Source organism: Pelobates fuscus, chromosome 9 (genome assembly GCF_036172605.1).
Source record: "Pelobates fuscus isolate aPelFus1 chromosome 9, aPelFus1.pri, whole genome shotgun sequence".
Lineage (NCBI taxonomy): Eukaryota > Metazoa > Chordata > Amphibia > Anura > Pelobatidae > Pelobates > Pelobates fuscus.
In genome coordinates, this window is record NC_086325.1 from 155,829,316 (window position 1) to 156,102,891 (window position 273,576).

At 41.9% G+C, this 273,576-nt stretch overlaps 3 protein-coding genes and 1 pseudogene across 4 annotated transcripts; 2 read left to right on the forward strand and 2 right to left on the reverse strand.

The window, feature by feature from the left end:
* The first annotated feature begins 12,099 nt into the window (after nucleotides 1–12,099).
* On the forward strand, nucleotides 12,100–40,403 carry RAB14 (RAB14, member RAS oncogene family). Its single transcript, XM_063432825.1, has 9 exons — nucleotides 12,100–12,280; nucleotides 30,103–30,154; nucleotides 32,114–32,172; nucleotides 34,478–34,531; nucleotides 35,841–36,018; nucleotides 36,491–36,557; nucleotides 37,082–37,169; nucleotides 37,800–37,830; nucleotides 38,541–40,403. Exons 3-9 carry the CDS (start codon nucleotides 32,121–32,123, stop codon nucleotides 38,716–38,718), a joined length of 648 nt encoding a protein of 215 aa, XP_063288895.1. The 5' UTR covers nucleotides 12,100–12,280; nucleotides 30,103–30,154; nucleotides 32,114–32,120; the 3' UTR covers nucleotides 38,719–40,403.
* Nucleotides 40,404–41,610: 1,207 nt separating this feature from the next.
* On the reverse strand, nucleotides 41,611–114,203 carry CNTRL (centriolin). Of its 2 annotated transcripts, XM_063432827.1 has the most exons (44): nucleotides 113,963–114,203; nucleotides 102,510–102,728; nucleotides 101,771–101,895; nucleotides 100,456–100,586; nucleotides 98,959–99,100; nucleotides 97,499–97,685; nucleotides 96,441–96,634; nucleotides 86,327–86,446; nucleotides 85,645–85,873; nucleotides 83,138–83,247; nucleotides 82,721–82,915; nucleotides 76,555–76,708; nucleotides 73,409–73,629; nucleotides 72,533–72,709; nucleotides 72,311–72,445; nucleotides 71,945–72,090; nucleotides 70,958–71,165; nucleotides 70,131–70,310; nucleotides 69,390–69,569; nucleotides 68,129–68,245; nucleotides 67,063–67,207; nucleotides 64,782–64,924; nucleotides 61,243–61,429; nucleotides 60,670–60,974; nucleotides 60,239–60,414; nucleotides 59,532–59,724; nucleotides 58,422–58,552; nucleotides 58,149–58,289; nucleotides 57,168–57,294; nucleotides 55,716–55,880; nucleotides 55,326–55,485; nucleotides 54,510–54,625; nucleotides 53,195–53,412; nucleotides 52,589–52,746; nucleotides 52,157–52,230; nucleotides 51,100–51,288; nucleotides 49,965–50,190; nucleotides 48,470–48,675; nucleotides 47,560–47,700; nucleotides 46,238–46,516; nucleotides 45,121–45,183; nucleotides 43,301–43,504; nucleotides 42,978–43,079; nucleotides 41,611–41,645 (listed from the first exon to the last, which is right to left on the reverse strand). In XM_063432827.1, the coding sequence occupies exons 2-43, from the start codon at nucleotides 102,694–102,696 to the stop codon at nucleotides 42,993–42,995; spliced, it is 6,972 nt and encodes a 2,323-aa protein (XP_063288897.1). In that variant the 5' UTR covers nucleotides 102,697–102,728; nucleotides 113,963–114,203; the 3' UTR covers nucleotides 41,611–41,645; nucleotides 42,978–42,992. The 2 variants fall into 2 exon arrangements, with proteins under 2 accessions (XP_063288897.1, XP_063288898.1); XM_063432828.1 differs by lacking the exons at nucleotides 82,721–82,915; nucleotides 83,138–83,247; nucleotides 85,645–85,873; ... (6 more) ...; nucleotides 102,510–102,728; nucleotides 113,963–114,203 and adding an exon at nucleotides 78,332–78,669.
* Nucleotides 114,204–126,227: 12,024 nt separating this feature from the next.
* LOC134573701 (uncharacterized) lies at nucleotides 126,228–127,414 on the reverse strand (annotated as a pseudogene).
* A 13,332-nt stretch (nucleotides 127,415–140,746) lies between these two features.
* Nucleotides 140,747–226,938, forward strand: C5 (complement C5). Its single transcript, XM_063432829.1, has 41 exons — nucleotides 140,747–141,240; nucleotides 142,750–142,942; nucleotides 143,572–143,734; nucleotides 144,550–144,620; nucleotides 145,182–145,273; nucleotides 148,484–148,566; nucleotides 148,660–148,750; nucleotides 150,702–150,807; nucleotides 151,058–151,184; nucleotides 155,810–155,925; nucleotides 156,346–156,540; nucleotides 157,154–157,357; nucleotides 157,655–157,864; nucleotides 158,636–158,785; nucleotides 165,136–165,265; nucleotides 166,256–166,324; nucleotides 167,786–167,998; nucleotides 171,901–171,988; nucleotides 173,428–173,510; nucleotides 176,891–177,030; nucleotides 180,291–180,518; nucleotides 181,264–181,324; nucleotides 182,411–182,500; nucleotides 187,974–188,186; nucleotides 189,450–189,525; nucleotides 192,519–192,678; nucleotides 198,235–198,330; nucleotides 199,634–199,811; nucleotides 202,798–203,003; nucleotides 205,681–205,833; nucleotides 207,654–207,716; nucleotides 208,774–208,855; nucleotides 209,384–209,447; nucleotides 220,392–220,491; nucleotides 221,295–221,369; nucleotides 221,449–221,554; nucleotides 222,144–222,230; nucleotides 223,644–223,733; nucleotides 224,436–224,519; nucleotides 224,820–224,958; nucleotides 226,782–226,938. Exons 1-41 carry the CDS (start codon nucleotides 141,176–141,178, stop codon nucleotides 226,909–226,911), a joined length of 5,070 nt encoding a protein of 1,689 aa, XP_063288899.1. The 5' UTR covers nucleotides 140,747–141,175; the 3' UTR covers nucleotides 226,912–226,938.
* The last annotated feature ends 46,638 nt before the right edge of the window (nucleotides 226,939–273,576 follow it).

A 273,576-nucleotide genomic window follows, 5' to 3' on the forward strand; every position in this document is an offset into this window, starting at 1 on the left:
ATACCTAACCTATTTACCCGGTGGGACCAGCAGAACCACCATTTGGACCAGTATGCCCATCTGGATCCAGTACCCGGCCAGCCTGCGATTGCGGCCGCCTCTGCCTCACTTCCTGTTCTAGCACCGGTTGTAGTCTCCAAACCTGTAGCGGCTAGAGAAATGACTGGGTCTGTCCCGCTCCCTCAGTATTTTGGGGGCAACCCAGCACAGTGCAGAGAATTTATAAATCAGGTTAAAGGATACCTTGAAACCCTGCCCCAGGCATTTCCTACAGACAGTGACAAAGTTCACTTCATGATTTCTTTGCTGTCTGAAAAGGCCCTAGCTTGGGCAAAACCTCTCTGGGAGGCAGAGAAGCCTATTATTTACAATTACCCTGAATTTGTTGCATCCTTCAAAAGAGTTTTTGATATTCCAGCTCGCTCCACCCCTACTGCCGAACTACTCATGTCTAATGCTCAGGGCACAAAAACTTGTCGAGTATGCCAGTGAATTCCGTACCATGGCAGCAGAGGGTGGCTGGAACAACGAGACTCTCGTGGCTGCCTTTGCACAGGGTCTCTCCGATGTGTTTAAAAATGAGATTGCAGCCAGAGAATTACCTAAAGATCTTGAGGAACTGATATCATTTGTCACCCTCACTGACATCAGACTCCGAGAGAGATCCTCATCCAAGGAGTGCCTGCGGAGGCCTCTTATAAATTTGGCACCGAGCTTTTCTTGCCCACCCGAACCTCCCTCACCTCCCATGCCTCCTGGTCCTGAGTCCTCTGTCTGTATGGAGCCCAGGCGGTTAGGCTTCTCACGCCTCTCGGTCGAGGAGGGAGAGTCTGTGCCTATACTGCGGACACCACGGTTACGTGTTAAAGTTTTGCCCGATTCGTCCGGCAAAGGGTCCGCACCCAAGATACTGTCAGGGGCAGATCTTGGGTGGTCTTTCTGCAGACCCAGAGATATGTGTGCGCAAACCCTTGGTGCCTGTTATCCTCTCCTGGCCTGATTCATCCATTGAAACCCGGGCATTTCTTGATTCTGGGTTCGAAGGCTTGTTTATAGATTGTGCATTTGCAGCAAAGCACTCTATACCCTTACAGTCTCGCAACTTCCCACTAGCCTTCGAAGCCATCGATGGCAGATCAATACAGCCAACCCACGTGACCCAAGAAACCGTGCCCATATCTCTGGCTGTAGGGGCTCTACATCATGAGACGATCCAATTCCAGGTCATTTCCTCTCCATATTACCAGGTTGTTTTGGGATACCCTTGGTTACAGAAGCATAACCCCACTATTGATTGGCGCAAAGCTGAGATATTATCATGGTCCCAGCAATGCACATTGTCCTGTCTCCAGAAACCGGTCAAAGTTTTGGGCGCATGTTCTGCCTCTTCCTTACCCGCTGAGTACCAGGAATTCCAAGATGTATTTGACAAAGGTCAAGCCAGCGTTCTGCCACCACACCGTCCGTATGACTGTGGTATCGAACTCCAACCAGGTACCAATCCTCCCCGGGGCCGGATTTACCCACTGTCTGTAGCAGAGAATCGAGCCATGGAGGAGTATGTTACCGATGCACTGTCTAAGGGTTTTATTCGGAAGTCATCTTCTCCTGCCGGGGCCGGCTTTTTCTTTGTAAAGAAAAAAGATGGCGAGTTGAGACCCTGTATCGACTATAGGGGTCTCAATCGCATTACTATTAAGAATGCCTACCCCATTCCATTAATCACGGAGTTATTTGACCGCCTCAAGGGAGCAACGGTCTTCACCAAACTTGATCTGAGAGGGGCATATAATCTCGTCCGGATAAAAGAGGACCACGAATGGAAAACCAAATTTAACACCAGGAGCGGCCATTACGAATACCTAGTGTAACGGACCGTTTCACTTACAAGAGGGTAAAACCCAGTTTAGGCGATAATCCCCTTTCCAGATGCACAGGCAGCTACTGCAAACACCATTCTCCCAACTGGAACCACACGAACACTGGAACAGCTGAACAAGAAAAGCAGACATCGGCTTACACTCCTGGCAGTCAGCATACAATCCCATTCCCCCAAAGAACGAGACGACACATCGCTTTGAGGGTTAAGCAAGAACTCTGGACTGGGACACCCAGTCTGGCTTTTATTACAAACAAGTACATACAGGACACTCCCAGGGGGAGGATGAATTTAACCAATCACATGGATGTACCTCCCACACATTTCCTCCCCTTAGATTAGCACTTAACATAATTATACCGTACACCCTTTTCCCCAATTCCTGGATGTACCCCAAATACATATGCTACACCTCCAAAACAGGTATCCCCTGATAGCCCTTATTCAGGGGGACAACATATCCAAGAATCAGGTCATTCGGATGAATGGTTCGGGAGATATGAGGTTCCAAAGATTTGACCGACCGCATGGGTAAAGTATCCGAAAACAGTTCCATGCATTTTGGCCCTGCGGTCGGTCACAAACAAGTGAATGAAACAGACAAATTACTGGTGTTATAGAGACTAAGGGGGATTCGCATGAATCCCCTAGTTCGTACGTTTCTTTCTACCGAACGGCGGGCCGTTCGGTAGTTTCCCCACGAAATCCTGGAAGTCTGGAGGTCTCAGCGGTGTTTGCCTAGTCGAGTGTCCGAATTCAGTTCCAGACACTAGACGGCAAAACACCGCTGTTCGGTAGTTTAAGATGGCCGCCGCCACGTGTTTGTTTCCCGAATGGCGGCCACCCAGAGGACAAAGCATACATTACATGGATTGCCAATTACCTGTTTGCAACATTGTTGCAACCGGTAATTGGAGGCACACTTATTCCTGGGTGGTCTGGTTGTTCGGTAGTTTCACTCAATATAATGAATGGGGTGATTCTACCGAACAATCAGATGAATGCTGCATACATATCACCCAGGTTAAACTTAACACATGAATACATATACAATATTACAGGCAGTACACTAGAATATGCTTCACAGTCTTAAAGGGACAGTAGTCCCAAAAGTCCCAATATGTCCATCGCTGATTTTAAAGGGCCAGTAGCAGCAATATAAATTATTACATGCCCAAATATAGTGTTTATAGAGCAATATGTCCAGGGGCCGTAGTCGCAGGGCAGGAGGCTAGCAGCCAGGCCTCTCCAGTTCACAGTGGCGAAGCTGGTTTTCGCCACACCTAGTAATGCCCTTTGGTCTTTGCAATGCTCCGGCGGTTTTCCAAGAATTTATAAATGACGTCCTGCGAGATATGCTGCAGCAATATGTGGTGGTTTATCTTGATGATATTCTGATCCATTCCACATATCTCGAGAACCATCACGCAGACGTTTCTCGTGTTCTACAGAGACTTAGAGAAAATAATCTGTTCTGCAAATTGGAGAAATGTGAGTTTCACTGCAAACAGGTCACATTCTTGGGATATGTTATCTCAGATGCTGGATTCTCTATGGATCCGGAGAAACTTTCGGCTGTACTAAAATGGCCTCGACCTACGGGTCTTCGCTCTATACAACGTTTTCTGGGCTTCGCCAATTATTATCGGAAGTTCATACGCAACTTTTCTTCCTTGGTTAAACCTCTCACGGACATGACCAGGAGAGATGCTGATCCACAGCATTGGTCACAGGAAGCCATTACTGCCTTTGAGTCTCTCAAAGTCGCCTTTGCTGCTGCTCCTATACTGGCACACCCTAACCCGTCCTTACCATTCATTCTTGAGGTCGATGCGTCTGAGACAGGAGTGGGCGCCCTCCTGTCTCAACGTCCTAACCTAGAGAGCTCCAGGCATCCGTGCGGGTATTTCTCGAGGAAATTGAACTTGGCGGAATGCAATTACCAGATTGGTGATAGAGAACTTCTAGCCATAATTTTAGCTCTCAAAGAATGGAGGCACCTTCTTGAGGGTACTTCAGTGCCAATCCTCATACTCACAGACCACAAGAATCTAACATATCTTTCTGAAGCTAAGCGACTTTCCCCCCGGCAAGCTAGATGGGCTCTCTTCCTATCAAGATTCAATTATGTGGTTTCTTACTTGCCCGGTACTAAAAACATTCGGGCTGATGCCTTGTCTCGACAGTTCTCCCCTCCATCTAGAGAGGAGATAACCCCTACTCCTGTGATTCCTCCGGACCATATACTGGCAACCATCCGTACTAACCTCACCTCACCCCTAGGCGAGGAGATTCTGGCTGCACAAAGTAATGCTCCTCCAGAGAAACCTAATGTCCGTTGTTTTGTACCTATTAACCTCTGTACGAAACTATTGAGTACATACCACGACCCCAAAGCAGCTGGACATCCAGGCAAAAAACAGTTAATCTGGTCCGTCTCCCGGCAATTTTGGTGGCCTAGTCTCCGTTCGGATGTCACCGCTTTTGTAGCTGCCTGTCCTGTGTGCGCTCAAAATAAAACCCCACGACGCTCTCCAGTGGGTCTCCTGCAAACCATACCTAATGGTGAACGACCCTGGACCCACTTGTCCATGGATTTTATCGTAGATCTTCCGGTCTCCCGTGGCAATACAGTCGTTCTCATGGTTGTTGACCGATTCTCGAAGATGTCGCATTGCATTCCCTTGAAAAAACTACCAACTTCCCAGGAACTTGCAACAATTTTTGCTCGGGAGATCTTTCGTTTGCATGGGTTACCCAAAGTGATAGTCTCAGATAGGGGTAGCCAGTTCGTGTCCAGATTTTGGAGAGCTTTTTGTACGCAAATGGGAATTCAGCTTTCCTTCTCCTCGGCCTACCACCCGCAATCCAATGGTGCAGCGGAACGAGCTAACCAAACACTGGAACAGTTTCTGCGTTGCTACATTTCTGACCACCAGAACAACTGGTCTGATCTGCTACCCTGGGCAGAGTTTGCCCACAATAGTGCGATTAATGCCTCCTCCCGGCTATCCCCATTCCTGGCAAACTATGGGTTTCAACCGTCCATGTTACCTGATACGTTCTTGCCACAGGGGATACCGGCATTGGAGGAACATCTCAGGGAACTCCGTTCCACTTGGGTGCAGGTTCAGAATTCTTTGCAACGCGCAATGCAGAACTACAAACTCCAGGCCGACCGCAAACGCCTTCCTGCACCTACCTATCAGGTCGGAGAGAGGGTCTGGCTGTCTTCCCGCAACCTACGCCTCCGTGTTCCCTCACAAAAACTGGCACCCCGATACGTTGGGCCATTTCGTATACTTCGAAGGGTCAACCCTGTAGCTTATGCACTTGACCTTCCTGCTAACATGCGCATCTCAAATGTTTTCCATGTTTCCCTCTTGAAACCGTTGGTTTGTAACCGCTACACCACCTCAGTGCCACGTCCACGTCCTGTTCTGATTGACAATCATGAGGAATATGAAATACGCAGCATCATTGACTCACGGGTCTTCAGAGGACAGATCCAATACTTGGTGCACTGGAAAGGATACGGTCCAGAGGAACGCTCCTGGGTTCCAGCCTCTGATGTCCATGCACCATCCCTCCTTCGTTCCTATCACGCCCGCTTCCCCATGAAGCCCGGACCCACCAACAGAGATGGGGGGAGTCGTTGAGGGGGAGGTACTGTCAGGGTTTCTTTGCTGTTTTAAACAGCAACCCTTTTCTGTTTCAGTGATTGAGTTTCAGCTGCAATCACTATGAGCTCCTTCTGCTTGTTGCCACGGTTACTCACCTGTGAGTAGTAATCAACCCTGCTGCTAATCAGTTCTGCCTATTTAAGCAGCTAAGCCCAGAACCTCCTTGCCCTTGCGTGGTTTCCTGTTTCCCAGAAGTCTCCTTGTTCCTGTGTTTCCTGTTTGCTCCTGGTTCCTGACTCCGGCCTTGTTCCTGACTCCGCTGCTCTCCGTGCTCCTGATCCTGGCTTGTCTGACTACCCGCTCTGGTGACTGACCCCTGCTTGATTCCTGGACTTTGCTTTTGTTATTTATTTGTTATTTATCAATAAAGGTGTGTTTGCATCTAGTTCCGTCTCTGTCTGGTTCCTGGTCCCTGACAGTTGGTCAGTGTTGCGATAGCCGCGGCTGGACAGTGGAGGACCTGGAGGTCCACGGAGGCACACAACGCCACGTCACATTCCGACATGACGTCAACATGCTTCACCTTCACAGGGTTTCAAGGAGTAGCGGGAGGATCCGCTTTGTCACAGGCTGCGGACGGCACCATTGGGGGTATACCAGAGGCTGGACTCCGGAGTTGCATACTTTAAACGAGGGCCGGGGTTTAGTAGAAACTCCGGAGTTGCATACTTTAAACGAGGGCCGGGGTTTAGTAGAAAAGGGGGAATGGGATTTAGTATGGGGGGGGGGGGGGTATAGTAGAGGGAGGGCTTGGGTTTAGTAGAGGGGGGTGCTGTTTTTTTATACTGTACTTTTCAAAACAAACCTACGTTTCTATGAAAATGTAAGTTGTTGTTTTTTTTGCGGCCCACATAAACTTAAACCTTGTTTATTTGGCCTGTGCTAACATTTGAGTCTGACATGCTTGCTGTACCCAGGGGTGCCTACAGTGTCCCTTTAATTAGGTTTATTCACTAAACCAGGAACTGATTTTTTTGTTGTTGTTTAAAATAACACAATTGCAGAAACTAACAATTGCAGAAATATTTGCATGTATGTTGTCATGTTGCATATTGTTGTCATTCCAGCTTTGGCAAGCCTGAGATTAGAAAATGAATTAGGTGGGGCAGGGCCAGAGACCCCAGTAATGCATCAGGGATGTCATGGCTGCAGAGGTTTTTTTTTTTTATCCTGGCATTCCTGCATGTGTATCAGGATAACAGACTGGCAGGTGAATTTAATTTGAGTGTTTCAATTTTATTGGATTTGTTCAGAGTGAATCAATTAGAAATGTTTGATAAAAATATGAATTTTATATATATATATTTATAATTCTTTATTTTTGTTTGCATGTTGATGACAAAAGTTGCACAATATACACGAAATAGCAAAAGAAATGGTAACCAGATACATTGCGTGTACATAAACATCAGCACTTTTTTTTTTATAAAAGGTGTTTAACAAGATGGGAATAGTGCAGATTAAAGTATGCGCTGTCTGAGGATTAATATAGGTCATTGGCACTAAGAGATTAGCTTGTTAATAGTTGTAGGGGTTAATAGAAAATAAGCTAGCTTCATTACTTTAGGCGTAAGATTCTCTGGCTAAGTATCTCTGTCCAGGTGCATTGCGCCTAGAAATATGTAGCGCGTTCATCTCACCCGGCAGTGTAGCTGTCGGGAGAGATGGAGCAGATATTGTTACTGTACATTAAGGTTAGGTAAACAGTGAAACAAAATAAATAAATGTTAACCAAATAAACATCAGCCCCAAGAGATCGTCTCATTGTGTGAGTGGTCAAGACATAGTAGTGGGATTATGTGCCAGTCATCCAAGCGGCTTGAGCCAGTCAGTCGTGGGCCCATGCTTTGAAGATATGGCATTTTCATCTAATGCCCAGCCTGTGCGAGGGTGGTATAGCAATATAGGATTCCTGAACTAGATCGCTGACCTAGGAGTGTTTGTAACATATTGCAGCTTATTAGGGATAGATGCTGGAGTAATGTAGTGCCCGGTTATGCCTTTGTGGGTTGCACAGTTCATATTGGTAGGGGGTAATCGGTAGTTAAGTTAAGGGGAAGGTAATACAAAATTATTCAGCCATCTCCTAATTGGATGTGTACTGCTAGGGTGAATTCAGCTTCTCGCACCTGGGTTAGCCCGGTGGTCTGGTTGGGTTATATTTGTGTGTGAAGCTTATCATGAGATGGGCTGTTTGGGTTAAGACGTTTTTTCGATCTAAGGTAATAGTAAAAGAAAAGAAAAGGGAACTCAATAGCGTTGCTTTTTAGGCTGCTGTCCTTGGTAATGGTCTATCTTGTGTGGGCGTTGGGGGTCTCTAAAGCTTACCCCTCGGGATTCACATGACCTGGTTTGAGTTTGACCGGAGGGCATGTGGTTTAATAAGCTCTAAGGGCTAACGGCTCGCTTTGGGTCTCCATGTAGGTCCTAACCCAACTGTCAGGGGAGCTATGTAGCTTGTCGCTTGATCCTGTGTTGCCCTGTTCCCTGCTTTAAGGATGATTGGAGTGGGGCAAGAAGAGCGGCACTCGTAGTGATGCAGAACCGGTATCATGGGGAAACAATGGCCCGTCTCTGCAGGCTGTCCGAGGTGAGTCAGGTGGTGACCGCTGCGTAGTTTCCATCAGGAGCCCCTGGGGGACAAATGGGGCTGCAGTAGCTGGATTTCAGACCTGAGAGGATGTTGTCGGTTCGGTGGTGGTGAAAGAGTCCAGTGGGAGCCCTAAAGTAGGTAAAAGTCTTTTCGCCCCCGTAGGTCTTGGATAGGGTATGAGGTGTCGCCATAGTGTACCTGCAGTGTGCGGGGTGCCCTCCAGCGGTACAGGATGTTGGTCGATCGCAGCAGGGATTTGAAGGGCCGGAGTGAGTGGCACCATGCCAGAGTACTTCCCGATAGGTCCGCATAGAAGGAAAGTGACATACTCTCGAACGGGTATGGTGAGTGGTCGCGTACAGCCTTTAGGACTGCTGTTTTGTCCTTGCCTCTCTGGAACCTTACCAGTAAGTCTCGCGGTGTAGTGGATTGGGGCCTTGACAGGTTTAGGTAAGCGTAATATCCCGTCTGTTTCCACCACTTTAGCTGACTTGGGTGATAGGAGTGCCAGCAGTAATCTTCACACCAGGTGCGCAACCTCTGCGTCCGGTATGTCTTCAGTTATTCCCCTAACCTTGAGGTTTAGGCTCCTCTTCTGGTCTTCGAGAGCTGAAGAGGAGAATAAGGGGTCCCCCCCCCCTTATTCTACTTTAGGGCCCCCACTCGCTGCTCAGCCACAGGCTGCTCACTGTTTACTAGACATGACCCTACTCGCAGTATAGCGAGTAGGGGCAGAATTTACTAATACTAAGTAATCTTTACTGTAGGAATTATGGAGTTATCTACTAAGCGGCTGCAAGAGAACATCCGAAGTGCCGAAGTTCCCAATTGCTGAATTTCCAAAGTGCCGAAGTTGCTGAACCGAACCTCCGAATTTCAGAATGCCAAAACGAACCGAATATTTTCCCCATGCACATCCCTACCATATAGGGAGCACCGTTTCAGTGCTCCATGCAGGGCCTTAGTGCCTTGAGCATAGTGCTATGATTGTTGAGGACAGCTCCCTTCTGTCCCCAAAAGCGGAACACCAAAGAACAAAGTCAGGATAGAGGGACAGGATCCAAAAAAAGGAACTGTCCTGCCAAAGTTTGGATGGTTGGGAGGTCTGACAAATATCTACAGACATTTAGGCATGCAAATTCTGCCATGATACGAACACTAATGCACTGATTCTTGCCTAACAAATTAATTTAATGCCCCCCTTCCCCCTGTATGGATTATATAGTGTTAAGAAATGCATATCCTTATTCCTAACACTATAGTGCACTCTGATCCTAACCTCCCACGCACCCCAGCATGTAAAGTGTAAAAAAAAACTTAATCACCTACCAGATTGTCTCTCGGCGCTGGGTCAGCGCTCCGCAAAACATGTACCCTCCAAAGGGTTAACCAACATAACATATCATTCAGTGAGAATGCTCCTCGCCCAATAAACCCCCGTGTGATCTTAATCCACTCCTCTCTCTTAATGCTCCCAATGAAAACCCGAAAAAAACATACTAGAAACTAAAAACATAGGATCAACGAAAACTAATAAACTGCAACTCTGTTGTTGACAACACAGGTTCTCCGATGAAAGGGAGATATCAAGTGTGGCTCATCTGCTATAACATGGAAGGAACTGGTCCATATGGTGCCATAACCAATTACGAAGCTGAAAGAAACATAAAAAACAAAGTGGTAAATTGTGTTAATGGATATTAAAAATAACATCCATAAGGCAATAAATAAGCATAATAGCACATTTAATTAGAATAATCGGAATTGCACCATAACATAGTAGCTCAAAATAATCGAATATAAAAACAGTGATTACTAAACCGTACAACAATGTGCAATTAAAACCAGGGAGGTGTGAGATAATACTCGCCTCAATGTCTGTAATAAAATCATGACTTTACGTAAAATATAGTAAAATCTGGTAATTTTACTAAAGCACACATATTATGCTAGTTCAAAGCTGTGAAATAACCGTAGTAGAAAAATAAAAAGTTGGACGATAATAGAATTCTCGAAAAGTAGATTCACAAGACCAATCAACAACTGGGAGAAGGTCCTCCAGCCTGCAACCCAAAAAGAAAGCCTTAGACGCCATGGCACCCTTGTAGAGTGCGCTCCATAAACCGAATTGTCAATGGTAGCCAATACCATAATCCACTTAACCCAACGAGTCAGTGTAACCGAACAAACGGGATGATGTGGTTGTCAAAGTTGGGGTATGTTGGATCTCGAACTGCCAAAGTCCGAGATTCATACTCCTTAAGACAGGCAACATTATTATTATATTATGAGGAAAAGAAGGATAGAAAACCGAGATAATGGATGTTTTTGTATCCCAAGAAATATCAAACGAGATGCCGTCAGGAGTAAATGAACGCGCAGCAAGATCCAGTGCTTGAACATCCGACATGTTTACAGGAGATCAGGCATTTCGCTGTGAGTTGTTTGAGTGAAAGGTTCTCATTCTTTGGCCAATTTTCAACAAGATGAAAAACAAGGTCCACATCCCGTAAAGAGATGTATATAGGACGAGGTGGGCGTGCAAATCTGATGCTGCAAAGGAGACGACACACCAACAGATGTTTACCTGCAGGAAAACTGTCCAAACCACGATGACCTGCAGAAATAGCCGATCGATATACATTAGTTGTGCGATATGCTAGGCTTTGGACAAAAAGTGAAGTAAGATACTCACAGAAGCATATATGGGATCACGTGTTGTTCCATTCACCAACTATCCCATGACTTCCAGGCGTGAAAGTAGGATTGTCTCGTTCCTGGAGCCCAAAGTTCCGCCAGAAGGTCAAGAGTTGATTGTGGAACATTCGGGACGAACGAGAGTCCCCGAAGAGGAGCCAAAACAGTAGTGTGAGATGTCCTTGGACCAGAAGGAAGTGCGAGTTCCTGCGCCATCAGGAATATGTCGTCTAGATATATAATCAGATGGACCTTTCTGCTGCATAGTATGGCGACCACCGGTTTCAGTAATTTAAATGAAACACCAGGGGGCCGATAAAGGGCCGAAGGGGAGGCTTTTGAAATGCCACATGGTCCCTTCCCACTGGAATTTAAGGAATTGTTGGCATTCTTGGGCCATCGGGATGGTGAGGTATGCATCTTGTAGGTCACGTTTGACCATCCAATTCTGCAACAGGAGTGGTTTCTCTAAAACGGCAATGGTTTACATTGCAGGACTAAGTGTGACAGGGACACTGCACCCAAACCACTTCAACAAGCTGAAGTGGCCAGGGTGCCTATAGTGTTCCTTTATCCAGTGGTAGCCTGGCATTTTCTTTTTGCTAAATAATCTGACCGCAGGCAATTAGGGACAGAATTGGGATGACCTTCCAGTCCGCTCTTGCTGCCAGATAGACATAATTCATTGTATAGCGCTACTGAACTTGTTGGCATTTTATAAATAATAATAAATCCCCATCACGGCCAATGGTCTCCCCTAAAAACCAAGGGGATTTATTTTTATTAACGTCCCTCTGAAACCGTCACTTTGTCCACATTCAGAGATTGGTCAATAACCCGGCAGGTGTGAAATGTCAACACATGTCAAGACTATTCCTATTTTAGATCAAAATACGTAAACTGGGATCATAGTTCTGAGAATTTTTCAAGTTCGGCTATTTTGGATTAAGAATTGAAATTCACTTCCAAATGTAATTCCCACCAATTCACTCTTTTATTGGGAAATCCTGTCAGTCATGGTTCCATTTTGAGCCATTCTTGGGGTAAGGGCCTGGGTGGTTCTGACGTCATCGCCGCCATGTTGGAGTGACGTGACGAGCGGATGCGCGCGTGCCCCGTCCTGCGGCGGCCGCCGGTAGCGCGCACGCGCCGCTCTGGTTGAGGGGTGGAGGGAGGGGGGAGTGGGAGTTGGTAAAGTGGGCGGGGCGTTAGTCGCGCACGGCCCGGCCCGGCGGCCCCTCCCTCAGCTCGGCCCGTTGGGAGCGCGCCGGGAAACCCCGTGCAAGCGCGGCCGCCATCTTGGGGAAAGAGTGAAAGCCAGAGCCGATAGGGAAACAGAGAGACAGCGGCTTCCGGAGGCTGAGGGAGAGACTGACTGAGATCGGCAGCCGGCTGCAGGGAAGGGAGGGGCTGGCACATACCGAACAGGTAACCCCACAATACCGCTCCCCGATACCCCGCTCCCTGTCACATCGAATGGGGCCCAGACCTACCTCAGTATACCGCTCCCTGTCACATCTACCTCAGTATACCGCTCCCTGTCACATCTACCTCAGTATACCGCTCCCTGTCACATCTACCTCAGTATACCGCTCCCTGTCACATCTACCTCAGTATACCGCTCCCTGTCACATCTACCTCAGTATACCGCTCCCTGTCATATCTAATGGGGCCCAGAACCCCAATACCGCTCCCTGTTCCTATCCCTGTCACATCCCAGCATCCCGATACCTGTCACATCTAATGGGGCCCAGACCTCCCTCAATAACCCGCTCCCTGTATGGGGCCTGTCACCATGTACAAGCTGTAACCAGGAGAGGGTATTACCCCGAAACTCATGATCTACCCTTAAATGTACATCCCATGATCACCTACCTGCCATACACCCTGCACCCCATGATCACCTACCCCCCATACACTCTGCACCCCATGGTCACCTACCTGCCATACATCCCATGATCACCTATCCCCATACACCCTGCACCCCATGATCACCTACCCCCCATACACCCTGCACCCCATGATCACCTACCCCCCATACACCCTGCACCCCATGATCACCTATCCCCATACACCCTGCACCCCATGATCACCTACCCCCCATACACCCTGCACCCCATGATCACCTACCCCCCATACACCCTGCACCCCATGATCACCTACCCCCATACACCCTGCACCCCATGATCACCTACCCCCCATACACCCTGCACCCCATGATCACCTACCCCCCATACACCCTGCACCCCATGATCAACTACCCCCCATACACCCTGCACCCCATGATCACCTACCCCCATACACCCTGCACCCCATGATCACCTACCCCCCATACACCCTGCACCCCATGATCACCTACCCCCCATACACCCTGCACCCCATGATCACCTACCCCCCATACACACTGCACCCCATGATCACCTACCCCCCATACACACTGCACCCCATGATCACCTACCCCCCATACACACTGCACCCCATGATCACCTACCCCCTATACACACTGCACCCCATGATCACCTACCCCCTATACACACTGCACCCCATGATCACCTACCCCCTATACACACTGCACCCCATGATCACCTACCCCCTATACACACTGCACCCCATGATCACCTACCCCCTATACACACTGCACCCCATGATCACCTACCCCCTATACACACTGCACCCCATGATCACCTACCCCCTATACACACTGCACCCCATGATCACCTACCCCCTATACACACTGCACCCCATGATCACCTACCCCCTATACACACTGCACCCCATGATCACCTACCCCCTATACACACTGCACCCCATGATCACCTACCCCCTATACACACTGCACCCCATGATCTACCCTTCAATGTACACACCATGCTCACCTACCTCCTATACACCCTTTACCCCATGATCACGATCACCTAACCCCTATATACCACACAATATACCCTGTGGACAGTATTAATCTGCATCACATGAGCTGCCCCCCCCCCCCCCCCCCAATCCATGGACAGTGTCATCCTCTCTGTGCTGTATCATGGAGGGGTTAATCTGTGTGCACCCCATTAATCTTCCCAGGCTTTGTCCTGTCACCTCTCTATACCCAGTCAGAGTTTATCCCAGGATCGTGCCCCCTCCCCCCCCTATATAATGTGTACCCCCAGTGAGGATTCCAGCACGGGGCGCCCCCCCATCACTGTGTTAGAAGCTGTCTGCATTGTAACCGGGGCTGACAGTTTCCGGAAGAGCCAGATCCCGTGATCATGTTTATGTTCATGCTCAGGCCCAGCAAGGGATCAGTGCTAGCTAGGCCCCAAGCCTGTCGCCACCTTTATTTACCTACAGCACTACATTGTCATTTGTGTTGTGTTTCCATCCTGGAATTGTCTTGTGCAGAGTGATTTGTCACTGATGTATTAAAGCACACGTTAAAATCTGAGCGATTGGCAAGCCACCCCAGCCCCTCCTAGTTTGGGAAGGGACAGCAATGCAAATTCATGCAGCTTTTTAGGGATGGTGCAAGTTTGATGTGAATTTCTATGAAATGGCATCTGGATCCCTATAGGGTGTGCCCTGCTTGGGTTAAGGTGTGAGAGTGGCTGGCGATTTTTGTGAATGAAGGCCAGATGAGTATCCCTGCTCTCTGTGTGTGGCATTTTATTAAAGTGTTGCAGAATTCAGAAATATCTGTAATCCATGCAACACCCACCCTGCTTACCAAAACCATAATACATTACTTTATAATCCACGTTTAGAAAATTCCTTTGTGTAATTGTAATAATGTTATTAACCCTCCTTTTTTCTTGGGTCATTTGGGGGAGAGGATATATTATTGCAAGCCCCCTCTTGATTTTTATTAATGACAGCATTTTACAACTTTGGGGTTTGTTGCCTAAACAATCTGAGTTGCAAAATGGGCCTGAAATAGCAAAGCTGAGACATGAGCCAATTTTGAGAATTGTTACAAATGTTGCCTATGTCTTTTGTTGGGCAACAGTTCTGTATTTTGTGAATAACTGCTTTTATCAAGATAATTTTGTTGCAATTAAAATGTTGCTCATCTGTCAGCACAAATTGATATATACTGTCACCCCATTTCTGTGGCCTGTACACGTTTATGTTCACACGTGTCTGCACCGTATAATATTTGAACAGTGATAGCTGAAATGTAAATTTCAAGGTGGATTTGCAACCAGTTGTAGTGTGTTTATAGCAATAATGTGTAACACTTCCATCCTATTCTGTCCCTAGTTATTTCAATAAATCTGCAGGAGCAAGGAAGAGGTCAGTGACCCATAGCCAATCCTAGCCCTCTTTTATATAGTGTAGAGTTGTACACATTCTATAACCTGGGCAGATTTTAACGGGGGTGTGTGTGCTTAGAGACATAATTTATTCCTATTCACAAGGGAAACAAAAAAATGACTAGTGTAATTGAATGCAAGATCGCAGAGGGCCTTGTGGCAGTGTATATTTTTGCCCTATATGAAAAATCCGATATATTTGTGCATGTGCATCTTTCATTACACCGCAAACATTTAAATACAGGATTCTTTAGACAACAAACTGATTCTTAGGTGCAATCAGATCATGCACCTGTCTTAATACATTGTTGCGTATTTATACATGTTTACATTACACTTTTTTGTCAGTTGCATACTTGTACCCAGGATAACTAGAGTGTACCATAAATGCTGATTTAAGAATTGTGTTTATACTACATTTTGAAGGGGCAGTATATGCACCAAAACTCTGAAGTGGTTATGGTGTCAATAGTCCCCTGAGACTTTTGCACTTGTAAGAGCCAAACTGTTTCAAATGGCCTGAAACTGACCTGGTTCCCCAGGCTGTTTCCGGTCTGGCCCTTCTTCAGTGATCACGCTAAAGCGAGGGTTTGCCTTCTGCTTTAGAAATGTATATTTTGCCAAATTGGGTTGGAATTCAGCAGCTCATGATTGTCAGCTGGCGTTCTCAACCAATGAGTTCCTTCCAAACACAAACGGTTTAATATTGGTAATGCAAAATTAGGATCTTTTTTGCTTTAGTGATTTCAGGGAAAACGACTTGGCAATGACAATGAGTGGTACCCAGGTGATTGTCAAACTGTTCAACAAGAATTGGACTGTTAAAAGTGGGATAGAGCTGGTGATGCCCCTTTAACTTCTTCACCTTGGCTTACCTTTTGCATTGATGGGCTTGTTAAGGCTGTTGGTATGTTTTTACAATACTATCTTTTCTTTCTTACTGGATAACTGGGGAGGGGGGCAGCATGATTGACACATGTTTTGACCCCTCTATGGGAGTAGATGCAGTAATTAGCTACCTGCCATGGATGTGCAGGGGAACAAGTCGTCACGAGCAACTAACACTCTTTGTTGCTATATATTGTGTGTCAGAGGTGTTGTTATGGTTTTAAGTTGCACATAATTTCTGAAAAATGTGAACCTGTCCCTACAATGGTAGTGATCCTGCAGCCAGGAAGTCTGAATTGCTGATAATATGGAACAAAAGTAGCATTTGCTTTGATATTTTCACTTAATATTTCAAACTTTTATGTGTGCACAGCAGTTACTGATTCTGCAATTACCAAGACATTTTCCATTACCCAATTCTTTTATTGACCTTGTAAATGACTGCTTCCAGCATTTTATACAATCTTTGTCCACTGTATTTGTGAAATATGGACTTTTTACCCCCAATAAATTTCTCATCGCTCCATATAATCTTGCTTAAGCTGTAGATTTTTATTTATTATATAGTAGTTTGAAGAAAAAAAAAATACTTACTAAACTAAGCACATTTACACCATGTACTGCCATGTTATATTTTCATGAAAGATATATAGTTTAAATTGGAAATCATAGGAGAAGAATATGGTAAGTTGTCAAAATTACTATAGTAGGGTACCAGTGCATTCCTGGCACCATAACTATGTCAGTGGGCTGTAGCAGTTATGGTGCTTGGAGGGTTCCTTTAACCCCTTAAGGACCAAACTTCTGGAATAAGAGTGAATCATGACATGTCACACATGTCATGTGTCCTTAAGGGGTTAAGAGTTTCCCCTATATTTTCAAATGTTAAATACCTTGATATTTTTTTTTCTCCCTTGTATAGAATTAGCAGTAGCTAAGAAGGCAAAAATAAAAGCAACAAAATAATTGGTTGTAAATGGCATGTGGATTTCGAAGCTATTTAAAAAAAAAAAAAAAAAAAAAAAAAAAAAAATTTCAATATGGGCTCTATAGACAGGATCTTAAAGTCCTTTAAATAGATTTGATTTTAAAACTGTGTTTGTTAGTGTGGGGGCAGGAAGACAAAGTACCCACTGATTGACTGAGCCACTCATTGATCAGGCTAGAACTGTGAGAATGTGTGGCATTACTTAACTGCATTGTTACATGTCTGTTTTACAACCTGCATCTTTATTTGAAAGTGACAGTCCAGGCTGTCTCCTCCTATGGTCTCAATGCTTTATTTAGATTCTAGATAAAGAATTAACATATACTGAATTAAAGGGACACTATAGTAACCAAAACAACTACAGCTTAATGTAGTTCTCCTGGTGAGTATAACCATTGCCTTCAGGCATTTTCAGAGAAAAAGCAGTATTTACATTTCCCCTAGGGACACCTCCAAGTGGCCACTCATTAGATGGCCACTGATTATGCTTCCTGACTCAGTGCTGCACTGCCATTCAACATCTCCAGGCTCTGCATTCAGTGCATCTCTATGAGGAGGTGATGATTGGCCAAAACTGCATTTGGCTCCGTCCCCTTGCCGATTTCAACACAAGGGAAAGCATTGGAATGGCTGAAAATCGGCAATTATGATGTCACCGAGGGGGCGGACCCACGCAGTCCTGGAATTAAGGTGAGTATTAATTCCTTTTAAGGGGGCTGAGGCGAGGCAAGCCACCTAAATGGTGGGTTTAACACTATAGGTTCAGGAATACATGTTTGTGTTACTGATCCTATAGTGTTCCTTTAAAGAAAAATAAACTCCTCTGAATTATCCTCCACTACTATCAATATGCAGCTTAACCATGGAATGAAGTTCAGCACTCTACAGCAGTTACGTCCTTGAGAATATGTCAGGGGAAGCTCTGCAAGTTATTTCTTTTTCGTTTCACCAATGGATGAGCTAGCTAAATACATGTTCTTGTTTGTTGCACTGAAAGAGCCTGCACACGGTAGTTGGGAATAGAGTTGTTTATAATTCTTCCTCCTGTGGTGGATGTAATCTAGCGGATGATGTGCTTATTGCTATTGTGATATTTTTTTTTTTTTTTTTTACTGTGCATGAAATAACAGTCGCATGTCAACCATGCCACAACAGCAAATGCAAACAGTTTAAAAACACAGTTGTTCACTGTTGTACAGCATTTAGATTAAGCGCACAATTTTTTAATTAGTAATACAGGCTAGGTACAAGCTAGGTAACTACTACTGTCATAATAAGTTGCTTTGTCAATTATTAACTGTAGCTTAAGAGTTATATTTAAATTGAGTGACATCGCTTTAGTATCTAAACATTTCCTGACTTTGCTATGGAAAACTAAAACGTGTGTACAATCGCTTATATAGAATCAGTTGCTTAGCTAGGGCGCTTATACAAGTAAGGCGGAACAACCGGATAATGGCACCGCTTCACAGGCATTAAAGGACCACTCTAGGCACCCAGACCACTTCAGCTTAATGAAGTTTTTTATAAACATAGCAGTTTCAGAGAAACTGCTATGTTTATTAATGGGTTAAGCCTTCCCCCAAATCCTCTAGTGGCTGTCTCATTGACAGCCACTAGAGGCGCTTGCGTGATTCTCACTGTGAAAATCACAGTGAGAGCACGCAAGCGTCCATAGGAAAGCATTGTAAAATAAAGCATTGAGCGACCAGCTCTTGCCGCGCGTGCGCATTCAGCCAACGGGGCGGAACGGAGGAGGGTCGGAGGCAGAGATCTCCCCGCCCAGCGCTGGAAAAAGGTAAGTTTTTACCCCTTTTCCCCTTTCCAAAGCCGGGCGGGAGGGGAACCCTGAGGGTGGGGGCACCCTCAGGGCACTATAGTGCCAGGAAAACGAGTATGTTTTCCTGGCACTAGAGTGGTCCTTTAAGTGCGGCCTTATCACAAGATGGCTTCTATGTATGCTATGACACTACTTGTTCCAGGTTACTGAGATGGCTAGCACACATTCCCCTCACACTCCCCCTGGAAATATACGCTATACAGTGTCTATTATTCATTTTAGTTGAGGGTGAGATGAGAAAGTGGGTTTGGTGCACTTACACGTCCATGCATAATTTCGGGCGTAGTCCACTGAGTTTGCAGGTCTAACGCTTGTCGTGGAGTCCAAGAACAGGCGTTGCGTAAACGATGGAGTTCATTTAAGCATGTCATAAAGCATGTTTGACAGGCATGTGTCGCAGAGTTATCCCAAAATAAGGCTGGTGCCACAGGTATTATGTGGTGCAGTCTCTGAGTTCCTTGTCTGGGGTGTCAGCCCACTCCGGTACTTGGTAAGTGCCTCTTGTGCCCCAGTGATGTAGTGGCATCTTCCTGTGCAGCTTTGTTGGCTTGTGACGGTGATTACGGTGGCTTAGGTCTGGGCTGGTAGGGAAGATTATTTCTGGCAGGGTAACTAGGCGTTTCAGTCCCTCTGGCCTTTCTCCTCGGGGCAGGCAATTCTAGGTTCTGTGGGGTTGCTTTACAGGGTTTGTTCCCGCCCTGTATTCATCCCATTTCTCCCTGCTTGATGCCCTTGGACTGTACATTTGCCTAGTGTAGTCCGCCTGCATGGCCTTGGTGGTCTGATGGTGCTGAGTGAGCGCACATGGCTGGTGTGCGGCGGCCATCTTAGGAACGTTGCCCGGTAAATATTTCACTCCCGGGCGGTTGTTGTAGGCCCGGCTTGGTGTGACTTGGTGCCCTTGCAGACAGGGATAACCCCCCCCCCCCTGGTCCAGAGGGGGGGGGGGGGAGAGTGTGACGCCGGCCAGACATCCCGGCTAGCTCTGGGTCCTTGTCGGTGTGCCGTCGGTGCCGGGTGAGGTCTTAAGCGGTATCATCGCGTTCACCAGTGGCTGGGGGTCATCGGAGCCCCCAATGTAGTTTGGTGTCCCCGGTGCCCCGTTGCTCGGGCCCTGGAGCGGGAGCTCAGACGAAACACATCTGATCCCGTTGGCGGTCAGACCCCGCACCCCTGCTATTGTGATTTTGTAAATCACATCCAATCAAGGTAATATAATGAATGGAGACACGGGCAGTATAAATCCTTGCATCATAACATATACAAGGACTTTAGGCATTTATGGGAATGGATGGGTTTTACAGCAGTGTTAGACCCACGGACGTCAGAGCACGGCTGTACCTTTGCAGCGATCAGAGGCCAAGTAAAACTATAATTGCTCCCAAGGCAAACTAATCCTTTTATCTTTATGAAAAACCAGATCTGACGATTATAGCAGGGCTCAAAAGTTTCACTCTTCACTGGCCATAGTTGAGGGAATATTTTGCCTCGATGAGTAGAAATCCACTCTTGATGGGTTTGCTATGGCTTGCAGCGATGCGTAGCTTTTAAGGCTTGGCCAGTAGCAAAGAATTTTAAGCCCTGTGTTTATAGCATTGCTTAAAGTGCCAGATTGACTTCCACATTTGCGCTCAGTTCTTTACTAGTGTAGTTTGCATTTCCATATTTATGCACTATAGGTCATTGTGTTATTTTTGTTTGCTCATGTACCATCTAGCTTGGCACTTTGTGTAAAAGAGCTGTAAATGCTAGATCTCCGCTAATGGGCAGGGCCCCTTTGCATTGGTTTGTTTATGCCGCACTGTCTATTTTCCCTGATTGTACAGCACTCTGGAATATATTGGTGCTTTATAAACTGTCTATATTGCACATGGTGTACAGAGCTTTGCATTTCAAGCATTTAGTGTTGACTTTCTCACATAAATGCTATCACTGTTTGATGGTTTAAGCCAGAAGCTGTCCCTTCAATGCCTGAAAACTGCCTCCTCCGGCCACCATACAGGAAAGTTTGTCTTCGTCCCTGACTAATGCTCTCATCCGATCACTGGTCGTCCATTGTGAGTAATAGTACATACTGTACATACACTCTCATCCTATCATTGGCTGTCAAAGCAAACCTTTCTGTTATCTATGGGAGGCAGAGATGATGGGTGCCAGGGGGTCAATATAAGGATTAAAGTATTCAAAAACAATTTACCCCTGAAGGTAAGACAGCACCCAGGCACTCCTTCCACTGTAACGACTTATGGGTTGGGAGTGTTGCTTTAATGTCCCTTTAAAAGAAGTTGCGCAATGGCAATGTCTTTTCTTGTGGTTTTTGGTTTGATTTGCTGCAGCCGTTAGCATTAAACGGCAGATGACGTCAAATAATCACATGACATTTGTGTGGCTCACTCTTGAAAGTTAGAAGCTTATATCAGAGCAATGAACCTACACTGCATTGTTTAGGTAATGAGTCAACGTATATAGTAATAAAAGGAGTAATTCTGGGAGTAGTGGTCAATTGACCAGGAAATTACAGATTTACGGTCAAAGTGGCATATTTGGAAAATTTCTCCAGGTCTTTGCTTTTTTTTTTTTCCGCCTTTCTTTTCCTAAAATTTGCAGTTGCCTTGTAAATTAACCACATTGACTGAAAAAGCACCCGCGGTGATTGGAAGGGAGGGGATCTGCGTATAGGATTGAGTTTTCCGGTCTGAACGTTTCATTAGTCTGATTTGGACAAGAGCATGCTGTTACTGCAAGAGCGTTAGTGCTGACTTTCCAGAAGAGGAAGGCCATCTGTCACTTATAACAGGGAATGTAGAGATAATTACTAGTTACTTGTATATGGTAGAGTATTAAATGAAGAAATGTCACTTTCAGAGAAGTGACCGTTCCTAGTTAATTCACCACACTAGATGCTTTTATTTTATACTGGGGCGCTTAAAACTTGGCTCCGGTTATGAGAATGACCAGCGAGGTAAGCGGACGCATGCCGCATGAGCTCCCGCTACTTTGTGCTATTACCTCGGCTTTTGGCTGCTCCACGCATCAGGTTGAGATATACCGGTCTGCCAAAAACTCCAGCACAACATGGGGAAACAATCCCGGGGGCCCAGTGACGGGCAGACCAGGGAAATGTGCCTGTTGCTCACTCAGCCGAGCAGGCCCAAGATGGCCGACCTCCATTCAGATTCGTTCCAGAGGTTGATTATGGTCTCAGATGAGGATATTGACCTCTCGGAAGCTCCATCCCCACCCCACAGATACCGGGGACATGTCCAGCGACAGTGAACCCCCAGTGGCCTCAAAGTTAGACCTCACAATCATTGTCTCAGACCTAAAGGCCTTTGCCTCTGAATTAGCAGTGCTTCGGTAGGACCTGAGCACACTGACAGGCCACGGAAGAGGATATTCAAGACCTCAGAATCCAACAAGACTCTTTGGCAACACAAATAAACAACCTCAGCTCTACCTGCGAGCACCTTAATGCCAGTATTGGGCAGCTAGAGGACAGCGCTCGATTACACAATTTGAAGGTATGTGGGATCCCAGAAACGATCAGGGCGGAGCTGCTGCAATTTATTTGGAGGCTGTTCTCCACCGACTTAATGCCTAGACAGGCAAAGGGTCTCCTACTTGAAGGGCTAGTTCGCTTGCCGGGTCGGCAAGACCCGGACACCAAGAGATGTTATCCTGTGCTTTAGGTCATGCAGCGACAAAGAGGTGTTCCTGAAAGCCACTAGAGATCTATCACCATACATATTTGAGGAGCACTCGCTAACCTTCTTCCAGGGTCTAAGTCGACCGACCTTGCAGTGGCGTGCAACCCTGAGAGAAGTGACATCCCAACTGCGAGCTGCATCAATCTCCTACAAATGGGGATACCCCAGGGCTCTCCTTGCCATAAAGGAAGGCCGGAGATTCAGGCTGACTCCCTATCTGAAGCAGATACTTTCAAGCGCTCCCTAGGACTAACGGCTAATACAGCCACTAACAACCCGGTCAGGCCCCCTCACCAATGGGATGTGGCGAATGTAGAGGTCTTCACCCCATCGGGCTCCTCAGCTCTGGGCTGATCTCCCTTGGAGGGGAGTAATACTCATCTTACCTTGGCCTAACCCATACTCTGTTTGACTTACCAGAGTCATATGCAAATGATGCTTTATTCTTTATTTTTCTTTTTACTGTTAGTTTATTGACTCAAACGCTACCAAACAGTCCACAGGGGCACTCACCGGTAACTAATTTACAAGACATAAAAAAAATTGGCTCAGCTGCATTTTCATGTTGTGGCATCTTCACCATCCTATGATGACCCGGCCGTGCGCATGCGTAATTGAGCATCTAATGGAGAATTTCCCATGAGCATAAGGATATCTTAAAGGATTCGGGCACCAGTACATTCCTGCTTTACTGGAACAACTTTTAAAAGAAGCACTCCAGGCACCATTACCACGTCCGCATACTACAGTGGTTATGGTGCCGGCAGTGTCATGACACTCCCATTATGAGTAGTAAATACATTTGAGTGTGGTTAAGCACCAACAAGCTTATCTATGAGAACTTTCGTTCTCCTGTAGCAGTAGTGGAGGCAGGGAGTAATGCCCAGCGGACAGCGGTCAAGCTGTTGTGGTCATGGTGCTTGGAGTGTTCCTTTAATGTACACGAAAATCTAAACTGTAAATTGCGGTAATGTTTTACTAGTTTCCATCAATACGGTTGCAACAAAATCGGACAAAGAGGGTCAGTTTTGCGTACACCAGCTATGTTTATTAGATTCCTGGATCCTAACCAAACACCCATATAAGTTTATTATGTTTGCCCTCTGACCTGATGATAGACACTGTGCAGTGCAACAATAATTGGAGTGCTAATTTTTTATTTTTTATTTTCCCCTCAGAACCTATTCTGTCATTTTATTCGGATGGTTGGTTAAACCTGTTTTTTGAGAAGGTTTTAACAGGATGTTTTTACAAGATTACTCATCTGTCAATCTGGAGAACTGGTTTACACACAACACGTTTTAACCCCTTTCCTACCTGTTTGCTTTGTAAAGTGTCTCTTCTCACAGAATAATTTAGTTTTTTTTACCCCCAGCGGAAGCGTTATAATAGTATGGAGGGTGATATAATGAGATTTGGGTGAATATTTTTTGTCTTAATGTAAACAGCACAAAATGCCTGTTTATAGCCTTAGTATATATGCTCTGGCAACCGTTATGGCACCTTAGTGTGTCCTCACAGATGTGGCGTGCCTGCGTTGTGTGTGGTGGAAGGTATTTTGTTCTGTTATCTGGCGCTACTTACATGAATCTCTTTCTCAAAGGATCTCATAGTCTTCTTTCTTCAGCTTCTTTAACTTTGTACGTAAAGAGCAGTGTCATTGCGATAATCTCGCTTGTACATGAGAGTACAACACTGAGATCTATGGAGGGTTGGGCAAGACCATTGCTTCTTCCGCAGATCAAAGATGGCACTCTCCATCAGCTCTTACCTGCCTCTTTGTCAAATTTGATCAACCTCGCCCTTGTCTCTATTTGTGTTCTATCTTTTGATTGCGTTAGGGTTTCAATGAAATTGTGTTTTTTATGAAAGGCTCAGTGTGTAGAGGTGAAAGAGCCACTTTAACCCCTTAAGGACCAAACTTCTGGAATAAAAGGGAATCATAACGTGTCATGTGTCCTTAAGGGGTAAACTAGGGTTCCTTTCAAGGATTAGTAAATACAGGTAGCTTTTACAAAATTCCTCCTTTGTAACCCTGCGCTCTGCCTCTGGAGATGTCTGTATGTCTACTGACGTCTTCCTTGATCTTGTCCAATTCACTGTTTCTCATGGGCAGCATTTGATTGGAGGACAGAGTTTCTCTGTTTTAGAGGAGACCGCACTTCTAGTGGCTGTTTGTTAGACATTTAACCCTGCAATGTAAACATTGGTTTTCGTACAATAAAGCAATGTTTTACATAGAACGATTAAGTTGACAGGACCACTGCCCCAAATGACAGGACATTTCAGTCTTTTTTTTTTTTTTTCTCCTTCCTTCTTGCTGAAAATCTAAAGGGTTCCAAAAGTGATTTTTAAATTTAAGACCAGAGTGGAAAGCACAGCTGGCTTGGAGAATGTTTCCAGTTTAGACCATTGCAGGGTTATTCAAGGTGAATTTCAAATTTTAAGGTCCAAATAACCAATCTCTCTAGTATTCCCCTTGTTCCCCTGGCCCTGGCAGAGAGGATGTAACAGCACAGCGCCTCCTCCTGGCCTTGACCAGGAACACCAGAGACCGTGCCGTAGCCCTCCCATCTCCTCACCGCTGACAGTGACAGGTAGACAGGCCCTGCTTTAGCTTCTTGTGACGGCAACATGACATTCTTAGCATTATGGCAAGTCATGTCCTCTTAAACCTGCTTTTACATTGCAAAATAATGTAAGTCTTTTTATTGTGCTGCTAGATGAATTTGTTATGCTGGTATAAGAATTTATAGAAAAACTTGGCAAATCTTGTTTCTTCCAGTAATTTCCTGCAAAACTCTGCCAGCGTAATGTGGATACATTTTAGCTTTAATGATGCTGTGTGTGTGTGTATGTATATGTATATGCATGTGTGTGTGTGTGTGTGTGTGTGTGTGTGTGTGTGTGTGTGTGTGTGTGTGTGTGTGTGTGTATATATATATAGCAGGTACTGTATTTAATCACTTTTTATTTCTTGTAAAACATGCAATATGAGCTTATTTCAGTAAGGCCCTTCTCACTTCCTGTAACCTCCTTTGTTTACCCATGGTGTACAGAAGGTGTTTTAAAAAACAAACAAAACAAAAAAAAGGTTGACATTTTTTTTGTTTTAAAAAACAAACAAAACAAAAAAAAGGTTGACATTTTTTTTTTTTTGGGACACTCAACTGCCCAAATACAAAATAAACACTATATATTTAGAGGATAAATCCCAAATGAAAACATGCATGCCCTTTTCCTTTGTCTTGTATGCTGCCTTTTCAAACCCTCCCCATCTAACCTGCCGAGACGTTCTGTGGGTGTCCAATCACAGACTTCCCAACGCAGCCCAGTAAGAAATCTTTGCATGGCAAGTGCTCTGGGCAAATAATACCTCTTGAATTTAGCTTCACTGAGTTAAAGTACCAGGAGGTAACATGCCTAGTTGACTGCTTGTAAGCCAGAGGTTGTAACAACGTAAATTTAGAAAAGTGCCAATCTCTATTAACATCTGCACATTTTGTAAAATGAGAAAAAGATGACACACCTGTCACACATAAAGCATTTCAGCAAGCTAAAGTGTCTATAGTGTCCTTTTAAGTAGGTGATCCTTAAAGGGACAATGTAGGCACCCAGACCACTTCAGCTCATTGAAGCGGTCTGGGTGCTGTGTTCCTTTTAAGAAACTGCAATGTTTACATTGCAGCTTTAAGTCTGCCCTCAGTGGCTGTCTAACAGACAGCCACTGGGGGCGCTTCCAGGACCATAATGGACTTTTGTTCTGTTATCTGGCGCTAGACGTCCTCACGCTCAGCACAGCATATGCCGCTGCTCGTGGCAGGACACAGGAGGGGGCGGAGCATCGACCAGGCGCGAGGGACATAGGTGCTGGGATAAGGTAAGTATATAAGAGTACCAAATTAGGGAGCTGTGTTTAGTAAATATCTCCTTTTTGGTATCCTTATGGCAATCTCATAAGGATTAGGAAGCTATCTACTAAGAAGTTGAAAGACCACAATTACAAAAATCCCTTCCTTTTCTTAATTTTAATCTTTTGCTGTGGTGTGAGTAGGGGCATTTATACTAAATGGTTAGCAGCCCAGTTCCTAATCCAATAAAAGGGGACCTGGCACAGGATCCCTTGCCCCCATAGAGTCCCGCCTGTGCCTCTTGAAGGGGGGTTGTATAAAAATGTAATGTGAGACCAAGTGTCCCCCTCCAGCCCCTAAGTGTTTCCCACCCATTATTGTTTTTAAGCACTCTCATGTTTTAGTAGCACCCACTCCCAGGGCACGGACTAGTTAACTAAAAATAATAATCACTAGAACAATTACAGCTTATTGTAGATTTTCCAATGAGTATAGTCAGTCCCTGCAGTCTTTTTATTATAAAACTTTTACATTACAGCTTAGGAACACCTCTAGTGGCCACTCCTCAGACTGCCATTGGAGGTCCTTCAGACTGCCATTGGAGGATATACCTAAACCTATAAAATAAAGAAAGAACACGCTCAGAGGAGATTAATGTTAATTCACAAGTAGCCCCTTATTTACATGTCACACACAAAATGAAGTGGTTTTCAGGCTCATCAATTTTGTAGATTCTCACGAATTCCTCATAGTTAGGATGATGGATATTGCATGCAAAAGATAAAAAACAGCATAGTACAGCACTGTCATAAAGTATAAAATCAGCTTTAATGGTTGCACTTACAATTTAAAAGATGTAAAAGGGCCCATCAATACAATTCTGTATGTCCCATCAATATGGAATAAGATGATCCTCCCAGAAATGTTTAGGCAGGAAAACAAATAAAAATACAAATATATATATATATATACAAATATATAACTCTATGCGTTTCGTCTGTGATCTCAGACTTCCTCAGGAGTAAAAATGAAGTGCCTCAAATCTTCTGCAGTTCTCAGAAGATTTGAGGCACTTCATTTTTACTCCTGAGGAAGTCTGAGATCACAGACGAAACACGTAGTTATATATTTGTATTTTTTATTTGTTTTCCTGCCTAAACATTTCTGGGAGGATCATCTTATTGCTTCTTGCTATATTTAGTATGCTATGATAATTTAATTGTATTGTGAATCATAAACGACATCTATTATTAATCCAGGAGCTGCTGCCTTGTAGGTAACATATCTTGCGTGCAGTGGTGGGGTCTGTGCCTTGTGCGTGCAGTGGTGGGGCACTGAGGTCTGTGCCTTGTGCGTGCAGTGGTGGGGCACTGAGGTCTGTGCCTTGTGCGTGCAGTGGTGGGGCACTGAGGTCTGTGCCTTGTGCGTGCAGTGGTGGGGCACTGAGGTCTGTGCCTTGTGCTTGCAGGGGCCTTTTACAGGAGAACTATGCTGCATTGTTTGACTTTGTCTTATTTCTGTTATGACTTCAGAGAGCTTCTGTTCACTATAAATATATAGGTAGGACTGTGTGTCGAAACACTTTATAGTGTTGCCATGCTCACCAGAGAAACTTTTTGACCTATTATGTTTTGGTGATAATTTTCCTTTGAGGGTTATGGGGAAAAACAAACCCAGTATTTAGGCATCTGATCCTTGTCTTTTCCTGCTGTCCTATCCTTTTAAAAAGCGATAATGTGCTTGTATTGACCTGGAAGGAACTGATTCTTGGTTGCCATACTTAGCCTGTAAACGTTCCTTCTTTTATCGGTACATCAGTAACGACAGGATATGATAGATGTGTTCTCTTTGGGTAATAGCCAAGTAGTGTTCAAATGTTCTTATCTTCAACCTCAATAATGCTTTATACTTTGTCTATTGATCAGTAGATATGTGTTTAAACATGCGGTCACTTTTCCTTTTTAATAATGAATAATCTAAACCTTATCCATGTCTTCCCACCAAGACGTTCTATATAGCATCATCATCATCATCCTCATCCTGCTCATTAAACCAAGACCCTGGTGTCCTAGAACTTGCTGAAATCTGTTAAATCTTATAATTTAAAAAAATGTTTACAATGTGGAGGTAGGGCTAAGAGGCAAAGTAACTCTAAAATACAGTTTCTTCCTTTAAGGAGCTAGAGCTTTGCCACGGCAGACTTGTAGCTGTTATGCTACAAAATCCATGGGTGCTCTCCCACTGATATGCTCCCTCCCCATACATTTTTTTTTTTTTGGAGTGGTTTGACAAAGAAAGCATGGCTTTCCTCTGCAGCAGTATTGATAATGCAGAATTTACTCTTCCTCATTACCAATATCTATTTCTCCCAATCTAGAGGACATCAATTGTCTGATTACACTGATTGGGGGCTGGTTAGTGAGTGGCTTGGTAACACACCAATAATGCATTGTGCTTTGCTCACTGGAGGGGCTTTATGAGTGGATGGAACGAACAATGGAAAGGTTAAAGCAAGATGCCTTTAATAGCCTTATCTTTAAAGGAGACCTTTGAGGTTGGAACAAACAAGTGATACATTAAGAAATCTCTCCCAACTCTTTTTATTTGTATCGTTTTCTCAATCATTTTGTAACTTTATAGTGCATTTGATTGAACCAGTTTAACCAGCTCGGACTGCATGCGAGTATTAACAATTTTGGAGAAGCAGGGAGGGATCAATGGAGGGAAAATTCAAGCTTCCTTGTAGGTGTGCTGCCTGCAGGGGTACATGGAGATTGTGTCTGCCGCCAGCGCACTTGGAGTAGTTATGATTCCTCCATGACTATTTCTAAAAGCAGAGCTGGTCATGGAGGTTTGACTAACCCTTTCAAACTTGGCAAAGTATTTCCTCTGTATGCTGCAAATCTTCTTGCTTTGCACTTTCTCTTACCGAGCAATGGCGGAGACATCCCATTGTTCTCGGTTCATGCACTTTGAATATCCCCATTTGGATTTCAGAGGTAAAGGGTTGCTCAGCATGGCCCTTTACCAGCTGGGCCATGCTGAGCTGGCCATGCTGCTTGTAGTCTACAATATGCAAAGCTGCGCATACATAGATATAGCCCTGTAACTCCACCTCATACAATGTCATTGGTCAATTCAGAGCAAGGTTTCCAGGCGAGTCAATGTCAATTCTGTACATATTGAATGTCTTTACATATTGGCAGCCAGGACTAATAGTGGCACAGCCCACGTCCTCCCCTCAGCTGAACTTCTGCGAGAGGGAATTGCGTCAGCTTTCAAAGCTAAGTTTTAGCTTTTTATATTAAAAAAAAATAAAAAAATAAAATTATAAGCAGGACAGTAAAGGGTTACTCTTACTGAAAAATAAGCCATGTTTAATTAACACTGATTTGTGGTTGGTATAGCCCTTTAAGCCCACTGATGTAGTTTTCACGCCTATATAAATAAAACGGTGTAACAAGATGAACATTAAAAACCCCTATGAAAGTACTGATACTGGTAGAGGCTATCTCCTTGCACTAAAGCCTTAGTTTACTGTTATAATGATATAAAGTAAGCACTGATTGTACATTTTCAAGCTATTTTTTCAGAACACTGCATTCTACAAAACCTGCTATATGTTGCTTAACACACTGCCAAATATTGAATAAACATCTTCATTTTTTTTTTCTGCAGACTTGTTCAGTTAAAGATTACAAATCCTGTTTGTGTCACAGTAATTTATAAGGTAACCTATTTTTTCCCCCTACTCTATTGTGTAAATGTAATGTTTAATACATCCATTAATAACAGACACTTGAGCAAACCTCATAGATTGCAAGCTCGCTTCAAAAGAGCCTTCATCACATCTTGCCTGTGTTGTCTCCTGTGTATCCTTCTGAGTGTATGGCATTCCAATAGAAACTTAGAGGGACACTACACTTAACAGAGCAACTACAGATTAATGTAGTGGTTCTGGTATGTATAGAATGTCCCTTCAAGCATTTTTCACAGAAAAGGCAGTGTTTACAGAACTGCCTAGGCACACCTTTAGTGGCCGTCACTCACAGTTACTAGGGGTGCTTCCTGGGTTAGTGCTGCAATGTGCTTCACTGATGTTCAGCATCTCCTCTGAACGCTCCTCATAGAGATGCATTAATTCAATGCATCTCTTTGCGGAGGTTTTGATTGTCGCGGTGCAGCTTTTGCCATATATGAGCAATAGTCTCCCAATGCTTTTCTGTGGGAAAGCATTGAATTGACTGAGATCATCAATTTTATGTCAGGCAGGGAGGCGGAGCCAACAGTGGCGGACCCTTGCGGCACAGGAGTAAAGGTGATTTTGAACCCTTTTTATTGGAGGGTGAAAGGATGCTGGCTACCTAAATGGTTTTAACACTGTATTGTCTGGAATACTTGTTTGTATACCTGACACTATAGTGTTCCTTTAAATATGACTGGCCTGTGCATACAACTTGACAAGCACAGTGTATCATGCTGATCTGGGATTTAGTATTCTCCTTCACGTTTAGCTTTTTTTGTGTGGTGAAGACCACTTCTGGGATTCCTGGTCTCCAGTGTTAAAGGGACACTATAGTCACCTGAACAACTTCAGCTTAATGAGGTTGTTCAGGTGAGAACTATAGCTCCCTGCAGCCTTTCTCATGTAAGCACTGTATTTTCTGAAAATACAGTATTTACATTGAAAGCTAGGGACACCTCCAGTTGCAGTCACTCAGATTGCCACCAGAGGGACCTCCGAGTTGATGGAGACATAATATGCCTCCATCCACTCAGATCTGCTGTCAGCAGAGCACATGGCAGCATTGTGTCTCCTCCCTCTGCATGCAGACACTGAACTTTCCTCAAAGAGATTCATTGATTCAATTCATCTCTATAAGGAGATGCTGATTGGCCAGGGCTGTGTTTGAATCATGCTGGCTCTGCCCCTGATCTGCCTTTTTGTCAGTCTCAGCCAATCATATGGGGATGCACTGTGATTGGATCAGGCTACCACATGTCAGCAGACTGCTTGTTTTTCTGAGTCTAACAGCGTGCAGATTTACAGCTTCAGGCTTAAATACAGTAAGATTTTTACTATATTTATGGAGGCATGAGGGGCCCAGGAGGGCTAGATGGTGGTGTTAACACTATAGGGTCAGGAATCCATGTAGTTGCACTGGTGACTATAGTGTCCCTTTAAATTTTGCCGACTTACAATTTTACTCGACTAAAACTAAAACCATTCAGATGACTAAATTATAGCTAAAATTAAAATGGCTTTTTAGTCAAAATACTATGAGTAAAACTAAACTGGTCTCGGTGTCCAGAAGAAGTGACATTGTAGAATTTATTTGCAGTGCTGTTACATTGCTGTTTTAGAGTGTAAGTGTGTTCCAGAAACTGTCTCTGCCATTACAGCACGGAGAGACTGCCTGCTCTCTGCTGCACAACTGGGACATAACTGCTGAATCTCCTGATCTCTAATTACTGATCACACATGTGCGTAGTGGGAATCGGGAGGAATGCATTAATTGGAATGTGCTCAACACATGGCTATGTAGTGTTGCACACACCTATGGCATTTAGAGATAAATGGAGATTCTAGGGAGTTTTGACAACCTTTGAGTCCTAGCAAAGCATTTTAAATAACTAGATTTGTTGTTATAAGCCATGTATTCTTAAACCTTATGTCGTTTCCTTCTAGGGCCACAATGGCAACTGCACCTTACAACTACTCGTACATCTTTAAATACATAATCATCGGTAAGTTACATCTCATTGGTGGTTTCTGTTGTTTTTGTTTTTTCTCCATATGACAACATGCACAACATTACTTTAGACTGCTGGTTACAGGAAAGGTCCCCTCATTGCAAAGAATTTGAAAGTCCAGTTCAGGGAACATAGTCTTTGATCTTTATAGGGAGCAGTCCATCCACAGATCAAATAACAAACTACATTCCGAGCCGGACGATCTCTAGCAGTATGGATTGAAACATATTTTCCTGAAACTTTCTTCCACCTACTCAGGGATGGAATCTCCTAGGTGCATGTACATAAAAAGGACACTATAGACACCAAAACAATTTTAGCTTAATGAAAGGGGTTTTGGTGTATAGAACATGCCCCTGCAGTCTCACTGCTCGATTCTCTGCCATTTAGGAGTTAAATCACTTTGTTTATGCAGCCCTAGTCACACCTCCCCTGGCTGTGACTCACACAGCCTCCCTACACACTTCTTGAAAACTTCCTGAAAACCATTAGATTTAGTGGCTCACTATGTGGAGCATTGGATTAATGGAGTGCAGCGATTTGGTACTCAAACTACATATTTTTTGCAATGCTTCTCTGAGAAGCATCATCTAATTGATGATCTCGCTGTGGGTGGCTTGAACTGCAGCAAGAACATGCCTGCCAAGACTTTATATGGCCTTTAAAATATATATATATATATATCTCTGTTCAAAATATAATGAAGTAACATTTTTAATGTTAGTGCTACTTTAAAAACCACGAGTCTTACACCTCTGTATGACTGCAGAATTAAAGCCTCTCTAGGGAGTATGTAGACTTTCTCCATTTGTTTCATGATAATGTCATTAACACACCTGTCTCAGCAGATTGTGTAATGTTTTACAGCTTCTGACTCAGGCTGATTTATTCCTTAAAAATAACTTCCTGCAGATTCAATGAATCACATGTAGGATGAATTAGGATGCAATCCATTTTCTGTGTCCTTTTTATTTATTTATTTTTTAACACCTGCCATGATGCACACGGTGTAAAGGATAGTGATTTGAAGGAAAAATGTTTTTGCAGATGGTAGCTCCTTCTTTTTGTATGAAACAGGTCTGTGGAGTCTGTACACTCCAACCACTGATTCCTACTAATATATATAATTATATTACAATTTACAGTATTTGGTGGCGAAAGTCAATATTTTAAAGGGACACTGCACTGCCCAAACACACAAATCTACCATCTAGTACAGGCATAGGCAACCTTTGGCACTCCAGATGTTGTGAACGACCCCCCCCCCCCCCCCAATAATGCTTACACCCATAATGCTGCCAAAGCATCATGGGAGGTGTATTCCAAAACAGCTGGAGTGCCGAAGGTTGCCTATGCCTGATCTAGGAGATATACACCTTTAGTGAAAACATACATGCTTGTAATTATGCATTTTTTTTCATTGGGTTACATCTATAAACAGCGTGTAAAAGCTGCAGATCTTGTGTCTGCAGCTTTTGCAAGTCCTCCTGTTTAAACCCTGCCCAGACTTTCTGTGGCTGTCCAATCACAGACTTCCCAATGCAGCTCAATGAGAAGTATTTGCAAGGCATGTGCTCTGGGCAATTGCTGCATCGTGTGTTTAGTTCCACTCAATTAACCAAACAAGAAAGTGTCAATTTCTCTTAATGTCTGTGTAGCGGACCACGGGTAACCTGACTGGTTACCTCTGCTAATTCCTTCATTCAGCCACTCTAGACTATTAAAGCAGACAGGCATTGTTCCCCCAGTAACCAGACAAAACACAGCTCTGGGAGTCAACTGAACTTTATTGGAACACCCATTGCTTTTATGCGCAGTCCCGTGCATGGGGTTTATAATACAAGACAACAGGGGTTTCAATCCCAGGATCATCTGTGCCTGGGAAAAGCACAATCTTCCAATCAAGCCTAAACATGAGTTGCGAACAAGGGGACCCCACAAACAATACATTGTTAAATAGCCATGACCTGAAAACAATAGCAGTCAAGCATGTGGGCATGGTACTCAGTGATGGCATTCCGTCACAATCTGGACTTCTTGTAAAATGATAACACACTCTTTACACATAAAGCACTTCAGCAAGCTAAACTGCTTTAGGTGTTTGGATTGTCAAGCCTGCTCTCTGCGTACATCAGCCTTCAGGCCTTACAACTATTTTGAATAATTTTTGTCTCGGTAAGAAAAATATTATTTCGCTCTGTAGTAGTGTAGACGGTTTTCAGTTTTTGTATTGTTGGCTGTAATTATAAATACATATATGTGCATATGCATTAATTAAATTTTCCTTCTCTTCATCCAGGTGATATGGGAGTGGGGAAGTCCTGTCTGCTGCACCAGTTCACGGAAAAGAAATGTAAATATGTAAAATTTATCGCAAGAACTTGCTTTTCACTAATTCTTGTCTACCTAAGATGCATTGCTGTGTTTAGATCTGCCAGGGCTCTGTCCCTGTTTGATGGACCTAGTATCTGTGGCTAACCGGGTTAGTACTTGGCTAGTTGTTATACTGCTGCTGGCAACTGTCTGTTTTTATACTGCCTGATGTGGGTCAATAAAATCAGACTTTGCTTTCAATGCATATTAACATTTAATGAGCAAATATGAATTGCAGCTAAATCGGACCCTGTTTTTATTGCGTCAGTGATAAGGTGATCTTCTAGCTCTGTAGAGCTTTATATAAAGAACTAAACTCTTGGTTGTTCATGTAGAAAATGGAAAGTAAATACATTAAATGCACTTTGCAAAATCAAGTTGTTCTAGCAATTCAATAATAGTAATAAAACAAACGTCCAGCGACGCTGTAAAAATCCTTTTTAAAGCTGCTTTTAGTGTTCCTTCCCAGCCTCTACCAGTCACAACAGCCGGTAGGAGAAAGCTCCACCATTGTACTAGCTAATTGGTGTCCCAGAGTGTGTACACCTTTAAGTACTTCTCTAAAGCAATCTGTAACTCTCAGTAACCTGGTATCTGGCACCTTAGTAATAATTCATGTGTTTCCAAGCACTGATGGCAATATAATGTGACCCGTTTCTACACAGTGTTTTACATTTTACGTACAGCTGCACATTCCGATTAACCGAATGCCCTACATCTGCAGATAAATCCACAGGTGGCTCTCAAGCTACCTGGGCAATGGACGTGGCTGACTCTGCATCATGGGAGTTGTACTATTATTCCAAACTCTCTTCTCTAAACAGCTCTGCATTTTAGTATTTTCATTAAACTAATATGTGAGTTAACATATGAAAGTAAAAGATAACTGGATACTCTAGGCATCATTTCCACTTCATCTTATTTAAGATTCACAGTTCAGTTTTAAACTGTCTTCAAATGGTTTAACACAGCATAACTCCGCCTCCTCAATTGGGAACCGGGGCTGCAGGCAGCTGAGGACCCTTGTCCAAATTTGAAAACAGTTTAGTGCTGAAACGAGGAATTGCACCATTGAGATGAATTAGTTCTGATGTCTGGAGTACCCGAATAAGATGGATTTCTCATGTCCATATTTGTTTGCCACTGGGATGGACCAAACATGGTTATACCTGTTTAAACAATTTTTCTCCTTTCTCAAATCTTTGTTGTGGTTTGTCTGCCAGTGGGTGAAAAAGTCGATGCATTCTGTGCTCCATCCAGTGATGCCTACTTTCTTTTTCTGTTCTCAGTTATGGCAGATTGTCCTCATACAATCGGGGTAGAATTTGGCACTCGAATTATTGAAGTTAGCGGCCAGAAAATTAAACTGCAAATTTGGGATACAGCCGGCCAGGAAAGGTTTCGTGCTGTGACTCGGAGCTATTACAGAGGAGCTGCAGGAGCACTTATGGTCTATGATATCACTAGGTAAGTATGCTCCATCTGTGGATAAATGAACTGACCTTGTGTGAAAGAGTTATTTCTGCCCTTCATGTATTCATTAATTTGTATTGCTTTCCAGAGATGCACTGCAATGTGCGCAATGTGATTCTGGAATAATGTAATGAATTAGAACCCCATGTACAGCGCTCTGGGACTATGGCTTTGTAACAATAACTAGGGATCTAAAGCTATCTTGATCTTCGTTTTCTGTTTAGACCTCTTTCCTGTGTTGGCATGCACCCACCTTGCTCCCCAATGAGAACAAAATTCAATATTCCTTTCCTTCTCCCCCTTTATGACCCCTTCCCACATATTTGTGCCATTATCACAAACATGACGTTTTATTTTTTTTTTCTATTTACAGAACTCTTTTTATTTCTGTATTTTGTATGCGCTTTCTTCCCACGGTTGCCAAGCAATTTCGATGTATTGAATGGTTTTGTTTTTATGTCAACAGGAGAAGCACATACAATCATTTAAGCAGCTGGTTGACGGATGCACGGAATCTCACCAACCCTAACACTGTAAGTCACGCTCAGGGCTATTGAGTCTCCATGATACCAGTGGCGATGTGTTAGTCTGATTTCCTACACACAGCGCACTTTCCCATAAATACTGTGAGTTAAGACCATTCACTCAATGAGCATGGCACACAGTATTACTACCTCTCCATTCTAGCAAAGCGATTTTTTTTTTTTATTGTACCTATCTGAACAGGCTGGTTAAATTGTAGTGACATTAAAACTTTTCTATTCGCTCTGATTTAGCTTGCATAGTAGGGAGATCAGATCACATCTTGTGGTCTATAATGTGTCTGATTTTAGTTCTTTTTTTTATTGCATGTAAGGTTTGAAACTTGGCCAGTAAATAAAATGGAAAATAATTTGTTCCTACCCCGCTTGCTGTCTCAAATTTTAGCCATGCATGAAGGTTCTGGCAGCAGCTTGTAGCAATAGCTTGAAATCAGAGGAACATTATGAAGGAGGGGATTTTAATTTTATCCTTTCCTTTTGAGATGTATAAATTTTTTTTTTTCTTTCCGATACAGGTTATCATTCTTATAGGAAATAAAGCGGACCTTGAAGCCCAGAGAGACGTTACTTACGAGGAAGCTAAACAGTTTGCAGAAGAGAATGGTACGTCACATCTCATTAATCAAACCAAGCTAGTAAGCGTGGAGCTGTAAAGGGATTGTAATGGATTTAAAGTGCTGATCATCTACCACTTTACCATATGACCAGTCTGCAAGGGTGGATGCTCCAAATTCAGACATTGTTAATCTTTTGCAGGATAAAAATCTAAGGTAGTTGATTGTCTTTGACAGACAGGCAATCAGTGAGCCATAAGCCATGTGCTGTTTAAATGGCTTTATGAACCATTTGTAAGTAAAGCGATTCCAGTAAGTGGATGCTGTGGGTGTGAGGGAGTCATTTCTGTTAGACTACGATTTCATATTTGCGGGTTAGCTCAAAGAAACACACTAAGCACCTAAACTATTTTATTGCTTAATGAGGTGGGTTTGGTGTGCAGATCATGGCCGTGTTGTCTTACTGCTCATTATGTGCTATTTAGGAGATACATCATTTTGTTTATGCAGCCCTAGCCCCATCTCTTTGGCTGTTAGTCTCCCAAGTTCAGAAGCCTTTGTTTAATATTAAGCAGTTTGCAATTTTCTTCTAAGGCTAGGCGTGTACTTTGTTTGTCTATAGTGTATGCTGTTTATGGCTGTAAAGATTACATGTATTTTATTTCTCCCCATTTTTCAGGTCTTTTGTTTCTTGAAGCAAGTGCAAAAACGTAAGTACAAACATTGCTGGATCGGGTGGATAAACCTTTACATGTGTAAACTGACCATACAGCTTTTCCTTCATTTGCATCACAGTATTTAACAAATAGAGCATTACCTGTCTGTTACATTTCTGATTAACGTGTTTCATAAGTTTGGGTAATCACAGTGCTTGTAAATGTCATAAAAATTAGAAATGGATGTCCATTCTGCATCTGTATGTGGCACAATGGGCTTGGATATTGGTTTAGACTGAGACGGTACAACTAAAGTTTGTATGTGAAATATGACATACAGTATTTAGATGCTATACTACCACAGTGCCTATTAACCTTGATCCTTGTTTTCCCATAGTAAAGCATTGGATTGGCTGAGATTGTCCATTCTGATGATCTTCGCTAAGGAGGCGGATCCAAATATCATCTTGGCCAATCAGCATCTCCTCATAGAAGTGCATTGAATTAATGCATCTCTGAGGAATGTTCAGCATCTCCATGCAGAGGGTGGAGATCCTGAATTTCAGTCACATTGTGTAGCACTGCACCAGGAAGCACCTCTAGCAGCCCTCTGAGAAGTGGCCAGTGGAGGTATCCCTAGGTTGTTATGTAAACACTGCCTTTTCTCTGAAAATTAAGCTGTAATTGTTGTGGTGACTATAGTGTCCCTTTAAACGAAAAACATTGCACCTTGGTTATTTCCCAATCCTCCTTCTGCTTTACAGAGGTGAAAATGTGGAAGATGCTTTCTTAGAGGCAGCCAAGAAGATCTACCAAAATATCCAAGATGGCAGCCTGGATCTAAACGCTGCAGAATCTGGAGTACAACACAAACCTTCTGCTCCCCAAGGAGGACGGCTAACCAGCGAACCTCAACCCCAGAGAGAAGGCTGTGGCTGCTAATGAAATCTCCGTGGTGGCTGTTTCCGACTTTTCCACTCCTGTCTGTCTGATGCAGTATTTTTTTTTTACTGCCCCATTATCTTCTGTACATCGTACTGGTTTAAATTAAGGGGGGGGAGGGACTCTGCTAAGACGACAGTTTAACACAATACTAAACTGCTCCATAACTAGATGTATTCAGGTTATCAAAGCAAGTCGAGTAATAAACACACAAACAACCTTTTTCCTGCATGGTATTAACGGTAACATTTATTTTCCTTAATTGTCTTTGTGATGTCTGCAATCAATTGTTTAAATATAAGCACTGATGCTGGACGTTGATTTGCTGCGGGCGCCGTCTTAAAGTTTAATTTTTCTCGTAACTAAGCCTTTCCTTCTGTGACTTGTTAACTCTGTCCACAGTAGCCAATAGGTTTATTTGCTGTGAATGTACTACATGGTTGACGAGGGGATCCTGTAACTGTTTTTTTTTTATTTCTCTTTTGGGGCTACAACTACTTCTGTCTTAATTTTTGATGGACTTTTTCTTTCTTCCTCCCATTTCTTTATAAATATTTTTCCTTGTCTCTCGTGTTCCATAGCTTTCCTTTTTTTATGTAAAGATTTTATCCTTTACCCCCAACAATTATGTAAAACAAAACAAAGAAAAATATAAATAAAAAAATCTAAACATAACTCAATGATATTTCCAGAGCTCCAAGCTAACATTCTGTGTATATGAATATGATTTTAATGAAGACAATAAATTGAATACTGGCATTAGTATATGAAGATGTCACTTTGTACAGTATGTTGCCCATTTCCAGATGTAGCACACTAGATGTAATTGCTTATTTATAAATGCTTGGGCTTTTTGGGGGAAGAAAAAAAAAAACCCACTTTTTTTTCCCCAACTTTTGCACTGTGGCTTCTATTGTGAGGTTTAGATTTCCTATGGTTGATTAAGCAGCCGCCTCCTGTTTTTTTGGTTTCTCCCCCCCCTTTCATTCTGCCTTACAATGTATAGATAAACTAAAGGCTGGGCTGATTTATTGCACATATTACCCATCATCCCCCCTTTTACTGCAATATGTTTAAATAGACTTACAAGTTCCGCTTCTTTTAAGATGATCAGTTTTTAACACTAAAGTAGGATGGTTTGTATAACAAAGTGTTTTGTTCTGAGCCCATAGCCTGTTCATTTGTCATATTTCCAAATGCAGAGTTTCTCTTGATAAACTGCTTTACTCCTAGTGTACACTATTGCTCCAATCAGCCTTTACAGCGAAGTACATGAGATTTGTTCTGACTACAGGAAGTGTGTAATATCAGGTTTTTAGTATATAAAGAAGCTGTTTTTTTTTTGTTTTGTTTTTTAAAGTAGGTAAACAAAAATGCAAAGTCCTCTCTAGCATGAACTTAGCAAAATAGGCTTGTACCATAGCAGCAACTGCCTGAAAGTGTCATTTCTAATAAATCCGATATTAGTGGTGGGGGGGTTCTGTTTTGCGCCTGGCACTGAGGGTAGTTAAACTTGCCACTGAGCGTATGAGACTGTTGTACCAAAAACTGGAACATGATTATAGCTTAATTATATTGTGCAGTCCCTACCTATATATATTCTTTATTATGGGAGTCTCCAGGTCCAATCATTGTGCATACTGTTAAGAGGGTTAATGCATTTCACCATCCAAAAAACAAACAAACAGATGAGCCCCAAGAGAGGCCTATCCCAGGGACCACGACCTACTGATTGACTCATTTTTGGATCAAAGTTGATGATCTGCGCTTTGTTCTGATTATATACCCCTAGCTTTTTACGTTACAGTAGGTCACTTGTTTATAGCTATCACTAAAGGATTTGTTTGGTCTGCTGTACTTTCCCTTGATGTAACAAAATGCTATTAATCTTAATATTTGTAAATAAAGTACCTGTATCTAGATAATTTATAATCTGTTTCATTATCTTTATTTGCATAGTGTACTGGTGCTATTAAGTTCTGCATACTTACTTTCCAATACATATAAAAGGACAAATCTATTCCTGGATTCCTCAGGTGAATATCTGTGACCAAAAAGTGGAGGTGTCTCAGCCAATTCTTTCTCTCCCAGTGTGGTTACTAATTCCCCGGCACATATGTGTATCTGTTTACACACATCCAATAACTAAATAGAATTGAATGAGTGCATTTGCCAACTTATTACCAAAACCACTTCAGCTTACTCAGATGGTAACCGTGCAAGGATCTGTTCCTGCTGTCTCACTTCTAAAATCCTTTTCATTTTGCTGAATAATTGTGTGTAGACCCAGACCCTCCCCAAAATGATGTCCAATTGGTCTGTTCTGCAAGCATGTGCAGATTTTCTAGTCGCTGGACGCATCGGATAGCATATTTGGTTTACAGAGCAGTTCTATTCATCCAATGTGAGGAGGGATAAACCACTTATCTCTCAAACTCCTGGCCTGCTTGAGTGTATGGCAGAATAATAGACCAAACAACCAGGAATTGCTTCATAGTATTTCTGCAGTTAAAGGCAGACAGACTGCTCATGTCAATTGTATAGATTTTGGGAAACTCCATTCAGGAATTAAATGTTAAGGCTTCAGCACTTTATATGTACACATGTAAATTATTTCAATGTTCATAAACAAACAGCATTTAATAACCAAAATTATTTTTTTTATCAAAGTGTAGCAAAATATACATTGAAAATATTTGGCACAAAAAATAGAAAAATTATTTTAAAAGGTTAAATATAAAAGTGGTTTCTTATGTACAAGATTCAGTGCATTGTAGGAAGGAGTGTGAGTGTAAGATTTACAAACTTGATAGTGATTTCACAGTATCTTGAATCAAAAATCCTTTTAACCAATGTAGGCAGACCTTGCGTAACAGCAGCCGTCAATCTGGGCGTCTTCACCAGATGTACCAAACGCCTGGTCCCACCTTAGAGAGATCAACAAAGGTGCTTATACCTATTACTGCTACATACTGTTCTACAATTCAACCAAGTATTCACAATGGTAAAAGCACAAACATGCCTTTTCAATAGGACGCCTGCTGGTATTACCATTGAGATGTTTAAAAAAAAAAAAAAATGGGAAAAGCTGATCTTTTCAGAACATGTTTGAAAACGAGAAAAATGCAATTTCTCTATCGCAAACATTGAATAGTAATTTTAATTTTGCTGGATGCAAAGCTGACCCATTCTATTTTTGTAAAGCATCATGCAGATAATTCCTTTAAACATTCAAAATTGCATGCAATAATTAACCAATCTAAAATAAAATCAGGATTAACAACTAAAGTAAAAATTTAAATTTAAGGTCAAAATAATAAAACTGGAAACGTTCTTTAATTCAGATATGCTTTCAGCTCAGCTACTTTGGCCTTAAAGGGACACTAATCACCAAAACAACTTTAGTTTAACCCCTTAAGGACACATGACATGTCATGATTCCCCTTTATTCCAGAAGTTTGGTCCTTAAGGGGTTAATGAAGCAGTTTTGGTGAATGCATCATGACCCTACTGTCTGTCAATTCTATGCCATTTGGGAGTGTAATAACTTGTTTCTGTTTATGCAGCCCTAGTGACTCGCACAGCATGCATGGGTGTAAAAGGTTTTAATTTACAATATTCTGCTCTCTAAACTGAACTTTAGTCAAACACAGGAGGCTCCTGCAAGGTCAAGCAAACTTAAAGCAGGACAGCACAGCTCGGTTTACCAGTAATTGGAAACTTTTACATTACTGCTTAAAGGGACACAGCACCATAACAACTTCATCACAATTTAGTTAGTGTGCGGAGGTCCCAGATATTGCCTTAAGGAGTTAAACAAATTAAAGACAGCACCTGTAGGCACTGGTCAGTTACTTCCTTTAGAGGTCTGCAGTTTCAGAAAGCCTATCACTAGCTTTGCATTCAGAAAACCAGATACATTACTGTTTAATGTAGAACCACTGAACGGCTTTAAAAAAAAAAGGCAAATTAAAGATTCAGTAGCTTGTAAAGAATTAAGCCTCCACTAGGTGGCACTAAAAACCCAAATTAAAAAAAGATGCAAAAACATACATTCTAAATAGATCTTGTTTTCATAAAATTGTTGTAACCAAAAATTTAGTTGCATTTCAGCTTATCCATCAGGATAAGGATTTAACTAGCATGTAATTTACAAGCTTTGGTTTAATGCCCAATTAAAGGTGGTTAAAAGTGCTTGTAGGCAAAAACCCTTAAAGTCTAATAGTGACCGTTTTCACGTTTCATCTCTCAGCTCTTACCTTCACGTTTCAGGGTCAAACTCCCGGTGGGAATGTGGTGTTGAATAGAAATGGAGTAGATATCTTGGTGGCATCAGTAATTTGTAATCCGAGTATAGATTGCTTAAGGAAATGGAACAAAAGAAATATATCTAATTTAAAATCAGAAATCTTCAGCGAACATTACGCTAGTAATTGACTGTTTTACACAAGCAATGAATTGAAGTGCTTCTCTGTAGTTAAAAGGTTAGAACTGAGTGAACAAGTTACCTCCTGGATTATTCTGATATTCAGGCAATCACCTTGTATCTGTTGGTGCCAACATTTGCTCACACTGGCTTTACCTGGCATGGAGGGTTCAGGGCATCATGCAAAGAAGCCATGGCAGCAGATCTGTGTGAATCGAACGTAGAATCGGCTGACACATGGCCAACCAATTCATCCAGAGCATCGACCTGTCTTCTTAGACTGTGCAGGCTCCCCTCTGTCTGCTGGCGTCCTTTACTCAGTGCATCTGCTTGTCTAGACATGAGATGATTGAGTTCAGCCTACGAGGACAAAAAAAACACCTTAGACTGGGGCAGTTCCTAGTTTAAAGGGATTCTATAGTGTGGTTGGGGGGGGTCGCTAATGCGCAACAGGCATTGCATGTGTGCGTATTAGGGCATTCCCATAGGAAAGGATTTAGTTAACATTGGCTGTCTGCATGCAGAATGTGAGGATGTCCAACGTCCGTGTCACTTAGCCCCCTAGGAAATGCCACTAGAGGCTGTCTTAGTCTTATTGAAGTTTCTCTAAAATTGCAATGATTTACATTGCAGGACTAGAGGGGACCAGGACACTTCACTGAGCTGAAGTGGTCTGGGTATCTATATAGTGTACCTTTTAGACACAACAGGATGTTCTTTGTGGTTTTAATTCTTAATTCAGAGAGACATATATAAAGCTCTTTTTGGGAACTGTGCCGAACAGAACTCAAGACAAAGGGTGTATATACCAACGCATTCTCACCCTGATTAGTATTGATATGGAGCAATAAGACACCTAGACCCAGGCCAGTATCATTTCGCATCCTCCGGTAAAGTAGATCATGGTCTTAGTGACAGAGAAAGACTTGCACGTGGGTCACTGCAACAAGAACGCTTTTCCCTTCCAAATAACGTGGATATTTTAAATCATTTAAAGGGAGACTTCCAAGAAAACAACATGCAACGTATCACTCAGATTTAGCATTTTAAATATGAAATGTCACTTCTTTGACAGACAGTTCCTTATCCAAATAAACGTTACAGAAGCACTTACTGGATTAGTGCAGTGGAAGAATGTACTACTTTGATTGCGGTATTTTCCAAGCAGATACTCGAGCATAGATAAAGGTGTCAGAGCATTATGGGTTTGAAGAAATTGACATTCTGTGCTCGGCTGAGCCAGGTAATCTTGACAATTGATGGTAGGAGGGGGCAGCATATTAGAGCTGCTGCAAACTTGTAATAACAAGATAAGCATTTAGTTTGTCATAATTAGTTTTTTATTAAAGGAAAACTATAGGGTCAGGAACACAAACATGTATTCCTGACCCTATAGTGTTAAAAACACCATCTAGCCCCCCAACTCCTCTTGCCTCCCTAAATATTGTAAAAAAAAAAAAAAAAAAGTCTGCAGCTGCTGCCTCTGCCCAGCCTGCTTACAACTGACATCATCAGAAGTGATTCTGTGAGTCAATCACAATGCCTTCCCATAGGATTGGCTGAGACTGTCAAGAGGGCAGAGCCAGCACATGTCAAACACAACTCTGTCCAATCAGCATCTCCTCATAGAGATTTATTGAATCAAAGTATGAGGAAAGTTCAGTGTGTGCATGCAGAGGGTGGAGACACTCAATGTCACACTGTGCAGCACTGCCCCAGGAAGCACATCTAGCAGCCATTGGAGGAGTGGCCAGTGGAGTTATTCTTAAGCTGCAATGTAAACTCTTCGTTTTCTCTGAAAAGACAGCGTTTACTGCAAAAAGCCTGAAGGGAATGATTATACTAACCAGAACAAGTTCAATAAGCTGTAGTTTCTTCTGATGACATTTAAATGTCTCCTCTCAGTAGGTATCTCTGCACCCTTCTAGGGGCTATATATAATAAATAAAAATTCAGCACAGGAGAGAGTAGATTACCTTGAGTCTGTCTTCGTGTTGCTGTAGTTTTCCTCTCAAAGCTTTTCCTCTCCAATGCTCATCCTAACAGAATCAGTAAAAACATTCTGTGTCAGTCATTCAGAAATTAAGATTTTAGGGCAAACCCATGAAATGTTAACTTACTGAGAAAGTAAACTCTTGGATTTTTACTAATTCACTATAACTGAAGAAGGAGTGTAACAAAAAGAATAATGAAACGTGATAAGACGAAATACCCTCCTAAATAATCTATCGTGGCTGAAACGTACGGCTGCCAGATTACAGCCAGAGATTGAGAATAAGTGCTCACAGTATAACATATACCAATAAGAGAGTGTTTATTCACAAAACTTCCGAATAGAGCCAAACCATTCGCTGCAGTACAGGGCAAAATTCAGACAGTTCACATAATGTGACAAAGTCAGGATTCTGCAGAGCACTATACGAATAAGCTTGATTTTGATCCGGGTATTAGCCAGACTGAAAGCTGCTGAACGGTTGAAATTCGGAACCGGCTTGTTAAAATCCAGGCCCAGATGTTCAAAGTCCGGAATTGAAATGTATGGGAGTGAATATGCCTTTGTCTCATATGCAGTACTGCAAGTGGGGGCAGGTCTACTAAAATGTAAGCAGCTCCTGGGACTGGGCAGGTTTTGTCCCATAGGGATGCAGCCTGTATACATTACTTAATGGCACAGACTCAAAATACAATAAAATTAAATTAAATTAAACAATATGTTTAATGTTCAGAGCACGCTCTGCGATCTGGGTCTTTTTCTCATTTATTTAAAAAAAAAAAAAAAAAAAAAACTGGTGCTTTGTACATATTCTAAATACAATACTTTGTATAGGGATCACATGCGAAAAGCACGGATTTTGAAACCAGATACAAAATGCATCAGGCCGATTGTACAGATTTGCTTGGGTTGCCCAAATTCCAACCAGAATTAGCTGGAATTGTCGTTCTGGATGGATTTCGTGCACCCGGACAAATATCTGGTATTTAATGAATAAACCAGGATATCTTCAGCCGGCTAATCTCCCATTGGATGCACAATGTTCTAACTTGGAACCGAACATGCTGGTACAGACTCTGCAATTTATAGAATATACTCACCATTACACGTGAGTTGGAGATTCCCAGAGTCTCTTTATATGGCTGCCGTGAGTCCTGATTGGCAGTAAAGGGAAAATTCTCCTTTAGGTTCTCTAACTGAGACTTCATGCTTTCCTTCTCTTCCAGAACCGCATCCACATCTTCTAACAGCTCCTGGTCCTCCGTGCAACGGAAATCTTTAAGGCTATTTTGGATTTCCATTTTTACTTGGGCTTTTAATACTCTGACAGCTTCATTGACGTCCTGCTGTCGCTGGTCCAGATCCTCTTGGCTTCGGAGCTAAAATATAATGGGATCAGACAATACTAAATGTTTTGTAAATTAAAGACACGCTCATCACGTACCAGCTTGAGTGCAAGAGAGACAGGACACATTCAAAAGAAGAGCCAAAGAACCGCAATGAACAGATTCTTTTGATGCTCCTCAGTTGGCCAACAAACTATTTACTCTATACTTAAAGGACCACTATAGTTCACCACTCAGCGTGCCCCTCCCGTGGTGCTGAAGGGGGAGGAAAGGGGTTAAACACTCACCTTTCTCCAGCGCCGGGCTCCCTCGGCGCTGGGGACTCTCCTCCCTCTTCTGACGTAATCGGCTGAATGTACATGCGCGGCAAGAGCCGCGCGCGCATTCAGCCAGTCCATAGGAAAGCATGCTCAATGCTTTCCTATGGACACTGGCGTCTACTCACTTTGAAAATCACAGTGAGAAGCGCGGTCGCGCCTCTAGCGGCTGTCAATGAGACAGCCACTAGAGGCTGGATTAACCCTCAGTGTAAACATAGCAGTTTCTCTGAAACTGCTATGTTTACAGCAGGCAGGGTCAAACCTAGAGGGACCTGGCACCCAGACCACTTCATTAAGCCTGATTATTATTAATATGGAGCAATAACACACCTAGACCCAGGCCAGTATCACTTCACATCCCCTGGCAAAGCCGAAAGTAGATCATGGTCTTAGTGACAGAGAAAGACTTGCACGTGGGTCCCTGTAACAAGAATGCTTTTCCCTTCCAAAAGGGAAAGGGAATCAAATTTAGATCTATATAAATTTAATCTATAGTGGTCCTTTAAGAGCAGGAAACCGTACGCACACCTGGTAACACAGCCATTAATGTCAGGTGGTTTCAGAGAACAACAGAACAAGATTTAAGACAGGAACAGCCCAAACATACATCTCCTGCTGTTGTAAAACGACAACTCCCTCCAATCAGCCCCAGTACCTGGGGATTTAGCGTTTGCAACCCATGATTTTAGTGGATTGGTTTAAACACAGACCTCCGGTATTGCTTTGACAGTATGGTGTATGATTAACAGAATATACCTGTTTCTTTAGAACTGTGTATTCTGCTTGCATCAGCTTGACTTCTTTCAGCAGGCGCCTTGCTCGGTCATGGTTGTCATAAGCCGCTCGTTCCACTGTAACAAGTTTTTTCTGCAGGCTACTGTTTGCCTCTTTAAGTTCCTAATTTAATTGCATACAATTAGACAGCAGTGAAAACCAGTGACAGAACACAAAGCGCTAGGAACCCCCAGCATGCTGTGCGGTTTGCTGTTGGGGGCCCCAATGCCATTGCACATCTCCTGTGCACATACAGTCGTAGTTATGGCCCCCTAGCATGACTGCAAACACACGGATGACACGTAAACACTAAGCAATATAATGGAACTCACATGGATATGGCAGATATTGGGTTCTGTAAATAAATACATTGCATAATAGCATGCAGGTAACAACGATTTCACCTGGGACACTGGCTGGGTTTTTCATCATGTGTCAACAATAAAAATGTGATAGCAATGAAGGGGCAAGTAATTTTGTGTATGCGTTTTCTTTTTTCTTTAACGATGCTTTCAATTGAGCCATTATTCCACACCGCACACTCTCTCTAACCTTCCAAACTGTCCAGTAACACACAAGTCATGGATGACCAGATATTTGTGGACTACATCTCCCAAGATGCTCAAACATGCAATGGATCATCATGGAAATAAAGGCTCAAGCAGGCTACTGTCTCAGGAAAATAGGTTATTTTAAAAGAATGCATGTGTGACTATGTGATTGTTACTCAAAGAATATGTTTGTTTCCACTATACCACACCTAAAACAAACACAGGCTGTTTACATTTTTCATGAACGCAAAGCTTTATTTTGGTGGCGAGTTCACTGTAAGACGTTCCTGGACACAAGACGAGACAGGAAGAGACTGGTGGTCGTTACTAGTGGAATGTACCTGGATGATATCGTCGTACTGTGACCTCTGACCTTTCAGGGCCTCTTTGAGCATCGTGATTCTTTTCTCGTCTCTCTTTTTCTCTGAATTCATCTGATCTTGCAAGCGGCTTCGATCACTGTTAGAAATCTCCAGTTCTCCCTTCAGAGCCATAATTTCATTGTTTTTTTCCAGTAATTGCTCTTCTCGCTGGGTCAGCTGATGTTCTGGAAGTAGAATTTTTCTTTCCATTATTAAGACTTTCTCATTGATAATTCTTTAATGAATCATGAGCGCTATTCACTAACAAGTGAGATAAAATGAGCTTTGCCAGAATTTTAATTAAATGCGAACACAATTTTTTTAATGTCGTTTTGCACAATTTGAATGCTTTTTGAGGTACTGATTGTATTTATTTTAATGAAGCCATGCATTTCAGTAAAGTAAATGAATGTGATGTGAAGACGGGGACTGCAAAATATTCTTTGTTTTGCCACTATTACTTCCCGAGTATTGCACCTTAATGGCAGTGAAAGGGTTTAAAAAAATTAAATGGTTTTTACCAGTGAGATTGTACACGATTTCTCTTTTGGTAATCGATTCCTCTTCTCTCCCTCTCTCAGGATCTGTTCTTCATTTCTTCCTGTCTGCTCTAGTTTTCTTTAAAACATAAGACAAAGTAGGGACTACTTTGTCTTATCGAGGTTTCCTACGCTTGACCAGCGGAGGAGCAAAGTGTGCTTCGTTTCCAGGGATCAAAGCAATTTTCCCACAATTCTCACCTTTGATCCGTGATCTCGCGATGCTTCCTGTCAGTATTCCCGAACGTCCTGTCACTTAGACAGAACGTGGGCGAAACTACCAAATTTCATCCTAACAGAATAATAACAGTTTCTCCATTCGTGTTAGGACTCAATTCGGGACTTTGTTAGGATCGGAATTTCATTTGAATGAATTAAATTCGGATCTATTCGTGCCGCGGCATAGATATCTCCCTGATACCGTGGGAATTAGGGAGTTATCTACCAAAAGGCTGAAAGACCTAAATTGGTCTTTCAGTCAAATTTACTAATACTAAGTAAAGATTACCGCAAGTAGGGACATGTCTAGTAAACAGTGAGCAGCCAGTGGTTGCACACTGTTTAAAAAAAATAAAAATACAAAAAAACCTGTGTCACCCCTCCCAAGCGGGGGCTATTCAACCTCTTCATCCTCCACGGCCACCACCCCTGAGCGGCTGGTGGGGGGACCTATTGACCTACTGAGTCCCCTACTTTGTCATATGTTTTAACCCCTTAAGGACCAAACTTCTGGAATAAAAGGGATTCATGACATGTCACACATGTCATGTGTCCTTAAGGGGTTAAAGAAAACTAGCGCAGACAGAAATAAATGAATAACAGATCCTGAGAGAGGAAGAGAAGCGGAATCGATTAAAGAAAGGTAAGTTCGGCATGACAGTGCCGCTTTAAGTTACAGCTTTTCTATCGGTTATTACAGGGCAGAACAGACTTACTGGTATTATTGAGAGAATCCTCTAAAGCCAGACACCACTTCTCCTCCTGCTGCAGTTTCAGGGCTCGTTCCTCCAAAACATTCACCTTGGAGGCTAGCACCTCCAGCATGTTTTGTCTGTTTGCCAGTTCCCATTCCACGGTCTGCTTGTGATCCATCAGTTTAGCAGTGGACTCTCTAAGCTGGTCTTCTTGACACTCAGCATCTTTCATGATTTGCTTAAGGAGCTGAGAATAAACGGGACCCAAAGATTAATTTAGTATCTTTAGCAACTGAAATATCATAGGTTTATAGATGTTGTGTACAAATCATTGGATAAGCAGCCCCAGAATAACTGGCATGAGCAAACACTATAAATATAATGAACTGTATGGAATATGAGCTATAGAAAATTAGGATTACTAGCCAACGCAATATCCAAACTCAACCTGCTAGTTGGCTGCACAGTGTTCAGGTTTAAAACACCGAAATACAAATATGTATTCCCAGGTAGTAGTGCAGACGTGATGACAGCTGCATTCTGGGAGAGTGAGGACCAACGTGCAGCCACCTGCAGCATCATAATTGTAGATTAGTCAAGAGCTGAAATCTTCCAATATTAAAGGGACACTATAGTCAGCAGAACAACTACAGCTTAATGCAGTGGTTCTGGTGTCTATAGCATGTCCCTGCAGGGAGAAGAGGTAGTTTTTACATCACAGCCTAGGGACACCTCCAGTGGTCACTCCTCAGATTGCTACTAGAGGTGTTTCCTGGGTGGGTGCTGCACAGCCTTCTAGTTTGATCTCAGCCAAGTGAGTAGCGGGGGAGGAGAGGGTGGGGGAAGGCGGGGGGCAGTCACGAGGAGAACCACGCAGCACTGGAAAAGGCCGAGTAAAATCACCTTTTTTACCGGGGTAAAAGGGGCCGGGTGACTAAACAGTTATATTATAACTATAGTGTCAGGAATACATGTTTGTATTCCTGACCCATAAGTGTTCCTTTAAATTAAAACAATCCATAAATTTTCTTGCGATTTGGTTAACATACAGTGTTGAAAATGTGTAATCTGTCTAGTGCTTTGACTATCCGTCAACTTTTTACATTCACATGTGAGATGAAGAAGAACATAAACATAAATGAAAGTTGAACTCTACCATTTCCTGTTTGGCGAGAGCCTCCTCTTTCTCCTCTGTTGCCCTCTGTAAGCAGTTCAGTTGCTGCTCCATTCTGATCTCCTTCTCGTGTAGGAGCTGGTATCTTCCTGAACTCTCTTCATTCTCCAGTTTGAGTGTAGCCTGCTCTCGTAACATGTCGTCTCGCTGCTTTGTGGTATTTCGCAGGTCCTGGAAAGGAAAAATACCCGATTTCTTGTAAGTTACATTAAACTAGTGGATTGAAAACATATTTCTATTGAACCTTTAGGGTGAGCTTGTGCTAAGTTACTCAATCATGTATTTCAACAGACATGGTCAAATGAAAGCAGGACATTGTAACCACTAGAATAGGTAGCCTTTTCTTCCTTCACATTATGCCATGTAAAATCTCAAACATGTTTACATTTCAGATAGTGAACAGGCCCAACAGCTTATGACCAACGTCTACATTTCTCACAATTCAAATTATCCACCATCTAGGTGTCCAATCAGCAGTGGGAAGCTCATGGAGAAGATTAAGGACTGATATAATGAAAATAATTAAATTTAGAGGATATATCTACCAGAGATCTATCAACTCCTGCAAGTGACAAATATAAAAGTTTATTTATTCATTCATTCATTGTTAGAAGGCTGCAGGTTTCGCATACAAGCACTGACAGGTCATCTTAGGAGAGCTGAATAGCTTTCATTCAGTGAAAGTGTTGGGCGATCATTGTATGGCAGTATATACTGCAGATTATCTATTTTCTTTTATAGTAGGGGGCCTACGGGTGGAGATCCCAGCTCCAGCCTCTGCACAGTGGTGGTGGTTCTAGGACAAAATATGACAGAGATACTTAATATTAAATGTACTTTGGGCCATCCATATCAATAGTAAGATATTACTCAATGGACATACCTTTCATTTGCCATAAATGTTTTAACCTTAAATAATCAGAGAGAGAGAGTGTGTGTGTGTGTGTGTGTGAGAGAGAGAGTGTGTGTGAGTGTGTGTACACAACGTTTTCTTTTAGTAAAAACTAAAATCCACAATAAAGGCAGAGAAATCAGTTACCTGTTCAACTACTTTGAGTTGGTCTTTCGCATCAGTAAGTTCATCTTTAAGAAGGTTCAGTTCTTCCTTTGTCTCTGTATTTGGGAAATGTATTGATAACATATGCCATTTAAAGGTGATTTGACTTGTACGCTGTGTTTAAGCAAATTAGACACTTGTGTAGAGAATGATTTTGGTAACTATGATTTTTATAAAAATAAATTTTCCACGTGTAGATCAAGTACAATATTAACAGGGTTATTCACTAAACTCAAACTTTTTGTGAATTAAATCTGAATGGATAAACGGAATGGGTTCTCCAGGTCTGCCATTTTTGCCCCAATGTTGCCATTTGGATCTAATTAATAATAACTGTAAAGGTTCTTTTTAAATTGATAAATCCTTTCTGAGTGGGGAACAGTTTTCGCTGCCTCCTGCCCGAGAAGATCTCACCTTGCAAGGACTGTTGAGTCTTGTCAGATTCCTGCTTCAGGCCTTGTTTCCGTTTACTCAGCTGCTCGAGATCTCTGCGCAGGTTCTGAATGTCAGCCTCCATTTTCTCCCGAGTTGAAGCCCCAGTTCTATTGCACTCCTCAGTGGTGACGAGGTCTCTGATGTGAAAGAACAAAACATGAATTGCACAAAATGTCTCCAGCTCAGGAACCTCATGAATACGATGCCCAGTTAAATTCTAAACCGCCTCCTCTGTATTACCCTCTGCGGTCCAACAGGGGACAACATTAAGTGGGTTCATGTCAGCTTGGAGTGTCCCACTTACAATATTAGATATATTTGTTAAGAGGAGACTCCATTCAGTGTCAGGACAGGAGTGGACAAAATGTTGTGATCCAGTTGTTGAAACTACAGCTCCCATCATCCTTTACCAGCCTAAATAAGTGTAGGAACTGAAATGCTACTTGCTGCCGGTCTTTGGCCTTGGCAATGCCTTGTTGACCATGAACAAGGCCTGGGTGGCTGTCATGTGATTTTGGCACTCCGATACCCACAGCTCTCCTGATGCCTCCAATGTGTCCATTATCCATAAGGCCTTTGGCTTACCGGTTAGCCTGCGCTAGCCTTTTCTCCAGATCCTGGATGTTTTTCTCCAGCTGTTCCTTGTTCCGGCTCACAGACTCCATGCTCTCCTGCAGAGCCTGCATCTCGTTTCTCAGAAGCTCCATTTCTCGTTGCTCCTTCTCGTACAGTTGTTTTTGCCACTCCACTTCCCTGCGCAGGCGATGGCATGCCCGCTGAAGGTTTTCTAGTTCCAGCTTTCCCTTTAAGAGAAAACTGCCGTGGTTACACCTAGAATATGACCCGCACTAAGGGGTACATACACTGACTGTTCATGGAGAATTAAGGTATTCAAAAAAATATCTCAACAAACAGGGGTTGGATCAGTCAGAGGATTGGAGTGGATGATGGATCTGTAATCTGCAGCTTACCAGCTATGGTCAGACATATAAAGCGTTTTCAAGTTTCCTGAAGTCCCAGAATGTTTCATTGAATTAGATCCTCACTCGATTTGTACTTCAGAAAAGAATTGAGATCAAACAGAATGATGGTACAAAAAGACGCAGCTTTTGCACAATTATCATAATTGAATAAAAATCTTTTCTGAAATACAGTGAGGATATAATCAAATGAATCATTCTAAAAACTTGTTATACAGAGGATTTGCATGGAAGACCTCCCCCCCAAAAGGGTATTTACTGGTTTACAGTGTTTACATTCACAGCTAGGAACACCTCCAGTTTCAGTCATTAAGAGTGAACTAGAGGGATTTCGGAGTTGATGGAGGCATTTTATGCCTCCATCCACTCAGATCTGCTGTCAGCAGAGCACAGGGCAGCACAATGCACAGCATCCTGTGATTTAGTATCTCCTCCCTCTGCATGCAGACACTGAACTTTCCTCCTAGAGATTCATTGATTCAATTAATCTCTATGAGGAGATGCTGATTGGCCAGGGCTGTGTTTAAATCATGCTGGCTCTACCCCTGATCTGCCTCCTTGTCAATCTCAGCCAATCCTGAGGGGAAGCACTGTGATTGGATCAGGCTACCACATGTCAGCAGACTGCTTGTTTTTCTGAGTCTAACAGCGTGCAGATTTACAGGTTCAGGCTTAAATACAGTAAGATTTTTACTATATTTATGGAGGCATGAGGGGCCCAGGGGGGCTAGATGGTGGTGTTATCACTGTAGGGTCAGGAATACATGTTTGTGTTCCTGACCCTATAGTGATCCTTTAAGGTGGTTTTCTAATGTGTGATGTTGGAAAGTCAACTTTTCAACTTCTGCTCCCAACTTTCCACTTCCGGATTCTTAGTGCATTGACCTGCGCACAGCCTGGATCAGAGAGGAGGTTCTCACCTCCAGTACGGCAGCCTGTATCTTCTCCATTTCATCAACTTTCTGGCCGTGCTGTACTTTAAGCCCTTCAAGCTCATTGTTTTCAAACTGCACCATTTCCAACACATGCTTCAATTCTAATAAATAAAAAAAAATATATAGATTTGGTATTTTTTCCCGTTTTCATTGCAAACCAAACAAAAAGCATGTAGTGGCTCGGCATTACAGGTAACATTTAAATATATGATGCACCCTTTTATCGTCAGTACCCAAGCCTTACAATCAGCTTTCTCAACATACTGACATCAATATCTACGTGCCTGTTAATGAAACGAACTTTGAGCTACAGATTTTTGAAGATATTAACATAGCAGTGTAGACGTCCTACTATGGCATAGTGAAGAGGGTGCATGATCCTAAACACCTTGTATTAATGTTAAAAGGGTCTGTAAACATGTGATCAGTAAATTAACACAAAATACAAAGATGTGTATGTGAACCAGAGTTCTAATAAATTATTTTGATGTCAATATTTGTCAGCAATCTGGCTAGAACAGTTTATGAACATATAAATTGATCAAGGCTGAAACATGACAAGATTATACAGCTTGTGATAAATGGAAATGAAGATATTACAATAATATATACAAAAACCACTAATAGCACCTGTTTCTTAGGAAACAGAGAGGATGACTCACAGGAAGCAAAACTTGAAGGAGGCGTGCAAAAATAATGATCAATCCTGCACACAAGCCTCCGTTCAAGTTGTCCATGCAGTGCTGTGACAGTAACTGGTTAAATGGACTGATCAGAAGACGCAGATAGAGAGAAACATACCTGATTTGTGCTTATTGATTTGGGAGGCTACTTTCTGAAGGATATCTTCTTCCCGCTCCACTTGCTGTTTGAGAATAACCAACTGCGACCTCCTCTCGTTCAGCTGGGCATTCAGCTCCCCTTTTTGGGCACTTAAATCCTCCAACAGAGACCTGACCTCCTGAAATAAATTCCATTTTAATTCCAGAATACCGTGAAATTAACTCAAAATCCAGAGAGAGCAAAGCTTCTAACTTGGAGGAGGAGAGGGTTCAATACAGCCAGATTTCTAAAGTACCCCATATAAGTTCCCCTGATAAGATCAGGCGGTATATCAGCAGACATTTCACGTGAAGTTAAAAATTAAAACAAAAAGCTGAATATAAACAGAGTATGAAAGATCTAATCTACCTTTATGTCCTGCCGTCGCTCAGACACATCCAGCTCGCCATCCCGTAAGACTTCCTTTAGATCTGATTTCTTTTGTTCAATGTGATCCTGAATGAGACGCAGTTCCTCTTTCTTCTGGCCAATGAGCCTGTCCAGCTCCACAATTTCTCGCTGTTGTGTTGTTACCTTTATTAAGAAACAGAGCGGATACAAAGTTTTATAAACACCATACTCTGCAGCAGTTGTAAAGGTCTGCATTGCTGTTTACAGAGTGTTTGACCTCTGAATAAAACCATAATATTGTACCTTATTACACACTGAAGACAATAGTATTAAAAAAACAAAAATAAACAGTATACACATACCAAAAAAGGGGAAAGCAAACAAAAACAAATCAGTTTTACAATCTACAGTAAAAAGCTGACAACTAAACAACTCCCAGAAATCTTTGCTTCACCCATAAAACACTGCTTGCGGGATAAGATCAGAAATGCTGTAAAATATTAAGTCTGCACAAAACTCACTGCAGAAACCTCTGAAGAAACACTGAATATTAGCAACAACTACAGGAGCCTCAACTTTGTGCACCTTCTTATTACTTTTAATTTTGAGTGTCCCCTGGATGTATTATTCTGAATAATTGTTTACTTACACCCAGGGCTACAACGCAATCATTATCCCTTGACTCATTTATTATTACTTCTAATGCACCAATACATTCTGCAGCACTGTACAATAGTTGGAATAACAAACAAGTATTTACAACAAGGCAAGTTGGACACACAGGAAAAGAGGGTGCCGGGGGCCCTGCTCAAACGAGCTTCATTCTAGGGGGAGTAGGGTAAAATGACACAAGAACTAAGGGTAGGATGTATTTCATGCAATGGAAGATAGGTTGCTGTATAAAGAACATGTTTAACATGCCACATGGATAGGAGACAGAAATCTAATCATGGAGTAAGTGACATTTCCATATAGTAACCTCTGTCCTGGTCTGCACAACAATGATCCTAACGGGGCATATAGGACTGGCCCCCTACACAGCATGTGATCGCAATGGGCAGATACTCACTGTGTACACATCAGCAATCCAAGCACACGGAATAGGTGGAAGCACCAAAATCCCTTCATCAGGCTTTAAATACAGAAAATATACACTATATAAAAAACACCCGTCTGTCAATCAATCAATAAGTGACTGAAAGACAGACAGACAGGCGTAGGTGTGCACAATTTTTAAATAAGTAATCTACTTAGAATTATTTCTTCACTTGCACTATTTATAAACACATTAATATAGGCCAATACACAACAACAACACACACACTAATAAACACATTTAATAAAGAAATCCCCTGTTTAGGGCGAAAGTAGCCTTCGCTGAAGGGTTCTGAGAAAGTATCCTCAAGTCCTGTAACTCTAACACTAATGTCACAAAAACAATTGGAAACAAATGTCTCTGTTAAAAATTACCTGAGAGTTTAAGCGTTCCAGTGAGACCACCTTGTCCTGCAGAATACTTTCAGCTTCTTGCAGGGTATTTAAATGCAGATCTTCCTTTCCTTCTGCCACCTGTATATCAGCTTGGAGCTTCTGGAGACTGGACATAAAAGGTGATCGTTAGAAGGTTGTCTTTTACAACTCTAGGATGTGCAAGCCACGGTCCATATCAGAGGTGCCGAAAATGGAGGGTTTTAAAACTTCCGTGAGGCTTTGCCATTCTACAATGGCCACCCTTGGTTTATAGGCTCTGCATGAGAACATCCAGCGTCAGATTTTTCCCATAGGAAATCATTGATTAAATGCTTTCCTATGGGGAGGTCTCATGCGAGCGCAGCAGCACCTGCGCTTGAGCAGCAGCACTGCTTGTCAGAGGACGGAGGAGCCACGACCCGGCGCCGTGGGACATTGGTGCTGGGATCAGATAAGTAAATAAAGAGTTTTCAACCCTTTTTTCGCCAGGGCTGGGGTACAAGAGAAAAGGGAGGCAGAAGGATCTATAGTGCCAGGAATACAGCTTTGTATTCCTGGCAATTATAGTATCCATTTAAGGCAGTTCTATGGCTCAGGCATCCACCCGGAAACACGTATATTCTTTACCCAGAGACCACGTCTCCTTCTAGGACTGTATTAGGGTATATGGGAGGAGAAACTAGGAACATGCCACAAACAGGCGGTCTAGCATCCAAACATGAAATCAGCTTTTAAGGCAGAGCTAATCAGGGAAATAAGCAGAGTGACATATTACCCTCCCCGTCTGTATGGAAAGTACTTCTGATCAGAGTTTTTGTAAATCAGATTCTAACAGGAACAAGTCCCAGGTATAAAGTCTTTCATACCATAATGTCCTCCTTTTTTATAAGCTTTTAGGTTTATTTTCCTGCACGGAGGAGGATTCAGGTATGTAAAATCTGCCCCAATGAGGTTTAAAATAGATTTTCAGGATATAGTTACCCGTCGGCCATTGTATCCATTTTGCTGCTGAGGGCCTGGAATTCGGCGTCCTTGGCAGATACCACCAGATTGATTTCCTTCAGGATGTTCTCTTGTTCCAGTCGATGTTGCTCCAGGTCTTGTGCGTTGGTTTGCAAGATCCTAAAACAGGGTTTCTAGATTTACCATCAAACACAAGAACAATGGAATCTCTGTTTGATCCAAAATTAATGTCCTGAAAAGCTTGGCTACTGCACTCTTTAAATACAAATCCACAAATACCCCAAACTTTACCTCAATTGCTGATTAGCTTTTACCAGCTGCATGGCGGTATCCTGTGCGCGTCGCTCTAGCTCCTCTGCATCACTCTCCGTCTGGCTAAGGCGCTTTTTGGCACAGTTGTACTTTTCAATTATATCAGTGGTCTGGAGAAAAAAAAAAAAAATCCACTTTGATACAAATGTAAATTAAAGACACCAGGGGCGTATAACAAGAATAGAGCGTGTTAATATTAAAATAAGTGCGTACTTTTCAATGTGACCCTATTACGGAGCAAAGAAAGTTATGAAGGCAATGAAGAATCTGATGCAATCACATCACCAAAGGGGTAAAATAAAATAGAATGAAACATTAGAGTACAAATAATATTGGTTTAGTTCCCCCTAAAACGCTGGGAAAATAGGGTTTGGTTTACCAGGAAAGTAACTCCTATAGATTTCATTGCAAAATTATCTGCAATAATTAATTTTAATTAAACATCTGCACAACTTGTGGTCTGGTGCCTTTTACACAGACTTTCTTAGATGGCATTTATATCACCTGACCGGTCAAATGACCATCTCCCCTTTCCTGCAGCGTGGCATGCCGGTATTTCTACAGCTCATCTGTTTGAATATTAGATCCTGATTGGCTGATGACATCACATACATTCAGTGCTTATTTTGTTAACCAATAACAGTCACTGAGGGCTTTAAAAAAATTTGATGTAGCTTCTCAATGCAACCCCCCCCCCTCACCCCCCAAACCTTAAAGTAGTAATTACTTTACTATCAATTGGTAAGATTATGTTATTACCTATTTATTGAAGAATTGTTGCACACAGATTCCTTTTGGTTGCAAACATTTGATTGTTTTCACAAAAGGAAACAAAACAAGTCAATTAAAAAACAGATCAAGAAATTCAGACCAATAGAATTACAAATAATACGATGTATAAATCCCTTTTACAGAAACATTTAGATGTGAGGTCCACTCAAAGCATGAGATTTTATAATTCTCCAGCTCTCATACTGGATTACTGCTCACATCATTCTCAGTCAAGGACTGCAGCGCAGGAAAATAAAAATGGCTCTCACTGGTGAGTGTCTGCACGAAGTGACGGAACAGTCAGTGCTCAGTGCGTACCTTTTCGCGTGTATTCTTCATTTCTGTTTCAGCTTCAGCCAGAAGTCGGTCAGCCTCGCACAACTCTGCCCGGCGTTTAAGGAGGGTTTTCTCAACGCATTCAATCTCGTCCATGATGTCATCGTGGTGCTGCAAGGATTTTTCAAGATTCAGCTCTGTAAACAGGTTGTCAAGATGTCCTTCGACAAAGTCTCTGCAATTGAGAGAAGAATTAGTAACCTATCCAGCAAGAAACCATTCAGAACAGGAAGTTTTAAGTAAGTTTGTATAGTACAGGGTAGGTGTCAGTCTTTTGGAAGTTGCTACCCAAAAAGATGAAATGATGTATGTAAACTGTTTGGGGGAAAGCTTACTACTCCGTTATCCCCTACATACTGCATGGAAATCAACAATCTTGTTTTATGGCCACACCTGAAGAATGAACTTTGCCCACATGTCTATTAGAACTATGCCAGATTAAGCCTATATTATAAAAGTCAAAACGCAGGTACCCACCCACGTCTCAAACAAAGTTTAAATCGTTTTTGCGGTTACAGAGAGAACATACGACATTTACCTGATTGATCCCACTCACAAGGACAGTCCAGAACTGTATATTTTAAAGAGTGGGGGACTAGACACCAACTATGAACCTGCAGAGAATCCCATGCATAGCCATCAGTTGTCCGTGTCCTTCAATGCCTGGATTTCATATCAGCAACACTTACTTTCTTTTACGTTTCTGGGATCGTGTGCGCAGTTCTTCTGCTTCCTTCATCAGGACTTTGTTTTGATGCTCAAGGTTATCTATATTGTCTCGTAATCTTTCCTTTGTTTTCTTGTCTTTGTGCCGACGAGACTTCAGAAGATCAATAATGTCTTCGAGACGAGTAACTTCATTTTCCTAGACATAGTGGAGATCGTTCGTAATGGATTGGAAAGCAAGAGCCAAACATTGCCAAACCAATTAAGACAGAAACTCAGAGCCCACAACGCACAATTTATGTGAAAAAGCAGTCAAGTGTTATCTCACTAGGACAGTAGAAACAGCTTGGATGCCCATGTGTCTAAATACCACAAATTCATACTAGAAATAGGAAACACTTTTGTGGAAACCCAGTACTAAAAGAACTATGTGAAGGCTAAACACAAAACTTACCATATTGTGGTGTGCGGGCACATTGCAGTGAAGTACCCCAGTAGGGATAAGAGGAATTGTAAATTGAGGTGGGGGTGGTCCATACACAATCTGTGTTCCAACTGGTGGAGGGCCATATATAACCGTTCCAGGAGCCACCGGCCTGGGGCTATATGGGGGAGGGGGTCCATAAATAACAGTCCCTTGCGGTGTAGGAGTACCATCTGGAAGAACAGTATAAATAACGGAGCCTGGAGGAGGCACAAAGTGACACGTCTGTGGCACTGTGGGTCTGTTCTCTTCATCGTCATCAACATCTCGGTTATCTGTAAGGGAAAGGCAACCGTGAAAGTGAATATTTGAGATTCCCTTTTAATGCACTATTAAGGTCACCTACACAATGTACTAGTCAATATCTGCAAATCTATCAATGTATTGGAAAATTTAACATGAGATTTATTCACTGGTACAATTTAGGCGTTTGCCAGCCAATTGTGCTCCCATCTGCCACTAAGTGATGCTTGGATAAGGCAGAAGTGACTGTGATCTTCAGGTAAGAGTTTATTTGCAGTTGAGTTTGAAGTCTGAAGTTACCTCTGTTAGTATGCAGTCTTTGCAGTCCAGGTCGGAGAGGAGAGTAGACCCAATGTCCAAAGTGTGCCCGATCTTCCTTTTTGGGATATTTGCAATGGCTGCATTTTCGTTTTGCAGGCGATGAGGTCATTGGGTAATGAACACCAACTCCAGAGTCTTTAGTGCTGGCAGAATCAAGTCCCAATGACTAAATCAAGAGAGGCACATTAAAAGACAGACTTTTTTTTTTTTTTTTTTTTTTTAATTCTTTATTTTGGTTGTGCATTTATGACAATCACATATAAGCATTCAGTATGTCACAGCATCGTAAACAAGCTTCAGTACAATATATTTAGAGCTGGGAGTGACATTTGAGGAACATGCACATTTTTATATTAATATTTAAACAAGCTTAAACCATTTAGTTGCGAAGAGTCCCGTTAGGTATAAATTAATGATGGGTAACACAAAATGTTAACGTGGAGCTTCTTTAAATGATAAGAATAATACGGTAGCTTAAACTCTGCGGTTAGGTACAGGGGGCACATTACAGATTGCTATGCGCATAGGGAGAGAGATTGTCTGGTGAGACAGTGTTATCAAGGCATATTAGGTAGGCAGACATGGACACCGGCCGAGTGGGCGACTAAACAGCAAGTTGTTAACTGATCAGGCTCATATTAGTAGTACCTTTGCTTGCCATGATATATCTATGTGCATGAAAAGATAGTATTATCTTAACCGGCATACAAATTAAAAAAAAAATTAAAATAAAATAAAAATAAATAAATAACATGAGGCATGTGTTGCAACTTTACAGGTTGTGAACAAGTGAGAGCAGTTACATAGATTGTTAGACAAGGTAATGAAGATGTGTGCGCTCTAGTGTACAACGGCCTCTTTCTTGTTTGTTTTTAACACGGGATACCCAGGCTGGTTGGACTACCAATGGTGGTAGCATTACGTCTGTCTGGGTACAGAGGAGAACAGAAATTACAAGAATAGCGAAATAACATTATTGCTGTACTCCTTTTTAAGCATGTAGGTTGTAGTGTAATTATACAGGTGGTGGTGTTGGTAGGGTAACATGTGTGTGAGGGTCTCTTCTGTTCTGTGTATACAAGATGGGGTGGGGGGGAGGGTGCTTTTAGGGAGAGAGTCCCCGTTGTGCTTTTTAGTGCTGGTGTTGCTTTCGCCAGGAAGTGTTGCCTTGTGTGCTATATATGCTTCCTCAGGTGTGTGATAGGTGCGGGTCTGGAAGGGGGGCCTGCTTGGATATATAGGGGGGGGGACAAGTGCGTGTCGGTGTGGTGTGTGTGTGTCCTTTAATCTAAGGGGATCAGGGGATTTTCAGTTAATGGTGAGTGTGTTCGTGTGGAGTGCTTCACTCTCCCAAGACTTAGTGGGCAGGTGTGTCTGGTGTACGTGTGTTCCGTTGGGTGGTGTGTGTATGCACTGCAAGAGAGTAACGGCTGGTGTCTATAATAAAAACATAACTTTAACAGAACCTAAATCAGAACTGCGAGGTTATTACTAATCCGAGGTGCTCGGACATGGGAGTCTCTCTTGGTGACTATCATTCAGGTGTTGGTTCCTGGATTCCCTCTCGTACGTGGGACAAAGGGAACAATTTGTGCTGGGTCCCAGTTGGGCGATGTGCTCTGTGTCTCAGGGGTTGTGGGTCCCATCGAGAGTCCCAGGGCTTGGAGAAAGGCTTCAGCGTCGGTTAGTGACTGGCAGCGGGTGGTAATGCCATTTTTTTCTACTGTGAGTGTTCTTGGTTGTGTCCATCTGTACTCCAAACCTGCCTCCCGAAGACTCTGGGTGACCGGGCCAAGGGATTTCCTCCATATTAGAGTGTATTTAGTTAGGTCCTGGTAAAAGCTTAATTGTGCCGATTCAAATTCCAACGGGGTTTTTGCTCTGGCCGCGGCCATGATGTGGCTTTTGTCAGCAATGGAGTGGCATCGGACGATCACGTCCCCGGGTGCAACTGTTGGTGCTTGCCTGGGTTTACTGATACGGAAGCAGCCTCCTAGTGTGATTTTTTTGGTTAGCGTGTGGGGTAGTAGGGTGGCGAGAAGGCGTCGAAGGTAGTGTGGTAATTCAGTAGGGTCAACCGTTTCTGGGATGCCTCTGATCTTTATATTTGCTCGGCGGTTTCGGTCGTCTGCTAAGTCGAGCCGTGTTGCCATCTCTTTGTGGGCAGTTTGCAGTTGCATTACTGTGTCTCTTAGCCCCTTTACCTCTTGCTGCACATCCATGATGTCCTCCTCTGAGGCCTGTACCCGGGCAGTCACAGCTTGGACTTCAGTTTTCATTAAGTCCATCTCTGCTGATGACATTTGTTTTAACTCCTGCAGCAGGTTTTTTATGTCCAGCTTAGTGGCTGGGGTCAGATCATCTGGGTCTGTAGTCATGGTGATGGCTGTCTTTAGGTTCGCAGGTTCCCCCTGTTCTCCGCAGGCAGAGTCCGAGCTGGAGCCAGGCTCATGTTCTGGCGGGGCCGCCATTTTGTGAGGTGGTGGGCGCTGCAGCAAAGCTCCTATGTCCTGGGAGTCTTTAGTTACGCTGGCCTGAGCCTTTTGGGATTTTCGGCCCATCGTTTCCCCGCCCGGCGTGTGTTGTCTGGTTTTGTGTGGGTACCAGTCTGTTTCGTCCGGGAAGCCGAGGAGGGCTGTTGCGGCTTGTGAGGCCGATAGCGTGCAGTAGGCCCCGACTCTGCGGCGTACCTTTCTGCCTGTTTATGGGAACAGAAAGGGCATCTAAACTCTGCCTGTACCGCTGGGGTGATGGGGTACGTAACCTCGTGTGTTTGTGGTAGTTTGCCCGCAGCGGTGCCCCAGTATTTCGTGGTTTTATTTGTATTTGGCAGGAGCTCGGAAGATTTGCGTCCGTTCAGTTCAAGCGTTAGGCTCCTCCCCCAAGACAGACTTTTTTTAAATACCAAAAAAGGAATTATGTTATCTGCTCCAGTCGTTCCCTACCTGATTTTAGTAACCATTCCTTTCCTTTCATGGCTTACATTAAAACATATTAACCCTTTAAAAGCGGACATGTCATGTAGAAGGATCACAGCAATTATCAGGGTATTAATACCAGGGATCTTTATTTACCCCAGAGGTATGGATTGCTACAATTCATCAGAACTCATCAAAATGGAACCGCATCATTTTCCAATAAACATAATAAGTGAGCTTTAGACACAGCTGCAGGTGAAGGTGCAATAGTTATTTTAAACTGGGATTCAGTACTTATGGATGCCCAAAACCTGATCATCAATCGTGCCTTAAAGCATTTTAAAATCGGATCAGATTAACTGAACCATGGAGCCAAGAGTCAGACTGGTTAAATACTTTGCTATTATTACTAAGTTTCCTTAAAATGTTGTACTGTTTTAGGTGATTTAATGAGCAGACTCAAATTGTTAGAACACAATTTTATATTTTATGTAAGTGGAGAAAAAAAAAGGCAAATAAAACCCAAATAAAATAAATAAAAATGTAAATGTTGCATGAACGGTAATGATTAATAATACACACAAATAAGAAGGGGCTTACATTTGATGAGGAAGGCATATAATACCAGTAGCCTCTGCGACGGAATGGATTGGTCAAGCTGGTAAGGTAATCATTCTGGTAGCCAAGGGCATGCCTGAGGTTATCAATCTCATCCAGCAGATCCTCTATCTCCCCAACGTTATCTGTAATGGTATGAGATCAGAAAAATAGGTTACAGACTTCCTAACAGGAAGGGTTATTCACAAAGTGAACACTGTTGAGAATTGAAAGTGAGTTTCAAATTTAAGGCCCAAATAGTCAAACTGGAGACATTCTCCAAGTCAGTTATGCTCCCAGCTTGGCAATTTTACCCTGAAATTCACCTTGAATTCCCGACAATTCTAACTTTAGTGAATAACTTGGTAAGATCACACTAAACATTTATACAAACCCTGGTTAAAGGACCACCCTAGGCACCCAGACCACTTCAGCTTTATGAAGTGGTCTGGGTGCCAGGTCCAGCTAGGGTTAACCCATTTTTTTATAAACATAGCAGTTTCAGAGAAACTGCTATGTTTATAAATTGGTTAAGCCTTCCCCCTAATCCTCTAGTGGCTGTCTCATTGACAGCCGCTAGAGGCGCTTGCGTGATTCTCACTGTGAAAATCACAGTGAGAGCACGCAAGCGTCCATAGGAAAGCATTGTCAATGCTTTCCTATGCGACCGGCTGAATGCGAGCGCAGCTCTTGCCGCGCGTGCGCATTCAGCCGACGGGGCGGAGAGGAGGAGGAGAGCTCCCCGCCCAGCGCTGGAAAAAGGTAAGTTTTACCCCTTTTCCCCTTTCCAGAGCCGGGCGGGAGGGGGACCCTGAGGGTGGGGGCACCCTCAGGGCACTCTAGTGCCAGGAAAACGAGTATGTTTTCCTGGCACTAGAGTGGTCCTTTAACCACCACTACTTGTTCCACCAGGGGAATCATTTTGCGGTGACTGGCATATTTTCAGAGAGTCCCTTAGCTATGTCTGCATAGAACGCTAGAACAATGTATAGATAAATGGACGGATTACGCACCGAACTGAGAATTGCAGCAAACTGGAAATTCTAAGCTAGAAAAGACAATCAGGGGGGAAAAAAATCCAAATTAGGCCTTGATTTAATATTTTGGAATAAGCGTTAAAAATATTTTTGTTTGCAAAATATCAAAATGCTGAAAAATATATATAAAAATATAGCAATATGCTGAAAAAAAAATATCTAAATATTGAAATCTGTTTCAAAATATGAAGTCATTTGAAAGCTTTTCCAAAAATATCAAAATTGAGGCCTTAGTGTTTTTTCCTGACATTTGCAATCCCCTCGTCAATCTACAACAATTCCCAATTCATTGAATAACCCCAAGGGATTTAAAATGGCTAGCTCAGCCCTCATCAGCAAAGCATTCTCCTTGGTAGTAGCTTGTCTCGCTGTATCGCCACATGGAAAGGTCACAAGTGAACTTCCTGACCACGGTTTTTGAAAATGTAAAAATGGCATTCATTATCTGTATTGTAAAAATGCCCCTTGCACTCCAAAACTATTTTAAGTTAAGAGTTTCCATAAAACTATATACACACACACACACACACACACACACATATATATATATATTTTTTTTTTTAGTTTAATTTCCTCTTTAAAGCGGAACTCTAACTTCTCTGGAATAAACTTTCTTCCTTGTGAATAGTACTGAGAAGGTAATTAAAACACACACTTACCACCTTAGACGCACAAGCTGCGTATATGAGTTGTGGGCAAATACTGACAACTGTACAGAAATACCAGCCTTAAAGTTGCTCTAGTATAACGTGCCCGTGCACCAACACATTTACAGTACTGCGGGGGTTAATGTAATTTACTGGTCATGTCCACAAAACCAGGCATGTAATGTAAACAATACACAGACACTACTAAGTATTCTAGCAAAATAAAAGTAAGACTCACTGCTAACCTTTAGTTAGACAGGAGTGCTTGTGCATGCACAAGATTACAACACTAATGTTTATGGAGGATCCCTCTATAGATACAGTCTCACAATGAGCAAGGCAATGCCTTTTATCAAGCGGAGGAAAATCTACACACAAAGTAGCTGCTTCTTTGCCTCCTGCATTTTACAAGATAAAGGTAAAAGAATAAAGGAATAACTGATTAATAGTGAGGGAGAGAAGAGGAAAAAATTGAAGAAAGTTTAAGTTTAGGGTGACACGCGGTGAGGTAAAAGGTCTGTGTTTTGGGGTCGTTCCACCCTAATTTTTGCATTTGTTACTTGTAGCAAAAAAAAAAAAAAAACAAGCAAAAATTCCTACCAGCGTTAGCATGATCCAGCAGATGTTTCAGGCGATCCATCTCCACTCTTTGCTTTCTCATTGTTTGGTTCAGCTTGTCAATCTCCGCTTGCTGTAAGCTTGATGCTGCGATCCCGGAGTCAGCGTTTTGCACTTCCTCTTGGAGCTACCAATAGATAGAATGAACAGAAAGATGAAGGAGTTTAACCCCTTAAGGACACATGACGTGTGTGACACGTCATGATTCCCTTTTATTCCAGAAGTTTGGTCCTTAAGGGGTTAAAGTGCACCTACCCTGAGAGTCTGGACCCTTTCACATCTTCCCTACCAGCCCAGTCTGTGCAAGTGCTGGCTGATGCCACATCTTTGTATGTGAGAAGCTGGTTTCATTGTAAACAATTACACACAGGAAATGAATGACTTCCCTTCCTAAATACTGGATGCTGCACTTGTAAAAGAGGCGTCAGGCGTACTATTAAACGGATACATATACACCAGCAGCATTTAATGGTCTTTGTCAGGTCAGGCCACAATTCCACATGAGAGTCATTCAGCGCTTTGTTGTGTCAGTGAGACGATACAGATAGAAACAGAAAGGTGCAAGACAACACATGTCCTCATACTACCCTATTCTGAGCGTCATGTGACACAGCTACACGCTGCAGCCTGTAACACACACAATCCACCAATCTGTCCACTTCCTCTGTTTGTCTTGTGACAACTAGCAGCTGCAGCCTGTTACACAAGTATTCTCACCAACCCTGCTTCACAGCAGCTAGGAGCTGCACTTAGCAACAGACTCTCATCAGTCTGTCTGTGTACACCAGTCCTTGGTGCACAGATATAGAAACTATTTTTTCTTCTAACAAAAAAAGTGTCATTTACATTGTTACAAGTAAACATCCCCAAAAACTATCAAAGGAGTGCAATAGATTAATGAGGAAGAAAAAACACGCACATCAGTCCCAGTTAGCCAGGGAAGTGACATACATTAAGACCAGTCAGCAAAATTTAAAAGGAAATGTAGCAGTCTTTGCCTGTATGCATCCGTTTGCTACAGAGAAAGTGAATGGCCAGTGAACCATACCTGTTTTTCTGTCTCCTTCAGCAGACTCTGCAGCAGATCAATCTCTGCTTCAGCTTTAGCAAGGTCTCGAGAAGCCTGGGCTGTCTTAGAGCAGACATTTTCTGCTTCCTGCATATCCTGTTATAAGCAATAAAAAATAAAACACGTAACCAAAAGGGTTTGACAAATACCATCAATAATAAGACTGACTGTTATGCTGCGTTTTAACAAACTGGGTCCCATTTTTAAATTGTTGGTAAGGTAAAGAAATCTTGAATCTTAATAGCACCTCCTTCTGAAGGCTCTGTAAGGCTCAATCAGAATGATAAGTAGCTTCCAGTAGTCAAGCCTCACTCATCTTATTATGTATAGCTTGGCTGTTGGCTTACCAAAGCCATCTATCAAGTTACAAAACAGGAAAATCAAAATAACATTACGATAATGCCACCAGAAAATGTTATTGTATGCAGAAAACAGTAATGGTAAAAAAGTTCTTAAATTTACGCAACAAAAAATTCAGAATTGGCATTATAAATAAACAAAACACAGGCAGATTTTGATGAAGCTCTGTTTTATGGAAAAAGAAAGAAAATCACAACTCTGGATGTCAGCCCAGTCATATACTCTAACTCAGGACCATTCTAGAACTCCAACATTCAGTTTTTTTTAGTTGTCGCTACCCAGGGGGTCCTCTGCTCACAATCTTTCTGTTTTATTGCAACTCTGATAAACTATTAAAAAAACAAGTCTGATGCTTGCTTGACCCACAAAGCTGGAGTGAGATTAGAGCTCAAGAACATACTTTAAAAATTGTAAAAATTAAAATCTAAAAGACCCAGGCCGTGGGACTAAGTGTTCCTGATGATGGCAAATTAGTCCGTTTTGGAGTTGCATTTAAGATCAAAATAACTAAACTGGAAAAATTCTCAAAATCATCTAAGCTTTTAAATCGGTTACTCTGTCCTAAAATCTGAAATTCTCTTTGAATTCTCACTTTGAGCAAGCAACATAAAAGTGTAAGAGTTTTTAACGCCACTTTATTGAATTGTAACTCTCAATCCTGCATCTGGCTTGATCTGTTATTAGCAACGGTTTACAGCAGCCATTTACTGACAAGGTAATTTGCTTGTGGACCCATATTGTATTTCAAGACATGCTGTATCCGTCAATTCTGGCAAGCCAGGATTTGTACTTCTACTTTATATTCAATTATCCAGCACTCCAGACTATCCTGGAACAATCTAAATAGATGCTAACAGATCTTAACCACACAGTCGCCTACCTCCATTCGCTCCTGATTTAGCTTAAGGACCGTTCCATGGAGAGACTTCAGATGATCTTTAGCATTGGAAAGTTCAGAGGCAGCCATCTTGTCGGAGATCGCCACTGCGCGTTTCAGCTCCCTCAGTTCTTGTTCTAGACTAGACAACTCTTTCTGTGCCCGAGCGTCTTCTAATTTTCTCTACAATAAGAAAGAAAAAGAGTTCAGCTAGTTCATTTCTATTTTATTGTGTTGCAATGTTTACCAGCCACTTTGCTCCGTCTGTGAAATAACACCAGCAAGTCTTTGTAAATTTCTTGTAATACTAAATATAAATATATAAAAAACAAACTAAAACCTAAACATATATATTCTATTTCCAATATTTATTTTTCTTTCCTGATGTAGTTGTTTAAGGATAATGAGGATGTGGTGACAAGGGGCAGTCCCCTCTATGCAGTTCTAATGTTAGAAGTTTTTTGGACACACTCTTTCTAGCCGTAATTTAGCACTCTGAGTTAGTGAAAATGTGGCTGCGTTAGGCCCATCACAAACTTAGACTTTGGTCTCCATGAACTGTATCAGGCTTTGACAGAGATCTGTTTTTTTTTTGTAGAACAAAGCATGGCTGATTCTCTGAATTAGTAAAGCATCAGATTTAAATTTCCTACAGATGATCTGCTGTCCTCCACCATAATTCACCATTACGGACTGTGTGGCAATAGACTGCACTATATGTACAAGTGAATTATAGTAACAAACCTTGTCCTCCAAATCCTGCAGCTCCAGGAGGAGTTTCTCACGGTCGTCCTCAGCCTCCACGAGTTGCTGGTCTGCTAGGCCTTGGATTTCCTCCATGTTTTTTAATTTTTCATTCAGCCGGCAAATTTCGTTCTCCATCTGGCGCTCCTTAGCTTCATGCTGCCTCCTTTCTGCCTGTATCTACAGCGACAAAGAAGGTGGTTCAAACTTGGCATTTTAAATGACATTATCTCACAGAAAGCATTGCTTAGTCTAGTCCTTCCATCAACTGCAAAAACACAAACAAAGCAGTAAATATTTGCCATCGACAGTGCGGTCCTTAAGTATTTGGACAGCAGCGCGTGTTTTGATGTTTTGGCTGTGTGTTCCAGAACACGGGATATTATGACTGAAATTACACAGTGACCAACAGGCCAGAGTGTATAAAAAGTACTGTAAGTCCTACACTGAACATAATCTTAAAGTGTGTCTACCAAGTCAATCACAATGCCTGTTCCTGTATAAAGTTAGTTTTTCACCATACACCTGGATGTTTTATATTGAAGATTTTTCCAACACAATTTATGAGTTTATCATAAAGATTCAATCTTGATGAAAAACATTTCATCTGAAATCCCATATGCTTGAGTTCAAAACAAGAAAAATAAAAAAAATATAGAGTCACTACTTAAATACTAATGGACTGGGTAACAAATCATTCTTTCCTTATTCTATTTCTGGCAAAGCATCATGGGAGATTTACATCCTAAGCGCTAGGAGAGTTACGTGACGGCGACCCCTGCCTAAAAGGGTAACTGTACATTCGTAATCTTTAACATTCCACATACCCTCGCTTCAGCTGCTTTGTTGCAGGCTCTTTTATAGTCTCCGGGAGCATCCTTAGCCTTCCCTTGCAATATAGCGATTTCGTCTTGTAATCTCTGCTGCCTTTCCAAGGCCTCTCTCTTCTCCTCCTGAGCCTTTGCAAGCAGTTCGTTGATTTGTTTTTGGAGATCAGCCAGATTTTGCCCTAGAACGTCCGAGCCGCTGGAACACCTGCAGGGTGACAGAAATTGAAAAGACATATATAAAAGTTATTAACACAAATTAGCAGAAACGCAATTGAGAGAAGAGGAGTATAGATCATTATTGACAAAAAAAGTAAGCAAATTGGAAAAAAAACAAAAAAAAAAAAACAACTTCTTTTCATTTATTTGCAAAATTAAGCATATAGTGCTTCAGTGCAAAAAAATTATGTTAATCATACCTCTTAATTAACTCCATGTGCTCTACAGTAATCACCCCTTACAGAAAACAAAGAGGTATAGGCGCTCACTATATTACAAGAATTTAGTAGGGGCTGCGGTATACAATAAAAGGATTCCCAAAACCTCGTGTGATTATATGGCGTATACTGCGCCTCAAAGATCATACATACACAAAACTTCAGGAAATACAATATTGCAAACCTCAAAAAAAAAAAAGAGAATAACAGTGCAATACAATATGGTACAGTACAAATAATGTAGTTAGTAGCTATAAGAAAACCACTCACATTTAATAGAGCTATTTAGAGCTCTGCTGTATTGCACGTGGTGGTGTAATCCCTGATATATACCACCATATATGCTTAGACTGGGATTATACCGTGCATATTATAATTGCAGTGCTCATTGGAATATGTGTTTTATAAATAAAGCAAAAAGTTAGCTGCGTATCACTCTTTTGTGGTAAAACACTCTACACCTTTGCCCTGAGAAAAGAAGATTTAAAAAAACACACCTGACATTGTTACATTCTACCAATGAGTGTTCCCCCCCCTTAACAATATTTACCTAACTTCTCCGACCCCTGTCTGCAGTTTCCGTTTCAGGTCTGCGACACGTGCAACGATCTGTTCAGGGTGCACTAAATTATCTAATGCGTCGTCGAGCTGAGCCTGGAGATTTTCGACCTGCTCTTTTAGATGATGATTATCTCCCTGCGAGACAAAAAGATAAATCTTAAATAACATCGGTTCACATCAAGGAGTCATTTTACAGAGAGAAAGATATCTAGCACCCCAGTGTTAACACAAAGCTTGTATCTTGCAAATACTGAAGTTCAGCGACCAAAACAAACAGTGGTGCTTGGGAATGTTTAATATTAAACATCAAGAACAGTAATGCTTTTGTGCACAGAGCAGCCAGAGAGGATCCTACCTGCAGTTGCTTCATTTGAGACAATAGCTTTTTGTTGTCTTTCTCCTTCTCTTCCAGCAGTTGTGCTTTAGTGAGAGCGTTCTCCAGCGCCTGCCGATCTTTTTCCAGCTCTGCTTGCAAAGCAGAATTCTCCATCTGAAAAAACAGCACACCCACCAGCATAAATTGGATATTTGTTTTCCTCATCTATTATTACATTCTTTAAGTAGTCAAAACGCTTACTTGGCTGAGACGTTTCCATCTCTCCAGGTCTTGCTTTAACTGGTTGGCCTCTGCATCTCGAACCTTCAGCTGGTCTTCAAGCTCTGCTTCGTACTCACTGAGGTCTCCCTGAGCTTGACGCAGAGATTCGTTGAGTTCGTGTTGTTCTTGAAGGCTGCGCTCCAGATCAGAAATTTCCTGTATTGGCAAACCAGCAATGTCAATTAGCCTATCCAAAAGACATATTCACAGAGCGACAAAGGTCACGACAACACGACAATACAAGGCCCTAATTTGAACAGGTCTTTTCAAAGAGATTTGATTTTCACCACTCTGCATTGTAACTTTTCAGATATTTGAAGATTTACTAATAATCACATTACTAAGTAAGGCAGGCAACCTGTGTGGATTAGCAATGGCTGTTTAGTGAGCATGGTCTAGGCCTATATTGTCTACAAAGAATATAAAGCCAAGTGCAACTGTTTATTTGACTATCAATAGTGGATCTGGCACCATCTTTGTCAAAGACCTTCAGGGAATAAATATTTTATATTTTTTATGATACGAGCTCTTCAAGAAAAACAACTTACGCAACACTGAGTTATCCACTAACCTTGAAATTGTCTGGAAGACAGAGGAAATCTAAAAGTTTTAGGCTAAACTAGATGAGTTGGAAAAACACTCGACAACTCATTGAATTACCATCTTAGCTATTCTGGAATATAATTTGCATTTTCTTGTTAAATTCAAGGTTCAGTAAACAACCCTTTGAATATTTGGATTCAGTAACACTAGTCTTAAGACCTTACCAATTACCATCTTAATAAAGTTCCCTTTTCCATAAAGGTGGTTTATAACCAACCACTTCTTCAGCAAGACTCAACATCTGAGGATTACCTTTCTCATGTTTTCAGCGTCCATTGCCACAATTTCCAGTTGCTTGTTTTCTTCCTCCAGTTCTGACAGCCGTTGAAGTAAACCCTCTCTTTCAGCCTGAAGTTCACGACAATCCTCATGAGCTTGCTTGGCCTGGCCTTTAACGCTTTCTAGATAGTCCTGCAGTCCAGCTATTATGCCTTCCAAATCCCTCTTTAGGGCTTCATTAGCTGCAATCTGACCTGATCGAACATGAAGAATGAGATTTGTTAACATTCAACCAACCAAAGTTGAACAAACGTACAAGAAAAGAGACCACTGCAACGCAAACAAGTTGCAACCTGGTGGTACGGTTAGCATTCCAGATAGAATGGGGATAATCAAATAAACTCTGGGAAACATTAGATAAGTTATAAAAACTGATGGCACCAATCTTACACATTTCTGACCGGAATGAGCAAAAACCCATATTTCTGGTTTGCAATTTCACAGCTGCTGCAATAGCGATACTTTGAGGAAAACAATTTAACATTTTCCTTTAGGTGCCAGTCTTCCGAATAGCCTATGGCTTCCTATGGTAACAGTCATTCCTCAGCTTAATTAGGAGATCCCACTCCACTTTACTTTATTCTCACCTTCCAATTCTGCTACTGTCCCACAATGTCATTTGGATCCTATCCCCCACACACCCCACTACCTCCTTATTGTAAGCTTGTTTGAGCAAAGTCCTCATCAACCTATTATTGCTGCCAAATCTCTAATAGGTTGTCTTGTGTAGAATATTGTAAAGTACTGTAGCAGAATTAGTCGGTGCTATATAAAATGTCAATAATTATTATGTTTCCCCTTTTAGCTTGGACATTGAACATTTCAGCCATCCCAAATTTCTGTATTTAAATGCGTTATCACCACTTTATTTAAAGTGCAGATTCCATGATGTTCTGCATTGTGCGTGTCTCGGTGGTGACTGAAATCTGTTGTTGAATAGATACAGAGAGATATTTTTAGAAACTCTCTGCATAATCTCCAACATGCACATTTCCTTTTAACTTCTTGAGAGTTTAATTTTTTTTTCTGGATGGGGCAGACTGGAAAGGGCACAGGGAGGACAGATGCCACATGATCAGCTGGAATAGAAAGTGTTGTGAGTAGTTTGAGGGGGTGGGGGAGGCCGTTTTGTTTTGATGCAGATTACAGAATTTCCCCTGATATACGCTTGGGAGGGGAGTAGAATTCCATAAATTATATTTCAAAGCCCACTGGCTGGATGATAGGAAGTGTTCTCTATAATATTTTAAATAATAACATAGTGTTTATATACGAAAAGTGGAAACCAGGCATTAACATCAGAGGGTAGCCAGGGAGAGGTTTTCTGTTTAAAGAAACCACAGCAAACTTTGTTTTATTCTTTATTTTGTTATAGAAGGGCTGAAAAAAGAGAGTTTGGATGAATGGAGGAAGTGTAAAAGAGAATAATTCTGTTGCGCAGTTTTAGAAATGGGCAATCGCCATGGAAACGGGAATGTTCCTGCTGATTGTTACACTTTTAGAAATGTATCCCTGAATTGCTCTTTATACAGAAGACGGCTGCCTGAGAGACATGGTAATAATCATTCACGGCAAATGCAGTGTCCAAGATCATCTCTCACTGCATTAGATCAAACTGAGAGAAGCAGTCATCAGTCTCACTGGAAAAGCTTACAGTCTATGGAGAAAGGTGTTTAGGTGTAATCGTATTTGGGTGAATTGATTAAAGGGGATCTGTCACTTCTCTGAAATTTACCCCCCACTAAATAAATACACTGCAAATCTCAGAACTGGCTGTGTTCATTTACATTTAAATGAAAGATTTGGCAAATGACATCATAGACCTGTTCAGACAAGGCAAAGTCAAGGCAAACACTGTAAATGCGGAGGAACAATATAAGCATTGTCTAACTTCTCAATTTCTCTGTATACTCCAGTCCCTACACTGACTGCCGGAGCAGTCGGAGTCGGAGCAACGATTAATAGGGAGCTAAAATGGAAGCGCCCTGTTACAGGAGTTAAAGGGTTTCTAAACATAGGAACTGGTAAACATATGATCAAAAAAATCCTGGGATGTGAGTTTACCTTTAAACCCTTAAGGACACATGACATGTGTGACATGTCACGATTCCCTTTTATTCCAGAAGTTTGGTCCTTAAGGGGTTAAACAAACTGTCTTGGCTGTCTCATAAAACGCATGAGAGGAAATTATATTATTTTAAGATCCCCCACTTAAAACGTTACACAAGCATGTATTTTCCTGTACAGGAAACGGTGTGTTAGGAACACGAAAAGCCACCTTCCTGTGGATTCTCACAGTCTACTCCCAATTTTTCAAATGACAACATCTGCAGCAGCAGCCTTTGGGCAGCTAGCTCTTCATTGGATAAGGATATTCATTGGCTGCTGAGTTTGATCCTCTATAAAAGCAGGATTGACAATTAAGGCTAAAATAAAGGAAACTATAAGGTCTGCAGCCCACCTACGTAACCATCTCAATGACGGAGGTAAACGTAGGACCTTGAGAAATCATAAAGGGGTTAATGGAGTGTTTGTGTACAGTTTATAAATTAGTAACAATAGCTACCGTTCAAAACGTAACTCAGGGAGCTTCCAAAATGCTAACCCAATTTAGAAGCCACTCATGGCGATTTTATGTATATGCCAGTGTTCACAGAAACCTTACATTGCCAGGAGCCAGGACTATTTGTCACAGTAACCTGTATTGATGTGCAAATTATTTTATTTCTTAGGTACCAAGACGCTTGACTTGCAGAATGGGTCACAAAGTTAACTGTGCACCTGAAGATTAAGTCAAGTCGCCTGTTACAGACATCCAAACGGCTGAGAATCATTTGGCTAGACTCCAAAAATATGCCCAGCCACGTCACAGAGACACATAGAATATTCTTTATTTATGTGTGTTTAATACATTCTATATTTAACTTTATTTACATTTGTGAGCTGTGCCAAGCACTTTCTAAGTATTGTGTCAGCTTTTAAAGTGCTTTGGCAATGTTCCATGTGAGTGCCAATGCTTGTGGGTTACCCATAGAAATGTCAGACTGTATAACTGTGGCTCTTGTACAAAATTTTCAAGACCATTACCATCTGCCAAACAAGCAGCCAGTTCTACCTACCCTCAGTAAGCTGCTGCTCCAGATCTTTAATCTCTTCCGTTTCTTTGGCTATTCTGGAAAGCATCTCGTCCAGGCGACCTTCAAGCTTCTGGTACTGCTGGGTCATCATGTCCAGCTGCTGTTCTTTGCCGGCCTTCTGGGCCTTCACATGGGACTGGGAAACAAAGGATATGCTTTAATAATTAAAAGAAAAAAAAAATCCTGAAAAATAGTTAGTCGAATAAGAGGGAAGAAAAGAAAATGATATTCACCCAGGAAAAGTATGTATCTGATATTTGTGGCAGTAATAACATCTCAGTACCACAGTTAAGAAGATGTTAATTATTAATCAGACAAAAGACAAGTCAATAAAATGGATCAGGTAGAATGAGCAGAAAGCCAGATGCTTGTGTTTACACGGTTTAAAGGGCCCGGGGAAAGGAACAGAGTAAAAGAATATGAATAATACACAAAAACCGCCTAAAAACTAATTTGTTGCCATGACACTCCTAGAACACCTGACAGAATACACTAAATTATCACACAGCATTGGTACTCTATATTTTGATCCAAATGTTCTGTCCCTTTTTTATAATTCGAGACAGATGAATAAACGCCTAGCCACAGTTGGTTGGTTGATTTGTGCTACTGGCTTTGGCATGTGGCTAGGGCTACAAATAAAACTTGTTGATGCTGTGTCTACAGCCACGCATTCATTAGATGAGAAAATATGTTCTGCATTGATTTAAGGAAATCCCATAAATAAAGAAGCACAAGGCTCGTGCCGGATTCTGTACCAAATGTTAGAAATTTTCCCATCTTACAGGCTTGCTGCTTTTAAAGTGAACCTGTTGCTCTCAAATGTGGATGACATGGTAAGATTTAAGAAAGTCATAAAATGCAGTGTGGCACTGCACAATCCGTGGCACTGGCTGCAAGTTAGGCAGTGTGAGATGGCATGCACAAATACCCTCGGAGGTCACCATGCTCACAGCCAATATCACTATTCCGGAGTCAGTGGTGCGTAAACGAATCTTGTAAGCAAATAAGACATGTTATCTTTACATTTGCTAGCAATATGGCGGACGCTATAGGGCTCAAAATGTTATAAAATGTCTTTTATACAATTATGCACTTTGCATGCAGAGTTTGAGAATGTCACTTAAACACGTCACACTGTTGCACACACTAGAAATATGCCACCTATGTCCTATGCGCAGAGCAGGTGCAATGCATCTACAGAAGTGTCAGGGTGACATTGTGATTAATGCCTCTGCTGTGCTCAGAGGGTCAAACAATACGACACGCATCAGAGAGGATAGGATGCGGTCAACTAAAAGAAAAGGGAAACGGAATTGAGTGACTTTGCAGCACTATGACGCCACGTACGACAACAGGGATTAAAAGGTTAAATGGGTTAAAGAGGCTATAAGCAAGCTTAGAGGTTTGGTATCAACAAACTGACAAATGTCACCAATCTTCCTCTATCTCCACCATATCCGCAAGTCTGTAAATATATAGTATATACTATACACATTTTATTTATATACTTTACAGATGCAATTACAATATGACAAAACAAGAAAAACGGCTTGATATTTTTTTTAATAAACAAAAAGTCATCACTGCACCTCAATTTACGTCTGTTAGAAAAAGTAACTGTCCTAAATCTCTTAGTCCCCAATATTACAAAGTGAAGCACAGCAAGACACACAATAAATACAAAACTTGGCAGAGCAGCAAAATAATAATACATTTTTTTTAAAAGTATATAAAAAACAAAACAAAAAAAACTTACAACATTGTTGCCTTCAGCAGACATGGGAGAAACCCCACCCTCATGATTTAACTTGTAGTGGAAAATATAAAAATGATACTTTTAGTAAGAGGTCGGAAAAGTTAAGTGTTTCCTCATTTTGGATTCTTTACATTGCAGAGCCATCTGTGAAACGTTCAGCTCATTGTGAAATGGCCGGTTGGGAAGCAGCAAGCACCCTGGCTGCAAGAAAGCCCTCTCTTTGTCAGCGTTCGTAGGCAGAGGAAGCTGGGCTGCATCAGAGCTCTGTTCCCCCTTGCTCAACTCCCTTGAAGGTTTGAAATCACAACACAGGAAGCAGAGCAATCCGACCAACCAAACGCAGGCTTTGTAACTGCCAGATCTCCTCTGTGAGAGAGACAAGTCTGTATCTTCTAACAAGACAACTTCTCTTTATTGCAACATGTAGCAACAATGCAGCGAGTTAGGCTGAACCCCTGGCTGCGGAGTCAGATTTTAGTAATTACAGCTAAACAACAAAATAAAACTGAAGAAAAAAAAAAAAAAGGAATTATTTATGTTACAATGTAATACATTGTGTATGGAATAGTTTGGTATAATTGTTCCCTTGTGCTGTTTACACTAGTTGGTCCCAGAAGATCTCATTAGTCAGGGAGGAGATGGCTTTAGATCTAATTTCCTCTGTGTTGGTAAACAATATGATGTAACACTACACAAGACATGAAATAAAAAGGGGCATTAAAAAAATTAAATGGGACTATTTTTTGTATTTAGCACTAGTTGTAATTGATTGAACAAAAAAGTTGTTTGTAAAGGTCATAACTTCATATACATATAGATTTATTTTACAAAACAGAATTATTCACTTTTTTTGATGGTGGCATAAATTATTCCTTACTGGCTAAAGCACATTTAAGCACAATAAGATAGACCGAGCTTTTTTCCACCTTTTTTCACAAGAAGTCCCATCAGCCTTTTAATTGCATGGTTGGTGCATTCGTTTTTGTAACGAACAGTTTGACTCTGTTGTGTGGGTCCCCTTATCTCAAAACCGAGCCGGGATAAATCCTTCCTGACCTGGTTGACAGCAGTGGGATTTATACTCCTGAGAAATAGCAGCTATTCTAATTTAGCCCTCTCCCAATAATGTTCTCTATGGAGAGGAGCCGGTGGAACGAGAGAATCATCCTGTTTCTATCCATCTATTCCGGCATGTCAATATCAGGAAGGTAAAGGACTAATAAAGTGAAGCTGCTTTTTAAGAGTAATAATATATATATAAAAACCAAAAGCAATAAAGAAAGATACCCAATCCCAATTCATCTTGTTGTGGCACTATTTCCCCATACTACACAATGGGATTTTGGCTGTAGTTAGTGTCTGATGACTTCAAAAATAGTCAGAATATCTTCCCCTATAGTTATACTCCACTTTTCCTTCACTATACTTCCTCTAGATCTAGGGTGACCAAATGATACCAACTGTAATTCTGGCAAAGGATCATAGGAGCTGTAGTTCCGGCGACTCTTGTTCTATGATGTATGCTTTTTTTCCCCCTCTCTTTTTTTTTTTTTTTTTTTTTTTAAGAACCTGTTTTGTTTTATTAGTAAAGATCTACAGAATCTGTAAGTGCTCTAAAAATATCAAGTTAATTAATACCTGACCTCAAACTCAGCCAACCTGATTACAAACCACTTCCTCGGTCTATTCTACACTGCCAGTGCACCCATAACCGCCCAAACGTGGCTAATTATCCATGCAGTCGCATGAACAGTTTATACTTATTTATTATAGTATGCATTAGACATACAGTATTTTGCAACAACTTTTACGGACTACTTGTGCTGAATACCTGTGTGTTGTTCTTAAATGAAAATAATTAAAAACACATTTCCTATAAAAAAAATAAAGGGCAAATTTGTACGCCACATAAGCATTGAACTAAAATAATTGAGGGAGGCATCAATAAATAAAATATATGGACAAAAAAAAAACAAAAAACTTTACATCTATTATGAGAGCAAAATGTCCCATGTGTGCTGACAGTAAGCAGGAACGCTAAAGGAGGGAATTGTGGGAAATACATTCTAGGTGAGGAGAACAGGTTGGCAGGCGGGCAAAGATCACTTCGAACTTGCACCTCAAGTGCTGCTGCCACCCCCCCCCCCCCCCGCCCCACACATTCTCCAACAGCGTTTAATAGGGTGAGCAAAAGAGGAACTGCTAAAGAAAAGGTGAACATGGCACTTTAGTTATAAATACTAAGGGACACAACACATATATTCTCAGCAGTTTAAATTTAAATATATATATATATATATATATATATATATATATATATATATATACTGTATATAATATATTATAATAAGACTGTGGCAACTCACATGGGACTCTTTAGAGAATCTTCTCATGGGGGGCCCTTATTAACAGGAGATAGAGGGGGGTGTCCAAGTAGCTATCTAAACTATATCTATGATGGTAATGCATACTCCCATTCTCCAGAAAGTTGTCCAGAGAAGCAACACGTAAAAAATAAAATATATATGACCTGGTTTATTGGGTGGTCCACTGGGCTTATTGATAATGTAGACTACAGAGTTGCATTCCGATGACAGAATAGATGCACGATGAGCAGACACATCATACAAGTAGTTAGCAGTCCAAGAGTACAGGAAGACAGTTGGAGGATTACAGTAAGAAGGAAGTGGGGCTATAGTTACACTAAACGTTATAGGTAGAGGAAGTCAAGCTATGCTCGGACTTCCAGGAAGAGAAGAGGGTACATTCTCTATACACAGGAAGCAATACAGAGACAGACATTACTAATGGAATGTGTATCATGATAAGCATTTAAAAGGATGGAAATCCAAAATAAAATCTTTAATTAAAAATAAACATTCAGGGTTATAAGAAGAAGGCAAACGGATGGACACAATTCAGCACTTGTGACTCCCTTCCTTGGGTAAAGAAGAAAAGATTAAACCAGCCGGGCTTTGGCACAATGTGTGTGAATTTCTGGTACATATCTTCCTGTCTTATGTATGTGGCTGGACCTGACTATGCAACATGTCAACAATGAATATTGAGCAATTCATCTTTGGAACCCTGTGTGCATGTACTGCTCTGACCTCATATAAAGAACACAATGACTATTGCATTAAAAACACATTTTCATAAATTATAAACTCGAGCACGGACATGATTTCCATTTAACTGAAGAAAGACGAGCTCACTATTACATTCACCATATATTAGAAGTGTATTAAGATTCAAATTCATTTTAGTATTGTTCTTCGTGTCCAAAAAAGATTCTAGAACCCACTTTCCCAGATTGGCTATTTTGCTCAAAATTTGAAATTTCCCTTCTCAATTTTTGACCATGCCCAGTTTTGTGGTTACATCAATATTACGGTGGTTTTAACAGCTAGAAGCATTGAACAATTAAAAACAAAGTGATCGATAAAATAAAAAGGTGCACGCTGCTGCACTCCAATTAAAACAAAACCGGATATATAGTGAACTAGACAGAATTGTAACATGTAGGCAAATATAGCCAGTTTCAAAATAAAACCTCAGCCAGACCTTGAAAATACAATCTCTACTGGTCATTGGTGAGTAGATATTTACCCCTTGTTAGTGGGAATAGTAAACCGTAGTGTAGGACTTAGTTTTCAATTCACTACAATGTGGTGTTTAGTGAATAAATTCTGCATATTGAGTTTATATTTTTCTCCTACATGAACTTATATTCTCACCCTGTATGGATTAATGTAAAATCATTATGTATTCTCAATGCAGCCACGCAGCCCCATATTCTGCTGATTGAATGTATTGGGAGGTTGTTACTGCGGAGTGAGGCACTAGGTAAGAATTGTGCAGGACCTTGCACAGCCCAGAGCAATGAAGGTTTGTACTTGGACTGGTATTGCCCAATCGCAATGCTCTTCATCCTAGACAGGCACACTGGGGTACTTTCAAGGAAAATGCAGTATTTGCGATTGACCAAAATGTAATAAGTGTGTATAATTTAACCAGAATATTTTCAAGTGGCAGCAGGATGAGATAAGACAGTGCTAGTGATATTCCCAACATGTACCACTGTAAGCAGCAGTGAGGTTTGTGCACAAAAAGGCCAATCGTTGGCTAACCTAGGCTAATCGTTGCCAGCCATCCCATGGCAAAAAGCAGATATGATGCTTGGAGTATCTTTACTGTAAGACTGTTTCAACACAACCTTAAATCTGAAGATTGATACCAACAAAAAAAAATATAAAAACACACACACTACATTTATAGAAAGTGTAAAAGGGAAGTTTGAACGCGGAGGTTCAAGGCAGAAATTCCCTCTCCATACAGTTACAACCCAACAAGTGATGATCAATGTTGATCTGTTTCTAAAACACTTACATGTTGCGGATCCTGGGGACTGAGAGAGTCCAGTTTTCTTTGCAAGTCTTCGATTTCCTTCTGCTTCTTCCTAATTTCTTCCCTCTGCCAGTCCATCTGGTTTTCTAACTCCTGGGCTTCCTGACGCAGATCATTTAACAGCTGGATTTTGCTTCCTAATTGTTGCCGAAGTTTTTCCTTTTCTGCCTCTGAAATCTACAGGAGGAAAACAAGATAACGTGTTTACAGCATTTCATAAACATGACTTTCCCGTGGGTCCCGCCTGATCATTACGTTCATGAATATGTCCATGGTGCCTAGAATGGTGTTACTCCCATGTTTTCATGTCCAGTTACAACCCAGTATGCCTTGCTGCATTAGTCTAACTGCTCAGGAGAGTTTGCATTTGGGTTAAAACGCTTAAAACCAAAAACCTACCTTTTTCTTAGCAACGGCATCTTCCAAATCTTTTAGATCTTCCGTTGCCTTTAAAATCTGTTCTTCTGCTCTTACTATTTGTTGGTGTAAATCTGACAATCTTGTTTGTGCTGTCAAAAGAATACATGGAAAATATGAGCACAGATTTTCACATTGGCATAACAAATAAGTTAAACATCTTCAGTTAATCAACGGTCTGAACTTCAGGGACAACGGTGGAATTCACTGCTAAGTATAAGAGTTCGGTGGGCTAGAGGTCAGATTTGAAGTAGGAAAAAAAAACAAGAAAAAAAAAAAAAAAACAATCCTCCCCCTCGACCACTAGTTTGTAATGACCTCACAGCAAATAAATATTGCTTATGTTCACCTTCCCCCTTCCTCCTCCCCAAGGGGAACGTGCTGCAATGAGCTAAACCCAGCACCACCCAAATTGTCTCAGAACACAGAGCTTCCAGCTGCAGTTGACTCAGAGAATTGACTCCAGGTAAGAAGTTATACCATTTTAAAATGGCACCATAACCTCTACAGTGTTCTGTAGTAGTTGTGGTGCTTTAAGTGTTCCTTTAAGCTTTCAAGGTCAATAATGAATAAACCAATAAAGTTATTGTCTTGCAATTAACATAGACAGAAGCTGCTAGCTTCAATACATTTTTTTTTTGTTTTAAATAAAAGACTGTTGGTTTGCCATCTAGAGTAGTGAGCAAGACCCTGCTATGACAGGCATATTTGGGGTCTGGAGTAGAACTCAGTAAATTGTTTCACCTGCAGTTCCATATGCAGCCACCAGGGGCACATGTTACAAACGCTGGCTTGCATGCACTCCTTCACATTTACCCTTTTAATAAGTCCACGACAGATGCACTTTCTATTGCATTTCAACATTCATAGCAGACAGAATATTTAGACATAATGCTCGTATTTTAGCACTCACTTATCTACTTAATCTTTTCTTTGATACAAAAGTAGCATTTTTTTTCCTCTACTTTAAATACAATATGAAATGGGTCCTTTGTAATATAAAACCATACAAAAATAAAGAACTGGGATTTATGGATCTTGTGAATCATCCTTTGTGCAGCAGTGTGCAGAATCACTAACCCTGATTGGACATGGCTGTTACTGGAATCTCTCTCTGGGCAGTCGGGACCTGAGAATTTCGGGTGCCTTTTTGACGCTGCTGTACTATAACAAATAACTGCAGTTATAAGCCACTCTGCCAAGGCCATGGATTTACAGCATTATGGTGAGTGGGGAGATCAAAGATGATGGCAAGGGGGCCCATTAAACTTGTAGTCTGCACCTCCAGACCACATATATTGCTTCTGCGAGCATTGCCGTGGGTTACCATTGCAATACACTGCCGAAAAGGATTGATGCGAGTGGCCTGCATCCACAAGAGGTGCAGACCAGATGAAGCACCCAGTGTACAACCTGGGGTCAGTATTCCACTCTCCATGGCCCAAGGTAAGGAGAGGGAGGCAGATACATATATTTTTAGTTAAACACACTCCTTTTGGATGTGTATTGCAATGGTAACCCACGGCAAGCCTCGCAGAAACAATATATGTGGTCTGGAGGTGCAGACTACAAGTTTTATGGGCCCCCTTGCCATCAAATTTTCTTTTCAGTGAGCAAGATCTTTGGTCTCCCCAACAGCCATGATCCCCAGAGTCCATGGTCTTGGCAGCCTTGTGGGAAATATGATCTTGGACAGTGGCTTATAACTGCAGTTATTTGTTAGAACATCCCTACCACACAAAAGCCCCCATCACCAGTACAACGCACACCACAGCCCCCAACATACCTCCCACAAACACACACTACAACACCTATTAACCTTCCCCTCCCAAACTGGCACATATCAGCCCCTCTTAAAGCCCTGTCCAACGTTTGCATCTGGTGTCCCACTTATCTAACCACCCACCTAGTTATAGTCGGCATCCAATTATACTTCAAAATCGTCACATTAACACATTCAGATACTCTAAACTAGTTGCAATCATTCAATCACATACACCAAAAATAAATATATATATATATGGCCAAAGGGTTGGGGGAGGTGGGTTGACATTAAGGAAACGGACATTGGAACAGCATGAAGCGTAAATTTGGTCCTCAGTATGCAAAGGGTACTAATAATGTAAAGTTGATATGATGCTTAGAGTGACCTTTAAATGTATAAAAAATGATTTAATTTTTTTGTTAATGTAGGTACACATTACCGCGTGACAGCACATGCAAATATAGCGGCTTCTTCACCAGAAGCTGTGGAGCAGGAAGGGACCAGTATAATAATGAGAGCTCTAGTACAAGGACATAGTGACCATTGTCTATGAGGTGGTGGGCTTCTATGTGCAGAGAGTTTTGCAGGTCGCTGAAGGTCTAATGTGCAGGAACACCATGACAGGTGATCTGGCAACATAACAGCTCTGTTTCAGTACATGGAGACTCCCTGTAATAACAAATATATAAATATGTAAACACAAGGTTTTTTTCATTTTAATTACCCGCTTGTATATTTTTCTCTTTATCCTCTAAGTCTATATCGAGAGTTGTGTGAATTCTGGCAGAGATCTGTTTATTTCTAATTTGATCGTCACCATCCATTTCAACTTTCCCGACGTGGAGGGGCTGTGCGACGTCTGCAATAAAGCCTTCTTGAGCGTACAGATTCCTTTTGTATCTGGCTTTTCCGATGTAAGGACTTTCTCCCGGGGCTTCTTCAACCTCAACGTTCTATATATTAAAAAAACAAAACAAAAAACATTTCACAGATTAGTATTGACGTATCACCCCAACACAATTTTGTAGATAAAAAGGTAGTCTACATCTGATTGAGAGTACACAGAGACATTTGCGTAGTTATGTAGCAAGCTGCCATTTTTGCTCTTTAATTTTACACAAGGAAACAAAATTTTACTATTGCTTCATGGACTATGAAGGAAATCAGAAACGCTACAGAACATTTAAAAATTATATACGAAAATAGGTGAAAAGCCAAAGGGCAGGGTTCCTTCTCGTCATTAAAGTCTCATGGAAACGCTTTAGGAGGAAGGTTGCTATCCTTTTCAAAATAACATGATAAAGACTGAGGGAATGCGTGTATTAAAAATACATAGCATATCCTCTTTTTTTGTTTTTGTTTACACATGATAGGAGTAATTATGTGCCCATTTTATGCAGAATTACCTCTGGAGACATGTATCCCATCGGTTCGAATTTGGCATCGATTTTGTAGAACGCCAGTTCCTGCTCTAGCTCGTACTGCTTTTGGCATGCACGCGTTAGCTCTAAGGTCTTCTGCTTCAGCTAAAAAAAAGTTGTTAAATTAATTACAATGAAAAAAGGATGTTCTGTTAATTTTGCACACAAGCGTCAAAAACATGTAACCCCCCCCGAAAGCCAAAAGAGTTTCATGCATCACAAGAAAATCCTTGTGCTCATCTCCCGGCACCCAATGGGCCAACATATCAAAACACACAAACATATAGGAAGTGAAAACATTGCTGTAAACAACACCAACACAATTAACCATATACGGTAACAATACGGCTTATTAATACATAGGTAGGAATAAAAAACAGAGTTATGGAGTATTTGGCCTGGAACTTCTTTAACCTCTTAAGGGCGTTCGGACGTTCAAGCCATACAGAAAAGAGCAGGCTTTAAAGAAGTTAGGAAGGCATGAAACATGATGTAGTTTTGGTGCGAGCACGGCTTAGTCTGCACTCGAAACAAGCAACCCAGTTATAAATCGATACCTGGGACTCCCCGCTATCACCTGTAGTTAGGGAAAGTCAAGGGGAAGGCAAGCACATTCCAGATATCTAAGGGATTGATCAAGGGACAGAGGGGCAATAAAACAATTGTTTATGATTTGTGGGAAAATCATTGAACCAAAGGACTGGATCCTGTGAAAATTCATGGCATGGAAGTGTGTAAAAGGTGATAGAATTTAGCTGTTGTTTATTATTATCGTTTTAAATCTGACATTAACGAATACCCTGCGGGTAAAAAAAATCCCAGATTTTGTTCCATGCATTCATTAAAGAGTTAGCATTTACTGTTCCTTTAAGTTGTAGCAAGATAGACTGACTGGGGCTTTAAGAATAATGTTGACAGTGTGCTCTTTGGTACGTTAATTGTTAATATTTAATGACTTCTGTAGGACAGTCTAGACACTGAACACAAACAATTACTGTAAAGCATGAGATGCAAAATAGAAAGATTGCTAAACTGGTTATTAAGGACATTAGTAGATTTAATTATTAATTTCTACCCACATGGATCTACATATTGTTTGAACAGCACAGGTAGTCACAGAGCCATGATATTCAGCAATTGAGATATCGTATGCGTGTGTGGGTCTATCCCAGCTTAGAGGAAATGAGTTATTTCATGCCTGGATTCATGAACTTTGGGTTAAGCAGAGCAAATCAAACAGTCAGCAACCATTCGTTACAAATAAAAACGTGTGTAAGAATAACTGTTAACTTACGCAGCGCTGACTTGCAATTAAGGTGTGATGTTTTAATAAAGCTAAGAAAAAAATAATGATAATACTAGTTTTGCCCTTCCACCCAGCTCCGTTACATATGATTTGATAGAATAATGCAAAGAGCGAATCAAAAGCCAATTCGTTCATCTAAAGATGCATTTAAAAAAAACAAGGTAGTTTTCTTTGGGTTTTTTTTTTTAAAAACTGAACCTACAATGAAAGCGACAAAAATGTCAAAAACATTATTTCAAGAAAGTAGTTAATGCCAATAGAAATATTGAAGGGACAGTAAAGATTAAAAAAATAGAGCATTTCTAGGTTGCATGAGTACAAATCTAATGTAGAATCGTGTCTCTGGCTTTTAGGGTATTGTTTTGGGGCTCAACTTGAAACTGCACAGAGAAATTGGTCATTCTGTGCCGGAAAAGGGACTCTGTTGCGGACGGCCTAACCAGCCTGACCATTTCTATTTATGTGAACTTTCTAATCTAAGTATGTTAATATTCTTTAAAATAGAGAACTTTTTTTATTTCATTTTTTGCATTGTGCTTTTAAATCCTTTAAAGTGGTGAAATCTAACTTAATTATTATTTATAATGTGCCAACAAATTCTGTAGTGCTATATACTAGGTGGACTAACAAAAGTACTTGCAACAAAACGAGTTGGATGCACAGGAAAGGAATGTGTTGATGGCCCTGCTCAATCTAGCTTGCATTCTAGAGGGGACCTAATGGATGTGCATTAAAAGGGACACGGCCTTGCCAAACTTACCTTCCTCCAATTGTTTCCTCTTCTCTTCCGCTCTCAGAGTCTGCTGTTCTTTTCTTCATTTCTGATCTAGTTTTCTTTAAAACACAAGACAAGATAGGGACTACTTTGTCTTATGTATTTTCCCTACGCCTGACTTTCTCTGACCCAAGGAGGAACTTCAGTCAGCTCCATTTCCTGTGCCAAGGAGAAGGATGAGTATTTTCTGTCAGTATTCCTCGGTACGTTCAACTACTAACTGCCAACTTTAGTTGTAAAAGGTTATGAACGAGAAAAAGTGTGTAGTGATTGCCTAGGAACCACCACTTACGGCTTTTACTAATGCCGCATGTCCGTCTGAAGTCCTCGGTATGTCCAGCTACTGGCCGTCAACTTTTAGATTTTATGTGGGTATGAACGAGAAACCCTAAGGAAAGAATTAACACCTGTACCTCTGCCAATGGACAGTGACACCCATGCCGCAGGATTGTATCTGTTCCCAGGGGGCGTGCTGCTATCACGTTAAGAAGGTGCGTATTAGCAACGGTGAGGTACCTACGGCAGGATGCTATATGTTTACCACACCCTGTCCGCCGGAGGGGCCATAGGGTCCCCTGCCGCAGACAGCAGTGTATGTGCTCATCTAATACCGGTGACCGGTGGGATCCTCAAGGGTTGTGGCGTATATGCCTCTAAGCCCCCCTATGTCAGGAGTGCCGTCCTATTTGTATCTCTACTTGCTCACAGTACGAGAGTAGAGGTGTTACAGAGAGAAATAGAGATAGGGAAGGGAGAGAGAGGTGAGAGAGTAGAGAGGGGAGGGGGCTGGGGGGGGGGGGGAGGCGAGGAGCGATGTCTCACTGCTTCCCTATCACACAGACTCTATGTCCGCTAAGCAAGTCAGCCCAGGGGGCAGGCCTCCCAAGGAGCCCATACTTTCTGGAAGCGTGTTTGTGTTCCTCGAACTCTTGCTGTCAGATCATCCATCAAGTAAACTTCCCTAATTCTGTTAATGACTCCGTTAATTGGCGGTGTGGATTGTTTCAGCCAGTCCGCCGCAACTGCCCTCCTGGCTGCCAACGTTATCTTATGAATAAGGGCTTGTTCATGCCTAGTCCACCCGTCTATTGATCTGCTAAGTAGGTATACCCAAGGGTCTAGGGGGGGAGCTCTGTTAAATACCTGGGCTAGGAGGTTTTTGATTTGTTGCCAGAAACTTGCGATCAAGGGGCATTCCCACCACATGTGTATGTATGTCCCTTTTACCCCGCACCCTCTCCAACATACATCTGTAGGGGTCCTGTTCATGCGGTATAGTTGGACAGGAGTTGTGTACCAGCGGAACATCGTCTTAATTGCTTGCTCCTGCAGGGTTACACAAACAGAGGATTTATGGTTTGCCTCCCATATTTCCTGCCATTCTATCCCTTCCAGCTGCTCCCCTAGGTCCCTTTCCCATTGTTCCGTGTAGGCTAGCACGCTCCCCTCCCTAGTTGTCGAGCAGATGTGAGCGTGGAGCCGGGTAATCAGGCCCGTAGGCATTTGGTCTTGGGTGCATATTTGTTCGTAGAATGTCATGGGTTTTCGAGCCGCCTCCCTGACCCAGGGCTTTTGTACAAAATCTTTTATTTGGATGTATCTAAAAAAATCGGCGGGAGTGAGATGGCCTCTTTGTTGTAAGGCATCAAACGACACTATCTCCGAGCCCTGCACCAGCTGTTGTATGCGTTGCAAGCCTATACTTTCAAGATTCCTGAAACTACGCGCTGCCATGCCTGGTGGGAATGCTCTATTTCGTAGGTACGGCATTAGTGGGGATGGGGAAGATGCCAATCCGTATCTCTGTTGAGCTCTGTCCCACAGATGAATAGAGTTCAATATCGCTGGACATGTTGATCTAATGATGGGTCTATGTGTTCTGGGAACCCATATGAGTAGCTGGGGGATGTCCGCCCCCACCATCAAGGATTCCAGCTCCACCCACTTCCTCTCACCAGGTGGCGAGTGCCATAGAGCTATTTGCGACAATTGTGTCGCCAAGTAGTACCCATATAGGTCGGGCAGTCCAAGACCCCCCCTGTCCTTTGGCCTATGTAATGTGTGTCTCGCTACCCTATGGCGTCTGTGTTGCCAAACGAAGTTCCCTATCGCCTGCTGCAGCGGCGCGAGTTGTGTCTTAGATACATGGATGGGCAGTGACTGGAAATAAAATAGAATCCTGGGCAGGACATTCATTTTGACTGCGTGGATCCTCCCTATCCAGGATATGGGTCGATCGTGCCAAGTTTCTAAATCCCTAATGAGTTGTTTCACCAGGGGGGTATAGTTTTGTGAATAGAGTTGATCGGGAGCGGCAGTCAGGTTGATGCCTAGATATTTGATCGATTGGTGATCTATTCTTATGTGGTGGGCCCTCCGCAGAGCTGCCAATTCGTCGGTGGGGATCTCGATGGGGAGGGCGCTGGATTTAGTCATGTTAACTTTGTAGCCAGAAACGGCGCCATAGGAGTCTAGTACCACCTGCAAGGCCCGCATTGAGGTGGCGGGGCTAGTGAGCGTCAAGAGCACATCATCCGCGTACGCTGACACCAAGAACTCCCTGCCTCCCACCCGGGTCCCCTGCACGTCTGGGTGACTTCTAAGGGCTTGAAGAAGTGGTTCCAAGGAAAGAACAAACAGGAGAGGGGACAGCGGGCACCCCTGTCTGGTGCCGTTGAACAGCCTGAAGGGCCGCATAGGGGCACCCGAGATCTTCACCTGTGCCCGTACATTTGTATACATTGCTTTAATCAGAGTTATAGCCTGGTCGGGGAACCCCAGGTGGGACAAGAGTGTGAACAGGTACGTCCACGTGACTCTGTCGAACGCTTTTTCAGCGTCTAGGGAGACTAACAAGGTTTTTGTGTGCGTAACTGTCTGTTTCCAAATAATATCAATATTCCTGCGGGTATTCTCAAACAGCTGTCGACCCTGCACAAAACCCACTTGGTCCGGGTCAACCAATGTGGCCAGAAAGGGGTTCAGCCTCGTTGCCTGGATTTTTGCCAGGATTTTCATATCGTGATTAATCAGCGAGATTGGTCGATAGCTACTCGGGAGTGTCAGGTCTCTGTCGGGTTTGGGCAATAAAACAATGGTCGCTAACGACATGTCTGAGTCTGGAGCGCTCCCCTCTCGAAAGTCGTTAAAAAGGGCGGCCAAATGAGGGGCTAGCACGTCTCGGAATTCCTTGTAGTAACTCCCGTCGAACCCATCCGGTCCCGGGGCTTTATTCCCATGCAGGGCCGCGATGGCCTGAGCCACTTCTTCCGTCGTGATTTCCGCCGCTAACGCGTCCACCCCGTCCTGTGCCAGTCTGGGCAACCCCAAGTTTGCTAGAAATCGTCTTGTCATGGCCTCTTCCTCCCCCGTCCTCCCCTCAGTACCTGGAGAGTGGTTATAAAGGGACGCATAGTAATCAGTAAAGACCTCAGCGATGTCTCGAGGGCTAGTTTTAATTGAGCCGTCAGTGTGTCTAATGGATGTGATATGTCCCCCTCTTTGTCTGGGTTTCAGGACTCTAGCTAGGAGAGTGTCCATCTTATTTGCGTGTTCATAGAAGGTCCTTTTGGACCACGTAATGGATTTGGCCGTGTCGTCTAAGAGCAGCTGGCGGATTTCCAGCCTCAGCTCTGTCAGCCGACTCGCAGTCCGGTCGTCCGGACTACTCTGATGTAGTGTTTCTAATCTTTTCAGGTCAGACAGGAGTCCCTCTAGCTTTTGGAATTTCAGTTTCTTTTTGGTAGTAGCTAGTTTAATGAGCGTGCCCCTAATGACTGTCTTATGGGCCGCCCATACCGTCGCCAGGGAGACGTCCGGGGTTACATTAGTTTTAAAATAATTGTCGAGTTCCGTCCCAATCTGGGATGCTATAGTCTGGTCCTTCAGTAAGGAGGCGTTAAGCCTCCATGTCCACGGGGTTGCCTCGCACAGCCTCCCTAGCGTCATTGAAATGTCGGCATGATCCGACCACGTGATGGGACCTATGTTGGTGCTAGTAATTCGTGGTAGGCACCTGCTATTTACTAAGAACATGTCTATCCTAGAGTAGGATCCGTGAGGAGAGGATGAGTATTTTCTAACACAGGAAATGGAAGCGACTTAAGCTCCTCCTTTGGTCAAAGAAAGTCAGGTGTAGGAAAAATACATAAGACAAAGTAGTCCCTACTTTAGCTTATGTTTTAAAGAAAACTAGACGAGAAAGGAAGAAAAGAACAGATTCTGAGAGAGGAAAAGAAGAGAAAACAATAGGGAAAAGGTTCAGCGTGACAGTGTCACTTTAACTCAACAGCCATTCCTCAATTCTAATCTAATATATAACAAATCATCTTACTTTTAACCCCTTAAAGACACATGACGGAAATATTCCGTCATGATTCCCTTTTATTCCAGAAGTCGTGTCCTTAAGGGGTTAAAACAGGTTGGGGAGTTGGTTGAAAAAATAAAATGAAAAATGAAATAAATAATGCACATGTTCGTCTCCTCATTGGAGATATGTAGGACTTCTCATAGTGGGTTTACTAGAATAAAGTACAGACAAAGCCAAAAGTGTCCCATGTACGTTTTGATAAATAATGGTAGGTGCACTTTACACAGTCAGACAATTCTAGGACTTGTTGGGTTACTGCTATGATCATGTGATCCAGTCCTGTATACATATAGTGTACCTCACAGTAAGCATGCAGGATTGCTCCATCTGGGCGCACATTGCAAGGCTGATGGGAGGAAAGGTTAGAGATGACAACCAAAAATTCACAGCAGCTGAGATTCCATGCAAATTAACAATAAAACAGAGTTACAAACAATACGCTGGGATAGTCGTCCATCATGCAGCCACAGAGGGTATGTTGCACAACATGGGATTACAGAGGTGCACACATCATGCTACCAATATGGGGGTGAAATGGGATCCACATTAGAAAGACTAATACCTTTCGGGAGGAACACAGGCTGAGTGAAGAAGGAGCTGAGAAATACCATGAAAAACGCTATAAAATGGAAGAAGGGACCAAGAAAGCTACAATTAAGAGAAGGTTATGTTAAATTAAAAACAATGCTTTAAAGGTAAATTTAAGTGATTACATATGGTATAGAACTCCGTATAACACATCAAAATTGTAGGATACAGTTTTCTCGACAGGTTGCACACATGAAATTCGTCAGTAGGAAGCATAGAACATTTACGGTGTATGTTAGAATTTCCAACAGGCAGTCCCAACCCGACCGTAAATGACATCTCCAATGATGCAGTCAGTCTACAGGCAGGAAATGAAGTGTGCTCACACAATTTCTTCCCCTGGCCAGTCGCAGTCCCAAATAGCTCCTGGTCTGTTAAAATGCTACTACATTTATAATGAAAGTGAGCCTGAACAACAATATAGCAAATATAAAACACAGCCAATAACTGTACCCATAGTCTACAACCAAGGTCCAAGTTCTCCCTCTACCATCACCGGATCACAGTTGTTCACACACTACCTTCCTATTAGATTAGTGGACGCACATCCCACATATTGCAAAGCAGACTCGTATAGGGAGAACGGCTCCTACAGCTATCTTTTATATTCAGTTTTGCATGCTTAAACACTCTTTAGGTCCAGTTATATTGCTTATTGTCATTACAATACGGTCCTTGCACCCCCTTGTGCACAGCAAGAAATGCCACGCTTTAACATTGCCAGTTCTACACCGGTCTGTGGTCACTAAATGAGTTGGGATAATACATTTCACAAGACAATGATGCCATAGACCAACAGCGGTCCTAAAGAGGCTAATTTTAAGCTAGAGCCTTGGATAGTTTAGCGGAAACCTCTAACAAATCTAGGAATAAATTAGAAGAAAATTCAGCAATTCATAACACAATATCCCTTCTAATGTGGGATTGCACTCTAAGTGAGAGCGAATAACCAGGCCAGTACCTACTTGTACAATTGGAAATAGCTAACAGTTCATGCTTTCCTGGTACTGTGTACAGTTCCACGATCTTTGCTGCTGCCTCTGTTCTGTACATTATGAGACTGAAACGCTATATATCTGTGCTTAGAGGAGTACCCGCTGAACCCACTGAGAGACCATAATGATTGCTTGGGGTGGCTGTATCTCTCTCATGTGCAGGATTTGTCCGGATTTCAGGTGTAGACTGCCTTTTAGGCTAAGGCTGGGATTAGTCTAACATGTAAATAATATAGGCTCTCTCAATAATGGCAAATGTGACCTATTACTCGACTGAGAAGAGAGTGTGAAATAACTAAATGGTAAGCGATTTGCCGGTTCTCAATGTTCTCTCTCAATGCATTAAAGCAAAAGATCTAGTTCAAACTTCACACAAGACGATCACACTAATTATAAATATGTGAACAGTTTTTAATATGACAAGCACATCTTTCCAAACATTAAGCAGACATGGCCAAGACTCATTCTTCTGCAGTGTTAATTAAAATTCATCTCCTTTTAACTGCAGCTGTATCTGTGACCGCCATACATCACACGTACAGACTGAGGAAGCATGATCTCATTGAGCAACAAAACAAAGACGGGCCTCTTCCTAACAGAATTGATCTGCATCACTCCTGGCTGGCTGTTAAAAGAATCGTTACGTAAGCCTGGTTATTGGTAACACTGAATTTTAAGGCAAAATATCACTGGTTTGTTATTCTTTTGTTTATTATTTAAATCTTAATGCTAAATTATACATTTAAATAAAAGCGTGGAGTGTTTCGAAAAAGGGTCTGTTTCAATAAAAGTCATTTTTAAATCCGTTTTTCAGTTATTTATTTTACATAAACAAGTCTTTTGGATTTCTGATTGGTGCAATCACTATAATGATATAGCCTTAGTCACTCGATAGGAAACGGTAGTCATGATAGTCCTTTAAAGTCACCTGTCGAGATGGTGTTAAGCATTGGGTAGCTTACAGTCAGTAGACTTGGGTCTGCACATAAACCACAAATGTAAAAATGAAACATAGAAATAGTATTCTACTACACAAAGTATGACACACTGCCTGGGTGTTAGATTTGGGATAGGGAGCAAAATATTCTTGTGACTTGACCTTATGTGACTCTACATGCAGCAACACACATATAGAGGAAAGAACATGTCAAAAGAAGTAATTTGAAGAAATTGAAATTAAGGGATCAAGTGAATAGATACTGTGAGAAATATAAACCATGGTCACTAACCTACTGAATGAAAAGGAAAACATGCATTAAATAGGAATGCACAAAATCGAAAAAACTTGTTGATAAGGGGGTTTGATTCAGGTTTCTGGGATGCGATCATTCCTACATCACCATTTAGGATGCGGATATAATCGGCTACTATAAAAGTGATAACTCATTCACGGTTTGGTGCATTCCCAGGATTCATGAAAGGAAGAGGGGGAAAAAGGTATGGTTAAGTGTCACAACCCAAGTGTAGCCTACTTTTGATTCCACAGTGTTAATGCCGCTATAAATGCCAGAAAAAAGAAATAGTCAGTTGCATATAATTTCTTTTTTGCTTTCTTTTTTTTTTTTTTTAAACACATGCACACAACAACAAAAAAAACCCAAACAAGTGAAATGTAGACAACACTATCTTGGGACCTTGCTTTTATTATTCATTGTGCGCACACACACCTGTAATCTGGAATAGTACAGTGAATGTCAGTGAGGTGCCCTCTGATACGGATTCCCATTGAAATTTGCAGTGAAGGGAAGGAGAGGACTCACAAAAATTTAAGGCATTAAGATGGCGTAACAGCCAATGTCTTGTAAAAATACGTCCTATTAGTGTTTACAGGGATTACATATACAGCTGGGAATCTTAAGGGTATAATCTATTACTAAAAGGGGTACAATATTAAAATGAAACACAGAAACACAAGGCAAGTGCCGTGAAAGTTAAATAATGTATGGTAACGGCAGTCCTTAATCAAAAGGATGCCAAAGACAGATATATTGTGGGTTAGGAGCTCCATTCTAACTCATATTCATCATATTGTGTGTGACCCCCCACAGCCACTCTAGGACACTTACTATTTCATTCTTGGTTTCCATTTCTCTCTCTAGGTCCTTAAAGCTCTTTTTGTGCTGCATGGCTTGCTGTTTCATCTTTTTGTTGATCTCAGCCTGGGTTTGGAGCTCATCTTCCAACGTGGCCTTTTGAATTTGGAGTTCATCGATCTCATGAACCTTTTTTTCCTGGTCTTTCTCCAGCTTTTCTACCTCTTCTAAAGAAAAACAAAATATATATATATATATTGATAGCTTTACATATTAACGACAAACAAGCACAAAGCAAACAGGAAGCCAAAGTTTGGATTCGTACCTACTACTGTTATTATTACTGGGATTTATATAGCGCCAGCATATTCCGTAGCGCTTTACAATATTATCAAAGGGGGAGATTTAACAATAAATGAGACAATCACAGGATTTACAGGAACAATAGGTTGAAGAGGGCCCTACACAAACAAGCTTACAGTTTATAGGAGGTGGGGTGTAAAACCCAACAGGACAGGAGGTAGCAATCAAACAAGGTGGAGTGAAGCAGAGCTGGAGGAGAGAGTAGAGAGCTGCCCTTTAGGAGAGAGTGAGGGACTGGTATGTGACATAGAGGTTACTCTGGGAGGCCATAGGCTTTCCTAAAGAGATGGATTTTGAGGCACTTTTTAAACGATTGAAGACTAGGGGAGAGTCTGATGGTCATAGGCAGGCTATTCCTAAGGAAATAGAGGTCATTGCAGTACTTTCATTGAGATGTATTATAGAAAAATAGAATGTGACGGCAGATAAGAACCATTCGGCCCATCTAGTCTGCCCAATTTTCTAAATACTTTCATTAGTCCCTGGCCTTATCTTATAGTTAGATCCCTGTGTTAACCTCTACCACTTCAGTTGGAAGGCTATTCCATACATCCACTACCCTCTCAGTAATGTAATACTTCCTGAGAGGGTAGTGGATGCATAATGGATAACAATAAAAGATAGTCATAGTAAAATACTACAAATGTTAAACAAAACCACCCGAGCACACGTGATGTGTAAAATACACTATTGTTCAAATGCTTTGTAAAATAAATTCTCCTTATTACCTAAATGAAATCTGTTGTGGGCTTCTTGTCTCTCCAGATTGGTTACGGGGTGACCATCCAAGGTATCCAAAGATCTCAAGTGAAAGATGGTGAATAAGCGGTAGTGAGGAAGTTTTGCAATTGGGTTATCAACCAAAAAGAGTGATGTTAAGTCCTTCAGCGTCTTTAACCGAGACACATCCTGAAGCTAGGATAAAGAAAGGCACAATGTAAGGAATAAAGAATTTGACAGCAACTCCAAACCCCCTCAATCTAATAGGCTTCCAAAGAGCGTCACTAGGATTAAAGAGAAGAAATGGGGGCTTGTTTTACTGGTGTGGAATATTGATGAAATTAAAAAAAAAAAATTAAAAAAAACTTAATTATGTTTTTGATCATTTCTGTTAAACATGGACAGGGCTGTAGAAGGAAATAGACTATCTAGTTATATTAAATGAATATATTTGAGGGAATAGAGATTTAAATTTAATACGTTTTAAATTCAGCAGAAAGAAGAGAGGCCTGGCAGTAATAAGTACATGCTGTGGGTTATGTATAAATGGTCCAGTCTCCACCATCAAACACGATCTACCTGGTCCTACAATTACATTGTGCTTGTATGAAAGCTAAATAGTTTTAATACAGGACAACAAATGGGGCACATACGCAACTTTTTATTATCTTATTTATTTTGCTTATAGTGACGAGAATGCCAAATGCCCAGAGGTGGAGAACTGCAGTTCAATAGAGTAATCTAAAAAAAATTGGTCATTTTTGAAGCCTGTTCTATACAGAAGCAGTGAGGAAATAACTTTAAAATAATTAGTTTACTGTACTCTCGCACAGCTGGCACAGAGAAAATGTATTTCTGGCATGTATATAAAATATCAATTGTGTCATTATCAACCCACTTTTCTCAAGGAAACACTTTTACAGATACCCCCCACGGTCTCACCCGCCTGTCCCCTGGAAGCTGAATTGTTGCATATAACCCATGCTAGGCTGCTGATGTCACCCACTCGCACGCACAGGCCACGAGTCATCAACTGACCTGGTGTCATCACCAACTGCCACATTTCCCACAATGGATTAGGCAGCTCCCATCTTGTACTGAATACAGTTTCTATCTTGAAACTCCTTCTCTTAAGTCCTTGTGAACATTCTGTTAATCCCTTCCGAAATCTAGTTTATCCCTTTAAAAGGTTTATTTAACACCATTCTGAGCTCTCGTTAACCCCTTTAAAATGTTTTTTTTTAGCACAGTTTAGAGTTGTTTGAATGCAATACAGCAACTTACTACGTGACCTACGTCTGCTTTAGTTCTGCTTCAAACTAACGCTTTATGTTTGGGCTGGAAAAACATACATAGCAATTGTAGTTGGGGGGGGGGGGGGGGGGTGCTGGGATAAGCCATCCTTCTCATATGTTTATTTACGAAACGGTATTGGGTGACAAGCTAATTTCGATTTCCAACAACTTACAGAAGAGATCTTGTTTTGCTTCAGATTTAGACTGTTGAGAGAGCGAATTTTCTTCCCCACCCAGGCAGGTATGTGTTCGATTTCATTTCCAGCAAAATTTAATTTTTGTAAATGTTGCATATGCTCCAGGCCTTCGATTTTGCTGTATGTTCAAAGGAAAAAAAAAAAAAAAACCAACATAGTATATTTTAATCAACCAAAAAAATAAAAAAAATAAAATGAAAAATTATAGCTTATTAACCTGTTCTTTTTTTTCAGTACTTATTCAAAAAGGAGTATCTAAATAGCTATTGATAATTTCTATTATTTTTAACCACATGTGATTTCATTTTATACATGTTTCTTTCACAGACATTAATACATTTTATATTCTGATCTTTAGACATGTCCCATACCCCGTCATTTTGCGTGAAAGCCATTTAATCAGCATATTTGCTAAGCAAGACTACAAAAATTAAAAAATTTAATTTAATAGCAAAGTTCTCAATATGATGTTTGTTTAATAGAAGATGCTTATACAATATGTATACATATATATATACATATATATATATATATATATATTCATTCTAGTTTCATGTTTCCCAAAACTCATTTTTTCTGTACATTCAATATTTAATGAAGCAGAGAGGGTAGACGCAGTCAAGGTGCAGTGTATCAGGACAGAATCGATTTTTGAAATTTCCCGTTGAACTTCTCAGCATCAGCTTGGCTTTCACTGCGGATGTCGGCTTCCATCATCATTGGGATGGATTTCTGCGTTTACCGTGTACGCAGCCAGTTTTTCATCCAGCTCTTCTGGTATCCTTCTAGCGTGCGAAGGCCATCATTCTGAACCTGCTCGGCATCCTGATTAGGCTTGCTAACTTCATCGATAGCACTCCTGTCGTGATCTCTCCAGCGTTCATTCAGTGTGTGCAGACTGATGGATCTCCATGAGTTAAACCCGTTTTTAGCAATAACTTATTCCTGTGGATGGATCATTTCACAGAGGTTCACCTGTACCTGGTTTTATGATCTTTCCATTCTGCTTTGCAGTTCCAATGTAGACATGGGTAGAGTAGACACCTTCATGTCTGTGCCTGTTGATTTTATAGTCGCATGAGCTTACTTTTTCCATCTTTTCCATCTTTGAGTTTTCCACTTCCCCCAGTAACATGGTGTACAATTCTCTATTTACCACAGATAAGCCTGGAATTATCTGTTTGGCTCTCTTGTTGCAAGGCTTACAAAAGTAATGAATATTTGTAAAATTTAAAAAATAAAATCCATACATATCGATTCTCTGTGTATTTTCATAGAGAAACATATTTAGGAGGTTTATCAAACCTAAAAGTTGACACATGTCTAATTCTTGGAGAATTCTGGCACAATTTTTATATATCATTATATATATTAACATTGCCATTTTTACTGCTATGTAACGGATTTATCAATCTTAATCTCAGAGAGCTCCGCTCGACCTCTGATGCCAGCTCTTCTCCGAGTATTCTGTACCTTATTTTGTTGTGAGACAAATAAAGTTCCCTTAGCCGGATCTGTTTGTCCAGCTTCTCAATCTTTTCAATAAGGTTGTAACTGAGATTCAGAATTTCAAGTCTTTCGCATTTTTCAAGATTTTCAATAAACTAAACAAAGAAATGAAAAAAAGAATACAAACAAATTATAAATGTTACCATTTTAAACACATTATCATCTTTGCATTTGCGGAAGCTTTGCAAGCTTTCTTATGTCTAATGTTTTATATGCAGCTCACATTTTGCATCTTCGTCGGTTAATGCCACCAGCAAGCTAATTAAGCAATCAGCGCGCAATAAAGATGTTGTGTAAGGAATCCGTTCATTTAATTATTCAGAGAGTCTGAGGCCTCAGCAGAAATATTCTAATAATTGCTTTTATAACAATTATCATCCGTTTCTAACATAGAAGCTTCAAAGGGGGGGTTTGAGGGGAGGGGGCAAACTCTTACGGCATGCTCCCATATTGTTTGCAAAGTGATGAGAACAGGCCTTTCAATTTTTTTCAAAAAGATTCCCCCCAAAAAACAGGGAATATACTGGCACCCTAAGATCTTCCCTTGAGCTGCTGATAAATAAAAACTTTTACTATGCATCCAAATATATGCAATAATAACCTCTCAGTAATAGGATACATCAGGGTTCAGGGATGCCAAATGGCCGTGGCCCTTCTAAGCCAGTAATTCACTGAAAGTTATAAATATAGCTTTAACACATATAGGAGCATGTATTCTAAAAACGTTGGCTGAAAGTGAAATCAGAGGTGGTGAACTGAGAACACCGGCAAGAGGTTTTTCCAAACACGGAAATTACCTGACAAAAAAATAAAAAATCCCAACAACAAATATTGAAGCCTGCACCAATAGCAGCTTACCAGCACCATAAACACTATAATAGGCTATCGCGGTTTTGATGCTTTAAAAATCCCTTTAAAATCTTCTAACATAGGCAATTGGAGTTGAAATGATGCAAGTCATATATGACTTTATATGGAAATGTAATTATTGGGACTGAGCTCTAGAGAAAAGGTTCTGGTACATCTGAAACATATTTTATGAAAAGGGAAAGCGTACCTAAGGGGGTGGAGATATGCTGCATAAAACCGCAAAAACAGAGAAAGACAGAGCATGATCAGGAGGTCGTCAAACGTCAACATCCATTTAACTTCTGGTGGTGCAGCAATTCTCACTGAAAATGCTGTGCACCGGCAGTGATACAGCATGAGTGGTCTGATTTAAAGGACTGATGTGAAAAACCTGGATCTACAAAATAGTGACAAATACAGCGTGACAAACCTTGAACTTTTTGCCTCCTTCTTTAGAGAGGGCAAGATTCAGCGAGGTAACATATGCAAGGTTTTCCTGCTTCGTCAGCTTTTGGATTAGCGACTCTGTGATGTAACGAACGCCAGGATCATTTCCTAAAGCAAAGGAACACAAGAATGTAAAAGGAGCAAAACATAAAATGTTACGGCTGGGCCCCCCCCATGCAAAGAAGAATAGCAGAAAGAGTACTTTTCAATAATGGAACGTTTGCATTGCAATGGTATTTACGTAAATGGATACCCCAAATGCACCCCCTTTGTCTCCATTCATAAAAGAGCTGATTTACAGTGAAAATGTCACTTTTTGAAATGGTTAATGCCAATTTAGGAACATTCTCCTGGAGATCAAGCTGAAGCAAAGAGCTTCCATAAGAAGCATCAGGCAAAGCTTCCATATGAGACATATTCTATTGGACGATGTGCCAGTTTCCCCAAGATATCGTTTTTTAATGTGGGATTTATTTACAAAGTAATCATTTTAGTGATGTTTGTTCATGTTTCACTGTGCGGCATGAGCCAAGAAAAACATTGATTTGAGAGACAAATTAGCAACACGATTGCTGTCTAAATAGTAAACGTTACAAAATGTAAGAATATAGGTTTTTCTTTTCATTCAGCAGACTATACCACATATCCCAGAATGCATTTCTAGATTAAGAAGAATCCTTTGAAAGAAACCTGAACAGTTTTCTCAGGGCAATGATAATCACCTTTAACGCCATCATACTCCATGGTATCACTTTCTTCTCTCGCATCGAGGGAGCTAGTTAGGGTTCCTCGAGCAGTAGAAGATGAAGCAGCTTTAGGTTTACTGGAGGGTGATGGAGACCTCATATTTCGACTTGACAAAATTGGCACTGGGATCTTACCGCCTGTTGGTGGGGAGCTTTTCTTCATTGTAAAAAATGTGGTCAATCATGTGCTACTGCCTGAAAAAAAATACAGAGAAAATCTAGTTACATAGCATAGGTTGTAACCCTGCATTACAATAAAAGCGCAGAAGTACTTAAAAATTTTTTTTTACTAAAATGCAAAGATCAATTGTTTTTTCTTAAATCCCAAACAAATTATGGGATGCAAGTTTAGATTAATCAAACAAAATATTCTGTAAATCCGAGATAAACATGTAACTCTCCAGATACGGTTGGACACCAATTCCCATGATGCTCATCCTATCACAGACACTCATTCTTTCATGACAGCTGTGGAGGATCATGGGACATTTAGTTCCGACCTGACAGCCCAGAATTATATGTATGGGAGGCAATATTTTGTATAAATAAAATTAGACCACACGATAAACACAGACAAAGTTTATTTACTTTTCAATGGACTGGCTGTGGTGTTTATTCAAAGCTTAAGGGGCTTACAACCATAATATTCATAACAATGAACATATAAGAAACGATTTACCTTTTAAAACTTTTAACTTTATTAACCACTAAATTGTTAGTCAGTCTTAGATGACCTGACCGCCTTATAGTCAAAAAGATATCTGCTAAAGGGTGCGAGGGCAGGGGTCCGTCCAAGTCACTCCTGCCTCAGTGACCGCTGACAGGATTGTGCTTGTGCTGCGGAGTTTTATTCTGTCCCAGCGTCTCGCGCTTTTAACGCTCGCAACCTTTACTCAAACCTCGCTCCAGTTCTCAGCAACAGCAGTGTCACCACTTCTGCTCAGATACAGTTGTAACTGCCCCAAAACTACAACTTCCTTACATTCTAATCCAAGACAAGGCAGATTAACCCCTTACTTGCCACAATAAGTAAATGCTACAGTGCTTAATGCCTGTAACCTCTATAGATGTTATTTGAACAATAGAAACAGCCTTTGGCCGAGTAAACAAACAGCCCTTTCATCAGACTCACTATTTAAAATATGTGAATGAGTTTTCAACACATAAAATGCTTGTCACATTGTTCTACCAATCAAGCATAGCAAATACACCCTCAGTGAGAGGGAACGCACAGTATTTAAACGGTTTCTGTTTAATGCTCTTACACCCATAATGCTGGCAACGAATCATGGGAGGTGTAGTCCAAAACATCTGGAGTGCCGAAGGTTGCGTATGCCTGCTATAGTGCATGGTGTCCTCAGTGCATTACTACTACATTGCATCTCAGCAGTTTTAGTAAACAATAGCAGATACCACAAGGTAAGATACACTATCAAAACACACAGATAACAAAATATAAATATATATTTTTTAAATTCCATAATCACTTACCCCAGTGCCCTAATGATTTATTGCTCTATAATCCTTGGCCTAACATGATTGTGAACGGGTGTAAATGATGAACAGGAAAAAAAACAAAAGAAAACAATTTGAGTGTCTACTTCCTTCCTGTTTCTCAATATAACTTGCGGTCTAAACAGCCAAGCCAATCACACAACCCTATCTGCATGTTCTTTATGTAACAAGTACCCAACCATTAATGAGTTTAGTTTTGACAGTTATTTGCTGCAGTGTGAGCGTCCCAAGGGTTAGATACACATTTGGCAAATTCCACTACTCACCTTGTGCCAGTGACTTTGGGCCAATAGACAGAGCAAACATTTGCTCAGACCCACGATGACCAGGTGTCTATCGTCAGCTTAGAACAGGGCAAGTCAAAAAGGTAGACCTCCAGCTGTAAAACTAGAATTCTCAAGATTCCTTGCCAGTCTTATGCCGCATTCTGCAAACGCTGGTAGACAAAATTGTGTTTCTTTTCTTTTCATTAAGATAATGTGCACCCCGATTTAATAGTTATCTTACTATAACTGCGTCAGAATGAGGGGATATTTTTAAAACCTCCATACAGGCACACCAGTTGCTTTTAAAAAATACCCTCATCCAAAATCAAGTTAATTGTATGGCATGTGTGCAAAATATAAACAATGGACAGTGAGTGTATCATGTTTTCAATTCAGCGAGGCTCTGTATGCAAAGGAGTCTGAGTCGGCTATGCTTGCTGGTGATATCACTCAGTGGCACATGCCAATCTAATACGAACAATACAGCAGGTGTACAATACATGCTTTATACATTGTACGCTTATATACCCAGTTCCTTGACTGGTATGTAATGTGCCATGCTGACATTTTTACCAGAAATTAGGAATGTCTGTTGTAACGGGTTGCAAACAAACAAACAAACAAAAAAGTAAAGAAAATAAACAAACTCTACTTTCCTTTGTCTAAGCTCTTCCACGGTTCTTTAAATGGGTCTGTGCTTTTCTGAGACTAACTAGTAAGATAAACACATTGGCATCATAGAACATATGGTACCGTGAAATACAGGGTTACTCACTATAGTATGTACTGTCAGACATTCAAATTCTATTTCAAATTCTGGACAAAAAAAAGTGTTATTGAAAGATATAACCAATTTGGAGAACTTTTCTAATTTGTGTATTTTGGTCTAAAATGAGAAATTTCTGGCAATTCAGATCTTGGTGACTAACCGTGATAATCATATAACAGGTAAAATAAATGGATGGTTCTACTTGATCCTTACAGGAACAGGAATGCTGGCCAATTGGCGACAAAAAGATTGTATATCTGCAGCACATTCTGCAAAGCGGTTACCCAACATACAGTCTTATTACGCGTTGGCAGGAACTGGTTTAACATAGCAGCTTGCACTATGCTCCCAATCAGCTCTGTCACAGGTAAAGTAAACTGGGGATAATACAGTAGAAATAGTATCTGTGGCGGAACCAGCCTCGCCACTGGGCATTGGAGAAGACTGATTGCCAGCCTCCTGCCCTGTGACTATGGCCCCATGTTGAAATGCTTGATTTTCCCCTGCAAAGACCGAAAGCCGGGTCATTCGGTACTTTCCCTATGTGAGCAGTATTACCCCAGATAGCTATGCCATGGAGCCCATTCGTATAACGAAAGACTATGTGAAAGACTTTGGCTCCATGGCAATTGAACTGTATGTAAATGATCTGAGCGCCATTCAGTAATAATGTGCGCTCAGATCTAAGCTATCTGGGGATATGTTGAATGTACCTGTTTTATTCAATAGCTGCACAGTCATATATTTTTATGTATTTTATTGTATTTTGCTACCATGTGGCTAATGGAGTTTTGCCTCTGTCCTTTGAGATAATTGGATTACTTATCGCCAGGATAGAAGACTCTGTGGAACTGGTTTTGAACAGAAAAGCCATGCTTCATTTGGTCACAAAGGACGTCGATCTAACTTTTGACCCACTGGACCAATTTGTATGATTTTGACATATGTTGGCATTTGGAGTATGATGATTCTGAAAATGTAAGTTTTATGTGAATGTGATGCATACTTTTAAAGTCATGAATATTGTGTAAAACTTTCTTTTCCTGCCTGTGATAATTATATTAACCCAATGTGTAAGGTAACTGTATCACAGACAGAGGGGAGGATTTTGTGTGGGAGTGTCGGAGTGTATTGTACGTGTTTATTGGTTGTTTTACAAAACCCTGTGGGTGGTACTAATGTGTAAGAATGTGTATATAAGAACAATAAACCCACAGCTCTGTCAGTTCTACTTCACCCTCAATTTGGAGTGCCGTCTCTTATTGGGGGAATCTGCTACAAGGGATTCCTATGCTAGTCATACTCCCATGCTATATCACTACTAAGCTCTTGCAAGAGCTTGTTCTTGCCTTGCTCTCTGGAGGAGTCTACGGTGGTTATGGTGTCGGCTGGAGTGCTTGGAGCCCTCAGGAAGTGCTAGGAGCATCCATCAACAGAGGTACCCAGTCGGGGTGCCAGGTGATCCGTTACAGTATCCTAACAGGTTCTGAGATCGAGAAAGTAATAAATGAAACGATGAAGAGCATGCCACAAAATACACCATGCAACTAAACACAATTTATGGCAAATAGCCATTAACCAATACAAACAAACAGCAGAATTTCACCTTTTAGCATAAAACACCACATTTATAATAAAAGGTACTAAATGGGAAATAAATATATATATATATATATATATATATATATATATATATATATATATATATATATATATATATATATATATATATATATATATATATATATATATATATATATATATATATATATATATATATATATATATATATATGTGCAATAGCCAGAAACACACATAGTCAGTAATAATATTAAGCAGTAATAGTAATACTGGTATCTGTGAAGCCACGATAACCAGCCAGTAGTAATATTAAGCTGTAATAAACTTGTTGTAATAGCTGGTACCTGTGCAGCCGTAGCCAGCACTATGTAGCAAATGTTAGTATTAATAAATTAGTAGTAAAAGAGTTATAAAACAAGTTGATACGTCTGCTAGTAATGCTGGTTCTAGTTGGTACCTGTGCTAGTAATGCTGGCAGTTCTAGCTGGTACCTATACTAGTAATGCTGGCAGTTCTAGCTGGTACCTGTACTAGTAATGCTGGCAGTTTGAGTTGGTACCTGTGCTAGTAATGCTGGCAGTTCGAGTTGGTACCTGTGCTAGTAATGCTGGCAGTTCTAGTTGGTACCTGTGCTAGTAATGCTGGCAGTTCTAGCTGGTACCTATACTAGTAATGCTGGCAGTTCTAGCTGGTACCTGTGCTAGTAATGCTGGCAGTTCTAGTTGGTACCTGTGCTAGTAATGCTGGCAGTTCTAGCTGGTACCTATACTAGTAATGCTGGCAGTTCTAGTTGGTACCTGTGCTAGTAATGCTGGCAGTTCTAGGTGGTACCTGTGCTAGTAATGCTGGCAGTTCTAGGTGGTACCTGTGCTAGTAATGCTGGCAGTTCTAGGTGGTACCTGTGCTAGTAATGCTGGCAGTTCTAGGTGGTACCTGTGCTAGTAATGCTGGCAGTTCTAGTTGGTACCTGTGCTAGTAATGCTGGCAGTTCTAGTTGGTACCTGTGCTAGTAATGCTGGCAGTTCTAGTTGGTACCTGTGCTAGTAATGCTGGCAGTTCTAGTTGGTACCTGTATTAGTAATGCTGGTAGTTCTAGGTGGTACATGTGCTAGTAATGCTGGCAGTTCTAGGTGGTACATGTGCTAGTAATGCTGGCAGTTCTAGTTGGTACCTGTATTAGTAATGCTGGCAGTTCTAGGTGGTACATGTGCTAGTAATGCTGGCAGTTCTAGTTGGTACCTGTGCTAGTAATGCTGGCAGTTCTAGTTGGTACCTGTGCTAGTAATGCTGGCAGTTCTAGTTGGTACCTGTGCTAGTAATGCTGGCAGTTCTAGGTGGTACATGTGCTAGTAATGCTGGCAGTTCTAGTTGGTACCTGTGCTAGTAATGCTGGCAGTTCTAGTTGGTACCTGTATTAGTAATGCTGGTAGTTCTAGGTGGTACATGTGCTAGTAATGCTGGCAGTTCTAGGTGGTACCTGTGCTAGTAATGCTGGCAGTTCTAGGTGGTACCTGTATTAGTAATGCTGGTAGTTCTAGTTGGTACCTGTATTAGTAATGCTGGCAGTTCTAGTTGGTACCTGTATTAGTAATGCTGGCAGTTCTAGGTGGTACATGTGCTAGTAATGCTGGCAGTTCTAGTTGGTACCTGTGCTAGTAATGCTGGCAGTTCTAGTTGGTACCTGTGCTAGTAATGCTGGCAGTTCTAGTTGGTACCTGTGCTAGTAATGCTGGCAGTTCTAGTTGGTACCTGTGCTAGTAATGCTGGCAGTTCTAGGTGGTACATGTGCTAGTAATGCTGGCAGTTCTAGTTGGTACCTGTGCTAGTAATGCTGGCAGTTCTAGTTGGTACCTGTATTAGTAATGCTGGTAGTTCTAGGTGGTACATGTGCTAGTAATGCTGGCAGTTCTAGGTGGTACCTGTGCTAGTAATGCTGGCAGTTCTAGGTGGTACCTGTATTAGTAATGCTGGTAGTTCTAGTTGGTACCTGTATTAGTAATGCTGGTAGTTCTAGTTGGTACCTGTATTAGTAATGCTGGTAGTTCTAGGTGGTACATGTGCTAGTAATGCTGGCAGTTCTAGGTGGTACATGTGCTAGTAATGCTGGCAGTTCTAGGTGGTACCTGTGCTAGTAATGCTGGCAGTTCTAGGTGGTACCTGTGCTAGTAATGCTGGCAGTTCTAGGTGGTACCTGTATTAGTAATGCTGGTAGTTCTAGTTGGTACCTGTATTAGTAATGCTGGTAGTTCTAGGTGGTACATGTGCTAGTAATGCTGGTAGTTCTAGTTGGGACCTGTAATAGTGATGCTGGCAGTTCTAGTTGGTACCTATGGTCACTATTAATTTTAGCAGTACTAAAACGTTATTCTATAGTTAATAATAATTGGTACCCGTGAACCCAGCAGTCACTAATAATGTTATGATTAATAAAGTAATGGTTATTGCAGGTACCTGTAATAAAGTAACAGTAATAGTTATATAGTTCTAGTTAGTACCTATGCAGCCAACAGTCACTAGTAATGTTAGCAGTAATATAGTAATAGTTATAAAGTTAGTTATAGAGTTGGTACCTGTGTACCCAGCAGTCAGTGGTAATGTTAGCAGTAATATAGTAATAGTCATAGAGTTAGTCATAGAGTTAGTCATAGAGTTAGTCATAGAGTTAGTCATAGAGTTAGTCATAGAGTTAGTCATAGAGTTAGTCATAGAGTTAGTCATAGAGTTAGTCATAGAGTTAGTCATAGAGTTAGTCATAGAGTTAGTCATAGAGTTAGTCATAGAGTTAGTCATAGAGTTAGTCATAGAGTTAGTCATAGAGTTAGTCATAGAGTTGGTACCTGTATACCCAGCAGTCAGAGGTAATGTTAGCAGTAATATAGTAATAGTTATAAAGTTAGTTATAGAGTTGGTACCTGTGTACCCAGCAGTCAGTGGTAATGTTAGCAGTAATATAGTAATAGTTATAAAGTTAGTTATAGAGTTGGTACCTGTATACCCAGCAGTCAGTGGTAATGTTAGCAGTAATATAGTAATAGTTATAGTTAGTTATAGAGTTGGTACCTGTATACCCAGCAGTCAGTGGTAATGTTAGCAGTAATATAGTAATAGTTATAGTTATATATAGAGTTGGTACCTGTATACCCAGCAGTCAGTGGTAATGTTAGCAGTAATATAGTAATAGTTATAAAGTTAGTTATAGAGTTGGTACCTGTGTACCCAGCAGTCAGTGGTAATGTTAGCAGTAATATAGTAATAGTTATAAAGTTAGTTATAGAGTTGGTACCTGTATACCCAGCAGTCAGTGGTAATGTTAGCAGTGATATAGTAATAGTTATAGAGTTAGTACCTGTATACCCAGCAGTCAGTGGTAATGTTAGCAGTAATATAGTAATAGTTATAAAGTTAGTTATAGAGTTGGTACCTGTGTACCCGCAGTCAGTGGTAATGTTAGCAGTAATATAGTAATAGTTATAAAGTTAGTTATAGAGTTGGTACCTGTGTACCCAGCAGTCAGTGGTAATGTTAGCAGTAATATAGTAATAGTTATAAAGTTAGTTATAGAGTTGGTACCTGTATACCCAGCAGTCAGTGGTAATGTTAGCACTAATATAGTAATAGTTATAAAGTTAGTTATAGAGTTGGTACCTGTATACCCAGCAGTCAGTGGTAATGTTAGCAGTAATATAGTAATAGTTATAAAGTTAGTTATAGAGTTGGTGCCTGTATACCCATCAGTCAGTGGTAATGTTAGCAGTAATATAGTAATAGTTATAAAGTTAGTTATAGAGTTGGTACCTGTATACCCAGCAGTCAGTGGTAATGTTAGCAGTAATATAGTAATAGTTATAAAGTTAGTTATAGACTTTGTACCTGTGTACCGAGCAGTCAGTGGTAATGTTAGCAGTAATATAGTAATAGTTATAAAGTTAGTTATAGAGTTGGTACCTGTATACCCAGCAGTCAGTGGTAATGTTAGCAGTAATATAGTAATAGTTATAAAGTTAGTTATAGAGTTGGTACCTGTGTACCCAGCAGTCAGTGGTAATGTTAGCAGTAATATAGTAATAGTTATAATGTTAGTTATAGAGTTGGTTCCTGTATACCCAGCAGTCAGTGGTAATGTTAGCAGTAATATAGTAATAGTTATAAAGTTAGTTATAGAGTTGGTACCTGTGTACCCAGCAGTCAGTGGTAATGTTAGCAGTAATAGTTATAAAGTTAGCTATAGAGTTGGTACCTGTATACCCAGCAGTCAGTGGTAATGTTAGCAGTAATATAGTAATAGTTATAAAGTTAGTTATAGAGTTGGTACCTGTGTACCCAGCAGTCAGTGGTAACGTTAGCAGTAATATAGTAATAGTTATAAAGTTAGTTATAGAGTTGGTACCTGTATACCCAGCAGTCAGTGGTAATGTTAGCAGTAATATAGTAATAGTTATAAAGTTAGTTATAGAGTTGGTACCTGTGTACCCAGCAGTCAGTGGTAATGTTAGCAGTAATATAGTAATAGTTATAAAGTTAGTTATAGAGTTGGTACCTGTGTACCCAGCAGTCAGTGGTAATGTTAGCAGTAATATAGTAATAGTTATAAAGTTAGTTATAGAGTTGGTACCTGTGTACCCAGCAGTCAGTGGTAACGTTAGCAGTAATATAGTAATAGTTATAAAGTTAGTTATAGACTTTGTACCTGTGTACCGAGCAGTCAGTGGTAATGTTAGCAGTAATATAGTAATAGTTATAAAGTTAGTTATAGAGTTGGTACCTGTATACCCAGCAGTCAGTGGTAATGTTAGCAGTAATATAGTAATAGTTATAGTTATATATAGAGTTGGTACCTGTATACCCAGCAGTCAGTGGTAATGTTAGCAGTAATATAGTAATAGTTATAAAGTTAGTTATAGAGTTGGTACCTGTATACCCAGCAGTCAGTGGTAATGTTAGCAGTAATATAGTAATAGTTATAAAGTTAGTTATAGAGTTGGTACCTGTATACCCAGCAGTCAGTGGTAATGTTAGCAGTAATATAGTAATAGTTATAAAGTTAGTTATAGAGTTGGTACCTGTGTAACCAGCAGTCAGTGGTAACGTTAGCAGTAATATAGTAATAGTTATAGAGTTGGTACCTGTATACCCAGCAGTCAGTGGTAATGTTAGCAGTAATATAGTAATAGTTATAAAGTTAGTTATAGAGTTGGTACCTGTGTAACCAGCAGTCAGTGGTAACGTTAGCAGTAATATAGTAATAGTTATAAAGTTAGTTATAGACTTTGTACCTGTGTACCCAGCAGTCAGTGGTAATGTTAGCAGTAATATAGTAATAGTTATAAAGTTAGTTATAGAGTTGGTACCTGTATACCCAGCAGTCAGTGGTAATGTTAGCAGTAATATAGTAATAGTTATAAAGTTAGTTATAGAGTTGGTACCTGTGTACCCAGCAGTCAGTGGTAATGTTAGCAGTAATATAGTAATAGTTATAAAGTTAGTTATAGAGTTGGTACCTGTATACCCAGCAGTCAGTGGTAATGTTAGCAGTGATATAGTAATAGTTATAATGTTAGTTATAGAGTTGGTACCTGTATACCCAGTAGTCAGTGGTAATGTTAGCAGTAATATAGTAATAGTTATAAAGTTAGTTATAGAGTTGGTACCTGTGTACCCAGCAGTCAGTGGTAACGTTAGCAGTAATATAGTAATAGTTATAAAGTTAGTTATAGAGTTGGTACCTGTATACCCAGCAGTCAGTGGTAATGTTAGCAGTAATATAGTAATAGTTATAAAGTTAGTTATAGAGTTGGTACCTGTGTACCCAGCAGTCAGTGGTAACGTTAGCAGTAATATAGTAATAGTTATAAAGTTAGTTATAGAGTTGGTACCTGTATACCCAGCAGTCAGTGGTAATGTTAGCAGTAATATAGTAATAGTTATAAAGTTAGTTATAGAGTTGGTACCTGTATACCCAGCAGTCAGTGGTAATGTTAGCAGTAATATAGTAATAGTTATAAAGTTAGTTATAGAGTTGGTACCTGTGTACCCAGCAGTCAGTGGTAACGTTAGCAGTAATATAGTAATAGTTATAAAGTTAGTTATAGAGTTGGTACCTGTATACCCAGCAGTCAGTGGTAATGTTAGCAGTAATATAGTAATAGTTATAAAGTTAGTTATAGAGTTGGTACCTGTGTACCCAGCAGTCAGTGGTAATGTTAGCAGTAATATAGTAATAGTTATAAAGTTAGTTATAGAGTTGGTACCTGTATACCCAGCAGTCAGTGGTAATGTTAGCAGTAATATAGTAATAGTTATAAAGTTAGTTATAGAGTTGGTACCTGTGTACCAAGCAGTCAGTGGTAATGTTAGCAGTAATATAGTAATAGTTATAAAGTTAGTTATAGAGTTGGTACCTGTATACCCAGCAGTCAGTGGTAATGTTAGCAGTAATATAGTAATAGTTATAAAGTTAGTTATAGAGTTGGTACCTGTGTACCAAGCAGTCAGTGGTAACGTTAGCAGTAATATAGTAATAGTTATAAATTTAGTTATAGAGTTGGTACCTGTATACCCAGCAGTCAGTGGTAATGTTAGCAGTAATATAGTAATAGTTATAAAGTTAGTTATAGAGTTGGTACCTGTGTACCAAGCAGTCAGTGGTAATGTTAGCAGTAATATAGTAATAGTTATAAAGTTAGTTATAGAGTTGGTACCTGTATACCCAGCAGTCAGTGGTAATGTTAGCAGTAATATAGTAATAGTTATAAAGTTAGTTATAGAGTTGGTACCTGTGTACCAAGCAGTCAGTGGTAATGTTAGCAGTAATATAGTAATAGTTATAAAGTTAGTTATAGAGTTGGTACCTGTATACCCAGCAGTCAGTGGTAACGTTAGCAGTAATATAGTAATAGTTATAAAGTTAGTTATAGAGTTGGTACCTGTGTACCAAGCAGTCAGTGGTAATGTTAGCAGTAATATAGTAATAGTTATAAAGTTAGTTATAGAGTTGGTACCTGTATACCCAGCAGTCAGTGGTAATGTTAGCAGTAATATAGTAATAGTTATAAAGTTAGTTATAGAGTTGGTACCTGTATACCCAGCAGTCAGTGGTAATGTTAGCAGTAATATAGTAATAGTTATAAAGTTAGTTATAGAGTTGGTACCTGTGTACCAAGCAGTCAGTGGTAACGTTAGCAGTAATATAGTAATAGTTATAAAGTTAGTTATAGAGTTGGTACCTGTATACCCAGCAGTCAGTGGTAATGTTAGCAGTAATATAGTAATAGTTATAAAGTTAGTTATAGAGTTGGTACCTGTATACCCAGCAGTCAGTGCGCGCTGGAGCTGATGCCCGGGGTTGTCATGGTAACGCTTGGCCTGCTCCCTCCCTCTAACTGACATCCCGTCTCAGGTTTGCTGTCGGACCGGCCCCGGGGGCCACACACTGAGGGTCTCGGTAAGGGCCACGGGGAAGGTGGCCGGGCCGGGCCGGGCTGGACAGGCTCACTGGGGAGACCGGGGAGAGGAGCCAGCACACACCGGGTTACCGAGCGAGGAGCGCCGCCATCTTGGCCTCAACTGACATCGCTGAGAGCAGGCCCAGCCCATCACCGGGGAGGGGGAGGGGCCTGCTGCAGGGGGGTCCGCCCAGTCCGGGGAGGGGCCTGTAGCAGGGGAGTCCACCCAGTCCGGGGAGGGGCCTGCAGCAGGGAGGACGGCCCAATCCGGGTAAGGGCAGGGTCCTGCAGCAGGGAGTCAGCCCAATGCAGGGAAGGGGAGGGGCCTGCAGCAGGGAGGTCAGCCCAATCCGGGTAAGGGGAGGGGCCTGCAGCAGGGAGGACCGCCCAGTCCGTGGAGGGGGAGGTGCCTGCATCAGGAAGGTCAGCCCATCCGGGGATGGGAGTGGCCCTCAGGAGGGAGGCCCGCCCAGTGCGGGGAGGGGCAGTTAGCTCCACCCAGTCCGTCAACCATCTCTCCCCTTGGAGCAGTGCATTATGGGAAACGTAGTCCGACACAGACATAAAACATATATATATGGATTTACCAAAGTCTCCCGAGTATAACAGTACCCCATATGTACAGTTTGTATGGTGTTTTGGGAAGTTACTGGGTCAAATATAGCACGTAATATTTTCAAAGTTAAATTCGCCAGATTGGTTACGTTGCCTCTGAGAGCGTATGGTAGCCCAGGAATGAGAATTACCCCCATGATGGCATACAATTTGCTAAAGAAGACAACCCAAGGTATTGCAAACGGGGTATGTCCAGTCTTTCTTAGTAGCCACTTAGTCACAAACACTGGCCAAAGTTAGCGTTCATATTTGTTTTTGTGTGAAAAAAGCAAAAAAACTAATATTTGGCTATAAGTGGCAACTAAAAAAGACTGGACATACCTCATTTGCAATACCTCGGGTTGTCTACTTTTGCAAATTGTATGCCATCATGGGGGTAATTCTTTTTCCTGGGCTACCATACGCTCTCAGTGGCAACATAACCAATCTAGCAAATTTCAATGTGAAAAAAATGAAATGCAAGCCCTATATTTAACCCTGTAACTTTCCAAAACACCATAAAAACCTGTGCATGAGGGGTACTGTTATTCTCTGGAGACTTCACTAAACACAAATATTAGTGTTTCAAAACATTAAAACATATTACAACAATAATATCATCAGTAAAAGTGGCATTCGTATGTGAAAAATGCAAAAAAACGTCACTTTTACTAAATATATCATCGTTGTAATACATTTTATCATTTTGAAACACTAATATTTGTGTTCAGTGAAGTCTCCCAAGTAAAACAGTACCTCCCATGTACAGGTTTATGGTGTCCTGGAAAGTTACAAGGTTAAATGTAGCGCGTGAAAATTTAATTCTCTGCACTTGCTGCCTGGGTTGTCAGGCACGTCAATTATGTTTTATTTAATTAAATCACATAATTATGTTAAAATATTACTTAAGCATACACGTAGAATTTTTATATATATACATATATATGTATTTAACCCCTTAACGCCGTTACGGCGTTCTATGCCGTCGCGGCTTTAAAGGGCTTTAAAGCCGTTGCGGCGGCATAGAACGCCGTAACGGCTTGCAGCCCCAGGAGCAGAGGTGTACTCACCTCCGCCGCGATCCTCTTCTGGGGGGCTGTCTGAGAGCCCAGGCAGCCCCCCTCCGGCAAATGAGGCCCCCGGGGGCCATGTGATCTCTCTCAAAGAGCGATCACATGGCCCCCTATAGCTGGCTATGGATCTGCCAGCAGGGGGACTGTTTAAAATATTAGACAGTCCCCCTGCTGGTAGGTAGTGTAAAAAAATAAATATTAAAATGTTATAAAATAAATTAAATGCCTTTTTATATATATATAATATGTATATATATTATATATATAATATATATACATATTATATATATGTAACGTCATACGTAATGTATTTTAATATTAATATTAGTATATATATTAATATTAAAATACACTTAGAATGACGTTACATATATATAATATGTATATATATTATATATATAATAGATCTACATATATATATTATATATATATACGCATAATTACAATAATAAATAAATAAAATAATTAAATAAATAAATAAAATATTGAAACAAAATATAAAATAAATTATATATTCATATGTAATTTCATTCTAACTGTATTTTGTTATTAATATATATATATTGGAAACAGAATACACTTAGAATGACATTCTATATATATCTATCTATATATAAAATACAAATAACCGCAAATATATATAGAGAGATAAATACATATAATTACATAAAAGATTACATTAGTATACACGTAGAATTTATATACCTATAAATGCATATATATTAAAATTCTACGTGTATATTTAAGTAATTTTTTAACATAATTATGTCATTTGATTAATTAAAATTTGATTGACATGCCTGACAACACAGGGAGAAAGTGCAGAGAATTTAATTTGCATGCACTATATTAGACCCTGTAACTCTCCAAGACACCATAAAACCTGTACATAGGGGGTACTGTTTTACTCAGGAGACTTCGCTGAACTCAAATATTAGTGTTTAAAACTGGTAAATTGTATTACAACGATGATATTTTAAGTAAAAGTGACGTTTTTTGCATTTTTTACAAACAAACGGCACTTTTATGGACTATATTATTGTTGTAATATGTTTTACTGTTTTAAAACACTAATATTTGTGTTTAGTGAAATCTCCCGAGAATAACAGTACCCCACATGTACAGGTTTTATGGTGTTTTGGAAAGTTAGAGAGTCACATATAAGGCTTGCATTTCATTTTTTTGACATTGAAATTTGCCAGATTAGTTATGTTGCCTTTGAGACCGTATGGTAGCCCAGGAATAAGAATTACCCCCATGATGGCATACCATTTGCAAAAGTAGACAACCCAAGGTATTGCAAATGGGGTATGTCCAGTCATTTTTAGTAGCCACTTAGTCACAAACACTGGCCAAATATTAGTTTTTTGCTTTTTTCACACAAAAACAAATATGAACGCTAACTTTGGCCAGTGTTTGTGACTAAGTGGCTACTAAAAAAAACTAAACATACCCCACGTTCAATACCTTGGGTTGTCTACTTTTTCAAATGGTATGCCATTATGGGGGTAATTCTCATTCCTGGGCTACCACACCGTCTCAAAGGTAACATTACTAATCTGGCAAATTTCAATTTGAAAATGGAACGTTCTATATTTGACCCTGTAACTTTCCAAAACACCATAAAACCTGTTAATGGGGGGTACTGTTGTACTCGTGAGACATCGCTGATTACAAATATGTGCATTTTGTTGCCGTAAAACCTAACAGTATTATGACATTTACAGCTAAAATGTGAGGCGGAACTACAAATTTAAAAAAAAAATTCAAATTTCTCACAGTTTTTTTTAATTTTATTCATAATAAATTGTTTCAAATACAAATATTTTATATGAAATGAAAGCCCTGTTTCTCCTGAACAAAATGATATATAATAAGTGTGGGTGCATTTAATATGAAAGAGGGGAACTACGGGTGAACAGACATATAGCGCAAATTCCAGTTTTTGTTTACGTTTTGTTTTGATCAGAACGTGTACTATTCACTCCGTCCTGAAGGGGTTAAAGTCTACGTGTATACTTATGTAGTTATTTATGTAATTATATATATTTATCTATATATAAATATTTGCAGTTATTTGTATTTTATATATAGATAGATATAAATAGAATGTCATTCTAAGTGTATTTTGTTACCAATATATATGTATTAATAACAAAATACAGTTAGAATGAGATTACATACCGTATATACTCGAGTATAAGTCGACCCAAATATAAGTCGAGACCCCTAATTTTACCCCAAAAAACTGGGAAATCTCATTGACTCGAGTATAAGACTAGGGTGGGAAATGCAGCAGCTACTGGTAAATTTCTAAATAAAATTAGATCCCCCCAAAATTATATTAATTGAATATTTATTTACAGTGTGTGTATATAATGAATGCAGTGTGTGTGTATGAGTGCATTGTGTGTGTGTGTATGAGTGCAGTGTGTGTGTTTATGAGTGCAGTGTGTGTGTGTATTTTTATTTATTTTTATTATTATTTTTATATATATATTATTAATATATTTTTTATTTTAATATTATTTAATTTTTTATTTATATTTTTTAGTCCCCCCTCCCTGTCTGTTAGCTGGCCAGGGAGGGGTGCTCTCATTCCCTGGTGGTCCAGTGGATTGGCTGTGTAGGAGGGGGGCTGGCAGAGAGCTGTTACTTACCTTTACAGCAGCTCCTGTCAGCTCCCTTCTCCTGCGTTCCGGTTAGCTCCCTTCTCCTCCACTGTAAGTCTCGCGGTCTGACTGCCGCGCGGAGCGTTGCCACGGTCTGACCCCGCGGCTCTCGCGAGATTTACAGTGGGAGCTGACAGGGGAGCTGACCGGAACGCAGGAGAAGGGAGCTGACAGGAGCTGCTGTAACGGTAAGTAACAGCTCTCTACCAGCCCCCAACAGGACGGTCCTTGTCTGTATTATCTAAGTCGAGTATAAGTTGAGTGGGGGTTTTTCAGCAAAAAAAATGTGCTGAAAAACTCGACTTATACTCGAGTATATACGGTATGTATATATAATTTATTAACATATTTTTTTAAATATTTTATTTATTTATTGTATTATATTTTTTATTTACTATTGTAATTATACGTATATAGATATAAACATAAAATATATATAGATGTATTATATATGTATATATATATATATATATATATATATAATATATATATATATACATTTATTTTATTTTAAAACATGTCTGATTATTTTTTTTTACACTTCCCACCAGCAGGGGGAATGTCTGACATTTGAATGTCAGACAGTCCCCCTGCTGACAGATCCACAGCCAGCTATAGGGGGCCATGTGATCGCTCTTTGGGGCAGAGGTAAGTACTGCGGACCTCCAGGGGCTGCAAGCCGTTACGGCGTTCTATGCCGCTGCAACAGCTTTAAAGCCCATTTAATGCGGGATGGCATAGAACGCCGTAACGGCGTTAAGGGGTTAATATCCACTCAGTAAATACACCCAGTCACATACACTGTATCAATATCCACTCAGTAAATACACCCAGTCACATACACTGTATCAATATCCACTCAGAAAATACACCCAGTCACATACACTGTATCAATATCCCCTCAGTAACTACACCCAGTCACATACACTGTATCAATATCCCCTCAGTAAATACACCCAGTCCCATACACTGTATCAATATCCACTCAGTAAATACACACAGTCACATACACTGTATTAATATCCCCTCAGTAACTACACCCAGTCACATACACTGTATCAATATCCCCTCAGTAAATACACCCAGTCACATACACTGTATCAATATCCACTCAGTAAATACACCCAGTCCCATACACTGTATCAATATCCACTCAGTAAATACACCCAGTCCCATACACTGTATCAATATCCACTCAGTAAATACACCCAGTCCCATACACTGTATTAATATCCCCTCAGTAAATACACCCAGTCCCATACACTGTATCAATATCCACTCAGTAAATACACCCAGTCCCATGCACTGTATCAATATCCACTCAGTAAATACACCCAGTCCCATACACTGTATTAATATCCCCTCAATAAATACACCCAGTCACATACACTGTATTAATATCCCCTCAGTAAATACACCCAGTCCCATACACTGTATCAATATCCACTCAGTAAATACACCCAGTCACATACACTGTATCAATATCCACTCAGTAAATACACCCAGTCACATACACTGTATCAATATCCACTCAGTAAATACACCCAGTCGCATACACTGTATTCATATCCACGTATTAAATACACCCAGTCACATACACTGTATCAATATCCCCTCAGTAAATACACCCTGTCACATACACTGTATTAATATCCCCTCAGTAAATACACACAGTCACATACACTGTATCAATATCCCCTCAGTAAATACACCCTGTCACATACACTGTATCAATATCCCCTCAGCAAATACACCCAGTCCCATACACTGTATTAATATCCACTCAGTAAATACACCCAGTCACATACACTGTATCAATATCCACTCAGTAAATACACACAGTCACATACACTGTATTAATATCCCCTCAATAAATACACCCAGTCACATACACTGTATTAATATCCACTCAGTAAATACACACAGTCACATACACTGTATCAATATCCACTCAGTAACTACACCCAGTGACATACACTGTATCAATATCCCCTCAGTAAATACACCCTGTCACATACACTGTATTAATATCCACTCAGTAAATACACCCAGTCACATACACTGTATCAATATCCCCTCAGTAAATACACCCTGTCACATACACTGTATTAATATCCCCTCAGTAACTACACCCAGTCACATACACTGTATCAATATCCACTCAGTAAATACACCCAGTCACATACACTGTATCAATATCCACTCAGTAAATACACCCAGTCCCATACACTGTATCAATATCCACTCAGTAAATACACACAGTCACATACACTGTATCAATATCCACTCAGTAAATACACCCAGTCCCATACACTGTATCAATATCCACTCAGTAAATACACCCAGTCCCATACACTGTATTAATATCCCCTCAATAAATACACCCAGTCACATACACTGTATCAATATCCACTCAGTAAATACACACAGTCACATACACTGTATCAATATCCACTCAGTAACTACACCCAGTCACATACACTGTATCAATATCCACTCAGTAAATACACACAGTCACATACACTGTATCAATATCCACTCAGTAACTACACACAGTCACATACACTGTATCAATATCCACTCAGTAAATACACCCAGTCACATACACTGTATCAATATCCACTCAGTAAATACACACAGTCACATACACTGTATCAATATCCACTCAGTAACTACACCCAGTCACATACACTGTATCAATATCCACTCAGTAAATACACCCAGTCACATACACTGTATCAATATCCACTCAGTAAATACACACAGTCACATACACTGTATCAATATCCACTCAGTAACTACACCCAGTCACATACACTGTATCAATATCCACTCAGTAAATACACCCAGTCACATACACTGTATCAATATCCACTCAGTAAATACACACAGTCACATACACTGTATCAATATCCACTCAGTAAATACACACAGTCACATACACTGTATCAATATCCACTCAGTAAATACACCCAGTCACATACACTGTATCAATATCCACTCAGTAACTACACCCAGTCACATACACTGTATTAATATCCCCTCAATAAATACACCCAGTCCCATACACTGTATCAATATCCACTCAGTAAATACACACAGTCACATACACTGTATCAATATCCACTCAGTAAATACACCCAGTCCCATACACTGTATCAATATCCACTCAGTAAATACACCCAGTCCCATACACTGTATTAATATCCCCTCAATAAATACACCCAGTCACATACACTGTATCAATATCCACTCAGTAAATACACACAGTCACATACACTGTATCAATATCCACTCAGTAACTACACCCAGTCACATACACTGTATCAATATCCACTCAGTAAATACACACAGTCACATACACTGTATCAATATCCACTCAGTAACTACACACAGTCACATACACTGTATCAATATCCACTCAGTAAATACACCCAGTCACATACACTGTATCAATATCCACTCAGTAAATACACACAGTCACATACACTGTATCAATATCCACTCAGTAACTACACCCAGTCACATACACTGTATCAATATCCACTCAGTAACTACACCCAGTCACATACACTGTATCAATATCCACTCAGTAAATACACACAGTCACATACACTGTATCAATATCCACTCAGTAACTACACCCAGTCACATACACTGTATTAATATCCCCTCAATAAATACACCCAGTCACATACACTGTATCAATATCCACTCAGTAAATACACACAGTCACATACACTGTATTAATATCCCCTCAATAAATACACCCAGTCACATACACTGTATTAATATCCCCTCAATAAATACACCCAGTCACATACACTGTATCGATATCCACTCAGTAAATACACACAGTCACATACACTGTATTAATATCCCCTCAATAAATACACCCAGTCACATACACTGTATTAATATCCCCTCAATAAATACACACAATGCCGGCAGCTAATCAAACCAGGAAGTAACAGCTCCGGTTGTCTGCTTGAAAAGCCACAGGGGTGTAACAAGGTTCATTTGAAAAAAAATGAAAATTTTTATAGAAATCTGCACTTTTTCCGAAAATGAAAAAAAGAGGACACACTCTTCACACATAAAGCTTTTAAGAAGGATAAAGTAATTTAGGGGTCTGGAGTGTTCCATTAAGTAGTGATACACAAATTGTAAATTACATCCATTCTACTTAAAACACATAATATTTGTTTTTATTACTGACATTAACACTGAATATATTATACAAATACATGTACACACAATGTAAGGCAATATCTTACCTTTATACATATGAATATCGTTATGGGGAAAGTGAGAATCGCGGGAATACAAAGACATGATTACAATTATCTATCTGCAACATACAAGCCATGCGTCCTGGGGTCCTGTGGAAATGCACATACATTGAGGTCAGATGGTTCAATGCTACATTAATGGTCTAAACAGGTAGGCAGCTGGTGGTATTCAAGCAGATCTGTTAACATGGCATACCCCTCTCTGTCTCAGTGGAGATATCTTTGCTCAAGGAAGCAAGGTGAAGGGACAGTGTAGGACCCGCTTAGGGGGGTCTGCCTTAACGTTGGCAGGCGGGCATTCCCTCCAATGGCCATTGGCGGGCATTAGCGGGTATTCCCTCCAATGGCCATTGGAGTAACTAAATGACCTCCATTTGCCTAAACATACATAGGGATTAAGGAGAGAGCACAGGAAACCCTTTTTTTTTCCTTTGGTTTTTAACATGGCATATACGTCTTATTATTACATAGTGGGCCCGGTCGCAGTGTGACCAGGCCCCTGTTTTGTGATGCCCATCGGGTGGCCCTAATTACATGGGCCACCCAATGGGGCGCCCCAGCGTGCGGGCACCGGCGGTAGTTCCGCCACTGGCTATGTTCACTTTAATAGATGTAATGCTAGAGTTGTCATAGTGAAGGCTTGCAACTGACATAATCACGGTAGTAATAGTTATCTTTGGCTAAAGTAATCTTTCTTGCAGTCTCTGGCACCACTTTTATTTTGCCTTAGACAGGAATATGTGCAGAATATTCTTATTTTATCCTACATAATAGTGGAGATGCAAATTAGTTTTAAATATATAAATATATATATATATATATATATATATATATATATATATATATATATTAATGTAGAATGCCTGTATTGGTTGTAGGGGTTTATTATCGGCCTATATATACTCCCAGCTCCTTCCTCATGTCTGCCCAAGTTTGGAACCCACCCACCTCTCCCTTTCTATACTCATTCAATAGGTGGGCCCTCCTTTTCAGGCCTACCCCGTTCGTGGTTCGGCACACCTCAACCGACTGGTATAACTCAATCCTGATTGTATCCCTCAGCCTTTTGATTCCGACCACAAATATATATATATATATATATATATATATATATATATATATATAAGAAAAACAACACTTTATTTGCTAAAAAAATTTAAGGCTTTTAAGAGCATCTGAAAAGTCACATGACTTTAAATGGCAGTAATACAGTATGGATGATAGATCCATACAATTAGACTACTGAAACAATTTTGGGATTATTCAATAAACACTGAATTATAGTAAATTTAAACCAGGTAAGCTGGATCTATACCTGCAAATTTTCCCATATTAGCTATTATTGGCTAAATGTTTCATTTTCGTTTTCAATTCACAATAATATGTTGTGTAGTAAGCAAGCCAATTTAATACATTTGGAACATATTTCTTACCATGGAACAGCTGGGTAAATGTCCCCCAAAGTCTTCATTACTGACCAATAAAAGGTAAAATCAGCTCTGTCACCGTTGCAGACTTTGCAACATTGCCACTCGGAGAGCGGTGGCCTGGGGATGCAGTAAGGGGGATTTATATTTACCTGATGCTGTCCCCCACGGGTGGCACCATCTTTGACATTTAACTCCTGGAACTTCATCCTACAGTAGCCCATGTCAATGCTAAACTCTCGCACATGCGCAGGAGCGCAACACTGATGTGTATAAAGTCAGACTAGGCACGTCACATGTTGTACACTACATCTACCATGATGCTTTGCCTGCATTTTGGTTGTAAGAGCATTATGGGTGATGAAGTCCACAACATCTGTAGTGCCGAAGGATGCCTACCCCTGGTATAGAGAATCATGCAAGATTAGCTATTGTCTTGCAACGAGTGAGACAATGGCTTATTCCTACAACCATCGAGAAGCGACAAACCTCGATAGCTATAGCTTTTGTCAAGTTAGTGATTTACCTTGAACCAAAGTATTCCCTACTTTCTCTAACATTACAACACGGTCTATGTGAACATTTCATAAACATTTTATCTTCATGATGTGCTCCAAGTGTTTTTAGCGGGTGACCGGGGCTCTTTAATTTATTACATTTATATGGGTCTACACATTTACAAAGTTCTCAGGAAAGAGCATATACTTTGCACAGCTGTTTGCTGGTAGGATTTAAATGAAAAGAAATGCTCAAGTTTGTTCATGTTGAGGTCAATATTTGTAAGGTTATTCATTAAACAAGGTTTCCAGTAAAGAGAAAACACACTATGTGATTAGCTTGTTTAATCTAGGTTTTGGTTTCACAACTCGTGTTTACTTGCTTTGTTTTTGCTTTGTGGACTAGTTAGTTGTGTGAAATTACCTGCAAAGTAAACAGATAGCATGTACTGATATTTTACCTTGCGTTTACAAAAGGAAGATTTTGTAAAAGTGTTGACTTGTGTTTTCACCCTATACAAGGTGAGGTGAAACAAATCAAAATAATCATGTTTGTTCATTAAAGGTATACTCCAAGCACCATAACTACTACAGCGTTCTCATGCTCTCAGTCAATGAGCCAGCTCTGTACTGCAGGGATTAGCTCAAGAGACCTAATGGAAGCTCCCTCGCTATTCTGGCCAATGAGAGGATTATGGTACTCCTAGTGGTCCTTTAAAAGGGAATTATGGGAAAGTGATAGTGGGACAAACACAACAATCTGAAATGAGCAATTCTCCTGTTCCACAGTCCTGATTTAAGTGATCCAGGTTGAACCTGATAAAACTGTATCCAATTCCTGCAGAGCAACAATGATTTTATGTAGCCTTCCAGGGTTCATCATTTTTAAGCCTCCCCGTTTAAAGGGGCCATGCAGCAACCAGAAAGTTGCGTGCTACATATGTTAACAATAGGAAACCATATAGGGACTTGTCAGTTACCGATTCCCCCTCTTAAGGCTTTTCTGTGCCGATGCCTAGATCTGGATGCCTTTATCTTTATTCCCTGCAATGAGTTCCTTATATGTGCCAAAGAGATAATTTTACTAAAAGCAATACGGAAACAAATTAACTATCTGGTGAGCATATAATTTTTCCATTACTACCCGCCATAGCCTATTAACTGATGTTTGGAACATTTGTTGCATAGTGCTAGTTTGGGAGCTGTATAAATAAGTACACAATCTAGTATTGCCTGAACATTTTCTATAACATTTATATTATTGGTATAGATACCAGGTATAGGACTCATGTTGTCTAGCAAAACTTCTGCCCCTTAGAGTGGCATAGCATGGAAGGCAGACTAAATTTAACATAAATCCCTGACTTCTTCTATCCTTTGACCTTGGTAGTCCCCATAATTGATGCAGACCACCTCTGTAATAGGGGTAAAGTTCATCACATGGACCTCCACTATGTCTTATTTTCATGATGGGTAGTACAAATTGCACTAAAGCTAGAAGATATAGGTTCTTGTGTGTGTAGTATATGGTAAGCAGGAGAGTGGCACTGGCTACATAAGACACAACTACTCAACTGCAGTCCCATCTAAGAGAGTCAACCAAGATGGTGGAGAATGTGCTTTCTCTGCTGTAACGATGGCTGATAAAAACACGATTGTCATAAAGAGAAGAGCTCAGATGAGGAGAGGGGGGGTGATTGTGAGAGGGAGGGGGATGATTGTGAGAGGGGGGTGATTGTGAGAGGGAGGGGGTTATGAGGAGAGGGGGGGGTGATTGTGAGAGGGAGGGGGGTGATGAGAAGAAGGGGGTGATTGTGAGAGGGGGGTGATTGTGAGAGGGAGGGGGGTGATGAGGAGAGGGGGGTGATGAGGAGAGGGGGGGTGATTGTGAGAGGGAGGGGGGTGATTGTAAGAGGGAGGGGGTGATGAGGAGAGGGGGGGTGATTGTGAGAGGGAGGGTGATTGTGAGAGGGGGGTGATTGTAAGAGGGAGGGGGGTGATGAGGAGAGGGGGGGGTGATTGTGAGAGGGAGGGGGTGATGAGGAGAGGGGGGTGATGAGGAGTGAGGGGGTGACTAAAAAATTACCTTAAATCCCTGGTGGTCCAGTGGGGGCTGCCTGGTGGTCCGGTGGGGTGGGGTCCCTGGTGGTCCGGTGGCCCTCACTTCCGGTCTGCAGCTCCACAGAGCATGCCACATGCAAGATATCGGAAGTCTTGAGTCAAAGGAACATCATGACAAAGTCACAAACTATTGGGATATCTTACAGAATTGTCATTACTCGTTGAATAATGTCTTCCACAAATTTGAACAAAACAACGGCAACTGGTTCAGGTAAATATTCAACATTTTGAGTAGTCACTGCCACTTTTCTGTCCAGCAGGTTATTCATAGAGAAACCAACTTCCGCAAGAATAATTTCCACGTGGTTTAGGAAATTATTAAAAAGAGCAATGGTTTTTCTTTCTGGGCAACCCTGCAATCGCACAGAATATTTCCTAAGTTCTACAGCAATGCAGGAGCATATTTCTCCAAAAGCTGAATGAGGCAATCAATAAGTGGAACCAGTTGTGGTCCTGGCTTTGGTTGATTTAGAACTGTCTTAGGTCCCTCTGCTATAGGTATTGGAACTGGCTTAGATCCCTTTGGTAAAGGTTTTTGGGTCGGCTCAGGTACCTTTTGGTACAGGTTTTGGAGGTGGCTCAACCTTTGGTACAGGTTTTGAAGCTGGCTCAGGGGCGATAGTAATCTTCATGGTGGCGGCGTTTTTAATCAACCTGCAAACAAGCAAAACTGTAAATTGTTCACAGTTACATAAAGGATGAGATGTTGTCCTTTAAGATTAGTAATCATAGTATGAATGTCATAGCAGAGAGATATGTGCTAGAATGGACATGCTTTGAGCCATACAATTGGGTAAACCTGAGACACCTCGACCGACCCGTCAGAAATCTCGAACCACGTCAGTTTCAATAGGTTGTTATTTTTGTTTGTTTGTTTTGTTTTATATCTTTAATTAAAATTTTTACATAATAAACAAGATCATATGAAAGAAAAACAGACGTTCAAACGAGTAGTGTCCTTAATTCTAAATATAACACGTCATTTATACATTAAAAGCTTCTAAGAAATTATTTCAATAAATCAGATAAGACATGTAAATCTTAATAGTAGTACCCCCAAGTACATAACGTACAAAAAATACAACAAAAAGACACCAACAACTCCTTGAGTGGGAGGACAAGGATGGGCAAGGGATCCTGCCCTATAATGGAACTACATACTGAAATACATCTCAAAAAACTATACCGTCTCCACATAATCGGTTGAAACCTGCTCTGCACTACTAGGGGGAGGCGGAGAGCCACTGGCTCGGAGGGGGCCTTCTTTCAAAACTCACTAAATTTTCGGGATTACACCTAGCTAGTCACGGCGGATGACAACCAGACGCCAATGAACATAGACCAACTGCACGACCCAATTCCCACACACATCTCTGAACGACTCCTCCCCTCGACATCTCATAGACACTTAAACACAAAACCGACAAGTTAACCACCACAACCAACAAGACTGAACATGCCTAACTCCCCCCTACCCTGACGGTATAAGGACATGGCCCTGATGGCACCACTACCTAAAACAAATACTAACAGACACGGTATACCCTCTCTCTGGAACTACCCTTGCAAGGAACACAGCCTGACGCAATGTTACACTGAGCCCCATAACTCAACACGTTATTTGGTTCAGAGATGTGATATTTAAGTTATTGTATATATTTCTCAATTATCTCGCCTAGGGTTGGAGTGATGATACACAAAATACAGATAAAGATTGTCAAAGGAAAGTAAAAGGGAAAAATGAAAGGAAGGAATGAAAAAGAAGGGGAAAAAAATAAGTAAAGGAAAATATATGCATACTCTAGGCCTAGTTCATCACACAGTGGTATGCCATCACTCACGTATATGCTAGCATAGATATGTTTGTGCTAATGCTTACCTCCTTGACCGACTGTTCTTATTTTTATTTTTTGAAATTCTTTATTTTAGTAGTGCATTGAGAATCATACATATGAATCATGCATATACATTCTGGATAGCGTTATATGATAGTAGTAGTGATGTAGATTAATTTAGAAATAAACAAATATGTTTAAATGTCTATCTGTTCCTGTCCAAATCTGAGATGATTAAATTGCGTATACGCAGAAGTAAGCTCACACTGACACATGGAGTTCAGGTTAAAAGCACTTCAGAAAATTTAATACAATCTGGTTGGAAAACAGTTGTGCAGATCTTTTTAAAAGCAAAATGACATCATCATTGAATATCAGATAATAACAAATAAACATCATTAATTGGATTAAACGTTATGTGACTATATCAGTGTCCACCCATCAATATTATTAATTGGCTCAGGGATTTGAGTGACCAGCTAGGTGTCCTCCCACCGGGAGGTGGTATTGTTCTGGACAAGGGTGTGGACAGAAGGCTCAGGCGCCATCTTTCCCAGCATGAGGTTTACTCGGTGGAAAGGGGGGCTTGAGCGTCATTTTACACAGTCAGTGATATCGGGCCTCATGTCCAGGTGCAAGGTCTCTTATGAATAGAACATTTCATTACTACTGTGTTCTCGTGGCCTTCAAATTATACTATGTTGCAAGTTAGGGGAAAGTCAGTAAAGTCAGCAGTTCCTGAGTTAATCATGTCTTTATAGAGAATACAGTCTTTGTCTATTGTATTAGATGTGCTGGGAAATTCTGTCATGTAATGTAGTTTTGAAATGAACAAGTTAGGTTATGAGGACAAAATGGAGGATTGAAGAAGTCAGGTTAGGAGGACAAAATGGAGGATTCACAGTATGCAGTTAAAATGGAGTTAGTACAATAATTCAATACAAGTTCAATAAAGATTTTTAATAATTCTACATCAGTCCCCCCTATGAAATGTTAATATTCTAAGAGATAAACTTTATTAGTTAGTTTCAGAAGACAGGTTAGCCCAAAGGCACAAAACCCTATGAAGTAACGGTTCTTAAAGTCTTCTTAGTTCTTCAGAGGGACATCATAAATAGACAAGCTTACATTACCATATGGACCTGTGTTATCTGGAATATAGGCACAACAAGTCATGGTGACAGGTAAACGTTGTTGGTTGCAATAGATATAGTAAATGCAAATCAAAATATTATTATTATTATTAGGTACCCCCCTTGGCACACCTATGGCATCAATATATATATATATGTGTCAAACTTTCCCTTTAGAGGGGTGCTCCTCTTTATGTTCTGAAGCATGAATGTGGTGTGTCAAGAATACCTTGTCATGTATTATGTGTATGGACATAATAACCTTGGCTAGGGCGCATTTGCTTATGCATTGTAGTATTAAACCTGTCCCACGCTACATCAGCGTAGGTGGACTCGGATCATTTAGTCAATATTAATATCACCACAAACTCAGGATGGGCAAATAATCCTGAGGGAGCTTGGCGTTTGGATCGCTTTAGCTTCACGAGGTCTCCTTTTGGGGTCCTCGGCTTTCCATCGATGGCAGGTGGTCAGGCATTATTATGGCCATCAAACACCTACTTGCTGGTATCTTTTTATTTAACAAGTCATTTTTTCTTTAGAGTCAAAAGTGTGTCAAAATCAACAAATGTCACTTCTCATGTTGCAGAGAGAGTCTTGAATCTGGAACAATGAATCCACTGAGTGATCTCTGCAACTTTCACAATGCACTACTGGGTATATGGTCTTGGATGTCACATTGATGACCGGCTAGGCTTCTGGCCATCCTGACAAAATGTCTATGATAACTAGTGCATATTTGACCCAGTAGCTCTTTGTCATCTGGATTCTTGAAAGGGATATTGAGAGTTAGCTAGGTGCTTAGGGGTATTTTAGAGATCAAAGAGTTCATGAGGGTCTTGGATAGGTATAAAGTTCCATGGGCTCACTGCCCAGTACATGTTTTTGGGTAAACAGAGCTTAAGAGCGTTGGAGTACAGCCCGTCTTCAAGGGTTGCCCCTTTCTGTTTTTCCAGCTTTGTATTTCTTCAGGGTCAGTAGCTGCTTTGTCATTCTTTTAGAAGCTTGAGATCTGTAGGTAGGATCTACATGGTGAGTATAGAAGTTTCTTTAGCGGACACCATTCTGTCCACTTCCCTTGGTGCACTTGTGGCTTGGTTGGCAGCTTTTAGTCAGCTGAGTGGTGCTTCTTATCTTCCAGATTGATCCAAAATAATGTGCTGCACCCAGGGCATGTCTTGAGTCAGTGTAGATATTGGCATGTCTTCCTTCAGGCATTTTGTATGCCACTGAGAAGGCTGTCAATTCAGCGTCTTGAGCAGATGTGAGTGAGGAAAGTGAAGGTGCTTGACGTACCTGATCTTCTGTAGCAACAGCAAATCCAGTATGGTACCTTTCCTCTTTATCCGCAAACAGAGTGGAGTCAGGATCTGGTAAAGCTACTTTGTCTTTCTATTCACAGTTCTCTTGCTGACCCCCCTCTGTAGAGATTTGTAAATTGAATGTTCATGTTTTGTTCTAATGAGTCAAGTTCCTTTCATGAGATTTCTGGGGGCTTAGTGAAGAAAAAACATGAGGGACAGCCACCTCCCTTACAGGTGTCTTACTTCCATGGGAATCTGGGTCAGGACCGCACTATTTCCTTGAGAGTGCCCAAAACAGTTCTTTCATGTCTGAATAATTTTTCGTTAGTGTGGGATTCCCCCCTGGGAAGTGGCGGAAGAGTGGCCAGAGCAACTTTCCTTCAAAAATATAATGTTGTCAGGTAGAGGCAGAGTTGTCTATGAGTGGAGGAAATTGGTAAGGAATAAGAAGGGAGGAAGCATATAAAGGATATAGATATGGTGGTGGGGAGATGGAAGAATGAGTAGTGGATAGAGTGAGAGGGAAGAAGGTGGAGTAGGAGGAGGAGAAGGCGGAGTAGAGGGAGGAGTAGGAGGAGGAGAAGGAGGAATAGAGGAGAAGTAGGAGGAGAGAGGAGAAGGTGGAGTAGAAGGAGAAAGTGGAGTAGAGGGAGGAGTAGGAGGAGGAGAAGGAGAAATAGAGGGAGGAGTAGGAAGAGGAGGGAGGAGTAAGAGCAGGAGGAAGGGGTAGGGGGGGGGTAGAGGAGAAGGAGGAGGAAAGAGGAGAAGGTGGAGTAGAGGAAGGAGTAGGAGGAGAAAGTGGAGTAGAGGGAGGAGTAGGAAGAGGAGGGAGGAGTAAGAGCAGGAAGAAGGAGTAGGAGGAGGAGAAGGTGGAGTAGAGGGAGGAGTAGGAGGAGAAAGTGGAGTAGAGGGAGGAGTAGGAGGAGAAAGTGGAGTAGAGGGAGGAGTAGGAAGAGGAGGGAGGAGTAAGAGCAGGAAGAAGGAATAGGAGGAGGAGAAGGTGGAGTAGAGGAAGGAGTAGGAGGAGAAAGTGGAGTAGAGGGAGGAGTAGGAAGAGGAGGGAGGAGTAAGAGCAGGAAGAAGGAGTAGGAGGAGGAGAAGGTGGAGTAGAGGAAGGAGTAGGAGGAGAAAGTGGAGTAGAGGGAGGAGTAGGAAGAGGAGGGAGGAGTAAGAGCAGGAAGAAGGAGTAGGAGGAGGAGAAGGTGGAGTAGAGGGAGGGGCAGTAGGGGAAAGTGGGGGACTGTAGATGAAGGGGAGGGATCGGTGGGAGGAATAAGCGGGGGTGGGCAGGTAAGGGAGCAAACAGGTGATGTAGCAATGGAGGATACATCAGAAATCAAGACTAGGTAGAAATGCAATGGAGGCTGCAAATAGCCCATGTACAACAACTATTAACTGGCCCTATGCTTTCCCTAGAGAAAAATAATAAAAGGCTAACATGCTCATCTTGTCTCCACAAGCCTCGAACGTTTCACTCCCATGGGTGGCCCATGATGGCTTGCCCATCACTTCTCCACACGGGGTCTTGTGCCCGCGGAGACAGACGCTATCCCTGACTCTCGTTCTTAATTTAATAATTTATATCTAACATCTCAAAATGTAATTTCTACTTATATCACAAATATACATCATCACAATTTTATGTCTCGTAAATGGGATAAAATTTATTCTACTCTTCACTGATAATGTATTTTTAAAACATACAAAATAGACAAATAACATTGCCTTCTGCAAAATAAATGGAAAAGATAATGGAGATTTTGTTAAGCTTATAAATGGCTATACATTAATTCACATTTCTTGTTCTCCAGTTTCTGGCTGTTGATGACAATGTACAATGTAATAGAGCAGCGGAAAATGCTAGTAGAATGCTTGGTTGCATAGGGAGAGGTATTAGCAGTAGGAAGAGGGAAATGCTCATGCCATTGTACAGAACACTGGTGGGACCTCACTTAGAGTACTGGATACAGTACTGGAGACCATATCTTCAGAAGGATATGGATACCTTAGAGAGAGTTCAAAGAAGGGCTATTAAACTGGTTCATGGATTGCAGGATAAAATTCACCAGGAAAGGTTAAAGGATCTTAACAGGTATAGCTAGGTGAAAGGACGAGACAGGGGAAATATGATAAAAGCATTTTAAATACATAAAGGGGAAACAACACAGTAAAAGTGGAGACTATATTTAAAAGAAGGAAAACTACCATAATAAGAGGACATAGTCTCAAAAATAGAGGGACCAAGGTTTAAAAATAATATCAGGAAGTATTACATTACTGAGAGGGTAGTGGATGCATGGAATAGCCTTCCAACTGGAGTGGTAGAGGTTAACTCAGTAGAAGTGTTTTAAGCATGCGTGGGATAGGCACTTGCTGCTAGTAACAGATCTAGAATGAATATACTATAATGCCCAAAGTCTCAATTCCTATGCATATGCAATAATAAAATATCTGGGCTTACAACAAAAATTATGTTAGTCAGTCTTTAAACTTGGCTTATTCATTTGTTCAAGAAATCTTGGTTTATTAGAACTTTCTTTTAGTAAATGTTCTTTAAGATAACCCTTCTTTCAGCATGTTATCAATCTTTGTACACAAAGCTAAAACACACTTGTTACTTATACGTGAAACGATAGACATATATATTCTATCTACATATTAACCATTACTTGTCACAGACACTTTCCTGATATAGGGAAACTAATAGTAGGATAATTTTAGTAATTGTAACTTTTTTGTTCATAATATATGGGAATTAAGGAAGACAGCATGTCTTTAAGATAGGATGAGCATGACACAATACACGGGCGGATATGACCTCACTGATATGGTAAGGGCAGAGTGAGGGCAGGAGGAGGCGTGGGTACTAAGGACAACCTTCTTTTGTTCTAGGGGCCATTTTCTTTTAGGGCATTTCAGCTGGCAAATGAAAGCATTATACATTTAACAGCCCGTGAAGCTTTGAAATAACATGGTGCAAAAATAAATAGACTCACGGAATGCAAACAATATACCTACAGCCATTAATCACTTTTCCTCTTCACAATCTAGCTTAACAACTTTGCATATTCCCTCTATCCACATTGCATAGTAATGCAACAAATCACACTTGCCTTTACATTTTTAACTCGTCCAAATAATTCTCTATTCCTGCATCAGATTCACTTTCCTAACCTTCGTAATAAACACTGAGCTACATCCCTGACTCCTTATCTTATACAACAGTCTTGGAGAAAATACTTTGTTCCATTGCTAAATCTTATCATTAGTTTCTGAATAATTTTACTGAACGCAGAACTGAAAAACCAGGAATGTCACCCCTCCCTCTCCCCCCTCGCGTCTCACAGAAGGCAAGGAGAGAGCCAGCATGAAGTTTTTTAACCATGTCAGCGCTGGAAAGACAGTTACGTTACAATTATTGCAAAAGCAAAGAGACACAAAAACACAACATTTAATAATACTCTTCAGTGAAACTCAATACAAAACCCCCACCCTCTACCAGGGTAATGGCTAACACAAAATACAAAAACAATTATTATAATATACATACATTCTTAACCCTTTGTGATCTAGTTCTTCCTCAACCCTACCTTCCTGCTGAATAGCATTGCTACTCTGTACCAGTAAGCTTGCTTTCTTCTCTGTCAGTAATCTACCACATGAAGGCACAGCAATTTTACACACTTTAGCAATCTCTATCTTCAACTAGATCACACGCGCTAGCCAGCCCTTATTGGGCTTTTCTAACCCTGTTCCATTCCCCTCCTATACAGGCGTCCCAGATATAGGGGGAAAAGGTTTTAAACAGTGTCTACAATGGTGGACTGACACTCGAGAGGGGTGGGTCCCCCCCAGTGCGTCTTCCCAAAACGTAGACTAGTCACTAATTGGAGGTGAGAAGTGTGTGACCAATCACTTCTCTCACAATAGAAATAGGAGAGGATAGAATAATAATATAGGAAGTATAGAAAAGGTAAAGAGTAAGGAAAAATCCTTAGGGACAGACACAGGAGTTTAAATAACTCCTAATTACACAAACAAAACAACAGTACAATTGAAATACAGTGCATGCATCACAGTTCAAATGAAATCAACAGTAATTCCTTTCCTTTACTCGTGTGCTTACTCCAAAGTCACCTCCCTCAACCTCGTAGTGTCCCCGCTCGGAGAACGACTTTCGTAAGTCTCACTACCAGCGGCCACGGAAAACAACTGACACCGGTCCGAGTTCCGTCAGCCTCCCTCTGCACAGCAGTCCACAAGAATGTGGCCACCTCTATCCTCACTCCCGTAGTGCCCCTATAAAACCCACTTATAAGTCTCACTACCACGTGATGCGGAAAACAAGCAATGCCTACTTGAATCCCCCCAGGAAACAGAGTCCCCTGCCACAAGACTAAGTCCCCTACCACAAATAAACAGAAAACTGGAATTCCACCAGCCCCAGCGCTCAGGGTTGTGGTTACCAAAAGAAAACTGGAATCCCCCCAGCCGAAGTTGAGGTTTACCAAAACTGGAATCCCCCCAGCCGAAGCTGAGGTTTACCAAAACTGGAATCCCCCCAGCCTCAACACTCGGGGCAGTGGTTACCAAACTTGGAATTCCACTAGCCCCAGTACTCGAAACTGTGGGTTACCACGTGCACAATGAGGCTAGCTGGGCTCTCAAAGTGTCACAAGAAGGATCACAGGAAATTATGAGTCTACACAAAATCCACAGTTCCAACAATCCTCTTTTTCCTTACAGCCACAGCCACGAGGCTCCTAAAAGAGGTAAACAGGCAAAGAAGACCCCCAGGAACGCATCCACAGGTCAACCCCCCTTTTTCCCTACAACCACAGCACCGTGGTTCCTAAAAGGAGTAAAACAGGTAACAGAAGACCCCCAGGAACGCATCCACAGGTCCACCCCCCTTTATCCCAAAAGGGGTAAAATACAAACAGATAAACAGACAAACTGAAGACCCAGGCAAGTCCCCTCAGGTCCACCCCCCTTTATCCCAAAAAGGGGAAAACAAGCAAGACAGAACCCCAGGCAAATCCCCTGCAGGTCCACCCCCCCTTTATCTCAAAATGGGGAAACAGGCAAACAATTCAAACACACCCAGGCAATAGATAGACTAAAATGCAGGTAAACAAGTGAGTAACGAGACACCGGGCAAGATATTACCTGTCTTTGATGTCCTCCCGGGAAGCAGTCACAGACACGTGGACGGGTCAATCAAAGGGGCCGGAACATACCGGTGGCTCTGCAGAAGTCTCTACCGTGTACCTGGAGGTGATCAGTCTCCTTTCCTACCCCCAGGATTCCCCCGTCCAACCTTGTCTTCCTTAGGACGGCTCACCGGCCAGAGGTCATAGCCCGATGCCCCACGTTGGGCGCCAAATTGATGTAGATTAATTTAGAAATAAACAAATATGTTTAAATGTCTATCTGTTCCTGTCCAAATCTGAGATGATTAAATTGCGTATACGCAGAAGTAAGCTCACACTGACACATGGAGTTCAGGTTAAAAGCACTTCAGAAAATTTAATACAATCTGGTTGGAAAACAGTTGTGCAGATCTTTTTAAAAGCAAAATGACATCATCATTGAATATCAGATAATAACAAATAAACATCATTAATTGGATTAAACGTTATGTGACTATATCAGTGTCCACCCATCAATATTATTAATTGGCTCAGGGATTTGAGTGACCAGCTAGGTGTCCTCCCACCGGGAGGTGGTATTGTTCTGGACAAGGGTGTGGACAGAAGGCTCAGGCGCCATCTTTCCCAGCATGAGGTTTACTCGGTGGAAAGGGGGGCTTGAGCGTCATTTTACACAGTCAGTGATATCGGGCCTCATGTCCAGGTGCAAGGTCTCTTATGAATAGAACATTTCATTACTACTGTGTTCTCGTGGCCTTCAAATTATACCATGTTGCAAGTTAGGGGAAAGTCAGTAAAGTCAGCAGTTCCTGAGTTAATCATGTCTTTATAGAGAATACAGTCTTTGTCTATTGTATTAGATGTGCTGGGAAATTCTGTCATGTAATGTAGTTTTGAAATGAACAAGTTAGGTTATGAGGACAAAATGGAGGATTGAAGAAGTCAGGTTAGGAGGACAAAATGGAGGATTCACAGTATGCAGTTAAAATGGAGTTAGTACAATAATTCAATACAAGTTCAATAAAGATTTTTAATAATTCTACATCAGTAGCTCTGAATAGAGCATAGAATGTCAAAATTACTGTTCTTTTTTTTTTATATATAGTAATAAACAAGATAGAGAAGCATAGAGTACACCTTAGGAGACCCCCCTATATTTGAGACGATAACATGTGCTAGTGCGAACAATGAGGGTTAACCATTTAAGGTGAGACTATAATCATTAGGAAAGAATGTGCCAAAAGCAGTAAGTAAGCCAGAAATACCACAGCTGCCCCACAAGGACACCAGCAAGAAAACAAGGTGACTCCCCAGGAGCCCATGCTTGCACAGTCCCAGAGCCCAAGTCAGCTTATGTCCAGTCCTGCACCGGGTAGGTGAGCCTCAGGAGCCTGAGCCCGTGGTAAGGTTGGTGATGCATTGCATACACTGCCGGTGGGATTCCCCTCTGTACCTTGCGAGTCACTTGAGGTCCAGCAGCGGTCTGCGCTGACACTGGTGTCTGTGCCGCCTTATGTCTGTGCTAGCTGAACTGCTCCCTCCACCATCATATTTAGGCCTGCTCTCCCGCTGAATCCGAGGACTCCAGATGAGATGACTAGGACTGCAGTCGAGGTGAATGGTCGCCTGCTTGCAGTGGAGAAAGATGGTGTAACCTGTGCTGCAGCCACAGCCAGAAGTTGGCAAAGGTCCTGTACAGCCTAGATATGATATCGAGCCTTCCCTGTCTCTGGGGGAACACAAGGTCTCCACCATTATAGGTGAGTTGCGGTAGAGTGCACCATCCCCCATGCCTTTACTTAACACTCCTACTTGGTCTGGAAAGCCTCGTAGGAATGGGCCGGAATCACCCCCACTGTTCCGAGGGGGGAGGGTAACGAGGCTCTTGTTCAAGGGCTGCTGAGTCCGGGCACCTCTGTACCGGGAGATCGGCCGCCTCTCCCGCTCGCGCACACCAGGCCGCTGTAGCTACGGTAGAGTATATACACTCCTGCTGGGTCTCTGACTGCTGCTCATCATACCATGTAAAGCATTAAAAACTATACAAGATGTGCCCCAAACTGGGTTAATTGAGTTCGTAGATTGCTCTGTGTGGCAGAATAGTGGAGGAGCTTGGTCAAAATTCAACCATCCACCATGTCAGGCCCCGCCCCCCTTGACTGACTTTTCTAATACCTAAAATACAGTTTTCCGTTGAGTATAGTCAGGTACACCTAACTGGTTTAACTTTCTCTTGACTTCTACTCTGTAACTCACAAAAATGAATGTATATTTACGTACAATATTTAATGCCTCACTACATATTGATTGCCTCACTACATTGATTCACAAAGGAGAAGTGCTCACTAACACAGATTTAGACAGATTTGTGAACAATATTTGAGAGAAATAGGCCTTTTGTGTACATAGAAAAAGTCTTAGAACTTTGAGTTCAGCTCATGAAAAATGGAGGCAAAAACAAAAGTGTTGCGTTTATAATTTTGTTCAGTCTAATTGTTCTGTTCTTTTTTTTCCTGATGATAAGATCTTGTCCTGCTGTTGATTACTCTGTAGAACTAAATATTCTAAATTTTCTTCCAAGGATTGGATTTTATTTGTTATCTTCGTCAATTCTCCTTCAAATTCATCTGTTATACTATGAATTTCATCTTTTATAGTTTGGCATATCAATTTCTTACACAGGCATTTAATTGGTCTCAATAAATACAAACAATATGCATCTCCTTTTGGAAGGGGTGTGTATACAAAAAAGTGCTAGAGTGAATAAACAACAGCAGCTCTATACACTTATGTGGAATAACCTCTCATCCACACCCAAAATTCAAACTCTGTAAAGTGGTATAAGTAGAACCTACACCTTAAGTGTAGTGCACTTGAAATAAAATAACATTTGAATAAAATATATATGTAAATGGTAAACTTACCCCACGTTACCTAGTTAAAATCTTTAATTTGTGATATATACAAAAGATAAAAAGAGACACAATATAGTGCAGGTGGTATACAAAATTTAATAGAATAAATGGTAGAGAAGTAGGATCACTCACATTTAAATGAGCCTATATATTGGCTCCGTAACTGGGCTTTTATGCTTTTAGGGCAGCATCACACTTCTCGTCCACTTTGAAGTTCTCTCACAGAAAGAGAACAAAGGATGAAAGGAAACCAATGTGTAGTCTATCAATAAAAACAGGTAAAAAGGTTGAATAGATATAGTGCTCACCTTATTCAGGGCCTTACAGTCCTGGCTCTGAGGTATAATAGTGTTGTGCGATCCCCATAACAATTTACCCCATTTACATCTATATTTTTTCAAGCGCTCCACTTAAGGTGTAGGTTCTACTTATACCACTTTACAGATTTAACTGGTCTCGGTCAATATATTGAAGCACTTTTGTCAATGTGTCTGAGGCCAATTTCCTTCTCTATTAGTAAAGGTGCGTCAGAATCTTTGTCACCATAAAGTGCCAGCTGACTAACTCTTCTCTCGTTTATCACTTTTGTGATCTATAGTTTTCTCTCTTTCCTTTTTTTGCTTCTTGTTTGGGATATTTTTTTTTAGTTACCATCATTACAATGAAACACCAAAATAGAAAAAAGAAAAAACAAAACGCAAAATTAGCAACCCAAGCGAAGTGCTTCAAAAGGATGAGGTTTTGTGTTCTTTTATAACCTTTCTCTTGTTATTTTCTGTTCTTTTTCCTTTTCCTCTTCCATCGTCTCTTTCAATCTTTTCCTGCGCAAGGGGCTTTTCAGGCTTTTCAGCAGAGAGAAACTCAGAGATCAAGTTGTTAACGCCTTGCTAAATTCGTATGTCTCTTTCTCTTCCAAATAATAATGCTTGTTTTATAGTATTGGGCTATTAATCATTTGCCCGTAGACCATTTGCGGATTTTCCATTGTACAATGGTCTGCTTCATAAAATAAAATATAGAAATTAGTTGTCTAATATCAATGTAATAATTTGCTCCGATTTTGTATTATCAGTGTCCGGTCTTATCTCCTCACTCCGACCAAAGACTCCAATGCTGACGTTTGTCAATCTCCTGGCGGTCCACACCTTCCTTGCGGCATAGGCTTGCTAGGGCCTTCCGTATTAGCCTCCTTACTAGGTACGCTACCATGAAAGTTATATCGTGGCTTGGTTTGTATCTCCTGGGGTTCCCTGGTAGTATTCCTCTCCTTACTCTATGTATTTACGGCCGAATCTCCTCCTCCTTTACTCTGAGCACAGATCAAATGCAGTTTTTTATTCCTGTCCCTTATCAATTTTTGTTCGACACTCAGAGCGTCCTACATCAGCAGCATGGCGTGCCTAGCGTGCGTTGTCACGTCGTTTCTCCACCTATCGACAAAAATCCCACAAGGCTGTTTTTTGGTTTTTTTTGTTGAAATAACTATTGTGTAACAGTAACATGTTACTGTTAGGTATGTTGTGTAAATCAAATTGTAAAAGTTTATTTTGATTTTGCAAGAGAGCAGCAGAGCAAAGTGTAGAAATGTTCAAAGGGGGCAAATAGTATTTTTTTTTGGAATGCAGGCTATTTTTGGCTTTTGATTCCCAAATTGACACAAGGATTTAGATCTTTAACAATGTCACAAATACTTGGGGGTTCACATGCTATTTTTATTTGACTAATATCAAATGCACTTGACACCTCTCTGTAACAATGTGTCATTAGCACGTATTTGCCTAGTATCCCTGCATGCAGTGGTTTCTGTTGTAATCATGATCAACAGAATATCTCTAACCTTATCAGCCAAACTCTAAACCACAGGGCAAAGTTGCAGAATTGGGCAGTTTCCTCCAAAACACTGGAGGACTTCATTCCCCTGTGTTCTAGCTGAATCCCAGTCACCACAGCAAAATTTAACACTTTTCAAACCTCGGAACTTTATAGAAAAGACACATTTACCTTTAATTCGTAACTCTTGTCATCGCACCCATTCATCTAAATTTCACCAACAATGATTTTATTACAAATCGCCCTCCTACTTGCTCTCTATGGGAACATCCAGTGCCAAGAAAGAACGTAAGTAAAACTCAAATCAGTTTGTATTGTGAAATGCATTCATTTACTTGTTTTAACTATATATTTTTCATATGGACAGAATGCATTTTTATTGCATTCGTGTTTTTATTTATATTCTATTTAGGCAATATTACAGTGTAATATTGTTTTTCAATTTATTTATTTTTTCATTATTTTTTTTATTTTTTTACATTTCTGTTTAGCCAAATATTTCATTGTGTTTGTTTTCGTTCTGTCATTTTAAACTTCGCTACAGAGGGATTTGGATATGTTCTCCATAACTTCGCTACAGAGGGATTTGGATAAATTGGGGGACTGGGCAGGCAAGTGGAAGATGGGATTCAATACAGATAAATGTACAGTCATGCATTTATTCCAAAATATACATTAACTGGGGTTGATTTATGGATAACATTAAATAAACAGAACTTGGGAACAATTATAGATAGCAAACTGGGCAACAGTGTGCAATGCCGGTCTTCCATTGCAAAAGCTAGTAAGGTGCTTTCGTGTATAAAGAGGGGTATTAATTCATGTGATCAAAATATAATTTTGCCTCTTTATAAATGAATGGTAATACCCCCAGCTTAAATATGCAGTGTGATTGTGGGCAGCAGTATTAAAGAAGGATATTGAAGAACTAAAAAGAAAGTTGCCTACCTCTGTACTAAAACATATGAAAGGACACTAGGTAGTGTACTGTCTCAAATTCAGAGAAGGACATTCTCAGTCTGGGACGGTTGTTCAGCCATTCTGGTTATTAGTTTATGTTGTCCCACTGGGAATAAGTCAATCAATCATGCAAGTCATTAAACGTGCCAGTGGCTGTGTGAAACCAGTGCAGTACCTTTTTTTGTCGTTGCGATTAGTGTTAATTTCTGCCAGATAAGTGGCGTGTCACCATCACATCAATGCTTTGGCACTTTTTTTTTGCAAATCCTCTTTAACATGTTAACAATAAACCATTGCTGATACATCCCTTACAGACATACATGCTCATCCTGCTCTCAAATATTCCAATGTCCCACTTGTAGCATCTGTATGTGTAGATGCAGAACTCTCAGGCACCCCGTCCCCCAAAAAAATTAATAAAAAAAATACAGTTTTCTGTTGGCGTGTTTCATGATCTGGAGAAAGTAAGTCCAAACATCTCTGACTCACTGCTTCTGCAAATTACAAATAAATATAATATAGTTCAATATAGTTATACAGTATCGAAAAAGGAAAAAAAGTACACATTGGTAGTCTGGGTAGGTGTCCCTTGTAAACAGGCACCTATTTGCCAAGTTCCAGCTCTGGTTAGGAAATATGTTAAAATGTCTTTTAATTCTAAATAAAGCAAGCTCTGATAGGATTTTGAGACCAGAGAATCCAGTTTAAGCTCCAGGATTTAACCCCTTAAGGACACACGACATGTGTGACATGTCATGATTCCCTTTTATTCCAGAAGTTTGGTCCATTACATAACAATTTAGTTTATCTGTTGATTTTTTTCACCCCCCCACACAGGTACATTGTTTTAGGGCCTCGAGTATGGAGAGTCGGAGCCTCAGAAACAGTGGTGGTTCAGGCATTCGGTATGAAGGAAGATCTGAAGATAAAAATTTCTTTACTTAGCTATCCGGATAAAAAAACTGAATATGCATCTCAGAGTCTGGTGCTGAACTCGGGAAACAACTACCAAGGCCTAACCTATATGATGGTAAGAATACATTGTGTCTGCGTTTATTCTGTTAGTTTATATTGCTTTAACTATAATTAAACTCTATCTGTCGCACAAAAAAATTAAAATGTCACTTTTTTGGACTTACGCCATTAAATAAAACATTAAAAATAATCTATAAGTCTTTAAGCATTTTTTTAATGTCTGTATTGTTTTACATTTTTATTAAATATTTAGCAATTGGTATAACAATGCAGTTCAGCCTAGGCACAGCCAGGGCACACATTTCCAAGATGGAGGCCCTCATTTGAAGAATAAATAAATGCTTTTAATTTACCTTGGGGTGCTTGGAATTTACCCACAACTCCACAGAAGGGCAAATTGTAATTGTCCTAAACAGAAGAGAACAAAATGACAGCACATATATATTGAGATCCAGTGCAAGGAAGAGAAAATAGTGATTATAAATATAGGGAAGTGCAGTTTTGAGTCAAGTGGTTATCAAACCATCTTAAAACAAGCACCATGTACCATGCTGTTTTAGTACTTACTGGTGTGAGAGGTTCATTGGAGGTAAATACATGCTCATCTTCTGCAATTATTTAGGATTCTCTAAATTTACTGCAAGCATTCCGTGATGAGTTCACCTACCCTCAATTTAATTACAGATTCAACCCAAGCAATTACCTAGAAAAAGCAACACAGAGCAATTTGTGTACCTGCACGCATTATCCAATGTGTTCACCAAAGAGGAGAAGGTGCCGGTGACATATAAGAACGGGTTCCTCTTCATTCAGACAGACAAACCTGTTTATACTCCCGACCAATCTGGTAACGTATTCGATCTTTTACAAAGAAATGCGAAAAATCATTCTCTTTACACATATGTTACGTTCCCTCCCTGGAGTTTGACTGGTTTTAGTATGGTAATTAGATTCCTACATCTATGGGGAAGCTTAGTACAGTCTTTCATATCTTCTGAGCCAGTGTTGGTGAAGTCGAGATGTTCTGACCATCTTACATTAGTCTCTACTGGGTCCCAAGTCTCTCTATTGTATTACTCTAAACCAGGGGTGCCCAAAAGGTAGATCCCTAGATGATTTAAACCTACACCTACCATGATGCCTTGTCATTCTAAAGCAGGGGTCCTCAAACTCCGGCCCCCCAGATGTTGCTGAACTACAACTCTCATGATTCTCTGGCTATCTATGTAATTCAAAGAATCATGGGAGTTGTAGTTCAGCAACATCTGGAGGGCCACAGTTTGAGGACCCCTGTTCTAAAGCATTCTAAAGGCATGCAAAGCATCATGGAAGTTATAGTTCGACAGCACCTGGGGATCTACCTCTTGCCCCCCCCCACACCCCCCACCCCTAGGAAATAAGGGTATTTACGCTTTTATACAATGTTAATGTTTAAAATGTGTACTACACTGATTAAAAAAAAGATGACAATCGCAATGTACTATGCACTAGGGAAGATTACGTAACTGCCAATGCATGCTAAAATTCTGTCAGTGTTCCTTTAAGTTTATTCGGTTTAGTCTCTAATGGATGAATTGAGGTGAACTGCTCAGTTAGTAATTCCCCTGTCATGATTTGATTTTAATATTATAGGGCATTAAATTATTCACTTCTATTTTACAGTAAAAATGAGAGTTTATTCAATGGATGAAGAGCTAAAGCCAGCGCGACGCAGAGTCACCTTAACCTTTGAGGTCTGTATTTATTCATACGGTTGTATTAAGAACCATTTTAATAAAATAAAATAAAAAAATGGACTGAAACATACCTCCCAACTCTCCCAGATCCAGCAGGACAGTCCCAATTTGGGCTTGGAGGAGTTATTAGTAATTGTCCTATCTTCACAATAAGTGATGGTTTATGTGAAATGTAAACTGAACAACACAAGACGTTAGGGACTTGTATCAAGTTGGGAGAAAATGTAACAGGGGATACAAAAACCAGTACAAAAATCAGAAAAGGAATTACTTTTTACCCAACTGTGCTAAATAATAAAACAATGTTTATTTATATCAGCTGGAAAAGCTTCAAAAATAGAAGAATTGCAAATCTTATGCTGTTTCGTACCTATACGGCATGTGATGTCAGCCACAAGGGAATTAATGTGATCCTCATTAAGCATCAATATATTAAGACCAAATGGGCCTCATTTGGCGCCCAATTTGTTGTCATTCTGTTCTGTTTGTATTTAAAAAAAAACTTTACATTTGAATCAATTTTATGTTTTTTTTTATTTTTTATTGTTTAATTATAAGGACCCAGAAAAAGTCAAAGTGGACATTATGGGAGAAAATGATGTCACTGGAATAATTTCCTTCCCTGATTTCAAGATCCCCACCAACCCAAAGTACTGTCTTATTTTTTCTTTGTATTCTTCTACCATTGTGTAATTGAGGTCACAGTCCATCGGGGCTGTACTTACTAACCAGTGAACAGGGGACCATTGTGTAATTGAGCCCACAGTCCATTGGGCTGTACTTACTAACCAGTGAACAGGGGGGTCTCATAACTCATTGTACATAGTTTTCTAGCCAAACTGGCTTCAAATGCAGAGATTAAGAACACTGAGCCCACTGAGTACTTTTTAAGATCTGGGTGGTCCAGCACCTAATCAGTTAAGAAGTGGTTTATTGTAAAAATCATAGTCTTTAAGGTACAGGAGCAAAATATACTCCAGTGAAAACTACAGGTTGTGATTTTTACAATTCAGATTATTTGGGTGCTTAGAGGGAACATATACGATAGCTTGATATATACTTATTTACAGGGCCGTCTTTAATATTGATTGGACCCTGGGCAAGCATTTGCTTGGGCCCACTGTACCCTGCACTCCCACCGCCTACACACTCCCAACCCCCAGCTCCCTGGCATGCACTCATGGCCTCCACCCCAACCTACTGATGGAACTAATGTAGAGAGGGCTGTGGTGCAATTTGTGTGCAATGTTGTTGGAACGCAGGGGTGTATGTATGTGCAGTGTTAGCATATGTGTGTGCAGTGTTGGCATTGGAATGCTGGGATGAATGCATTGCCACATGCATAGATACACACTTACACATACTGGCACACACACACACAAACACACACACACACACATATATATATATACACATACACACACACGCAGGTAGACATACACTTTGACACACAAATACACATACACAAGTATACAGACACATATAGCCAGATACACACACTGACACACATAACCAGACACACACAAGCAGATACACACACACACATATGGCCAGATACACACATATATGGCCAGATGCACTGACTCAGACCCAGGTACACACACAAATATCAATTTATATCATATTTTAGCCACCCTCTTTTCTCCTAACCTTTTGGGTACAGAAGGTTCAGTGGGGTCCAGTGGGAGCTGGATTGCCAAGGCTCAGGGCCAGACTGGCCCACCGGGATACCAGGAAATTTCCCGGTGGGCCATCGGCAGCTGTGGCCGGGCAGACACCTGGGTCTGCTGGCGGCCGCAGGGGGAGGTCTGCTGGTGGCCGCAGGGGGAGGTCTGCTGGTGGCCGCTGGGGGAGCTGTTCTGTCTATGCCCAGCACGCAGCTTAATGAGACCGGGGCCGGAATATGACATCATATTCCAGCCCCGGTCTCATTAAGCTGCGTGCTGGGGAGCAGAGACAGAAGAGCTCCCCTTGCGGCCGCCATGAGACCTCCCTATGCAGCCATGAGACTTCCTCATCGGCCACTAGCACACCCAGCCGGTCACCCACAGGTAATATGTGTCAATCTGTCAGTGTGAGTGTCTGTGTCATGGTGTGAGTGTCTGTGTCATGGTGTGAGTGTCTGTGTCATGGTGTGTGTGTCTGTGTCATGGTGGGTGTGTGTGTCTGTGTCATGGTGTGTATCTGTGTCATGGTGTGTATCTGTGTCATGGTGTGTATCTCTGTCATGGTGTGTCTGTGTCATGGTGTGTGTCTGTATCATGGTGTGTATCTCTGTCATGGTGTGTCTGTGTCTGTGTCATGGTGTGTCTGTGTGTGTGTGTCTGTGTCATGGTGTGTGTCTGTGTCATGGTGTGTGCCTGTGTCATGGTGTGTGTGTGTCTGTGTCATGGTGTGTGTGTCTGTGTCATGGTGTGTCTGTGTCTGTGTCATGGTGTGTCTGTGTCATGGTGTGTCTGTGTCATGGTGTGTCTGCGTCATGGTGTGTCTGTGTCTGTGTCATGGTGTGTCTGTCATGGTGTGTCTGTGTCTGTGTCATGGTGTGTCTGTGTCTGTGTCATGGTGTGTGTCTGTGTCTGTCATGGTGTATGTGTGTGTCTGTGTGTATTTAAAAAGTGTTTTTACTCACCTTTTTTTTTTCCACGCCATGCTGGTCTCCCCTCGACTTGCCCTGCCTCTATGGCTGAGATCATCAAGCTTGATGTCTGAGTGACTGTCACTAGAGGTGTCACTAGGAAGCAATGTAAACACTGCCATTTTTGGAAAAGTCCGTGTTTACATTGAAAAGCCTGCAGGGACAGGCTATAGACACTAGAACCACTACATTAACCTGTGTGAGTGTGTGTGCGCCTGCTAGTGAGTGAGTGAGCTTGCTTGCTTGCGTGTGTGTGTGTGCCTGCTAGTGAGTGAGTGAGCTTGTGTTTTTATGCCAATGAGCTTATGTATATCAGTGACATTGTTTATCTATGAGGCTGTGTATCAATGAGCTTGTGTGTGTCAGTGAGATTGTCTATGTCTGCATGTGAGTATGCTTACTGTATAATTAAACGTTTTACTCTGAAAGGACCAATATTATATATTAGAAAAAGTAATATATATATCTCGAATATATATTGCTTTTTCTAATATATAATATTGGTCCTTTCAGAGTAAAACGTTTAATATATATACATAATTACTCAACCATCTGGAGTGGCAATATATGGCACCTTATGGGGCTGGCATAGATTTTTTTTTCCAGGGCTGCTTTGTATCCCCAGTCCGGCCCTGCCAAGGCTGATTGGAGTCTGACTTCCTTAGTCCCTTTCCTCCTCCTGTGTATACCTCCCCAGCAGCACTCTGTTACTTGGGAGGAAGTGATCTAATTTCACTTCCTCCCAGCAGGCAACATGAAAGGGGCCCAAGCCAGAGCACTCTTAAGGTGTTGCAGTCCACAGGATTTGGATGCTGGCAGGGGTCCCACTGGGCAGCTAATTTGGGCCCTCTAGGAGTAACTGGGCCCGGGGCCCTGTTTATTTATTCACTAAAGTCAGAATTTAAAGTAAATTCAAAGTGAATTTCAAATGTAAGGCTAAAAAGCCAAACTGGTAAAATTCTCTAAGTTATCTTTGCTTCCATTTTTGGCGATTTCCCCCTAAATGTGACATTTACTTTCAATTCTAATTTTAGTTAATAATCTTGACATTGTTTTTCATGCTTATTTTAGATAATAACCAGAACACGTTACACTATGTCCGTCTGTCTGCCTTTCTATCTGTCCCATTTTACCTATAAAAAAATGAATGATTAATTTAAAACGATATAGAAATGTGAAATAAATGCCAATAGTGTGGGTCATCATGCCTGTTTGTATCCTGTAGATTTGGTATATGGGCTATTCATGCTGCCTATGAAAACGATTTCACGACATCTACTGCGGCACATTTTGAAGTGAAAGAATATGGTATATTTTTACTTATTTGGGATTTTAACATAAATACAGTTCATTCATTGAAAAATTAATACATTTACATTTTATACAAATTTCCTTCTTCAGTTCTGCCAAGATTCTATATCTCCATTCAACCAGAGAAAAATTTCATTTGCCATGACAACTTCGAGCATTTTGAAATCAAAGTGAAAGCAAAGTAAGTTCTATACCGGGGGTGTCTGAGTTTTTTTCTGTAGTGGGTTACTTCATCAGAAACGTATGTGTGTTATTTTTCACTGAGAGAAAATACACACACTAGCACACATACAGATACACACTGACACACATTCAGATACACACACTGACACACATACAGATACACAGGGGCACATACAGACAGATACACATACTGACAAACATGCAGATACACAGACACACTGAATGACACACATTCAGATGCAAACACTTGCACACATACAGATACACAGGAATACACAAGGCCCACAGACACACCTACAAACAGATACACATACAGACACACGTCCAGATAAACAGACACACACAGACATACACATACATATACAGACACACAGATAGATGCACATACAGATGCACAGATAGATGCATATACAGACACAAAGATACACAAACAGACACGCAGATACATATGCAGACACACAGATAAACACAAACAGTTACACACAAACATTTTTACCACCCTCCTGATTCCTACATTTTGGGAGCAGGAGGGTAGCTTCCCTGAGGTCCAGTGGCTGGTTGAGACTGGCTGAGAGCTTCCAGTTCTGCCACTCTTCCCCTCCTCTCTGTCTCCTTACATGCAGCACTCTCTGTTAGCTGGAAGGAAGTGACCAGCTGTCACTTCCTCCCAGCGCTGGCCGACATAATCACAGCAACACTGTTAAAGGACCACAGCACTGACTGGGCCCCTGAAGACACAGTACCATCAAGTAGCCCTAAGTGCATGGGCCACACTTTGAGGTCTGGCGGGCTGCATGTTGGATGCCTAGGTTATATACAAATTATTTAATAACAGATTATATTAATGTTCATCTAGGACTAGAGTCCGGCAGGATTAGTCACTAAAATGAGAATTCTTGAGAATTCTAATGGAATTTCCAATTTTTTGACCAAAAATAGCTGAACTAAAACTAATAAATAAAAGAACAGATTTCCAATGCGGCTTTTCTTATGTTAAATTTACTTTGAATTTCCCAAAAAAATACACTTCAATGAATAGATAAAAACATTAAAAAATCTAATAGGCAGCTTAATTACCAAATACAGAGTCTCTTTTGTCTGATAAGGGATAGGATAAAACAGAAGAGGTTGGTGGAGCACCTGACATGTCCTTTTGGAGATATATGCAATGATATATATACAATGACAAAAAGTAGAGGCAAAAGGAACTGATAGAGTAGCAGGTTAGATACTTTCGGTAAAATAAGGATAAATAAAATTGTGCACTCACACTTGCAGGAGCTTTAATTAACTCCCACTTGAACACCTGAGCGGATATAGTGTAGTGCAGGTTCTTTAGATAATCCTTGTGACAATTTTCATTAAAAATATGGAAGACAAATAAAAGTATGTGGTGAAGTATGTTGAGCTAAGTGTAAAAGATGCACACTCACAAATTATGCAGCCTAAGTACTGGCTCTAGAATTATTGCCTGAAGTGGTATGATCGCAACTCTATTATATAGGTGATGTGGATCTCTCATTGTGAGTATACATATATATATATATATATATATATATAAAAGAGAAGTGAAAACCACAATAGTGCACACCCTAGGAATGGAGTTAAAAACACAATAAAATGATAAAAACCTACTCACGTGCTTTAGAGCAAAGTTAGGTTTCCTCAATCTGATAGGCACAGGTGGTATTATCCCAACCAAGGATATATATCTCAGGAATCCAGCCGCAGGAAATCAGGTCCAATAAAAAAATAAATGTATTAATAAAAACAACAAAATCAAAAATAGAACTAAATTAGATAAATAAAACAATATTACAATACACCTAACACTTAACAAAACGTTTCTCCAGGACCTGGCTTTATTAAAAGTGTAAGTGGCTGCAAAGAAGTAGAAGGGGAGGTGTAACCAATGGACTGTACCTCTGACCCGTATAATTATTTTACAGCTATTACTACAATAAAAAAGTTAACGAAGGAATGGCCTATATTCGCTATGGGATTATTCAAAATGGAGAAAGGACATTGATGCCTAAATCAATTGACGTATCGCAGGTGAGAAATGTAATGACTGTGAATGAACTGTTTAGCATTTAAAGATCTTTCGTACTAAGCAATTATTTGACCAGAGTTATACAAAGAAAACACAATCCGAAGTGGAGATGTCAAAATTCCAAAGGTCAGAAACATACGTGCTAAAAATATGAAATGCGGACATTTCGTCACATTCTTTTTCAAATTGGAAATGTAACAGTCACTGACATTTATATTACAATTCCCCCATGTTTTAATTTTCTATCACTAGGTGGTTGATGGAGAAGCAGTTTTTCATTTCAATAGCAAGAAGGCGGTGGAAGAACTGGGGTATCATAGTCTAGATGAACTTGATGGTTCTTATTTATACATAACCGTATCCATCGAGGAGCCCTCAGGTAAGACCAAAGTGTTTTCTCCTTTATTACCTATCTCTCCTACGTTAAACTTTCATACACGTACCACAAATGATGACAAACACCACTAGTTATGAGTTAGAAGAATAACCTCAACTTAGACTAAAAACATAGTTAATGTTTTAATACTAAAGAGAGGGCTACCAGCACATCACCACTGTGCTAATTGTTATAACGAGGAGGTATTACACCGAGTGAGCAGAAATGGGCAGATGTGATTGGCTGAGAGTTTAAATTGACAGCTTTCAACCAGGTATGAATTGGTATGACTAAAAGAAGGTGTGTAATCTCTGCCTTTGCCACACCTCCAGTAAGGGCTGGCTGGGCTGTGGACAGCCAGGGAACCTTATTTAGTGCTAAACTGTCCAAAATGATCTAACATTGAAAGGACAGACAGTGCTGGTGACTCCAGGCACTATAACCAACTCAACGAGATTAAATTGTTATTGTCCCTTCGGTGTCCCCTTGAGGCCTTGATTGGGGTTAGAAACCCACATGTTCCCACGCTCTATGGCTGTCAGTGCTTTAAAAGAAGCCTTCATCATGTTTACTCTATAATGTGTATAGACAGACCATTCGGTTACCAAATCGAGTAAGAGTCTATTAGGGAACCTTCGGTGCTCTTCCTGTTTTCACTCCAGGTTCTTACTTCATGAAGCCTGTTATTGGTTACCTGTCTCTGGTCTTGTTGACTGTCTCATACAGAGCTGTGAATGATGTAGATACTAATATCAGAGATTGGTATAAATAGACCCATCCCTTCCCCATCAGTCAGTCTTTTTTCTGTCCTCCACAGCAGTTAGGAAAGAGTCTGCTTTAGGCCTAGATTTGATTTAATGCTAATGATGCCAAAATTGTTGTAGTCCCAACCAGGGTTCAGCCTCTAATCCTTCTAGAAAGCAAAGAAAAAGTTGCGCCAAAGAAACATGTAGCAAAAAATGTATAAGGTTTAGTTGAAAAAAGTTTTTTTTCAGTTTCTTAGAATAGTTTTTCAGTATAGATATCATGTTAGTAGTAATTTATAATAATAATAATAATAATAATAATAAAATGCGCAGTATATAGTAGTAGTACAGTTTATATGTCTTTAAGAGGGCCTGTCACCGCCTGGTCTCTTTGCATAATTTTCTGGGTGTCTGGTTGCCGGGGTGGGGGGGTGAGATTTAATTTCCTGAGCCTGTCCCTCGCTGGCTTCGCCTTCTTGATCTGGTGCATCCTCTTCAGCTCCTGGCAAGTCAACTGCCAAGAGCCGACGTCAGCGAGGTTGTCTTGCGCGTAAGTACAGCACTGAGATCTATGGAGGACCCTCTGAGATCATTCATAGACAGAGCTAGTATTCCCTACAACCGTCACTGGTGACCGCTGCGGCAAATGATAAGCTATGCACGAGGTAACTCCTCCTTTTGTCAAGCGTGTCAAGCATAGGAAAAATCCAGAGACAAAATAGTGCCTAGTTTGTCTTAATATATCTTGTGACTGGTTTGGAATTTCCGTAAAATTCCAAAACAGTCAATGTGAATATTTTGTAAGGATTGTATCTTTATGAAATACTAATTTTTGGGGGGTGTGTGACCTGAGGGTGATGGAGAGGCTTTAAATGTGCAATAAGTCTGTTCAACACTAGGTGGTAGTGTTTTTGCAGAAACAATAGGCAAAGTAATAGAGTATAAACTAATGCTGACTAGATGGCAGTGGAGAGTATATATACCACTATGGTATATAAAGAACTTTTTATTACAGCTGCCTTAATTCATTAGTTAATGTTTTACTACTCTGCCTAATAGTTCTAGAAAAACACCACCCAGTGTTGAACATTTTATTTAAACTAACACTAACAGGTTACCAATACTGAAAAACTATTCTAAAAAGAGAACTTGTTTTCTTTCAACATAACATAACCCAATTTTTGCTAAATTTTTTTTGGCCTAACTTTTTCTTTGCATTAATTTGTTGCTTATTTTAGCAGTTTAAGGGTTATCACAGCTCTTTAAAGGACCACTATACTGCCAGGAAAACAAACTAGTTTTCCTGGCACTTTAGTGCCCTGAGGATGCCCCTACCCTCAGGGTCCCTCTCCCGTGGCGCTGAAGGGGGAGGAAGGGGTTAATCCCTTACATCTTTTCCAGCGCCGGGACTCTCCTCCCTCTTCTGACGTCATCGGCTGGAGCCGCACGCGCATTCAGCCAGTCTCATAGGAAAGCATTCTCAATGCTTTCCTATGGACGCTGGCGTCTTCTCACTGTGAAAATCACAGTGAGAAGCGCGGAAGCGCCTCTAGCGGCTGTCAATGAGACAGCCACTAGAGGCTGGATTAACACATAGGTAAACATTCTCTGAAACTGCTATGTTTACAGCAGGCAGGGTTCACCCTAGAGGGACCTGCACCCAGACCACTTCATTAAGCTGAAGTGGTCTGGGTGCCTATAGTGGTCCTTTAAGTTTTGCTGGCTTGTATTTTATACTGTTTTGCTAGCGTTGTACCATTTATATATGTATATATATAATCACTAAAGACCCCGCAAACAGCACATATGCAAGAGATACTTCTCTGACTGTACCCCTTTTAGCCTTTTTTTTTTTTTTTTTTTTTTAAATTCTTTATTTTTGTAGTGCATATAGTAGTCACAGGCATACATATGGTACCCCAACGGCATTCCATATGCAGGTTTCAAGACATTAGTTACAGTAGGGGGTAAATAGACAGTGCACTTTTTTGATATTTGTAGTATGCATGGATAACATGTGTATAAAACAGGCTTAAACGACAGGCATATAAATCGAGCTGAAAAAGCAGGCTTGTAAATCAGGCATAGAAAACAGTTTGTGAAATCAAGCTTTTAAATCAGGCTATTCAGACCGGCTATTCAGTCTGGCTATTGACTCAGGCTATTAAATCAGGTTAACAATTCTGGCTAGTAAATCAGGTGTATAGAATATATACAGGCAAGTCCCTAGACCTGTGGTTATAGAGGAGCCGAGGATATGATCCCTGTGAGCAACCATAAGGGCTTAACCAAGCTAATTTAGCCACCTCAAAACAGTGAACCCCTTGTATTAGGCTACACATCGATTATGTGAGGAATCAGTATTGATTAAACAGTGCACCGGGTAGTATATATTTGCACATATCACATTATAAAGGTGCTGCGCAGAGACACGTTAGGGGTGCGTTATAGGCAACTGAATCAACGATATCTGCATGAGAGAGTCTCGGTGCGAGTGTGTAGGGCTTGTGTACCCATCTCCCGACCTGCCTGCGTCTCGATGGTGTGTCCAGCATGGCGATGATCTGCCAGTCCATGGCTCTCCCGTTTGGTGAGTGGGTGCCTAGGCCCAGTCTGCAGGGGGGGAGGTCATGGGGTGGCTCCATGGGCTTCTCCTGTGGGTTGTGGGCTGACGGTAGTGCGCTGGTGTGTGTTACCTCCCTGTTGCTGTGGATAGTGCATCCACCGTCAGCTTGTTTTCTCTGCCGGCAGCTTTGTTTCCGCCGCTTTCCCCTCTGCATCACCGTCAGGTTAGTGTAGGGTATTCTGAGCAGTAGTGTGCAAAAGCCGTCGAGCCCAGTGCAGCTGTTGTAGGGCCTGCTGGGGCAGTGTGCAATAAAGATAGGCCTCGTGTCGCTGAGTCCGGTGCGGTCGCCATCTTGTGAGGCACCATTCCTGCGCTTGTGTGGCTCCGCTTAGTTTTGCACGGCTGCCCGGTTTGGAGCTGGGTTCGCCGTCTCTCCGTGTACCCCGCCGGGTTGTTGGAGCCTCCCTGTTTGTTGGGAGCGGGAGATGGGAGCTGATCTTCTCTTTACCGTTGGTACACCTGGCGTCCGCCATTTTAAGTGTGGCAGGCTGGTTCCCTGGCCTCAGTTGCCGCGTCGCGGTCAATGCCACAGGGTGAGGACCGGGATCACCCCCCCGGTCCAGTGGGGGGGGAAACGGGGCCGGACCCGCTTCGATCTGCGCCCGTGGCTGGATTCCGTGGCGCAGGATAGTGGGGCAGCGGCCGTCTGTCCCACTCACCGCAGGAGAAGGCCCTGGTCGGGGCAACATGCTTTTCTCCCCCCGGGGGACTGAAGCACGGTAAGCCAGCCTCTCCCCGGGTCCAGCAGTCTCTCAGCCTCGGGTAGCTGCTCTGGCGGTCTGATTTTTAGGCGGTTATACTCGGATTTATAGGTTATATATCGTAGTTTTGCAGGAGCTGCTCAGGCATGCGACCTTCCAGCTCGGCGGTCTGGCCCCGCCCCTTAGCCTTTTTTTTAACATTTCTTTAATAGCAAAGACATACCAATATTGATTAAAATTAAATAAATAAAAGCGCCTGTTTGGCACATACGGTAAAACAATGTGTTATTGTGCTGTACAGTATGCAATATAGAATATCTAAAAACAGAAAACACCCGTTAATAAAACAGGATTCTTATAACAAACTCTAATTTCTAATACAATGTTGCTGTTTCATAATTAAAAAAAAATACAGTGCTAAACTGGTTGGTTGATAAACTGGACTGGAATTAGACAGGAACCGATCTTATAATTTGTTAATGATGTAAAACCATCCAGGTAGTTTTCATTGTTTTCCACTTGATAGATTATAACCTCTGCTTGTGTTTTAATCAGATGGGCGAACTGAGGAAAGTGAAAATATCGACGTCAAGTATATTTTATCTCCGTACATCTTAAAGCTCATCGGCACTCCACTTTTTGTGAAACCTACGTTGCCGTATTACATAGAGGTTGGTGTGGACAAGTATCTAAAATGGTTCGCTATAATAAAGATTTTTCTGTCGTTATCTTTGGGCTGTAGCGATTGGTCAGTGTCAGCTTTAACCCCCATGAATTTACGTTTGGTCACCAGAAACTACAAACTACTTAATTAATGTGGCCATTTCACTTTTATTTTCTTTTTGTTTTCCTTTCCTTATGCTTCATGTATTTGAATGATTAAACTCCTTCCCTTGTCATTTGCCTTTATTTATATTTGGTGTCTTTTGTTCCTTTTGTCGAATCTCAATACCTGGGCGCCGCCATTTTGTTCTTCCCTGCCCGGGATGCTTGTCATTCGCTGGGATGATTTTACCGGTGGATTATGGGTACATTTAATTGCAGAAGTACACAGATGTAATAAATATATTTATTTGAATAATTTCACTCAGGTTCAGTTGAAGGATACCTTGGACAAGCCAGTGGGTAATATCCCTATAATGTTGACTGGCGAAATGATCAAAGATGGTGGTGAATCTGAATGGTTAAATGGCAACGAACCAGAGACGAAGAGAACACTAAGGAATGATGGGACAGTTGTTTTTATTGTAAATATTCCATCAGATGTAATATCGTTAGAATTCCAGGTGAGTTGCTCACTTCTGTAGGTTCACGTAAGCAAAAACAGAATACATTTTTTTTTTTTTGGCATAAAATTTAAAATTCACTGTGAAATCACTTTCAGGGTTATTCACTGAAGTATGATTTAAAACTGAAGTCAAAGTGAATTTCAAATTTAAGGTCAAAATAGCAAAAAGGAAAAACGATACAGCAATGCTTCCAGTTCGACTATTTTGGTCTTAAATTTGAAATTCAGTTTGAATTTACCTTGAATTCTCATTTTCGGGAATAAGCCTGTAAGGTCAGTATAGCCAAACAGGAAAAATTATCTAACTCATGTTTTTTATCCTCACAACTAGTCAGTGTTAAAAAATGGAGGTACGGTACCCCCTATATTCTCAAAATTGTAGTTTCGACACAACTAAAATAAATTTTATGCATTAATGCATATTTGTAATGATGTTGGTTTTTCCTAAGAGTTAATACGAGATGAAACTTACACAGATTAACACTAGTCATTTATTTTCGTGTTGACCATTGTTTGACATTAAGTTACAGACATGTGAAAGACCCACCTTAAGGTATAAAATGCTCATTGTCTAATAATTTATAGTAATAAAATGTTTGTTTGATTCACAGTTGAAGACGGCTGATGATACCCTTCCAGAAGAAAATCAAGCCTCTGCAAGTTACGTTGCGAAATCGTACAAATCTTTAACAAAAAGCTACTTGTACATCGATTGGGCACGACAGAATGAACCTCTTAAAGTGGGACAATACCTCAGTATTCAGGTGGTCCCCTCCAGCCCATATACATCCAAGATAACACATTACAGTTACTTGGTGAGTTATTATCCTCCAAAGGCCCAAGATGCTCTTGAAACCATCGTTATAGGAAGTGGGTTAAAACTACGGACGATGTATTTACTGGATAATATTTTTTGTGCTGTTGGGTGGGAGGTGATGAGAGTGACCAGATCCTCACCAGTCATCTACATTGTATTGTGGGAGACCGAACATTCTGCGCTGATTGGAATGGAGAGACATCAAGTTAAAATGTTGTTATGTTGTACGATGTGGACCATGTTTGTGATTCAATATTTACAATAACTAGTTTTCATTTGTCTTTTGAATTTGTAGATTATGTCAAAAGGGAAGATTTTGAAATCTGAAACTGTGCCCAGATTTTATGACTCTGTCTCTCAAAATCTGAACATTCCAATCACAGAAACCATGATTCCGTCCATCCGAATTCTTGTTTACTACATTGTTACAGGAGACACAACCGCTGAGCTCATAGCTGATTCCATCTGGGTGGATTTAGAGGCAAAATGTGTGAATAATCAGAAGGTAAGAACTTGGGATTTTGTAATGTTATAAAATATTGTACGTTAATACTCAAATAATCTATATGTTTAATTGCAAATGGCTTAGTTAAAGGATTACTCCAAACAAAAAACAATATTTTCATAAATCACTGTTTTTTCTTGAGTAACCTTTTGCGAGGTGGTCCGCCCCCCCTAAAATGTAAATAAATAAATAAAACCTAAAATTTACCTCTATTCCATTACTGAGTCCAAGTGCTGCCATTGGCTGTCTGGCTCCAGACGGCCTTTCCACTCCAGGGGGGAAGAGGGGGGGGGGGGGGGTGTTTGGCTCAAAAGACAAAAGAGTAGTGGTAAAAATCTCTAATATGTTTTAATCTGCCTTGTTTGTACTTTATTTGATAAGTGCCTTTTAATGTGTGAATGCATTTATGTCTACTTTTAGTAAATGAATTCTGTGCACTATTACACTGTCTACACTTTTGCTCTGTTTCATGGCATATATGTGGGCAAGCTGTAAAGAACTTGTGATTTATGGCCTGCGTGATTTGAACCTTGCTAAATAATTTGGCAATACCCTGCGGAATGCCTCCATTCCTGCTTTTCTGGCTCTGACATGTTGGACAAACTGGAAATTAAAAAGTTAGAACTTGACTTCTCACATAGTGCCCTTGACAACGCTACTTCCAGTTTCACCCAATTTAGTATGTACTTGAGTATCGAGAATTGAGTGAATACTTCTCTGAAGTAGACATTTGTGTGTACATTTGTATTCATATCGTTTTTTTTGTTATAGGTGCAAGTGTCCGCAAGAAAAGGTGAATTCAAGCCCAAAGAGGACATGTCTTTAACACTGCAAGCGCAGGCCAATTCATTAGTTGCCTTGTCTGCTGTAGATGTGGCTGTATATGACATTGCAAGAAAATCAAAGAGACCATTGGAAAGAGTTGAGTAAATATATAGCCTGTTCTGTAATTTGTTTGTGTTTTCTTTCTGTGTTTTGTTTTTGTTTTCTTTTGTGTCGACAAAGAACCTTTTTTTTTTTTTTTTAATTCTTTATTTTTGTAGTGCATTGAGTAACAAAGCATGGTTACATAGACATTTCTCAAATGACAGAAACAACAGTACGAAGTATCATAAAATGTCAGAGTTGCTGCACTTTTTATAATTAAGTAGAAATGTTTCAGGTGCATAGTTCTATGTGACAGAGTGACAGAAAAAGACATGTTTAGGTATAGAACTATAGATAAACTTCAGAATATTTAGACCACTGGGCCCAGGGACACAACAATAGAACGAACAGGCCGGCACCGCCACAGCAGCTGGTGCAGGCAGACACACTGACATATTTTAACAGTCATATGGCATAGAAATTCAGTGCACATTTTTTGTTAAAATTCAGAGTATGTGACAGGTGGAGAGATGAACAGGCTTATATAATTTAACTTACTGATAGCTTAATTGTATGCTTGCTTGCTTAATGACATGTTACATGTTAGATTAACCCATGTGAGAGTAGTCAGGTATTAAGTGGCATATAGGCATACAGTAAACCTTCCAAGAGTGAGAGCAAACGGCGCTCAGTGGGGATGTACATTTGAAGATTGTGCGTTATATGATAATATTGACATCTCCGTGTATGGTTATAGCAGGTTGGACTTAGCAAGCTAGGTACATCTCCTGAGTACACAATAGCATAATATACATTAGGTTATGGTTGTCGGCTATACTGTCATACCCCGCTATTCAGGGCCGGATTAACATAGGGGCTGATGGAGCTGCAGCTCCAGGCCCAGGCCCATGGAATAGGCCCATTGATTTAAAAAAAAAAAAATACAATTTACATTTTTTTTTTTTTTTTTTTTTTGCACACACTACTCTTAGGGATTCCACCTGGCTTTTATTTTATTGGCACAACCAGTATTTGAGGCTGCCTGGCTGGTTCCAATATTACAGTGATACTGGTAATACAAATGCTGGTATTTTTCTCAGTATAAACAAGAAATTACTATGCAATACCAGCACTGTCCAGTAGGGGTCGCTGTGTATGGAGAGAGGCAGGGATAGGAAGTTCCAGCATATCCCTCCCTGCCTATCTCTAATCACTGATCCGCAGGGGAGCAGCTACAGAGAGTCCAGACTGCAGCTCCCACCCTGCAGAGACAGCCTACAGCTCAGGGAAGTAAGGGATGGCGGGAAAGGCTGCAAGGAGACATACACTGAGACACTAAGGGACATTGGGAGTCATTATGACACAGAGATAGATGGGGACACAGTCCCCATGTCTTTCAGTGTCCCCATGTCTCCCAGCCAGTGTCCCTGGCGTCTCAGTGACCCCTAGTATCCCAGTGCCCCCAGTCTGCCAGTGTCTCACTGTCCCCATGTCTCCTAGTGCCTCCATGTCTCCCAGTGCCTCAAGTGTCTCAATGTCCCCATGTCTCCAAGCTAGTGTCCCTAGTGTCTGTGGCCCTCGTGTCTCAGTGTCCCCATGTCTCCCAGTGCCCCCATGTCTCAATGTCCCCATGTCCCCCAGCCAGTGTCTCTAGTGTCTGTGTCCCCATGTCTTCAAGTATCCCCTATTTTCCCAGTGTCCCCATGTGTCCCAGCCAGAGTCCCCTAGTCTCCCAGTGTCACTGGTGTCCTAGTGACATGGGGACCCTGGGATACATGGGGCATTGAAACACTGTGATACATAGGATCACTGGGAGACCTGGGGACACGACACTAGGGACACTGGGAGACATGGGGCACTGAGACACTGATACATAGGAACACTGAGATCTGGAGTAATCGACACATGGGGGCACTGGGAGACATAGGGGCACTGGGAGGTATGCATCTATACAGCAGAATCAAACTAAGTAGTTTTTTTGGTGATTTTACAGCATTTTCTCTTATGTCACTCCTTGTGATTTACATCATGTGATGTCACCCATACATATTTAATTATGCAAATTAGCAAGGCCGATATGTTTTTCCAAGAAAGGTGGCAACCCTAACTACTTTTCACATACTCTTACTTAAGTATGGAAACTTAAGAGGGATGCATGGGAACAAAACTTGTGTGGACTGGCTGACAATGAATATAGTTAAAGGGACACTATAGTCACCAGAACAACTACAATTTATTGAATTTGTTCTGTTGAGTAGAATCATTACCGTCAGGCTTTTTGCTGTAAACACTGTCTTTTCAGAGAAAATGCAGTGTTTACATTACAGCCTAGTGATAACTTCACTGGCCACTCCTTAGATGGCTGTTAGAGATCCTTCCTGGGTCATGGCTGCCTAAAATGCATCCAAACATTCAGTATCTCCTCCCTCTGCATGCAGACACTGAACTTTCCTCATAGAGATTCATTGATTCAATTCATCTCTATGAGAAGATGCTGATTGGCCAGGGCTGTGTTTGAATCATGCTGGCTCTGCCCCTGATCTGCCTCTTTGTCAGTCTCAGCCAATCCTTCAGGCCACCACTTCTAATGATGTCAGCAGACTGCTTGTTTTTCTGAGTCTAACAGCATGCAGAGTTACCGCTTCAGGCTTGAATACAGTAAGATTTTGCTATATTAATGGAGGCATGAGGGGCTCAGGGGGGCTAGATGGTGGTGTTAACACTATAGGGTCATGAATTCATGTTTGTGTTCCTGACCCTATAGTGATCCTTTAAGGTAATGCAGACGTTGGTCTCTCTAACACTGTGGCATGTTCCCTTTCACTACATACAGCTTTTCTCTGTCCCAGACTATATACCAGGAGCTTCTACCTGCTAGTAAGAAGGTAAGGAGACAAGTGGACCAGCGAGTGCTAGGGGACAGTCCCTAGAAAGCGTTGAGCGAGCGCATCATTAGATGCATTTATGCCAAGCTCGGGTGCTGTCTGCATAGTATGCCCTTAGTTAGCCAGCTGCATGATTGGCAGGCAGCCTGACATGCATTCATGCCAGGCTGGCCTAATTCTTTGGGCAGACATGTCCTCTTTTTGGGCATGTTCGCCCCTTTTGGCAGGTTACGTGATTTGTGTCAGTGGCACACCCTTTTACTGTGCCCATTGACTTCCTGCTTGACTGGACACTGCTGTTAGGGGTTATGGATTTGCTTGAAAGATGAAAGCATGAATTAGTGAGAGATTAGCCTAGGGCATGTGTTTTCTTATAGCTGCCGTTTTCTTTCTCTCCAGCACCATCTCCATCAGATACATGACGCTTGGGAGTGTTTTACTGTTTTTGGTCGATATGATCCTGTAATTAGGCCCATCATAATTGTCAGCACCAGGCCCACTGGGCTCTTAATCTGGCCCTGCCGCTATTAGATGCAAAGCAACCCTGCCCTAACTATCTCGGGCTTACAAGTCAAATTTGTATTAGTGCTGCAGTTAGGTTTGAATATTTAGGCATTTAGGCATAGGACTAGGTAAGCTAGGGTCTGTAATAGATCCTGCTCTACAGTAGTGAGTGAAAATCAAGAACAAAACATACTAGCTATATAAACCACTGTATCCCTACTAACCCATTCGCTACTGGAGTGGCAGTTTGGGGAAAGCCCTTCAACGTTTAGACTTGTAGAATAAAGTAATGAAAGATAAGAACTCAAGTCCAAGTTAGTGCTTTGCTAGATTATAAATAGCACATTAGCGTAGGATGGCGGTGTAGTCCAACTAGGTAACAGCCCAAAAGTGGATTGGGACCAGACCTGCAGATTAAGTCCAGCTTGAGCCAACGCCAGTGCGTGGGAGCCCGCTGAGGCAGGCATGGGGCGTTGTGAGACAGGTGCAGAGATTGGCTTCCCTCCAGCCCCAAGCCCTGAGGAGAGCTTGCATCTCATTGCCACGGATTTGGTTGCTCACGTTGGAGTCCGGATCTTTCCCATGTTGGGGATAGCTTTAACTCCAGGTGTTTCTTTGCCACTGTGGCGTCGGGGCTTCAGCTGCTGTGCATGATACCGGGAGATTGCCTCCCTATGTGCTCTCTGCCCAGGTGGGCCATTGGATATAGGTACTTTTTGAAGCTTGATAGTTGTGCCCAGAGGGGGCCTGCTCTTTCCCCGCCTCTCTCCGCTCCGCTCACCACTCCAGCCCCGGGCCGGTTCCGCCACAGTATGAGCCTCCAATTTGGCCCAGAAGCGCTTGAAGGCTGCGTCTATGCGCTTAGTATGGGAATCCAGTGTGCTCCCCTTGGTCGTTGCCGACAGCATGGACTCGTGTTGGGCCTGCACAGCCACCATCTTGCGTGTGGTTGCTGCGGTCTGTGCTCGTGCCTTATTATCAGGTTGCTGTTTGTTTGGGTCTGCGTGGTGGGCCAGTGGGGACCGGGATAACCCCCCCCGGTCCAAAGGGGGGGGGGGGACAGCTTCAAGTGGAGGCTGCACCGTCAGTCGGGCAATTCAGCAGGAGGGACCCTTATAACGGGTATCCCCAGGCGCAGCGTCGTCCCGTGAGCAGGAAGGTTGCGGGCTGTGGTCTGCAAGAGTGAGTGGACAGGGAATAGTCCCCATAAATTGAAGCAGGGCCCGGGAGCTCTAGCTGAGCACATCCAGGCAGCATGGCAGTCAAGCTCTGCCCCCCCGACAAAGAACCTTTTAATGAAATGCATATACAAATTCACGTGATGAGGGTTTTCTAAAAAAAAATGTTTATTTAACAACAAGTGTAAAGTACAATGTACAATGCCAAGAAACTGCAGTGGCACTTGCAAACTTTTTTTAGATATATATATATATAAAAAAAAATTAAAACACCCACACACAAAAGACACCCACCAACAATGGGAGCATATTATGCACAATCGCTGTGATCCTGTCCATATGATGGTTGCCCACTCTCTGGGCTTTAACTTCAGGGATGGAAGGAACTATGGGTTGAACTTATCGAGACGCCAAATCCCTTCCGACCCATAAGGTTATTTTGTTTAAACAGCATTTGAATGTGACAAGGGAGACAGTGAGTGGGCATAGAGAGTAAGAAAGATTAAGGGTCCTAATCAAAGGTCTTGGAACAATAGATACTGGACACTTAAGTCAAAAATATACCACCACAGGACAAGTTCTCCACTTGTGTAAGAACATTAAAACCATGGGATTGCCAACATAAATCAGTTGGTGTACCACCCCATTAACGTATTGAATGTTTAAATAAGGTATTTTTTAACAGAAAATTGTGGAGAGTTTATTGACAACACAGCGTCAAATTTCAGACCACAAGATATGTCAAGGAGAAATCTATGAGGTGGATACCTTCTCCAATTTGACTTGTTTTTGCCTAAAATTTGCTATTTCCTTGTCATGTGTTGTTTGATATCAGAAATATGCTGTTGGGCACAAATAGGATCTACCACCTCAAGGCTTGCATATATAAATATATCTACAATAGCTTAGTCCCAAGAGAAATATTATTTTTTTATCTAAACAAGCTGTAGGTAGTTTAGATGTTATAATTTTTGGATTAGATTTAAGTGTGTTTCGGTGACTATTTTGCAACAAAAAGCAATTTTTAGAATCTTTTAACATGCTAGTTTCCCTGAGCAAGTTATTGGAAAAATAGAAAACAGCTTACAACCCCTACTAAGGGGTTTAATTATTCATAATCATTACTATAAGCATTACTTTTCTGCATAAGACAAATTGGAGCATGATTAGTCAAATAGTCAATTGCTGTTTCTTCTTCCTTCTTTTTTTAATGAATCCTTTTTTTTGTCGCTCTGTTTGTTCTCTTTTGTTTTTTTAAATTACAAAATGACTTTTGTTTTCTTTTAACCAGACATGGTTTCTTCCTTGTTTGTACTAATTACCTTGCAGCATTACTCATTGTCATAGTGAAGAACAAAACATTTTTTTAAGTGGTTCATGGTGCAGATTGGTGACCGCGGGAAAATGGCAGAACGTTCAGATTTATTCAACTTTAATAAAAAAAATAAAAATAAAAAAAAAAATTCTATATAGTTATCAATGTTTTATATGTTATTACAATGTAAAAGAGAGCCCCAGCACTCTCAGCCGATTAATATATCCAGGTTGGACATTATAAATAGGGGATATTTAGATGGTCAGAAGGCTCTGCTCAAATAAGCTTACAATTTACAAGGAGCCTAGCTACTGCAATTAGTTGTAGTTGCTGGTGTGCCTCTTTAAATCAACATGGCTCTTGCCATCCATTTTGTATTATGGCTATATCCATTGCATTATTTTCCAAACAATAGGTCTCATAGCTGTGTCTACCGAATTCTAGAATTCTAGAATTTAAGCGTAAGCTGCTCTCTGCCAAAATTTTGAAGCAGTGCAAATATCTTCTGCTTATTTATCCCAGGTCTTAAGGAAGATTGAGGAAAGTGATCTTGGCTGTGGGGCCGGAGCAGGGGAAAACAACGCAGATGTCTTCCGATTGGCTGGCCTTACCTTTCTGACCAACGCCAACATCCGCGCATCCCAGAATTATGGTAATTTAAATCATCACCTCGGTTTAGGGTTTCCAAACACTATGGTTAAAAAATAAAGAAAGAAAGGGATTTGAACCGAGACAAAAACTGCGGACAAAGCGTGAACTACATTTCCCAATATAGTACATAGTTCCATAGTTCCATAGCTGAAAAGAGACTTGAGTCCATCAAGTTCAGCCTTCCTCACGTATGTTTTTGCTGTTGATCCAAAAGAAGGCAAAAAAACCCAGTCTGAAGCACTTCCAATTTTGCAACAAACTAGGATATGCTTTTCCTGTCTTCAGAGCCAGACCGCTTGCTATGCTGGGGCATTGGTTTTACTTTTTAACACTAAATAACTTGAATAGCTAATAACTTGAATGCTTCTGATGGAATTCATAAATAATTAGAACTAGTCAAATTAATCTATTTGAAGGATTTTGTGGAGGGTGGTGGGGGGGTTACGACTGATAGACAAGAAACAAATAAATGAAAAAAAGGAGGACCTGGTATATACTATTATACTATTACCGCAAAGAGATGGATGGGTCTTTTATTAAGTTGCAACAGTGGGATCTGGAATGTTACTACCCTCATAGTCCAATGGGGATTTAGTACATACATTTTAAGTAAATGATTATGAAGGTACAAAATTGTTCAAAATTGCACTGTATGTATGAACCAAAAACAGAACCAAAATGAGTAGATCTGTCGCCTTACTAAATGTTCCCCATAGCGGTGAGATTCATTGCAACCTACTCGATATTATTACAGTGCTGTCATTTTATACAACCCCACTGAGCCAGCTGATCTCATGCCTAGTTCAGAAAGACAAGAGAGGAGTTGAGCTCAGTAGAGGTGAAAGAATAATTGTGTGATATTTGTAACAAAAAGCACCAGGCAGAGCTCTGCAGAGGTAACATTGTCCCAAAAAGTTTTTAAAAAGCGCCAAAGGCACAATTTTAGCATTCCAAAATGATCCTAAAATGTAACCACATTTTTCTCTCCTAGACATGAAGTGCACTGACGTTTTGAGACCCAAACGTTCAATCAGCTTCAACGCTGAAATAAAGAAGAAAAGTAAGTTAAAAATGATATGCAACAATAACCACTTAATATAAATGTGCAATAACCACTTAAAGGAACACTATAGTCACCTAAATTACTTTAGCTAAATAAAGCAGTTGTTGTGTATAGATCATTCCCCTGAAATTTCACTGCTCAATTCACTGTCATTTAGGAGTTAAATCACTTTTGTTTCTGTTTATGAAGCCCTAGCCACACCTCCCCTGGTTATGATTGACAGAGCCTGCATGAAAAAACTGGTTTCTTGTTCAATCAGATGTAATTTACTTTAAAAGTGTTTATTTCATGCCCTGTAAAACTAACTCAATTACATACAGGAGGCTCCTGCAGGGTCTAGCAAGAGCTTAAAAGAGCAGGAGTTAAACAGAATTTACAATGAATGAATTATAAACATTAAATGACTCTTTACAGGAAGTGTTTAGGTAGGCTGTGTGAGTGAGATGCAGGGAGGAGTGACTAGGGCTGCATAAACAAAGGGATTTAATTCCTAAATGGCAGAGAATTGAGCAGTGAGCCTCCGGGTACATGATCTATACACCAAAACAGCTTCATTAAACTAAAGTTGTTTTGGTGACTATAGTGTCCCTTTAAGTTAGTCACAGTTTCCATTGAAACTGTCAACAAATTTCACATGTCAGAAGAACACATTCAATATAGCGAGCATTGCTGGTCTTTATTGGGATTGTATCAACCATTTGTTAAGACTTGCATATTGATAATTACAGGGTTATTTACTTAAGTGAGAATTCAAACTGAATTAAGGCCCATGTGGCTGAACTGAAAGCATGGAGATTTTTTCCAGTTGGGTTATTTTTATCTTGAATTTGAAATCCCTTGGAATTCTCACTTTAGTGAATAGCCTTGTTATTGTTAAGTAATTTATTTTCCCATTATACTAAAAGTCATCAGATCTCGATATTTATTAATTGATTGATCAGGGCCATTGCTAGCTTCCAAAAACACCAGAAGCTTGAGTCGAGGAATGACCCCTACTCTAAGGACACCTCTTCTCCATACAAACCGTGCCAACTTTAAGAGCAGGGTTGTCAATTAATAGAAGAGTTTGAAACAAGGACACGCTTCATGGCCAGGTATTTAGTTCAATCCTGCCTTGCCAGTTGCCACACTATTTCAACAAAGAATAAGGGGTACAGCAAAGCCCCTCTGCCCACTCCCTTCCTGATGGTCAATCCAACCAGGATGAGGAATATAATAGTAATCTTTTTATATCAAACAGTGTTTTTTTCGAGAATCAGCTGCCTGATTCTATATAAATAAAGACCCACTTGTATCATGCTGCCCCTTTCACCACCTAGAGAGAATTGGGGCTACACATCAGGGGCTCCAGCCCTTAAAACCCCCTGCCTCCACTAGCAATGCCTCTGTGATGATAAATATCTTCGTTAACATCTTCGTTGCCAAATATGATACATTTTTAGTTTCTACTTTTCCCAGTTGACAGTTATAAGAATATTCGTTTGAAGACTTGCTGTGGGGATGGCGTGCAGTGTTTTATCGCTGAAAAGGACTGCGCTGAAGGAATCAGTCGAGTTAAGAAGCTGAGACGAAAAGAATGCGTTGATGCATTTTCTCAGTGCTGCGCTTTTGCGAAGACCATTAAAGAAAAGGCAGACGAGCCGATTAAAGAAATGGCACTGGGCAGGATGTGTACGTTTTTCGTCATCATACATAGCCTACATAACCATGATAGTTTACCAGCATTTTTTCTGTGTTGCTTGACTGACGGAGGCTGAGGATTCTCACTCAGTTTTAAACCATTGGAATGGTCTAACGATGAGCAGATGCCATGGGATTCCAGGCACCATAACCATTACAATTAGATGAAGTCTACAATGCCTTTTAAAAAAAAAAATAATAATTGTTATTTATGACCATATCATAGCCCGGAAACATAATATTAAAAATAAACCAAATGACCAAAGACTACAACACCTTTGTTTATATTATATAATAATATATATAAATGGAGGGACATTCCCTTGGATCACAACGACATCTGCATAATTATTACAGAATAAATGTGCAGTGTCCTTATGCAGGTATTGCATAATGCATCTGTCTAAGCAGACAGGTTAACTGAGCTGAAACCAACATATAAAAAATATAAAATATTTAAAAATATTAAATCTCCGTAGAGTTTAGGAATTTTTCTAAATCGGCTAGTTTGGACCTAAATATGGATATGTGATCATGAACTAGCAAACGCAACAAAACCAGAGGCAGAGGCGGCTCTCTAATTAGGCGGTTTAGGCGGCCGCCTAAGGCCTCGCGCTGGCGGGGGCCTCGCGGCCGCCTAAACCGCCTGTTGGCAGAGTGTGTCAGGTCCTCGGTCAGTGACCGAGGACCTGACACCAGGAGGGGGCCCGGCGGCTTGCCCGGTATGCCGCCGGGTGCGAGGCCCCTCCTGGCTGCCCGGCCACCATCGCAGACACTGGTCTGCAGCTCCGCAGTGTGCAGAGCTGCAGACCATGTGACTCGCAAGAATTGAAATCTCGCGAGACTACACGGTCTGCAGCTCTGCGGAGCTGCAGACCGGGAGCAGAGGCCACCGGACCACCAGGGAGCCCACTGGACCACCAGGGAAATCAAGGTAGGCTCACCATAACCCCCCACAACACTCAGCCTCAACCCCTCAGTCACCATCTCCACACCACCTCCCACCACCCTCACCATCATCACCCCTAGCCACCACCACCCCCACCACCCTCAGCATCACCCCCCTCAGTCTCACCCCCAGCCCCCCTCAGCCTCACCCCCACCCCCCTCAGCCTCACCCCCACCCCCCTCAGCCTCACCCCCCACCAGCCTCACCTCCCACCACCCTCAGCCTCACTACCCCTAGCCCCCACCACCCTCAGCCTCACCCACCCTCACCATCACCCCCACCACCCTCAGCCTCACCCCCACCACCCTCAGCCTCACCTCCCACCACCCTCAGCCTCACTACCCCTAGCCCCCACCACCCTCAGCGTCACCCACCCTCACCATCACCCCCCACCACCCTCAGCCTCACCACCCCCCACCACCCTCAGCCTCACCTCCCACCACCCTCAGCATCACTACCCCTAGCCCCCACCACCCTCAGCCTCACCCACCCTCACCATCACCCCCCACCACCCTCAACCTCACCACCCCCACCACCCTCACCATCACCCCCACCACCCTCAGCCTCACCACCCCTAGCCCTCACCATCACCCCCCCACCACCCTCAGCATCACCCCCCACCACCCTCAGCATCACCCCCCACCACCCTCACCCTCATCCCCCACCACCCTCACCCTCATCCCCCACCACCCTCACCATCACCCCCCACCACCCTCAGCCTCACCTCCCACCACCCTCAGCCTCACTACCCCTAGCCTCACCCACCCTCACCATCACCCCCCCCCCACCCTCAGCCTCACCACCCTCAGCCTCACCCCCACCACCTTCAGCATCACCCCCCTCACCATCACCCCCCACCACCCTCAGCCTCACTACCCCTAGCCCCCACCATCCTCAGCCTCACCCCCCCACCCTCACCATCACCCCCCACCACCCTCACCATCACCCCCCACCACCCTCAGCCTCACCACCCCTAGCCCCCACCACCCTCATCCTCACCACCCCACCACCCTCAGCCTCACCACCCTCACCATCACCCCCACCACCCTCAGCCTCACCACCCCTAGCCCCCACCACCCTCACCATCACCCCCCCCCACCACCCTCAGCATCATCCCCCACCACCCTCACCCTCATCCCCCACCACCCTCACCCTCATCCCTCACCATCACCCCCACCACCCTCAGCCTCTCCACCCCCCACCACCCTCAGCCTCACAACCCCTAGCCCCCACCATCCTCAGCCTCACCCCCCACCACCCTCAGCATCACCCCCCACCACCCTCAGCATCACCCCCCCCACCACCCTCACCCCCCCCACCACCCTCACCCTCCCACCACCCTCAGCATAACCCTCCCACCACCCTCAGCATAACCCTCCCACCACCCTCAGCATAACCCTCCCACCACCCTCAGCCTCACCCCACTCTCACTCTCACATTACCCCCTCTCACTCTCACATTATCCCCCCTCTCACTCTCACATTACCCCCCTCACTCTCACATTACCCCCTCTCACTCTCACATTACCCCCTCTCACTCTCACATTACCATCACCCCCCTCTCACTCTCACATTACCATCACCCCCCCTCTCACTCTCACATTACCATCACCCCCCCTCTCACTCTCACATTACCATCACCCCCCCTCTCACTCTCACATTACCATCACCCCCTTTCACTCTCACATTACCATCATCCCCCTCCCTCTCACATTACATCATCCCCCTCCCTCTCACATTACCATCACCCCCTCCCTCACACATTACCATCACCCCCTCCCTCTCACATTACCATCACCCCCCTCCCTCTCACATTACCATCACCCCCCTCCCTCTCACATTACCATCACCCCCCTCCCTCTCACATTACCATCACCCCCTCCCTCTCACATTACCATCACCCCCTCCCTCTCACATTACCATCACCCCCCTCCCTCTCACATTACCATCACCCCCCGCTCCCTCTCACCACCCCCCCTCCCGCTCCCTCTCACCATCACACCCCCCGCTCCCTCTCACCATCACACCCCCCGCTCCCTCTCCCCATCGCACCCCCCGCTCCCTCTCACCATCGCACCCCCTCTCACCATCGCACCCCCTCTCCCTCTCACCATCGCACCCCCTCTCCCTCTCACCATTACCCTCCCCTCTCCCTCTCACCATTACCCTCCCCTCTCCCTCTCACCGTTACCCTCCCCTCTCCCTCTCACCATTACCCTCCCCTCTCCCTCTCACCGTTACCCTCCCCTCTCCCTCTCACCATTACCCTCCCCTCTCCCTCTCACCGTTACCCTCCCCTCTCCCTCTCACCATTACCCTCCCCTCTCCCTCTCACCGTTACCCTCCCCTCTCCCTCTCACCATTACCCTCCCCTCTCCCTCTCACCGTTACCCTCCCCTCTCCCTCTCACCATTACCCTCCCCTCTCCCTCTCACCATTACCCTCCCCTCACCCTCTCACCATTACCCTCCCCTCACCCTCTCACCATTACCCTCCCCTCACCCTCTCACCATTACCCTCCCCTCACCCTCTCACCATTACCCTCCCCTCACCCTCTCACCATCACCCGTCTCTCCCTCTCACCATCACCCCCCCCCTATACACACAACACACTTCAAGCAGCTACCCCATACACATAGGGTCTCAGACAAAAACGCAAACATGCTCACAGAGACATACATTCACACACACAAGGATACTCTATGTCAGGCACGTACACAGGTAGACAGTGCATCAATGTGTATATGTGACACTTTTTTGTTAGTGGGGCCTCATGTTTGCATTTCGCCTAAGGCCTCATAAAGTCTAGAGCCGCCTCTGACCAGAGGTATTCACTGAACTTTGAATTGCAAGGAATTGAAATTTAATTTGTACCATTTTAATACTGTCCAGAGTCTATGTTAATTTTTTAAGGGGATAAGGATTTACTGTTTTGTTTTTCTTAGATATCAGAACAATTTTAGATATCGACGAACCAGAAGTTCGAAGTTACTTTCCTGAAAGCTGGTTGTGGGAGGAACATACAATGACAAGGTACTGTATGTTTCTAAAATAGCAAAGTTTGAGAATTGAACGTCTAAATAATTTAAAGGGCATTTGTCATGAATCCATAACTTTATGCAGAATAAATTTTTTATTCATTTTGCAAAACGGCTAGCAAACCCATATATTAAACCATACCTACCAACAATAGAAGATATGGAACTGGACTTTCATCTCAGTTAATTGTCGGTGCAGAATTCTCAGACACCCACAAGCCCAAAAAGAGTCAGGACGTACCTATAATATATCCACAGGAGGAGTCATTTCCTCCACCTGTGCATAAAAATATGCAACAATGACAAAGAGAAATGAGAAAAGCTACAAATATTTGGGGATATACACATTTCTGCCCACCCCTGAAGTGTTCCAATATATCCAATGTATGTCACCGGCACCCACTTTTTTGCTAAGGCCTCCTGAAAACCTTGACTATCCAATTCATTTTGAAATGATGGATCAGTATTTTAGGAAGAATTCCAAATACAAGAGAGAAGTACAGTAATTGCAAAAAAATAATTCCCCAAATGAATTGTTTAAATTAACTACATAAAAACAAAAACTTCCATAAAGCTAATCAACTAGGCAAAGTTATTTGTAGATGACAACTGAACCATAAACAAAGGAGCACACTGTGATTTTAGTCTATTTGTCTACTTCCAGCCATGTATGTACGTAGCGGGGAATGTGGTGCGACTAAGAGTAAGGAGACTACCCCAATTCTCCCCCCAATAATGACAAACAACGAATATTGGATGAAACAGGCCACAGCATTTATTAAACTTACAACTGTAGGCTCATCCGAACTTTATTCTTTTTCTTTAATTCAAATATAAATAAACATATAATTATATACATATACATACCATAATTAACATAAATTACACTTATTGCCCTACAGCCTCCAACTTAAATAACCGTCCTTGCCAACGAACTTAACCAGGTGCCTATGCACCAAAACTTTACCCACTGGTGTCTCGCCTCCCCCCTCGTCCAAACCAAAAATGCTCTACCACCAGCCGGCTTTTTGCTCGGTGGGCACGTCCTATTCGGTAACTTAAAAGTTTACCTTACAGAGCAGGGGAGGTTGAGACCCACCTTGTCCATCTCCTGACATTCCATCTGGTCCCCAACCCTGTTGGCAAGGACACGCTCCCCGCTAGCTGTGACGGAACAAAAACAGAAAATTAGGGTGGGTGGGAGGGAAGATGTTTGCTGGCCAGAATCCCAAAAGGCACTGAGGTAAGATGATCCCTGCCCCACTACAAACCCATAACCACTCCCCTAAACACATATAGCCAATTACTAGCACCATCCCCACACTCATACATGTGCCCTTGTCCGTTTAGCTGTGCTGACTCCCCAGGGCCTTTTCCAAGACAACATTAGTGCATATCTGTTTAATATACAATTATTTTTTCCTCTCCTCTTAGTGTTGGCTTGAAGACATTTCCAGTAAAGCTTCCAGATTCTTTGACGACTTGGGAAATTCTAGGAATTGGCATGTCTGATAAAGGCAAGTACTGAAACTACTTCCACAGAAGATAGAGACTTTCTTTCTCTTTTTATATCCAGGGAGTGCAGAATTATTAGGCAAATGAGTATTTTGACCACATCATCCTCTTTATGCATGTTGTCTTACTCCAAGCTGTATAGGCTCGAAAGCCTACTACCAATTAAGCATATTAGGTAATGTGCATCTCTGTAATGAGAAGGGGTGTGGTCTAATGACATCAACACCCTATATCAGGTGTGCATAATTATTAGGCAACTTCCTTTCCTTTGGCAAAATGGGTCACAAGAAGGACTTGACAGGCTCAGAAAAGTCAAAAATAGTGAGATATCTTGCAGAGGGATGCAGCACTCTTAAAATTGCAAAGCTTCTGAAGCGTGATCATCGAACAATCAAGTGTTTCATTCAAAATAGTCAACAGGGTCGCAAGAAGCGTGTGGAAAAACCAAGGCGCAAAATAACTGCCCATGAACTGAGAAAAGTCAAGCGTGCAGCTGCCAAGATGCCACTTGCCACCAGTTTGGCCATATTTCAGAGCTGCAACATCACTGGAGTGCCCAAAAGCACAAGGTGTGCAATACTCAGAGACATGGCCAGGGTAAGAAAGACGACCACCACTGAACAAGACACACAAGCTGAAACGTCAAGACTGGGCCAAGAAATATCTCAAGACTGATTTTTCTAAGGTTTTATGGACTGATGAAATGAGAGTGAGTCTTGATGGGCCAGATGGATGGGCCCGTGGCTGGATTGGTAAAGGGCAGAGAGCTCCAGTCCGACTCAGACGCCAGCAAGGTGGAGGTGGAGTACTGGTTTGGGCTGGTATCATCAAAGATGAGCTTGTGGGGCCTTTTCGGGTTGAGGATGGAGTCAAGCTCAACTCCCAGTCCTACTGCCAGTTTCTGGAAGACACCTTCTTCAAGCAGTGGTACAGGAAGAAGTCTGCATCCTTCAAGAAAAACATGATTTTCATGCAGGACAATGCTCCATCACACGCGTCCAAGTACTCCACAGCGTGGCTGGCAAGAAAGGGTATAAAAGAAGAAAATCTAATGACATGGCCTCCTTGTTCACCTGATCTGAACCCCATTGAGAACCTGTGGTCCATCATCAAATGTGAGATTTACAAGGAGGGAAAACAGTACACCTCTCTGAACAGTGTCTGGGAGGCTGTGGTTGCTGCTGCACGCAATGTTGATGGTGAACAGATCAAAACACTGACAGAATCCATGGATGGCAGGCTTTTGAGTGTCCTTACATAGAAAATACAGATACACCTCCTAGTGGATAGGACACACTCTTAGTGGGTAATAGTTGACAACAAAAAAATTACCCTTGGACTAAATGTATAGCAGATAAGGACTCCTCCGGGTCCTCAATAGATATGGGTAACAATGGATCTACGATACAATAATAACAGAAACAAACATAGCGTAATACTGTTAACTCTTAAGGGGGAGTGGAAGTTTGAATAGTAGTTCACACTCACAAACCAAAATTGATTGTACGCATATCGTATAAGGCGATGAGTATCTCAGGGTAGATGGACCATCATCATATACATAGAAAGGAATAAAAAACAGAATAGTGCAGAGTATCTTGGTAAAAGAATACACTTTAATATAAAGGCACACTTACAATGTTGAAGTGGCAAACAGGCATATAGGATCAACCGGTCTCAGGATCACAGGATGAAACACAGGATCAACTTTATCCACTCGAAATAGTAAAAATAAATAAAACAGCCTAATACAAACAATAAAAAAACTCTGAAACACTATCAAAAGCCCTACGCGTTTCGTTCAAATGTCCTTGAACTTCCTCAGGGGCAAAAACGTCCTTCTGTGTGTAGGTATAATCGTCCATGTGGTGCTGATGGCCCTTTTTAAATCCATCTGATTTCGGCACGCCCGTAGTCTCCTCCAATAGTTTGTTCGCTTCCGGATTTTGAGTGTCCTTGCAAAGAAAGGTGGCTATATTGGTCACTGATTTGTTTTTTTTTGTTTTTGAATGTCAGAAATGTATATTTGTGAATGTTGAGATGTTATATTGGTTTCACTGGTAAAAATAAATAATTGAAATGGGTATATATTTGTTTTTTGTTAAGTTGCCTAATAATTATGCACAGTAATAGTCACCTGCACACACATATATCCCCCTAAAATAGCTATAACTAAAAACAAACTAAAAACTACTTCCAAAAATATTCAGCTTTGATATTAATGAGTTTTTTGGGTTCATTGAGAACATGGTTGTTGTTCAATAATAAAATTAATCCTCAAAAATACAACTTGCCTAATAATTCTGCACTCCCTGTAGGCTGGGCAGATTTCGGTGATTTGTCTAACTGACAGTTCTGTGTAGAACTTTAAAGAGTTACTCCAATCATCGTGACCACAACTGATTTGAGAAATACCTTGGCATGGGCAGCTGGTAATAGGGGAAACTGTTTACAACAATTTGGCCCGTGACCTGTGTTCACCGCCAGGCTCTGATGCACGCGGGGGGTCTAGTGACATTTCTCCAAGTTCTGGAGATCTGCATAAGCCGGAAGCTATAGCCGCCATCATTCATTAGCTGAGAGCATCAGGTGACCACTAGCCAATGCATGCAATTCAGAAGTTGCACTGAACTGATATTACCCAGCCCCGATATCTAATTCTCGGTTGGCTGATGACCCCCGAATAACCCTTGCAGAGTTGGAGTTGCATCTCCAGCAGCAGAGAGTTTACACTCTGTATGTCCAGCATTTCATAGCAAACTCTGTACATACAGACTTCGAGCACCATGACCACTTCAAATCACTGAAGTGGTCACGGCCCTTAGAGTAACTCTTTAAAGGAAAATATAAAATATTAAAGACAGAAGAACGTGAGTATAAAACAAACCCTCCAGGGAAACAACACAAGCAAAGCCTTTAGAAGATGACGCAAACAAATCAATCAATCAATATTTTATTGTTTGCAGTTCCTGGCATGGTGGAACAGGTTATGACCCCAAAGCCAATAAAGTGGATGTGAACATGTTTGTTGCCTACTACAAGAATTACTCAAAGACTAGTTTTTGTGTGTCATAAAGTTGTATCTTGATCTCAAAACCAACTCCAGCCTTTTACTCAACTGCCACCACCTCCCTATTAAATGTAAAGAGCAGATCTCCAAAGAGGGCATATAACCGTCATTAAACGGCTATAAAGTTATGTCGTTAAATTTGCCATATGATAGAAGTGATTATTTTAACATAAAGTTTGAAAGAGGAGATTGCAATTCTTGTGGACATGGTGGTAGGATCCTTCAGTTTTGTTGATTATTGCCAGGCCTCTGAGCCAATCTGTGATTTCAGCATACTATACTGAACCTGTTTTTCTTTTGATTACAAACCAGGCATGTGTGTCGCAGAACCACTCAAAGTGCTGGTATGGAAAGACTTATTTGTAGATGTCCAGTTGCCCTATTCAGTTGTTCGTGGAGAACAAGTTCAACTCAAAGTTGTTGTGTACAATTACAAGAATTCCAATGTTAAGGCAAGTATGCATTCTTTAGTGGACCTGATGGTTGTAAGAAGATACAAGTGATAAAACATGGTCATCTTCAGGCCCGGATTTACCCTCCTTGCTGCCCCGAGGCCAGTTTCCTAAATATGCCTCAGCAGTCTCTTCATTTATACATGTATATGAATACATGTGTGTTATAGCCATTTTATATTCTGTTTAATATATATATGTATGTGTGTGTGTATATATATATATATATATATATATATATATATAGAAACTATACAATGGGTTTATGTATTTATTTGAAACTATAACATGGGTTTATGTATTTATTTGAGTTTTTTTCATGTCACAGCATCTTGATAAAGACCGCTAGACGGTCGAAACGTCGGTTTATTTGCGTGTTATTTAAATATATTACTTTGATTTACTAAATCCATGGAGTGCTCTCATTTTTGCTCTGTTATATATATACAGTACCTATGAATATTAATATAATACACATATACTAATATACATGCCTACGTATCTACCCATGCATTACACTCTCCCACAATTTTAAAGTATTTATTTTTTATTGCCCATTGTGAAGACCCATGCAAACCTATGCACTCATTGACCCATGCAGAAACAGACTTACTGACCCATGCAGACATGCACTGACCCATGCAGTTACACACACTGACCCATGCACACACACATACAGACCCAACATAGAACAGGTAGGAAATATATAATCAACCATGACAGGTGCATTCTGTTTTGAGGTATGTGGAGAGGGATCTCCTAAAGGATTTTAGGTTGGGGGAAGATTTGAAAGTGTGCGGGAGGTCGTTCCATAATTGCGGTGCTCTGTAGGAAAAGGAGGATCAGGCTGCTTTCTTTTTGTATTGAGGTAGACTAAATAAAGTTCTGGTACTGAATCAGAGGTTATATGAGGTGGGAACAGCCAGGGAGAGTAGTCTGCTCAGGTAGGGTGGGAGCTTCCCAGAAAAGATCTTAAACACAAGGCTGGAAAGATGAAGGGTGCGTCTGGATTCCAGCGACAGCCAGTTTAGTTCTTTTAGCATGTCACAATGGTGGGTCCTGTAATTACATTGTAGCACAAATCGGCAGAACAAGTTGTACAATGTATTGGGTTTATTAAGGTGGGTTTAACTAAACTTTTCCCATAAACCTGTGTGCAGCAGTGATTTATGGAATATGTAGTGTATCCCCTAGTTGCAGTTTTAGTCATCACGTAGAATGAGTGGAACTGCACACTACATCTACTATCAGTTATACATAGTGAACTTCCATGTTTTCTATCAGGAGAGAGAACTAAAGACTGTGCAAATGAGAGAGAGCATTCCGTATTGTATGTGTAAAACAAAATGATATTAGGAAATCCAGAACTAAAAGTTTTACGATACTATAATCCCTTTGCAGCACTGAGGTGTTCTGGGGGCTTTAAACAGTAATGCAATGTGCTGAATGCTGATGGTTCTTGGACTGACCCTTTAATGATGGTGAACTCCAGAGTTATGACCCTGAGAGGATGAATTACCTTGTGGACTGGTCTAATTTGGAGTAGTATGGTGACTTAGATCTCCAGGGATGTCATGGCTGGATTACTGGGCAGTATTTGTCTTCTGGCTGATCATTTTCTCCTCTGAGAAGTTGTAAGACATTTATAAAGCTTCTTGGTGTACTTTTATATGATTTAAACTGCCCAGGAACAGAAATGTGTCAGTCTAAAGCAGTGACTTTTAAACCAGTTCTCAAACGTGCGTGGCACACTCCCCAGAAAGATGTGAAATCAGAACAACCCACGCGTTGAGTGCTGCTGTAATGTTCATGTACGGGCTTAAATACCCTGAAAATCATCAAAAGTGTAACGTAAAGGGTGAATTATAGAGCTGGTTCGTCTATAGTCGTGTTATCGGGAGGACTGTAGGAAAATTGTGTGCAACATAGTCAAATTATATGACCTGAGAGGAGCGGAGTTGGCACATCTATTTCAAATTTCAGTACAATAATTAAATAGCCCTGATGGAAAATAGTCCATGCTTGAAAAACACTTCCATGTAACCAATACAGACTGCTTCAGCTATTCACCAACGAAGTGGGAAAGACCTAATTTGGAAGGATCCTGTTACACAATGTAACAGACCGTTTTGCACACAAGAGGTTAAAAACCGTCTAAGCGATATTCCCCTTTTAAATACACGAACAGCTGCTGCAAGGAAACACACGAATTCACCAACTCCCGAACCGGAAGCACACAAATTCACCAACTCCCGAACACACGAATGCTGTTAAACAGCCGAACAGGAAAAAACATACAAACAGCTTACACTCCTGGCAGTCACACTGTAACAGCATACAATCCAATTCCCCCCAAGAACGAGACAACACTTCGTTTGAGGGTCAAGCAGAACAACCAATCAATACGTACAATACACTCAGACACTCCAACACAAAATCCTCCCCTCTGCCTGTGATATAATTACTGAACACAATGGTCTAATGTAATTATCACAGGCAGGAAAATACACAGTTTTACACAATATTCATAACTCTAAAAGTATACATCACATTCACATAAAACTTAAATTTTCAGAATCAGCATACTCCAAATACAAACATACGTCAAAATTACGTCATACAAATTGGTCCAGTGGGTCGAAAGTTAGTTGAAAGTCCTTTTGTGACCGTCTGCAAGCATGGCTTGGGTGTGGTAAGCCAATTACCTCCAGCATACAGAAAATAGCTCTATTCACAACAACAGTAAAAACACAAACATAAAAATACATAATTCCTATCATACTGAACAGAACCCCCACATTCAACCTATCCCCAGATAGCTTGGATCTGAGCGCTCACTATATCCGAACAGCGCTCAGATTGCACAAACACAGTCAAATCGCCATGGGGTTAAACCATAGCAACAAGTTCCAACTGGTCTGGTAGTGTACCTGGGACAACGCCCTGCTGGAGAACAATAGACAGGAAACGTGGGAGGGGCACACCTTCTCATGTATTCAAAGGGACAGAAAAAGTGTTTCAAAATCCAATAAGCCCAAATAATGTCTTTAACCCCTTAAGGACACATGACATGTGTGACATGTCATGATTCCCTTTTATTCCAGAAGTTTGGTCCTTAAGGGGTTAAAGGACAATACATCCCAGGGGCCATAGTCACATGGCAGGAGGCTGGCAATTAGTCTTCTCCAATGCCCAGTGGCGAGGTCGGTTTCGCCACACACAAATTGCTGAGTGATTTTATCATTGTCTTTTTTTCACAGGGTTGTATTACTGTGTCAGTTGGGAAAGAAATATGCCTATTTGGCGATTCAACCACTATCCCTGGCAGTCGCTCTGGGCTAGGCTGTAACTATGAGAGTATATCTACATTATCCTTGAAGACATTTACCTACAGCATCTTGCCACTGGAACTGGGTCTTCATACCATTAACTTTACTCTAAAAGTTTTATTCGAAAGTGAAATCTTAGTGAAAACCTTACGAGTCGTGGTACGTATGGGCCTTAACAATGTTTTAGCAGTTAAGATTCTTTCTGAAATCCGTGCTGGGTTTCGGGCTTTGGGGTTCTGGTTCTGAACGTTTGGTGATCCTAATGAGAGAACAGGCTTCCAAACCATCCCAATTTCAGCAGTACAGTTCTAATGTCAGAGTCCTGTTCCACTGCCTGAAGCTGCGATCCCTCTCTGGTGGGCCAGCCTGCTTGATTGACAGGCAGCCTGCATTCACGGAAGGCTGACCTGCCTGTTCTTCGGGCAGAACGACCACATTTCTGGATGGATTCGCTTCTTTGGGCAATACCAGAGTCACAATATACATAACTAGCCTGCCCCTCTTTTATCCCACCCACTTCACGGGAAGCCAATGTTGGAGGGTATGAAAGCTTACATATTAATTGTTACAGTAGTTGTTATGGATCATCTGTGATCTTTATGAAATGCCTCTCCTATGCAATTGCAATGTTAAATATCTGATATTGGCCCAGAATAAGCTGCAAGAAAGGAGGGATGCCCTAAATTTTAACTTTGCATCACCTCTACACTGCTTGTAAGCTCTCTCCACCTTTTGATACCTGCATAGAAGAGAGATCACACCGCTTCTCCACAATAGCAGGGATTTCTATTATTTTATTATTCAAATGTGTTGATTTTACATCTCAAATGTAGAGCTATGCAGTAGATAAGTGCTTAAGATACATCATACTTTTAACCTCAATTCTCCATTCTATTGCTTGTAGTCAGAAGGCGTACAACAAGAAAATTATGCAGGATTCACTTTAGATCCACAAGCCATCCGTGGTATGTACCTAATTCATATAAAAAAAAAAAAAAAATGATAAAATACTGCTTTTAAAGTCACTGTTTTGTACACTCTGGGCAGTTTTGATTGAATTAAATCTCCTAATGGGATGGACAGATGCTCATTGCGTTAAACAATGCAGATGTGCAGTGTAAGATAGGTCTAAATACATACCTCCTAACATTTTAAATGGACAAAGATGGACACTTTAATGTCAGAAGTGTGAGTGGGGGGTGGCCAGGGGTGGGCTGTACTGAGAGGTTTTAGGTGACTATCCATTAACAATATATACTAGTAAAACATAATTTAGTAGAAAATCAATGCTTCTTATAGAAAAGGACATAGGGATTTGGGCCCAAAATAGAGACTGTCCCTCCAAAATAGGGACACTTGGGAGGTATGAAAAGGTATTTATTAATCCAACAGACAAGTAGATTATTCCACCCACCCTGCAAGTGCATTTTTTACATGTCTGTAATCAACAAATAAGGGACCCTCAATTATGGCAATCCCACATAAGTTAACCAAATTAAGGAGCTATTTAATAAACAGATAAAAGGGCAAAATTAGGGGGAAAGCCATTTGTCCCATATAAGAATACTAAATCAGGAGAGGACTCAAATACCTCACGTTTATGTACAATATCTTGTGGCCAAATGATAGCAGTTTTTACCATCATTATTTCTGTACCACCGGATACTTTTAATAAAGGCGGCATCATAAAAAAAAGAAACAAAACCAAATTCGAGGGCTATCTACCAAACAGCACAAACGTAACAAGGGCCCTTTTCCTTTATTTTGCACTTTTACTTTTTTAGTAGATAAGTTGCTATCCTTCTTAAAATAAATGGCTCCAAAATTATTTGTTTAGTCGTTTCAAATTTGTTTGTTTTTGTTTTGCTTCGGTTTGCGTCATCATCAACTCAGATACTGATTGATAAATTCGGAACATTTTTTAATTGGAACTAAACTAATTGCTTATGTCTATGGCAAACTACTTGGTGTGTTCACATTATTTGAGTAGCAATGCATTTATGCGATTGTAAGGTGCTAATCTTCAGTTCACATCCTATGTTCTTCTGCAGGTATTACCAAAAGGCGCCAAGAGGTCACCTATAAAATCCCACCGAACATTGTGCCCAAATCACCAGTCAATCGAATTTTAACTCTTAATGGTAAGTTGTTTTTGCTTCGGTATGAAAACTTGTACAGATAAAACATAAAATATAGTTATGGTAAGAAGTTGAGAGAACTATATATTTGTAAAAACGTGGTCGGTCTGCCTGGGAGTATCAAAAATTACCTACAACAGATCATCGGACTTCCAGCGTAGGGCATAAATCTCCTGTGTACAGAGAAAGAGTGTTTAACTCAACAACTGCTCATTCCTTGCCTAGCTTCAACCTAGAATGGCTTTCCTCTATCCCTGGACAGACAGTAACTGTTACATTTACTCAGCTGTTTGTCTAGGATAGATCCTTTTAGCAAAAAAGTTTTTTTTATTGGCCAGGCTAAAGTGCCAGGCTTTGAGTCCCTATATTGGGGTGTCTTGTGTTACACCGCTAGCAGAGAGAATCTGAAATGGGCCAGTTTCCCAGAAGTGCGACTAAGTGAAGACAACAGCAACATAAAACGGAGGAAGCAAGGATGAGGAGTGGAACCGATTGTTGAAGCCTGCATAGGGTGAGCGTTCAAGGTTTTATGGAAACAGGATGTGTAAAGTGGTCAGGGCTGCCATCAGAAATTTTGGGGCCCCTGACAAAGTTCAAGGTCTGGGCCCCTAGAGCCCACTCACGAGTCCGCCCACAGGGCTGTCCTTGAATCTGCCCACAAGGATGCTGTATGTGTGTAGAGTGAATGCAGAGTCTCTGTGTGTGTGTAGTCAATGCACAGTGTGTGTTTAGTGGATGCAGTGTGTGTAAAGTGGCCAAATGTAGTTCTGAATCTGTTGTAAGTCCCAGAATGCTTTGCTAGCTGGGGATCTACAATTTGCAGCGCTGTATTTAGCACTCAGCAGTGTATGTGTGTTTGAATATAAACATGGTATTGAATGGAGCATGTGTGTATTTGAATGTTGGTGTTTGAATGCAAGCGTGCATTTGTCTGTAGTGTATACACACACACACACAGATAGATACACACCCTGACATACATGCAAATACACAGACACACAGTTACACATATTGGCACATAGTTACACACACATATATACTCAGGTTCACACTGACATAGATACATAGACATACAAACATATACACAGACACATTCAGGTGCAAACTGACACACAGACACATACACACACTGATATACATACATGCACACACATAGGAGATACAGGCACATGCATTGACATACATGGAAATATACAGACACGGTTACACACACACACACACACTGACACCCAGATACAGACACACAGATACACGCACACAGAGATACACACTCAGGTGCAATCTGGCACCCATATATACACAGATACACACACTAACACTCTGATACATACACACACACACACACTGACATACATGTAAATATACAGACACACTGAAAGATACAGACACACACACACACACACACTCAGGTGCACATTGACACAGATACATACAGACACACAAACAGATACACGTAAAAACTAAATATAAATAAAATATATGTGTAAAAATGTAGAAAAACAACAATAAAGTAATCAATTCTATGGGCAGATTAACACCAAATAAACACAGCTTTAGTTGAGAATCTCAGAAAACAAAGAAAGCGTGAGAGCTCCAGCAAAATCTATATCTATATCTATATTATGTATTGCACTAACTAACACACTTGAAAAAATAAATGGAAACGACCGAAAATGGGCCATGCACATAATAAAATATAAGACAGGCTATGCAAGATAAAAACGTACACAACATGGACAGGCAGCGCCAAATAGAAAAGATATACATTACAACAAAGTTACCAAAACAAACTAACAATCTGTTTAAACATTTAAATAGAGCCCCAGCTAAAACTAAAATAAATGGGGAATATCAACTAAGTAGTGAAAATGATTGTGGACAAAAAGTGTACGTAAAAATCAAAAGCACAGACACTAGAAAACCATGAGCATAAAAGCTGCTATAAAAAAAAAAATCAAAGAATAAAACAATAACAAAAACATACACTCAGGTGCACACTACCAACCAGATACAAACAAACACATAGATACACACACTGATAGATACATAGATACAGACAGACACACACACTCTCAGGTACACATAGATACACACACTGATAGATACACAGATACAGACAGACACCCACACACTCAGGTACACATAGATACACACACTGATAGATACATAGATACAGACAGACACACACACACACACACACACACACACACATTTAGGTACACATAGATACAGACAGACACACACAAACACTCAGGTACACATAGATACAGACACACTGACACTTTTTTTTAACCACCCTCCTGTTTCTTACCTTTAGGCTGCAGGAGGGTGGACTCTGCTGGCTGGGGCTGATGTGAGTGTGGGTCTGACTCTGTCCTCCTCTCCCCCCACCCTCATGTTTTTACCCTTAGGCTGCAAGAGGGTGGACTCTGCTGGCTGGGGCTGATGTGAGTGTGGGTCTGACTCTGTCCTCCTCTCCCCCCACCCTCATGTTTTTACCTTTAGTCTGCAGGAGGGTGGACTCTGCTGGCTGGGGCTGATGTGAGTGTGGGTCTGACTCTGTCCTCCTCTTCACACTCCCCAATGCTTCCTCCCACCCTCCTGTTTCTTACCTTTAGGCTGCAGGAGGGTGGACTCTGCTGGCTGGGGGCCTGGGGCTGATGTGGGTGTGGGTCCGACTGTCCTCCTCTGCTCTTCACACTCTCCGGTGCTTCCTCCCACCCTCATGTTTTTACCTTTAGGCTGCAGGAGGGTGGACTCTGCTGGCTGGGGCTGATGTGAGTGTGGGTCTGACTCTGTCCTCCTCTTCACACTCCCCAATGCTTCCTCCCACCCTCCTGTTTCTTACCTTTAGGCTGCAGGAGGGTGGACTCTGCTGGCTGGGGGCCTGGGGCTGATGTGGGTGTGGGTCCGACTGTCCTCCTCTGCTCTTCACACTCTCCGGTGCTTCCTCCCGCGCGGGTGTTAGCTGGGAGGAAGTGAGCTCACTTCCTCCCAGCACTGCTAGTGCCAGGATCCTTAAAGGGGCCCGGACTAGCTATTAAAAATCCACGGCACTGATCGGGCCCCTTCAGAGATATGCCCATCGGGTGGCCCTAAGTGCATGGGCCACCCGATGGGCCCCCTCAGGTAGTTCTGCCACTGCCAAAACACATGTATATAGCGATAACTGCTATATATATGTATGCACATTGGGAACGGGGGGCCTGGGTGCCTGGGCCCCCCAGGACCGCCGGGCCCATGACAACAGTCATGGTTGTCACCCCCTGATGGCGGCCCTGAAAGTGGTGGTCAGACCGATGCAACATTAACCCCTTAAGGACCAAACTTCTGGAATAAAAGGGAATCATGACATGTCACACAGTCATGTGTCCTTAAGGGGTTAAATAAAGCAGATAAACAATATTGTCAGGTTTTTGATCAGGTCACATAAGAGACTTATATCAGGGTTACCTTTAGGTTCTTTATTGGTAACCTTTGACATGGTTTTTCTTGAAAAAATAAGAATAGCAGGGAAGTGGAAATAATATAGGACAAAGGGAGAAAGCAGAACATATAAGTGAGATTATAGGTAAGTATATTGAAGGATATAAAATAAAGGGTTTAGGCAATAATTCCAAGACAGGCTAATTAGTATAAGGAAAACCTATAAGCGAGATTATAGGCAGAAGGAGAACCTATAAATCAGATTATAGGTAATAAGTAGAAGAAGAACCTATAAGCAAAATTATAGGTAACAGGTAGTAGAAGAACCTATAAGCGAGATTATAGGCAGATGGTGGTAGGAGATCTTATAAGCGAGATTATAGGCAGATGGTAGTAGGAAAACCTATAAGTGAGTTTATAGGTAAAGGTAGAAGGAGAACCAATAAGTGAGATTATAGGCAGAAGGAGAACCTATAAGTGAGATTATAGGTAGAAGAAGAACCTATAAGTGAAATTATAGGTAGTAGGAGAACCTATAAATGAGATTATAGGCAGAAGGTAGAAGGAGAACCTATAAGCAAGATTATAGGTACTAGGTAGTAGGAGAACCTATATACAAGATTATAGGCAGATGGTAGTAGGAGATCCTATAAGTGAGATTGTAGGCAGAAGGTAGTAGGAGAACCTATAAGCGAGATTATAGGCAGATGGTGCTAGGAGAACCTATATGTGAGTTTATAGGTAGAAGAAGAACCTATAAGTGAAATTATAGGTAATAGGTAGTAGGAGAAGCTATAATTGAGATTATAGGCAGAAGGTAGAAGGAGAACCTATAAGCGAGATTATAGGTACTAGGTAGTAGGAGAACCTATAAGTGAGAGTATAGGCAGAAGAGGTAGTAGGAGAACCTATAAGCAAGATTATAGGCAGACGGTAGTAGGAGATCCTGTAAGTGAGATTATAGGTAAGTATAAAGAGAGATAACAGAAATAAAGAGTTAGGCAATATGCCCCAGGCAGGTTATTAGGTGACAGAAAAATCTATAAATTAAATTATAGGTAAGTACAGTGAAGGAAAACAAAATAGAAAAAGACAGAACTAAACAGAATATAAAGGTTTAAGAAATACAGATATTCAGACGTTTAGGGGATCAGCCTCGTTGGGATGAAGTACTGCAGATTTTTTATCATTTTAACAGGGTCATTCAGGATAGTTACATATAACAGGAATGTTTGTATTATCCAGGTTGGTTGAGTAGATAAGGTGGCGTAAAGTAGGTTTGAAATAAAGTAATAAGGTATCAAAGTCTAGTGTAGAATTAAGCAGTTAGGTATTGTAGATCAGGTTCGTCCCCTAAGCTTTCTCAGTAAGATCAGAAATCTAGTCAGGATCAGAACATCAACTTCAATCAATGTAAAGGCCATTTGGTCAGCAGGGTGTGACCTCTTATAGCACATTTAGTAATCATGCTAGGCAGGTGAGAGGAACTGTGGTTAGACTAGTGGCTAGGCCACTAGTGGTGAAAAACTGGAAATTGTAGAAATAAAACAGGATAAAAGAAACATAATTTTGGTTGTCAGGATAGGATCCTGACAAACATAGTCCAAACATCAAGCAAAGGTATCAAGCATCCAATGAACAGTAGCAGGAAATGAATGCATGAAGGGTCCCAGACGTTATTTTCTAGCAGGATGGTCTTGGTAAAAAGGTACGGTATACTGCCGAACGCTTGGCTTCAAAATTTATAGGCTGGTCCTGAGCTACAACTTGGCATCCACATTGGAAACCCATAGTAACGGGTTCTAGTATGCTTGCATTATCTTCCTATGTGTATAAAAAGAAGTGTTCACATGATGGACTCAATGGTCTTCAGTCTTTTTTCAACCTATATTACTAGGTAAGTAAGCAAGCCAGCCTTCTATGGCAAATGCATCTCATCGTGAGTGCATGCGCAGATCCATGTTGGTATTTAATAATAATACAGATGGCAAACATGTTTATTTTACTGTACGTAAAGTTTAATTTCTTCTGAATGTATTTCTAATAACAGGTAAAATCCTGGGAGAAGTTATGAATACAGTTCTGAATGGCAAAGGATTGAATTATGTCATCAATCTCCCGAAGGGCAGTGCAGAGACCGAACTTATGAGAGTGCTCCCCATATTTTACGTGTACCACTATCTGGCAACTAACAATGAATGGAATGTACTTGAGTCCAACACGTTTCTTGCACAATTCGAGATGGAGAGGAAAATGAAGGAAGGTAATTATGTCGACTGATTACAGAGGTTAAATAATAATTATTTTTTTATTCATATTTTATTACATATCCATTATGGATTTTTATCAGACAGAAAAAATTGGGAATTTTATAACTCAGTTTTCAATAGCTCTAAATAATTTATTTACATGTCTTAAAGCAGATCTGCCATGTTTTCCTTCTTTTTGGCTTGCCCAAAATCCCCCCTGTGCAGCCCCTCCTTTTTTTTTTTTTTTTTAATAATGCTTATTTTGAGTTATACATTGGAATAATTAGAGATTACTTTTCCTTATGTATAACCTGTAAGTTAACAAAAGTTGACAAAGGGTGAAGCTTTAGACATGGTCCATGTCCTTTCTCAACTTTGTCATTGGTTGTTAAGCTCGCCACTCATCTACATCCAGCGTTACATTATGGATCCTCTGTGTTGGACTCTTGCACAATCTTCTAAGGAAACTACCAGACGTCCTTTACAGGCATGCATGATCCCTGCAATTCACGCATGTCCTTTAGGCAGGATGTTAGCTAAGATGGCAGCGCAGTGAGAGAAGCGTGACCCTCACAACAGGAAATGGTACGTTTCTCCAGTTCCAGGTCCAAGGTGACCTGCCCTCTGTGAAAAAGTAATTTTACTCACCTTTTTCCTACAAGGCGAGGGTGTCCATGTGGCTGTCCCTGCTCATGCTCTGCCTCCATGGCTGAGGTCATCAATATTCCATAGGAAAGCATTGGGAGGCTAATGCAAAAGTGCCCCAAAATGTCACGCTATGCCAATCAGCATCTCCTTATAGTCAATGCATCTCTATAAGGAGCATTCTGCAATTCTATGCACAGCGTGGAGATGCTGAATGACCCAGCAAGAACCTCTAGTGGCTGTCTGAGCTACTGCCACTATAGGTGTTCCTAGGCAGTAATGTAAATACTGCCTTGTCTCTGAAAAACTGTGATTACATTAAAATGCCTGCAGGGGACATACTGTGCACCCCAGGAGAACTACATTAGGCTCTGGCTGTCATGGTGATTCTAGTGTGCCTTTAAACCAAATCATGGCAAGGCCACCCAACCCCACAGTGTACCCTCAAATATTTCTGAGTAGATGGACTCTTTGGGTCTAGTCTCTATTTAGCAATAAAAAGAAAAAAGGCCATATTTCTAAAAATACATAGATTCCTCCATTTTAAAAACTGGACGCGCCATGTTTGACCATCTAACAAGTAGAATTATTATATGTACAAATAATGTTTCTTTTATTTCTTTCTTTTAAAGGTTTTACAAGCCTCATCTCCTTTAGAAATGTGGACTACTCTTACAGTATTTGGAGAAACAGTGAGTCAAGTACATGGTAGGTAGATTTCTTCTTTAATAACATATTAAACTTACAAATACGGGGGGGCTGGGCCGTACCGCCATGCTGACCGTTCGCGTGCAGGAGAGGCTCCAGAAAAATCTGGCCTCTTAGGCAAATCTTGCAGCTCTGACACCTGCGAGGAGCCCGAGAAACTAACACACGGTGGTGGACACTGGCAGAACCCGAGATCAGGAGCTTTGGGACCCTGAGGGGCCGATCGAAGCTTCGGGGACTGCGGCCTACTCGAGGGGGGCGCGGGGTGGACGGCCACTGCCCTGTCTACCTCCGCAGCTGCCACATGCCGACTCACTGAGGCGCCTGCTGGTCCCGTTCCCCCCCCCTCCCATGGGCCGGGGGGTTATCCCGGTCCCCACTGTGAAGAGCCCGGGAGAAAAGGAGAATGAGAGACATGACCTACCTCCCAGGACCTACCTCCCAATGGCGGCAGCGTGAAGCCCGATACCAACGGCCCCTGCCTCATGAAGCCCCAGAACTCCAACCTGCACAACCGCGCAGCACTCCAACCTGCACAACCGTAAAGCGAGCCCAGCGATACCGCCGTAAGCTACGAGAGCGGCTAAAGCATCGGTAACCAGGCTACAGGCGGAACAACACAGCAGCACCATGCTGGGGAGAAGAAAATCCCTTCAGAGCAAACACCGCCCACAAAGGCCTGCCTATCCTGCAACCCCAGTGAAGCAGACCCCAAGACCGGAATGGTAATTACCCTTGGCTCCAACAAAAGCGACTACAATCTACTGCTGGGTCTTTTGCCTTCTCTTGGGTGCTGGGGAGGAACCCTGACTGCGACATGTGGCTCAACCTACTGGTCCACCTTAAAACACCGAAGCCTACAGTACCCACCCTGGTTGCGGGACTATGTTACACTCATGGCCAGCGCAGATTAATTTGGTACAGAAGGGACTTCTGGCCACCAACCTTACTCTCCATCCTGGTGAGGTGGGGACACACATGGGCTACTGTGTTAGTTGCTCTTCACTCACCATACTATGCATTTAGCCAGTTAAATGCCTTCTGGAGGACTTATCCTGCATAATGCCTGACTGAGCTATACCTTTGTTCTGTTTTTCAACACTTTCCCCCTGAATTCTAAGCATGTACTCTTACAATATTCATGTATAGCTAGTCCCCTTTGCTCGTTAGTTCAGCGAATAATTTCAGTCTAAACAGGATAGCCTAGTTTGCCGCAACCAGGGCCGGCCTTAGGCATTTAAACGCCCTGTGCGAAAAATCTTCACAGCGCCCTCCCCTCACCCCCCGTCATCGATGTATGATGTAATGTTTGTATTGTCTGTGTATTAGTAGGTGTGATGACTGTGTGTGATATGTATGCTATGTGTTGGCTGTGTGTGATATTTGTAATAGGTTAACAGTGTGTGATATGCGTGTATTGGTTGTATGTGACACACACACACACACACACACAGAGTCAGACGGCCATACACATACAGGAAGACATCCACACACACAAGCAGACAGTCACACACACACACACACACACAGGCAGACAGTCATACACACAGAGGCAGTCATACACACACACACACACACACACAGTCATACACACAGACACACACACACAGGCAGACAGTCACACACACACACACACACAGAGACACACACAGGCAGACAGTCACAGACACACACACACAGACACACACAGGCAGACAGTCACACACACACACAGACACACACACACACAGAGACACACACAGGCAGACAGTCACAGACACACACACACAGACACACACAGGCAGACAGTCACACACACACACACACAGACACACACATGCAGACAGTCACACACACACACACACACAGACACACACAGGCAGCCAGTCAAACACACACACAGACACACACAGGCAGACAGTCACACACACAGACACACACACACACACACACAGACACACACAGGCAGACAGTCATACACACACACAGACACACACAGGCAGACAATCATACACACAGACACACACAGGCAGACAGTCATACACACAGAGGCAAACAGTCATACACAGACACGCACACAGTCATACACACAGACACACACACAGAGGCAGACAGTAATACACACAGACACACACAGACAGTCATACACACAGACACACATACAGGCAGACAGTCATACACACAGATACACACACACAGAGGCAGACAGTAATACACACAGAGGCAGACAGTCATACACACAGACACACACACAGAGGCAGACAGTAATAAACACAAACACACACACACACACACAGGCAGAGAGTCGCACTCACACTGACAATCACACAGTTACCTGTGGAGTTCATTGTGGAGGCAGTGCAGCTCCTGGAGACTGTTTGGTGGGGAAGCAGGGACTCCTTCCTGCTTCCCCTGCAGCAGTTTTCTGGCGCTTTTAGCTCCGCCCCCGCTGCACGGTAAGTCCCGCCCCCTGCCGCACGGTAAGCTCCGCCCCCGCCACAAATGTTTAATTTGTATTTATTTTTTTATCCCAGCCGGCTGTGCGGCCGCACGGCGCCCCCTGCTCCATGGCGCCCTGTGCGGCCGCACAGCTCGCACACCCCTAAGGCCGGCCCTGGCAACCTGATATTACAATACAAAATATGAGATACAGCTGAACAATTGTGTATGTTGAAATATAGGCTAGACTATAGCATTACATGTTTCAATCCTGAAACATTTGTATTTCCGGTATTAATGCAATACCATTACAGCCAGGCAGCCTCAAATACCGGCTGTGCCTTAAAATACCAGTTAGGTGGCAAACCTAAGAGTAGTGTTAAAAAAATTATAATTTTTTTTTTAAATGGGCCTATTCCATGGGCCTGGGCCTAGAGCTGCAGCTCCATCAGCCCCTAAGTTAATCCGGCCCTGGGTGCATAAGTATAAAATATAAGATTATACTTCTGTGAGGAGATATAAGTCTACTATAGTCCATACCGGGAATTAAGCTGCCTTTTTATTCCTCTCCACAGGTTAACAGCCTTTGCACTACGAATCTTCGGTGATATTCAGAAATATGTGACTATCGATACCTCGGCCATCTGTAACAGCATGCTCTGGCTGATAGAGAATTCTCAAGCAAAGGATGGGTCCTTTGTGGAGCAAGCCACGTACAAGCCAACGAAGATGCATGTAAGATTTTCATTAAGTGATAATGCATTAAAATGGACCAGTATCCAGAGGACATCATAAAGTCAAGACTAGCTGCCCCGTTCTCAGCTAAGAAAGGGATTCCATCCAAGCTCAGTCTATTCTGTCACTGGATGCTGCCTTTCCCCAGCTCTATATTCCCGCGGTTCTATGTATCAATTTAAGACTCCATGTTACAATACCTACCTTGTGCAAAGAGTCTACAAACATTCTAGTGTCACATGCAGGACACTGAGCAATCCCTTTTTTAAAGGGGATTGTGACAGACCTCCTGGCACCCCGACCGGGTACATCTGTCAATCACTGCTTCCTAGTACTTGTGAGCACCATAATCGCCACACTGGAACACCATAACCACCGTAAACCCCACAAACCGCCGCAGCTTGTTTGGGGTCTCGCTGTCCTCCACCCACCCTGGACCCAAGACCAGGATCCAGCTTCCAGTGGGTAGACCTCTCCTAGTCCAGAGAGCAAAGCAGGCTGCTCTTATAAGAGCAAGTGTTGTGATCCAAGGGAGTATAGTGATTATAGCAATCCCCAGAGTGTGAATATAGCTCTCCAATCCCCCAAACATGAGCCTAGACTTCATGAAGGGTAAAACTAATCTGTTTAATAGCAGCCACAACTGGCCTTAAATGCAGGTCCCCATGCAAGGGACACTCCCCCCTGGAGTAGACTACAGTAAAAACATATACACAATTACATTGGCTCTCAGGTCCAGGACACTCCTATACAAAATAAGTCAATCCCTCCCCTATGCCAGGGAAATAATTGAGTCAAGCACTGTATTAAACTCAATTATCTCCAGGCACAAAAAACACACATTTTTACAAACCCCACAATATACCTTTAAACACACAAAAATCCCCACAAAGGTTACATCCCCTGATAGTCCTGATCTGGGTGACCAACATATCCAAAAATCACCCAGATCAGTTCAGGGGTTCAGGAATTTTCTGGAAGTCATAATTTGACCAACCGCCCGTATGGCCCAAAACAGTTCCAAAGAATCAGGGCTTGTGGTCGGTCTAGTTTGATAGTTTAAAAAAAAATAAAAAATGAACAAACTACCAAACAGAGTCAATAGTCTTACCCTGGAACTTGCTCCCCTTGTTCGTGGGAACGTTTCCACCAAACAGCACCTTTATAAGTGATGTAGAACCGAACACAGGCGATGCTGGAAGTTTCTGTGTCGGGAGTTTCTGTGTCCGTTTTCCATGAGATTCATTCCCAAACACCGCTGCCTGCATTCGCGGGAACAAGATGGCCCGCCACCTCGTGGTCGTCCATAGGAATTGCGGCCACCCAGATGAACACTTAGAACACTTAAGTGGAAATTGCTACAAAGTAGCAATTAGGCATAACAAGCTCCAGGGTGGTCTCCGGTTTGTGCGGCTGTTCGGTTCCCGAACCAAATATAAAATCCCACAAACCAAGTCTGTTCTCATTTTACAGGGCCCATAGTCTTTTGGTAAGAGGCTGGCCAGCAGGCCCCTCCAAGAACATATGACGAGGCTCAGTTAGTCACTTATAAATTATTATATATCTTTATTTCTTATGGTATTTTCCTGGCTTGTAATCTGTTCTCCTGCTCTGATATCCTGGCGTATAAGCCTTTTGTCATGCTTCCTGACATTCCTGGCCTGTATCTTTTTTTCTGTAGTGTTTTATATACTTTGACCTTCACTAAATTTGGACAATTCTAACCTGCCGTCAGGTTTGATATTTTGCCTTTTTTAGGCATTGCACAAAGCCCAATCACTTCTTAAAGGTACTCACCAGTGCCAGGAAAACAAACCGTTTTCCTGGCACTGCAGGTCCCCTTCAGTGACTTACCTGTATCCAGCGCCGATGTCCCTCGGCGCTGGGTCAGGGTTTGCCCACGACCCTCCCTCGCTGATGTCATCCGGTGGGGGAGACCTATTGCGCGGCAGCCGGCGGGGAAGATCTAATGCGCATGCGCAGCAATGCCACACACGCGCATTAGACCTCCCCATAGGAAAGCATTGAAAAATACTTTCAATGCTTTCCTATGGGGATTTCAGCGACGCTGGAGGTCTTCACATAGCGTGAGAACGTCCAGCGGTGCTATGGCACACGGAATGTGGGCTATAATCACGGAAGTGCCCTCTAGTGGCTGTCTAGTAGACAGCCACTAGAGGAGGAGTTAACCCTGCAAGGTAAATGTTGCAGTTTATGAAAACTGCAATAATTACACTTGCAGGGTTAAGGGTAGTGGGAGATGGCACTCAGACCACTCCAATGGGCAGAAGTGGTCTGGGTGCCTGGAGTGTCCCTTTAACACTGTTAACATTCTGTCCTATTCTGCATTTTATTTATTGACATAGGAAACTAGGCCTTGACTTTGTGTTAGGGTCACTTCCATCTTGACCAATAGATGCTGGCATGGAATAAAGTGGAGTTTATTTAGCAGTAACATCACTTTTTAGGATCTTGTTGATAGGGTAAGGAACCTGTGAAATAAGTCTGAAAAGAAAGTTCCAAATTGTTTGTATAGGATAACGACTCCCAACAGTAATGTCTGATTCAATACCCATTATAAGCAGATTCTCTATGAATAAAAAAACACTAGAGTAGGAAATAAGCCCCCCCCCCCTTATTGATGACTTCATGACATTTCTGTCCAATCAAACGCCTCCCCTTAGAGAAGCATTGAAACCAAATTTTCTTATAGAGAAGCACTGAATGTCCAACATCCTCATGCATTGCGTGAGAACTTTGAACGTCAAGAACTGAGTTGTACCATATGTTAGCAATCATGGTGACAGGCACTGGAGTTGTGTTTAGCCCTGCCCCGCATTGTAAAACATTGCCGTATCTCCAAAATGGCACTGCACTGAGACCATTTCATTGAGATGTGATATGAGAGTGTCCATTTAATGCAGTAGGAGCCACAGCAGTTACAGGCAATGGACAAAAGGCTGCTCATTGAGGCAAGAATGGTGATTTTTAATATTAGCGGAGAAAAAGGATAATTTACAGTAAGAACAATAAAGATGTGGAATTCTATGCCGAAAATAAATATTGTTTCATTAAATATATGCATATTTTTTTTTTTTTAAAAAGCTCTGGATGCTTTTTTGGGGGAAAAAACGAATATTTAGAATTATAATTGTTGAAGTGTGGGATAACAGCTTGTTGATCAAAGGAAAATCTGATTTTTTTGGAATTAAGAAGGAATTGCATCTTTATTTTGTGGCACAATTTGCAGTTGCTTCAAACTGAGTTTCTCACATTATTTTGGATCAGCAGCATACAAACTTGTGAAAAGTTGAATTTGATGACCGTGGTTTTATTTTTTGCACAGTCCCTGCACCATAACTTGTTGAAAAATCACCAATGTTGATAGAGTTTGCAGTATCCTTATATTGGGAAAAATGAAAGTGACTAGGGGGTCAGAGATATACTAGATGGGTAAAGAAGAAAAAGTCCTGAAAGTCAGTATATTGAAAAAAGGACCCAATACTAGCTCAGTAGTACCTACTTTTGAGTTGTTCATTCCCTGTATGGGTAAAACCTGTGGCCGTATTTTGTAATCTGGTACCTGAGCTAGTATTGGGTCCTTTTTCCTTTTATAAATTCTTTATTTTTCTTGTGCATATTAAAGAACATACAGTTAGTCTTGCAGCGCCACAACAGCTTCTGCAGGCTTGTCATGAACATCGACTTGTTATGGCATGTGGTTGGCTAGCACATTTTTAAAGTATCTTATCATGAGAAACAAACGATTACAAACTGTTCTATAACGTATGGGTTATGCATTAGCAGGAGCATTTGTGGATTTCGTATACGAACTGTAAGATAAGGACCATTAGTTACATGCTTAATTTTTACACATCGAAGAGTAAAGTGTTAGTCAGTTGCTATTAGGGATTCAACTAATTATCCCAAGACAAGCTCAACTAAGCGTTTTGCTAGGTTGGCTATTCTTGTGTGGTGATAATACAATACTATGGTACACCATATAACTATAGCTGGCCCCTGTGTAATGCATAGGTGAGTCACGCTCTACAAACATAGGCTATAAGGAGTTAAAGAGTGTGTAATTTCGCTAAGTCATGCCTATAGCGCTAGGTAACATCGCTGAAACTATCTAAGCATAAGAAAAAGTACAAGTTGTTAGGTCAAGAGTTAACCAGACTTTAAGGATAAAAGTAAAAATGGAAGCATAGTCTACTTGGGGTATGCATCAGGGCTCTGTGTCTGGGTACTTAGCTGTTGTAGGGGCTCTGAACAGGCCAGGCTAAAGACAGCAATACCCTTGGGAGGCTGCACGGTGGGCGCTTCAGCCTATGCCCAGCGCTGGAGTGTCCCAGAGGTTGGCGTCAGGGTCCCCTTTAATGGTGTCTCTGCAGTGGAATCTAGCTTAGTCCATAAGCTGTGGTGTGCTCTTGTGTTGCGACCCGGTTGGAGGCTGTAATCCCAAGGGGCAGAGGGGCAGAGGTGCGCCATGCTTCTGGTGCTCGCGTCCTGTGAGGTGCATGTGTGTGTGGGGCTTCCCCCGGGCTCCAGCGAGTGAGGGAGCGGGTGTTTATGTCCGAGCCTCTTGGTGCCATTTCCCGACTTATCAGTTGCTTGCCTCTGAGTAGCCGGGTAACTGCTCTGCGTGCTTGAGGCACGGGGTCGTAGTGGCGGCGCCGGGCTTGCGGGCGGATCAGCTTTGCTACTGCTCTCACCGCTTGACTGTGGGTCATTCCTTGGTTGCAGAGTGTCGTCCAGAAGCTTTTACAAAGCTTGTCAAATTTCTCCAAGCGCTGCGTTGGCGGTTGTTTGTTTGTGCTGTTTGGTTTGGGCCTTTGCTAGGCCGCCATCTTGACTGCGTCTCGTTCGGGTAGTACCTCTGCTAGCTGCCCGGCCGGGAAGTCCAGCAGTGGGTAGTCCGACCTGGTAGGCCTCTGTCTGGTTCGCTGGGCTGAGTTACATGCTTCCGCCATTTTGGAGGCCCCTTCCCCCGTTTTGCTTGGAGATGTCGCGGGCTCATGCGGAAGGTGCCGGGCGCAGGGTTCTCCGGCTGGCAGGGAGGATGTCCCCCACCGGTCCTTTTTCCTTTTAATGAGACACCATAGCAAAGTCACAGAAGAACCTCAGAGAATCCATTGATGGAAGAGCTATCAGTGAAACACTTTTTTGTCTGTTATTCAAGATGTTCTCAATTAGAATTACAGTTAAAAAAATGCACACATTTTTCTTAAATCAGAGCAGACTTGGTATGGGTCAATTGCCCCTCTTCCCTTCATGCAATCCCAAATACACTTAGTATTTTACAGTCTATTGTATCTGTATTCATCAAATAAAACAAATGTGAATAAAACAAAAATAGATACAATTATAAAATGTTTGGAGTTAAGAAATGACTAATCTGATGCCAATTGAAATCCAAATTCCAAAATGTAGGCTGAAAAATGTATCCAAGTCAGCTATAGTCACAGCTTGGCTAGCTTAGCCTCAATTTTGCCATTTAAATTTTAATTAAATACAATTGACATGAATAACCATGTAAATATTTCTTGTTTTCAGGTAAAAATTCCAACGGAAGCCAGGGAGAGATCCATGTACCTTACAGCCTTTGCTCTCATTGGACTTTCCAAATCTTATCATATGTGTAAAATTGAAGTAAGTAGAGTTCTTTTATTGACGAAGCTGCAACCTATACTTTATACTAATACAGTTTGATTACTTTTGACCCAAGAATCAAACATGACTACAAATATGTCAACTATGGGAGTTTTTGACAAAGTAAAATATCTTTAATTTTTCATCCTTTACGAAATCGCTTCCGCATATTTTATAATCATGTTACTCAAACGGTTCTATTTTCACCTAATTGTGAGTTCAAATGACTTTTATGACAAATACGCAAAATAGCAAAGTTGGAAATGAAATAACCTAGGTTTTTATCAAACCATCGAGTATTATTTACTAAAGGTACAATTGTCAGGATGTCAATGTGAGTTTCAATTTTGAAGAAACACTCCGGGCACCAAAACAATTTCATTGGGTTAAACTTGATATGGTGTGTTAAGGTTCTTTTCTGACCGGAGTCCTCCGATTCACTTATGGTTGGCCAACCTTCTCTTTACCCATAGGATTAAACATTTTACAGACAGATACATGTTGCTTCAACTGGTTGGGAGGAATACTTAAACTGACAAACAGAGTTTCTGGTGCAAATTGACAGGTCATCAATTTATTGATGAAAGCATAGAGCTTATAAAGACAATGTTTACTCTTGTTTACTAATGTTTATGTCTACTATATGCGTCTTACTTTATCATGGCAAACTTACTGCACTGTAAACATTTATACTCTGTCTTTAGATGTATCTATGTTAAAGGTAGCACTTATTTTATAGTTTTATCTTATAACTCATTCCTACTTATGCCAATTAATAATTTTCCTATAGTTATATAATTTTAAATATGGCTTCCTAACATACAAAATGGCTATACCAGGTTCAAAATATCTAGCATGGTGCGAGGAGGTCACTTGGTGCTGGCTTGCCTCACAGAGATAAGCTAACAAACCGTTTGACCTCAAAGTCTTGAATCCAGCATCCCATTGCATCTGTCTGACTCCCTCAACATGTCAGTAGCTCTCTATTCACAAAATGGCTTGAGAAAAATATGCAGCTTCTTGTCCTATCAACAGCTCCCAGTCTGAGGCTTCCTGATTCAGTCCTTAGACTGCAGCAGAAATACCTGGGCTGATTGATTGGGCATCACGATTCAAGACTCTGGCGTTAAACTGTTTGTTAAGGATAAGGGAGGGGTAAGCTGGCACCTGGCGACCTCCAAACAACTTCATTCAATTACAATGTTATGGTCCCCAGACTGTCCCTTTAAACCAACTGGGCCTCAAATCTGAACTCTGCTCAAAGATGCCTGGAGTCTAAATGCTGTCTTCTACTTCATTACAGAAAGTAAGCGGAGCAATACATAAGGCTGAAGAGTATCTATCGAAGAATATGGCCTCCGCACAGAGCACCTATTCCCTGGCAATCTCGGGTTATGCTCTAACGCTGTCAGATATCACTATGCCAGGCGTAAAGGCCGCCATCACAAAATTGAAAGGAGAAGCGCTTTATAAAGGAGTTAGTAAGTGGAAATATATGATCTTTGTTTTCTAAATTATTCAATCATTTTAGCAACATTTCCAAATAACTAATCTACAAAAATTCCCATAGACTTTAACGGTGGCTTCTGTAGATAAATCAGTTGTAAAGCTTTTTAAATCACGGCCAATTTTTTCGGTGATAGGATTTTGAAATGTGTTTGAGATGAATGGGTCAGTAATGTGTAAAAAAAATGTGTAAAAAAATAGCCTCTGTGTGAAAGTTCCAATGAAATAGGTTGATACCTTGCTGGCTATGCATCTTGCAGCAGCAAAGAGAAAGCAGGGCAACGAGAGCTGCAGGGAACGGCGGTAAAATAAAACTGTATTGTGATTGGCTGCTTGGGGTTCTTTCCAAGTCAGAACACGGCGTAAATTCATATCAAGGTCAATGACCAAAATGTTCACTGATGAGAATGAATTTACTGCAGTGTCTGTGAGACTGTTCAAAGGGTTCAAGCACCACGACCATTTCAGAGATTTATTTTAAGTGGTCCTCATGACCTCAATACCTGCACCATTTTTTCAGTTGAGTGCCAACACAACTGTAGTATTTTTTGGCTAAAATGACATGAATCCTCCAATTAGAAGCACTCTTCGAACCAACAAGCATTAGTGGTTATGGTGCTTCAAGTGTAATTTATGAGCGTATTATGTATATATAAATATATTTTAAAATATATCGGTAAATATTAAACTTGTGCAAAAATTAACTAATTACTAATATTAATATAGATGTGTATATGTGCATATTCCTCTTGGACATCACGTGATTCACCCACCCCCACTGGGTCTTTTTCATAGAAACATAGAATGTGATGGCAGTTAAGAAATGTTTGGCCCATCTAGTCTGGTCTGCCCAAATCATGGTCTTGAAAAAGACCCGATGGGGATTAATGCATAGATTCGTGTTTCTGTAACACTGGTTTTGTTACATTAATTAAAGTGAAAGTGTGTGTTTGTGGTGTATGTAAGTAACATTGTGTGTGTACGTGTGACTCACAAGGTTACTCACATACACTCTCTCACAAACACACACTTTCACTTAATCAATAGAGAAAACTACCTCAATAAAAGAGATAGAAAGTGTTTCTTTACAGTGCCCAAAATGTAAAAGCTGCTCAACACTAAAAGTGGAATACCCCTTACCCACAATAAAAAACAAATATACAGACTAAAGGACTAACGTATAAAATAGTAAATATACATTTATTAACAATGCATTAAAAACAATGTAAATGGGTCTACCACAGATGTTTTCTCTTGTAACATATAATGTAGAGTGTAACCTGTTTTCCAATTTGTGATTAATTCCACACCATGTGACTTCAAGAGGAGGATCCACAAGGACTTTCAAACATTTAAAAAGAAGGATTCCTGAGGCTATCATGCAGCTACTGAGGAAGCTCATAGAGTGAAACGCGTTTAGCTACTGAGGAAGCTCATAGAGTGAAACGCGTTTAGCTACTGAGGAAGCTCATAGAGTGAAACGCGTTTAGCTGATTATTCTGGACTTTTATTGGATCTTTTTACTTTCTAAGTACCCATTTATTTTGTTTTTAATGCATTGTTAATAAATGTATATTTACTATTTTATACTTTAGTCCAAAGTCCTTTCTAGCCATCAGGAACTCCATTGGGGAGAGTGCTATTCCCCCTCTAAAGTAGCACATTGTTTATCAACCTCAGAGCTGGGATTTCAGGGCTCTGCAGAAGGTGAGCACAATTATTTATATCTCAGAATGCCATTATAGTATGTGCAATTCTACACAGTTGTTTTTGTGCTTTTCTTCTCGTTGTATACTCCTGGAGGGACACTACCTGGGATAAAGGGGTGTGTTGCTGCCCTAAGAGCATAAAGGATCCTTTTACGGAGCCAATTCCATATAGGCTCCTGTCCATGTGAGTGGTTTCAGTCATTACTTACTACCAATTATCCATTTTTGGAACATCTGCACTGTATTTTTTTGTTTCTTGTTTCCTTTTATATGTACATTCAAGTTTTTCAAGACTGTCACTGTACCAAAGGGGTGAGTAAACCCCTCTACTGTTTAGAGCGCTCCACTTGTTTGGTATAATTTGTATACCTCATTTCTGTATACACACTTTCACTTACCTACAGTGACACACTCTCACACCAGTTTACCCGGAGAATGTGTCCAATCTGTAAATGTGTTCCCAGTATCTTGGGGGAGCGTGAGAGCACTACACTGTGAGCACTGGTTCCTTCCTACTCAATTTTAAGGGCTTGTGATTAACAGGCAGGAGACAGCTAGGTTACAAGTTCATTTCCCGGCATCACCTGCTTGATTCGAGGTGAAGTTTATTACTTAGGTGCTGGGGTTACACTACAGTAACCCGTTCACAGAGCAGTTGACCGTCAGCACAAATCATACAATTAATAAAAATTACATGAATGTATTTATTAATGGATTCATGTATTTATATATTAATAAGTTGTATGGCTTGTGTTAATTATTAATGTAAATTAGATGTGTGTAAGTTAATTATTGGTTGACCATTTGCACTGTTTGATATATAATTACACTTACTCTGGCTGTGTGGTGTTAGCTTGACGAAGACCTCATTGCTGCTCCTTTTTTTTGTTCTATTAAAACTGCCTGCAGCTTGAAAACCTAAGTGCCTGGAGAATTTCTACTATTTTCAGCTAGCCTCTATTGTCTTTAAATTTAAAATTCACTTTAAATTCTCGGCAAATCTCACTTTAGTGATTAAAGTAAATTTCAAATTTAAGGTCGGACTAGACAGACTGAAAGCATAGCTGACTGAGAAAATGTTTCCAGTTTGACTATTTAACGCCCTTGAATTTGAAAATTACTTTGAATTCTCACTTTAGTGAAAAAAAAAATTATGTACAAATGAACTTTTGTTGCTGAAACCTAACAAAATTATCTCTAAATGAACTTTGGCTAAATGTTTATTTTTTTTATCTTGTTCTCTCTTTTGCAGTCGACACCCCTGTTTATCGTTATTGGAAAGACACCTTAAAGAAGTTTGATCCCGTTGAGCCGAGTATCGATACAGCCCTCATGGTTGAAACCACAGCATATGCTTTGATGGCCTTCCTGAAAGTTGGGGAAAAACAATACTCCCAACCCATCGTGAAATGGCTACAAGATCAACAGCATTATGGTGGGAGTTTCTTTTCAACTCAGGTAAAACAAATTTCAAACCATAGGTCTCAAATTAATATTTTCGGATATGATGTTCTAAATTATATTATTTTTAGATAACTTTTTTTAAGGGTATCGTTTTAAAAAAAAATAAAAATACAAAACAGGATAAAACAAAATAAAGCAGAACAAATATATCATGTGCAACTATTAGAGCATTCCAAGGTTACAATGTTCAGTTTAGATTGTTTGACCAACAGGAAGAGATTCGATAAACCTTATGAGTATTGCCCAGTGTTCTGTGTGACATCTCTTCATACATTGTGTTGAATCATTCCAGCACCAAGTTCACAGTTGTGGATTGTATGGACCTCCAAGCCACCCACAATGGTACAACGTGCTGCTACTAGAATATGCAGAATTATAGCTCTATCTGATTTTTGAAATCTCATTGGGTAGCATATTGAGGAGATAAATTTCAGACTGCAATCTGAGAGTATTCCCCACCCCGTTACCTATCATGGTTTGGATTGTGACCAAAAGGTATCTAGTATTGGCAGTACCAAAAGTCCAACAGCTAGACAAAGTGGTCAGATAGATGTGTGCTAACGGTTGGGACATTAGGCACCACCTCATTAGAAGCTTTTTGTCGGCCTCAATATGATTCAGGCAATTTGTGGTACCTTGTTTTTGAGAGAGCGCTCTGGCCCATTGCTCAGTTGAGTGTTTATGTCTTTTTCCTTTTGTGCCATTTATGTAGGTTTAGGTGGTTTCGAGAGCTTTAAAAGCATATTATAAAAACAGGGGGGAAGAGTCTGCGCTAGATAACAGAAATATAAGCAGCAACCCTAAAAAAGGTAATCCATCGAGACCCTTCGTAAAACAAACTAAAAATGGTAAAAGTGGGTAAGGGCTGCGCTAAAAGCTAACATATAGTAGTCTATTATAGTAGAAGCCAGACCAAATGGTCTCAATGAATAGACAACACCAAAGTAGGCCTATTTAAAAAAGTCTCTATTAAAATCAACAGAAAAAGAGGAAAAAAAGAGTCCTTCCAAGTGGTAAAATGTTCGATAGGATAAAAATAAATAAAACAAAACGTCTCACTGATATAGCTGGATAGGATATGTATACAGTCCTCAGGAGTTGATCCGTCCGGGTTGTAAAATAATCTGTATATGTGAAGACAAAAATAGAGACACGACAAACTGCCAATAGTGAAGTATTGTAAATCCAAGGATAAAATGAATAAAAGGAAGATAATACACTCACATTTGGAGGAGCTTAGGCCAGCTGTAGGATGGAGGGTGGTATAATCCCCGCTAAGGGATATACTGAAGAGGTGCGTCCGTCAGTCCGGCCTTGGTTTTGTCGTACTTCACACTATATAAAAGACAGCAATAGTGCTCTCAGTTTGAAAAAATAATAAAATAAAATAAAATAAAATATACTCACAAGTGTAGAGCAGAGGATACTGCTCTATAAACACAGCACTGGTGGAATAATCCCCACCTAGGATTTTTTGAATCAGGATACAATAGAAATGCCAGGAAAAGTAACAATAAAAAGTGCATATAAAATACAATAAAATGAGGATTGGTCCTATAAAAAAGGTAACCAAAAAAACTTTTATTGTTAAAATACACTATTTAAAACCATTAACGCGTTTCACCTTTAAGGCTTTATCAAAATGGTAGTATAGCATTGTACCTGGCATAAAACAGTATTTATAAGGGTATGTAATCGTTAAAATTGGCGCCAAAAAACGGGCCAACCAATTGAAAACACATTCAAAAACATATTTAAAACATAATTAAAACAAAGTAATGTCTGTGCCCATGCATGTCATGTGACAAGTGAGAGTTGCATGCTTGCTAGCTGTGTCACCTTAGGTTGGTAAATGTGTTCGACACCCAAATCAAATTTAACAAGGCATGAGGATGCGGAAGCGCATTAACCATGATGGCGATTTTAGGGTCGCCATGCCTTCCTCTGGAGTACCAATCGTTTTTAAAGCGTCATTTCCCCAGATCAATAATTAGGTGGGAAAGTCCCATCGATACGGGATCTTGTGGTTCCTTAGGGTTTTTGTTATATTTATAGATTGTCTCCTTCGCGCCATGGTCGTTGCCGACAGGTCATCGTATAAGGTAATATGGGAGAACGTCTCCGGCATCAATGATGATCATCTTACAGCTGTCATGATTGCCTGCTTTAGATGACAGTTGGTGACCCTCACCACTATATCTCCTGCCACTGATGTTTCTGGGCTTAGGGACCTGGTATGCCCTATCCATCAGTAAATCAGTTGCTGACACAGAGGGTAGTAGCTCCATGAATATTTATTTAATCTGATCTTGCAGAAAAGGGTTTTACATTAACAAACTGACTCATTGTCTGGAGAAAAAAAAATATATATTCTTTGGTTTTAGTGCTCATTTATTTAAAATCTCAGATAGGAAACAGAACCATGGCACCCCTGGGTGTTTTATGTTATATCTGTGATTTAATATGATTTTATCTCCATTCTTCCACCGATGGCTTGCCCACATTTGTCTACAATTGCTTTGTTTACATTTGCTCCCTCTGGCATACACCATATCCCATCCCATGTGTGCTATGCTTCAGATTTTCACTATTGTTTCCTCCACTGTTTGCAATATTAAGGAATTGTTTTTGTCTTTTGTTCACTATATTCTCTGACTTCTTTTTGGCATAGGACACAGCGATTGCTCTCGAAGCCCTGACAGAGGTTGCCATCCTTGATAAGAAGCTCACTCTGAATATGGCTGTAGAAGTATCTTATAGAAAGTCTGGATCTTTTAAGGATTTTCGGTTGACTGAGCAAAGACCTTTCTCAAAGCCTGTAGAGGTACTGAGGACCAATAAAAAGGAATTACGTAGAAACAGGGTAGCAATGTTTGCCCTTAGGATCAAATAATTCAGTTATTGTGTAGTAACCAAGTTATCGCCCATTTCACTCTTCTCATCTAGCTCATCTTGTAACAATGTTGTACTGAATTAAACAAGGTTCTCATCCTCTGTTCTCAAACACCCTGAAGAGAAGAGTTACTGTGAGACAGACAGTGTATTAGGAACTACTTTGTCTTATGTATTTTTGTCTGTCATGTGCAAAAGTTCAGCATTTATGTCTGCTCCTGGCAGATAAAGCACCAGAAGTTAAGAGGACCCTATGTAAGATGATCGTGGCACCAGGGAGGCACATGGTTCATATAAGTAAAAACTACCTTACCCTGCAACCCAGGCCACCACACACTAACAGAGCTGTCACCACTTGTGGTCTTTACAAAATATGCAAATGCCCCAGAAGATGACTGAGCTACTTTAGGTGATCCTAACATGTCTATTGATGCAAGCGGAGCCCAATATTGCGTGTTAAGAGTGATTGAGGGTAACCTTAATCTAGATCCCTTTATAAAAGAGAAACACAGACCTCCCACTCTCTATGTATCACTATGTAATCACAGAGGTAGGGAGTTAGCTTGCTAGGTTAATGCACTAATTGTAGGACTATACGACGATCTCTCAGATGGCTGTCCACTGTCTTGACAATCACATGGGGAACCATCCAGAAAAGCTATTACTATAAAGTGGATGTACATGTACACAGCTTGTTGCTGGTCATGAAGAGGTTTAATAGTCACTCTAAGCACCATACCAACAAGATTTCATGTAGTATGGTACGCAGAGTCCTAGGGTGTCCCACCTCTGTTTTCTATGATATTGTTGTTCAGTATGTTAATCAACGAGGCTCTCCCAGTACCCAAGGTATGGATCTTCAAATGCATCTCATATATTGCTAAAGTTTTACTTCTGCATCTGTCCAAGCCATCCAGCCCTGTGTGGCAATAATATGGATCATCCCCTGGTCCTTATTTTCTATTTCTATTGCCATCCAGGGATTCATGGCTTTGTACAAATAATGGTTCCACATTTTTTTGAATAGCAGCAGAGGTGACAGGCAGAAAGTAGTTTTTGTAAAAGTGCTCAAAAACATTTTCACAAAAAAATGAAGGAATGGGATGAAAGTCTACAACCACTCCATTAAACTGTCGAAGTTTTAGTGCTTTGAGTGATCTTAAGTATAAGACGGACAGTCTAACTACATACTTCAAAGAGCCACAAGATGGCGCTGTTCATTCACTAAATCAAATTGAACTTTTTTAGACCCAGGAGCCTCATGGAAATCGACATAATTCCAATCAAACTCTGTATGCTTATGGCAAATGTATACCGCTGCCCTGCTTAAATGGACAGTTTAGGCACCATAACAACTTCTTGTAAATGAAGTTGTTATGGTGCCAGGAGGCCACCGGACGTACTCTTACCTTTTTCTAATGGTTTTACCCCAAAGTTGCATCCAGCGCCGATCTCAGCTTCTCTCTTGGCATCCGGCTTATGAAATTTAATTTTCAGGTAGCCGAGTGCTGCCAGGCAGGTAAGCCGCTGAGAGCAGTAACCATTCACAAAACTGGCTTGAAAAAGGTAACTTTCTTTTCAAGCCAGTTTTGTAAATAGGGAGTTACTGATTGGGTAAAAGCATCAGCTGGGGGAGCTGAGATTTAAAAAAAATAATAATTCACTCATTTATTCAGAAACTTCATATTTCATATTTTACTTACATTTAATGTATTTTATTATTAAATCTAAATACTGACATATTTCTTGCAGGTGCCAATTGCAGAAGACCTCATTATAACTACAAAAACTGCCAATGGAATAGCTACTGGGCATGTATGTACACTTATCCTGATATTAACCATGTATGGTAGAGGCATGTTCATGTATTGCTGCAGTCGTAGTGTCAGTGATTTAAAACATTCTTTAACCTAAAGGCACACTCCACACTGGAGATGGCTCATTCATTGTTTTAATGCACTATACATACATAATATGCAACATCAATAAATTAATAACAAAAATATAAAAAAAAAGATACCCACGTTAGAATGTTCAAAATGTACCATCTGCTGTGAGTAATATACCGATTAGGATGTTACTTGGCAATGATGCTCCTTTAACTGTCTATGGCAGTGTTGAGCTTATCCCATAAATCCCCACACACCAGTGCTTTATGGACATAACAAGGGCTTCTTGGCAGAGGCATATGTAGACCTCTTGGCACCCCCGGTGGATCTCTATGTTTGGACCCCCCCCCAAATTGTAAACTTTTGGTGTCGCTCCACTCCCACTCAACCCTTTGTGATCTCCTGACTCTTCTTGTGTATTTCTCCTAATCCCCTTCCAAGCATGTGTGTTTCTTAACTCCAGTATTACTTTACTGAGAGGGTAGTGGATGCATGGAATAGCCTTCCGGCTGAAGTGGTAGAGGTTAACACAGTGAAGGAGTTTAAGCATGCGTGGGATAGGCATAAGGCTATCCTAACTATAAGATAAGGCCAGGGACTAATGAAAGTATTTCGAAATATTGGGCCGACTGGTTTTTATCTGCCGTCACATTCTATGTTTCTTTGTTTCCTTTTACCCTTTTGTTTGTCCATTAACCAACATTACCTCTTATGCATCTCTTAACCTACCGCTTTACCTTGTACCCTGTTACCACATCCGAATCACAAAACAAATTGAATGCATTGCCCATTGTCTGTCTCGTTCGTATCAGGATATGTCCGTATGGCGTTTCGGAGTTGCGGAATTCGAACGAATAACCGTTCGGCCAACATTTGGACGAATTGTGATTTGTCCGAAACCAAATGCACACATCTTTCCTCAATTGTCAGTAGCAGAAATTTAGAATAATGATAAAAGGTGTTTAACTCTTCTTTCTGTGCAGGTTCGGACTGTTTATCATCTAATAAAACCTACAGAAGAAAACTGTCACTTCGACATAACTATCCGTAGAAAGCCGAATCCATGTAATGTATTCATAGTGCAAACATTAACTGCTCTATGCTAGATGTGAGAGCTGCATTATATCTGTAGAATACGGACTAGCTAAATCAGCAAAAGTGACTGTTTTGACACATTTTTGGCAGTTTTTCAGAGCACTTTCATGTCCTCAGCTAGAACAGTGTTTTATACCCCACCTCCAATAGACTGTTAGCTCGTTTGAGCAGGGTCCTCTTCAACCTATCGTTCCTGTAAGTTTTCTTGTCATTGTCCTATTTATAGTTACATCCCCCCTTTCATAATATTGTAAAGCGCTACGGAATCTGTTGACACTATATAAATGGCGATAATAATAATAATAATAATAATAATAATAGAGGAAAACCTCGAGATGATCCTAAGCAGCTCAGTGAGCTAGCATCTGTCCAGTCCCGTTTGAGTGAACCTGCCCCGCTGCTGCCACTTTTATAACCTCATATGTTTCATTATTCGTTGTATGATCCTGAATTGCACTATTGCGGTGTATTCTTAATTTTGTCTTTATCATTACACAGGGCAAGATGAGTCCGTATTTGATGAGGATTCCTCTCAGTTATTGTACCTGGAGGCATGCGCAAAGTAAGATTTACATGTAATTCCTTTCAACGATGAACTAGAAGAACACTTTGTGTAATTAGTAAAGAGGAAATTTGGGTCAAAATTCTAGAAGTGAAGCAATCACTTGTTTCCGTGGTTTACTCGTTTTACATAATTAATGCAACTAGCAAGGGTCATTTTATCGTGTCTTTAATGTCTTACCGTCGTGCTTGGGATCCCGATATATGTAAAGAATTCCATACCTGTTGGAATTGTGATTGCAGCTAAACATTTACATTTTAACCCTTAAGGACAGATGACGGATATATTCCGTCATGATTCCCTTTTATTCCAGAATTAAATAGCTTTTGACTTGACTATCCAATCTGTCCTGTTGCCGATATATTTGTTTTGGCTGCTCATTGTACAAGCTGACACTTTATAATAAAACACGATGGTTGACATTGGCAGCATCAAAGAGCAATGTGAATAAATATTTTAGATACTGATGGTGACAGAACAATGGTTCTGTCTATGAACCAGAATAAAGGGTGTTTGTGATTTACCAAGAGCTTGTGTGTCTCTTAAAGCATCCAGGTATATTGCGGTTTGTCGTCCACTATAGAGTAGTTACTCATAGAGAATTACCAGTGGACTAGTAGATAGATAGAATATCTTATATGAACTGGAGCTATCAGTGCAGTATATTCTGCATTGCCGGTGCATACACGACTCAAAGTACCGGATCTTAGTGCTTAGCATAGCAGCTAGCTGTGCATGTTAGCCAAAGAAACCAATGGAAGATATCATGTGCCTGAACTGCTAGCAGAGACGCCAGGGCCATATCGTTAAACCAGAGATGCCAGAGCAGAGACGCCAGGGCCATATCGTTAAACCAGAGACGTCAGGGCCATATCGTTAAACCAGAGACACCAGGGCCATATCATTAAACCAGAGACGCCAGGGCCATACCGTTACACCAGAGACGCCAGGGCAAAGATGCCAGGGCCATATCATTACACCAGAGACGCCAGGGCAGAGACGCCAGGGCCATATCGTTACACTGATCGTTTAAGTTTTAACTTCTATATAATAGATTTGTCCCTACTTTTCAGGAGACAGTGGGTTAAATTAGCTCGCCACAACTCAATAATTAGTTTAGACAGTTGTGTAAAGGGTTTTATTGCAGTATTTGCACTTTGAGATTAGTACGTTGATTTTGTTTTGCAATTTGGGCTCTCAGGCTCAAAAAGATTCCCATCACTTCTATATATCTATGCTATTCTGAGAAGCTGTATGGCCTTTCTAAAAAAGAACTCATACATCCACTACACACATTAAATGTAAGAAATAGGAGAGCAACATCTGTCCTAATAGGTTGGGATACTAGATGGACTAAACAATAAAATGTAACATTTAATAGATATAATTAAAAATGGTTTGGTTGCCTTAAAAACTCAGGGATACAGGGGATAGGGAAAATATATACAGGGGATAAGAGTATGTACTAAACAAGAGATAGTACTAGGGGATAGATACCTTTCACGATGGTGGCAAGGCAATTGGATACTTGTGTGTAAGATCAGTATCAAAATGAGGTAACTATCTGAAAGTATATCATATAATTGTAACAATTGGTGATCTCTTGAGTTGTAAAAATTAGAACAGAGAGGGAGAGGGGGTCTCACCTAAATGTATAGTTCAGTGAAGCTGAACTTTTGGTGAATTCCTTTCTCAAAACCTCTTGTTGCATAGCAATAAAGAAAAATAGTTAATTTTGTATAAAGAGAGAACCGTGGTATCAGTATCAGGGGTCCAAGCTTAGGATTGTAGGGTTAACAAGAGAAAGATCACTTGTGCCGACCACAAATAAATTATTCCTAATGGAATGACCTCCCACGGGACATGGGACATCCGACACTTCCCATCTCTGCACACCTTCTAAAAATCACTTCTTTAGAGAAACAGCTCTCCCCTTAACTCCTCATCCTCTTCAACCCTGTCATCTCCCACCTACAGTCCCTCCTTCAAACATCCCTCCCATCCTCGGGTACATTCAGCTCACTTGACTACCTCACTTCCCTTTGTGTATTTGTCCCTCATCGCTTTAGATTGAATGACCATTTGCACCAAATATCCTCATGCCTCATGCATGTTTTGTTAGAATGAAATGTTTGCCTTGTTTCCTATTGTACGGCACTGCAGAATATTTTGTCGCTACGTAAATAGTGGTCATTGTAATCGCTGCATTCGGGTTTTTTTTCAGTTATCTGATTATGATTTGATCTGATGTGGGCTGCACAGCTAATCCCATAAACATCTGGTCTTCAGTAGGTTGATATACAGTGAGGGAAAAAAGTATTTGATCCCCTGCTGATTATGACCGTTTGTCCACTGACAAAGAAATGATCAGTCTGTAATTTTAATGGTAGGTGTATTTTAACAGTGAGAGTCAGAATACAAAAAAAAAAAAAAATCCAGAGAAATGCATGTCAAAAAAGTTATGGGGGGCGGGGCCGGACCGCCGAGCTGGATGGCCGCAAGTGAGACCAGCTCCTGCAACCTGAGGCCTGACAGGCACTATATTTAAGCTTCCCTGGCACAAAACTGACCGGCAACGGCGGCCCCCAACGGACAGAGAGCCCTGGACCCAGGGTGAGGCTGGCCCAACAGGCTTCAGTCCCCTGGGGGAGGAATCCAACCCGACACGTTTGAGGCCTACTCCGGAGGCGAGCGGGGCGGACGGCCGCTGCCCTGCCGCACGCCGTTCAGCGCTCAGTCGGACCCGCGGGGAACCGGCCCCGTACCCACCCCCTCTGGACCGGGGGGGTGATCCCGGTCCCCACTCTCAAGACCCAACCGCCACAAGCACGGCAGGCGAATCTACAGGGCCGCCAAGACTCAAACCCCAGACGCAGCCACCAAGATGGCGGAGGCCACATGCACAGGCGATAGGGCCAGTGCCTCCACAGGACGCTTCCTGGCAAAAGCAGAATGCCGAGCAGCTGGGAGCTGCCAAAGGCACGGACAGGACGGCAGCCCGAATTACCGGTACACACAGCAAGCATTCCGCACGTACCTGTCGCGGCCGCAACAACTCCCGCCCGACAGTGACCACAAGATGGCGCCGACAGAGGAGCCCCTCCACACACGCACACAGCCTAGGCGAACGACCCGACAGGCGAGACTGAGGGGCGAGAGACCCAAGAAAGCACCTGCACCCAAAAGCACAGGGCTTTGCTCCAGCTCCAGGCATGAGAAACCAGCGCAACAAGCAGCCACATCGCCGCACAACACAGGAGCCCTGAGCCCACACACACTGGAAGGGGGCACCCAGCTAAGAAGAGGCATCGGTTAAGGCAAGGCAAGCACCCACGGACACTCTCTTTCACTGTATCTCAAGTGACTCAATGTTAAATCTAGTCCACAATATTGCAGTGTATGGCTTAAAACTACACACAGCCTTTAACCTTGGCCTACCACTTAAGCCTTGCTTCAATACCCTGCTGCAACTCAGCTATTATAGCCTATTCTGTGTCAGATTTGTGAAACTTGCTTTAATTATTTACTTTAACCTGTTTATATGCATATCTAGAGCGTTAATCCTTTGCAAACTTATGTCGGAAGCATAGCTTAGATGTGTACTTTAGGCATGTTTATATAATCTTGATTCCAGTAATGCGTTCAGTAATATATGTACAAAAGAAAAAAAGTGCATTGTCTAACTACCCCCTACTGTAACTAATGTCTTGAAACCTGCATATGGAATGCCGTTGGGGTACCATATGTATGCCTGTGATTAATATATGCACTACAAAAATAAAGAATTAAAAAAAAAAAAAAAAAAGTTATAAATTGATTTGCATGTCAATGAATGAAATAAGTATTTGACCTCTTCAACTTAGTACTTGGTGGCAAAACCCTTGTTGGCGATCACAGAGGTCAGACGTTTCTTGTAGTTGGCCGCCAGGTTTGCACACATCTCAGGAGGGATTTTGTCCCACTCAGCTTTGCAGATCCTCTCCAAGTCATTAAAGTTTCGAGGCTGACATTTGGAAACTCGAACCTTCAGCTCCCTCCACAGCTACACCACTCCAGGACCTTAATGTGCTTCTTCTTGGGCCACTCCTTTGTTGCATTGGCTGTGTGTTTTGCGTCATTATCATGCTGGAATACCCATCTATGACCCATTTTCAATGCCCTGGCTGAGGGAAGGAGGTTCTCACCCAAGATTTGTTACATGGCACCATCCATCATCCATTTGATTTGGTGCAGTTGTCCTGTCCCCTTAGCAGAAAAATACCCCCAAAGCATAATGTTTCCACCTCCATGCTTGACAATGGGGATGGTGTTCTAGGGATCATAGGCAGCATCCCTCCTCCTCCTAACACGGCGAGTTGAGTTGAATATGCCAAAGAGCTCGATTTTGGTCTCATCTGACCACACCACTTTTACCCAGTTCTCCCCTGAATCATTCAGATGTTCATTGGCAAATTTCAGACGGGCCTGTACATGTGCTTTCTTGAGCAGGGGGATGTCATTAACAAAATCCTCCCATGTAGTTCTGGGCTAATTCCTCACCATTTTCATGATCATTGAAACTCTACAAGCTAAGATCTTGCATGGAGCACCAGACCAAGGGAGACTAACAGTTATTTTGTGTTTCTTCCATTTGTGAATAACTGTTGTCACCTTGTCATCAAGTTGCTTGGCGATAGTCTTGTAGCCCATTCCAGCCTTGTGTAGGTCTACAATCCTGTCCTTGACATGCTTGGACAGCTCTTTGGTCTTGGCCATGGTGGAGAGTTTGGAATCGGATTAATTGATTGCTTCAGTGGACAAGTGTCTTTTATACAGGTAACAAGCTGAGATTAGTAGCACTCCCTTTAAGAGCGTGCTCCTAATCTCAGCTCGTTACCTGTATAAAAGACACATGGGAGCCAGAAATCTTGCTGATTGATAGGGGATCAAATACTTATTTCACTCATTGACATGCAAATCAATTTGTAACTTTTTTGACATGCATTTTTCTGGATTTATTTTTTGTTTTGTTATTCTGTCTCTCACTGTTAAAATACACCTACCATTAAAATTACAGACGGATCATTTCTTTGTCAGCGGACAAACGTTCAAAATCAGCAGGGGATCAAATACTTTTTTCCCTCACTGTATATTATACAGCTCCCGTATGAAGCATGTCAGCACCTGGATTGGATAAGAAGTCTTAAATGCTTCCTGCTCTATTGAGAGTCCACTATACAATCTACAGATCCCAGGGACTTGTAGAAAACTCAGCAATGCATTGTTTAATTGTAGCTTTATTAAATTTATTTATCTATGTATGTATATTGCATTTCTAGAGCATAATAATGCAGAAATGTTTTTTTTTTTTTATCTAAAACACGGAGCAATTATCCATTATATTCTTTATGCACCCATGGATTAACAGAAGCTGCTATAGCATTTTTTCTAACATCTAACCTTCTTCTTAATGGCTGGAAACAGAAAAACTGGGGATCTACCCAAACAGCAAACATTATTTCTCTAAAAAATAAATGAGATATTACACAGGATACTGGTATTAAAAGACATCACGTTATAGTCGTTTACCTTCCTGTTGAGCACAATAAATTGTTTGAGGTTGTTTTAAGCAAGCATTGCCAAAATTTGAATTTATGATGGATGGAAAAAAACACTTTAAACTGTGTCTTTTAGAAAGCTGTGCTGGCATTAGTTCATCACTACCAAGTTCAAATAGAGAGACCGCAGCACAGAATTTGGACGGTTTCCACTCCTTGTATTATAAATCCACAGTGTGTATACCAGTGTGTTTTTAATGTGTAATACCGCACACAACTTTAACTTACTTTATTAACTTTTTCAAATTCTACATAAGAGAAACCAAATATCTTTACTACAACTGGCTTCTGCATTGCTAGTTCTGAACTATCAAAACTTTGGAATAAGCATTTTGCTATTTTTTATTCATTGTTAAAAGCATAGTAAAGGTGTGGCGGAACCAACCTTGCCACTGGCCACTGGAGGAGCCTGGTCGCCTGCCTCCTGCCACTGGACTATGGCCCCATGTTTAACACTGTTCTTTTTCCCTGCAGAAAGGCTGGTTGGTGCCTTTCTGCGGACTGTTAAAGCCATGCTACCCCAGATAGCTATGCCATGGAGCCCAGCCGTATACTGTATGAAAGACTTTGGCTCCATGGCGATTGAACTGTATGTATGTGATCTGAGCGCCATTCAGTAATAATGTGCGCTCAGATCTAAGCTATCTGGGGATAGGTAGAATGTGTATGTTCTATGTGATAAATGTAACAGTATGTAATTTTATGTATTTTATTGTCCTTTGTCTGCCATGTGGTTAATGGAGTTTTGCCTCTGTCCTTGGAGATAATTGGATTACTTCCCAATTATCTCCAGGACAGAGAGGAGAGATTGTGATGCATTGTGGGATTGTAAGCTTGTGATTGGTCAATGTCCAATATGTTTTCCAGTCTTCCATCTGTCCACCAGGTGGGAGACCTACATAAAAACCGGGCAGGTAGCCCCAGTAAATCAGTTCTGTTTGACCCTCAAACGAAGTGTCGCCTCGTTCTTGGGGGGAATTGTATTGTATGCTGTTACAGTGCGACTGCCAGGAGTGTAAACTGTTCGTATGGTTCTCCTGTTCGGCTGTTTACAGCATTCATGTGTTTCCTGTTCGGGAGTTTGGAGCATTCCCCTAGTCCCAGTTCGGGAGATTGGCGAATTCATGTGTTTTGCAGTTCGGGAGATTGGTGATTGCAGTAGCTGTCTGTGCATCTGAAAAGGGGAATATCGCCTAAATGGTTTTTAACCTCTTGTGTGCAAAATGGTCCGTTACAATTAGGTATTATATAGCCAATTCTGTATTGTATTGTTCTTGAAGATATAGGCATGTAGAATTTTGACTAATACACTCAGCTTTATATCCTATTAAAATATCTGTGCTTCGAGGAGGCGGAGCTAGCGGAGGAGCAGAGCGGACGCGTTCTCCAGGAGCTCCGTGCCAGATACCGCACAAGCTGCTTTTCGAGGCTACCTGGCAAAGTTACCTGGGCACTCCAACCCTCACCCGACACGGGAAACAAAGATGGGTCGGAAGCACAAAAAAACAAAAGCTGACAAGGACCCTACCACCCACGATATTGGGGAACCTCTCCGGCGCTCGCAAAAGACAGCATGGGACAAAATGGCGGCAGGTGAGGAAGCTTACTCCTATTCCTCAGATGACTTCTCCATAGACCCCGGGGAAGGTGCAGCATATGTCCCACCACCCACTTCAAAGCCCCAGCGCACCCCTACAGAAGAGCCAGTTACTGCCTCTGTACTTAAAAACATGCTGGCAGAACTCAGAACAAATATAGCGGCCGACATGGCCTGCATTAAAGTGGCAATAGAGGAGGTCACCACCAGGGTCACACAGCTGGAAACCACATCAAACACCCAGGAATCCAGGATAACGACCCTGGAACAAGCACTAACAGAGATAAAACAGCAGCAACAGGCATCTAACGACCGAATAAATACATTAGAAGACCAGCGAATGTAAAGATCTGTGGTATTCCGGACTCTATAAACCCCACAGACCTACCGCACTTTATCAGACGCCTGCTTGTGGACCTATTGCCACCAAAACAGGCAAAAGCAGTACGACTAGATGGCATGTTCCGCCTATCAAAGCCTGCAACAGCGCCGACCACGGCACACACCGACCTAATTTTCCGCTTTCAGACCTTGCATGACAGAGCCCTCCTAATGGAGGCTGCACGTAGAAGAACACCTCTATCATTTGAGGGAGCCACGCTGTCCATATTCCCGGACCTGACCAAAAGCACTATGGGGTGGTGTAAGACCCTGCAACCCCTGCTACAACACCTCAGAAATAAGAATATCCAGTACAAATGGGGGTCCCCGAATACGATTACCTTTACCCATCAGGACACAATGTACCGAGCCAGGAGCTACTCCGAACTGGACTTACACCTACGCAATGCAGGTCTGCTGCCGCCCGCTCACATGGAGGGGTCAGACCTCACCCTAGTGGACCCAGCTACCGTGGCTGAATTTATCCCAGGAGCTCCCACTCGTCTAACGCACCAACGAAAGACCCCCTGAGGGACTACCACAAAGGAAAAATATAGCCACAACCCTCAGAGACTGCTGATACAGCAAATCTCCAAGATGTGACATCCAAATCAAGATGGTTCCGCTCTACTCCCTTATGGACTCCAACGTTGATACCCTCCAAGCTTCACCCCAATCTACTCTTTGGTTTACCCAAGTTGACTGATTTTCTGTTTTTTGTTTTATTATTAATGTGTTACACCACATCTGTGAAGACCCCAATCGACTTACTGTCACGGGTGGCGGTCCGGAGACCGGGACCCCTGAGTGCCTGATTATAAGTGGGAGTCTTGGGATTATCAGGGCCTGGTGCAGGGTAACCGCACGCCCACTGGTATTGAGCACCAGCGTTTGTGCGGCCACATACCAGAACCCTGATGCAGCTACAGCGGATCCCAGGAACTAGGAGCTTGATATGCAGACCTCCCAGGAACTGGATAGGGGGGCTCTGCAGCAGACAATGTATCCAGTACTAGAAACAAGACAGAACTAGCAGAACCCTGAACCAGAGAAGGATAGGAAGCTAAACCCAGAACATGTACACAATACATAAAGGGAACAATAACTAAACAGGGGCAGGACAGGACTGTACATGGACTGGGATTACAAAATAAAACAAGACAAGATATAATAGGCAAAACAAGAGGAGACTTATCTAAGCACTATATATGAAAAGTATGGGGATTTAGTTACATTATATGATCATACATTGCATAAGCCTGCCACAACGCCAATGTACCCCATATTCGGCAGGTCCTACTCTGCCTAATGTATGCTAAAACAACCAAAGACATATATAGCACTTACCTGCAAGAAAGGGCAGAAGCCTTGAGGAGCTGCCTGCAGGAACTCTGAAGCAAAAGGAATGATAGAAAACAAACGGGTGTGGCAACATAAAACAAACATTTAAAGGAAACCTGGAGACTGGGAATCCCAGGGACGGACTATAGGAAGGAACCCAGAAATACCAGCATAAAGAAAACCAGACATAGACTAGAAAACCAAATAAACAAGAAAAACTAAACAAGAATTGTAAAAAGAGTACTGGATACCAGAAGCCAAGACCATACATCTCCATGGAACAGAGCAGGATGTGACACTTAGCCTCCATACACCAACATACCAACACACCGGTTAGAAATGATCCTGACGCCGAGGCACACAACCACTCATGGCAGGAATCACCACAGACCGGTCACCCATCAACGCACCCCCCCCCCCCAGCCCAAACCATATAAACACAAACAGACGTACTCACACAAGGGGTTGGGGGTAGTCCCCAATAGGGGATGTGTACCAGCCAGAGGCAACTCACATCTGCAGTGACAGCTCTCCCTCCCATACTGGGGACTCGACAGACAGACAAAATAGGGAGACACAACAGACCTCATACCATACACCAAAAACCTCGCCTTGTAGGTCAATACCCTAGAAAACACACACACACACACACACACAACACTACACATGCCTGATCTGCACTAAAGGACAACATATTTACTGGCTCCCTCTGGACCAGTCATGCCCGGCTTAATAGCTGACACCACGACAATAAAATAATTAAAATGTGCAATGTTTACTAATGCCAACCTACTGAGGAAAAATGGTACTAAATATGCCTTTGTTTGCTGTTGTGGCACTGTGGGCACTTGTGTTAATTCCGCACAATAAAATAAAGAATTAAAAAAAAAATTTTTTTTTAAAAATCTCTGTGCTTCAGCTTCTCGTCCAAGCTCTTTCTGCTGTGATTTTCACTCTTCCAAAATCATTCAAATGAGTACTATAAAGTTGGGTAATAGTAAAATATATAATATTTTAATCAAATGCCAGTGAGGTAGCCCAGTTGGTAAATTCCCTAACTACAGAGCCTGTTCAAAAATGGAAGGTCAAAGGTTCAAATACTGGCAGGGTCAACTCAGCCCTTCATCCTTCTGAGTACCATCAATTGGGTAATAATAACATCTATTACTATTCAGCTGGCGATTTGGTTAATTCCGAGAGCGTGTGCTGAAAAACGCTTTGAGTCCCACTGGGAGAAAGGCGCTATATAAATACTAATTATTATTATTATTATTATAAATGCTGAGTTAGTTAAAGCGGCACTATCACCATCTGATAACTTTGCAGAATTCAATTCTGGGGTCTTTGCAAAGTGAGATTTACTTAACTGAACCTGTTCCTCATTGGAATGACCATCTTCCTCTGGCGGGTCCTCTTCATGAACCAACGTAATCTCTGAACATTTATGCATTCACAAGAGTACTGCATTGAGGTCTATGGACGATCCCCCAGACCATGGGATCTTCCATAGACAGAGCAAATTACTTGCAGCCATCACTGGAGAGTGCAGACGTTTGTCAGGCTTGACAGTGTAGCTCCGTCAGGTGGAGGAAAAATACAGAGACAACGTAGTCCCTACGTTGTCTCTGAATATCTCTTGATTTGGTTGGAATTTCAATGAATTTCCAACACAGTCGAAATGAGAATTTAAAAAAGATTTTTCAGGAGGGGTGGGGGTTGGGTGGGGTATTTATGCTAAAAAGCTTTGAGTTCACATTGGGATAAAAGTCCTATATATAAACATTATTTTGATTTAAGAAAACAACCAAACCATTTTTTTCTCTGGAGTCCAGAAGTGTGTTTTCAGAAATTTGGGAGAAACTTGTTAAAGGTCTCATTTAATTTTTGTTTTGACCATCTTCTACAACAGATCAAGAAGTATGGACACTTTGGTTGAACTTGATTGAATGTGTTTCTGTTCAATTAACTAAGTAACACAATTTGCAAATCATTTTAGAAAATCTATGTTTTTAATTTTGTTTGTTCTAGGTATTTGCCCAAGGATGGTGAAGTAGAGACAGCAAGCCATACCGTGATGGAACTTAGTTTGGTTACTGGATTAGAAGCAGATGAGCAAGAATTAGATAAGGTGATTTTTTTTTCCGACAACCTCCGTCATGTTTGAAATATGAATTTCAGTTATTTCCAGAAGTAAAGGTCAAAAAATGATTCTTACATTTTAGGAAATCCCACAATAACCTCTAAACTATACGTTTCCTAAATTAGTGCTTCTAAAACGATACTGTGCTTTTTGTCGTCCTAAATTAAATTATAACGTAATACATCATCATAACTATATATATCGTATTGAGGTCTACAATGTACAACATGGCTATAAGGGGTGAACCACCTAAAGTCTTTTTTGTTGTCAGAGGCACAATTAACCTGACTATAAACCATCTAGACTAGAGGATCAAGTCCTAATATTATTATTTGTATTATTTTTGACATTTATTTATATATATTCTACAGTACTTTGCAATATTATAAAAAGGGGGAGATTTAACAATACATGAGACAATTGATGAGGACCCTACTCAAACAAGCTTGCAGTCTAGAGGACCAAGTGTGTGTTCACAAACCCTGACATTCTGTCCAAACTCGGGTTATCTCATAATTGGACTCTGGGATGGTTTACAGAGCACGTGTAAGACAGGACATAAATAGAAAATGCCATAGTTACAAAACATTACACAGCAAAGCTATATTACGTGTAATATTTTATTTTAAGTAAAATAAGAAACGATGACCGTTTTCCTTTGTGAGAATGATGTTATTGGGCTACAAAAGAAGAATGCAACATATCTATGTTAAACACATTCTATATCAGTTATACATACATGTAGCTTTAATACATATTTATTAAATAACAGCACCCTTTTTCATTTGCAGCTCGTGAACAGAGTTGATCAGTTTGTAGTTGATTATAGCCTTGAAGACGGACGTATCATTCTTCATTTTGATTCGGTATGATCATTTTACATCCCACCTCTTTACCGATGATAACCCTGGCTTGTTCTCTGTAATCATTTTTTGTCTTTTGTAGATTTCGTCTGATGTGTATGTGTGTACTACTGTACGTGTGAGGCAAATGTTTAAAGTCGGGATGTTGAGTCCAGCAACTTTTAAGGTCTATGAATTCCATGCACCAGGTAATTAATATTAAGCCAAGGCTTGAACTTAATAAAATTGCCCCCTCTCCGAAAATAACACAGGAATCACAAAAGTCCCAATTTCAGTGGACAGGCCCAGATTTCAGGCTCCTGTCCCACTGTCCTGACCTCTTTTATGCATTCGTTCCAGGCTGACCTGCCAATTCCATGGGCGGACCCCTCCAAATTTCATCACTGTTCCACTGCCCCATATTACTCTGCCCACTGGCATCCTGCTTAATGGCATCCATGCTGATGTTGGGGGTATGATCAATCAAATAATATATTTCTGCTTCAGTAATCGATGAGCAATTACATGCACCAGTCTCTTTACACTCAGTGCTCCCTCCCTTAGCTTCATTCAGTGGGAAGCACATGTCCTATATCACACTCACCTGCACATGGGGTCTGAAAAACTGTAATGTTTCAACCACACGCTAGGCATTGTGTGATTTCATAATCAGCATTTAAAGTGAGAATGTGCTGATATTCATGGGCATGTTTGTAGCAACTTTTTTCCATCAACAATTCCCACAACATATAAAAAAAACTCTTCTGTCGCTAATGTTTGTTTCTCTTTTTGTTCCAGAACAACAGTGTACAATATTTTACAACCCCTACGCGGACGATAAACTGGTGAAAGTTTGTAGTGGAGATCAGTGTCGATGTATGGAAGGTAAGCAGGCGTTGGGAGTATTAAAATGTTGCTGTCTATGGTTATACAATGCATTACAAAATACTGAACCACAAATCAGTCTGCCACAGGGGATCATTAAAAAAATAAAACTACAAAACATTTTAAAACATCTCTCAGATTTAATAAAAACTTTTTACTTCTGGCCTTAGAGTTCTAAAATCTTATTGTGATCAGAACTCTATTCTTGTCGTTTGGCAAGCCATTATTAAAGGGACACTATAGTCACCTGAACAACTTTAGCTTAATGAAGCAGTTTTGGTGTATAGAACATGCCCCTGCAGCCTCACTGCTCAATCCTCTGCCATTTAGGAGTTAAATCCCTTTGTTTATGAACCCTAGTCACACCTCCCTGCATGTGACTTGCACAGCCTTCCATAAACACTTCCTGTAAAGAGAGCCCTATTTAGGCTTTCTTTATTGCAAGTTCTGTTTAATTGAGATTTTCTTATCCCCTGCTATGTTAATAGCTTGCTAGACCCTGCAAGAGCCTCCTGTATGTGATTAAAGTTCAATTTAGAGATTGAGATACAATTATTTAAGGTAAATTACATCTGATTGAAAGTGAAACCAGTTTTTTTTTTCATGCAGGCTCTGTCAATCATAGCCAGGGGAGGTGTGGCTAGGGCTGCATAAACAGAAACAAAGTGATTTAACTCCTAAATGACAGTGAATTGAGCAGTGAAATTGCAGGGGAATGATCTATACACTAAAACTGCTTTATTTAGCTAAAGTAATTTAGGTGACTATAGTGAACCTTTAAGATTTAACATTTCTGCAGTAACCCAGTCTTCCCAGGAGAAGCATCATTGAAAAAAGAATTTGGTGGGCAATTCCCAAGGATTTACTGAATATGATGTATCTGTATGACCGTTGCGAGCCACCAAAATAATATGTACCAAAGGGAATACCAAAGGGTTCTGTGTACCCAAACTGCACACACACAACCCCTTTAGAACATGTAACTTTGCAAAGAAGAAATAAATGAATGAATCATCCGGCCAAAATATTGGTATGGGTATCGCAGGGTATGGATCTCTACAGTATGACCAAATCATTGCGATCACTTTTAGTGCCACCAATTAGACACAGAGAGTCTGCTCCCATGGCGCCCTGTGCGACCTCACAGCTTGCACACCCCTAAGGCCGGCCCCGACTATGCCCAAATCATTGCGATCACTTTTACTGAAACCAATTAGACACAGAATCTGCTCCCATAGCCTGAATGCACCATAACTACTACAATACGCTTTAGTGATTATGGTGGTTGGAAAATCTGTTTAATGGCCATTTAATTTTTATTTGATGTGCTAGGGATTATTTTTGGAAAGTAATTGTTATGTTAGTCAGTGGTTAAAGCTTCCTTTGTTGTGACTTTCTGTGTTCGAAATGCAGCTGAGTGCCCGAAACACCAAACCAAAATGGATCTGACAATTGGGGCAGACGCAAGAAAGAAAAAGGCATGCAATAGCGACCTTACGTATGGTAAGAGGCTTTCATTTATGTGCAAAGGCCACGCTATATATAGAAAAATAATCTTTATAATTTCAATATATCCAATATATTATTGTGCCTGCATGGAAGATCATTTTCACTAAGCACACTAAGCACTCTAACCACTGCAGCACGCTGTAGTAGTTATGGTGCAGGAGTGCCTGATGCTCCCTAATGTAAGTAGGCAGCGCATTTCCTAAGGATTTGACCACTTACAGGCACCCAGGTGGCTTTCATTAGCTCTACTGAGCCAAGTCCTGCCATGCAGAGTCAGTTTGTTATCTGAGAGCATCAGTTTAACTCTCAGCCAATGAAGTAAGCCCTGCACTGCCAGACTTAGCTCAATGCAGAGAACTTCTGTCTCTCATCAAGGAGGTGACCAGCATCATGACCACTACAGTGCACTTGGGGTGTTCCTTAAATGTTATTTTTTTCATGAATAATTGATGCAAATATATATTTCATTGACTATGTTGGCTTCTTTTAAATTTTGATTAGGGAATTATTCACTAAACACTAACGTGTAGGCAATTGAAAGCCAAATTGAAAAATGTACACAAACCGATGCTTTCTGAACAATTAAATTGATATTTAAATTATTTATTGCACCAGCATAATAAATTAAGTTGAAATTGAATTGCTTGATATTTAAAATGATTGACATAAAATGAATCCTTTTTCTTTTGTGTACAGCATATAAAGTTCAGATCGAGGAATCCGAACGAGATGTTAATTTTGTGAAATACACTGCAACAATTCTAGACATATTCAATAAAGGTAAGACACCTATTTTTACTGAGACTTTTGTGTTTATAATTTTTTTAAGGGGATCTGGTTTTTACTGATAGTGTAAGAATGTATTTAGCGCTCATACAGACATTTTAAACAATTTCTACATTTTCCTTTGATGATCCGAGATATGTTCAATTTAATTTGTTTCCTTTCTTCGGTCAACAAGCAGCAACTGTGATGTATGAAAGGTTTCACTTGATCATTCTGGGTCTTTTATTAAAATCTATCTGCTATAAACCTTCTGTTATTAAATATACACCTACCTTCTTATCTTCTCATTCCAAGGTACCGCATTAGTAAAATTAAACAAAAAAATCAAATTTATTAAAAAAAAGACCTGCTCTGATTTTGATCTATTGAATGGAGATCAGTTTTTGATGATGGGAAAAGACGGAGTTTCAATCAGGACTGGATTTGAATTTCAGTGAGTAATGCTATTATTCATTTTTCATCTTATTTCACAATAAATACTTTTATTACTTCGAGAAATCAGGAATGAGCTCATTTCTAGGTACACACTTCTAAAAGAGGGTAACCCTTAAAAAATAGGAGTTAAGCAAAAAAAACGACAATGGAGTGTGTTACACAGTGTATAGGGAAGTGGGAGTTATAACTATATACATATAAAACATAACTTTTATTGAGTAAAAGTATAAAAGTGGTCATGATGAATACCTCCACTAAGGGAGTAAGGGAATGTTACCATAAAAACTATTATTTTTTTTTACTTGCCACAAATAAGGCAGCTTAATCTCTTTCCTTAAATTAAACCTAAAAGACACTTAGTATCACTGACGTTATTGAGCTAAATTACTACTAAACAGTGCAAAACAAACATTGTAAAGTCCCATACACCTTAACCTTTTTCTACCACACTGCCACTCTGCAGAGAAATTAACTCAGAACTCAATTCTATCCCTATGCATCTCTGCAGAAGGACCAATAATTGCTAAGCACCAGGCACTATATAACACAAAATAATTTAATTATACAAGCCAGGGAGGGGAAATTAATTTTGAATTCTCAACAACACTCATTTTAGTGAATAATCTTGAATGTGTAAAAAATGTTTTACATACAAACAAAAGACACTGTAAAAACTCGATTTAACCCGAGCTAGAATAGACACCCAACAATAGTACAAAAGGGAGGATAAACAGGAGGAGACTCGCAAGAAAACCTTGGAGAACACCACTAAACATTGTTCTCACAACGACTCTCCTGGACCAGAGAGGGAGCAGTAACAGACAGGACGAAACACGACTTGAAATAGGACCTGGACCCCCGACCTACAGGGGAAGACAACTAACACAGACAACCACAAACAGACAACCCCATGATTTGCGCTTAATCAAACACGACGGTCACAATTCTATATCACCTAACCGGACACTCCCTGCCACACTAGGGATAGATCCCAGCAAACTCACGTAGAAACACGACGAGACTACAAACAATGACAAAGCCAACTAAAGACAAACTGACCCGACGGAGACCAAAACTCATCTAAACCAGACGTGAATCTGACCAGGCATTCTGCACAACCCAAGTAGGCCAGTACGACACCACAACTAGATTCAGCCATATAAATAGCATACACCTAAAACCCAACCACACGCACTTAAAGGGACACAATCACAACCAACACACGTACTTATGGGGGACAGACACAATACAAGCAGAGAGTCAAAGTGGTGCAACAACAAAAATAGAAAACTGAGAAGGAAAATGACGTAGGTAACAAAACTACAAACAACACCTGGTAACACTAGACTACAATATAGCCAGACATGGAGACCCAAAGTTATCTGCAAACAAAAGGCAACCCACACAATCAGCACATGTGACAGCTCAATTGCTGCCCGAGATTTTCACCCCTCCTACCTCCCCAAAAGTGGACACAAAAATACGAATACGCCTACACACGTGCTAAAGCAGATACCACTCTTTGTTAATTCACAGGGAAACAAGATCCTATTCTAGCAGCTTAGCAATCGTGTAACTGCCTGTGTCCACGGCTAAAAGCCGAATGTATAATTGCTATATGATTGTTCCTACAAATATGTTCAAAGCTATACCGCATATTTGATGTTACCTGTCCGTTAAGAAAATTAAATAAATAAAGAATGTCAAAAAATAAAATGAAATTTTTTTTAGACACTTTATAACTCTCCCTGACCTTGTGGCACCATGCTTAGCCAATAATGTAAGAAAAACTTGTCTGATCATATATTTTATTTTTTTAAGGTATGAATACCCCTTGGACTCCAGCATTTGGGTTGAATGGTGGCCAGAAAACTGTGACTCACAAGAATGTGAAAAATTTTCAACGATCCTTAATGATTTTTCAGAAAGCATCCTTTTTGACGGCTGTTAATAATATTGTAATTTTCTTTTTTTTTCTAACAAAGCTAGTAGAACACAGAATTGACAATGCATTTTCTACAAACAAAAATGTTATATAAGCCAGTATATGGATATCCTTATAATTCAATTTTTTCCACAAGTAGCATTTATCGTTGAACTTAAGTCCATATGAACAAAAATAAAGTATTACGAGAATGGTGAATGTATTTATTGAGTGAAATTGAATAATAATTTCTACACGTTGCATCAAATTAATTCGAAAAGATTTACTGAAACTGCATTTCCACTTTTAAATTTAACTCTAAGTTTTTGTTTTATTAGATGTGTCTAATTATTGAATTACAAAAAATATAATTATACATTTAAGTAAAGGATTTACTACCAACCATTAGTAAATCGGATCAGATCAAAAGATAATGAAACTTAGTGTAAGGCAAGTAGGGGTGGATAGGCATGAGGTAAAACTTTGTGGGTGGGGGGATAAAACAATAACCCACACTTGGTCATTCTAGAGTCTTTGTTCTCATACAGTCCTTCTCAAGTAAAGACGGGGAGATGATTAGGGGGATCAATGCAGCTGGTAAGATGACCCATAGGAGGGAATGCATGTATGGAGACAATGAAATGGCAAAGTGATCCCTCAAGGTTGATCCTACCATTCAGGGGCTGTATGGCTTTCTGGGGATTTATTTGACGTAGTAGATCTTCATAAGTATTGAAGCTTTCCCTTCCGAAATGTGCACATATTAGTGAGCATTAGAGAGATTGCAATTGGAATTCCCAGACAATATTCCCCTGTCTGTGTCTTGGTATGAAAACAGTTTTTTTTTTTAAATTTCCTGCTGATAGACAAAAACAAATACTTAGAATTATGCTGATGTCAAAAACGCCAAGTCCATAAAATACATGCATGTGTGGGCAGGTGAGAGCTGACTACATTTGGCCTGGAGGCAAATAAATAGCCCAGTGTGAAACCAATTTGACAATCTACACTCCTTTTCCCACTTCTATATTAAAGTTTATTATGTTATAACTAAAACACAATAATAATAAAAGATAAAGTTTGGTATTGAGCTGCAATGGAGCGGCCCACAATTCTCTCGATTTTAGTGGCCTGGGGGTGCAAGTGCCCCGCTACAATCCTGTCCCTCCCACAGCCTTCCTCTGTGTGTGGGTATACCCATTTGTAAGTGATTTAATAATCCTATATAAAGGACGGCATGTGAGAATAGCCTGAGACAGTTAGGATTAGAGGGTTTTGGCTATAAATAAGGAGACTGTAAATGCTGATCTATAACAATCATTCATCAAAGTAATAAGTACAAACATAGAAGAGGACATATTAATAAAAATAACTAAGGGTCAGTGGAGGGATAGAACAAAGTTTATTTATTTATTATTCACATTTATGTAGCGCTAACATACTCTGCAGTGCTTTACAATTCTAGAAAAGGGATATTTGAGGGATATTAGTTATCACTAGGTGTCTTGTCTAAGTACACTAACTGGTAAGGTGGTTTGCTGGGTTGAGTGATTGGCTTGAAACCGGGGTTTCCCAATTCTACGGCAGTGTCAGTACCACTGCACTAACCAGCTGCATAGTTAGGAACTGGTATTGTAAACTAAGTGAGGCATTAGTTATATAGATAGCCTTACAGTTGGCACTTAGAGCAGTCTGTACTGCAAGCCAATAACAAATGAAAGCTAAATAAAGGCAAATGATGGCATTGCTGCAAGGTCCAAGCAGTGATATCTTCCACATCAGCTGGCTTGCTCCATCATTCCTTTCTAGGGACAAATGGGACCAACGTCCTAACATCCTCGGTGTGGGCAGCATCGTGAACCCAGGTTTTTGATGTTTGTCAACAGAAAATCAACCAGAAACCTGCATTTCATACCAGCTCCTACACAATATAAACTCTGGCCATTTAAAAAAATGTTAAAGTGACTTAATCTTGTAAATCGGCCTTAATATGAGTGCCATTGTGTATGTGACTAGGTGTGGAATATTTTTGTTTTTCTCCAATAATATGTATTTTTCTTACTTGGGTAAAAAACACAATGTTTTAATCATATGAATATAATTTGGGCATGTGAACGGTTACACTCTTTTTGTTAATTGCAGTAAATATTGGGCCCTGGGGAGATGCTATCACAATTTTCTACCAGCAAAGATTGATTTGTATCAAGATGAAACATGCCTTGAGCTTCTATGGCATGGTTTACACAGCTGTTTCTCTTCTATGACGTGAACTTATTGAGACCTTTAAGCATCTCTTTAGATTAACTTCAGAAATGTGACATCTCCGTTTTATTGGAGAGAAAGGGGCAGCCAATAAACTGCAGTTGTAAGAATAAAACCCTGTTGGAAGAATTTACAAGGATTTCGAGAAATTCCGAAACATTTGTTTGGCTTGCGGAGCTCCCGCAGCTACCAATTCAATTACTAAACAAAAAGTGAGTCTGGCAAATCAGCGTTTAACCCCTTGCAATAACGTGAATACTCATAAAAAGGTTAAGCATGCATGACCTTGTTCACAAATGTTTAACCATTTTAATAACTTTCAAATTAAAGAATCCAATTCTGGTACTAAATTATATTTTTCTGCAATTCTTTTGATTTTTGTTTTTAAAATTATCTGTAAAACAATGGTCAAAGTACTCAAAGCCGAAAATCAAGCAGCTTAAACTCAATAAGCAGTTGGCAGCTCATAATTACACCACCATCAAGCACGGACGAGCCATGATGTGGTTAACTTAGCACTGCCAAGAGTTTTTTTTCCAGCTATTTACCCGCTGGCTGCTAGTGCTGGCTTTGGGCAAATTGGATTTAAAAGTATGGTTCTCTTGCCTAAAAGCAAGTGACTGATAATTTGTGAATGTATATCCTGCTGAATGCCTTCCAACCCTATTGTGTGTAAAATTGATGCTTTGTAAATATTCCAAATCATACACTTAGTAAAGGGATCGGATGTGAAGCACTGATTTTAAACCAGACACTACATGCATCTGGCTGATTGCTGCAGATTCAGTTAGGTTAATTGAATTCTAACCAGAATTACGTTTAGCACAAATCAGAGAATTGCCATTTGGACTGGAATTCGGCCATTTTCGCTGAGGGCTGGGGGGGCACTAGGATACCCCCCTTACTTTTCTATTTATTAGAGCTCCCACCACCCCTCATTATTTAATTTTTAGCCTCCATCCAATACCCACAGCCGCTGGCTGCTCACTGTTTAGTTAACATACCCCGGGTACACGAGGAAGTTATTATATTCTAATATGGGGTCATATTGAACCCTGTAGACTCTTTTATGACAATTTGCGTACTAGCTGAAACTGATGGCAGAGGGCAAATTGTAAAAAAAAAAACTTATCGACAACTTTTAGTGATTGAATCCGATAAGACCATTTATTGGTCACTATGTGAATTAAATCATCTCAGCAAATATTTTCAATAAAAAGCATATGTAAAGGTTTCGAATTATTGGCTTCCGATAAGCTTTTAACGAGGTCTGTTTAATCAATCTCAACCAATAAATGGCTCTTTGGGGTTTGATAAACTCCCAATATAGATCATCTGCAGCTGCTGTAATTGAATCAGGCTTAAGCTATATAGGACAATATGTTCTAACACTTTTGTCAACTCAGTCTTTAGAGAATTAACCTCTTGACTTTATTAGTAAATCTTGTTTTATGTATACGTATGTATTATATTTTTTAGTCTACACACAGTGTTTCTCAGAAATCCATTTTGGGTTAGTGGGACTATCTGAGATGTTATAAATTAATTTAGGAGTCTCATATAAGAATCAGGGGGCGTCGTGCACATGACAAATGATACTGTAACTAACCATTACTAACCATCACCCACTACCTCCCGTTATTACTAAAAACAAGACAACTATATTAAAGTGGATAGGGCAACGACATTCATAAACTTTGCCAGCTTAAGTATTAATTGACGGGGCGACTGCTTGCTATAGAGATAAGTAACTCCAGAGTTCAAAGAGTCCATAAAGCCTGCTCCATTGCATTCACTCGCACAGCAGCCTGTACTTCCCCAAGCCCAAGCTTAATTGATAAAATGTGCTAACCAAAACTACCGCCAAGCTGTGACACGAAGAGTATACCAAACAACAACAACGAAACAACAAAACATAACCCAACCACACAAATTAGAAAAGGGGAGGTGGAGAGGAGCCGCTCTCGTCTTCTTGAAAGTAGACTGGGAAGGAAGTGGTAAATTAGAATACATAGTTACAACATTGTTAAACTCCTAGCATGTGTGTTGCTAAGCCAGCCACACATGCCAGCAGTCAAGACCGCCTTTCCTAGAACGGCAGGGGGTCATTTAACTGCACAGAAATATTCCAACGTATGAAGCAAGGAACCACTCACATGTAATATAATATGCCAGGCGTTAGTAAAGCAGCATAACATGATTCCACGCTATTCATCGTAGGCGGCAAATGAACCCACCCAGAAGAATGTCAGTGTATTAAAGGGACATTCACATCAGAAATGTGTATTATCCTATTTATTTTATTTACTTTTAAAAAATATATATATATATATTTCTGTAGTGCATAAGAATACAAATAAACTTGCAGTGCCACAACAGCAGTAACAAGCTCCGCTGAATACACAGCATAACAAATGTGTGATAATCTAGTATACTGCACAAATCAGGCTAATTACGTTCTTAGACTAGGAAGTGTATCCAGACATGAAGATTGCTCTGATTGTAAATGCTATTGCACCCTGCATAGGTTATCATGAGAAATACTGATTGTGTAACAAGAGGAGAGATTGTGACTATATTGAATCATAGACAGATAAATGGCATGGCACGCATAGCTAAATTAAGAGAAAATAGGAAGAGAGTGGTCAAAACACATGCATTGAGTCATAGGATTGTTCTGTTGTCATGAGAAGGTTGCCCTCAAAATAGATAACAGTAAGAGAGCATAGCGCGTGTAAATAAAGCAAGCAAAGTGGAAACTCGACATATATTAATTGTAGAAATCTTGAAAGTGGTGTGTAGCAGCCGCTTTTCCACCGCTGGTACCGTATCCACGCATAAGTTGGAGACTTGAAATAGATTGGCAGCTGCAGTGATAGCAGGGACTCCACGCCTGCAAGATAGGACATCTCAGGAATAACACTTAGCCGAACCCTTGTTCAGGCAGACCCGGTGCATATTCATATAGTCCATGAGAAGAGCAGCATATCGATGTCAGGATGAAGCACACTGCCCGCACCGGACTTCCCTCTAGTTACGTGGGTGGTGCTTTGGGGTTGCAACCCGGGTGGCCTTCCGCCCAGATAGCTTCCAGGTTAGTCATAGTGTTACATATGGAGAATACACAAAATACAAAAGGAAATCAGCACTAAATAACAAACAATATGAAGGTAGGCAGCAACCCAAACGAAGGAGATGACTCAAATCCTTCAACAAATGGGAAAATGCAGAGAAATGGGGTAGGGCTGCGCCAGCAGAAAAAATAAAATAACGTAACATAGTCCGAAAGAGTCTCACTAGAGTAACAATGCTTCATGGAATGTAGATGAGTAGACTTTTCAGTAGAGGTGGGTGCGTCCTAGTGTCTCAGGGTATTCGCATATATGAAAAACAAGGAGACGGGGCAGCCAGTAGTGCAATACGTCTAAAATCCAGAGGGTAAAATAGTAGTAGAACGTAAAGAACTCACATTTAAAAGAGCTATGGCCAGCTCTGGTGTGAAGGGCGTACAGCGATATAATCCTCGCTTATGGGATATGTGAAGAGAGTGCGTCTGTCAACACTGTCTGGTCATCCAAGGCTCCAAATAGGGAGAAAAAGAGGCAACAATAGTGCTCTCTATTGCGTAAAGGTAAGTAAAAGTAACTGAAATAAGGAGTTGGTGGGATGATCTGCACCTGGGATTTCTGTAAGTGCAGGAACAGCAATAAAAAGTCAGGGAAGTAAAAATAAAAAAAATAAAAGTGAATAAAAATACAATGAAAATAGAATTGGCACAATGAAGTAACTAAAAACCTTTAATTGATCTAAAATACACAATATAAAATAATTACTACCGTTTCACCAATATAGGCTTTCTCAAACTTTTTTTTATGCCATTTGAGAAAGCCTATATTGGTGAAACGCGTAATGGCTATTTTATTCCTTTAAGTTTAATTAATGTTTAAATTACTATAAAAAAAAACATTAAAGCATAAAAGATATTATAATGAATTATTATTATTGGCATTTATAGAGCTCTAACATATTCTGCAGCACTTTACAATTATAGAACGGGGATGACATACACATGTAGTCAGAGCTGTCAGGAATTCAGAGTAAATTCAAAGTGAATTTCAAATGTGAAGCCAAAGTAGCTGAACCAGAAGCATATCTGACTTGGAGATATCTCACTTTTTTAAGTTTGAAATTTACTTTGAAATAATTCTCAGTCTACTAAATAAGAAGAGGGGAGGACCGAGGCTCTATGTTCCTTAGTTTTTTCCACTAAGTGGAGCAGAGATCCAACAGGGGAGAGAGAGACAATTAAAATTCATCATTATTTTGATCATCATTTTTTTTTTTTAAATCATTAAAGTGTTGTGGGAAGTTCATAGTAAATTCCGCCAGTTATCACAGAAATTACTGACAGATTTCGAATGAGAAAAAGGAGAGTTGTATCTAAAAGACCGATAAATCTATTGTGTCTGAAAGCAATGGCGTATATTTTCAAAAAGGAGGGTTAGGTTGCGATAGAAGGTAATAGATGAAAAAACCTGACAGAGTGAATAAATTGCCCCAAATATTCGCTGATACTGAAACGTAAAAGTGTCAGCAACTCTGCGATAAATCACCTTCAAAGTGTTTTTTTTTTTTTTTTTTAATGTTGGCAACTACGCAGTTCCATAAATAAGTGTTTACATTGTTTAAAAATGTAAGCTGCATAGAGTTTCATCCAATCTGTAAAGATTCTAACCTTCCAGAAGACCTCCGTTGATAAATGGAATCTCGGTGATGTAATGCAAGCCATTTCTATCAGCAGGAAACCCCCTCCAAGAACCCATTTCTTTTATAAAATCAAGATTTTATAATATTCGCTCCCTTCATTTCCATAGCTCTGTCCCTTTCCATTAAAGAGACGCAGAGAATAGGGAAGGCTGACAGCTGGCTTTGCGGGATCCACGATGCTTTGCCAACTATAATTCTAAATTGCTGTAAATAATAGAACTTTCATGTCAATTCCGTGGCTGATTCGCCTAACGGTGGTTTGTGCACAGTTGAAATTTAAGCAGAAATAGCGATATTAAAATAAAACCCTCCAAGTCGGCTATTTTAGAATATTATGACATTTATTATCAGTACCCAGTGAAAAGAAAACCAAAAGAGGTACCCTTGGAAAAAAAACAAAACAGCTAATCCTTGTCTGAGCTGGATCTCAGCTATTTATTAAAGTAAGAATTGACGTGAATTCAAATTGAATTTCAAATTTCATACAAAATTAGTCAAACTTTAGAAATTCTCTAAACCAGCAGCGTTTCCACTTTGGTTATTTTGTCCTTTAATTTAAACGTCACTTCCCAATAATTTGTACTTTAGTTAATAACCTTCTCTGCCATGCAAGAAGCCCCATTTAATTTGAAGTTGTGGTCAATGGCGTCGCTAGGGGGGGCCAGAGGGGGCCATGGTCCCCCTAAATCGTGCTGTGCCCCCCACTTGTGCCCCCCCAAATGCCGGCAACTTGCTGGCCATGTGTTTAAATTCTATTCCCTCGGACTGTAACAGTGTGTTACAGCCCGAGGGAATGCAGGGCAGAGGAGCTGGAACAGTGCTGGGTGTTTTCAGCAGCTTCCCCGGCACAGGCCCCACCACCAAATTAAGCCCGCCTCCTGTACATAAGCCCCACCCCCGCCGTTAAGCAGCAGACCATGCTGCTGCTGGAAAGGATGGAAGATGGCTGTATGACCCCCAGCAACAGCCTCCAGTGACAGGTAGGCTTGATATGCTCAGGGGTGTGTGTGTATGTGTGTGTGTGTCTCTCTGCTAGTGAGGAAGCTTGTGTGTGTGTTTGGACTCAGCAGTCTGTGTGTGTGTGTATGGACTCAGCAGTCTGTGTCTGTGTGTTTGGACTCAGCAGTCTGTCTGTGTGTGTATGGATTCAGCAGTCTGTGTGTGTGTGTGTGTATGGATTCAGCAGTCTGTCTGTGTGTGTATGGATTCAGCAGTCTGTCTGTGTGTGTATGGATTCAGCAGTCTGTGTGTGTGTGTGTGTGTGTGTGTATGGACTCAGCAGTCTGTGTGTGTGTATGGACTCAGCAGTCTGTGTGTGTGTGTGTGTGTGTGTGTGTGGAATCAGCAGTCTGTGTGTGTGTGTGTGTGTGTGTGTGTGTATGGACTCAGCCGTCTGTGTGTGTGTCTATGTGTATGTGTGTGTGTATGGACTCAGCAGTCTATGTGTCTGTGTTTGTATGGACTCAGCAGTCTCTGTGTGTGTATGGACTCAGCACTCTGTGTGTGTATGTGTATGTATGAACTCAGCAGTCTGTGTGTCTATGTGTATATGGACTCAGCAGTCTCTGTGTGTGTAAGGACTCAGCAGTCTGTGTGTGTGTATGGACTGTATCAAGGGAAATGTGTTTGTTTTTTTAATAATCCTTGGTGGAAAATAATGAATTCTCCACCGAGGATTATTAAAAAAAACAACAACAAAAACACAGCAGTCTTTATGTGTGTGTGTGTGTGGGGGGGGGGGGGGGGTGTATGGACTCAGCAGTCAGTGTGTGTGTGTGTGTGTGTGTGTATGAACTCAGCAGTCTGTGTTTGTGTCTGTGTGTTTATGGACTCAGCGTTCTGTGTGTGTGTGTGTATGAACTCAGCAGTCTGTGTGTGTCTGTGTGTGTATGGACTCAGCAGTCTGTGTGTGTGTACTCAGCAGTCTATGTGTCTGTGTTTGTATGGACTCAGCAGTCTGTGTGTGCGTGTGTGTGGACTCAGCCGTCTATGTGTCTGTGTTTGTATGGACTCAGCAGTCTGTGTGTGCGTGAGTGTATGGACTCAGCAGTCTGTGTGTGTGTATGACCTCAGCAGTCTGTGTGTGTGTCTGCGTATGGACTCAGCAGTCTGTTTGTCTGTGTGTGTGTGTGTATGGTCAGCAGTCTGTGTGTCTATGTGTGTATGGACTCAGCAGTCTCTGTGTGTGTAAGGACTCAGCAGTCTGTGTGTGTGTGTGTGTGTATGACCTCAGCAGTCTGTGTGTGTGTGTGTGTATGACCTCAGCAGTCTGTGTGTGTGTCTGTGTATGGACTCAGCAGTCTGTGTGTCTGTGTGTGTGTGTGGTCAGCAGTCCGTGTGTCTATGTGTGTATGGACTCAGCAGTCTCTGTGTGTGTATGGACTGTATCAAGGGAAATGTGTTTTTTTTTTTTAATAATCCTTGGTGGAAAATAATGAATTCTCCACCAGTGATTATTTAAAAAAACAAAAAACAGGGGCGTGGCTTAGCGCTCGGCGTGAACGGACGCATGTGAGACCGGCTCCGTTCAAGATCTGGCCTATACAGCGATAAACTAAGCGACTGTGACCAGCAATAAGCACTTAACTCACCCTCAAACATGGCTCAAGGTAAGGGGAAGCGAATCCCCGAAAAAAGCGATAAAAACGCTTTTTTTTCCATCCGCAATCAGCCGCCCAAAACTCCGAGCACAGGAGATCCAAAACAAGATGGCGACGATACACTGCCACTGCAAGACTCCCCTGGGAGCAGAGACCTGCCAGTCACGCAGGATATTTTACAAGCATGCCTGGGTGAAATGTCAGACAAACTACTGCACAGCCTTAACAAATCAATCTCAGACCTGAGAAGAGATGTGCAGGAGCTGGGGGACAGAACAGCCCGTATGGAAAACCGCATGGGCGAATATGCGGACGCACATAATGATATGGCGGATCATGTCCACCAACTGGAACAGGCACTGGAGTCCTGCCAAAATAAAGTTATGGACCTGGAGGATAGGTCAAGGAGACAGAATATACGGATCAGAGGAATTCCTGAGACGGTAAAACAGCCTGAAATAATGGCATACCTCACAACTTATTTTAAAGTACTAGCCCCAGACCTCCCAGCAGATATCTTGCTTATGGACAGAGCACACAGGGTCGCAAAGCCAAGCTTCCTTCCAGCAGAAGCACCCAGAGATGTATTGACCCACCTCCATTACTACCATGCCAAAGAAGCGCTGATGAAGGCATCCAGACACCGTAAAGACCTCCCAACCCAATACTCCTCCATCCAGCTTTATACTGACCTATCAGCCCAAACTCTAAAGAAAAGGAAGGAATATAAAGAAATAACGGACGCTCTCAGGCACCATGAGGTACCTTATCGATGGGGTCACCCCGTTCGTCTGTTAATACATAGGAACGGAGTTATGAATGTTATCACCTCTCTGGCAGACGGGCGCAAACTCCTACAGAAGTGGGGCATACAACCCCAAACCCAGGCGCGCAGCTGCGGCGATCCACAACCGAGCAAGATTACCGCTGAATGGAAAAGAGCCCGCAACTAACACCGGAGCCCTGCGGCCTAATTGGAGGGGTAAAGTACTTTCGGTTATAACAAGCAGCTGAAATGGCGTGAGATGCCATATGTTACCCGCAGCAACCTCTGAAACCGGGGGACGCATGGAAATATAAGACCGGGACTGTTTCAATTAAGTAAGCATGGCCTACTGGTCTCCAGGAAGGACAACAGGTTACGGATAAACCCTTACTGCCCTTGCAACCCCAGCAGCATACCCGAACACATAGAACAATCTCATCTTTGTCTAGCTCATAGCACCCACATTAGGAACAAGCACGGCCCCAAACAGCCGACCATTGGGACAATTTGAGGCACAGGCCATCTTATGACTACCCCTGGGACGTGAACAAAATGTGAGCCGGATGGGGGACATTTTGCCTCACTCCATGTGGGTGTGCGGAACAGGAGAATGCAGAACTCATCCGAAGATGGTCGCACAGCCGCCCACGTGGAGCCGCTGGGTCCGGGGATGTCTGTGGGGAGGTATCACCAGGGAAATGATGCAAGTATAATGTACTGTATTGTGTGTTGGGAACTGCAATGACCCAGGGGGATTTTGCCACTAACTCAGTGTCTAAGCGCCTCAGATAGGCCCACATGCAACAACCCTGCCCCACTGTAAGATCCCCAGGGAGGTATATCAGGTTGGGGACAGGGACAAGATCAACCAGTATTAGTTGCATAACACGACAGCCACAAGTCACCAAGCGGGCCTTATGCGCCTTAGATAATCAGACTATCGCACCGCATCGTGTTAGCAAATTGCTTTATCCTAGCCTAGGCCACACTGAGGGACCCCCTCCCCCCAAGAGAACCAAACCGCTTCCCAACTTAAGGCACAAGCATTAGAAGGTATACTGCTAGAATAGGAACAAGGGACACCTGGGCTTCCTAAGGGCCACGTTGAGACCAGATGGGAGACGGGGTATATACAAACTTATATATTTCACCTATATGTATGGGGGGGAAAAAAAAGGGAACAAAGAAAAATGTATATAACCATATTCTCTATGCTTACCCTGCAATCTCTCTGCAATATCATTGTCTGTTCAGTACCCCAAGCTGCGAGTTGTGAGTTCCCGATGTTGTACTGCCAAGCGATGAGTCAGCTGTAATTGCAGAGGCCACAGTAGGCCAGAGCGGCTGCTAATTATTGCCCCACCGCAGGGCCGCCAGGTTAAGGGTGAAACAAGCCAGGATCTCAAATGGTCACGATATATTGCTATTGATGTTGGCCAACTTCACCACTGTTACCACATTAGAATAACCACGTTCTCAATGGTACCGATATCCGGAACCAGGGCCCATGAATGGGCTATAGTTTTCCCACCCTTATTGTTCATACGCTCACAGTATGAATTCACCCCAATCCCTTACCGTACCCACCACCCACTGTTCTTTCGAGGGATAGATCCGCCCAACATATGCACCCAAAATACCCACCTGAATGCAATACCGAATCAAGGATTGACCGCACACCAAATGCGGATAATCCAAGGTATCGATAAGCAAAACACTCTTGCTAAAGCCAATGCCCAGCAGTGTGCAGTCAGAGTTACCGCAACAATGACCATTAGAGCAACCCACCTTATAAGTAGCCCACGCGAAACGAACCTAGCAACCCAAGATACTGTCCCAAAGTATGAAAATACAAAGTTATAATGTACGAGGGCTGAATACCCCATACAAGAGGCATTGCCTTTTTAGGGACCTCAAAAGGGCACAACCTGACGTTATATGCCTCCAGGAAACACATTTTAAGCTACCACCAACCCTAAAACCGTCCTTATTTCCAAACCAGTACCACGCCACGTCAGGGAAAAAGGCTAAAGGAACTTCAATTTTTATTAGTAACACCGTATCGTTCCAACACCACTGCTCACTAATAGATAAAGAGGGTAGATACGTGATAATAGTTTGCACGATTAACAACACTAAATATACCCTAGCAAATATATATGCCCCTAACACAAACCAAAAAGGCTTTCTAGGTAGAATACTATCTAAATTGCAACCAATACAAGAAGGAATACTGATCCTCTGCGGAGACTTTAACCACATTATAGACCCCACTAGAGACACGACATCACAGGCTGCAAGAGCACCTCAGACCAGACAACACAAAACGTGTGCATCGTATCTTAAGTTATTAGACAACAACAAACTGTATGACGTATGGAGAGTCCTCCACCCACAAGAAAAGGACTATACGTATCACTCAGCCACACACAATACATACACCAGGATAGATAGATTTCACATGGAAAGCTTACATTTAGACCAGGTCCTGGACTGTTCTATTGGGCAAATCACATGGTCGGATCATGCCCCACTTACACTAACCATTAAAGACAATTACGACTACAAACATAAGAGCCCGTGGAGACTCAATGAATCTCTACTGACAGATATAAATTTCACCGGCCAAATAGAGGAAGCCATAAATGAGTTCTTCACACTCAATGACACAGGAGACACATCCGCGTGTACTTTATGGCAAGCCCATAAAGCGGTGATTAGAGGTCTCTTACTGAGGCGTGCTACGCACTTAAAACAAACTACCCAAGCGCAATGGATAGCATGGAATAAACAACTAATCGACCTTACGAACAAAAATAAACTGCAACCAACAGAAGCTACACAAAAAACTATAACAGAAGTAACAGAAAAAATCAAGTTACGTACATTACAACGCGTAGGTTTTAATTTACGCAAACTCAAAGCTATATACTACGCGCAGGGAAACAAAGCAAGCAAAACACTTGCGGCTCGCTTGAAACGAGCTGAAACCAATGCTAAAATATCTCACCTCTATAACCATGACAACGTAAAAGTAATTTCCCCTATAGACATCAGCAACACCTTCGCAACATACTATAACAAACTCTACAATTTAGCACAGTCTGACCAGACACACAACCCTACCGATCAAGACATACAGTCCTTCTTACACGACATCTCCTTACCCACACTTACTCAAGACCAGGCCGCAGTACTGCAACAACCAGTTGCCCCTGAAGAAGTGGTGGAAGCCATCAAATCTTTACCCAAACACAAGGCACCTGGCCCGGACGGCTTCACAAATATGTACTATAAGACATTCGCAAGCGCCCTAGCACCACACTTGGCCAATCTCTTTAATGTAGCTACCCAAACCAAATCACTACCAGAAGACCTATTACTAGCTCACATCATAACACTACCAAAACCGGGGAAACCTCCAACACACTGCCCGAATTTCAGACCAATCTCCCTCCTCAATACAGATGCAAAACTGTACGCTAAAGTTTATTCCCGACGTTTGAGTTCGATACTCCCAACTATAATTCACGACGACCAGGTGGGATTTGTAGGGGGGAGACAGGGTACTGACAACACCCGAAAGGTTTTAGACCTAATACATAGCATAAGAAGGAAAGGAGTGCGCAAGCCTCCTAGTCTCCCTAGACGCAGAGAAAGCCTTTGATAGGTTAAATTGGCGCTTTCTCAAAGCTGTTCTGGAGAAATTCGGCTTTCCCCCCCACTTTACAGACACAGTAGCAGCTCTGTACAGCTGCTCCACGGCTAAAGTCCTTAACGCAGGATTCTGCTCTGACAAATTCGCCATCTCCAATGGCTCCCGCCAGGGATGCCCACTATCTCCATTGCTCTATGTTTTGGCGCTAGAACCACTGGCTGCCAAGATCAGGGCGGAATCGGCAATACATGGGGTAACATTACAGCAGAAAGAATATAAATTAAGTCTCTTTGCAGACGACATATTTCTTACTCTCACACAACCTCACATATCTCTGCCTAATCTCATGCATCACATTACGGAATATGGGCGAGTCTCATATTATAAACTAAACGTCACCAAAACACAGGCACTAAGCATCAACCTTCCTGAGCCACAGAGGACAACTCTTAAAAGCTCGTTTCCCTTGGATTGGAGAGACGATTACCTCACATTCCTGGGAGTCAAAATGACAAAAAATCCCATGTCCTTGTATAAAATGAACTACCAACCATTAATAGAAACCTTCAAGTCCCTGCTAACTTCATGGGAGGGGAAATATCTGTCCTGGGTGGGGCGCATAGCGGCTATAAAAATGTTGCTACTACCCAAACTCCAATATCTATACCGCACACTACAGATACCACTACCGACTGAATATACCAAAACACTAACCAAATTACTAACAAACTTCTCATGGCAAAACAAAAAACCGAGGGTAGCGACAATACTACTACAGAGACCAATCACCCAGGGAGGCTTGGGTCTCCCAGACCTGAAAGCATACCACAAGGCGGCAGCACTGATGGTAGTACCACAACTCCGACAACACCCCACAGCACCCCAATGGTTAGAAATAGAAAATAGCTGGGCGCACCCATTGACGCTCCACTCTATTCTATGGACCCCCAAATCACATAGGATGGACACCAGCCACCTCCTACCCACGTCCCAACATATCTTACATACATGGGATTCCGCCAAGGGTATGATGGTACGTTATCTACCAATGCCACCGGCAGCCCCACTCTCCACACTAAACCATGTTATACCAACTCTAAACACTCAACCTTGGCTACAAGAGGGAATCCTCGAGATAGGGCAATTATATAACGACAAGGGTTTAAAGTCATTCCCAGACCTCCAACAAGAATTTAACCTACCAAACCGGCTAGTTTTTGCCTACTTGCAAATCAAATCTTATCTAACCACAAATAAACCCAGTTCACCGGCCGAAACAAGCACCAGGCCAATGACCGAATTTGAACAGGTGTGCGTCAACAAAAAACCACCGAAAAAATTAATCTCCATCAGCTATAAAGCGATGACCCAGTCACATGTCCAGGGCAATAATTCGCACATTCAAGCCTGGCAAAAAGAATTAGGCAAATTCATATCACAAGAAGATTGGGCTAAAGCATACTCCTCGCATAAAGGGGTCTCCTCATGTGCTTCCCATATAGAGCTGCAACGTAAACTTATATACCGATGGTACCTAGTACCAGCTAGAATACACCAGATATGGCCACAGTCCTCCGACTTATGCTGGAGATGCGGCCAACACAAAGGCACCATGGTGCACATCTGGTGGTCATGTCCACTTATTACACCCTTCTGGCAGGAGGTACACTCTATCATAACAGATATCATACACACACAGATCTCATTGACGCTGGAATTGTGCATTCTATTCATACCACCAGAATCACTCACTAAAGATATGTGGGCAGCCACATACCATGTCCTTATATCGGCAGCTATGTGCATTGCTCGGAGGTGGAAGCAGACATCAGCCCCACCACGAGAAGCCCTTATGAACCAAATTAAACTTAACTGGGCCTATGAGATGGTTTACGCTCGCCAATTTGGAGAAAAGAAACACATGAACTTAGCACACGCTAGATGGACCAACTTTCTAACGAAACCAATGCAACCAGGTGCGACCAACATTAGACCAGACTAAGCAGTGCGGACTAGTCCCCCTCACCAAGTTCCCCCCATCTCCCCCCACCATCCATGTCTATACCCGTTTTCCTTCTCTACAGTAAAGGAGTATGAGGCTTGCAATTAGAGGTAGCTACCACATCAGCCTATGGCTATCTAGGGACAAGAGTAATCACGACTTAGCAATTTGCGTTGCGCTCCCGGTCAGCCCACCAGCTCCTGGAATTCGGGGGGAGGGTGGGAAGACTAGGAAGTGTTCATTGTTTTATTGAATGTATGCAACAATATGCTATACCAGGCTGCAGCATAATGTCACACTGTGTATTGCTCGGATGTTACAGACTAATGTCTGATGCATTGTATGCTACTAACTAACATTGTCCACATGGTACCCTTCCCTCCTTCTTTTCTGTATCCCTATTGCTGTTTACGAGAAAATAAAAATTGTCAAATTCAAAAAAAAAAAAAAATAAATAAACACATTGTGTTGGGGGCGGGGCTTAACATGCAGCACAGGCTGGGTCAAACTGTGGCAAAGGCGGGGTTAAATGTGCCCCCCTACTTTTGTCCCTGGCCCACCATGTGCCCCCCCCTAAAAATGAATCCTAGAGACGCCACTAGTTGTGGTTGAGATTGGAAGTCTCAAAATGTGGAGTGAATAGTGTGGATAGAGATACCACTCTTGAAATAACAGGGTTCCCACTAAAAAACCCAAAGTGCAAAGTAAAAATAGATTAGATGAAATCTAATGGGTATCCAGGAGTGGTGTGTGATATATACCTTTAAGAGTAAGAACAATAATATATATGTAAAAATCAATGCAATGATTTTAAAATACCACTGTATAAAAGTCCAGAGATTTGCAACAGTTATAGTCTCTGTTTGACACAAGTGTCAAAATGTGAAGTTGATAGAGCTTATACAATGTTAGCTAGTAGCAGTTATCTCTGGCTATTGAGCCAGCTGGGGCATATCTACTAAACAAGCTGTTTGAATATAGTACAAAACCAGTAATGTCTTCTTCTTCAAATGCTGTAATATTAAAGATTTGTACACTGCATATACATTTAATAAACTTTAAGATCATAAATAATGGTCTTAAGTTGTGGATTGTGCCTCCGTTCCACAAGGAGATAAAGTAGAAATCCATAGTGTTTACTGCTTTAATAGAAATTGCTGTATTAAAAATGCAGTCACAATTTGTAGACTAATACCAAGTGTTCATGGAAAAGCTGTTATGCTGGGGGCAGTGTATCACGGGTCCTTGAGTTCGGCTGGTAGAGGAAAAGAAACTGTACGGAGCCGCGTGCGTGTCACCGTTGTCCCCTTCTGCATTCCAAACACAACTCGGTAGTTATTTGCGGTAAGTGCCGAAAAGAGTCCTGTCCTTACGTGTTTCGTGAGCAATGTCTCACTTCATCAGAGGATATAATTTGAAGACTGCAGTTTAAAGGTACAGACTGAGAATCGGAAGCCATTCTACCGGATTTCCTTCATCTAAGTTACAATCACCAATCCCCTCCTTATTACCTTCACATGCTATCAGGCTTCCTCAAACTCTGGCCATCCAGATGTTGCTGAACTACAACTCCCATGATTCCATGAATGAAATAGATAGGCTGAGAATCATGGGAGTTGTAGTTCAGCAAAAATCTGGAGGGCCAGAGTTTGGAGAAGCTTGCTCTATGTCATATCATACAAATTCCTCTGTTACCTTTTGTCTCACCTCCACAGTTTACCTTTAGATTGTAAGCTCACAGGCAGGGCCCTCTACCTGTTGCATCGGTCTATTCATATTGTATTGTCTTTTTCCCAATTGTTTTGGCCAAAAATATTCAGACGAACTAAAAGGGCGTGCAGAGAGGACAATCAGTGTACACTGCAAAATATATACATAATAGAAATATTTATATGATTTGTAGTACACTGATAGAAAAATCTTCACTTCATTTGGTTCACAGATCAAGCAAGAAGTAACCAATAGAGTGGAAAACGTAAGGAGCAGTTAAAAAAATAGAGGGAGTGCAGAATTATTAGGTAAATGAGTATTTTGACCACATCATCCTCTTTATGCATGTTGTCTTACTCCAAGCTGTATAGGCTCGAAAGCCTACTACCAATTAAGCATATTAGGTGATGTGCATCTCTGTAATGAGAAGGGGTGTGGTCTAATGACATCAACACCCTATATCAGGTGTGCATAATTATTAGGCAACTTCCTTTCCTTTGGCAAAATGGGTCAAAAGAAGGACTTGACAGGCTCAGAAAAGTCAAAAATAGTGAGATATCTTGCAGAGGGATGCAGCACTCTTAAAATTGCAAAGCTTCTGAAGCGTGATCATCGAACAATCAAGCGTTTCATCCAAAATAGTCAACAGGGTCGCAAGAAGCGTGTGGAAAAACCAAGGCGCAAAATAACTGCCCATGAACTGAGAAAAGTCAAGCGTGCAGCTGCCAAGATGCCACTTGCCACCAGTTTGGCCATATTTCAGAGCTGCAACATCACTGGAGTGCCCAAAAGCACAAGGTGTGCAATACTCAGAGACATGGCCAAGGTAAGAAAGGCTGAAAGACGACCACCACTGAACAAGACACACAAGCTGAAACGTCAAGACTGGGCCAAGAAATATCTCAAGACTGATTTTTCTAAGGTTTTATGGACTGATGAAATGAGAGTGAGTCTTGATGGGCCAGATGGATGGGCCCGTGGCTGGATTGGTAAAGGGCAGAGAGCTCCAGTCCGACTCAGACGCCAGCAAGGTGGAGGTTGAGTACTGGTTTGGGCTGGTATCATCAAAGATGAGCTTGTGGGGCCTTTTCGGGTTGAGGATGGAGTCAAGCTCAACTTCCAGTCCTACTGCCAGGCCAATGACCGAATTTGAACAGGTGTGCGTCAACAAAAAACCACCGAAAAAATTAATCTCCATCAGCTATAAAGCGATGACCCAGTCACATGTCCAGGGCAATAATTCGCACATTCAAGCCTGGCAAAAAGAATTAGGCAAATTCATATCACAAGAAGATTGGGCTAAAGCATACTCCTCGCATAAAGGGGTCTCCTCATGTGCTTCCCATATAGAGCTGCAACGTAAACTTATATACCGATGGTACCTAGTACCAGCTAGAATACACCAGATATGGCCACAGTCCTCCGACTTATGCTGGAGATGCGGCCAACACAAAGGCACCATGGTACACATCTGGTGGTCATGTCCACTTATTACACCCTTCTGGCAGGAGGTACACTCTATCATAACAGATATCATACACACACAGATCTCATTGACGCTGGAATTGTGCATTCTATTCATACCACCAGAATCACTCACTAAAGATATGTGGGCAGCCACATACCATGTCCTTATATCGGCAGCTATGTGCATTGCTCGGAGGTGGAAGCAGACATCAGCCCCACCACGAGAAGCCCTTATGAACCAAATTAAACTTAACTGGGCCTATGAGATGGTTTACGCTCGCCAATTTGGAGAAAAGAAACACATGAACTTAGCACACGCTAGATGGACCAACTTTCTAACGAAACCAATGCAACCAGGTGCGACCAACATTAGACCAGACTAAGCAGTGCGGACTAGTCCCCCTCACCAAGTTCCCCCCATCCCCCCCCACCATCCATGTCTATACCCGTTTTCCTTCTCTACAGTAAAGGAGTATGAGGCTTGCAATTAGAGGTAGCTACCACATCAGCCTATGGCTATCTAGGGACAAGAGTAATCACGACTTAGCAATTTGCGTTGCGCTCCTGGTCAGCCCACCAGCTCCTGGAATTCGGGGGGAGGGTGGGAAGACTAGGAAGTGTTCATTGTTTTATTGAATGTATGCAACAATATGCTATACCAGGCTGCAGCATAATGTCACACTGTGTATTGCTCGGATGTTACAGACTAATGTCTGATGCATTGTATGCTACTAACTAACATTGTCCACATGGTACCCTTCCCTCCTTCTTTTCTGTATCCCTATTGCTGTTTACGAGAAAATAAAAATTGTCAAATTAAAAAAAAAAATAAAATAAATAAACACATTGTGTTGGGGGCGGGGCTTAACATGCAGCACAGGCTGGGTCAAACTGTGGCAAAGGCGGGGTTAAATGTGCCCCCCTACTTTTGTCCCTGGCCCACCATGTGCCCCCCCCTAAAAATGAATCCTAGAGACGCCACTAGTTGTGGTTGAGATTGGAAGTCTCAAAATGTGGAGTGAATAGTGTGGATAGAGATACCACTCTTGAAATAACAGGGTTCCCACTAAAAAACCCAAAGTGCAAAGTAAAAATAGATTAGATGAAATCTAATGGGTATCCAGGAGTGGTGTGTGATATATACCTTTAAGAGTAAGAACAATAATATATATGTAAAAATCAATGCAATGATTTTAAAATACCACTGTATAAAAGTCCAGAGATTTGCAACAGTTATAGTCTCTGTTTGACACAAGTGTCAAAATGTGAAGTTGATAGAGCTTATACAATGTTAGCTAGTAGCAGTTATCTCTGGCTATTGAGCCAGCTGGGGCATATCTACTAAACAAGCTGTTTGAATATAGTACAAAACCAGTAATGTCTTCTTCTTCAAATGCTGTAATATTAAAGATTTGTACACTGCATATACATTTAATAAACTTTAAGATCATAAATAATGGTCTTAAGTTGTGGATTGTGCCTCCGTTCCACAAGGAGATAAAGTAGAAATCCATAGTGTTTACTGCTTTAATAGAAATTGCTGTATTAAAAATGCAGTCACAATTTGTAGACTAATACCAAGTGTTCATGGAAAAGCTGTTATGCTGGGGGCAGTGTATCACGGGTCCTTGAGTTCGGCTGGTAGAGGAAAAGAAACTGTACGGAGCCGCGTGCGTGTCACCGTTGTCCCCTTCTGCATTCCAAACACAACTCGGTAGTTATTTGCGGTAAGTGCCGAAAAGAGTCCTGTCCTTACGTGTTTCGTGAGCAATGTCTCACTTCATCAGAGGATATAATTTGAAGACTGCAGTTTAAAGGTACAGACTGAGAATCGGAAGCCATTCTACCGGATTTCCTTCATCTAAGTTACAATCACCAATCCCCTCCTTATTACCTTCACATGCTATCAGGCTTCCTCAAACTCTGGCCATCCAGATGTTGCTGAACTACAACTCCCATGATTCCATGAATGAAATAGATAGGCTGAGAATCATGGGAGTTGTAGTTCAGCAAAAATCTGGAGGGCCAGAGTTTGGAGAAGCTTGCTCTATGTCATATCATACAAATTCCTCTGTTACCTTTTGTCTCACCTCCACAGTTTACCTTTAGATTGTAAGCTCACAGGCAGGGCCCTCTACCTGTTGCATCGGTCTATTCATATTGTATTGTCTTTTTCCCAATTGTTTTGGCCAAAAATATTCAGACGAACTAAAAGGGCGTGCAGAGAGGACAATCAGTGTACACTGCAAAATATATACATAATAGAAATATTTATATGATTTGTAGTACACTGATAGAAAAATCTTCACTTCATTTGGTTCACAGATCAAGCAAGAAGTAACCAATAGAGTGGAAAACGTAAGGAGCAGTTAAAAAAATAGAGGGAGTGCAGAATTATTAGGTAAATGAGTATTTTGACCACATCATCCTCTTTGTGCATGTTGTCTTACTCCAAGCTGTATAGGCTCGAAAGCCTACTACCAATTAAGCATATTAGGTGATGTGCATCTCTGTAATGAGAAGGGGTGTGGTCTAATGACATCAACACCCTATATCAGGTGTGCATAATTATTAGGCAACTTCCTTTCCTTTGGCAAAATGGGTCAAAAGAAGGACTTGACAGGCTCAGAAAAGTCAAAAATAGTGAGATATCTTGCAGAGGGATGCAGCACTCTTAAAATTGCAAAGCTTCTGAAGCGTGATCATCGAACAATCAAGCGTTTCATCCAAAATAGTCAACAGGGTCGCAAGAAGCGTGTGGAAAAACCAAGGCGCAAAATAACTGCCCATGAACTGAGAAAAGTCAAGCGTGCAGCTGCCAAGATGCCACTTGCCACCAGTTTGGCCATATTTCAGAGCTGCAACATCACTGGAGTGCCCAAAAGCACAAGGTGTGCAATACTCAGAGACATGGCCAAGGTAAGAAAGGCTGAAAGACGACCACCACTGAACAAGACACACAAGCTGAAACGTCAAGACTGGGCCAAGAAATATCTCAAGACTGATTTTTCTAAGGTTTTATGGACTGATGAAATGAGAGTGAGTCTTGATGGGCCAGATGGATGGGCCCGTGGCTGGATTGGTAAAGGGCAGAGAGCTCCAGTCCGACTCAGACGCCAGCAAGGTGGAGGTTGAGTACTGGTTTGGGCTGGTATCATCAAAGATGAGCTTGTGGGGCCTTTTCGGGTTGAGGATGGAGTCAAGCTCAACTTCCAGTCCTACTGCCAGTTTCTGGAAGACACCTTCTTCAAGCAGTGGTACAGGAAGAAGTCTGCATCCTTCAAGAAAAACATGATTTTCATGCAGGACAATGCTCCATCACACGCGTCCAAGTACTCCACAGCGTGGCTGGCAAGAAAGGGTATAAAAGAAGAAAATCTCATGACATGGCCTCCTTGTTCACCTGATCTGAACCCCATTGAGAACCTGTGGTCCATCATCAAATGTGAGATTTACAAGGAGGGAAAACAGTACACCTCTCTGAACAGTGTCTGGGAGGCTGTGGTTGCTTCTGCACGCAATGTTGATGGTCAACAGATCAAAACACTGACAGAATCCATGGATGGCAGGCTTTTGAGTGTCCTTGCAAAGAAAGGTGGCTATATTGGTCACTGATTTGTTTTTGTTTTGTTTTTGAATGTCAGAAATGTATATTTGTGAATGTTGAGATGTTATATTGGTTTCACTGGTAAAAATAAATAATTGAAATGGGTATATATTTGTTTTTTGTTAAGTTGCCTAATAATTATGCACAGTAATAGTCATCTGCACACACAGATATCCCCCTAAAATAGCTATAACTAAAAACAAACTAAAAACTACCAAAAATATTCAGCTTTGATATTAATGAGTTTTTTGGGTTCATTGAGAACATGGTTGTTGTTCAATAATAAAATTAATCCTCAAAAATACAACTTGCCTAATAATTCTGCACTCCCTGTATATACAAATAGAATATATAAATCTAGATTTTTTTCCGTCTGTGTTGGTCACTTCTCACTTGATCAGTGAACCAAATGGCAGAAATGCACCATCAGTGTACTGCTAAATATATACATGTATACACATATACAAATCATTCTATTTCCCATCAATCATCTAATTTTTTGGCATCATGGATGGATCTCCATGTCACGAATTGAATGTATTGTTCGTCCATTGCATACCATCCAACATAGGGCCTGGGAAACTGGGGATAGGGTGGGCGGAGTCCTGAAGAGGAACGCACATTAACACTCTAATGATACGCTTACGCTGTACTGCTCGAGGACCGTTCCATGGTGTCCCCAAATGTGAGACACCAGGGATCAGAAGCATGACGACAGGACAGGACCCCAAAATAGGGACTGTCCTGCCAAAAGCATAACAGTTGGGAGGCACACGTTGTCTGATTCGTCCATATAGTGTTTTGGAGTTAAGAAGGACTGCCGATAGCCCAAAAGTCAGACAAATCACAATATGTTTGATACTTATTAAATAAATGCATAAGTCTAATATATACTGCGTTAATTGAACAGTGTATGCACAATTACATTTACATTTTATTAGTACTTGGCATCATGGGTTTTCTGGGATGTGGCAGCAGTTATGCCGCACTGACACTGTCCACTCTGTCATTGCATTTCATGCGTTGAGTGACAGTTTTAAGGCAGAGGAAAAGTCAAGAGAAAAAAACAAACATACTACTAAGAGTCTGTCTAAGCACCGTAATCAGTGTTGCAAAATGTACTCCAAGCACCCTGAGCCCAGTCTCATGACTCATTATGGCTGTCAGAGAGCCTGAATAACCAAGTTCTGTGTTGCCAGTGCCAAGTTAATCTTTACTGTGTGTGCGTCCAGCGTCCTGCTCATGCCAATCACACAACATGGAAGGGACATCCTGGGTCATATGCCTAAAACTTAGGGAATCCTTCTGGATCTATAAATTGAAAACTATGAAACAGAGTGTTTAAATGAAGGCTTCTCCTTTATTTACTTTGTTTTATACTGTCTTTTGCTGTCTTTGTAGACATTATTTATTTATAAAATATTTTACCAGGAAAGATACATTGAGATTTATCTCGTTTTCAAGTATGTCCTGGGACATAAAAGATTCATGTACAATTTCTTCAACCAAGCAACTTAAAGCAGCGCTGTCACCATTTGGGACTTTGCCAAATTTGCCAAGACCCCCGACAGGACATCGCCGCTGGTACCAGGTGGCCTGGAGGGCAGGTAATGGTGAGATCACTTACCTGAACCTGTACCTTGCAGGTGCCTCCACCTTTCTCGCTCTGCTCCTCTTTTTTTTTTTTTTTTTTTTTTTTAAATTCTTTATTTTTAGACGTGCAATGTTGGATACAAGTTTTGTCAAGATGTATTGCACTTTTTTCTTTTATAAACATAGAACTAGCTTTTCGCAGAAAGCTTAAACACATCAAGGTAATAAAAACATGCAGGTTGTCAGTGTAGTAGTCTGAATGCGTTGAGCATTTAACAATGTAGTTGGTACATAGGAGCATTAGTATGACATAATTGGCCTAACATCCATTTGCTAGCCGTTCCTCCAGCGTGGTTATAACAAAGTGAATGCTACTAGCAAGTGTGTGTGACAAGGAAGGGAAAAATCTCCGAGTCATATTCGCTTTCTTTTCCTGTATAAATGAATGTGAGTAACACATATATAAAACCAGTAATGCTTATCTACGCTATTTTCCGGACTTAATTTTCATGTGCTGTCATAAGCTGAGCACGCTGCTGACTTCCAGGGCGTGTATGGTTTATTCTGGGTACGGGTACGTTAGTGTCTGCTTTTGTAAGGGCGTTAGTGGCAATAAGTGCGGATGGAGAAATTAAGGGTCAGGTTGTGTGATACCATGCTAGAGTGGCTGCACTCGTGTTGGTACGTCTATTTGTTGGGTTACGTGCCAAATGAGTAACCTGGTGGTCGCGTGTTTATATGCTGTGTGGTGGCTCATTTAACTTTACCTAGCTGTACCTATTGGTGTGTAAGGATTGGGTGTCAGGTTACCCGTTGTTCGGGCAGGCCTGTCTACGTTTCTTTAACATTTACATAACATTTACAGAGACCGTGCGCTTATCACAATTTCAAGCAACATTTCTGAGGAGGAATTGCACATAACGTTGGCATTAAACGACTGTATATAACTGCTGCATATACCAGATACGGAAAACAATTGCATAAAATGTATGCTGAGTATAATTGTCTATAACTGGTGCATAGTGTGGTTGCATAAGGTATATACCTATAGAGGTTGCCCAGGCCATATGTACCCAGTATTTGCCTATAGCGGTTGGATAGTGTTTGTATTGAAACCCTTGCTTTTACCTGTCGCTTAAGGTCGTTGCATGTGTGATTCGTATTGATCGTGTGCACATAGTGGTTACTTATAGTGAGTGTGCCGGGAGTCTGCATAAAATAATGACATGTTTCGATTGCGCTGAATTGATGAATCTGGAGTTTGCATGTAATGTGTGTAGAGACCGTTGGCTCTTGATGTATGCCTGCGGTAGTCGTGTGAACCGTTTGCGTGTATTGTTTGCATATCATGGAGTACCGTGGTGGTCTAGTGTCGCTAGGGTAAGCCGGGATAGATCTACTTACATGCAATGACAAATAGTTTACCAGTAGTTAGCCAAACATAAATGAAATCTATAACGTTAAAAACAACAGTATTGAACCTCTGAATAAGTCCTAAAGAACGTATAGGCTGCGAGTGCGAGGAGCGGGCAGCCGCACACCCAGTTACGTTAGCCAGGGCTGTGCTGGGGTGGAAGTTCAGGGCGCCTTTGGCCGGAGGAAGAAGTCGGAGGCCAGGTATGTCTTTTTAGACAGAGTTCGTTCCGGACCTGGTCTGGAGTATCTTATAAAACAGGCAGCGTGGCGGGCAGTTCCGCCCATGTCCGGCGTTGGCGAGTCCATTGCGGTAAAGAATTCAAGATGTGGCCGCTGCATAGGCCCCAGTGGCTCTCTGTCTGGGTTGGAATTCCGCTGCATGTACGGGGTCCAGGCCTCGAGAGGAAGGAGGTGCCTCTTGTCCCAAGGAGTCCGAGGGGAGGTCCAGGCCTCCTAATGCTGCTGCAGCTTCTTGTAGGTCGTGTATGACATGTGTTATGTCCCCTTTGGCAATAAGCAGTGTGTTGGCTGGGCCCCAGCGGTACTGCAGTTGATGTGTGCGCAGTAAGGTGGTGAACGGTTTCAGCGACCGCCTCCATGCTAGCGTTCCGCCAGAGAGGTCTGCATAAAAGGAGAGTTCCATCCCCTCGAAATGATAGGTTGGCTGGCCTCTGGAGGCTGCTAGTACCGCGGCTTTATCTCTGCGGTTCAGGAACTGAATCACCAAGTCTCCGGTGGCTGAAGCTGGTGCCTTTGCTGGTTTCTGCAAGCGAAATATGCCCGTTAGTTGGGTCGCCTTGGCCATTTTGGGGGTCAAAAGTGTCGTTAGGAGCCGCCTGGTGAAATGTGGAAGTTCAGCTTCCGTAATGTCTACCGCTACTCCTCTGACTTTCAAGTTGTTCTGGCGCCGTTTATCTTCCTGGGCGTTGAGCTTGCGTTCCGCGAGGAGGCTCTGTTGCTTAAGCTCCTGGACCGCTCGTTGCAGCTCTTTGATTTGGGCCGCCTGGGTGTTGGAAGTACTTTCCACTACTCCCAGTCTGCTGGACAATCCGCGTAGGTCGCCACGAATTGCGGCCACCTCTGTTGAGATTTTCTGGTGGTGGTCCGCCATTAGCTTGCTAATTGCCTCCATCGTGACCGGCGTGGAAGTTGCTGTAGGCGGTGGGGGTACTTGTCGTGCCGGCGATTGCCTCTGTGGTACCGGTAGGTACTCCCCTTCCGTTTCATCCGACATTTCGTCGTCGAAGTCCGAACAGCCGCCGTGCAGAGATGTCATGTTGGGGCCTGGTGCGTTCAGGGCCTGCTTCCAGAGGTCCCCGATGCTCATGCCCGGCCGGGGTTTGTCGGGCTTTTGTTTTTTAGTCTTACGGCCCATGTGGTGCAGGTGAGGTAAGTGGTCCCTCCGGTGAATGTCTGAGGTGGCGTAACCCCTTTTCTCGGTTGTTTTTCGATTGTTTTTTCGTTTTTGTCCCGGAGCTCTGCGGCCATGCGTCCGATCGCCGCTCTGCTCCTCTTTAACTCCTGCATGTGCGAGGGTACAGCATTGAGGTCTATGGGGCATCCTGCAAGATCTCCATATTTTAGGCTCTACTCCTTGACTTCATTATGTTTTTTTTTTACATTTGCACATCTATCTTCTAAGGCCCCTCCTGTCTGCCCTGCCAGCCATCTGACACCGATCTGCAGCTCCGCAGTGTGCAGAGCTGCAGACCATGTGTCTCTCGAAAACTGGGCAATTAGAGCATTGCCATGGGTTACCACGGCAACACTCTGATGGTCTTGCGAGATACAGAAGTAATGGCCACCGGACCACCAGGCAGCCCACACTGGACCACCAGGGAATCAAGGTATGTTGTCTCCCCCCCTCTTCCCATCAGCCCCCCTCCCTCTCACAGTACCCCCCTCAACATCAACCCCCCTCCCTCAGCATCACCCCCCTCCTTTAGCATCACCTCCCCTCACCACCCTCAGCATCACCCCCCTCACTTAGCATCACCCCCCTTAGGCTCAGCATCACCCCCGTCCCTCTCACCATCACCCTCTATACACACAGCCTCCCCACACACTGTCAGCCTCTTTATGCATCCACACTCACATGAACCACTCCTAATCCTGTTAATCTCACCCCTCCAAACTCACCTGCCCTCACTCTGCCACACTCACCCATCACATTAATCCCCCTTAATCCTGTCACACTCGTTCCTTCTACCATGCCACAATTGCCCTGACACACTTACCTCCACTCGCCCTGTCACACTCCCTCATCAAACCATGTCATACTCCCTGTCCCTCATTCTCTCTCACAACACCCCCTGTCCATTGTGAGGGGGGGGGGGGGGGGTTGTGAGAGAGAAACCATGTCTTACCCCCTTCGCCCTGTCACGCTCTCCTGGCCACTGGTACCTCTTTACTCACCTTGTCACAGTCACCAGCTGAAGACATTCATCATACGCACACAGTCAGGAAACATAGCTGCCATAAACACAATGCACAAAGGCTACAGGCAGAACCCCCATACACACAACACACTTCAAGCAGCTACCCCATACACATAGGATCCCAGACAAAAATTCAAAGATGCTCACATAGATATACATTCACACACACACACACACACACAAGGATACTCTCCGTGAGACACACTCTCAGGCACATACACAGGTAAACTGTGCATCAATGTGTATATGTGACAGTGTGCATGTATTGCAACTATTTTTTTTCACTTTTTTGTTAGTGGGGCCTCATGTTTGAGTTTCGCCCAAGGCCTCATAAAGTGGTTTTACACCACTACTGCATTTTTGCCTATTTTCTTTATAAATTCCAGCGTAAAGGGACCCTTCAAACACCTGAAGCACTTTCGCCTGCTGAAGTGCTTTATGTGTGAAGAGTGTGTCCTCTTTTTCATTTTACAAAAAGTGCACATTTTAATAGAAATTGGTACTTTTGTAAATTAGTCTTCTGCTACTTTCTGGTTTAAATGATCTAAACTTAAGAGGCAGCAATTGCCCAGAGCATCTGCCTTGCAAAGACTTCTCATTAGGGTGCATTGGGAAGTCTGTGATTGGACAGACACAGAAAGTCTGGGTGGGGTTAGACATTGGGGACATGGGGATCCTGAGACACTAGGGACACAGTGGCCCCATGTCTCCCAGTTGCTCTAGTCTCCCAGAGTCCCCATGTCATGGAGATTAGGGGACTGGGAGACTAGAGGATACTGGAAGACATGGGGACACAGACTCTGGGCGACATGGGGACACTGGGGGATTAGGGGATTAGGGGACTGGGAGACTAGAGGATACTGGAAGACATGGGGACACTGATACTCTGGGCGACATGGGGACACGGGGGGGATTAGGGGATTAGGGGACTGGGAGACTAGGGAACACTGGGAGACATGAGGACACTAAGACACTGGGTGACATGGTGACACTGAGAGACTGGGAGACTAGGGGACACTGGGAGACATGGGGACACTGTGATACATATGGACACTAATACACTAGGAGACATAGGAGACTAAGACAGGTAGACACTGGGAGCAATAAATATATATACATTACAATCAAACTGTAAGTAGTTTTTGGTGATTTTACAGAATTATCTCTTATGTCACTCCTTGTGATTTACATCATGTGATGTCAGGCATACAAAATGTATTATGCAAACTAGTAAGGCCGGTATTTTTTCGCCAAGAAAGGTGGCAACCCTAACTACTTTTCGCATACTCTTGCTTAAGTATGGAAACTTAAGAAGGATGTAGAGGAACAAAACTTGTGTGGACTGACTGACAATGAAATTAGTTAAGGTAATGCTGACTTTGGTCTCTCTAACACTGTGGCATGTTCCCTTTCTTCTACACTCACTACATATACCTTTTTTTTTGGCAAAAACAAAGCAATTGTTTTAGTTTTCTTGTAAACCGTCTGTGCAATAACAAGATACCAAAAGAACAGTGGCTGTAGTGGTTATGGTACTTTAATTGCTCCATTAGGACCAAACTTCTGGAATAAAAGGGAATCATGACAGGTCACACGTGTCATGTGTCCTTAAGGGGTTAAGACAGTTGCACCAAGATATTGACCACTAGCTAACATGGGTGGTGAGAGGCATGGTTGAGGATAAAAAGGGGAGAGACATAAGGAAGAGGTATACACTGCTTTAAGACTTTGTACGTTCCTCAAATAGAAGCTAAAACCTGGTTAATCGTAGCATTACAAAACCATATGTACACCGATATCGTACTACACCCACCACCAATCAATGTATACTTATTTTTGGTAGCGTCAACTGGAAAACATTAGCAGCTCATATACATGAAAGGACCTTATAATGTCTTGCTATTTAGATTCCCATAAAGTTGTTTTTTTTACATTTTGTTCCAGGCCTACACCGAATTCTCCATTTACCATGGCACCACCTCCTTGAGTTCTAATTGGTGGCAGGCAGCAACGTTTGTTAGAAGATGTCTGTTTCCTCTTTAAAGGAGTAACAATTCTTAAAGGGACTCTCCAGTGCCAGGAAAACAAACCGTTTTCCTGGCACTGCAGGTCCCCTCTCTCTCCCACCTCCCATCCCAGGTTGCTGAGGGGGTTAAAACCCCCTCAGTGACTTACCTGTATCCAGCGCTGATGTCCCTCGGCGTTGGGTCAGGTTCCGCCAACTCTCCTCCCCTGCCAACGTCAGCTGGCGGAGGAGACCTATTGACCATGCGCGGAAATTGCTGCGCGCGCACTGCAACAGCCGCAAGCGCGCATTACACCGCCCCATAGGAAAGCATTATTCAATGCTTTACTATGGGGATTCCAGCAACGCTGGAGGTCCTCATGCATTGCGTGAGGACGCCCAGCATCTCTTAAAACACTAAAAGTGTTTTAAGAACACGGAAGCTCCTCTAGTGGCTGTCTCGTAGACAGCCACTCATAGCGAGCTGGGTCTCATAGCGAGCCGGGTCTGGCCCACCAGGGTCCAGAACCCGGCCCAAGCACTCAGGGCCACCCGATGGGCCCTATGTCTTCAGGGGCCCGGTCAGCGCTGCGGCCGTGCAATAGCGCAACCGGGCCTCTTTAAAAATCGCAGCTGCAAAGTAGTGCTGGGAGGAAGTGACGGCCGGTGGTCACTTCCTCCCAGCTCCCTCCGCACAGGAGGGAAGAGAGCCAAGCCGCGGGAGCCACGCCGACTCCCATCAGCCACAGCCACCCTCCTGCAAAAAAAGGTAATCAAAATTAGCTATGTGTGTGTATATATGTCAGTATGTATGTATGTCTGTATGTGTGTATGTATGTATGTCTGTGTGTGTATGTATGTATCTGCATGTATGTGTATGTATTTCAGTCTGTATGTATGTCTGTGTGTATGTCAGTATGTATGTATGTCTGTGTGTGTGTATGTCTGTATGTATGTCAGTATGTGTGTGTGTGTACGTATGTATGTCAGTATGTATGTATGTATGTCTTCTTTGTGTGTATGTATGTCAATATGTATGTATGTCTTTGTCTGTATGTATTCCAGTATGTATGTATATCAGTATGTGTGTGTGTGTGTGTATGTATGTATGTCAAATAAGAATGTTTAACACTGCGCTGTAAGCACACTATTAGACGCTTCTATTTGACTCTCAGGTATGAAGAGCACGCCCCAAAATGTACGATTTAGCAGATTAGCAGCAAAACAATTAGAATGTTTACAATTGCGCTGTAACAGCAGTATTTGACGCTTCTATTTGACTCTCAGATATGAAGTGCAGTCCGCAAATGTACTATTTAGCAGATTAGCACCCAGAAAATAAGAATGTTTACCACTGCGCTGTAAGCGCACTATTAAACGCTTCTATTTGACTCTCAGATATGAAGTGCACGCCCCAAAATGTACTATTTAGCAGATTAGCACCCAGAAAATAAGAATGTTTACCACTGCACTGTAAGCACACTATTTGACGCTTCTATTTGGCTCTCAGATATGAAGTGCACGCCCCAAAATGTACTATTTAGCAGATTAGCACCCAGAAAATAAGAATGTTTACCACTGCGCTGTAAGCGCACTATTAGACGCTTCTATTTGGCTCTCAGATATGAAGTGCACGCCCCAAAATGTACTATTTAGCAGATTAGCACCCAGAAAATAAGAATGTTTACCACTGCACTGTAAGCGCACTATTAAACGCTTCTATTTGACTCTCAGATATGAAGTGCACGCCCCAAAATGTACTATTTAGCAGATTAGCACCCAGAAAATAAGAATGTTTACCACTGCACTGTAAGCACACTATTAGACGCTTCTATTTGGCTCTCAGATATGAAGTGCACGCCCCAAAATGTACTATTTAGCAGATTAGCACCCAGAAAATAAGAATGTTTACCACTGCACTGTAAGCACACTATTAGACGCTTCTATTTGACTCTCAGATATGAAGTGCATGCCCCAAAATGTACTATTTAGCAGATTAGCACCCAGAAAATAAGAATGTTTACCACTGCACTGTAAGCACACTATTTGACGCTTCTATTTGGCTCTCAGATATGAAGTGCACGACCCAAAATGTACTTCATTCTTCATAGCTATTCCCCCTGGTTGGCTCACCTCCCCATGGAATCTCGGAACACTATATGTGGTATGTGTGTGGATGTTGAGGTATGGGTATTTTGGGATTTTAGGGGGCTGTCCTCTTTTTTATAGTTATTTCTCACATGGTTCTTTTTATTCCTCCTCTTTCTCTTTTATTTAGTGTTCCCATCCTTAGTATTGAAGATGGGCATATTTCATATGGTGTCCCCCCCATAACTTGGGGTCTAATGGCAACTAAGGTGAGGGGTTGCTGACTGCGATTAGTATAGGACAAAAGGGTAAATTGGGGTAAGAATTTGGAAGTGGTCAATCTGTGAAGACTAATAAAGGGTATAGGTTATAACCCATTCTGGGTTATTATAGATTACTCATACACTGTGAATTGATAAGTTGTTTGTTGTCTTTGGAGTTTGTTGTCTTTGTATTTCTGTAACATGTGCCAAAGTAATATCATTGTAAACAATTTTCTATGTAAATTGAATTTTATATACTTTGTGATAAAATTAATAAAAATATATATTTTTAAAAGCATGTGTGTGTGTCAGTTAGTGTGTGTGTATGTATGTCTGTATGTGTCTGTCTGTATGTGTATGTATCGTTGTGTATGTATGTATGTATGTAGGTCAGTATGTATGTCTGTGTGTGTGTATGTATGTCAGTATGTGTCTGTCTGTATGTATGTATGTACAGTATGTGTGTATGTATGTCCGTATATATGTATGTGTATGTCTATGTCTGTCTGTTTATGTATGTATGTGTGTATTTATGTCCTTATGCGTGTGTGTGCAGTGTGCATAGGAATTTATTAATATTTTTTATAGTCCGGCCCCCAACAGTGTCTGAGGGACTGTGAACTGGCCCCCTGTTTAAAAAGTTTGAGGACCCCTGGTCTATATAGCCTGCAGCCCACCAGATAACTGTTGCAATACTAATTGGAAGTTTTGTTGTCAGCGTGTGTCATTGTCCCCATGTGACCGTTGTGCTACCACTATTCCTGAGTGCTCATTAGGTTACCAACTGCTCCCTCTAATGCCATCACTGTAGCTGTAAGTCATGCCATCACTGCCCAGTGTAGCCACTTACTGTTACTCTGTAATACTTCCTGTTACTTTGTAGCCCTTGCCACTTTTTTTTTACTTTTCCATTAGGCAGACACTACCAGTGTTAGTAACTAGAGAGAGAATTCGAAGTGACTTTAAAATTTAAGACCAAAATAGCCAAACGAAGAATTCTCTAAGTCTGTTATGCGTTGAATTAATCTGGCCTTTGAAATTCACTTTGAATACTCACGGCAGTGAAAACCCCTGTAAAGTGAAGCTCAGCAGTCATTGTGCAGCTCTGCTCCCTCCTCACCAGCGACACAGGGGTTGTGTGTGAGTGGATAGTTTTAAATATGTGTGTATGTGCTTAGCGCATGTATGTATTTGTGGTTCATTAGTGGCTAGTTATGTATATATGTGTGTCTGTGACTTGTATGTATTTATGTATTTGTAGTTCATTAGTGGCTAGTTATGTATGTATATATGTGTGTCTGTGGCTAGTTATGTATGTATGTATTTGTGGTTAATTAGTGTGAGTGGCTAGTTATGTATGTATATGTGTGTGTCTGTGGCTAGTTATGTATGTATTTGTGGTTCATTAGTGGCTAGTTATGTACATATGTGTGTCTGTGGCTAGTTATATATGTATGTGTTTGTGGTTAATTAGTGTGAGTGGCAAGTTATGTATGTATATATATGTGTGTGTCTGTGACTAGTTATGTATTTATGGTTCATTAGTGGCTAGTTATGTATGTATATATATGCATGTCTGTGGCTAGTTATGTATGTATTTGTGGTTCATTAGTGGCTAGTTATGTATATATGCGTGTCTGTGGCTAGTGATATATGTATATATTTGTGGTTAATTAGTATGAGTGGCTAGTTATGTATGTATATGTGTGTGTCTGGCTAGTTATGTATGTATGTATTTGTGGTTCATTAGTGGCTAGTTATGTATGTATATATGTGTGTCTGTGTCTAGTTATATATGTATGTGTTTGTGGTTAATTAGTGTGAGTGGCTAGTTATGTATGTATATGTGTGTGTCTGTGGCTAGTTATGTATATATGTATTTGTGGTTCATTAGTGGCTAGTTATGTACATATGTGTGTCTGTGGCTAGCTATATATGTATGTGTTTGTGGTTAATTAGTGTGAGTGGCTAGTTATGTATGTATATGTGTGTGTCTGTGGCTAGTTATGTATATATGTATTTGTGGTTCATTAGTGGCTAGTGATGTATATATGTGTGTCTGTGGCTAGTTATGTATATATGTGTGTCTGTGGCTAGCTATATATGTATGTGCTTGTGGTTAATTAGTGGCTAGTTATGTATGCATGTATTTGTGGTTAATTAGGTAGACAGCCACTAAAGGTGGCGTTAACCCTGTAATGGTAATTAGTGGAGTTTCTAAATAACTGTAATAATTACCATCGCAGGGTTAAGGGGACAGGGATACTGCACACAGACCATTCCAATGAGCTGAAGTGGTCTGGGTGCCTATAGTGTCCCTTTAAAACTGGGAAATTCCTGTGAAATTGAGAAAGATTTCGTCATAGTTAACATCTAGAAAAATCTCAGCCTGATCGTCAAAATATTAGGCATATTTTAGTTCGCACTGAAAACAACGAGAAGAGCCCTGAGAATGTAGACGGTTTTGAATGTGAAAATTCAAGTTGTTTGCATTTCACTGGAGGGTAGCTGCAGGGGACTCCTTTAATCTAATCCCTTGGAAAGTACAAAACAAAACACGGAACTTGGCCAAGTTAAAGGTGAGTAGCTGCCAATGGATCACAGGTAGTGAGTTAGGCAGTCTTAGCTAGTTATTTCCTTGTCGATAAGGTAGGTGATATATCCCATAACAACAACAACGCACGGAGAGACAACATAAATATGATGGTAACATATTCCCTCAAGTGCCCAAACAACTATGAATACAAAAATAGAGAATGTACACTAAAACCACCACTTAAAAATGTATTTAGCCTTTATTAAACAAAACATGCTTACATACACAAAGCATAAAATAAAGGGAAAACTAATAGGCAAAATAGTAAACTATAATAATTACCAAAATTCCACAAGCCTACTATGACAGAAACACGAGCCACCAATACCCCAACGTTTCGGCACCTACTGGCTGCCTTTTTCAAAGGTGTCTGACACTAATTTTAACATGGGGGATTTACATGCTAACTGCAATACTTACTGCATAAACTGCTATCAGAGACTCTCTTCAATGTATACTTTCCTTAAGTCACCTCCACAGTGGCATCTATAGTGGAGGGTTGAGGTGCTCAACCCAAAAGGAACCTAGTCAATAATTTCTGACCGGACTTAATAACCATCTGGGTACTTGATGGGTGTAGAACATGATTGCCGTGCTGCCAGGGTCGGTGCAAGGAATTTTGCCGCCCTAGGCAAAATAAAAACTTGCCACCCCACAATGCCCCACCTATATGATCTGCCATTTGAACTAACAACGGTATTGTATTGTATAGACACAACTCTCTGACTGAAGCACACCTGCACAAGGTCTTTCTATATTTGTACTGACAGTGTCACCACTGATACCCAACTCTCCTAAAAGTGATAAAATGTTCCTGCCTGATATAGATGTTGTGCTGCGAATGTATCTATCGCATACAGGGCCGGACTGGGACAAACATTCAGCCTGGGCATTTAAAGCCAGAGCAGCCCTCGAAGGGGTGTAGCCCAAGAGGGTGTAGGTTGTGTCATCACCAATGACATTCATGCCTCTCCAAAGTGGGCACATTTGTTGAATACCCCACAGGGCAGTCCACGTGTAGCGTGGGGCTGACAGGTGATGTGTGTGTGAGGGGGAGACAATAGGGAATGTTGTGTGAGAGTGGAATAAGAGATCTAGAGTGTGGAAGGGGGAAATGAGGCTGCAGAGTGTGAGAATGGACATGGGGCTGCATGGTGTGAGAGCAGAAATGGGGCTGCATTGTGTGAGAGCGGAAATGGGGCTGCATTGTGTGAGAGGGGGCATGGGGCTGCAGTGTGTTCAGAAGGGACATGGAGCTGCATGGTGTGAGAGGGGACATGGGGCTGCATGGTGTGAGAGGGGACATGGGGCTGCATGGTGTGAGAGGGGACATGGCGCTGCATGGTGTGGAGAAGGGACATGGGGCTGCATCGTGTGAGAGGGGGCATGGGGCTGCATGGTGTGAGAGGGGGCATGGGGCTGCATGGTGTGAGAGGGGGCATGGGGCTGCATGGTATGAGAGGGGACATGGGGCTGCAGGTTGTTGAGAAGGGACATAGGGCTGCATGGTGTTGAGAAGGGACATGGGGCTGCATGGTATGGGAGGGGGCATGGGGCTGCATGGTATGAGAAGGAACATGTGGCTGCATGGTGTTAAGAAGCGACATAGGGCTGCATGGTATGAGAGGGGGCATGGGGCTGCATGGTATGAGAAGGGACATGGGGCTGCATGGTGTTGAGAAGGGACATGGGGCTGCATGGTGTGAGAGGGGGCATGGGGCTGCATGGTGTGAGAGGGGGCATGGGGCTGCAGGGTGTTGAGAAGGGACATAGGGCTGCATGGTGTTGATAAGGGACATGGGGCTGCATGGTATGAGAGGGGCATGGGGCTACATGGTATGAGAAGGGACATGGGGCTGCATGGTGTTGAGAAGGGACATGGGGCTGCATGGTATGAGAGGGGGCATGGGGCTGCATGGTATGAGAAGGGACATGGGGCTGCATGGTGTTGAGAAGGGACATGGGGCTGCAGGGTGTGAGAGGGGTCATGGGGCTGCAGGGTGTGAGAGGGGACATGGTAAACATGTAAAGCGCTGCAGAATCTTTTGGCACTATATAAATAATAACATAATAATAATAATAATGGTGTTAGAGGGGACATGGGGCTGCAGTGTGTTGAGGAGGGACAAGGGGCTGCAAGGTGAGAGATGGTGTAATGGGGCTTCTGGATGTGAGGGAGAAAGAGGCTGCAGGGTGTGAGAGGGGGGCAGGGGCTGCTGGGTGAGAGGGGGCAGGGGCTGCTGTGTGAGAGGGGGTAGGATCTGCTGGGTGAGAGGTGGGCAGGGGCTGCTGGGTGAGAGGTAGAGACAGGGGATACAGGATATGAGAGAGGCAAGGGCATGGTGTGAGAGGGGACATGGGGCTGCAGTGTGTTGAGGAGGGACATGGGGCTGCAGGGTGAGAGATGGTGTCATGAAGCTTCTGGATGTGAGGGAGAAAGAGGCTGCAGGGAGTGAGAGGTGGGCACAGGGCTGCTGGGTTAGAGGTGGGGACAGTGGCTGCTGGGTGAGAGGTGGAGGGAGTGGCTGCTGGGTGAGAGGTGGAGAGAGTGGCTGCTGGGTGAGAGGTGGAGAGAGTGGCTGCTGGGTGAGAGGTGGGGACAGTGGCTGCTTGGTGAGAGGTGGAGAGAGTGGCTGCTGGGTGAGAGGTGGAGACAGTGGCAGCTGGGTGAGAGGTGGAGAGAGTGGCTGCTAGGTGAGAGGTGGAGAGAGTGGCTGCTGGGTGAGAGGTGGAGCGAGTGGCTGCTGGGTGAGAGGTGGAGGGAGTGGCTGCTGGGTGAGAGGTGGAGGGAGTGGCTGCTGGGTGAGAGGTGGAGAGAGTGGCTGCTGGGTGAGAGGTGGAGAGAGTGGCTGCTGGGTGAGAGGTGGAGAGAGTGGCTGCTGGGTGAGAGGTGGGGACAGTGGCTGCTGGGTGAGAGGTGGAGAGAGTGGCTGCTGGGTGAGAGGTGGAGAGAGTGGCTGCTGGGTGAGAGGTGGAGAGAGTGGCTGCTGGGTGAGAGGTGGAGAGAGTGGCTGCTGGGTGAGAGGTGGAGAGAGTGGCTGCTGGGTGAGAGGTGGAGACAGTGGCTGCTGGGTGAGAGGTGGAGAGAGTGGCTGCTGGGTGAGAGGTGGAGAGAGTGGCTGCTGGGTGAGAGGTGGAGAGAGTGGCTGCTGGGTGAGAGGTGGAGAGAGTGGCTGCTGGGTGAGAGGTGGGGACAGTGGCTGCTGGGTGAGAGGTGGAGAGAGTGGCTGCTAGGTGAGAGGTGGAGAGAGTGGCTGCTGGGTGAGAGGTGGAGAGAGTGGCTGCTGGGTGAGAGGTGGAGGGAGTGGCTGCTGGGTGAGAGGTGGAGAGAGTGGCTGCTGGGTGAGAGGTGGAGAGAGTGGCTGCTGGGTGAGAGGTGGAGAGAGTGGCTGCTGGGTGAGAGGTGGGGACAGTGGCTGCTGGGTGAGAGGTGGAGAGAGTGGCTGCTGGGTGAGAGGTGGAGAGAGTGGCTGCTGGGTGAGAGGTGGAGAGAGTGGCTGCTGGGTGAGAGGTGGGGACAGTGGCTGCTAGGTGAGAGGTGGAGAGAGTGGCTGCTGGGTGAGAGGTGGAGAGAGTGGCTGCTGGGTGAGAGGTGGAGAGAGTGGCTGCTGGGTAAGAGGTGGGGACAGTGGCTGCTGGGTGAGAGGTGGAGAGAGTGGCTGCTAGGTGAGAGGTGGAGAGAGTGGCTGCTGGGTGAGAGGTGGAGAGAGTGGCTGCTGGGTGAGAGGTGGAGAGAGTGGCTGCTGGGTGAGAGGTGGAGAGAGTGGCTGCTGGGTGAGAGGTAGGGACATGGGGCTGCTGGGTGAGAGGTGGGGACATGGGGCTGCAAGGTGACAGAAGGACAGTGGCTGCTGGGTGAGAGGTGGGGGCAGTGGCTGCTGGGTGAGAGGTGGGGACAGTGGCTGCAAGGTGACAGAAGGGCAGGGGCTGCAAGGTGAGAGGAAGGGGCAGCGGCTGCTGGGTGAGAGGTAAAGAGGGGGGTCCTGGTGGGACTGCTGGGTGGTGGAACAGAAGCTTCTGGGTTATAGGGGAAAACAGAGGATGCAGGGTATGAGAGGGGGAGACAGGGGATGCTGGGTATGAGAGGGGACATGGGGCTGCAAGCTAAGAGGGGATGACAGAGGTGCTGGGTGGGGGGACAGGCGCTGTTTTAAGTTAGCAGTGTCTGCCTGACAATATACCACAAACATCTATTTCAATATGGGAGCAAATTTGCATTAATGGGAAATTCCCCCCCCCCCCCCTCCCCACTGTAGGTCGATCTCCATGTGGTACAGTCTACTACTCACATACGCTCCATACCATACCTCCAGGATTGCCTCCCAGTGGGAATCCAATCTCCATTGTGTGGTCTCCCCTAAGCAATGGGAAAAGGGAATCTCAAACATTAACCCTCGTTCCATCCTTCTACAGGTAGAGTCACCCTTTCAGTGGTGTGCTACGAAATACTGATTAAAAAGTCATGGCGCCGGGGGCGGAGTCTGACCGCCAAGCCGAACAGACGTGGGGAAGAAGAGCTCCCGCCGGGCAAGCGCAAACGGAGGCTAATCAGCCTAAAACGTCCACCGAGGGCACTGTATGAACCGGGGGTATTCTCCTCTACAGGGTGATACCTCCCTGGAGCCCGTCGGGACCAAGCGACTGTACCGCCGGCTGCGGCCTACTAGAGCGAGAGCCGGAGAGAGGCGGCCGCTCACTCCGGCATCGGAACCCCCACAAGACCTCGTTACTCTCCTACCCCCCCCCCCCCCCTGGGTCATCCCGGTCCCCACTTGACAAGTGGATTAAACGTCTGGGCAAGGGAGACTAGCCACAAGGCCTGCGGGGTGACAGTGCCGCTGGGCCCAATCCAAATTGGCCGACCGGCAAGGCCCTCAGAAGGAGTACACAGGCGGTCATCTACCCTCGCATCCCCTGGAAATCCTGGACCAGCTTTACCTAAGCTTCTGCACGACCCTATGTGACAGAGGGGTACCCGCTAGCCGAGCAACCCGTTTGGTTGCCTCATGGCTCCGGCCCGCTACACGCCGTCGCCATTTTGACTTCCCACTCCGAGCCTACCATGCGGCCACCCGACCACACAGACACAACAAGCCGTCAAAGCGGGAAACCGCTCCAACCTACCCGGACACAAGTACCCGCTCCCACTCAACAGAGAGCGAGCCCGCCGGGCAACCCTCTAGCTCAGGCACCTTACCCGAGCGCAGACCCTCAGACCAGCAGGATCCTCACCGACACCATGGGGCCTTCTCTCTGCACCACTCTGATGCACAACAGACACTACCGCGGTACCAAGCCAGAAAAAGGCTGCAGCGACTTCTCTCATACCCGCATCCACATGATGGGAAGACAAACCAGAGCACCAAACTGACGACCACTCCACAGAAAACCACTGGAGATGCCCCCCAAACCGGAGAAGTCATTGAGGCTGGAACACAGCAACCAGGAGAAATGATCGCACAAGGCATTGGCTGAGACACGGGCATTGCAGGACTCTAGGGGTCTGACGGACACTGGCTGCTACCTCAGGTGCCCCCATTTCACAGAAAACATCATAGCTCCCTGCAGTTCACAACTCAGATGCTAGCGAACTGGCAGAATGGACACTCTTTTAGTTAATGTTTTTCGTTATCCTAATGGCATCTTAGCAACATAATTAAGCCTGTTAAACGCTCTAGCATTGTCTTTAGTGTTAATATTCTATAGACATAATCATTTTTATTTTAGGCCCACGAGAAGTGACAAATGTAACCTGCTAAATAAGTAAGCGACAAATGTCTAGGCGACCAAGGTGTAAGCGGCAAATGTTCAAGCGACAACGGTCTCAGCGACAGTTTAAGCTAATAATCTTAAAAGACCTTGCATTATTTCTGCACCTAAATACATGTATTCAGTTCTTAAACAAAGCAATCTAAATGCCTAGACAATGAAGCGATGTTACTCAATATTAATCATAAACTACTGCTATTAATCGACAATTTAACTCACTAAGTACTTAGCGTGTATTGGTCACCTAACAAGCATGCCTGAAGGTCAACCGTATAATACTGTCATGTCAGAACGTGAAAATACCTAGGCAATGTTAAGTCACACTGTTCATAACTAGATACTGTTCTTCTCTAGCATAGGTGATCTAGCAATGTTAAGCAACTAACACCTTTATTATATTTTACTATATCTAAACCTACTCTGCTAACCTCCTGTTTAGTTCAGCATGTTAAACTTAAAAAATTGTGCGAATTACTATGCCACTGTCTAACTTTTAAGACACCTGAAATACGCTGATGTGGCGTCTGTTGTTATATTATGTTCATCTGCACAACAAAAATAAAGAATTGAAAAAAAAAAAAGTCATGGCGCCATTGATAAATTGTTAGCATTCTGCTTTTTTTTTTTTTTTAATTCTTTATTTTTGCAATGCATATGATGGTAACATACAGGCACGTGGTACCCCAAAGGCAATCCGCATGCTTATTTCAAAGACAAAGAGTGTATAACAAGGAAAGCATTAGGGTATGGTAGTACAATGCATTATTTTTTATATTTACGGTCACGTTTAAATCGCAGTGAAGTGGATAGCTTGAAAGTTGCAACAAGTTAAGGCTAGCATTGTCATAGTGGGAGGGAGGTATTCAAAAGTTACTAAGGCTTTTCTATAGACCTGACACTGAGTATTAATACAGCAAGTCATAGCTACCAGCAGAGGCAACAATCCTAATAAAGGTAATATAAATGTATATGTTAGTGATTATAAGACATTCTTGCTTTTAGTACCATTAAGCTATATTTAGTATACCTGTTAAAATAAGGCAGGTCTGTCTGTCAGTTAGGTTACAGGCTGGTATAAGACAATATCTACCATATGGTGTGGCTTGGTGAATGGTGTCGGGAGCAAGGATTTGGCTTTATTGCTCATGGTAGCTCTATTTGGAATGGAAATAAACTGTACAAAAAAGATGGTTTGCATCTTTCTCAAAAGGGAACAAATGTTCTCAGTGAGCAGTTCAGAGGTTTTGCTAGGATGTATTTAAACTAGGAGGGGGGGGCAAAAGGGTGATAAAACATCAATCCAATTGTCCCCCAAAACAAGGACAGAAGGTGCCTGTAGCAAGTGTGTTAAAAAATGATAAGCTTAGAGTCATGTCTACAAATGCTCGCAGTTTAGGGAATAAGATCCATGAACTTGTGGCAATAATGGCAACTGATAGTGTAGATTTAGTCGCTGTTACTGAGACATGGTATAATGAGAAAAATGACTGGGACATAGCAATACCAGGGTACTCTTTATATAGAAAAGACAGGGAAGGCAAGAAAGGGGGAGGGGTGGCCCTGTATGTAAAGAATAGCATAAAATCTAGCCTAATAAAGGTTAGTGAGGCGAACATAGAGTCAGTTTGGGTTACGTTAGAATTTGGTAATCACACAGTAACTCGTGTAGGTGTGATTTATAGGCCCCCAGGACAAATTGAAGAGTTAGATAATCTACTAGTTGAAGAAATAGCTAAAATGACAATGAAGGGGGAAGTTATCATCATGGGTGACTTTAATCTTCCTGATATAAATTGGAAAACAAAAATAGCTACTTGTGCCAGGAGCACACATATTCTAAACTCCCTACTGGGATTGTCTCTAAAACAAGTCGTTGAGGAGCCAACTCGTAAAGAGGCCATACTAGATTTAGTGTTAACAAATGGAGATTTGGTATCAGATATTACTGTAGGTGAAAGTTTAGGATCCAGTGATCATCAGTCAGTGTGGTTTAATATAAGAACAGTGACTGAGTCACACCACACAAAAACAAAAGTTTTAGACTTTAGAAAAACAGACTTTTCCAAAATTAGAATATGTGTAAAGGAGTCATTATCAGACTGGAGCAATTTAAATGGAGTCCAAAAGAAATGGGATTATTTAAAAGTTGCACTACTGAAGGCAACAGAAAATTGCATTAGGCTTGTCAGTAAAAGCAAAAAATTCAAGAAACCACTGTGGTACTCCACAGATGTAGCCAAAATAGTAAAAAACAAAAAGTTAGCATTTAGTAATTATAAAAAAACCCAGAGTGAGGAAGACAGAATGACCTATAAGATTAGGCAGAAAGAGGCTAAGCAAGTTATAAGAGCTTCCAAATCACACACAGAAGAGAAAATAGCACAGTCAGTAAAAAAGGGGGACAAAACCTTTTTTAGATACATAAATGAGAAAAGAAAAGTAAAACAAGGATTAGTTAGATTAAAAACAAAAGAAGGAAGGTATGTAGATGAGGATAAAGGTCTAGCTGACTGCCTCAATGAATATTTTTGTTCGGTATTTACAGATGAAAATGAAGGAAAGGGACCTCAGTTAAGAAAAAGGATAAATGAGTCATTTACTACACGTGAGTTTACAGAGGAAGAGGTTCTATTTCAACTGTCAAAAGTAAAGACAAATAAGTCAATGGGACCTGATGGAATACACCCAAAGCTATTAAAAGAGCTTAGTGGTGTACTAGCAAAACCATTAACAGATTTATTTAACCAATCATTGATAACAGGAGTAGTCCCAGAAGATTGGAAGTTAGCGAATGTTGTGCCCATTCACAAGAAAGGTAATAGGGAGGAGTCGGGCAACTATAGGCCAGTAAGCCTAACTTCAGTAGTGGGGAAAGTGATGGAAACCATGTTAAAGGATAGGATTGTTGAACATCTAAAAACACATGGATTTCAAGATCAGAGACAACATGGGTTTACTTCAGGGAGATCATGCCAAACTAATCTTATTGATTTTTTTGATTGGGTAACTAAAATTATAGATCAGGGTGGTGCAGTAGACATTGCTTACCTCGATTTCAGTAAGGCTTTTGACACTGTTGCACATAGAAGGCTTATCAACAAACTACAATCTTTGAGTTTGGATTCCAATATTGTTGAATGGGTAAGGCAGTGGCTGAGTGACAGGCAACAGAGGGTTGTAGTCAATGGAGTATATTCGAAGCTTGGGCTTGTCACCAGTGGGGTACCTCAGGGATCTGTACTTGGACCCATTCTCTTTAATATTTTTATTAGTGATATTGCAGAAGGTCTTGATGGTAAGGTGTGTCTTTTTGCGGATGATACTAAGATATGTAACAGGGTTGATGTTCCAGGAGGGATAAGCCAAATGGAAAATGATTTAGGTAGACTAGAAAAATGGTCAGAGTTGTGGCAACTGACATTTAATGTGGATAAGTGCAAGATAATGCATCTTGGACGTAAAAACCCAAGGGCAGAGTACAGAATATTTGATAGAGTCCTAACCTCAACATCTGAGGAAAGGGATTTAGGGGTGATTATTTCTGATGACTTAAAGGTAGGCAGACAATGTAATAGAGCAGCAGGAAATGCTAGCAGAATGCTTGGTTGTATAGGGAGAGGTATTAGCAGTAGAAAGAGGGAAGTGCTCATGCCATTGTACAGAACACTGGTGAGACCTCACTTGGAGTACTGTACACAGTACTGGAGACCCTATCTTCAGAAGGATATTGATACCTTAGAGAGAGTTCAAAGAAGGGCTACTAAACTGGTTCATGGATTGCAGGATAAAACTTACCAGGAAAGGTTAAAGGATCTTAACATGTATAGCATGGAGGAAAGACGAGACAGGGGGGATATGATAGAAACATTTAAATACATAAAGGGAATCAACACAGTAAAGGAGGAGACTATATTTAAAAGAAGAAAAACTACCACAACAAGAGGACATAGTCTTAAATTAGAGGGACAAAGGTTTAAAAATAATATCAGGAAGTATTACTTTACTGAGAGGGTAGTGGATGCATGGAATAGCCTTCCAGCTGAAGTGGTAGAGGTTAACACAGTAAAGGAGTTTAAGCATGCGTGGGATAGGCATAAGGCTATCCTAACTATAAGATAAGGCCAGGGACTAATGAAAGTATTTAGAAAACTGGGCAGACTAGATGGGCCGAATGGTTCTTATCTGCCGTCACATTCTATGTTTCTATGTTTCTATATTATAAAACAGCCTAGCAGTGATAAGTGCATTCAAGCTCCAGAAGCTGGGGTTATTCTTACAAGATCTGTTGTAGTCTATGCATTCATACCACAACATCTAGAACTTTTTATTTATAAGGCATCTGATTTCTACCACTGTCAGGAGTATACCATATATTAGGTTAGTACAGCACTATATTATCCCCTGGGGTCCCCTAGGCTGAAGTCCGTCTCTGGGCATGTTGGAGGCATGTTCGCGGTATCCAGTTGCGGTGTGCCGTGTCAGGTCTCCGGATCAGAGTGCCAGGGGTGCGGTGTCTCTCTTCAGATCGTCCGACGCCTCGTTGGGGCTGTGCAGCGGCCCGCCATGTGTTCCCATGCGGTGATGTCTCAGTGCGACGGGTCTCTGGACGTGATTGGAATTGTCGCGGTGGGTCTTTGGGCTGGAGTATGGCTGCTCGCAAGGTGAAGGTTGTGCTTGGTTTCGGCGGCTTTTTCCGGTTTGCTGTTCTGTGCCGGTAAGATGGCGGTTTGGTTCTCCGTCGCCTTCCCGCCTTTCTGGGTTGTTGCAGGACTGTTGGGCTTTGCTGTGGGTCAGGCGGTGGGCGGCAGGGTGTGCAGCTTGAGGCAGGCCTACTCGGTATCATCTGCTGAAGTGTGAGCTCCATGCTGCACCAGAGGTCTGTGAGGGTTTGCTCCAGGCTGATCAAGGAGCCCTGCCATACTGCGTGGCAGCCGTCAGGCCGCATGGTCTCTGCCATCTTTGGTGGGTTTCTCGGCTCTCCGCCCGATTTCCTTTTCACTGTTGCCCTATATGGGAGGACTCCCATGGGTGGACCGTGATCTCCCTCACAGGTCCCGAAGGGGGGGTTGCGGGGAACCCGCTTGCAGCAGTCAGTCTCCGGGCTGCTCCAGGCTGGGAGCTCGGCCGCCGCTCCCATCCAGTGCGCTCCAGGCCTCATGCCCTCGCAGGTTCTGCCTGCCGTCTGTCGTCCACCCACGGTCCGCATTACCGGTTTACCGTGGGGGCTGATTGCCAGTAGGTCTTGTGGGGTCATTTTCTGTCGTTTATCGTAGTTTAAGGGTGCCTTTAGCATCGTTTTCTTAGAAAGTTGTAGAGAGCTTCAGTCAGGCACGTCTTCCCTCCATGACAGTCAGGCCCCGCCCCCCAGCATTCTGCTTTTTGATTACCGTTTTGGGGCTCTGTAACAGTTCCTAGTATTATTTGATTCCTATAAATAGCCTAGGTAGTTTATTTAGTGTGTCTGTATTCTCAAAGTATCTGTTACTTCTCTCATAAATCTAAATAATCTGATAATGGATTAATTAAATTTCTATGGCATCATTTTTTACATTTATTTTTTAATTTAAAGCTTCTTGTGGGTGAGTTTTTCTGGTCGATACCTTTTACCCTTTAATTGGTTTCTTTAAATAATGTGATGTGACCACAACATGTGGGAGGACCACGAGGGAGCATAAATGCCATATT

What these genes read in the sequence shown, in the direction of transcription:
- RAB14 (XM_063432825.1), top strand. Translation starts at nt 32,121, where the DNA reads ATGGCAACTGCACCTTACAACTACTCGTACATCTTTAAATACATAATC. An exon ending in CTTTAAATACATAATCATCG is followed by an intron (nt 32,173 to 34,477) that starts GTAAGTTACATC and finishes CTCTTCATCCAG; the next exon opens with GTGATATGGGAGTGGGGAAG. An exon ending in ACAGTTTGCAGAAGAGAATG is followed by an intron (nt 37,170 to 37,799) that starts GTACGTCACATC and finishes CCCATTTTTCAG; the next exon opens with GTCTTTTGTTTCTTGAAGCA.
- CNTRL (XM_063432827.1), bottom strand. Translation starts at nt 102,696, where the DNA reads ATGAAGAAAAGCTCCCCACCAACAGGCGGTAAGATCCCAGTGCCAATT. An exon ending in TGCCCGCACACCACAATATG is followed by an intron (nt 60,415 to 60,669) that starts GTAAGTTTTGTG and finishes CACTATGTCTAG; the next exon opens with GAAAATGAAGTTACTCGTCT. An exon ending in ACACAGTTCTAAAGAAACAG is followed by an intron (nt 46,517 to 47,559) that starts GTATATTCTGTT and finishes ATTATATTTTAG; the next exon opens with CTCCGAAGCCAAGAGGATCT.
- C5 (XM_063432829.1), top strand. Translation starts at nt 141,176, where the DNA reads ATGATTTTATTACAAATCGCCCTCCTACTTGCTCTCTATGGGAACATC. An exon ending in ATCCATCGAGGAGCCCTCAG is followed by an intron (nt 151,185 to 155,809) that starts GTAAGACCAAAG and finishes TGTTTTAATCAG; the next exon opens with ATGGGCGAACTGAGGAAAGT. An exon ending in TACCTGGAGGCATGCGCAAA is followed by an intron (nt 209,448 to 220,391) that starts GTAAGATTTACA and finishes TGTTTGTTCTAG; the next exon opens with GTATTTGCCCAAGGATGGTG.